The 241,328-nt window shown below is 41.9% G+C and overlaps 5 protein-coding genes and 3 pseudogenes across 10 annotated transcripts; 4 read left to right on the forward strand and 4 right to left on the reverse strand.

Annotated features, from left to right (window-relative positions):
• Positions 1-17,890: 17,890 nt before the first annotated feature.
• LOC114698652 lies at positions 17,891-18,203 on the reverse strand (annotated as a pseudogene).
• A 1,238-nt stretch (positions 18,204-19,441) lies between these two features.
• Aqp11 (aquaporin 11) lies at positions 19,442-31,800 on the forward strand. Its single transcript, XM_028877458.2, has 3 exons — positions 19,442-20,359; positions 28,071-28,187; positions 31,481-31,800. Exons 1-3 carry the CDS (start codon positions 19,741-19,743, stop codon positions 31,558-31,560), a joined length of 816 nt encoding a protein of 271 aa, XP_028733291.1. The 5' UTR covers positions 19,442-19,740; the 3' UTR covers positions 31,561-31,800.
• Positions 31,801-39,000: 7,200 nt separating this feature from the next.
• On the reverse strand, positions 39,001-40,014 carry LOC119087658 (non-histone chromosomal protein HMG-14-like). Its single transcript, XM_037204080.1, has one exon. It carries the CDS (start codon positions 39,420-39,422, stop codon positions 39,129-39,131), a length of 294 nt encoding a protein of 97 aa, XP_037059975.1. The 5' UTR covers positions 39,423-40,014; the 3' UTR covers positions 39,001-39,128.
• A 1,599-nt stretch (positions 40,015-41,613) lies between these two features.
• Clns1a (chloride nucleotide-sensitive channel 1A) lies at positions 41,614-68,786 on the reverse strand. The gene is made up of 7 exons (XM_028877455.2): positions 68,564-68,786; positions 58,286-58,422; positions 50,863-50,964; positions 49,406-49,513; positions 47,868-48,041; positions 44,719-44,808; positions 41,614-42,311 (listed from the first exon to the last, which is right to left on the reverse strand). Exons 1-6 carry the CDS (start codon positions 68,752-68,754, stop codon positions 44,741-44,743), a joined length of 780 nt encoding a protein of 259 aa, XP_028733288.1. The 5' UTR covers positions 68,755-68,786; the 3' UTR covers positions 41,614-42,311; positions 44,719-44,740.
• Positions 68,787-79,458: 10,672 nt separating this feature from the next.
• On the reverse strand, positions 79,459-199,817 carry Rsf1 (remodeling and spacing factor 1). The gene is made up of 16 exons (XM_028877454.2): positions 199,603-199,817; positions 170,006-170,097; positions 145,799-145,891; positions 140,935-141,140; positions 122,678-122,832; positions 107,577-109,336; positions 105,100-105,306; positions 99,678-99,782; positions 98,295-98,374; positions 94,449-94,507; positions 92,929-93,034; positions 91,568-91,635; positions 88,935-89,142; positions 87,113-87,336; positions 84,259-84,447; positions 79,459-80,654 (listed from the first exon to the last, which is right to left on the reverse strand). The coding sequence occupies exons 1-16, from the start codon at positions 199,790-199,792 to the stop codon at positions 80,086-80,088; spliced, it is 4,311 nt and encodes a 1,436-aa protein (XP_028733287.1). The 5' UTR covers positions 199,793-199,817; the 3' UTR covers positions 79,459-80,085.
• LOC114698673 lies at positions 128,817-129,407 on the forward strand (annotated as a pseudogene).
• On the forward strand, positions 178,062-178,631 carry LOC114698672 (annotated as a pseudogene).
• A 387-nt stretch (positions 199,818-200,204) lies between the features above and the next one.
• Positions 200,205-232,840, forward strand: Aamdc (adipogenesis associated Mth938 domain containing). 6 transcript variants are annotated; one of them, XM_028877452.2, is made up of 5 exons: positions 200,213-200,321; positions 209,053-209,094; positions 224,935-225,084; positions 228,979-229,074; positions 232,666-232,840. In XM_028877452.2, exons 3-5 carry the CDS (start codon positions 224,953-224,955, stop codon positions 232,804-232,806), a joined length of 369 nt encoding a protein of 122 aa, XP_028733285.1. In that variant the 5' UTR covers positions 200,213-200,321; positions 209,053-209,094; positions 224,935-224,952; the 3' UTR covers positions 232,807-232,840. The 6 variants fall into 6 exon arrangements, with proteins under 6 accessions (XP_028733284.1, XP_028733285.1, XP_028733283.1 ...); XM_037197352.1 differs by lacking the exon at positions 200,213-200,321 and adding an exon at positions 202,198-202,270; XM_028877451.2 differs by lacking the exon at positions 209,053-209,094 and having other exon boundaries at positions 200,205-200,321.
• Positions 232,841-241,328: the final 8,488 nt, after the last annotated feature.

The raw sequence follows: 241,328 nt of genomic DNA on the forward strand, positions 1-241,328 counted from the left end.
TACCCATGCTGTACCCATGTGTACCCATGCTGTACCCATGCTGCACCCATGCTTGTACCCACGCTGTACCCATGCTGCACCCACACTGCACCCATGCTGTACTCATGCTACACCCATGCTGTACCCATGCTGTACCCATGATGTACCCATGCTGTACCCATGCTGCACCCATGCTGTACCCATGTGTACCCACGCTGTACCCACGCTTGTACCCATGCTGTACCCATGTGTACCCACGCTGTACCCATGCTGTACCCATGCTGCACCCATGCTTGTACCTACGCTTGTACCCATGCTGTACCCACGCTTGTACTTCAGAAGCCAGTGACTTGCCCAAGGTAACACGGTGTGTAAGGAGCAGACTGGAAATCAAAGCCGGCCTGGCTGATTGCAAAGCCTACGATCTTCCCAGTGCTCTGAGGACAGCCCCGCAGCAAGCCTGGCTCACCGGATGAGCTGGTTAACACACTGTGTTTGCAGTTAGGTCTATTTTGAAAACTTCCAGTGTGGAAATTTTCAAACATATGCAAAAAGGGAAGGAATGATGTAATGAATCAATAATTATTTTAATGTTCTATTGTTGCTTTATTGTCCCACATAATTTTTTACATGGATTATTCTGTGGGTGGGGGTGGATGCACATGCTTATGCATGTGGGTGGAGACACTGAGTTTCCTCAGCTTTCGCTCTGCACCTGCCGCTCTGAGGCAGGATCTCTTCCTGAACCTGGAGTATCAGTGCTGTTGTAAGCCAGCAAGCCCAGTGATCTGCCTGTCTCCATTGTTGTGATTAAAAACACCATGACCGGGCTGGAGAGATAGCTCAGAGGTTAAGAGCACCGACTGTTCTTCCAGAGGTCCTGAGTTCAATTTCCAGCAACCACATGGTGGCTCACAACCATCTGTAATGAGATTTCGCGCCCTCTTCTGTATACATAATAAATAAATAAATAAAAAACAAAAACAAAAAAAAACACACCATGACCAAAAGCAACTTGAGGGGGAAAGGGTCTATCTATTTCAGCTTACATGTCCCCATCACAGTCCATCATGAAAGGAAGTCAGGACAGGAACTGAAGCAGAGGCCATGGTTGCATGCTGCTTACTGGCTGACTCACCATGGCGTGCACAGGCTGCTTTCTTATGCCACCCGGAACTACCTGCCCAAGGCGGGCACTGCCCACTGTAAGCTGGGCTCTCTCATGTTAATCATTAATGAAGGAAATGTCCTACAGGCTTGGCCGCAGGCCAATCTGGTGAAGGCATTTTCCCAACTGAGGTTCTCATCAAATAATGCTAGCGTGTGTCACGTTGACAGAAAACTAAGCAGGACACAGGTGTTTGCAGGTCCACCTGGCTTGTTACCTGCATGCTGGGAGCCAAACTCTGGTCTTCCCGACTACAGAGCAAGCCCTCTTAACTGCTGAGTCACCTCTCAGCCCCTCCCACACAGAGTTGACAAAGCAAATTCAAGATATGCGATCATAAATACTTCAGTCTCTGAAAGGTAAAAAAAAAAAAAAAAAAAAAAAAAAAAACACTAGCGACCGGCAGACCTCGAAGATCTGCCCAGTGGAAGACAGCAGACAGCGTGGACCTCTCCACCCTTTCCCCAAGCCTCTGAATAAAGTGTTTTGACTCAAAAAAAAAAAAAAAAAAAAAAAAAAAAAAAAAAAAAAAAACCAGCTACAATGCCATTATTATTCATAATAACATAACAGAAACTCCTTAAAATTACCTAGTAACCAACCCATACACATCTTTGTCAAAATATATTTATCATATTTGTTAGTATTTATAGCTCTCAGGCAGTGGTTCTCGAACTTTCTGATGCTAGAATCCTTTAATACAGTTCCTCATGTTGTGGTGACTGCCCCCTAACCATAAAATTATTTTCATTGCTACTTCATGCCTGCAATGTTGCTACTGTAATGAATTATGATCTGGAGGATATCTGCTCTAGGACCCCCAAAGGGGTCGCAACCCACAGGTTAAGAACCACTGGAGTTTTTACGTCCATCAAATCCCCTGCTGACATTTTCTTCAGGTCACTGATTTCCTGAATCTCATTGTCGGACGCTTACTTCCTCACCCCCTTCTCTCCTGGAATGGACAGGACAGAGAAGGTTGACCACCATCTGGGGTAAGAGAAAGCAGCTTATATGGAAACAGAACTTGAAGAGGCATCTGAAGGCAGTTCTTTAAAGAGTAAGGTCATTGCCAGGTGGTCGCGCACACCTTTAGTACCAGCGGATCTCTGAGTTCGAGACTAGCCTGGTCTACAGAGGGAGTTCCATGACAGCCAGGACTATACAAAGAAACCTTGTATCGAAAAACCAACCAACCAAACAAACAAACAAAGAGTAAGGTCACTGTCCACACCGGAAGATTCTACAGCCATCCCTCTGCCTGGTGTCTCCCCCCTCTCACCCAATCTTCTTCCTATTTTACAATTTCCAGATCCAATGCCCTCTAGTTGTGAATGCTAAAGCATTCATTTCCAGTTCCCATTCCCTTTGGTACAAACAATTCAATACTCCTTTGCTTTGTATTAGCCGACAGAGATTAGAAATTATTCTGCAATATCAAAATAGTCATGCCAGATGGTCAAACTAATGTTTTCTCTCTTTTTTTAATTTATTTATTTTTATTTTAAGTGCATTGGTGTTTTCCCTGTGTATATGTGTCAGATCCCCTGGAACTGGAGTTACAGACAGCTGGGGGCTGCCATGTGAGTGCTGGGAATTAAACCCAGGTCCTCTGGAAGAGCAATCAGTGCTCTTAACCACTGAGCCATCTCTCCAGCCCCCGATGTCTCCTCTTTACCAGCCACATTTCCACTGTAGGGCAGTGAAGAGGATGATGGGTTTCCAGCCCATCATAAAGGGACATGGCTAAAACCTTCACACTAAAACACAGCTTAACACGAGACAAGAGCGCACGTTCATTTGATCATAGCTTCACATGACTCAGGAGCCTTCAGGATGCAGACCAGGGTCCCAGGCGGAAGTGTCCCTGAAGTCGGATGAAGTATAGGTAGCTAACAAATGTGATTGGATTAAAGGAAACCATCTAGTAGTAATACACAGGGGCCCCTCCAAGGCCTGACAGATTCTCTGGCCTCTTGGTAGCATTCTTCCCTCCTGGTATGAGCAGGACCCCTTCTGGAATAGGAGCCTTTGGATCTACGATCCAACAAGGTGTGTCAAAGAATTTCTCTATGGCTACCCTCACACAGAAAGGTGAGCGGGGATTTAGAACAATATTCTTGGCTTCTATGTAGCAAGCATTAGGGAAAAGAAGTGTGCTGAGGTTTTTATGTTCATTCGGTGTTGTTTTCTCTGCAAGGCTGGTATCAGCCAAATGCCTTAAGCATTGGGGGCAGGTGCTCTACCGCTGAGCTGTATGCCCAACCCTGGGCTTTGTGAGACAAGGTCTAGCTTTGTAGTTTGGGCTAGCCTTGGACTCTGGCTTCTTCTGCCTCAGTCTCTGGAGTGCTGGAATTACAAAGGAAAGACTAACAGTTTCGTGACCCACCTTGGGAAAAAAATTCTACTTCCTATGGTTGGCCTCGGGAGAAGCAGAGGGACAATCAGAAAGGTTTCTTTTCAGGCTGCGTCTGAAACCTTCAGATGTTAGCGTCCTTTTCTTCTCTTGTCGATGCTGGGGCTTAAATCTAGGGCCTTGCACATGCCAGCCAAGTGCTCTGCCTCTGAGCTACTCCTCCAGTTCTCTTCTTACTGCTTTTTTTTTTCCAAGACAAGGTGCCACTATGCAGCCCTAAATAGCCTAGAACTCTCTATGTAGACCAGGCTGGCCTTGAACTCACAGAAGTCTGACTGCCTCCTGAGTGCTGGTATTAAAGACCTTTTTTTTTTTTTTACTTTTTGTTTTGAAAAAGGGTCTTCTTAAGTTTTTCAGGCTGGCCTTGAACTCACTCTGTAGTCCAGGCAAGCCTTGAACTTGTGATCCTCCTGCCTCAGCATCTTAGATTCTTAGTAATACTTTATTATTAAAGAAAGTGACCTGGCAATATATTAATGACACACATTTTTAATTTTTCTGTCATAATTACCTAACTTTCAGACTGGAGAGATGGCTTAGCCATTAAAAGCTAGGCTCACAACTAAAAATATAATTACCTAACTTTCTGAATTCTCTTATTAGTTCTATCTTCAAATAATACATATTTAACTCCTGTCTATCAAATATTTATATCTCTCTCCTTTCTTTTCCTCATTATTGGATTGATATACTTCCAAAATAATGTAAACAGTGGTAAGGACAACCAAATACCAAATAACCAATATTAATGGAAATGTTTCTAATATTTTATTGCTAAGTATAATATTGGCTATTAGTTTGAGATCAATATTCTTCAACATATTAACATGTTTGTGTATGTGTGTTGCTGTGGATCAAATCCAGAACCCAATGCATGCAAGGCAAGAACTATACCAAGGTCCCAGCCACTAAGATATTCTTAAATCAAAAAATACGTATACTGATGGGGCTGGAGAGATGGCTCAGTGGTTAAGAGCACTGACTGTTCTTCCAAAGGACCCAAGTTCAATTCCCAGCACCCACATGGCAGCTCGCAACTGTCTGTAACTCCAGTTCCAGGGGGTCTGACATCCATGACAAAAAAAAAAAAAAAAAAAAAAAAAAAAAACAAAACACAATTTTTTTTTTTTTTTTTTTTTTTTTTTTTTTTTTTTTTTTTTTTTTTTTTTTTTTTTTTTTTTTTTTTTTTTTTTATGCACATAAAATAAAAATAAATTAACTAAAAAATGTGTATTGATATGTATGCTCACAGATACACAAATCTGCACACACACATAAACTCACATATACATCTTCACACATGCGTGCAAGCACACACACACAGACAAGTTTTTAATGATTAAAGTTTTTTTTTTTTTTTTTTTTTTTTTTTTTTTTTTTTTTTTTTTTTTTTTTTTTTTTTTTGTGTTGATGAGAAAAGAGTACCTCGTCTTTCCATTCTTATTCAATATAGTATTTGAAGCTGGCGAGAGACAAAAAGAAAAAGAATACAAGGGGCTGGAGAGATGGAGCGTTTTTTTTTTTTTTTTATGGAGCAGTTAAGAGCACTGACTGCTCTCCCAGAGGACCCAGGTTCAAGTCAGTTCCTTTTTTTTTTTTTTTTTTTTTTTTTTTTTTTTTTTTTTTTCAGTCAGTCTCCCCGCTCTCCTCAAATTCCACCAACGGTTCACAGAACTAGAAGAAACAATCCAATAAAAAAAAAAATATTGATGCACAGAACAAAAAAAAAAAAAAAAAAAAAAAAAAAAAAAAAAAAAAAAAAAAAAAAAAAAAAAAAAAAAAAAAAAAAAAAAAAAAACAATAAAATTGCACAAAAAGCACAAAGGACCTTGAGTAGCCGAATCAGGCCTGAGCAGAAAGAGCAATGCCAGTGAGTCACAACACTCAACCTCACATTATCCCACAGAGTCATAGTAACAAAAGCTACAGGTACTAAAGGTACTAAACAGATGCGTGCATCAATGGGATACAGTGGAGGCTCATCCACTGTCCATGTATCTATAGTTGCCTACATTTTACCAGAGACATCAAAGATGTATGTTGGGAAAACATAGCCTTTTTACCAAATGGTGCCAGGAAAACTGGATTTTCACTTGCAGAATGAACTAGATCCATTTCTCTTGAACACAAAAACCAGTTCAAAAATGGACCAAAGCCCTTAGTGTACAGCTGGGAACTAGGAAGCTGTTAATGAGCAACACAGGAGAATATTTCAAGATCTAAGCATGAGCAAGGTCTTTCTGGAAAGCATTGCAACAACCCGGGAGATAATTCCAGGAAGTGACACATGGAATTATGTGACATCTAAAAGTTTCTGAAGAGCAAGGGAAATGTCATTAGTGAAAGAATCTTGGCCTGCTCCACACCTGACAGCATCCACAACACTCACCTGCAGACCATGTTTATCATATACAGACCCTGTGCTCAAATCCCAGCATCAAAAACCCAAATAACAACCACCACCAGATCCCTCCGAAGGAAGAGTGTGGAACTCTCGGAGATGAGGGGAGAACTTCATGGCATCAGTCTCATGTGGTCTCATAGGTAGGACCCCAAAAACACAGATGACAGGAATGAGTGTGACCCAGCAAACTAGAAGCGTGCTGTGCAGCAAAGACAACAACCGACTGTGTCCGAGACAGCCTGCGCAGGAGAGAGCCTTTCAAGGCCGTGTGGTAAGGCGCCAACCTTGGAAACACACAGTTCCAAAATTAATGCATTTGAGAACTAGTGACCTGATTGTAAAAATGAACAAAGGACCCAAAGAGACATTTCTTCAAAGAAAATACACAAAGTGGCCAACAAGCATGTGGAAAATAAAAATGGTTAGCATCACTGATCTTCTGTGAAGTGCAAATCAAAACCACAAGGAGGTATTGCCTGCAGCTTTCAGGATGCTATCATCAAAGGGGTAGGTAAGAACTGGGCATGAGAATGTGGACCAAAGAGAGACCTTTGAATCCTGTCGGCAGAAACGCAAAATGTTTCTCCTGCTATGGAAAACAGCAGGCAGGTTCTTCAAAAGGTTAAAAATAGAACACTGTATTATTGAGTAATCCCACTTCTGCGAAGTAATCCAAAGGAACTGAAGTCAGGATCTTGAAGGGACATTAGAAATCCTCTGTTCACTGTGGAACTGTCATAAGAGCCAAGCTGGAATACAACCTACACACCATCACAGATGAATAGACAGACATATGATGTACACACACGTTCTTAAATAATACTGAGTGGAAAAATAAAAACGGGGGGGCTAGAGAGATGACTCGCAGTTAAAAGCAGGTGTTGCTCTTGCGGAGGGCCAGGTTGAGTCTCCAGCACCCACACAGTGGCTCACAACCATGCATTACTTCAGTTTGAGGGCATCTGATGCTCTCCTCTACTCTCTGCAGGAACCAGGTTCGTGTGTAGTGGAGACGCACCTGCAGGCAAAACACTCGTGCACATAAAATAAATAGACACAATTTTAAAACATGAAAATCTGGGGGGGTGAGGTGGCTCATGCCTCCTTTAATCCCAGCACTTGGGAGGCAAAGGCAGGAGGATCTCTATGAGTTCAAGGTCAATGGTCTACAGAGAGCGTTCCAAGACAGCCAGGGTTATTTAGTGAGATTGTCTCAAAACAAAATAAAAAAACAGAGATAAAAAAGTAAAACGTATAGCATTTTATGTTAAGGATTTACAGTTGAAAGTGTGAGTACATATGGGATGAATTAGAATAGAAATAATTAAGCAGGCTTCAAGATGAGGTAATTTTATTTTCTTGAAATTTTTCTTTGTGATTCTAATCACAGCAATTGATCACTATAATAAGTATAATCAGAGAACTAATTCCAGAAAGAAAAAATACTAACAAATATCCAAATTACTACATTTGTTTTTATGTATTCTTCCGCGTGTCCAAGTTTATAATGGAACGCTATTGGGAAGAAGTCTGACTCCCGAATAAAACAACAAAACAAATCCCTCTATAAAATACAAAACAGCAACAAACCAGGCTGGGATGAGGTTCATCTGACAGAATGCTTGACTAGCATGCTGGGAGCCCTGGGTTCAATCCACGCACTGCATAAAACTGGGTGTGGTTACACATACCTGTGATCCTAGCCCTTCAGAGATGAGGCCAGGAGGGTCATGAGTTCAAAGTCATCCTGAGCTATGTGAGGCCCTGCTTCGATAAAAGAGGCAAGACAAGAAAAGATTTGGTTAGAACACTTGAAAAGAAATTTTTAGGCAGAATTTATGAGGCACATGACAGGAGGGGACCACAGTGTTCCTTCGGTTGTTTGGGAGCCGGGAGCCACATGAGAAGCCTGAAGCTGCGGTGGTTTCGTGGTTAGGGAGCTCTGTATCCAGACTCCAGCTTTAACACTTAGTAATGGCGAGTCCTTGGTCAAGCTATATAAATGCCAATACCCACCTTCCTCATCAGTAAAATGCAGAGGGCCATAGACTATCTCACGGATGGTCATAAGATGTAAATTATGTCGGCGGTTAAAGCAGGCAAATGGCCCCTTGTTTAAGAGGAAGAATATACCCAGTGAATGCTAGTTCCTATAATTGCCATGTGAAAGTGGACAGATCTGTGACTGAATGAATGCACCTTCAGGTTATTAACGACCCCACTGACTTTCTGACCGCCGAGCAGAGACCCAAAGATCACACATCGTAGACTCTGACTTAATGTATGTGTGGATGACTTAATCTCTGTCTCCAGATCCCTGGAGGGAGAGACACTGGCTGTCTTGGAACTCGCTTTGTAGACCAGGCTGGCCTCGAACTCACAGAGATCTGCCTGGCTCTGCCTCCAGAGTGCTGGGACTAGAGGCGGGTGCCACCACCACCCTGCTGTCTTCCACACATCTTCTTAAGAAGACTAAGATGAGGAGCAGGAAGTATACCAGTAATCCCTCTCTATTTATTTATTTATTTTTAGTTGTTTTTTTTTTAAGTTTCTTTAAAATTTCTTTTTATTCTTTGACAATGTCATACATTTACATAAAGTACTTTCTCAAATCCCTCCTGTTTGCCTCTTTTGTCTTCCCAAGTCCCTCTCCTACTTTTGAGTCTTTTTGTTTTGTTCTGTTTTGGGTTTCGTGACGCACTGTATTTAGTTAGGGTTGTCTGCATGGGCATGGATGGGGTTATGGACCATGAGCAGTGGCCACACCACTAAAAAAACAACTCACTCTCCCCGGTCCCTTTAATGTCCTTGAAGATTTTTTCCTTTTATTTTATGTGTATAAGTGTTCTTGTCCGCATGCACGTCTGTGCACCACATGAGTGCCTGGTGCCTGAGGAGGTCAGGACGGGAACATCTCCTCTGGAACTGTGGTTACAGATGGCTGTGAGCAACCTTTGGGTGCTGGGAACCCAGGTCCTCCTCTGAGCCATCTCTCCAGCCCTATTTATTTAGTTGGTTAGTTATTTTGAGACAGGATCTCACAATGTAACTCAGGCTGGCCTGAAGTCTGCTATAATAGACCAGACTGTCCTAGAACTCACTCCTGGCCTGTACTTTCCCAATGTTGGGGTTAAAGGCTCATGCCACCACGTTCAACTCCTTTTATTTTTTTAATTAGAGGAAGTAGATGTTGCTTAACAAAGTGTCCACACTTACAGCCTTGGAAAAAAGAAAGTTTCTCCCGACAATGTACATATAGTCTCCAGGAGTTTGGGCTCTGTTGGAACCCGACCACCCAACCTCAACCGCACCTTTAGGTCTGAGACAGAGATTGGCAGGGGTGCAGTTTGGCTGGCTTCCACTCTGTCTTGATCCCCAAGGGTGCACAATGTTTAGATCCAGAGGAAAGAGCCGGGAGAGCCCAGAGCAGCCCAGCTCCCAGCGCACCAGCAGCATCCCTCAAAGCTGTGACAGCCCTGCCTAGGTCCAGGCGCACTAATTTCCTAGACTCTAGGACCCAGAGGAAGCCACAAGGTGGGAGAGTCACATAAAATCAAGAGCAGTGTTCTCAGTAAAGACGTGCAAACAGAAGAAGTTCCCCAAACACAGCAGGATCCTGACCACCGGCCTGCGGCTGGACAGAATGTTCCTCTGAGGGAAAAGCTTGGCTTTGTGCTGTACAGAGGAGGAAAATTCCTACCGCGGTGAGGTGCCTCTCACTCGGAACCAGGGTATCGACTGACACCTAGCGGCTAACTTGGGGAAGAAGGACTATTCCTGCGAAAAACAAGCCCAGAACCTTAATTCACACTTCAACTTCTCCTGGACTGCCGAGTTCCCCTCCTCTGGGCCATCCTGAGGCTGGAGCCTTACAAAACACTGAATATTAGTGTCTTGTTAGTACAATTCCATCACTCTTGTCACAACTCCAACTGACAGAAAGAAATGCAGTTAGAAAAAGCCACCTTTCGGCCGTGGAAAAGAGATCAAGTCACACACAGGACAGAACGACCGTCCTGTGCTTAGAGGCAGCCTAGTGTGGGTGGACGAAGCCCTGAAATCAGTCAGAAAGAGATCCTGGAAGGCCTGAGATTGTGGGGGTTTTGTTTGTTTTGTTTTAACTTCCAAAGCTATTGTTTCATTATTTTGTGTGTGTATGGGTGTTTTGAATACATTTATGTCTGTGTGTGTATGGTGCCCACAGAGGCCAGAAGAGGGCATCTGATCTCTTAACACTGGAGTTACAGATTGTGAGCGGCCATGTGGTTGCTGGGGAATCGAACCCAGATCTTCTGTAAGAGCAGCCAGTGCTCTTGACTGCTGAGCCATCTCTCCAGCTCCATTGTGTGTGTGTGTGTCTGTGTGTGTTAGAATTGAACCCAAGGCCCAGAGAATACTGGCACCTCGTCTATCCCTAAGTTATGAACTTACTCCCTAAAGCTGGTTTTGGATGGAGACTGTAAAATGAGTCTGTAAAATGGAGAAGGTGGGTGGCAGTGAACGCAGAGCCTGGGTTTTTGGAGTCCAAGAGCCTTCATCTAACAAGGTACTGGCTTCTCTGGCTGGAACTCAGCTAGTCTCCTGGATTCTCTGAACAGGGGCTTCCGCCTCTCACTTCCTCTTTTGTCCTTCCTATGCTTTCAACGGGGGCCTCACCTCCCATGAACACAGTTGTACGGATTGGAAGTAATGTGTTCTGTGGTTTACTCAGTGTTTGGCACATAATAAGCTGCAGTTTGTACTGCCGTGAGTTAGACAAAGGATGGACCTGGCATGGAGGCACAGCAGTGAGCCAGGGGCTGCTATGTGTGCTAAGAGCGCCCAAGGCTCTGAGTCAGCCATCTTTTGTTTGAGTTCTTAATCTCACTCACCAGACACGCCACTCCCACCCTCTGAGCCTCTTGAAGGTACAGTGAGTATGTCGGTCTAGACTCTCGAGGAATATTCATCTACCCTGCAGGCATAGTAGAACCATCTAGGGAGCTTTAAAAACTCCAGTGAAGGGAGGGGGTATAGCTCAGTGGGAGAGCAGGTGCCTAGCACACATGAGGCCATAGGTTCAGTTCCCAGCGCTGAAAAACCAAAACAACAAAAACTAATTATTATATAGCACCCCCCCCACCCCCGTACCACTAAATCAGAGCCCCTGGGATTGGTGCCACAGGTGCCAGACTCTCTGAAGCTCCCCACGTGATTCCAAAGTACATCCAAGGTTGAGAACCAGGAGATGGAATGCTCTCTGAAGGTTCTCAAAGGATAGAAGGAAAACAACGAACGATAATTATATGAGTAATTATTAGAGATGTAGCCAATTGTTGATTGATAAGTGTCAGGCCCTTCACCAGGAGCTCTGAATGTGGTAACATTCCCAACTAACCTAGGACATTAAGATAAAGGTGTGTCTATGTGTGCGTGCACACATGTGCACACCATGGTGCGTGTGCAGAGATCAGAGAACAGCAAACGGAGTCTGCTCTCTCCTTTCATCTTTACGAGGGTGCAGGGATCACATTCAGGTGGCCAGGCTTCGAGGCAAGCACCTTTCCACACGAACCCTCTCACTGGCCTCGGGGGAGGGGTTTTATAGAAGACATAAGATGTTTTTCCCTTTGCCAGGTCTCTAAGTATGAGAGCTCCTGATGCTCAGTCCTCTGTGACGCCCCAATGAAAAGTTGATCACCGCCTTCCATTTAATGTTAACCTCTAGCCGGGCGGTGGTGGCGCATGCCTTTAATCCCAGCACTCGGGAGGCAGAGGCAGGCGGATCTCTGTGAGTTCGAGGCCAGCCTGGGCTACCAAGTGAGTCCCAGGAAAGGCGCAAAACTACACAGAGAAACCCTGTCTCAGAAAAAAAAAAAAAAAAAAAAAAAAAAAAAAAAAAAATGTTAACCTCACATGACATTTGTGTTCTGTTGTGTCTGTCCTGCTTGCTTGGTGTCAAATGTCAAGATCCTAAACCTTACAAGTGTGTGAAATATTCCTGGGAACTTAGAGCATTTGAGTCCATTTCAGACCAAGTATTTCTAGTTAAAATTTAGTTTCCATATATGGGCTATAACTGATACATTTTTATTTTATTTTATTTTATTTTTTGTTTTAGCTTTTTAAAAAGATTTATTCATGTGTGTGTTTGTGTGCTCAAATGTCTGTCTGAGTGCATGTAAGTGCAGGGGCAGTCAGATTCCAGAAGAGGGTATCGGATTCCCTGCAGCTGGAGTTACAGCGATGTGAGATGCCCAGTGTGGGTGCTAGGAGCCCAAACTCTAGTCTTCTGCAAGAGTAGCAAACGCTCTTAACTGTTGAGCCATCTATCTGGCCTGTTTGGGCTTTTGAAACAAGGTCTTGTTATGTGTCCCAGGTTGGCCTGGAATTCGTTATGTAGACCAGGCTGACCTGGTGGCATTCCTTTGGCCTCTGTCTCCTGAATGCTAGGGTTACAGCTTTACATCACCGTATCCAGCTCATTAAGTATGTTTATACTCAAAAACACAAAATCGGTGTGGCCACTGAAGGAATGAGCGGAAGGTGCTGCCCCCTTGTGGTAGAACGTGCCCCACACAGTCCGACCTAGTAAGGCTGACATGATGCAGTTCAGCCTGGTTTCTGCCGCCTTTCTACCCACAGTATCATTCTGTTTTTCCAAACATAAAACAAAAGGAATCGATGTCAGCAGCTCGAGAAAGACAAGAGATCAAGACACAACTCTAATGCTGCCTTTCCTTGTGTTTACTAATGGTGTATACCAATCGGCAAGCTACTTTCTGAGAACTGAAATTTTATATAAAATATGTGTGTGTGTGTGTGTGTGTGTGTGTGTGTGTGTGTGTGTGTGTGTGTGTGGAGTCATTTCTCTCCTTTCACTGTCTACATGGATTACAGGGATCACCAGGGGTCACCACTTTACCAGTTTTGACCCAAGCCCTTTACCCAGGGAGCCATCTTGTGGACGCTGAGGTTTCTTTCTTTGTTTTGTTTATCTCACGGTATTGTGCGGTGGTTTTGTCTGTTTTTCTTTTTGAAATGTTGTGGGTCACATCCAGGACCTTATACATATTGGGCAGGTGCTTTACCAGTGAGCTGGACCCCAACCCTCTTAGCGTTGCTGCAAAGGTAGAAGACAGACGGACATTCTGGAAAATCATGAGCAGGCGATACATGTAACAAGCGTCGCCTCCCTCGGCACCTGTGCCGTGGTCGGTTCTGATGTGAGCACCTCCCGCTGGGTTTTGCTGGGCTTTCCAAGGGCTTGGCACTGTGTGTCAGTTCCCCCAGGTTCTGCTCCCACCCCATTCCTTACCCTTCCATGTGCTCCAGGTGGTCCACCAGGACCAGCGCTCTGACCTCATGCCCCACACTTCCCCTTGCTCCCTCCTCACCTCTGCCTACCAACCCTTCGCTGCTCCCTCGGCCGGGAGCTCCCTCACACACCCACAGTCTGCCTCTGGCTTCTACAAAGTTCTGTTTCAATGCCTACGACTGTAAAACAGCACCAACACACAAACCCGTCACTCCCCAGCCGCGACAGCAGTCAGCTTACAGAACAAAATACAAGAGTCCTTCTTCCCTGACGTCTTAGTGGTGCCTTTCCCTGTCCCCCAGAAACCCTCCTTTTTTTCATTATTACTATATTTTTACAATTTTCGTTTGTTTGTTTTTGAGACAGGATCTCAGCACCTTGGCTGGCCTTGAACTTGCAGGGCTGTCCTCTGCTTCTCCTCTAGAGTGCTAGGATTGCTGGTGTGTGACACCAAGCGTGGCCTCTTTGGCACTCTAACTTCCTGATCTCCCTTGGATATTATACAACAGCAAGGGTGGCCTTCGTTGTCTCACTGAAGCTAAGAGGTCTTAGCATCACTCTGAGGGGGTGCTAGTGCCTTCTTGACCCCGGAATCAGGAAGATTGATTTAGCTGATGTAAAATAGTCAGTATCTAGTAATTAACTAAAGCAGTGTTTCCCAACCTGTGGGACACGACCCTTTGGGGTCGAACTGCCCTTTCACAGGAGTCACCTATGACCATCGGATAACACAGATATTTACATTATAATTCATAACAGCAGCAAAATTACAGTAATGAAGGAGTAACGGAAATAATTTTATGGATGAGGGTCACCACAACATGAGGAACTGTATTAAAGGGTCGCAGCATCAGGAAGGTTGAGAACCACTGTACTAAATAAAGGTTTGTCTGAAGCATGCTATACCAGAGATATAGACAAATACAGCTGAGCCTTTCTACAATATCAGGATTTATTAAATAATGGTAAACGCACAAGTCTCTTGTTGGTTTTGTTGGCTAAAATTGGCCAAGCAGTCTGGATTTCCCTTGATAGCTAGCAAACACGAATTCTTTTATTCCATTTATTTAGTTATTTTTGTGTTTTGGGTTTTTTGTTGTTGTTGTTATTGGTGGTGGTGGTGGTGTTTTTTGTTTTGTTTTGTTTTTTGTTTTTATTTATTTATTTATTTGGTTTTTAGAGACAGGGTTTCTCCGTGTAGTTTTGGTGCCTGTCCTGGATCTCACTCTGTAGACCAGGCTGGCCTCGAACTCACAGAGATCCGTCTGCCTCTGCCTCCCGAGTGCTGGGATTAAAAGCATGTGCCACCACCACCACCTGGCCTTATTTAGTTATTTTTGAAACAGAGTCTCATGTAGCCGAAGATGACCTTCAACTTTTGATAGCCCTGCTTCAAGAGTTGGGATTACAGTTGTAACCACCACGCCTGTTACACTCGATATTAATTACTATTATTGACTCTCAAATCACACATTAAACGTCACAGTAATTGCATCTATATCTCTCCATACCTGTAGGTCACAAAATGGTTGCGAAGGGCTTAAAAGAGCCCCAGTTCACCAGAGTTCAAAGAGGCATTACCAGAAGTGGAGGTGGAGAGCTGATACAGACAGCCATTGTTAGATAAGATACTACCAAACCCAGATGGAGAGCAACCAAACAACCGGGCTGAGCTGCCCAGAGGCAGAACCATGAAGACCAGGTATAGGACTAGTGGTTAAGCCATACTTCCTGTTCTTGTTGAGGATGTGGGTTTAATTCCCAGCACCCACATAGAGGTTTACAACCATCTATAACTCCAGTTTTAGGCAAACATTCATATATATAAAATAAAAGTAAATATTTTAAAGAAAATTATCAGTCTGTGCCTCATGGGGCTGGACAGGTCTGTGTGCACGAGATACAGAGCTATTCACCTCTGTATTTGGACTCAAAATGCACCCACATGGAACTTGTGAAATGCAGTCACCCAGGGCAAAGCACAGCCTGAAAGCCACTGTTTTATACAATACAGAATAACTCAGAGCAGGGGCAGGTGCAGCTTAATCATTGAAGTTTGTTTTGTTTTGTTTTGTTTGTTTTTTGAGACAGGGTTTCTCTGTGTAGTTTTGGTACCTGTCCTGGATCTCGCTCTGTAGACCAGGCTGGCCTGGAACTCACAGAGATCTGCCTGGCTCTGCCTCCCGAGTGCTGGGATTAAAGGCGTGTGCCACCACCGCCTGGCTGGCTCTTATTTCTTAATTGAAACAATGTCCAAAGTCTATTTAATGACAATGTATATGATGATGATTTTTAAATCCTTACCAAAGTCCAAAAGACAGATTTTCTATATGGCTCTTACCAGCAGAAGTGACTTATCAGGACAGCAGGAAACGGGCACATTCACATAACTAATCCTCAAGGGACTTACGCTCACAGGGGTGATTTTAAACTCCCAACAGCAGTGGCTAAGAATTAGCTTTCACTTACCCTAAATGCTTTTGCTTGGGCATAGACACAGGAAAGAGGAATGAGCTTCATTTTATTTTATGTATTTTATGAAATAACCTTTTTTTTTCCTAGTGGCATCACAGAATCTTAGCATTAAAAGAGAATTTTCCTGCAAATTTGAGGCAATCCTCCTGCCTCAGCCACCAGCATGGTGGGGTAACAGGTGTGGACTACAGTCTGGGAATTTTCATTAGGTTATAAAAAGGCAAGCTGAGACTGGGAAATAAAACTGAACTATAGAGAAGCTCATCTTCCCCCACTCTCCTCCCCTCCCCCTCTCAGCTCTATGAACTGTGGACTCGTGGGTGTTGGAGCCACGTGGGACAAGATTGAGGCAGGACGATGTGGAAGCCAAGCAGGGCAGCCTTGCATCAGCTTGGAACATTGTTAGGTACGGGGTCTGCAGAGACCCACGAGCTCTCTTCCACGCCTCACTCACTGTGGGCCGCCCAAGTGGCTGAGTTGTTGGGAGTGTGGTGTTGGCACGGACTCTTGGACTCGGGCTGTTAAAACAGGAAGTTTCAGTTTCAAGCTACCACTCACTAAATACTTCTCTCCCTGTGCTAAGGAGTTTTCATGATTTCTGAAACCAATCAGGGGTCACTGGGGTGTGGGAGGGGATACAGCTCCATGCTGTTGATGATAGAAGCCTGAGAGGAGCCGGGTGGTGGTGGCACATGCCTTTAATCCCAGCCCTGGGAGGCAGAGGCAGGCAGATCTCTAAGAGTTCAAGGCCAGTCTGGGCTACAGAGTGAGTTCCAGGAAAGGTGCAAAGCTACACAGAGAAACCCTGCCTCAAAAAAAAAAGAGAATCCTGAGGGGTTCTTTCCAGAGATCCTGCTTAGATGAAACTGGAATGATTTGGGGTTGGGGGTGATGCAGGGTTTCTCCATGAAGACCAGGTTGCCCTTGAACTCACAGAGTTCTGCCTGCTTTGGCTAAGATTAACGTGTGTGCTACCACACAGCCTCAAATCCAGGATTTTTCTTTTTTCATTTTTCTTTTCTTGTTTTTTTGTTTTGTTTTTCGAGATAGGGTTTCTCTGTATAGCTTTGCACCTTTCCTGGAACTCTCTGTAGTCCAGGCTGGCCTCGAACTAACAGAGATCCACCTGCCTCTGCCTCCTGAGTGCTGGGATTAAAGGCGTGCGCTGCCGCCGCCGCCGCCGCCGCCGCCACCACCACCACCACCCGAAATCCAGGATTTTTCAATGCAGAAAAGAATTTCAGGATGAGTTGGTATGAAGCGAGTTGGAGTTTGTGAAGGAGAGATTTTGTTTACGCAGACTTAAGTTCAGGCATCAGGAGAAAGGCACTCAGGGAGGACGGCGGGCAACCATGTGTGGGTCTGCGCTTCTCAGGAACTGTAGTTAAGTGGCTCAGTCATGACTGTATGGTGATTTAGAGGCTTTTGGAATTCCATTCTCCAAGTGTAAGGAAGGGTTCCTTCCTAAGACACACACACATTTTAAAATATGATTATAGAGTGGTTCATAAGATGTCGTGGATAGGATTGCAATCTGATGAGGTAAAACCCTGGGTCACAAAGGCTAAGATACGTCTTTCACTAGATGGAGTTTCTCATGAGATAACTAGGAAATTGTAGGTTTACAGCTAGGGAAGGAGGAAGGTGTTATAATGGGATTAATCCACGGAGTCTGTTTAATGAGCAAGGGAATTTGGGGGGGATTAACTCACAACCACAGGAGATTTATCGTAGGGTCCGGGAAAGTTGAGCTATCTCCTACGCTGATCTGCCTGGTCCAAGATCTCAGCACCCAAAACCACAAGGTAGCAAAAAGAGAGAGTGTATAGCGGCAACCCAGGTCTTAAGGGTCCCCCCCAGCGGCCACGACCCAGGGGCATGGACCTCAAGTTCATAGGCAGATGTAACAGCTACCTGCTACCTCGCTAGGGGCGGTGCTTCCGGGCATGGCTCAAACAGTCACCCACCACAGTTGTTATTTGCTTAGTTCTTAAGTATGGTGCGTCCACATTTTAACATTCTGTTTTTGGGTAACAAAAACAATCTCACAGAATTTATCATCACATGATAATAACATAAGGGCCCCAAAACAATATGAATAAATGTTTCAGACTGTGTTCCCATCAGAAGACACCTTTAAAAACACTGTATGCCTTCTCAATGCCTCCTGTCCTTGACCATTTCTAGTTGGAAACACTTTGGAGCAGAGTAGTATTTCCTTTTAGCAAGATCCACCCCAGTCCAGTCCTTGACTTTGCTTTATAGTGAATCTCATCTGCATCATCTAAAACGAGGTTCATATACGCAGCAAAGTCCATTCCACAACATTCTACCCGAAGAGTCACTTGCTTACAACCACACTGGAACCTGAGATCTGCCCTTCAAGTATCTGAAGATGAGGATAAGGATGGTCGTCTGCACTATCATCGGCCTCTACTTTCTGGCCCTCGCCACGGTGTGCCATGGTGGAAATCATAAAGACTACACAAGCCGGGAGGTAGTCTCAGAAAGCAACTTCCAGAACTATCTTAAAATTATTTTTTATTTTATTTATTTTTTTTTTATTTTTATTTTTATTTTTTCGAGACCAGGCTGGCCTCAAACTCCCAGATATTTGCCTAGCTCTGCCTCCCAATTGCTGGAATTAAAGGTGTGTATTACTACCACCTTGACTTAAAATTCGTAATTGATATATCTCTACAGACTAACTTCACAACAGATGTTAATTGTGATGAAATTCTTAACTCTCAGCTGGTGCGGGACTTCAGCTCCAGGCTAGCACCCTTCCCATGACTCCTTAAACTCCCTTCTTTCCATTCTGCCTCAGGGTGACCCAGGACTCTGCAAAGTGGACCTCTCCAAGGTTCTCCTCCGGGTTTCCTTCCCACACTGGACGCCAATGCAAAAAAGCAAAAAAATGATTTCAAAGTATTTTACTATTTCACGATGAAGGCCACAAAGGCATTATAAAGGGCTTCATGCCTGAGAACCACTACCTGCAGGAAAGATGCTTCAGCAGGCAAAGGTGCTTTCTGAGGACCTGAATTTGATTCCTGGGACCCACCAGTGGAGAGAGAGAGCTAGATAACAGGTGGTCCTTGGGCCACACAGTAACTGGAGTACAGTGCCTCCATAAATGTATTTATATGTAAACATTTATAAATGTATATATAAACAAATAAAACTAAGTAATTAAACAAATGCATGGAATAAAAAAAAAAAAAAACAAGACCCAACATTCTAAGTCTGGAAATTGCGATGATAGCTGGATACTAGTGTGAATATAATTAACAATCGATTGCACACACACACACACACATATATATATATTATATACCACTTATAAAAAATTTTGGGGTAGGTGAAGAAAATCAAGGCTCCAACACCCTGTCGCACAGGTCAAACCTCGGTTCTCACGCCCACTCCCAGTGAATCTCAGTTCCTTTCTCAGTTCCTTCCTTGAGGACCACCTCCTCGCTCCTCGACCTCAGCCTCTCTATTAGTAAAAACGGGGTGGTTGCAGAGATGACCTTTGGAGCTCCGCGGAGTACAGTTTCCGGAGTGCGCAAAGTTCAAGGTGGCGTTCCCAAGCCACGCGCTCCGGGTGCAACAGGCGCTGCCAGCAGCGCCGCGGGGTCTTAGGCTCCGGGTCCGGTCTCCTGGAGCGCTGAGCTTGCACGCGCGCTGCGCAGTGGTCTCGGGCCGCGGTCCCAGGCTAGGGAGGCGGCCGAGGGCGGGTACACGTGGGGCTCTGCTGACCGTTGCCCCCTGCGCCGGTACCCAGGGACATCTCCCTCACCGCCTCGCCTCCTCCCCTCCCCGGCTCCGATCACATCTCCACAGCGCAGCCGGGGAGGGGAGGAGCCCTCCAGCGCGGAACCGGGGCTCTCTGCTCGGCCCGCCCTGAGGGGCGTGGGAGGGCGGGGCCGCGGACTTCGGACTCCAGCCCCCGACGCTCGGCTTTCCCTGACGCCCTCAGCTATCCCTGGCCAAAGGGAGCCATGTCCGCGCTACTGGGGCTCCGGCCCGAGGTGCAGGACACCTGCACCTCGCTGGGGCTGATGCTGTTGGTCGTGCTGCTCATGGGGCTGGCCCGTGTGATCGCCCGGCAGCAGCTGCACAGGCCCTCGGCCCACGCCTTCGTCCTGGAGTTTCTAGCCACCTTCCAGCTCTGCTGCTGCACCCATGAGCTCCAACTGCTGAGCGAGCAGGACCCCGCGCACCCCACCTGGACGCTGACACTGATCTACTTCTTCTCCTTGGTGCATGGCCTGACCCTGGTGGGCACAGTCAGCAACCCGTGCGGCGTGATGATGCAGATGATTCTGGGGGGTATGTCCCCCGAGACGGGTGCCATGAGGTTGTTGGCTCAGCTGGTTAGCGCCCTATGCAGCAGGTACTGCATAAGCGCCCTGTGGAGCCTGAGTCTGACCAAGTACCACTTCAACGAGAGGAGCTTAGCTTGCAAGAATCCCATCCACACGGACATGTCCAAAGCGATCATCACAGAGGCCATCTGCTCCTTTATTTTCCACAGCGCTCTACTGCACTTCCAGGAGGTCCGAACCAAGCTTCGCATCCACCTGCTGGCTGCACTCATCACCTTTTTGGCCTATGCAGGTTTGTCATTCCCACAAAACACTAGGCAGTCCCGAGCCTCTATGACCAGAGGTTCCAACTTCTTTACCGGTACAGTCGAGTCCCCTACTCCAATAGGATGGAAATGCTTACACCCTCCCCGGGGCCCCTTATTATTCTAACCATCTCGCAGCCAGTGCCTAGCTGTTGGAGCCAGCATCCAGATCTTCATTCAGTGCTGTTTTGAACACCCAGAGAAAGCAGACACTCCGGTGCCGAAACTAAGATCTTGTTAGATTACTGCCAAGGGCTTTAGATAGCCTGCAAAGGAGCTGTTTTAATGTCAGAAAGGCAGCTTATCAGTTTCGGTGCCCATGCCAAGCTGGTATAGATTGCTTTTGACACCCTTACTGAAAAATGATCCCGTCTTAAAGTTCCTTCCAGCTTCAAGTGCATGATTGGCTCGTAGTTAACAGTGGGAGTCGGCATTCTGTAGCTGCGTTTCCTACAAATTACTTGTCATATTTCCTTAGGTTGAGTTGCACATGAATTTTTAAGGAGCCTGTCATGAAAGGTGTGTTTCAAAATTAAAATGTGCTTAAAGATGCTCTTTAAAAACCAATAATTCTCAGCTAGGTGTGGTGGCACACGCCTTTAATCCCAGCGCTCAGGAGGCAGAGGCAGGTGGATAATGGTAAATTTAAGGCCAGACAGTACTAAATTCTGACACTCTGTGTAAGGAAAACAAAACAAAACAAAAACCAGAGACAATCTCCAGAAGTCTTATTTACTTATACATTTACCTTGGCAAACCTCAGCTGCAAGAGGAATTCAAAAATTGTTTAATGATAAAATGTACCTTATTGTATCTTTTTTTAATTTTTTAATTTTTTTTTGGTATTTTGAGACAGGGTTTCTCTGTGTAGTTTTGGTGCCTGTCCTGGATCTCACTCTGTAGACCAGTCTGGCTTTGAACTCACAGCCACCACCGCCCAGCTTTACTGTGTCATTTAAAATAATGAAATACTTTACTGGGATTATAGTGGAATTATAAAATGTTTTAGAGGCATGAATATAATAAAGGAAACTTATAGTAATAGTTTATCTTCTACCCATTCAAAGTGAAACTATGGTAATGTAGCTCAGTGGTAAAGAGCTCTTGCTAGTATTCATTAGGGTCTGGGTTCAGTCCCTGGGGTGACAAAATTCCCTGAAACTGAGTGCGTGCTTGACTTGCTAAGGGAACATGAAAGACTACACAATTTTCCCTTCTTTGAATCCAGCACTAGTTTTTGAGTAGACACATGAAAACACATTGTGTGGGGTAACAGAAGAGGACCCGTGCATTTCTGGAGGCCGGGGAGGAGTTTCAGCTAAAGCAGGAACACTGCTCTTCATACGCAGTAGAATGCCACAGTGCAGTTTGTATTTGTCAATTAAAGCAGCAAAGAGCTGGGCAGCTGATTCATGCCTGTGGTCCCAGTACTGGAGAGGTAGAGGCAGGAGGATTCCGGTCATCTTCTGCTACATGCTGGGTTTGAGGCCAGCCTAGGCTACATGAAACCCTGTCTCTAAAAACAAAAAACAAAAAAAATGAGATTGTTTTATAATTTAAAAAGAAAAAGAAAACATTAATGACACCTGGATCCTTCTCACCTCGAATTACTCCTCGGGCGTCTGTTGTGAAGTTGCTGTTCTTTCCTGTAATTTGTGCTTTTAGTACCAAGTTAGGATTCATAAATAATGTATATACTATTAACTCTTCCTGGGCTCAGAATGTCGTTCAAAGGCAGAACACTTGTGTATGCGCATGGCCCTGGTCTCACCCAAGGGGTAAAAATGCCATTCCAAAGGGCAGCAAGGTAACACCTGAAGTCATTCCTAAGGAAAAAGCGAGCGGAGAAGGGCTCTTGAATGTCAGTTGAAGGGATCTGAAACTCTGCCGGGTTCTTGAAATGTGAATACTCAACAGTCTTTTCAAATCACTGGAGGAGTTTTAAAACTATGCCCACCTACTAGAGTCTTAACTGCTCTGGGAAGGAGCCTGGGCGGTGGCATAGTGTAACTTTCTCCAGGTGATCCTGTTGTGAAACCACGGTTGGGAACACTGTTGTAGAGTCCAGACCTGCCTTGTCCAGCTCAGTGGCCACCAGCTCCACCTGCCTATTTAGATGAAAGCTTCAGCACGTCCCAGGCAGGAGACACATGTCACATTCACTCCTCACGTTGTACTGTAGCTGGTGACTACTGTACTGGGCAGGGCTTGGGACGACAGGGGTGGAGCTAGTTATAAAGCTACATAAATTCACAGTCTATTACATATGTACTTTTTCCCACTGTCTTTCTACCAGTATAAGGGAGATGAGTACCCCTTGGGTATCTGCTATAGACCAAATCACTTTACTAAGGGATTTATAAGTGATCTTAATTCTTACAGTTATCCGTGGATGAGCACAATATTATTATTCTCACGTGAGGTAAAGCAAGTGACACTCATGAGAAATGTCGTGCCTCGGGTTACAGACCGTCTAGCCTGGAACCAGGGCTCACACTGCTGAGTGTCACTTTAACACTCATGTCATTATCAGAATTTCTGTCGCGTGTTCAAGAGTTACAAAAGCACACACAGTCACATACTACATGGCTATAAAAGAGAGTAAGTTCTGATGTACGCCACATAGATGAACTTTACGTTAAGCAGAAGCCAGACACCAAAGGGCTAATACTGTGTGACTCTACTTCCTGGAAATACATAAAACGGGCAAATTTAAAGACTAAGAAAGTAAATAGCGGTGACTAGAACAGGGGATGAGAAAAGAATGGGTGGGATGTGTTACTGAGTGGGTGCAGGATTTGTGTTTGAAGCAATGAAAAGCTTGTTGAAAACTTTGGGTCAGGCGTGGTGGTTCAGGCCTGTAACCCAGTACTTGGGAAGCTACCGAGAGAGGATGATAAATTCAGGTAAGCCTGGGCTACATAGTGAATTTGAGGCCAGCCTAGGCTACACAAGATCCTATCATAAACAGGATGGAAAAGAAGGCACTGGGAAAACTTTAGGGGCTGGAAGACGTTTGGGAAAAGACAGTGCTGATGTCCAAAGGCACTGTGAATACACAGACCATCAAATGACATACTTTATGACATATGTGTGAGAATGTAAAATTTTTAATTACTACATGATTCAGTTGCCAATAAATTCTTAAACTCTGGATTAAACAGGTTTCTAATTTTAAGGTCTTGTAAGATCTTTAAGGTCTTAGATCGCTTTGCTCCTGTGTAGTGTGAAACGCCAAGAGGAGGGTGTGGAACAGGCTTGAGGTCCTTTTGTCCAGAGTGTGTAGCCCAAGAGAAGCCACCTTGGAAATGGCCACACTGAAGCTTATCATTCCTATCACTTTCCGTATGTAAGTCGTAACATTCCCCAGAGAATGGACTGCCTTGGACTAGTTGACTGTCGAACAGGGATTTGAGCGGCAGAGATACACGCTCCGAGAATTGTGTCTTCGTTGCTTAGTACCCCATGTTTGTGGTTGGACTAGGCCTTTGGCCCCGTGAATGCTAAACACACGCTTCCCCCCAGCACTCTGAATTGTCCTATGCAAGCAGAGGCCACTGTCATTCCTGCAAGCAGAGCCATGAGCTAGCTTTTTAAGATGGAGTCTTTTCCTGCTAGGTTGTTATCCAGGCTGCTCTCCAACTCAAAACTTGATTGATCCTTCCACCTCAGCTTCCTTTCTCTCAAAAAGTCACATTTAGTTATTTTGTGTGTGTATGTGGGGTGGGGTGGGGGTATGTGTGTCTACTATAGCACATGTGTAGAGGTCTGAGGACAGCTTGAGAGAGTCAAATCTCCCCTTCCACCACGTGGGTCCCTCATGGCACTCAGGTTGCCAAGCAAGTACCTTAAGCTTCGGAGCCATCTTGATGGCCCCCACCTCTGCTTCCTGAACAGCTGGGATTCCAGGCCTGGAATTGTCAAACCATAAGCTATTAATGAAGGTAATGGAGAACTGCATTCATTTTCTATGCATAATTAGGTATTTTAGAATGTTGTTTTAAACATGTAAGTTGTCTTTATTATTGTACTGTTTCTCAGGTGTAGAATTTTAAATTCTACACTGTCTATGACATAATGCCTGTGTCCCCCTACATACAATAAGCTATGACTGGAGATCAGACATGCTTTCCAGAATCGAGGACCAGGACTCAGCACAGTATCACCACACCAAGTAAGCAGTCAGACTTTTGGACTAGCCTCCCTCCCCGGCCCTCCCTGGGGAAACTGTAGTATTTTTACTTCATCATATCGCTCCTTTTGGGTTTCTAGTGTCCTTCCGGCCATGACTGTAGGTGAGATTATTTGTCCAAAGAAAAAGGAACTAAGAGCTTTATACGTATCCTCATTTAAAACAGGAACAAAATAAAATGGATACAATCACCAGTTTACAAATACAGATTCGTCTCTGGACAGGTGAGATGGCTCAGTGGGGAATGACCTGAGTTTGATCCCCGGGACCCCCACGGTGGGAGACCCACCTTGAAAGCTGTCCTCTGACCACCCCATAAATGCTGAGGTACTCAGGCGCATTCCCCTCACCAAATAAACACAAACAAACAAACAGAAAACTCGTTTAAACAAGGGTCCCAAACTTTGTACCACACCAGTCTAATTTTGTAGTTAAGAGGCCAGGCTAAGTCGGGCTGTGTCCTTGGGTATGTGTGTCCTCAGTTTCCTGATCTTTAGGATGGATACCACTAGCTCAACAGGTGTGAGGAATTGCATTTCCGACCTGCAGCTGCTTCTTCCTGGCATGCAGCAAATGAGGAATGCTGCTTTGGTGCTTATTCCTTTGCCCTGTAGTTTCCCACGGATCTCCTGTGCAACGTGACCATTTCTGCAGGATTGCTAATCGAGCTCACATCTCCTTCAGTCAGGGGGAAGCATGAAGACAGCCCAACACAGCCACCAGCACCCTGAGGAGGAATTCCCTCCCGGCTAGAACCACACCTGAGGCAGCACAGGATCCCTGACTTCTCAGGAAGAGCTGGACAGCGCTGGCCTGGCTTTACTTTTAAACTCTGAATTTTTAAGTTTTGCTTAATCCTTAAACTTTCTTGTCCATGACATCATTTGAGAAACGGAACCTAGAAAGCCACAGGGTGAATCAACCACTACATGGCACCTAGCAGGCCTGTCTCCAGAGGAGCCCTCACCTGTCTTAAGACTGTGCCCTGCCCTTTTCCTATAGCACCACCTAAAAATACAAAAAAAAAAAAAAAAAAAAAAACCCTTAACTTTGCTCCATTCTAGCTTTCATTTATTTATTAAACATGTAGGTATTAATTTATGAAACCGAATCTAATGATTGTGTTCATGCAAACATAAAAGCATATCCTCTCTTCTTTTCCATCTTGTTTAGTGTTTATCTTGGAGATGTATGTTCACAGAAATTCTAATTTCTTCATAATAGTGCATTTATTCTCAATAAGTTTGTCTAGCCACCTTTCTGGACATTTAGATTTCCCCAGTTCTCTGCTAAAAATGAACAACCTTGTATGTGTCTTCTTGTACATGACTATCAGTGTTACTCTAGGACAGAAGTTCTCATCTGGGGACATCTGGGGCTATCTGAGGTTTGGATAGTTGCAAAGTTGGGAAGGGGTGGGTTACCAGCATCTAATGGAGAGGGACCAAAGATGTCACTAAATGTCCTGAAGTACACAGGACAGCCTCTAACACCAAGAATTATACAGTGAAACAGCAAAATGCCCTGTCTGGGGCTTTTGTTAACACAAGCGCCACAGTTGATGTGGATTACTGTTTTAGTTACAGCTGTTGGTATGTTACAAACCATCTCCAATCTCTAAAAGTAATAATAATTATTTATTTCTCATGATTCTTTGTACTTTCCATCCAGTTGCTTAACAATCTGTATGTGTGTGTGTGTGTGTGTGTGTGTGTGTGCGCGCGCGTGCGCATGTGAAAACCCAGGCCATGTTGATGTTGAGTATACGCTTTCATTTTGGGGTGAGACGGGCCAATCCTCCGAGATCACTCGTGCGGCTGCATTCATTTCAGCAGGACGGTAGTGGGATCAAAAGCCTCTAAGAACCCTTGCTCACACCTGGCCACTGCTGCTTGTCATGGGGGGCACCTTGGCTCCCCTCCACACAGCCTCTCATCCTCCAGCAGCCTAGACTACGATGTGCAGGTTCAGGACATTGTTCCAAGAGAGCAGAAAAGTTGGGGTTGGAAACAACACAGCGATTCCGAATTCTGCACTCAGAACTCAACATGACCTCTGCTGCACTTTGTCAATTCAGGTCACAGAGCCGACCCATATTTGAGGGATGTCCCGGTCCTAGGAGCGGTTCCCACAGCCTCTGAAGAGCACTTCAGAGGTGCTGTGAGGGTTGGAGACAGGGAAGTGGAACAGCTTGAGTTTTAGGACATAAGAGGTTTCATGATGTTGGACGTAACCGTCTCCATCTGCCATGACCTGCCGTACTAAAGCAAATGGTCAAGTTGTGAGGTCAATGGCTGGGCATTTCTAATGACAAATGCCTTTAAAAGCCACAGGGCATTTGTATGATCGTAAGTCGTAACATTACAAAGAGCTGGGAGTCCTAATCTTTCTGCCCATGGCGTTTTTTAACACCAAGGGGGCTCAATTTACTTTGTTTCTGTGGAAACCAAAATGAGTGGCTGCCAATCAATTCTCTTGAATGCTAAGGGTAGCCAAATCTCATTCGGTTTAGCATTCCAGGGTGACTGTTCAAGAATGATTCTGATGTCCTCAGATGACATCCTTTATAACTGCTGAGGCACCCACCACTAGTGGGTGCGCTGTCAGGCTGGTATGCCGGAGAATGTAGTCCATCGCTCAGTGGCTTCCTCTCAACACCGCTGATCTTGGCCTGGGAATCAATCGCATTGGGTAAGTCCCAGGAAAGGCTCCTAATTCCCAGCTCCACGTGACCCTGTTTCATCAAGACAGTTGACATGCTACGATAGAAGGCTATGTCCGTGTCAAACTCCATGTGAGTGAAGAGGCCTCCACTTGGAAGAACTAGCAGAAATGTCACTGTCTTGAGGCACTCTGAGGGTATTGGTAAACACACTGCCACAGCTCTGCAGAGTAGTGTTGGTCATACAGCCTTCCTTCCCTTCTTGGCTGTGTGGTCAGAACCATAAACCCCTAGGCTCTGTAGAGCTGGAACATGAGTCTGTCCCCTCCACTGATGGACTTCGTGCTTTCTACCTAGTCACTTATGCTTTGTGTATGTGTGCCTGTGTCCATCCATGTATATGCGTGAAGAAGCCAGAGGATGTTGAATGTATTTGCATCACTTTCCACCCTATTTCCTTGAGACAGGGTCTCGCCCTGAATCTGAAGGGGGCCAAGCTGGCCGGCCACCAAGGCTTCCTGGCTTCCAGGAAGCCTCCTGTCTTCACCCCCCAATGCTGCAGTTATGAGCACATCTGAGGACTTGAACTCAGGTCTTCCTTCATACTCCGACAGCAAGCACTCTGACCCTCCAAGCTCTGTCCCCAGCCCTCATGTCTTAATTTTTATAACTGCTTTCTTGAGTCCTGCCGTTCAGTCACGTAGGGACTCTGCTGATGAGTAAAAATGGATCCAATAGTAATGCTTTGGTCTATTTTCCTTTCCATTTTTAATACAAAGGCATGTGTGTACTCATGTTAACTTGGTTTTCTCTTTCATGTCTCTTCCCTCTGTTGCCATCACAGGAGGGAGCCTCACGGGGGCGCTGTTCAACCCAGCTCTGGCGCTCTCCCTGCACTTCCCCTGCTTCGATGAGAACTTCTATCAGTTTTTTGTAGTGTACTGGCTTGCTCCTTCTCTAGGTAAGTGTATTTCTATTTATTCTAGGTTAGGATATTTAAAAATTAATTTATGTTGTGTATGTTTTGCATGCATGGGTGTACTGTTTGTGTGCCTAGTGCTCTTCGATCCCCTGGAACTGGAATTACGGATGGGTGTGAGCTTCCATGTGGGTCCTGGGACTTTAAACCAGTTGCTCTGAAGAGCAACCAGTGCTCCTAACTGATAAGCCATCTCTCCAGCCCCCAAGGTTAAATAATGTAAAATATCATATTTTAAAATACGATGATGTATGAGCCGGGAGTGGTGGGGCACACCTTTAACCCCAGCACTTGGGAGGCAGAGGCAGGCGGATCTCTGTGAGTTTGAGGCCATCTGTTATGCCCAGATCGAGGGGACCCCAAAAGACTACCACCGAGACCAAATTCCACATGTAAAAGCAAAGAGCCTTTATTTTCAAGCTCTGAGCTTGGTCCCTCCGTCTGTCTGACACAGCAGTGAGAACAGAGAGCCCTGAGCCCATGCAGGCTAGGGTTTTATCATAGCAGAGGTTGACTGGCTGACTTTCTAGGGGTATCTGTAAAACAAAAATAGGTGTGTGCTAGACTCAGGGACATCTGGCCACCTTATTTAATGGTTGGAATGTTTGGGATGTTAGATACTTCCCCATCCCTGGGTGGATCTCTAGGTGGGGTCAGCTTATGGCTTTTCCTGGATCTGGGTGTTGCCTGCCAGTAAGCCTGTCATAGAAGCTGTGTCTGGGCCCCTAAGTCTGTCATGGCAGCTGTGTGGTCAAGCTGTTTTGGGGCCCCTCCACACCAGCCTGGTCTACAAAGCAAGTTCCAGGACAGCCAGAGATGTTACACAGAAAGACCCTGTCTCGAAAAACTAAAAAGAAAAAAGGAAAAAAACAAAAAACAAAAACCCAACCCTCAAGAATGCTATACTGTCAATTTCTAAAGCCAGAGAAGAGGCAAAAAGAAAAAAGAAAAAGAAAGAAAATAAAACAACTTAGTTAACGTGCTTGAGAGGCATTTCTATTTTGTGCAGTGTCCTTTGAAGCTGTGTGTGCAGGTACACTCGCCCGTGTGTACATGTGGAGGCTAGAGGGGGTTTGGGGGGGCTAATTGTTTGTTTGTTTTTCGAGACAGGGTTTCTCTGTGTAGTTTTTTTTTTTTTTTTTTTTTTTTTTTTTTTTTTTTTTTTGGTTTTTCGAGACAGGGTTCCTCTGTGTAGCTTTGCACCTTTCCTGGAGCTCACTTGGTAGCCCAGGCTGGCCTCGAACTCACAGAGATCCGCCTGCCTCTGCCTCCAGAGTGCTGTGATTAAAGGCGTGCGCCACCAACGCCCGGCTTCTCTGTGTAGTTTTGGTGCCTGTCCTGGATCTTGCTCTGTAGACCTCGAACTCACAGTCTGGCTCTGCCTCCCAAGTGATGGGATTATTTTTAAGACAGGGTTCTTCACTGAACCTGCCGCTCTCTTGTTTTAGCTAGACTGGCTGCCCATCGAGCTCAGTGTCTATCCATCTCTGTCCCTACTTCCAAGTGCTGGGCTTACAAGGCACATGCTGCCACATCCAACTTCTATGTGGGTGCCTGGGGTCCAAACTCAGGTTCACGATCACACAGCAAGCGCTATCCACTGAGCCAACTCCCCAGCTCCTGATACCGTGATTTGAAAGAGGGCTGCAGATGTAGTTTAGCGCTTCCCTACGAGGAGGGGGCAGTAAAGGGTCATTACTTCCATCCAAAAATAATCTTTAGCTGGGCCTGGTGTGCAGCCTCAAATTCTAGTTACTTAGGAGGCTGAGGCAGGAGGATTATAAGTGTAAGGCCTGCTTGGGCTACAAAGCAATTTTAAGTCCAGCCTGGACAACTTACTGAGGCTGTCCCAAAATACAATGTAAAAACAGGACGAGGATACAGCTCAGTGGTGAACTCACCTAACTCGTGAGTTCTATTTCTAGTACCACAATATATGTTTTTAATAGCCAAGGATGTGGCTCTGTTGGTAGAGGGCTTACCCAGCCCTGGGTTCATCCCCAGCACTGCAGAAAGCTGGGTATGGTGGTAGATGCCTGTAGCCTCACACCTGGGAAGTGAGGCAGGAGGATCAGAGGACAAGGTCCCCTCAACTACACAGTGAGTTTGAGACCAGCCTGGGCAACACAAGACTTACCTTAAAATAATAAAATCAATCAGTCAACCAACTTTTACTTTTTGCTAAATAATTCTTTTTCCCAAATTTGTGAGTTCCAAACCAAATGTCATAACCATTTAGGTTGCTTTTCTTATTTGTCAAAGAGCATTCCGTGGGACAACACTGTAGTCAATATAGCCTCTAAAATGACTAAGTTCCATTCATGTTAACACAATCTAGATCAGGATGGGGACGTGGCCCACCAAGTGCTTGCTTAGTATGCCCGAGGCTCCATCCACAGTATCAGAAAAACAAAAATTCTTTTAAAGAGGGATCAAGTAACATAACTATAATAATATGCACTTTATATATTATCAGTATTTATGTTATCTGCATTTCTTGCTTTTATTTAGTCATCAGCTAAATAAAATAGGCAGAACACCTATACAATAAAAGTAATTTATAAAAATTGAAAAGGACTGAAGCTTTGGGGTTGGAGGCGCTACTCAGCGGTCACAGTTTGTCTAGTTTATCTAAAGCCTGAATTTGAGTCACAACATTGCAAAACATAGCAAGCACAAAAATGAAGCATCACTAATATGCAAGTCATTTTTTTTTAACTATATTTGAAGACTTAAGCACTGTTTTTAGGCGTTTTATGTGATACATCTGTAAAACCCACTACGGTGGTGCTCATGAAGAAAGAGCAAGAGGCTAACAGACACACTTGGACATTCTGGGTGAACATTCCAGGGGAGCTGTCAACGTACTCCTCCCCGGAGCCCCAGCTACCCTCCAGATTTTTCTCTTCCTTAATCTGTCTGCTCTACTTTAAACAACCACCACCACCACCACCACCACCACCACCACCACCACCACCACCACCACCACCACGCTGTGCGCTCCTGCCTCCCACGCCCCTCTGAGGCTTGGAGAAAGCGCTGCCACTTTGCAGAGAACAAATTGACTCGAGCCAGGGTTTCTCACCAAGTCTGTAAAGAAGCGGAAGTTCTAACACTTGGGTTTAGCGTCATTTGAAGCCACGGTGTACGCCCCTAGTCTTACTGCCCACACAATCATTTTAAGGACTGGAGAGAGGTGTGAGAGCAAGCTGTCTCCATTGCACCCAGTCACTACCACCTTCCCTACAGACAGACTTTGGGTCCTTGTCTTTCAGGTGTGTTGCTGATGATCCTGACGTTCAGCTTTTTCCTTCCATGGCTGCATAACAACCAAATGACTAATAAAAAGGAGTAACTACTCCCAAGGACTCAAACCGAGTCACAGGACAGTCAAGCTGGACATGACAGAAGTGATCACCTTTCAAACTCCGGCCGCACTGGACTTCGTCACTGTTTCAGCCTCCTTTGTGGAAGGTGTCTTAATGTTCTCACTACCTGGACTTAAAATGACTATGAAAATGGGGTGGCCTGTATTTGTCAGTTAAGCTCGTTCTTTTGAGTGATGTATTAAATGCTGCTAGAAAAGGCTCATTCGTTAAACCTCTATAAATCCCAGGTGATTACTCACTGTGATGGAAACCAGATGAACACCAAGTCAAGTGGGGAAGGACAGCTGGTAGTGCAGGACCAAAGAAATTCTGTGCTGTGTCCCTCTGCATGCACGGAACCTCAAAGCTCAACCGTCTGTCTCACTCACAGAGCCAGAGAAGGTGCTTTGCAGCCACATCTCAGTGACACTATCAATCACGGCACCTTTTAATAGAAAAGTTGGTTTTATATCCACTCAACAGGTTTCCCACTGGTTTGACACAATGTCTCACTTGTGGCCCGATGGCCTGAAGCTTCCTGTGTAGACCAGGCTGGCCTCAAACATGCAATGATCCTTTTGCCTCTGCCTCCCAAGTGCTAGGATTACAGGAGTGTGCTGCCACACCAGGGTTTGTTTTGTCTTTGTTCAGGGGTATGGGCTTTCATGATGTAGCCCAGGCTGGCCTTCAACTCACCATCCTCTTGAGTGCTAGGATTATAAGTATATACTACCACAACTGCCTCAGGCTTCCTAGATTTTAAATATATTCTAATACCTAAAATATTTCTCTTAAATAGACAATTTCAGCTAAATTGTCTTTAATAGAATAAACACCCCCACAGAGCCAAGACTGATCTTTTCACTTTCTCAATTGCACTTGACAGCTACCTAGAGACACAGGTAGGTTTTCTTTCTATGTTGCTGTATTTCTGTAATGATATACTGACATGCTCAATGACATTCTAATGACAAAATGTGGAAATGAATTCTTAACCTCTATTTTACAAGATCAGAAGCTAAGCCTAGAGGTGTGACCCTCACCCAACGTCAAAGAGGCAAATGTAACTCTACACTAACATTTCAACAACAAAAATTCTTTTCAGTCATCACTGACTGGAGGAAAAGGTTCTGAAGAAAGCATTAAACTCTTTTTTAATAAATTTAGAAACTATTTCCTCTGTATTCTTTTGTGTGTATGTGCATGTGAGTGCATGTATATGTGTGCACATGTATGTGCAGGTAGCCAAGGAGGCCAGAAGAGGATCCCCTGGAGCTGGAGTTGCTGGTGGTTGTGAGCTGCCACATGGGTGCTGGGAACTAAACTCAGGTCCTCTGGAAGAGCAGCATGTGCTCTGAACCATGGAGCCATCTCTTCAGCCCTTATTAATACTTTTTGAAGTTTAAAATGCCTTCAACTTTTCTCCGCTGGAAGCCTTATTACGAAGTCCAAATTGTTTCATTTAAAATTTTTTTCATTGTTTGCGCAGCTTTAATCCAGCACTTGGAGCAGAGCACGATCTCTGGAGTTCGAGCAGCCTGTCTACAAGTGAGTTCAGAAGGCGCAAGCTACACAGAGAAACTGTTCGAAAAAAAAAAAAAAAAAAAAAAAAAAAAAAAAAAAATTTTATTTCATTATTTTGCGTGTAAAATATGGCACACATTGGAGATCAGAGCACATCTCCATGGATCTTTACTTAGGTTCTGGCGATGGAACTCGGGTCACCAGACTTGTGCTGCAATGCCTTGACCCCACCGGGCCATCCTGCTGGCCTTGAAGTCTAATTACAAAAATTCCAGGCCATCCAAGCTATGCATATTCCTTGACCACAATACTGGTTTTATGGGGAGGGGGGTGAGATATGATCTGCTTGGGTAGTAATGAACATTCCGCTGGGAGGCTGCCCCGTAACAGAAGCACTGAGGGGTGGTGGGCTCACAGACAGCGGCTGGGACAGTGCGTCACTGAGTCCAACAAGGAAGCCGGCTGGAGAGCTAAGGAGCAGCTTTATCATGTATTGATATATAACAGTACTTAAATGAGAGGTTTCAAGTCTGTGACGGGTGACTGAATGCATGTGCTCTCAGAGCCCTCTTCCAGTGACATACTTCCTCCAGAAGTGTACATCCCCTACACCTGCCTCCCAGTGGAATCTTTTAGGAAAAATAATCTTAACAGGAGGACTCAAGGGGATGACACAAGATGACTGCAGAGTAGTGAAGTCGCTCCTGACTTTTTACTCAGGTAGCGGTGAGGTCATGTTCGATCAGGCCACTTCACCCATTCCTTACCCAAAAACTCAGTTCTGGCTTCTCTTCAAATCTGAGGCCTGCATTCCGTACTGGCAACACTACCAAATAAGGACTGTTCCCCTAGAAACCACCCTTTAACTTCCAAAATGAAGCCAGGTTTTCTAACGTGTCACAGCTCTTCACAGAACATAGAAGCTTTAATTCATTTCACTAACATGCGTGCTCCATGGCTTGCCCGGAAGGGGAGGGGTCGTTACCGTGGAAACGCCGACCTCTGAACTCCAGCAGCATCTGCCCTGCAGTCCTCTCAGGGTGGCACTTTTTTCTGCCACTTCCTGCCCCCTGGGCCTTGAGGTGGAAGTTCCTGTCCTCACTGCTGAGTTGCTAGTGGTCTTTTATTTGGGGGGAAGATTTAGGAGGTGCAGTCTTCTGGGAAGTATTTCACAGGGTGGCCTTTGAGAATTCATAACCTAGCCCTGTTTCTGTTTGCTCTGCTGTGTATTTGTGGCTCAAGATGTGTTCTGTCGGCTTCCTGCCACCATGCCTCTACCTTGCCATGATGGACTCTCATCCCTTGAAACCATTAAGGAAAATAAACAACTCTTCGTTAAAGAAAAAACTTGATTTTAATGTGTCTGTGTGAATATATGCCATGTGTGTGCAGGTACCTGTGAAGGCCAGAAGGCGGCTGAGTCCCCTGGAGCTGGAGTTCCAGGGGGTTGGTTCTGCGCTCAGGTCCTCCGGAAGAGCAGTATGTGCTCTTAACCACTGAACCATCTGTCCCACCCCCTTTTAAGATCTTAGTTGCAGCCTCCTTGTGGAACATTGCTGTGTCTTGGTAATGGAAACTCACAGAAGCATCCTTCCAATGTCTTGGCCTCCGTTCCTGGGCTGTCTCTCCTTTCGATAGCGTGTCTTTCACTCTACCTGAATTCCACCTTAGCTACGAGCTTGTCGTTACCAGTCAACCCAATCCAGGAGCCCAAATACTCTAACCTCTAACCTCCAATTCTAACCTCTTTTTAGCCCCCTCACTCTAGTACCTTATCTCCAGTGATCTCAAGTACTTTCTACTTACGGAGTTTAGGTCATTTGGACAACCACTGTCACAAACATGCCTGCTGGATCCTTAGCTCCCTTCCCTGTCTGCCGTACTAACATATGGTAACCACAGCTTAATCAAATACAACTGCTTATTCTTTTTTTTTTTTTTTTTTTTTTTTTTCGAACAGGTTTCTCTGTGTACTTTGCGCCTTTCTGGAACTCACTTGGTAGCCAGGCTGGCTCGAACTCACAGAGATCGCCTGGCTCTGCTCCGAGTGCTGGGATTAAAGGCGTGTGCCACCACTGCCCGGCTCAACTGCTTATTCTTGGTGCAACAGAACACAATATCCACTTGTATTTTCTACCCAGCCGTCCATACACACATATTTTAGACTCACAGTTGCAATAGCTAATGTACATTGCTCATAAACCAATATCTACAAATCCTTCCTGTGTGAATCTGGACAAGGCCAATGTGCTTCCATTACAAAAGCTGAGAGGGGCCAGAGGATCTCTGGTGTTTTGCAACATACACGCAGAAGGCCAGCTACCACACTGAATCTTTAACCTTTGGTAAACCCGTCTACATCAGCAAGGATTCACACGATGTGACCACTCCTGGTCCCTAACTTCCTTTATGGATTGGGTTTATTGTTGCTCTCTTGTCCATTTTTCCCCACTCTTTTTTTTGGGGGAGGGGGTGATGCCGAGGATGAACCCAGGCTTGTGTATGCTAGGTAAGTGCTCCACCACGAAGATGAACCCAGGCTTGTGTATGCTAGGTAAGTGCTCCACCATGAAGATGAACCCAGGCTTGTGTATGCTAGGTAAGTGCTCCACCATGAAGATGAACCCAGGCTTGTGTATGCTAGGTAAGTGCTCCACCATGAAGATGAACCCAGGCTTGTGTATGCTAGGTAAGTGCTCCATCACTGAGCTATACCCTCTGCCCTCTAACGGCTTCTCACTTGGATGGATTTCGTTTTATGAAAACTGCTGCACCACCTTCACGCTGAGCAGCTTATCTCTGCAGTAGAGTGCACTTAGACTGTTATTTGGACGGACTGTGTATTCGCTTTCGTCACAATGCTGTCGCAATTCATTGCTCCTGTTGAAATGACCGCTACAGCTCCTTCCCTCTCCTCATCTGGTGCTCTGCAAACTAGACACCAGGCATCTTACAGAGCAAGACCAGGACCCTGCAGTGACAGGCCTGCAGGTGTGATTTCAAAAGCACGGATTCCGTGTCTAACTGCTTAGTGGAATTTTACATTTCGAGTTTCTTAGATGTATTCTAATCTCATGGTGGGTTACCGTTAGCTTCTCTTCAGGAAGTCAGTATTAGGGCTGGGATGCAGCTCAGCTGGAGGTGTCTGCCTGCAATGCAAGAGCCCTGAGTTGGATCCCTAGAACCACATTAAGACTGGGTGTGGTGGTACATGTTGATAATCTCCATTTTAGGAGGCAGAGGTGGGAGGATGAAAAGTTCAAGGTCATTCTAAACTAAAGGCAAATTCGAGCCGGTCTGGGCATCCCAAGCTCCTGCCTCAAAATAGACAGACAGATAGATAGACAGACAGACAGACGAAGCCAGTACTAACCTTGCCAATAATGAACAGGTATTAAGCTACTTTCTAGGTACTGTTGTGGTAAGCACTTTCTGTATACCAATGATTAATTCTCTAAAACAATCTGAAAAACTCCAAGCAGTACCAGTTCCCTGTATATGCCTTTATTCACACCCTTATCCCTCAAACTACTTCTCTTTAAAAGATAGGGTCTGATTATACTGTCCAGGCTAGCCTCAAACTCCTGATTCTCCTGCCTCTCTACCTTTCAAAGGCTGGGATTACATGCATACACCACCATACCTAGTCTGACTTCTCGTTTGAAATTCTGAAATCCTTCCAACTAGACACGATTATGTGTATGGGTTTTGCCTATACATATGTTTATGCACCAAGTGTATGCAGTGCCTCTAAAGGCCAGAAGATGCCCTGGAAGAGTAGCCAGTTCTCTTAGAGGTAAGGCATGTTTCCAAGCCCAGCATGTTTCTGTTTGCTTGTTTTTAACGACAGACGTGAAAACAACTCCTGGCTCTGTTCTAAGTCAGTTCCATGAGTCAGACTTGGAAGAAGAGAAGAATGTCTACAAGATCAAGTAAACAGGACAATTTCAGTAACGAAATTAAACTCAAAAATGAAAAATTAAAGCTAAAGCAGAGTCAGGAAATGTTGGCTTGCTGATAATTACAAATTAATTTATTTTTCTTTCATTTTTGAAACAGGGTCTCCACTATATAGTCCTGATCTGGGGCTATGCAGAACAAGCTGGCCTCGAACTCACAGAGTTCTGCCTCCTGAGGCACACTGAGTTTCATTTTTAAGTAGTCTGACCTGACCTTTTCCCCGAAAGGCTATGGATGTAAATGTCTAGCATTACAGAATAATAGTTATGTCTTTGAAAGTCTCACACCCTCATTTACAGGAGACAGAGTAGGCCCAGATGTCTGCTAAAGTAGAACGGACGCCTGGTTGACGGCGTCACCTGCAGTAGCAGGCCGACCACAGTAAATCCCACAGAAGGAAGAGTACACGGAATCTCCTGAAACTTGTTCCTTTACCAGTCAGTGGTTCTCAATCTTCCTAATGCCTCATCCTTTAATACTGTTCCTCATGTTGTGGTGACCTCAACCATCAAATTATTTTTGTTTCTACTTCATAACTAATTTTGCAACTGTTATGAACCATAATATAAATATCTGTGTTTTCTGATTATCTTAGGTGACCTCATGAAAGGGTCATTCAACCCACAAAGGGGATGCAACCCATAGGTTGAGAACTACTTCATTAGAAAGATGCTCAATGAAATTTCTATAATTAATTCACGAGAAAGTCTTGGCCCCCTACTGAAGAATGAGCACATTTCTAGGATAAAATCATGGGTACGTTTAGACTCAGAGCAGAGAAATTTGTAGGTGGGAGCTCCCACGTAGTGCCAGTTGCTGATAGGCACTAAGGTCGTACTGTGTTTTGGAAAATAGGCTTAAAAACCACAGTTCAATATCCACATAACCTTCAGGGAGTCCTCTCTCTAGAACTCAGCTCCTCCTCTACATCATGGGTGCTAAAAACGTCATTGCTACCACATGGATCAGTTACTGTCACACACCATATATGGGAAGAACCCCGGGCAGTGGCTGCAACTGAAGAGGCCTCGGAAATTCTTAGTTTCTCTCTTCAACTGGCCTATCACCTGGTTTAGTCTAACAAATTCAGAACTTCTGAAACTCCAGTTTAAAAAGATACAAAAAGGGGGGAAAGTTTTTTCTTGCTTACTTTGCAAAATGAGAAACTCTGTGAAAAACTGCTGCAAAGAACTCTAGACTGAGGGGAATCGAGGGACCCACTTGCTAATCAGGTGACAACCCCAAACCACTCATATACCCTTCTTTCAAAGGCCACAGAAAATCCAGGTATGAGCCACCCGTGGTGGTACACACCTTTCTTTTTTTTACTCTTTCACAACTGAGACTTTATTGGTTGAGTACACAGACATTTCAATTCTTAAAACATGGACCCAAACTCTAAGAGTCATACATTGTGTTCACGTACCCAAAAGAGCCATGTATTGTTTCTCTTTGAACTTATTCCAGTGATGTTCCATCCTAAACTTGGCAAGTTTTCCCTAAGACCTCACATAACAATCAAATGCTCACAATCCTTAATTCCACTGACTCACAATTTTATGCCACATACGGTACATATTCAAAATTTCAATCTTTCACAGCACATTATCACAATTGTTAGGAAAATGGACTGCCATGACCAGAGACAGTTCTGATAGGGCAAGGACCAAGGAGTGGTTTTTTAGGATACAGTTCTACTAGAAACACGAGACCAGAAATAACTGAAAATATTCCAGACAAAAATGCACGACCAAGACTCCAAGTATGCTTTGTGTTGTAGGATATAAAACTAGCCCCCTCTACGGAATGTTATGGTGACCCCCGAGACAGTCACAGCCTCTCCTGATTCAGTATCCTGCTATTTTCTGGTTGTACCAAAAAATAAACAACCAGCAAGTGATTTAACCTCTTAAATAAAATCATTTACACTTAAAAAATGGGACTTCCTCCCACCTTTTAAAAATGTTTCTAGAGCTACTAAAAAACTCGCATTTACAAAATAGTTGATAAAAATATTCCTCTGGATTGTACAAGAAGGGAGGCGGGGACACTGACAGACAACAATGGATGGTTAGTCGGACTTGGCTTCTTTCTCTTCGACTTCAGAGGCTGGACTCTGGTTCTCAGCCTCTCCATGTTCTGCAGGCACATCTGTGGTTTGCTGGTCAGCCACCTCCGCCTGTTTGCCCTTTGCTCCCCTCTTCCCCTTTGTTTGCACTTTTTTGTCTGATGGTTTATCCTTTCCCGGGGCCTTCTTCGGCTTCGCGTCCACCTTGGCAGGGGTGGGCTTGGCCGACAGCCTCGCCGAGCACCGCTTGGCCTCCGCCTTCGCTGCTCCGTCGGCGCTAACCTTCCTCTTGGGCATCGCTAACCTTCCTCTTGGGCATCGTGGCAGCGCTGGGTGCGAGGCCGAACCGTCAAGAAGCTACACCGCCTTGGCAGCCACCGACGAACTGCTGGGACCCGCCCGGTGGTACACACCTTTAATCCCAAGACTTGGGAGGTGGAGGCAGAGGCAGGTGAATCGCTGAGTTCTAGACTAGGCAGAGATACAGTGTCTCAAAAACAAAGAGCATAAGCTAAGCTAGAATTCTAAAGATTCTACCCAGGTGCCTATGGAAACCACACAGCAAGAGCTGATTAAACTTCAAACTATCCCTGATCTACACAGCATCAGCAAGTCTTTCAATGTTTTAAGACTCACCTCATGGAAGACCCGACAGAAGTTACACGTTTTATTAACTTCATCTGTAAAGTGCCTTCCGTACAAACATAAAGACGGGAGTCTGGGTCCCAGCACTATTGTGGGGCACGGTGTCTATAATTCCAGTGCGGAGAGGAGGAGGAGGAGTGTGAACCCCGGGGCAGGAGCCGGAAGACAGAAGGGTCCCTGGAGCTTGCTGGTGAACCAGTCTACTCTAGGTTCAGTGAGTGATCCTGTCTCAAGAAATCAGGTGGCTGGGGCTGGAGAGATGGCTCAGTGTTAAAAGTGCATACTACTCCTGAAGTTCAGTTCCCAGCAACATCACAGAGCCCACAGCTGCCTGTAACTCCAGGTCTAGGGGATCTGATATCTTCTGTTATACAATTATTTTAAGGTGTGTTACTTCTGTTTATGTTGCATTTGTTTAATTCTGTGAAGCTGTGTTACTGTGCCTGTCTAAAACACCTGATGGTCTAATAAAGAACTGGCCAATAGCAAGGCAGGAGAAAGGATAGGTGGGGCTGACAGGCAGAGAGGATAAACAGAAGGAATAGTCTGGAGGAAAAAAGAAGTAGCCAGAGAAGGAGGAGGATATCAGGGGTCAGCCACCCAACAAGCCTGGAAGTAAGAGTAAGATTTACAGAAATAAGAGAACGAGAAAAGCCCTGAGGTCAAAGATAGACAAGTTAATTTAAGAAAAGCTGGCTAGCAACAAACCAAGCTAAGGCTGAGTATTCATAATTAAGAATAAGCCTCCGTGTGGTATTTATTTGGGAGCTGGGTGGTAGGCCTCCCGAAAAACAACACTCTTGCCTCCTTAGGCCCCACACTCATGTGCACAGACTTACACGCATACACATAATTAAAGTAAAAATGAGCATGGTGGCACATGCCTTTATTTCCAGCACCAAGAGGGCAGAGGCAGGCAGATCTCTGTAATTCCAGCCAAGGCTGGGCTACAGAGACTGTCTCAAAAAATCAAAAATTAAGAATGTAGAGAGCAAGTGAGAAAGACTCCAATATCAGCCTCAGGTTTCCATGCACATACAAATGTGAGTATCAATGCCTACGGAGGCCAGAGCTGTGGGATCCTATAGAGCTGGAGATACAGGTTGATTATGAGCTGTCTGACGTGTGGGTTGGAAAACAAATTTGGATCCTCTGCCAAGAGCAGTACAAGCTCTTAACTGCCGAGACCTCTCTCTAGCCCCTGAGTATTAATATCTTACTTTTGTATTTATGTGACATCTAGCTGAGGATGACCTTTAGTTGCTGATCCTTCTACTTCCAATCCTGAGTGCTAGGATTTACAGGCATATACAAGCAGGCCTAGTTTATAAAATGCTAGGAACTAAACCCAGGGCTTCCTGCAGCTAGACCAGCACGCTACCAACTAATCTACACCCCCGGCTCCAGCATCACTTTATTATTTATTTATGTGTATGGGTTACGTCTTTACATCGTATCTGAATGCTCATGGAAACCAGAGAGGTTGTCAGATCCCCTGGAGTTGGCATTATAGCAGCTCTGAGCTGCCCAATATATGTTTGCAGGGACTGAACTCAGGTCCTCTAAAGAGCAGCAAGTGCTGGGCTGGAGAGAGGGCTCAGCAGTTAAAAAGACTTGCTGTTCTTACAGAGGCCCTAGGAACAGTCAGTTCCCACCATCCACATGGCACTTCACAAATGTCTGTAATTCCAGTTGTATCAACACCCTCTTCAGACCTCCATGGGCACCTCGCATGCATGTGATGCACACACATACACACAGGCAAAACACTCATACATATAGAATAAAAATAAATCTTAATTTTTTTCTATTAAAGGTTTCAGTCAAGAACAAAGCACAATGATATAGAAAACCTAGATTTATTTGTTAACTATTACAAAGACAAAACATCATTAAGCGTTCCTTGCAGACTTCATTACAGATTATTTATTGTGTTACAGAAAGCTAGGAGAGTAGACAGTCAAGGACCTAAGCCGGGAGAACGGAACAGAGCAGACTGGGATGAGGAGGAAGAACAGAAGTCAGCAGAGAAGTCTCGTGTCCTGGTGAGGTGTGGCTGAGGTTCCCCACAGGTGACCTAGAGTTAGCCTGAAGTAAAGGACCCATGCCTCTGTGGAGATGCTAGAGACTTCCCCACTGAGGGCTGTACTTTCCATCTTAGGGATGAGAGTTCTTTTAAACCCCCAGAGAGACATCTAAGCTTCAGCATCTCTTTCTCACCCAGTCTATACAGTGTGAGCTCTGTACATTTCACCATGGAAGCCTTCCGGCTGACAGATGTGCACACAGCAGAGGCAGGAATTAGAGGCCTACTCAGAAGACACCTAGACAGGAAGTTTGGGGGTAAATGAGAACTAGAAATACCCGCTCAGTTAATTCACCTTTGTTGATAAAGGTCACAGTCTCTTCTGTTGGTAATGAGCTTGCTGTCTCATGACAGTCTGTCTTGAAAAGTGAGTTTTGGAGAAGGAAAAAGCCTTTCACCAGCCCCACTCTGGAGTGGAAGAGGCACCAAGTTCTCGCCTGCCGTTATGAGAGAATCTGAAAGACAAAAGGTTTAGTTATTATTACTAATAGCCATTATTAGGTGTAGTCTTGTAGGGTTCTCAGGCCTTGTAATAACCCTTCCAGGCAGCTAATATCACCCATTTTATAGATGAGAAAAGCAAGGAACGGTTAAGTTATGTAGACTCCATGTCCAAAGGAACACAGGCAGCATGTGCACACATGTCACCAGTGGAGTTGTGACCTCGAGATCTTTGTGCGCTCTTCTGTCCCCATCTCATGTACCAGACATCATTATTCTGAAATTAGTAATGGTTACACAAACACCTTAGCCCTTGTTCAGACTTTAAAAGCACATACAATCTTAAATGGTCAAAAATTACATTGTTTGGAAATCAGGTCAAGTACTCAGATGAGCATGAATAAAATTTATGAATACAGCATTTCTTTGACATGGAACAGAGAGAATAAAATGGGCAGAAAAAAAAACAAACAAACAAAACAGCAGCTCATTAAAAAATCTGTAGCAGGGTTGGAGAGATGGCTCAGAGGTTAAGAGCACTAGCCTGCTCTTCCAGAGGTCCTGAGTTAAATTCCCAGGAACCACATGGTGGCTCACAATCATCCATAATGAGATCTGGTGTCCTCTTCTGGCCTGCAGACATACATGCAGACAGAACACTGTATACATAAAAAATAAATAAATAAATCTTAAAAAAATGTAGCAATTTTATAGTTATTTCAATATTACAAAGAATCCCAGAATCCCAGTGTGTAACCATTAGTGATGTGCCAAGTGAATTTCTCATGACGGCTGCAAACAAAATGATAATCTCTCAACAGCCAATTTTTCAGAGAAATATAGGAAAGCCAGATTATACAAAAAATTGTCTTCCAGGCCAATAACAATAACAGAAGGTGGCATAGCTGAGAGCTAAGATGAAGTTAGTGAGGTCTGAACTGTGAGCTGAAAACCAACCGAGTGCCAGTGAAATAAGCACTGAGGTTAGAGGAGATGTCGCTGGCCGCAGGCCACAGGAAGAAGCAAAGGTTCGAGGAAGGAAAACTTTTACAGGATGAGACATAAATCACAGAAGCACAGAATTTCTTTGGGATTATTTTTTGATAACCATACTACAAGAAAACAGAGACACAATGTCATAATAACAACTATAATAATTTGTAAACACCAGAATTAGAAAACAAAAAACACCTTTACTTTGTGTGTGTGGGTGTTTGCCTGCCTGTATGTGTATGTTGTGCAGGCAATGCCTGAGGAGGCCAGAAGAGGGTACCAGATCCTCTGGAACTGGACTTAACAGATGTTTGTGAGTTGCAGTGTGGGTGTGGGGAGGTCAGTGCTGAGGACTGACTGAACTGAGGGGCTGGAGCACCCTAGGCCAGTCTCCACCACTGAATCACAATCACAACAGAAATAGTGAAGGTACTCAAGACAGAACCAGATGACCAACAGTAGTGGCAGAGTCAAGTCAGACTACACACATTAGTCTTGTCAGGCTATAATATGTACTTTAATAAAATCAAAGGACCCTGAGAACACTGACCTAAAAGGAGGGGAAACATCCAGTATTTAGGAGGAAGGAAGGACAGGACAACATTATTATAGGGAGGAAGGAACAACAATAATTTTACAAAGAAAAAATTTCCAGATTTTAAGAAAGGACTCTGCAGCTGCTAGTCCTTGACCTTCAATTACCTAACAAAGTACAGCCTAACTGTTCACACTGGGAAAGGTTTCACAGAGTAGCAAGTACTCAGGGACAAACTTAAGGCAAAGCTCACTAGAATGTGCCAGAAACAAAACCAGCAGAGAACCAGTATATCAACCGTGAAGGGCAGACAGAAAAGAACTCTGGGAAATACTGGCTGTTGGGTGACTGTACCTGGTCTGGACAAATCAGCTTTGATCACTAAGGTACACAGGACATCTGTCCCCTATTGCTCCCAGAAAGAGGGACAGCAATACAAGATTATAATGTCTTAAGCTCAGTTTAGAATTACTTTACTTCCTCCCGGAACTGAAAAGCAGTAAGGTGCAAGAAACCATGGAACAGGCTCAGCTCACACGAATGAGGGCAAGTGGCTCAAGAGCAGACCGAGGCATGCTCAGGCTGTCACTGCCGCGTGAGCCAGCAGCGAGGCTCGTGTCCAAACAGATGGCCACCACCAACTGCTAAGCTCAAACTCACTTCCCCTTTGTCATACACGTATTCTACCTTCCAGAGTAGTGCTTGGCGGATGCTAAACCCAGACTACAATGTTTGCAAACTTTGATTTCTTAGGACAAAAAAACCAGAGAGAGGCGACAGTCTTTCAGTTTGTGCATTATACAGCATTCTCTTAAATTATGAATTCAAAAAACAAAACAGTCATTTCCCAGGGTTTTCATGTTCTGTGACACAGGAGAGAATAAGTTACTCACCGTATGGCAGCATACATCATCTTCAGTGATCAACATCTGCATCCTCAAACTGTCCAGCAACAGTCGGTGTGGTATCTACTTCCATGCCATCTGCACATAAAGAGATTGCACTTCAGACAGGTAGATTCAACAAGGATGCCAGTGCCCTCTGCTGGCAAGAAGTCACTTAAAAACTAGGCATGATGGTGCCTACCTTGAGTCCCACCACTTGGGAGGCAGAGTCAGAACTATGAGTTCGAGGCCAGCCTAGTCTGTGTACTAAGTTCCAGGATAGCCAGAGCTACATGTGAGGCCCAATCTCAAAAAAAAAAAAATAAATAAAAATAAAATAACTGGATTTAAAAATTCTGGCATTTTGTTTTGTTTCTGAAATGGTGTCACGCAGTTCAGGCTATCCTCAGTTCCTGACCTCAGTCCCTCGTGGGCCACCAGGGATGAACCACCAGGCCAGACTATCTCACGCCTCCACTTCCACACTTTCTACTTTGAAAACTAAATTACTCAAAAGGAGACAGACAGGAAAAGCTCTTGTGGATTTAAGTCAGTTACAATCAGTCCATACATTTAACATTTACTTTGTAAATTCACAACAGCAACATACAAACACACATACACATACAAATCCCAGAATCCTAGCAAGGAGTCAATTTATATCTTTCCTTTGTTTTTTTCTTTTTAAATGTTCTTGGACAATGTTTTGTTATGTAGCCTAGGCTGGTTCAAACTCACAGTGCAGTCCAGGCTCACCTCCCAAGTGCTAGGCTGGCTGGCTGGTAGGAATTTTCAAATGCAGTAAGTAGGTGTCAATTGTTCATTCTTCAGAGAGCTGTGTGGAGTACTGACCGAGACACTATTTAAAGGCATTTGGTGATACACTCAAAAAGCCCAAGACACAGCTAGTGGGGAAAAAGAAAAAGAGCAGAATTTTATCTCCTCTTTATTGTCATCTCACAAAAAAGGCTGGAGAGATGTCAGCAGTTAAGAGCACTGGCTGCTTTTTCAAAGGACCCAGGTTCGATTCCCAGCACCCACACAGCAGATCACAACTGTCTGTAACTTCAGTTCCAGGGGATCTGACATCCTCTGCTGGCTTCCAAGGGCACGAACCACAAGTGGTGTACGGACATATATGTAGGTAAAATACCTCCTACACATGCACACACACACAAATACAATTTTTACAAAAGGAGTGGGAGGAGGGTAGAAGAAAACAGTACTCTAAAACAATGTCTACAGTTGTTTCTTTACTTTCTCACTCCTCAGCTCTTTACCTGCCACAAACTTCTGCCCAACCCCCTGACATCCTATCACCTAGCTATGCAATGTCGCATGCTGGGATAAGATCACTTCAGTTTACTAGTCTGAGACCAGCATGGGCAACCCGGTAAGACACAATTCTTGCCCCTAACCCCAAACAGTCCAGAACTCCAAGAAAACCAGGTCAATATGCTATATGCACGGAGATACCAATCACAGCATTATGCGAAGTTTAAATGCACCAAAAGGAGTAAAACTAAAGAAAGCCACTTTAAGACTATCCTGTCATCATTAAAAATAACAAGTGTTACGATGTTACCAGAGCATAAAATAGTAATATATACTAAACACATATAAAATGCAACAAGTGCTTATGACAATGGCAGGTATATTATTTTTGTATAATGGCTCATTTAATCCTCTTACCACTTATCAGTTGTTTGGCCTCAACCAATGTAATCCTTCTGTGCCTCAGTTGTCTAATGTGTAAAATGGGGGTCATAAATTTATTTAACAGAATTCTTAGAATTAAATGAGTAAGCATATATAAATGTTAAATCCAGAAGCGGCACACAATCAGCTTGAGGTTAGAAAGTGCAGTTCTGCCAACACTTGGGCTGGTAAACAATGTCACCCTCAGAGCCATGTAATGGAGTGTAATGGAATATAATGGCCTCCAGTGTAAAGGAGGCTGAGGAAATGACTAAGCAAGCCAAAGTGCTAGCTGTCCAAGCCTGATAACCTGAGCTGGCTCCTAGTCCTGGGAATCCATGGAAAGATGGATTCTAACCCTCTTTCAGTACTACAGATGGATGTGGGAGGCATAGATGGGAGAATCACCTGAAAGCTTAAAGGCCAGATAGCCCAGAGTATGCAGAACAGAAAAGAGCCCCTGCCTCAACAATGTGGAAGGCAAACACTAACTCCCCAAAGCTGTCCTTTCATAGGAACCCATGCACCATCCCATGTGTGCATCTTCCTTCTCCCTCTCCTGCCATTAAATAATTAATGGAAAAAGCTAGAAAAAAGAGCCTATTGCTGAAGACACCACATCTCTGAGTGATAGAACATGGAGAAATCAAGCTGACAACAACCTGGAAGCATCTCTTTGACTAGCTTTCATAGTTCTAGAAAGTACTATCCACATTAACAGGGAGAAAAGAAATGGAGGGTCTTACCCAGCTGTCAACGCTGAGAGCTACAGTAATTAATGGCCTGGCAGGACAGGCCACTGACGTAATCATGGCACAAACGCAAAGGAGTAACCACACTTTCTGAATGCATTTCTGACCTGTTCTACAGGATGAACTAATGCCTACTACCATTAACTGGACCACAAACCTGCGCATGGGTAGGACATGGGCCCTCAGGATGAACCTACTATTATGCTGCTGAATGGACAGTCAATTTTCTCCTCCAACCAGAGAGCACCTTTACGTGCTGAGCATCTTGCTGGTCCTAGACCATTTGTATTCTGACACAGTTTGGAGGCAAAGGTGAACAGGGCGCGCGCGCGCACACACACACACACACACACACACACACACACACACATACACACACACACAAAACAAAAAACAAACAAAACAAAACAAAACAAAAACCCTAAAAAACATTCCCATTCTAGCCATTCTAGTAACTCCACATTTGCTTCCTATATTTTTAGGTTAATTGTGAAATTTCATTGCCTTCCAGTTTCTAAGAGAAAACTTTGTTTCTTTAAGATTTCCTTAGCGGCGGTGCGAGCTATAGCCGGAGGAGAGGACTGGAGGAGGCAGTGGCTACGAGAGAAAAAGCAAAAAAAAAAAAAAAAAAAAAAAAAAAAAAAAAAAAAAAAAAAAAAAAATATTCCTTATAGCCAGGTGCTTACTCCAAAGAGAAAGAGAACTCACCTTCATAATCTCTTACTGAATCTTCTGTCCGGACTCCTGCCATATTATACTGGCTGCTCACAGACTGAGAAAGCATCCCTTCTAATCTCTCCAGTGTGGCTTGCCCTTCCGCTGTTAAGTGGGATAATCCTTCTTCATAGGTATAAAATGTAGGGATGTCCCCCTGTCCTTGTTCTAAACAAACAGAAAGCTTTTAAGCGATTACACAACAGCTGGAAAAAACACAATGGATAATCAAAAATGCATTTGCTGAAGATGTGTAGGCTCCCAGAAAGACTTCCAAAATTTGTGGATTAGGCCATTGTTTAAGAGTTTGAAGAAGAAAAGAAAAAGAAAAACTGTTTCTACCCTCTAGGATGAGAAAACATTTAAGAGCTAATAAACTAGTAAACATTAGTTCCCAGAAAGTGGGCTTGTCTAGGTCTAGAATGAGAAGAGGGTGTTTCAAAAACCAGTGACTCCATTATTAGTCCAAGGTGGGAATTTTACAAGTGAACACAATTAATTTGATACAGAAGGGATGTTGAATTAACATGTTCCTTTTAAAACAAAACAGAAAATCTAAAAAAAAAAAATAAAAAGGACAAAACATAAAATCACTTTAAAAAAAATCTCTAAGAAGTGAGCACATGTTTATGTATGTGAAGAACAATCCCAGAAATGGGTAGTCTCAATCGAGGATCTGGATTCATATGTAGGAAAAGACTTTGGATACCCATATTGGTATGCATAAGACCAGAGGGAAATGCAAACACAACAGTTTGTGACTCAGGCTACAAGCCTATCAGGGGAGTGAATGCATCCTGGTCTGGGAAGGCAAGGGGAAATACTTGTAGACAGAAGTATGGTTCAGGGGAAAGAATACTACATTGTCCATAAGCTGTTTCAAGCGATGTGCTGACTAAGAGAGAGGTCAATAGGACTCTGCAGAGATGCCTGGCTTAAGAGCATTTGCCTTTCCCGCAGGGGACTAGGATTTGGTTCCCAGCACCCAGCTGGCAGTTCAAAACTGTATTCCATGGGTTCCAACATCCTTTTCTGACCTCAGAGGGCACCAGACACACATGTGGTGCATATATTATAAACCTAAGCAAAACAACCATACACATAAAATTTTTTTTAAAAAAATGTTTTTTTAAAGAGCTACATAGAAACAGACTTATAAACAGACTTCTCAACGTGGGGGCAGTCAACTCAGCCTAAAGTATGCTCTTGACTACTCATTTTCTAGCTATTATTTTCTTTCCCATTATATCCATTATCTAGTCCCCACCCCTAATAATCTCTTATTGTTTTTTTTTTTTTTTTTTTTTTTTATAATCTCTTATTGTTGTTTGAGTTTGGGAAATTCATTCATTCCCCAATTTGACTACTGAAAGGGTCTAGACATAGTGTGCCAATGTATCACTTCTTTTATTTATAACCACTTTAAATTGGTTAATTTATGCAGATACAAAAAATAAAATCTTGTGCCCTTAGGACAACTACATGCTTAAAATGAAACACTAAAACCAATACTGATGAGAGAAGTCACTAACCATGTGCTTCCACGTCATACTCTTCTCCATCATAATCATCAGAGTCTTCATCCTCAGGATCTGGATGCAAGGCTTGGCATTCACACATTGCAGTGAACATCGCCTCCACTGAGCAAAGACATTAAATTGTAACTAATATTTTTTTCCAGTGCACCACCAAGTTTTAGAATAAACATAACCACCAGTGCAAACAAATTTCAAAGCAGACAAAAGGTTTACTAGGGTAACAATATTTATAAAAAAAATCAAATAAAAATTAATCATTAAAGTACACAGCCTATTCCAAAAGTGCCTGAGACAAGGAACAAGTCACAAAGAGTTCAAGACATTACTGAGATCTCTTTATGGGTGGTGAGATTTAAAATAGGTTCCTAGCACTCGGGAGGCAGAGGCAGGTGGGTCTCTGAGTTCAAGGCCAGTCTGGTCTACAGAGCAAGATCCAAGACAGACACCAAAACTATACAGAGAAACCCTGTCTTGAAAAACTAAAAAAAAAAAAAAAAATTAAAAAAAAAAAAAAAAAAAAAATAGGTCAAGCCAGATGCTATGGCTTATGCCTTTGATTCCAGCACTCAAGAAGCAGAAGCAGAGAGATTTCAGTGAGTTTGAGGCCAGCCTGGCTACATAACAAGTTCTAGGACAGCCAGGACTACATAGAGAGACTCTGACCAGAGTGGGGGCAGTGGTCAGAGTTACTGGTCACACTGCTGATTAGGATAAAGCCCCTGTCACATGACAGGTACTTTCCATCAGTCTCCGCATTTTCAACTTTGGAAGTGCTTCCCACAGGTGACATTTGCTGTGGGGTGTCTTTCTGTACCCTCTGAATATATGTTGCTCTCATCAGCTAGTTAATAAGCTACTTTGGCCTATGGCAAGGCAGCGTAGAGGCAGGCTGGAAATCCAAACAGAGATATAGAGAGAAGAAGGGCAGAGTCATCAGAGACGCTGAGAGGTGCCTAGGGAAGCAACACAGGTAAAGCCACAGAACATGTGGCAATACATGGGTTAATATGAACGGGTTGAGTCTAATTGTAAGAGCTAGCTAGCAAAAAGCCTGAACCCTAGGCCATTCAATTTGTAATTAATATTAAGCCTCTGAGTAATGATTTTATAAGCTGCTGCAGGACTGGGACTGTGGGCAGTCGGCAGTGGGAGAGACTCGTCAGGACCTCAGGCTGGGCAGGACTGGAGAAACTTCCAGCAACAGACATCAATCAATAAAACTAACCAGAATCCTCCTTACACAAAATACACTAGGTACCATGCTGTATACAATACTATTACTCTATTCACAATTTGTGACATGAGTAGTACCCACTCTCAACAAGTTTAAGGAGGTTAAAACGAAGATAAAGCAATAGAATGGAGGTAACCGTAATGAAGGTGAGAGGTGTGTGTCTATCAACAGGAGAGGGAAACATAAAGAGAAAAGATCAATATTACAGAACACTCACGTGCTGACTTATCACTGGGCACAAATCTAAATTCAGTAATAGGTTCAACATCATTATCACTGTCTTCCTCATCTTCATCAGAGACAGATTCTTTTGATTCTTCTATAAAAGGAATAAAAAAAAATCTTTTTAGACATAAAGGCTTTTTTTAAAAAGGGTTTACTTATGTGTGTCTGCATAAGTTTATGTGCACAGTATGCATGCAGGAGCCAGAAGAGGGCATCAGAATCACCTGGAGCTGGAGTTAGAAGTACTTTGAGTCACCTGACATGACATAAGTCTGGTCCTCTGAAAGAGCAGCAAGAGCTCTTAACTGCTGATCTAGCTCAAGGAATAGAAAATTTTAAATATTTATTTGACATTTTTAGACACTTACGGTAGATCCAATCATGGTAGTGCATGCCTGAAATACTTACACTTGAGAAATAGAAGCAAATATACATATTAAAAAAATTAAAGCAGAAGGTGGTGGCTCATGCCTTTAATACCAGTACCCGGGAGGCAGAGGCAGGCAGATCTCTATGAGTTCGAGGCCAGCTTGATATACAAATCGATGTTCCAGGACAGCCAGGGCTGTTACACAGAGAAACTCTGTCTGGGGGGGGAAATAAACAAACAGGCTAGGACATTTCTTGGTATATCTGAAACTGCAGTTCAGTTTCCACTGCTGGTTACTTCGGAGCTGGGAAAGGTTATGGGGCTGTGCTCAGCTGCAGAGCACTTGTAATGCGCTGAGAGAATACAACATTAATCAAATGAGACCATTTCAAGTTCAGGAAAGCTGACTGACCAATAAATAAATCATAGTTTGTAGATATAACAAAAATGTGCAAAGAAAATTAGGGCTGAAAATAATAGTTTTGTGGTAGAAGAGTCATTTTGCACAGTAGGTCCTGGGTTTAAGGCCTTGCACTGGAAAAATGAACAAACAGTGCTACGTATGTGTCAACACGGATACATTTAAAAAGGGAACTGAATGCCGGGCGGTGGTGCGCACGTTAATAGACCGGAGGAGAGGCGGATCTTGTGAGTTCGAGCAGCCGGTACAGTGAGTTAGGAAGGCGCGTACACGGAGAACCTGTCTGAAAATGAAAAAGCTAGCTGCAGAATATACAATACCATTTAATTAAAATCTTAAACATAAAACCATTACATGGGTTGGAGGCACATACACACATATTCGGTAAAAGTTAGGAGCATCTATAGGAAGGCTAGAGAATTGGCTCAGTGGTTAAGAGCACTTGTTACTCTTGCAGAGGATCCAGGCTTGATTCCTGACACCCACACAGCAGCTCACAACTGTCTGTAACTCCAGTGCCAGAGGATCTACCTTCTTCCTGATCTTGACAGGCCCCAGGTACACATGTGATGCACAAACATACATGCAGGCAAAACACTAATATACACAGAGCACATATGGGAAGTGGACACACTACCTCCACAATATTGTTTAACTTGAGTAAGACAGTAGAGGATGAAATGGGGAATCTACCAAAATAGCTTCCAAACTGGGCACAGTGGCACACACCTTTAATTCTAGCCAAGGGAGACTGAGGCAGGTAGATCTTTGTCTGTTCAAGACCAGCATGGTCTATATATTGAGTTCCAGGACATGAAGAGACCCTGCCCCTCCCCAAAAGGGGCAACTTTCAACTGTATTTACTTAGTTTCCCTTAAAAAATTACAGTAATCAGGGAAAAGTGACAAATTTACACTAGGTACTAAATATAAAAAAAAAATTACTCTAGCCACTTGGTGGTGGTGCACATCTTTGATCCCAGCACTCAGGAAGCAGAGGCAGGCAGATCTGGAGTTGGAGGCCTGCCTGGTCTACAGAGTGAGTTCCAGGACAGCCAGGACAGCCAGGACTACAGAGAAATGGCTGACCCATCTCAAAAATCAAAACAACAAAAAATTACTCTATATGTTTTCTATGTCTGAACCACTTTATAATGAAAAAACAGTCAAAAATATTTAAATTGACCCCACAAACAGCAAACCTGTTTGCTGAGATTAGCCATCTTAAAAACACAAATTAAGGGCTGGTGAGGGGCTTCTGCATAATCTGACAATACTGAGTTTAATTCCCAGAGCCCATTTAAAGGAAAGACCTAAATTCACCAAGTTGTTCTCTGGCCTCTACACACACACACACACACACACACACACACACACACACACACACACTACACCTACAAATATAAGTACAAATTGAGCTAGGGTGGCTCCAGGTACTCAGGAGGGTGATGGAGGAAGATTCAAAGTTGGATGCCAACTGTGGCAATTTAGCAAAACCATCTCAAAACAAAAAACTTTAAGGGGGTTGGGGAGGCTGAGGATACAACTCAGTAGTAGAGCGCTTGCCTAGCATGTTCAAAGCCCTGGGTTTAATACTTTGCTATGTCAAAGAAGAAAGAATAAACTTTTACATTAAAGTAGCATTAAAACTTAAATTAGGGGGTGGGCAGCTTTAGCACTGAAGAGAGGGACTTGAGTTACACTGTACAATGACTCAGAAAGCAAATAGCAGAAAAGTCTGAAAAAAAAAAAAAAAAAAAAAAAAAACTTTAGACATTCATGCAGATGAAGGAAAAGCAGAACAATACTTATTAATGCAGTAAATCTACTTGCAGGGGGTGTCAGTTTTCCATCACTGTGACACCACACTGAGCAGTCAACAGAAAGGAGCAAGGGCTGATTTCGGCTCCTGGACTCAACCATGCTCAGCTGTCTCCACTGTTAGGGAACTGAGCCATGGAAGAGAGGAGAGTGAGATGGAGCAGAGTGTCTTACTCATGGCAGCCAGGAAGCGGACGGAGTACAGGAAAGGAAGAGAAGGTAGGGGAAGTGAGGAGAAGGCCAGGGAGAGAAGAATGTCCACACTAACAGGCTTCTTCCTTCTTCCGCTTTGTTCCATCCGGGCACTCAGCCGACTGATGGTGCTCCTCACATGTGGGGCTTCTTCCCTCAGCTCTGAGTTAAATGTCTCTGGAAATACCATCACAGAGACACAGCAGTGTGTTTTACTAATATCTTTAAGTTTTCTCCATCCAGTAAGGTTGACAAGGTAAACAAGGCGCATCCACTAAGGCAGTATTTATTTATTCTTTACCGGAGCTGAGGACCGAACCCAGGGCCTTGTGCTTGCTCAGCAAGTGCTCTACCACTGAGCTAAACCCCCAACCCCGAAGTACTTATTTAATATAAGTTCAGTGTAAAATAGTATGAAAATACAGACGAGCAAAAGAAAACAATTAGAAGTGGCCACTAATAATACCTTTAAGTAACAGATTTCATAGTATATTTTCTGTGCTGTTTTCAATGGCACATTGTTAAACATACGTAACTTTAGTTATCAAGCAGAATAATACACCTACTGGAAAATTCTAAATCACTGGCTAGTCACAACCTCCAAACTTTGTCGATGCATTTTAAAAAACAACATGGTGCAATACTACAATTACTGCTCTATAATGAGGTACTGCATTAAGAGTGACAGCAATCCACTCTGGTGTAACAGTACTTTACAGCGCAGTGCCGGAGTCTAGAGCCTAGATCCTCTTCCCAGAAATAGCCACTGTTGGGGAGGGGGGGATATATACACATGCATATGCAGGTGTGTGTAGTATGCTTGCTTGTACACATGTAAAAGAAGGCCGTAAATTCAATCTGGACCTTTGCCCCCCACTTGCTTTTATTTGTTTTGTTTTGTTTTTGAGCTAGGGTCTCACACTGAACCCAGGGCTCATTGTTTTGGTGAGACTGGCTGGTCAGCAGACTTCTGGGATCTGCTTCTCTCTGTTCCCACAGTTTTTTATGTGGATGCCGAGAATCCAAACCCAGGTCCCCATGCTTACACAGCAAGAACTGAACCCACTGAGCCATCTCTACCCTGAAAATAACCACTATTAACAATTTCTTATAGTCTTAGGAACGTGCCTGAAGGTCACAAATAGAAAGGAATGTAGGGACCTGTTGGTACTGCCAGGGGCAGAGCCCTGAACTAGTATTTGTGTGCTGCTGGGTTTAACCTCAGTATAAACAAAAACCAGCAGCATTTAGGCTCCAAACTGATTAAAGGTTGAGTCTGTAGCCTGTGGTGATACTGGGAGTCAGTAGAACTGTTAGGAGATGAGGCCATGTGGAAAGTGAGATTAACATAATCCTTTAGAGATTTTTTTTTTTTTTAATGAAACTGAGACTCATGAGAAAATGACTCACCTGGCATGTGAAGCACAGTTTACTTACTGGGGGTACTTTATCCTGGACACTCCTGGGCATTATGCAACAACATTTATTTGGGTTTTTGGGGGGCGCTTAAACTCAGGGCCTCACATATGCTAAACACATATTATACTACTGAGCCACACCCCTGGCTCCAACACATCAGCATTTGGAATTGATTGACAAAAATACTTTTGAAAGTTTTGCTTTTAAACACCACCTAATTTCTTCCTTACCGCTGTGGTTGGGATCCTGAGTGATCTCAGAGGCCCACATATTAAGTGAAGGTTTAGTCACCAGCCTGTGGTGCTAGTGGGCATTGAATCTTGAGGAGGTGAGGACATGGAGAACGTTAGGTCCCTGGAGCTTATCCGAGGGGATGGGGACTCCAGGCCCTCTATGCCTTGCTTTCTGGCTGTCATGATGTGAACAACTATTCTCTTTACTACCTTCAAGTCTCCTCAACCATGTGGAGGCTCTTGCCATGATGTGCTGGCCAGCACAGGCTGAAAGAAAGAGGGCCAAATGAGTACTGGCTGAAATCCGTGACTCATAAGCCAGAATAAACCCTCCCTTATTAAACTGATTATCGAAGTCTTCTGTCATAGCAACAGCACACTGATTAGCAGTTATAAAAATCATAGTTGCGTTTAGTGTTATGGATGGGTTCTACAATGTTCCCACAGGCACATGTTTGGAACACTTGTTGCCCAGAGGGCAGCACTAGGGCCAGACCTTGGAAGGTTCTACCCACCCCTGGCTCTGATGCTACCCCTTCTGCTTCCTTGTCCTCTGCCAAGTGGACAGCTGCGGCCTCACAAGCCTGCCGCCATGTGTTCTCCACCAAGATTGACTGAAATATCTCTGAAATTGTGAGCCAAAAATCCCCTTCTTTCCTTCTGTCAAGTGAGTGAACTTGGTGTTTACCACCTCATTAGGAAGTCATGTTACACTCCAACATGTAAGAACTTTTAACATTTTCTTATCCTTTCCCAAATTTCATGATATTTTTATCTATCTTTGAACCCTTTCCAACAGGAAAATTTTGAAATCTTATAGTGAGAATATTTTTGGATAGCTGGATCAGTCAATACCACTTAATAAGGTATGGCTTGCTCTGCAGAGTACTAAAAATTAGTAACTAGTGTTCACAACTAAATAAAAATGAGGTTGGGGATTTAGCTCAGTGGTAGAGCACTTGCCTAGCAAGCGCAAGGCCCTGGGTTCGGTCCTCAGCTCTGGGGAAAAAAAAGATTAAATCTGGAACCAAGCGAAAACCCTGACTTGTTACACAAGATTTCAGAGAAAAGCTACCCATTATTTTAGAATTGACAACTTACTTATAGTTTCATGAACAGTAAAGCTTGGGAATCTTGAAACGCAGGGCTTCTGAACTGTGACACTCCTAACATTTGTACTGCACGCAATCTGGCATCTACTGGATGCCAGTAGCAACCCTCCTCCTCCAATAAAATTTCACCAACCAACAGCAGCAGCACATCAAGTTCTCCCCACCCACCTACTGCGAACCACTACTAAACAAAACAGAAACCATCCGGGGCCTAGAGAGACAGCTCGGGGGTTAAGAGTGCTTGTTGCTCCTGGTGGTTTGAATGAGAACGGCCCCCATGAGCTCATCTGTTTAAACACTTGGCCCTCAGTTGGAGGAACTATCTGGGAAGGGTTAGGAGCTGTGGCAGTATTGGAGGAGGTGTGTATTGGGGATGGGCTTTGAGGTTTCAAATCCCCTGCCACTCAGTGTTCGTCTCTGCCTCTACTTGTGGTCTGAGATGTGAGCTCTCAGCTGTTCCTGATGCCACGCCTTTGCTCCATCATCACAGACTCTAACTCTCTGGAACTTTAAGCCCAATTAAACACTTTTTTCTTTAGTTGCTGGTCATGGTGTTTTGACACAGCAATAGAAAAAGTAGCTAACACACTGCTCTAGAAGTTCAGTTCCTGAAATGCATATTGTTTGGCTTAAAAACTTCCTGTAACTCCGCTCCAAGGAATCCAATGCCCTCTTCTGGTCTCTGCAGGCATCCACACGCATGTAGCACACATTCACACACAAACACATAAAAAACAGTCTGTTGGGTGATACCGTGTTCCCCAATATATCATGCACCTTAATAAATTTATCTGGGGTCAGAGAACAGAACAGCCACTAGACAGACATGGGCCAGAAAATGGTGGCACTCACAATCTTTAATCCTAGCCTTCTGGAGGCAGAGATCCATCCAGATCTCTGTGAGTTCAAAGCCACTCTGGAAACAGTCAGGCATGGTGACTCATGCCTTTAATCCCAGGAAGTGATGGCAGAAAGCAGAACGGCATATAAAGCACGAAAACCAGGAACTAGAGCTGGTTAAGCTTTTAGGCTTTTAGCAGCAGTTCAGCTGAGATTCATTCTGGATGAGGACTCAGAGACTTCCAGTCTGAGGAAACAGGATCAGCTGAGGAATTGGTGAGGTGAGGTGGCTGTGGCTTGTTCTGTTTCTCTGATCTTCCAGCGTTCACCCCAATACCTGGTTCCAGGTTTGTTTTTATTAATAAGACCTTCTAAGATTCGTGCTACAGTCTAACTCCAGGTCTAGGGGATCTTCCGCCCTCTTCTGGTCTCTGCTGGCATCAGTCACACATGTAGTAACACAGACATAAATGCAGGCAATAACCCCACCCACATATATATCTTTAAAATAAATAAATAAAAAGAATTCTATCTTAAATTTCTAGATAGACAAAATATACTGGTTCACATCTCTGAAGTGTCTTTAGGAGGATAAGGAATAAGCAGTTAAAACAAAAAAGTAGAAACATCCATATTAACAGAAGAATTCTAAGTGCAGATATATAGAAAATAGAAAGCAGATACACACAAAACCAATGCCCATTAGAAGAAATTCAAATGTCCAAATTGTTTTAGGTAATTAACTTCGCTTATTATGATATTATCCAATGTGGACCAAAGGATTAATTTTTACATTGATTATTATCAAAGATTGCTTTTTAGATTGGTAAAGCAGCACACACCTAAAGTGTCAGTATCTGAGAGAACAAGCACTGTTAATCAAGTTCAGGCGTTCAGGGCTAACCTGAGCAACCTGTAAGACCTCATCTCAAACAAATAAACAAACATTGCCCTTTAAAATATACTTGGCTATCAGAGGAGCACTAGATTAAATTATACCATACATACCTCCAAATTTGGCATTCACCATAACATACAAATGCTCTTGAGGATAAGCACTTAGGTCCCTGGAAACCGCATGTAAACTAATGGTGGGGTATTCCAGTGAGAATCCTAATCCAGAACCATCTAACCAAGACAGGCGGCTGAAAAACAGGTTTTAGGCAGATTATTTTTAAAAATTAAATCCTAACAATATTCCACAACTTACAAAGGTTCAACATGGACACTTTTATGCATACAAAGAAATTCAAGTTTATTGACAATATTGGAAATATTCCTTAAAATAAGAAAATTTAGTGACAAGAACTTAATTTTTTTCTTTTATGGTTTCTTTTCCTCTAGCTATAAACTCAAACAGATTTGAGAGGCAATTTTTCAAGTCATCTGTGTTTATTTTGCCTGTGTATGTGCATGTGGGTACTGGTGGAGGCCGGGAGAGCATCAGATCCCCTGGAGCTGGAGTTAGAGGAGGCTGTCAACTCTCCAATATGGGGACTAGTAATCTCCGGTCCTCTGAAAGAGCAGCTCTCGGCCCCTACCTTGTGCCTGTCTTTTGTGTTATCTTGTTTAGGATATCTCCAGTTTTCCTCTTTGCTGTGCAGATCCTTTCATCTAGTCAAGTCCCGAATAACTCCATGAGACCCTCTACAAGGACCTCTTCTGTTCCAAACTGCACTTGTGCTTGGTAACACACATTAGCACTAAGTACGTTAATGAATCGTGTTTGTACTGTTACTTCCATCCCTTTATTTAATATTCTTGAAAAATGTTAGCAGTTTTCAGTAGATAAGCGTGCAAGATAACTGGTAATCATCCTTTCCACTCCACATACATTAAATGTACACACAAAACATATGTGATTACAATCACAATTCAAAAAATTAATTATTACCTTAAGAGACAAGGTAAAAGTTCCCATTTATTACTAGCTGTAAGAAAAAATTAGATCTGACACTCTCTTCTGGCCTCCCTAGGCACCAGGGACACATGTGATACACGGACATACATGGAGGCAAAACACCATGCAAATAAAATAACATTTTTAAAAATAAAAAACACTCAAAAAACCACAAATAAAAGTGCACAAATATTTTATTGATATAACAAAGGAAACTTATCACCAAAGTCAGTATGTTGAATTTTGACGGGTAATGCCTAATTTTTCTTGGCAGTTAATTCCCTCACTATGAATTGTACAATTGAGCAGAAAAGTCAGTGACAAGAAGAAGCCACAAAAACACTTCCAGGGCTGAAATAGGGAATGACTACTAATGAGTATTAGGTTGGTTTTTTTTTTTTTGGGGGGGGTGGGCGACAAAATGTTCTAAAATTGAGTGTGGCTATGAGTGCATAATAAAATCATTAACTTCTATGAATGAAATGAACAAGCTGTATGCCATGTAAACCAAGTCAATAATGCTACTTTAAAAGGGAATGTCACAATAAAAGTCATTTTTATACAACTACTATATACTAATAAAAGTTTAAAATATATGCCGGGTGGTGGTGGTGCATGCCTTTAATCCCAGTACTCGGGAGGCAGAGGCAGGTGGATCTCTGTGAGTTCGAGGCCAGCCTGGACTACAGAGTGAGTTCCAGGAAAGGCGCAAAGCTACACAAAGAAACCCTGTCTCGGAAAAAAAAAAAAAAAAAAAAAAAAAAAAAAGTTTAAAATATACAAGTTAAAGGAATAGGGACATGCCTCTGCAGAACAGCAGAACATATGCATATCCTGTATCCTCTCCAATTTCTTCCTCCATCCTCTCTCCCTTCCTCCCATTTTTGAGACAGAGTCTAGATATTTAGCTCATGTTGGCCTCAGTTGCCCAGGTTAGCCATGAACCTTCACCCCCCTTACAGACAGGGTCTCTCTCTATAGCCCTGGCTGTCTTGGAACTCACCGAGATCCGCCTGCCTCTGCCTCCAGTGCTGGGATTAAAGGCGTGCTCTACCCTGGCCAGCCACAGCCAGAACTCCAGACCCTCCTTTTGCTCTCCCTGCCTCCACATCCCAAGTGCTGGGATTACAAGTCTGTGCTCCCATGCCCAGATTCATCCTACTCTCGAAACAGCTCTGACAAGCTCACCATGGCTCACAGCTATAATATGAGCTCTCTGGAGGCTGATGTAGGTAGGACAACTGCTATAAATTCAAGGCTAACCTGAGCCACACAATGAATTCCAGGCCAGTCTGGAATATATAGAGTCCAAGTCTCAAAAAAAAAAAAAAAAAAAAAAAAAAGGCAAGGCAGTGACATATGCCTTTAATCCTAGCATTTGGAAGGCAGAGGCAGGCAGATCTCTGTGAGTTCAAAGCCATCTTAGTCTACATAGCAGTTCCAGGTTAGTCAGGGCTATATAAGGCTCAGTCTAAAATAACAACAAAACAAACAAACAAACAAAACTGTAGTGGATATCTGCTCTACGTATGACCTTAAGGTACAGCCCCTTGAGATATAACAGGTAACTGTTACCTATAACCTTGAAGTACCTGCCCCTGGGGCACGGCCTCCGGGCTACCCTTAAGACCTGAGATGCACATATGTGGCTCTCTTCTCTCCCTCATGGGCTTGGATGGTGTGGACTGACTCAGGCAGCAGAACAGCATGGAACAGTACCTCAGCTTCCCAGGACCCTGTGACGATTCCCCTATTATGTTAAATGAGTTTTCTTTCCTAATAAATTCCTTTTAACCTTTAAGCAGACTCCTGTGGATTTCTCGCTTTATCTGGCGCCCAACGTGGGGCATGAACCCATGACCCTGATATTAAGAGTCTCATGCTCTACTTACTGAGCTAGCTGGGCCTGTTTACTTCAAAGATGTGTTGATGTTGGAATGGAAACCAGGATATGTCCTATGTTGGGGAAGAGGTTTTACTTTTGCTTCTGCAGAAAAAAAAAAAAGCCATGGATGCCAACAAAATTATAAAAATTTGATTTGAACACGAGAAACCCCATGATGAGGAAAAATGATAGCTCATTCATCGATGTGACAATTCTACAAGTTGTAAGGAAAACTCAACAAACAATGGTCAGGCAGGGATCTGTTTTTTGTCTTTACATAAATTTAGAAATACCCATCTTTAGGCGGCAGTGGCGCACGCCTTTAATACCAGGACTTGGGAGGTAGAGCCAGGTGGAACTCTGTGAGTTTGAGGCCAGCCTGGTCTACAGAGTGAGATCCAGGACAGGCACCAAAACTACACAGAGAAACCCTGTCTCAAAAAAAAAAAAAAAAAACAAAAAAAAAAAAAAAAACAAAACAGAAATACCCATCTTCAAGAAATCAAAAGGCCTCGGACACCTAGACATCTACAGCAGAAGGGAAGGACCTAGTGGTACCCATATACTCTACAGAATAATATTTCACTGCCTAACATCAATATCTCTTTAACTCTAGAAAAGTTGTGGTCCCAATTCAATTATAAATCAAGCTGGCTTTGGAAGTGGAATGTAGCTCTCTCCTTCTCTAAACCCAAGCATGTTGCTAAAAGAAAAAAATAGGAGATTCTGTCTCATATTGGAAGAGTCAACTAGTGTGGAACATAAAAAAAAAACCAATAATCTAGGGACCATTGTTGTCAAAATTCTATTTCTCTCCATGCTTATTCCTGATTTCTAGGAATCCTTCCTCACATGTCATGTCATCCTACAATCCAAACTTTCCATTTTGATATTAATAATGTTCAAGTTTTCCACAGTGAAAAGTAAGTATTTCCAATAGCAGTCTCTGAAGTCTCCAGAAAGACAGGGCCCCACAATAACAACTCTACTTGGTCTATAATGATGCCATTAAACCAAAAAACACCACTCAATGATCAGATTTGGACTACAAACTCTTCAGGACAGTTCCGAGATGAGATGGTCCATTATATTACACTTCTAGCCAGAATCTCAGATAACCTTACCCATTATTCTGAGACTGGCTACAGACTGTACAGCTAGTCCTACTGAGACTTAACCATTTAGCTTTCTTACAGGATCCCACAGAGATACCATCGCCCCATAAACAGTAGGAAGCAATTTAAAGAAAATGACGCCCCCTCTCCCAAAGGTTTCATTTTCTCAGGGTATGGATAAGTCGTTATAGGGTTGGGGTGGAACAATAAAATTTAGATTCAGGACTCCCTTTAAGAAAAGAAAAAAGGGGAATAGACAGGTATAGAATATTATGGTAGATTATTGTTATCTACTAATAAACTAATTTTAGCAAACTATCAGCCCTAGATAATTTATACTGATAGGATCCTTGTATATTGACACAAATGTAAACTATTTTTCTATTCCTATTTAAGATAATTTTTATATTGATACAAATTCAAAACTGTAATTGTCATATTGTACACACGTCCCTACTCCTATTTGAAATACTTTGTATATTGATACAAATGTAAAATTATGTTTGTCATATTGTCTGTATGTTCTACCTCTGTTTAGGATATTTTGTATATTGATACATATTTAAGGATATTGTTATTATATTGCACTATACATTTCTACCTCCATTTAAGATATTTTGGATATTGTCATAATTTTGAGGTAATTGTCCTTATACTATAAATCTGTTTACAGACTGTTTGCCTTGACATGTGAAGTATTAGTCCTTAGGTTATTTAGGTAGATAAGACTCACAGATGCCGGCGGTAGTGGCGCACGCCTTTAATCCCAGCACTTGGGAGGTAGAGCCAGGTGGATCTCTGTGAGTTCGATGCCAGCTTGGTCTACTGAGCGAGATCCAGGAAAGGCGCAAAGCTACACAGAGAAACCCTGTCTCAGAACCTCCCCCCCCCAAAAAAAAAAAGACTCACAGATTAATATTCACCCATGCTTGTCATATCTACAATTAAATCTGTTTACACCTTGACACGTGAAGTATTAGTCCTTAGGTTATTTAGGTAGATAAGACTCACAGATTAATATTCACCCATGCTTGTCATATCTACAATTATGTTAGCTAGGTTTTCCAGATTTATAAAAACATATGTCAGATGGATAGGTAATCTTCAAACACTTCATAGACCTAGAGAATATGGCATTTAAATGTTTTGATAACTTAGAATTGTGTTGATGTGAGACGTGATTGCTCCTGGCAGCACTGACCTACTCCTGAGAGAATGTTGGGTTTCTAAGACACTCCGTTTGGAGGTTTGTCTTCTTCTTGGCAAAAAAAAAAAAAAAAAAAAAAAGTCTGCTGGGCAAAGAACTGCCCTTGCCTCAACTGCTGACAATATACATGCTGTCCTTTCCAGATGAACAGGACACAAGGAGAAGCAACTACTGAACCTTGCCAAGACAGGGTAAGATGGTCTTTCAAAATTTCTGCTTCTGATAATGGTCTGTCAGATTTTCTAGGCCTAGAGCCAAAAATGAATGACCCAACAGTGCTGAGAAACTTTAGATTTAGACTGTCCAGGCTGCCAGCTGTCTCTGTCTATTCTCACAATTTTTTGGAAATTGCTTGCTTGCACTTCCTGTTTTCTCAGGTAATATTATTTTCCTTCTCAGGTCTTAGATGGGGTTGAGGACTGAATAGTTACAGTTATTATCCTCAGATCTTAGCTAAGAACATTTTAGATACTAAAATTAGAATCTTCAGGATAGGACAGCTATTGGAGTAATCTCTATAACATGCCATTTACCTATGGTCTGGACATTTCTGAACATTTTGTGTGTGTTTCTTGCTTGTTGCCATTTTTGTTGGTTGTATTTCTATTTTGTTTATGTTAATACCTTTCCCCTCTCCTGGACAATACTTAATCATCATTCCTATTGTGTACAGTTTTATATTAGGTTAGAACTTTCTTATTTAGATAAAAGGGGGAGATGTAGTAGATATCTGTTTTACCTATGACCTTGAGGTACAGTCCCTCAAGATATAACAGGTAACTGTTACCTATAACCTTGAAGTACGTGCCCCTGGGGCACGGCCTCCGGGCTACCCTTAAGACCTGAGATGCACATATGTGACTCTCTTCTTTCCCTCATGGGCTCGGATGGTGTGGACTGACTCAGGCAGCAGAACAGCATGGAACAGTACCTCAGCTTCCCAGGACCCTGTGACGATTCCCCTATTATGTTAAATGAGTTTTCTTTCCTAATAAATTCCTTTTAACCTTTAAGCAGACTTCCGTGGATTTCTAGCTTTACGAAACAAGAAAAAACAAATAACTAAAAAATATTCAATTGGAGAACCAAGAACTCCTTTAGGCAGGAACAATGATAGTGTAGCAATCTAAAATCACTCATTGTCAGTTTAAGAGGACACTAAATTTTACGCCTTCGGAACCCACCACCACCAAGTAAATCAATGTCTAACAGTAAAATTCACATGTATAACAGTCCTCAGCAAAAGTATGACCAAAAGCAAAGGTAGACTGTGGTGGTAAATGCATAACTCTATAAGCACACTAAGATTAGTTTTTTTGGTTTTTTGTTTTTTTTTTTGGGGGGGGTGCATTTTGAGACAGTGTTTCACTGAGTAGCCCTGGCTGTCCTAGAACTCTGTAACCATGCTGGCCCATTAGCCATACTATTTAATGGTATACTTAAAAATTAAAAGCAAGAAAAGATGCAGTTATTGGAAAGAATTCCACACATTAGGCTTATATGGAAAAAATAGAAGGATAAGGTGATAAGCTTTAAATAGCAAAGTGATAAAAGTTTAAGAAATTGCCTGGTGGTACTACATACCTTTAATCCCAGCACTCGGGAAGCAGGGGTGGGTGGATCTCTGTGAGTTCAAGGCCAGCCTGGTCTACAAAGAGAGTTCCAGGACAGCCAGGGCTACAGAGAAACCCTGTCTCAAAAACCCCCAAAAATTCATTTGAGGAATTATTTCATCCCTACTGCTTCTAAAGGAATAGATTTCTTATGTAATTGACTGTGTGCCGCATGTACCCTTCCTGCCCACAGCTCTTCCCTTAATGTGGGAATGAAACAGTGCTCATGGGTACCAAAAATAGCCCTATCAAACTATGCTTCCTTTCTCACCTCCAAAATATCCTGACATGACCACAATTTAGAATAAAACATTCCAGATTTACAAGTCCAAAATAATTTCAAATATTCAGAGCCATAAAACCTTTATTAACTCCACTGGGCAGTGTAAAGGGTGGCATCTAAATCAAATCAGTACCTAGCAAATTACGTCCTTTGGTTTAAAGGTCCCCTAAGGGCCACAGCATGTTGTCTCAGCACAATGTTCCTATGGGCTCTGAGAAGCTAACAGAGAAACAGACTTGGCACTTGTAAGTATTTACGTGATTTTAAGTTCTAATTCTGTTTTGTCTCTTCTCACACATACCAGAAGTACTCCAAAACCAAAATATATAATTAACTGTGACCAGTCATAAAAAACAAAACCAAACCCAAATGTCATAAATGCAAGGACAAGAACTAGAAGGGTAGTACACACAGGTTAAAAATGTTCAACTCTGATACGTACAAATAAGGAGAACCAGCGTCTTTGATTTCTGGTGAAGGTTTAAGAACAGCACAGGAAAGTAAGAGACTTGAAGCTTGTGCCCATCTTAAAGAACTTATTTAGAGCTGGGCAGTGGTGGCGCACACCTTTAATCCTAACACTCGGAGGCAGAGCCAGGAGGATCTCTGTGAGTTCGAGGCCAGCCTGGGCTACCAAGTGAGTCCCAGGAAAGGCGCAAAGCTACACAGAGAAACCATGTCTCGAAAAACAAAACAACAACAAAAACAAAAAAGAACTTACTTGGAACTACTCATGCCTTTCTAACTTCCTTGTTTGGATAAGCACTCAACCTCTTATAAAAACCAAGCTCTGGAGTCTGGAGAGAGCTCAGTGCTCAGGAGCACTTGCTGCTCTTTGCAGAGGTCCATGGATCCTCAGTACTCACACAGTAGCTCACCACCACTCTAACTCCAGCGCATCCAACGCCCTCTTCTGACCTCAGTGGGCACCAGGCATACATGTGATGTGCATACATACATGGAGGCAAAACACGCATACACACAGAATAAAATAAATCTGAAAACAAAACAAATCCCTAAACTCTGAAAATGAGCCCAGGAGTTCTGTATCTCTGAAGACACACTCAACACCATTTCTCTTTGGTTGAAGTCCTAAACACTTCCCCAAAGGCTACAATCCAATACAGCCAAGCTCATGAACAAGCTCCTACCTGCTCCAGCTTTGGATCTTTCCATGTTCTCCTTCACTTCCTCAGATGAACTATTCAACAGTATTTACTCTATATACCATGTATGCCCGTGTAATAGACATACATGTCCCAGCACAAAAGAACATTCTTTTCCATGCTTTCACCCCAGCATCCTCCTCATCATCATCATTAGAACACGAGCGCTCCCCCCACTTCTCCCTCTACCCCCCCCACACACACACGGCCATCGACCTGGATGTAAGTCACCAGTTGTCATAATTTTAGAGGAACCCCGTTATTGAATCACACCATGACCTAAGGAGAATCAGACCAAGGTAGTGAGGAAAGAGAGGTGCCTAGAGATGTACAAGGTGGAAATGTAATGTTTAATTTTTAACTCGGACACATATAACCCATAATTTTTGGACATTTCCAAAAATATTTTCTTAAAGAAATATTCAGAGTCTGATATACTTTCTGAACATGGTAATTGTGTGGCTGTTCTTGGTCTTCTAAGGTACATGTAGTAGAATATTTTAAGGTGTGTTACTTTTGTTTATGGTGCATTTGTTTAACTCTGAGGCTTACTGTGCCCCTGTAAAACACCCATGGTCTAATAAAGAACTGGCCAATAGCAAGGCAGGAGAAAGGATAGGTGGGGCTGGAAGGCAGAGAGAATATATAGGAGAAAACTAGCTCGAGGAGGCAGAGAAGGAGGAGTCCAGGAGCTGCCACCCGGCTCCACAGCGACCCACAGAGTAAGAGTAAGATTTACAGAAGTTAGAGAATGGGAAAAGCCCAGAGACAAAAGGTAGTCGGAATAAGTTAAGGAAAGTTAGCAAGAAACTAAGCTAAGCTAAGACTGGGCATTCATAAAAAAGAATAAGCCTCCGTGTGTGAATTTACTTGAGAGCTGGGTGGTGCCCCCCCAAAAAAAGAGCCAAAAAACAAACAACAAAAAGTACTTACATGTGAGGTTAAAAGATGTATATAGCTCTCAAACAGCTTAAGAAACAAGATAAAATGTTAACCATTAAAGAATCTTTAAATAAACCCCGAGCTATCTCTCCAGTCCTCAATCAATCTTTATAACATACAAGGTATCAACATATAGGTGTTAACAACACTGTACCTTTTAAGTTTTATTAAAGTATCCAAAAATGCAAAATCATATACAAGATACACCCCCACCAAAGGATTATGGAAAGAACCACCTGGTGGGAGCGCACACCTTTAGTCCCAGCACTCAGGAGGCAGAAGCAGGAGGGCCTCTGTGAGTTCAGGATTACATAGAGACACTGTCTCTAGCAAAAATAAACAAGCAAAACCCATTTTACATAGTGTGATGGCTGCTATTCTTGGTTGTCAACTTGACTACATCTGGAATTGACTAAAATCCAAAAGTGGAGGGCACACCAGTGAGTTTTTTTGTTTTGTTTTGTTAATCTGAAGTAGAAAGATCCACTTCTAATCTGGATGTTACAGATCTTGAAATGGGATTCTCTGAATAACCACAGCGAAAGAAAAGGAGAGGAGAGAGGGAGGACAGGGAGGGAGGGAGAGGGAGAGGGAGCGTGAATGAGTGAATGAATGAATGAATGAACGTGTATTTTAGTGACATGTCTACCTTATTGTGAAAGTACAAAGCACTACAAGTAGTCAAATAAAAGTAGGATTCCTTCCCGGGCCCGCACATCCAGGAGTCGGGTTCGGCTGGTTATGACCCCGCCCTGCGTGGGCCTGAAGATGCTCCTTTTCCCCACCCACACTTAGAGCAGTAGAAAATCCACGCTCCTTAACCGAGCGTCCTAACCCCTTCGCAATCTACTCTGAGCCTACTTATCTTACGCAGGGGACACATCTAGCTCCCAGATCATTCAGAAAGCCAGGCACGTCGAAAACCAAGCGAGGCTCTGCAAACTCAAAACTCTGTGAACGTGACCACGCGCCAGGCTCCAGCAGACAGGCCGGTAAAAAAGCCCAGGTCGTTAAGGAGAAACACCGGCTGGAGTAGAAGCCAGGTGGGGTCGGGAGAGGGATCCCTCTCAGCCTCCAGACGTGCAGCGTCGCCCCGCGCTCCCCGCCGCGGTCGCGCCCGAGGGAGGAGGAGGAAGCCCCCGAGGGAGGCCAGCGCCGGGGCCCGGGGACCCTACCTCTCCGCGATGTAAAGGGTGCCGGTGCCGAGCCCCTTCCCGTTCAGCACGGCCTCGGTGTCCGGCTGCTGCAGCCGGAGCCCGTCTTCCGACGTAGGCGGCGGGAAGCTCTTGAGGAAGCTCATTGCGGGTGAAAGCTGAGGTCCGCCGCAGGACCCGAGGAAGCCGATCCCCACAACCCCAGAGTGCATGAGCTGCTCCGGAAGCCGTCGCCGTACCCCGGAAGAACAACTTCCTCCGGCCGTTGACCATAGAGATGGGACAGTCTAGACGAACCGGAGGTCCGTGGTGAGCTAGCCGGCTTCTGTCACGTGGTACGGCCCCTCCGAGGAGCTGGGAATAACGGAGTGCTTTCGCTGTGGTTCCACTTCAAGGTCATCGCAGCAAACCCTGCGAGGGTATGAGCAATACTGTGCCTTTCCCGGCCAAAGCGGGAACGGGCCCAGGACCCGGGCGTCCCTCACCCGAGAAGCACACACAGGAAAGAGAATCCACGCTCCCCTGGAGGTCCGAAGTCTCCCGCTTGGGTGCCGGATTCTCCCCTGCGCCCGCCCCAGAGTCCCAGCGCCCCATCCCCCGGGTCACGCCACAGGAGCACAAAGAGGGTGCATTAATTGAAGGAAAGCGCGGCAAGACAGTCAAAAGACAGCGCCGAGGGGAAAGGTGGCCATTGATCCGGAACTCTTGAATTACGTGCTCGTTAGGCCCCAAAGAATAAGAGCAGTGAAGACTTAGAGGCTTAGCAAATAGACACCCGTAACCGAGGGCTATGTACCACCCAGCGTAAGCACTTTACCACTTTCATTTCTTCATGGGTTCTTTCTGTTAGTTTTGTTTTTTGGTTCGTGTGTTTTGAGACAGGGCCTCCAATACCTAATCGACTTGCATCCTACTCTGGGTACTAGTACTATTACAGGCAAGCATCACCACACCCACTCAATTCATGTTTTGTTTTTTCTTTATGATAAGTAATATGAACAAGTTTTCTATTACTGACCCCGTTTTACACACAAGACCTGAAGCATTAAACTCACAAACTAGACTTTGGTAATAAGAGACCTAGTGGATGGAATTCAGCCGATCTCTAGACTCCACTTCTTTTTTTTTTTTTACTATAAAATTTTAACTATAAATTTAACTATAATAGCTATGGGGTTAGGGCTGTTTAGGTTGGATGACATAACATGTAGGATTGGATAAGAATTTTGTTTTTCTTTTGCTTTTTTTTCTTCTTGGTATCTTTGCAACAGAGGAGTCTTTAGTTTGGGGATTTTTTTTAAAGATTTATTTTTATTTTTTAACCCTGTGTGTGTGTGTGTGTGTGTGTGTGTGTGTGTGTGTGTGTGTGTAGTGTAGCATGTAAGTGTAGGTGCCCATAGAACCCAGAAGAGGGCATTGGATCTCCTGGAGCTCGTTAGAGGTAGTTAAGCCACCCTGCATGAGTGCTATGACCCCATCTGTGTCCTCTACAGAAGCATTAGGCGCTCTCACAGGCTGACCCATCTCTCCAGTCCCAAGGGTTAAGGTTTTAAATTTGGTTAGTTTGTTGGTAGTGAGACTGGGAGAGAAGGGCAAGGACAGGAACGAGAAGGCGTTGCCCTGGTATAGGAAAGAAAGCGGCACTAAGGGTGGGATGAGGATAGGTCTAGAGCTCTCCGAGGGTTAAAATCCACACGCTTTGGATAGAGATTGAGAGGAAGAGTTTGTGAAGGTGTAGACAAGAACAGCCCCTTTTTGGTCAAATATCTTTTCTAAATTTCCAGTTTCCAAAGCTGGGTAGATGCAGCCTTATATTTCTAAGTAGGAGAATTCAGAAAGAGGTTTTCGGAGTAGGTTCCAAGGGCAGCAGATACAGTTCAGGCAGAGTGCTGGCCCAGCATGTGTAAGGCCCCAGGTTGAATCCCCAGTATTAAAAAGAAGAGAAGAAAAGTAGCCTATGAATTTGAGAAACAATTAATTTGAGATTTTCCCTAAGGCACTTATTTGATGAAATAACCAGTGCATGTATGACAGGAGAGAACTGGCTAAAGCCAACATAATAATTTCTTATCAACTTGCCTTAGTCATTTTTACATAGTGATAGACCAATGACAAAACATTTTATTCAAGATGATAACTGAAGAAAGGGATCTTAGCTCTGCGAAGGATCCTTCAAGCACTCACTATAGTACCAGGCAGAGGAGGTGGTTAAGCAAATGTGTCAAACAGACTAGCATCAAGTACTGAAAGAGGAAGGTTTGTATTTTGTGCTTCTCATATAAATCCCTATGGATAACATAAGTGGTAGGCACTTAATACACTTTACATTTGTACAGTGTTTTACTTTTTAAAAGAATGATTTCCTCAGCCGGTATCTCCTTTACAGTAACTTTGTGAGGGTAGGCAGGGTAGCTGTTCAGTCCCTTTACAGCTACAATTAAGATGAGAAAAAGTGACTTGCTGAGGACTTCTAGCACTTATTGTGTAGCCCAGGCTGGCCTCCAACTTGTGTCCCCTACCTGTGTCTCCTGAGTGTTGTTATTGCAGCGGACCACTGTGCCCTAGTAATTATTCCTGTCCTTTGATTCAGACTCCAGCATTTAATGTAAACCATCACCTGGAAACAATTGGCAGGCCTATAAAGATAACAATGTTATATAGTTTTGGTAATAGAATCAAGCTTACAAACCAAACTCATTGTTACTAGAAAAAATTACTATTCGAACCAGGGCACATGTTCTAGTGAAGTTTTATCATCATTAAGTTCTTTGTTTGTTTGGCCCCTACAGTAGAATAAAATCTGTTTTGTTTCTAGAGGTCATAGTATAATTACAGGTGCTCCGCTACTAAGCAGATGCCAAAGAGCAGACAAGACAGACATTCAACAGAAAACCAGAAAACAAAAACAGGGAGCAGCGGATTCTCTTTTGTTATGTCAGCTATTGGTAACAGCTGTCGCGGAGGGTGGAATTCAGTTGTTGGTTTCTTGGAATTTCTCTTGGAAATTAGTTTATTTCTGTAAGAATTTCTAAGTACAGTTTAACAGTTCCATGATCTGTTTATTTTAAACACTGAAAATCAAACAAAATATAACTAGAAGACAGATTAAATGGAAAGATACCAATTTTTTTCAACCTTGAAGGAAGAACATTGCATAGGAACACTCAAAAGAATGGAAATGGGAGACCCAAAGGTAATAGGAAAGCGACCAGGTAAAGGACACACAGACAGGGAGCTGCTGTCTTCTTGGAGACAGGCTAGAAAGGAAGATGGAAACGTAGGTCAAGTGGCTCTGAACTGGGCAGGAGTTACTGAACAGGGAAGGTGGCCTATGCTGTGAACATGGATTGTAGGTTCTAGCCAACTTTTCCTACGGGATATGACTGTATGCACTAATGTTGTGTACATAGGTCACATCCTCTTAGTGTTTCCTTTTTGATTGTCGTGTAGACTTTTAATAATTGCAAAGAACTCATTCAGTCAGAATTACATAAGCATTTACCTTATCCAGAAGGGTCCTAACAGCTAACATTTAATTTCATTAAAATAGTTTTATTATAACTCCACTTCCACTAAATGGCTGCCATTTAGTGAATTAAACCTTAGTTTTTAAAAGAAACCATCCTCTGGTTTCTTAATCTAAGATAAAAGTTAACAGCTATGTTCTAGCCCCATGCTCAGCTAAGACTCCGGGAATTTAGGGCTGTGCTCTGGAGAGGCGGCTCACAGTCAAGAGCACTAGCTGCTCTTCCAGAGGAACCAGGTTCAATTCCAGGCACCTACATGATGGTTCACAACTGTTCAGTTTACGGGATCTGATGCCCTCTTCTGACCTCCAAGGGCACCATGCATGCAAATGGTAGACAGGGATACATGCAGACAAACCGTCCATACACATCAAATAAAAACAGATTAAAAAATATACTGAACTGTTAAGGCCGCCAGGGCACTGTCACAACTTGGCTGAATTGTTTAAAAATCTCAAATTTTATATAACTGATCATTTTTTTACCATCATAAGCCAGCATTCATTCCACTAAGTGAAATCCTGATTCACCTTCTTTACCTAAATGTTAACCCATTAGTTTAGGGTCAGAATTTCAAGTACCGATGAATGCTGCTAGCTTGCTGGCTAAAACAAAACAAAACTTCAGTTTAGGTACTCTAAGAGAAGAAAGACGTAAGAATTTAGATGAGGCTCACACTGTTTCTTTTGTGCTCCCTCAAACACACACACACACACACCACACCCCACCAGGAAAGGAACTGAAAACCTTTGCCCTGTGCTACTGACTTGTAGTAGAGCTGTGTTCCCAGAGAGCCGTGCAGAACACCACCCTGGGCTCTGTAATGTCAGCTCCAGAGGCTGAGCAACATGACCGAGAATGGTGCTGGCCTGTTTGTACAGGCCTAGCTGATAACCAGCCTTAACTCGTTTGAGGGAGTCGATCTCTTGCAAATTTGCTTCCTAGATCATGAATAATGGTCTATTCCTGGGTGATACAGACCTTCTTAACCCTTTATAAACCAGTGTTTGAAAATTCTGACCTTCCTAGAATGCCACAAAATTTAACATAAACTAAGTTTTCAAACACAATGCTAAGTACATCGACTTATTTCAACATTTTATTATGACAATTGACATATATTAAGTGAAAGAAATGACAAGTATTATAGTAAAACATTTTGAAAAAAAGTTACAGTTAGGCCAATAGCTGTAAAATGGCTTAGGCCTGGCTTATTACACTGAGAATTCTGACCAGACTGTAATGAGACATTCAACATTTTGTTAACGAAAATATTGGCAATAGCCACAACATATTTGGGTTGTCACAAGGAATATTGTATTTAAACAACGATGCACTGCAGTTCTACCACTCCTGAAGCTTTGCGCTCTCAGGGCCTGCCATACTTTTCATACACAGACTTGACTTGTGTTATCAGAATCATGTTTCCAGTTTTCAGATTTCTGCACGTGACTCACACATGCAGCACTACATTGTGTGACAGTGCACGACAGCCTCTCTGTGACTAACAGCATGGTCCTGAGACAGCAAGAGTTAGTTTGAGATAATCTTGGAGCTTCTGGTTCCCTCTCATCTAAAAACAGCATTTTGAGAACTATTCCAATATTTTTTATTTTATGCATAGGGAAAGTAAAGTATTTCATTTGAGCACATCTGAAAATCCAAGACATGTTCTGAATGGATGCTTCCTGGAACTTAGTTACTACTTTATCAAATCAAAATGAGATTCAAAAATAATACAATTTACAAACTCTTATCTGGAATTTGTACTCTTCACATTGAAATTCCTGGTCCCTAAGCTTCTAAATGGGTGAAGACAGAAAAGGAAATAATTCTCAAATTAGTTAACAGGTGAAGGTTACCTAGAAATTATGACACAATTAGATGAATTTAATTCCTTATAAGAAGTGATGCTATACAGGTAGTAAATTAGAATGGTAAAATTACCAGATAGCAAAAAGAAGTCCTGGCATTTTAAAAGATAGGCTGACAGCATGGTAAAATGTGCCATGCAGACTGCCAGCAGCAGTTGTAAGAGATTGCAAATTAGTTACCAAATGAGGGATTGAAAACTGAATGTGATGTCCCTTCCTGCCAAGTTTCAGCAAGTTATTTGTGTGGAGTTGGGTAAGTCTATATGGAATAGTCAAACAATTCTAATTTTTTCCTTCTTTACACATAAAGAAACTAGCCCTGCCTCGTTCCCACCTCCATCTCAACATAGGACATCCCTTCTTAAAGTGCACATAGAACCCCATGAGAGTTTTAGGCAAGATACTATCCAGATACTATGGTCAAGAAGCTACTTTGATAAGAGAACAAAACACACCAACATCAACAATACTCTAGACAGGCACCACAAAGTCATGCACCGAAAGAATATGCTGCCGATTGCCAGATTTGGGATGTTGCAGCTGTACTGATCCTGACGATCCATTTACTCTAATATAAACTGTGTGTGGCTGTGGGGTACACTCATGCAATGGTCTGAGAGCTTTGGGAAAAGGTTTTATCTAATTTCAAGGGCTGTCCGTACCGCAGTGTGATACTGACATACACCACCTCTGCTAAAGGGCAACAGGACGAAGAAGACCATGGCACAAGGTGTTGAAACAATTTGAGGTTTAATTACATAATGCTCCTGTAGATGCTCTAGCGTAAACACAACTGTAAAAATCTACATCCTATTTTAGGGTATTTTCCCACCTCCCAGCCCTTAAAAGCTGTACAGTTATAAAAAAATGTGACTCTCAAGCAAAATAAACTTTTTTTTTCTTTTTTTGCAACGTACAAAATAAGTTAAATGATTTAGAAGATCTTGAGCCATTAAGTTCCACAATGACTGTGTTCTGGCTGTCCATAAACATAACATGCAGGCTCCTGGCCTATGACCAGGATGCAATAAATACAGGTCAAACAAACCCCAAACACTTAAGTTAGACTCCTTCCGAAACTGATGAAAGTCAAGGAAATATATAGTTAAACAAGCTCATTCTTATATCATCCAGTGGCAAAAAGAACAAGGCAGGTTATTTATTCCTTTGCACATTTTCTAGCTTGTACTAGTTTGGCAAAAAAAAAAAAAAAAAAAGAGAGAGAGAGAGAGAAAACAAACCCACAAATACAGTTTCTTAATTTTTTCCTCATTCAGAATGTCTAGAGCTTCATAAATCCCTATTCATCTGGTAGTTTGTTATGTTCTTTCACATATTGTGTATAGGATAGACATATATAAAATGTCAAGATAGAAATAACACCTCCATGAACTGAAAAGACTACAGTGAGGGTACCAGAACAGTGTCTCCCAGAGCAGAGTGGTATAAATATGAAATGGGGCAGGGAGTTGTGTACATGACCCAAAGAGTGGAAAACAACGTCAGGGGATCTAACTGTCTAATCAACTGCTGAGAGGCTTGTAAGAGTGACAGGTGGGGAGTGTACGATCTAAAGTGGTTCCATACCAAGTCTACCTTATTTTGGCTTATGATACGGGATGACTTATCCTCAGTGTTATGCAGCCAGTTACCTAGCAAACCTTGGCACTCAAAAAATGGTAAATCATTTAAGTTGGATTGAAATATTTTGAAAATTAAGTGGAATAATAACACAATAACCCAGTTTAAAAACTGGATGAAGCTGGCAGTGGTGGCACACCACACGCCTTTAACCCCAGCACTCAGGAGGCAGAGCCAGGTGTGGATCTCTGTGAGTTTGAGGCCAGCCTAGTCAACAGAGCGAGTTCCAGAACAGCCAGGGCTATGCAGAGGAAACCCTGTCTCGAAAAACCAAAAAATAAAAAATAAATAAAACAAAAAATACAAACTGATGAAAGCAAAGGCCTTTTCTTTCAGGATCCAGGTAGGAACGGTGAGGAAATAAACCAGCAGTTAGCTTGCCACTTCCAAGGCTGACATTGGGAATGGTGGATAAAATAGGAATGAATTTTATCTGAGAGTTCAATAATGGATCATATTAAAACAGACAAGGACTATGTAGATTACAGCATACATGTGGTCTTGGCATTCTCTGCTTCTTAAGAGAACCAGAAATATATTTAGAGAATGTCAAACCAACAAGAAAAACTATTTTTTCTCTAAACTTTCTATAATTGAATCATATTCATAATTTTGTCACAACTATTTGCCTTATATTTTTATAAGTCAGTTCATGATGAATTCAGCATTCTAGTAGTTATCCAGAATGGGTGTATATACACATTTCCTCTTAAGAAAAGTCTTGGTCTTTGAACACTTGTTCTAAAGCTGAGACACTACCCTGAACTAGAGACCTGCTCCGCTGTGGCAGCTGGCAGTGGAGTCACAGCATTATCTGAGTGTTAAAGATTTGTTAGGTGCTTTTTATCTTCTGGTAGAACAATCAGTGAGTGACTAACTCCTCCATCCATACCACTTAAAAATTACTAACACATTCACCATAATTTTAAATCTCAATTTAAACAAGTAAGTGTCCACATTTTTCTTAATATATGTACTTTGCTTAAATGTCTATTATATAGGATAGGTTCTATCAACTAGAAAGTGAAAAGTGAATAACATTCTTTTAAAAATCTTTTTCCCCACAATAATTAATTTCATTAGTATTCTGAAGTTCTTGGTTCTTTGGCAGATCACTTTTTAAAAAATAAGTTACCAGTAAACATGAATTAATCCTTAATGAAACGCCTTTTTATCCTCTGAATCTGCAACCTTGACCAACTGGAAAAAGATGTCAAGGAAACAACCTCAACGTATTACGTGTATTGTTGAAAACACATCACTTTGCAGTAACATTCTACAATAAACACTATCTCATCATCGCACAGGTACAAGCAAACCAGTCTGAGTCCTTTTCCTACGCTATTTCAATTTTAAGCTCTTGAACTGTAAAAATATGGCTAGTTTTCAAACTTTACTGAAATGGCAAACTAAACACTTTGAACACTATACTGTCTCTTCACATAATGCATATGCTGTAGACTGAGTCTGATACCGGGAGCCCTTTGATACAAGTTCAACACTTGTATTTCAAAGGTAGGAGGGGGGTCACTGAAGTTAGTAAAAGTAGACATTCTATAGATCTATTGTAAATCTCAATCTATCATGGACTGAAGATAGTCGACCCCCTACACGACTGTTTTCCTTTCCATCCTCCAGTTCTTACTGGTTGGATCAGAATTTTTTATACAGAACATTTACTTTGACAGCAACAACAGAAACCTCATCGGGAGCATCTTCCAAGTGAGTTTTTCTGAGAGATAACAGACTCTGACGGACTGAGTCCAAACACTAAACAGGGCAGGAGTTCTACCCAGCATGCATGAGGCCCTGGATTCAATCTCCAGGATAAATAGAAACAACAGAAAAGGCCAAGCAGCAGAACTCTCTGGATACTAAGAATCAGTATGGACTAGCTGCCTGGATTACTACTGATAGCCAGTTGGTTTAATGAGAATATAAGGTTAGAAGGGAGACACTCAGTATCAAGTTGACACTCAAGTTTAGTAAGGATCAGGTAGCACAAAGTGGTTTTGAAACCCCTGTTACTGGGACATTTTGCTAAGTGGAATACTCAGTCTTTACTGTAAAAATTACCATGGGTTTTCCATAACAGAAGTGACTTCACATTCCGCATGCTGTTGCATTAGCTACCAATTTACTATTTCTAATCATCTGTATAAAGGATGAGTAGAATTGATAGGTGGATGCAAGAGCTGGTGTGTGCAGAGGTAGAGACAGGCACATGGGAGAGTTTCTACACCACAGTGGCTTTACCTGGCTGCAGGACTGAAACCTGAGACTGGGTGGCAGGAACCCGCTCACCATGCACTAGTAGGAATCCTTCTGCCTGTCTGTTCTAGACAGTTAAAAAGTTTACTTAGCTGATTTTCAAATAAAACAACAGCTAGAAAGGAAGTTTTACAAGTGAATGTGGCTCCTTTTTAGTCCTTTACTTCTGTGAACGTAAGCCCACCCTGTCCTTCAGCACAATACTGTTTGAAGATAAGCCCACAGCTGCTTCTGCAGCAGCACCTGCCGCACCCTCGGTTTTTGTTTTTATTTTTTAGGCTGCTTTCATTGTTTCATTGTTACACAAATACAAGTTCATCACTAGAAACAAAGCAAAAATATCATCGGTCAAATTCTACAGAACTAAAGTGAAAGAGAAAACCAGTAACTGAAAAAAAAAAAATCAGCACTACACTTTAAAGGCCGGAAGGTTTAAGGGCAGTGTCTGTTGAGGAACAGAAATTAGGAGCATAAAGTTTCCAGAGAGGTCTTGACGATGCAAGTCTAACGCCAGCTTTTAATAATGAAAAGGAAGTAGTTTACTGTAGACTGACTACCACATATAATGCTTCATCTGAAAAGAAAACTGAAGTTCCTTGGGCCAGCAGCAGGTACGGCATGTCTATTGCCGGCAACAGACAACAGTGGAGCAGGAAACCTGAGTCCCCGGGGAAAAGCACAGCCCGAAGCAGTGCAGAGGGCTTCGGCATGTGCCAGGCAAGAAGACTCACAAATGCTACAGCTGTACAGGGTTAGGGCTGTGCCCGCAACTCCACAACGGTAACAGAAACCAAGCTAAAGGTCCTAGTTTAGTGTCAGCTACGTTACACTGTTTAATTAGAAACCGCCTAGTCTTGAAGCAAAGGGCGAATCCTTAGAGTGTTGAGATGTTTAAAATGGAAGTTAGGCCTATTAAGTATATCAGCGGTTCTCACTCAGTTCTGTTGGTTGTGTGACTATTAATGGATTTTCAATGGAAGTATATAATGGCCAAAGGCCAGAACTACATTCAAACCCTGCTAATGTATCCAGGCAGATATAAAATTCCAACACACACACACACACACACACACACACACACACACACACACACACACACACACACACGATTAAACTCAAAACTAAAAACCTCCCAAAGGAACTGCTTTGTTTGTAGACTTCAATTTGAAGTAGATACTAAGGGCAAGAACAGACCAGTTAAAATTCACCTGAAAATTCCTTCTCAGTCTTCCAATGTGCTAAATACCATTGTCAACTTAGCATCTCCATATGTTATATTTAGATGGATTATATTCAAAATGACATTTCAGACAGTTAACACCATATGGCCAGAAGAGTTAACATTACTGGCTAAGTTTATAGTGTACCTGCACTTTAGGAAAGCCCACATTCACTTCACTAACTCCTCACCGGACACAGTGTAATAGAGGCCATCATATTACCACAGCATAAAAGCTACTTAAGACTTCCTTCTAGCACAATCTGGTTATCAAAGCTTCATTAATACAATTTACTATATAAATGCTTTTCAGATGATTTTGTGTTTTTGTTTTTTTTTTTTAAACAAGAAACTCTGCTATAACAGAAACTTAGGTTAAAGTAATTTTATGATGGTACTTCCATGGTCTCTTCTTTATTTAAAGTGTGGTAATGGTAACTCCAATAGTAAACAAATTGATTTCACGAAGGCTATTACTAAGTGACGTATGTACGATGTTGTATCTACAATTCTCAAACTGCAACAGTACAGACTTGAACTTTTGAACAGTTTGTTAATCATCATCTATGCCATGAATGTTTAAATATAATATATATTTAATATGAAAAGCTAAAGCCCAAGTGCTTTCTCCCACCCTAAATTATTGGGCCCTCACAGATTTGGAATGCATTCATATCCACCTTTTTCACAAAGTCAGGAGAGCTCAGGAAATATAAAGTCAAAAATATACAAATCTTTGTTGTTATTATAATAAGATTTTTTCCCATGAATGAAATTACCAAGGACCATGAACTTGGAAAAAGAAAATCAAAAGGAATTTACAGCAATTATTAATCTTCAAAGTTCAAAACTGGTCACTTCACAGAAAGACTTTGGGATTCCTTGAAATTTTTCTTCTAAAAAGTCGTTCTGTAGTGGAGTTTTCTAGGAAAAATTAAACAGCTTTTACTAACTGGCCCGCTGGTGTGAGAGCTACCGTGGAATAAATTAGCACAAAAATGGAAAGAAGTCTTATAACTGTTCACTGTTACAGACATAATCAACAAGGTCAGTCACTCGCAGAAGCTCATCTTCATCCTCTTCCGGCGCCCCCACCTCCTGACCACCACTTGTCCCATTCGGGGCTAGACTTGCACTGGCCGTGCCGCTGTCCTTGGGGGTCTGGGACTTTTCAGTTGGCTTGCCCATCAAGTTCTCAATGGCTTTGCCAGGGCTCTGTCCATTGGTGGAAGGCAAGTCCACTAAGCTGTAGTCCAAGGGGCTCCCTACTTTGCCCACGTTTTCGAAGTCCTCTTCCTCATCACTCTCTATCCGATAGGGCTTCTTGCTGCTCTCCTGCTCTGAGGGCAGGACCCTGGGCTGGCTGTCAGAGGCAGGCTGTTCTGCATCTCCACGAGCATTGTCACAGCTCTCCTCGTCCGTCTCAATACGGTGGAGCCGCTTGCGGGATGGTTTGCCTTCCTCTTCATCATCCTCATCTGCTTCTGAATATTCATCTGTGCTTCGGCCCCGTTTTCGAACAGACCTCTTTGATTCTTTTGTTAGCTCTTCATCTTCAGAGTTCTTGGACATATAGCTCTCTAGAATAAACAGATATTTAAGCTGTTGGCACAGTCAACAATAAGCATATTCAAGTACTCCTTTTCCACATCCACCCCATGCTCTGCTCTTAGGAAAATATGGCTCTGTAATAAATAGACTGGTAGACATCTAACTACCACCACCACCTGTAACAAGGCTCAATAAGATCTACTGTGTATTTTACTTCTGATTTTAGGAAAAAGCAGATTTCCTAGGGGAGTGGAAGAAGAGGGTCTGATGGTCCTTGAATTAAGTGAAGGTAAACTGGCCACAAACTGAGAAACTCCTCTTTATTTCTAAAATTGAGGAGTCATATAAACATATTAATAAGGAAAGATTAAAACTACAGCACTGGGGAAGCAAAGGCAGGCGGATCTCTGTATGTCTGAGGCCAGCCTGGTCTACATAGCAAGTTCCAGGATAGGCTCCAAAGCTACACAGAGAAACCCTGTGTCAAAAAAACAAAACAAAACAAACAAACAAACAAAAAAAAACCCTGCAGGAATGCATGGTGGTATAGACTGGTAATCCTTATACTTGGCAAGCATAGGATGATCATAAGTTCAAGGTCAGCCTGAGTTATATGAAATCATTCTCAAACCACCAAAAACCAAAAGCAAATTACTGGGCATCACTCTGTACACCATAGCAAACATTTGAGGATAGATATTAAACTCCTCTGGTCGACTGTGAATGTCTTAGTGTGGCCTGTACTTGCTTTGTGAGTCATCTCACCCAGTCTTGTGGCTACACATACAAACTGATGAGGCTCTTCTTTTAGGCGATCCCTAAATTACAATTACAGATTAGTCAAACTGCCTCTTCAACATGTATGTTTGAATATCTAAAAGGCATCTTAAGTCTAATGTAAACAAAACAGCTCCCAAAGGCCTTTTGTTCTTAAAGCTGCTTAGTTCTTGATTTCTTTTGGTCTACCATCAAAACTTATCCTTGGAAAGCTGGAGCAGTGGCCCAGCGGTTAAGCGCACTTGCTGCTCTTGATGAGGACCTAGGTTCAGGCCCCAGCACTGACTGACAACCACATGTAATTCCAGGGATCTGAGATTTCTTTTGGTGTCCACAGGCATTCGGAAATAACACACACACACACACACACACACACACACACACACACACACACACACACACACACCAAATAAATAAAAGTAAATCTTAAAAAACAAAGCTATCCTTACTTTGATAACTTTTTACTCTTACAGCTATGGACCTACTTCCAACCAGCATCATCTCTTCCCGGGACTACTGTTCTCCAAGCTACTGCCTTGTTTCCCCTCTTCAATTTATTGATAATATGGGTACTCTAGCAAATTAGAACACACTCCAGTGCTCAAAATCTAAGTATTTCCCATCTCACACAGAATAAATCCACAATCCATACAATGGCCTATCCACTTAATATAGTAGACATTAGTCATGTGGTTATTTTAAATTAATTAAAATTAAACAAAAATTGAGTTCCATACTCAAGCCAGCTACATTTCAAGTGTTTTACAGGCACATGGGGTTAATGCTTACTGAATTAGCCAGCACGGATACAGAATGTTCCCATCATTGCAGAAATCCCGTTAGAAAGCTCTGCTCTTTATCTGAGATTACCAATTGTTCTTCTGGGGGGTGGGGGTTCAGGTGAGACCTCCATGTTCTATCAGAACTATTCATCTTTTTAAAATAAGGCAGCTATAGACAATATGTAAATAAACAGATATGACCATCTTCTAATAAAATCTGATCTGTTAAAAATGGTTATTTATGCAACCATGTGTACTGTGGCTTGCTGACTTCTCTCTTATTCTCGTTCTAACAACCCTGAGCTTCCTCTGTTCCCTGAATGTGCTGGGTACAGTTAGCTCAGAGGGGTGTGTGTGTGTGTGTGTGTGTGTGTGTGTGTGTGTGTGTGTGTGTGTGGTGCTGGAACCAAAAACTAGGGTCTCATACATGCTGAGCAAGTATTCTACCACTAAGTCCTAACTTTGTCCCCTAAATATTGTCTTTCTCAATGAGGAAATCTGAAATTCTATTCTTCTAAACCCTCTTCTTCTAATATCTTATATTCTAATATTTATTTTATTATCTTTCCACCTACCTCAAAGGTTACATGAGGGCTATTTTGTTCTGTCCAATTCCTAGTACTTATACCAGGGCCTAGTTCAAAAATATTCATATTTAATGGCTGGATTAATGAATTTAGTTTTATTTTTATGACGTGAAGATACTCAAGACTAAAATCAACTCCTTTAGACTCCTACATCCACATATTTTTTCCTGCTCTCCTACTCTCAAACTCTATTTGTAAAAGCAATATTCAAAACAGATCACAAACAATGATGGATTAAATGCTTTAAAAGGGTGGGAGATAAGAGTCAAGGTCATTTAAAATGAACTTAGAAAGAGGTCTGGATTTAAAAATGAAGCAGAAATCACAAATTCCTATTAAAAACACGCCCCCCCCCCCCCCCCAGGGTTTCTCTGTGAAACAGTCCTGACTGTCCTGGAACTCACTCTGTAGCTCAGGCTGGCCTCGAACTCAGAGATCCGCCTGCCTCTGCCTCCGGAGTGCTGGGATTAAAGGTGTGTGCCACCAAGGCCAGGCCCCTATGACAATTTTGAAAAGATTTCTCTTTTTTGTATGTATATATGTGTGTCTGTGTGAGTATAAGGCACATACATGTGCTGGTATTTACAGTCTTGAGAAACTTCCCTGAAGCAGGAGGGAGCTGCCTGATGTAGATGTTAGGAAACTAACTTGAGTACTCTGGATGAACAGGAAGTTCTCTAAACCACCGAGCCAGCTCTCCAGCCCCACAAATGAATATTTTATAGCTTCTCCTCCACTTCTGGTAAAGCGCAGCTCCAGCTCTTAAAAACAGACCCCGGCTGAGACTGACAGAGAAAGGAGGGAAGGACCACAGACACGACGGTCTGAAAGTGCCCAGCTCCTCAGTGCAGGAAAGGTGATGTCAGAATAAACAACAACAAAAGGGGCAGAGTGACTCACAACGCCAGGCAGAAGACCTTAATATAATGGAACCCTTCAAAATTAGCATCTGGGGGCTGGAGAGATGGCTCAGCAGTTAAGAGCACCAGCTGCTCTTCCAGAGGTTCTGAGTTTAATTCCCAGCCACCACATGGTGGCTCACAACCAAACATCTATAGTGGGATCTGATATCCTCTTCTGTCATGTAGGCATACATGAAAATAGAGCACTCATATATATAAAATACATGAATAAATAAGAATGACTTAAAAATTAAAATCCTATCAAGAGTGGTATAAATTATAATTAATAGATGGGAGAAAAGTACTAAGATTCATCCCAATGATGCTAGTGATTATATGCATTAAAAAAAAAAAAAAAAAAATCAGCCAGGCAGTGGTGGTGCATACCTTTAATCCCAACACTCGGGAGGCAGAGTGGATCTCTGGAGTCCAGGGCCAGTCTGGTCTACAGAGTGAGTTCAGAGAAACCCTGTCTCCAATAACAACAACAACAAAACCAAGCACATCATCCCAAGCCTGAATGTTCTTTCTATGCACCGTCTATTTTTTCCTGCCCTCCTTCCACACGCAGGAGACAGCATTTACCTTCACTCTCTGAGCTGGAGAGCCTGCGCTTGTGAACTCGTCGGATTTCTTTACCACGGCGTATGCTTTTCTGGGAACCATCACTTTCTGAATCTTCTTTGTAATTAATTTGTCTTTTCTGGTTCCTTCTTGATCGCCTTCGCCGGGTTTCTACAAAATCATCACTAAAGTCTTCACTAAAGTCACTTTCTGTTTAGAAAAAAGAAAGGAGGGAAACAAGGAAGAACAAAATTGAAATCCATTGGTAGGTTAACAAGCTTAGGCTATAAAAATATAAAGTTAATAGAGTTGAGTTGTAAACATTTTAGTTGAGTAAGTTTTATAAACCTTATTTAGTTAAAAAAAAATCAGTTTGCCAAATATCACAAATGTACACTTGTGTTTTTTTGAGACCAGGTCCTTAGCCCAGGCTAGCCTTGAAATTCTGCTCCTATTCCCACCACTTTCTGAGTCCTGGGATTACCGGTGTCTACCTCCATATGCAGTAGTGCTTCAAGTATGCCAGGCAAGCATCAACAAATAGCCCCAGCCTCACAACTGGAAACTATTATCAGTTACTTCCCAAGGTAAAAGAAAAAAAAAATGAAAGAAAATAAGGCAGAAGGAGAAGGGAGAGGAGATAAAGGGTGAGGAGGAGATGGTTGGATGTGCAGCTCAAAGGTAGAGCGCTTGCCTGGCACTCGGTCCCCAGCAATGCGGAAAGGAGGGGAACGTTGTTAGTATCTCTTTTCTAACACTCCATGTTACATTCAATTGAGAACAACCAGTTGGTCAGAGTGCAGAGAAGAAGTGTGGAGTGCCTGGCCACACACAGGACATCTCCATCACACTCGCTTCCCTCAGGCTCAGGGACCATCCCAGAAGAGCTGGTGCAAAGACTGTAGGAGCCACAAGTGGGGGAGGACCAGAGCCAAACTGTTTTCTGGACATGCAAGGATACTGTACTTGAACTCAGAGCTGTGCGTCTCTGCACAAGATCAATTCAGTCAACTTTGGAGCATCCAGGCGGAAGGGCTCATGAACTAAGGAACTGAGGAGCTATTGAGGGTTTCTGGGGTAGAGAAAGTCAGTTTTTGGCTAAGGGTGGGCACCAGATAGACATGTTCCAATGGATGGCTCTAAACCCACCAACACATGGGCCACACAGACTGGATTTGGTGGACTTAAATAATAATTAAAAAAAAAGGCATACCATATGGTTGGAAGTTGGGAGAGGGTGGATCCAGAAAGAGTTGGGGAGAAGTGAAAGAGTGAATATAATCAAGTATGTTTTATGACTGTATTATGAAATTCTCATAGAATAAACATATATTCTAAGATATAATGGTTTAATTATAGCAAACAGGATTTTTAATGTTTCTCTATTATCATTCCACAGTGTGTAATTCCAAAATTAGTCTTTGGCTTGCACTGTTAGAATGTTTTGAGTTTTAAAAAATGCTGTTTGAATTTCTGAATTGAGTTTTATAAAGAAAAATTTTAAATGAATTTTGGAGTGGAATTAGAATAGAACTTCTAATTTTTAAAACCAGCCTAAAAACACTTCTACCAGTTTGTATTGTGAAGCAGTAGTCTCAGCACAAACAATTATAAAATCAAAATGAACTGAGAAACACAGATGTTTTATGACTTGCAGCGACAACTGGATTAAGACGAGCTTTCTTCATGTAAAAATAAGCACATCCATTGTCAACAATTATGTAAAATTCAGTTTCCAAAGTAATTGTTTTATTTAAATTAAACCTTTTTTTCCCATTTATTTATTTATTCTTTTCTCTGTGTGTGTGTTTGTATGGGCAACTCATCTAAGTGCCATGGTGAACATTCGCAGGTCAAGGACAGCTTAAGGGAAATGCCTCTCTCCTCCCACCGTTAAGGATCTTGGAGATCAAACACAAGGTTGTCAGGCTCGGAAATATACACCTATACTCAATGAACAATCCTTCTGGTTTTGTTTTTTTTTAATTGTAAAACAACAGGGTTTTATTACGGTAGCGCTGACTGGCCTGGAACTCACTATATAAACCAGGCTGGCCTTGAATGCATAATGATTTGCCTCCTCTACCTCCTGAGTGCTGAGATTATAGGCATGGACCACCATATACAGACCTAAAGTATCTTTCAAAACACATTTTTTTTGGTTTTTTTGTTGCTGTTCTGGAACTTGCTCTGTAGACCAGGCTAGCCTCAAACTCAGAGATCCACCTGCTTCTGCCTCCTGAGTGCTGGGATTAAAGGCATGTGCCACCACTGCCTGGCTTAAAAGTACATTTATTTGGGTCTGCAGAGATGACTCAGTAGTTAAGAGCATTAGCTGCTCTTCCAGAGGACTCAGATTCAATTCCCAGCACCCACACTGCCTGTAACTCCAGTTTTAGGGGATCCGACACACTCATACACATACCACAACAATGCACAGAAAAAAATAGATCAATAAAAAAAATATTTTTATGATTTATTCAGTCAATTTTTGACTCGTATTATCTATTTCATATACTTAAGTACTGGAAGTTATGTAAATAAAATAAAATTTAAGAAACCCTGGTGTGCATAGAGTGAACTGGTTCTGGTATTCATTCTACAATATCTCAAAAATATTTTCAGAATACTTGGTCCCAATAGGATTTATCACAATTTAACATTCTAAAAGAGCTGGCGTGACGGTAACACGTTAATTTACACGAATTTTCTGAGATGTGTTATGTGAAAACATGGCTCGCAAGTCATAAGAAAAGGACTCCAGAGTCTCATCAGGAGATCTATGGCACAGTTGAATACAATTCCAACACCTTGGAACTCCAAAAGTCCCAGGAAGCAATTGAGTTGCTCTGATACAGACAGAAGGCATTTTTACCAGAGTCTCTACTATTCTCCTCAGACTCTTCTTCCTCTTCATCATCATCAGAGTACTTTTTCTTTGGGGTCTTTCTCCGCAAACGCCGGCTTTGCCTCATGGGCCGAGAAGGATGCCGCCTCAGTCTTCGGCTACAGAAGTCCGTGTCACTGTCCTCATTAGATGGTGGATCTTCTTCACTTTCATCTGGGTTTTCATCAGACACAACAAACTCATCCTGGGATCTGTCCGGGAAAAGGAGATAGGTCAGGATGGTGTACTCTGTTTGTTTTGTAAAGGCACAGTTAGAAGTGATAACCAGCTTTTCAGAGTTCCAGTAAAAAAACTGTAATGAATCCAGTGAAAAGCATTAAGTAATATTTGAGGACACATATGGGAAATTATGTCAACTTCTGTGTTTAAAACGAGTATCTGTGAAGATAACTGATGCTGAATTTCATACATGAACTTCCTTCATTGACCACTTAAAATCCAACGTATCCAAAAGTGCTCATTATTTCCCAACCCCCCTTATTCTACCTATCAGCCAAATATACCAGCCAAATTTTGGTATATTCAACATGTATTAATTCAAAATATATACCTTTTTGAATATAAACATTCTGACTTCTTCTTCTGGGAGGGACGGGGTCCTTGTGCCTGCGTGTGGGAGTCAGCCGACCACTCCGCCCACCTTTACTGCTTCTGGAGACTGAAACAAGGCTGCCAGGCTTGGGTGGCAAACACCTTTACCTGCTAGCTCTCTGGTACTGAGAGTCATTAACCCGCCAGTAACCCAAGCCAGACACTTGGTGTGTACCCTGACCTCTCCTTTCACCTCACACCTCAACCTTTTGGGTATTTTCCCCGCCGGAGCTGAGGACCGAACCCAGGCCTTGCGCTTGCAAGCGCTCTACCACTGAGCTAAATCCCAACCCTTGGGCATTTTTTTATTTAAATATTTTCAGGACCAAGTTCAAATTGGTATGCAGGACAAAAAACAAGACAGAAAAAAACCCTTAACTTGTTCTTTTCTATGTTCTGCTTGCATGTCTCCCAGAGCATTCTCTATTTCATCCTCATATTCTTGCTTTTCTGGGAGTTTCCTAAATATTCCTTGACATTTGAACATGTGGGATCTCTGTTCGGATTGCTTTCTTCTCTCACGCTGTATTTGTATTTAAACTCATAGGCTGCTCAAAATAGTCATTCCCCACATGTTAATTCTAACTTAACTTCTTATTGTGAGGGTTCCCTGACTCCTTTAGATGGAGGTAATTATCTTCTGTAGCCTAACTTTATTTTACCTACATTACAGAGGTAGGCCGTGCAGAGCATCGTTTCTGTGGTTTATATACTTCCCACCACATCTACTACCGAGTCAACAGGAGAAACTCCACAGTACTGTTTATACTAAGGTTATATTACACTGTTTATACACCACTCTAATGCGACTATCGGATTAATTATTACCCCTCACCAAACCTCTCCAGAGCAGAGAAGACTACTTACTTCTCTTTATAGTTTCCCACACTTGATTGAAAACTACTGATGGAAGAGGTAGCAGAAGGTAGTATAGGAAAAGATTTCAGTAAATAAAACCAATTATAGTTAATCAAATTTAAATACAATTTTAAACATTAAACAACCATACATGTAGCTTTAATTGTAATCTAAATGAATCGCAATAAGTAATCTCAGATCTGCTTTAAATATCTGGAAAATACAGATTGCCCATGTACCGAAAGAGTAAAAGCACAGCATAGCACAGCCCTGGCTCTCTCAGGACCCAGCTCGGTGTTAGCTGGCACCTAGAGACTGGGTCTCGAGGCAGGCCACATACCCGTCACTGATCTTGAATTCATCCTCACTCTCTTCCTCATCTAGGTTGCTATCACTATCAAGATCATTAAGTCGCCGGCGTTTCTTCCTGCGAGCAGCAGCTGCTCTCTGAGGCCGTTTATTTTCTTTTCGTTCTTCATCCAAAATGGTAGAGATGTCTTTCCCACGGTGACCTGTGATGGTGGAAATATCTTTTCCTCGGCCAACTCCTGAGAGGAAGAGGTAATTGCATGTTTATTGAACCTTCCCATTAACTTTCTTAGAAATATGTAGGTTGCTTACAATTTCAGCTGACAATGCTCTAAAGAATTAACATGCAAAAATGAAACACCCCCTCAAAAAAATTAACATGCCTATCTTATTCAAAAGAGTTCACAGTGCAGAGACTCCTAGTTTTATATTTTGATTTAGTTTTATATTTGGATTTGATATACCACTTAGCGATGCCTCCCTCACCCTTTATTACACTGCCTTTTCTTTTTGTGGAGGGCTGTTAAAAAAAAATCTCTCTGGGCAGCCTAGGTTGGTCTTGAATTTGTGATCCTTGTGCCTTGTCCCCGAATTATAGATTTGTATCACCATACCTGGCTCAATGCTCTTTATTGTCTAAGTGTCTTGCCTACATGTGTATATGTACAGTACATGCATGCCTGGAAGCCAAGGTCAGAAGACGGATCTGAATTCCCTAGTACTGCTGTTGTTATAGTTGTGAGTTACCAAGCGGGTACTGGGAACTAAACCTGGGTCCTCTGTAAGAACAAGTGCTTTTAGCTTTGGGGCCATTGGTTCAGCCCCTCAATATTCTTCTTTAGCCCCTCAATATACTTCTTTTCTTTCTTATATTGTGTGTGTGTTTACACATTCCAAGGCACACTTATGGAGGTCAGAGGACAACTCTCAAAGAGTCAGTTCTCCTGCTACTTGGTAAGGTCCAAGATCTAACTCAGGTTGTCAGGACTGTGAGCAAGTGCCCCTCCCACTGAGGGACCTGGCCAGCACTCTCCTCTCATGGCTTTTAAGATTTTTTTTTTTTTTTTTAAAAATTCATGTGTATGTGTGTATGTTTTTTTAGACAGGGTTTCTCTGTGTAACAGCCCTGACTGTCCTGGAACTTATTCTGTAGACCAGCCTGGCCTCAAACTCACAGAGACCCACCTGCTCTGCCTCCTAAGTGCTGGGATTAAAGGTGTGTGCCACTACTGTCCAAAGGCTTGTGCGTGCACTTTGATAAGTGAATACATCTGTGTAGGTGCTGCTGGGTTCAGAAAGCATTGAAGCAGAGTTACAGGCAGCTGTAAACTATCCAACATGCAGGCTGGGAACCAAACTGGTCCTCTGGAAGAGCAGCAAGTTTTTGAGACTGCTGAGCCTTACTTGGATCAATACTCCAGACCAATCTTTTATTTTACTTATTTATTTATTGGGTTTTTTTAGACAGGGTTTCTCTGTGTTGCCCTGGATGTCCTGGAACTCACTTTGTAGACCAGGCTGGCCTTGAACTCACAGAGAACTGCCTGCCTCTGCCTCCTGAGTGCTGAGATTAAAGTCGTTCGCCACCACTGTCTGGCAAGACCCATCTTTTAAAGAAAGTAACCCAGATTTCTGATGTAGTCACAAAGTTGTCCAACTGTTAGCACTTTCCTCACTCCAAAAAGAAGTCTTATACCTATTAGCAGTTGCTTAAGAATCTTCTTGAATAAGGACAGAGAAAAAAATTGATAAAGATGTAAATAAAAGACCCAATTCTGAAAGGTTACGACATCAGTTTCTTTACAAAAAAAATTGCGTATTGATCCATTCTGAAGTTTTCACAGTAGTAAGTAGAAATTAGAAAGTTCTTCATCAGGCTGGGCGGTGGTAGTGCATGCCTTTAATCCCAGTGCTCAGGAGGCAGAGCCAGGCGAATCTCTGTGAGTTCGAGGCCAGCCTGGTCTACAGAGCAAGTTCCAGGACAGGCACCAAAACTACACAGAGAAACCCTGTCTTGAAAAACCAAAATAATAATAATAATAATAATAATAATAATAATCTTCATCAGAACATTAGTAACTGGCTATATAACACTTTAACAAACAACCTTCAAATTCTTCTACAATGCTGTTTTGAAAGGCAAAAAGGCTGGCTGTGGTGGTGCAAGTCTTTAATCCCAGCACTTGGGAGGCAGAGGCAGGAGGATCTCTATAAGTTAAAGGTCAGTCTGGACTACAGAGTGAGTTCTAGGACAGCTAGGACATAAGAGAGAGAGAAACACTGTCTCAAACGAAAGAAGGAAGGAAGGAAAGAAGGAAGGAAGGAAAGAAAGAAGGAAGGGAGATACCAATTAAATGAGTAAATTGATTTAACAGATTTACACTGTCATTCAAATTTGGATTATCCACACATTTTGAGGCTTTGTTTTTGCAAAGACAAGAGGAAAGTTTCCTGAGTATTCTAATTAGATATAAATTGTTTGATCAATGAAGGAATTTAAAATTTTATATTAGATCATACAAAAATTAGTAATAAGTTCTGTAATACATTGGCACTATGCCAGCAGATTGCTTTGAATGTAAGCTAGTTTATTCAGTGTTAGCACCGGGGAGAGGAATAATCTGCTGGTAGAATTATGTGAAAAAGAATAAATGATAAACATACCCCCTCCATCAGCCTCCTTGATATCATCTTCTATAGCTTCATCAATTGCTTCATCAAACTCATCAAATCTAAAACAAACACAGTGATGATCAGATTGTAAGATGTATTTGTGTTTGATTTCCAAAGACCACCTATACAAAGTGGTTGCAAGAGACTGTCTTTGTCCCCACCCAACTCACATGTGACGGTCATGATTAATGTCCTCATTAAACAGGAGAAAAAAGAGAAAACAAGAATCCCTTGGCCTCTTCTGCCCTGTGAAATTAAAGCAAGAGGATGGCCATATACATAAAGCAGACACTAGATCTGCCCTAGAGAACTGCTACCATGTGAGCTCAGAGAAGGTACCATGGAAAAGTCAGAAACAGGTCCTAACAAACTCCCAAATCTTCCAGTGCTTTCACCTTGGATATTATAAAGCTTCTGTGAATCAATTTATGCTTTCTAAAAGCTATCAGTTGATGGTATTTCCAATGGGAGTGCACAGATTAGGACAGTATCAGCATGTGAGGTAAGCATCTACTACTCACACACATACTCCAGACAATTAATCAATAAACAAGTTAAAACTTTAGGCTTTTAGACTATAAAGTCTTTAACAATCAACTATGCCACTGTAATGGAAATGTAATTGTTAATCAAATGTTAAGTAAATATAGATGGCTTTGTAACAAAAACATCACAGATACTGGAATTTGAGTTACGTATGGTTCTCATAAAATGCTTTGTTTCAATCATTTATAAACGTAAAAGCCATTCTTGGGATACAGATTATACAAAACCTACCAGTGGGCTAGCTGTGACCTACAGACTGACCTCTAATCATTTAAGTCGCACAGCAAAGTAATTTGAACAAAATTACTGCTCCATAGTGTTAAGGCCAGCTATAATTACTATTGGAAATAATTGTGTTATAGAAATTCATATACAGGTGATCAAAATGTACTTTTGCTTAAAGAACTATTTCTTCTGGTTTAAAAACAAATGAACAAGAAGAAATGATCTCTAAGATCGTTTTTTTAAGGAAGTGCAGCTTAGTTTGGGGGCTCAACTGATCATAAGGTGAGCTGATTTAACCATGTTAACTATGCAATTTCTGTGGCGAGTCCTGTGCACGTAAGTGTGCATGGGTGTGTATGTGGTGTGGCCTGGACATATGACCTTCCTCAGGCTAGGAAAGTGCTCTACTACTGAGCTACAGCCTGGCTCTGAGGTCTTGGAACCTAACACCTGAAGATACCAGGTGACTCACATAACAGTTACAAATCACTGTGTTGAGAGAACCACCCACTTCTATTTTTTGATCTAACTGGAAAAAAAGTTAGGTTCTTTTACTATAACAACTTTCTTTTATTTCCTACCTGTAGCTTATACATTTCCTTGTTCTTGTTGATCTCCTTTCAAGTAAGTTTGCTTTGGATTTTTTTGAATCTTTTTTCTTTTCTTCTTGATCTTCAGAAAATCTGGCTCCTTTCAAGAGAAACATATACAGATGTTGACAGAGAAACAGTCCTTGGAATTAACAGCTTTAATATTCTACCTAGGGAGCACACATGAAGGTCTGAAAAACTCTGAGATTATCTACCACTAAGAATATAGATGGCAAAACTAATTATACAAATTAAAAATATTGGTAGTCAAGTATATGAACTATTTCTGTGTTGAAATTCTAATACTTCTGTGAGTTTACAATAGTCTGTTATTAAAATAACCAGTATGAAGTTTTTCTACCAATTCAATCATTTTTGTTTGTTTGTTTTATGAGACAGGGTTTTTCTGTATAGCTTTGGCTGTCCTGGAGCTTGCTCTGTAGACCAGGCTGTCCTCAAGCTCACAGAAATCCTCCTGCCTCTGCCTTCCTAGTGCTTGCGATTAAAAACATGCACCACCACTGCCTGGCCCAATTCAATCTTTTAACCAATAATTAAATATGATACACAGAAAATGTTGAATAGATATGTGGCTGAATTCATGAGATGATTTGATTTAAATGGAAGAACAACTTGGCAAACTACTTAAGGCTGGGATTTAATTATGAAACAGTCAAACTTCATTTGGAAACTGCTGAATGTGTGGCTCACATCTCTAATCCTAACCTTCAAAACCAGCATTTAAGAAGAAAAGGCAGTGGATCTCTGAGTTCCAGGCCAGCCAGAGTTATATACCCTATCTAAAATCAACAACAGTAGCAAAACCACAACAAAATCAAGTTGGAAACTATGTTTCGTGTACATTCACTCATGAGGTGTGCTTAATTACAGACTAATAAATGTAAATAATGGTAGATGTTCAAAGAAATTAAATTATAATAGAAATTAAAATTTCAATAGTACCAAATTAAAAGTAAAATATTCCCAAGCTATTCTTTAGTTATTTTACGCAAGTAACACATTATAGGGTTAACCACAAATTGTTTTGCTTACAATAGAAACAATAGAACATTACCCCAAAGCAATGAGCTATAAATTTAGTTTGAATATGATTATCATATTGAGTTATTTATTTATAAATAATAATCCCAATAGTTATTTCTCCATGTGCTTAAAACATCTAGCTTTAATAGAATAGGTATGTCAAATATTAAAATGACATATAATTGGGTTAAATTTTAGAAAGTGCATAGCATGTCCTCTAAAAATACGACATAAACCTGGACTGAAAATGGCTCGGTGGTTAAGAGTACTGGCTGCTCTCTGGAAGACTCAGATTCGAGTCCCAGCACTCACAGAGCGGCTCACAACCATCTGTAACTCCAGTTCTAGGAGATCTGGTACCTTCTTCTGACCTCTGTGGGCTCTAGGCATACATGAGGTACACAGACTATACATGTAGGCAAAACACTCACACACATAAAATTTTAAAAATACTAGAAACTAGAAACTTACTTGTGGAGGAATGATGTTTTCAATACTGATACCAACATACACCAAGCGTTCTTTCCTTAAAACCAAAAACCAAAGGCATAAAATAAGATTTACTAAAAATGAAACTGGTATGAAAATATCATGGTAGATAGTAATAAATTACAATTTCATGGTATTTAAGAGGCTGTCACAGATATTAAAGTGAAATTTTAATAGAGTATAAGTATTAATGAGAAGCACAAACTTTCTGACTATATGAAGTCTGACCTATATGAAAGCTGTACTTTTGAACTGAAACAGACAAACTTCAAACTGAGTTGACAATGTGGTTAGATTTGGAAAACTAACTCTGACTAGACAAAATAGTCTCTGCATATTAAATGTCTTAGATGATGTTCTGAGTATAGTATACAACTGTAAGCCTATGGTAATAGCTGGGGGAAAGTGGTGCACGCCTTTAGTCCCAGCACTTGGGAGGCAGAGGCAGGCGGATCTCTGTGAGTTTGAGGACAGCCTGGGTTACAGAGCGAGATCCTGGCTACAAAGAAACCCTGTCTTGGGGGGTAGGGGAAGCCTAGGGTAATAAACATCACTATAAAATAGTGACTAAGAAACTATACATAACAAAACCATATTAAGGCTCCAGTGAATGACATTAAAGCCACTCTTTTTCTTGCTGTAGGGAAGAAGAAGAAACACACTGCAGACACATGGGCTATGCATTTTACAATGGAAAATTAGGGTACTAGTGGAGCCGGAAGACAAGGATGCATATCCAGAATGACATCTCCATGGGTTTCCTCTCCAAGGGAAAAAACAAAAACAAAAAACAAACAAACAAATGCCCTGTTTATTTCAACTAAAAAATAATAACAAACAGCTCTAAACAACAGGTGCTTACTCGAGTCATCTGAATGTTAATGCAGTATACTGAGAGCCCTGAGCTCTGAATATCAGAGTATATTACACGGATCTAGAAGAGCAACTGTTCTTTCTTGCTTGTTGTAATGCTCCTTCCAAAAGGAAATGAATGCATTTACATGTCTAGAGCCTTTGCAATGCAGCTTCTAATGAGCACGACCCTGCTAACAAGAATCTTAGCAACAGATGGAGAAGCTACCACATTTATGAAAATGATAAAAATCACTTTAATTAAAACTTGGTAAGCTATCAAGTAGTTAATAATGACCAAGACAATCAGAATATTGCAGTTTGAACCGTCTCTGTTATTAAGTATGTGTGATATACATCTGACCTTGCCAAAACCACATTCACTGAAATACCAATTTTCTCCTTTAAACTGCTTTCTTTGACCATTATTTCTCTTCTCAATTCAACTGAAGAGAAATTAACTCATGTTCATTATGGGCAGACTTATGCCAAGCTTGGAAAGCCAAATATAACATAAGATACAGTTTCTGCCCTCATAATTAGTTATCAAACGCCTACCGACCATTTTGAACAACTACTGGAAACATGACCAGGTATAGATCAATTTTATCTAACCGGAGAAATTACAGAAGGCTTTAACTGGGTTCACTGTTGTACAGGATCTTGAGGGTAGACATGATTCCTTATCACTCTCTCGTTAGTCATCTTTTGGCAGGATGCCTTCCACCTCATCTCACTATCTAGATCTGCAGACCTTATCATTACCAACATCTCTACTCCTGCTAAAATTTCAGTTTTACAAATCCTATTGTCTGACTTCTACTAAATCAATTTCCAACTCACTCCACCTTCTATGCTACTCTCAACAATTTGTTGACTCTAGTGGAACTTCAACTTAGTCTATCGCTGCCCTCTTACCTGGCTGACACTCCATACTCCATCATTATAAATACTCCTTTGCATACACTTTCAAGCTCCTTGTCTCTTTCTCTCCTTCCCACTGTTACATTACCTGGAAAATTCCAACCCCAATTAAATCTAACCCCCTGCTAGGCAAAGCAATAGTAATTGCAGTCTGGAAGAACAGAGCTTTCTGAGTTCCCATATTATCCCTGATGTCATACACTGGAAGGAACATTTGTAAACCACAAAATAAGAGATTTCTAAAACAGCAGATTCCATAGAGCCACACAGCTCCAGATCTGTAGACATTTGCTGGGTAGTCACTAAAAACTTAGAGTCACAACCCTTTTTTCCAGACTGTGCAGCCATTTAAGGTAGACACAGTATGCTTTCTCACTGACTACACTACCTGGCATAAAACAGGTATTCAATAAATGTTAGTTAAATGCTGAATACAAACGGAGAAAACAATGGGATCAGGATACAGATGCTCTCATAGTATGAGGGTGGATGAGTACCAGAGAGGTCATTTCAGAGATGACATGAAGCCCCCACCTCTACACACCCATTACAATGGCTGCCTTACTCCCAGGCTTTCTCCTGCAACACTCTAATTCTCACTCATTCATCTGACTTACCAGGGCCTATTTTCTGAAATGATGACCATATCCCTACTCTGATGACTCCACTACTCCCTACAGAGAACAGTTAGAATTCCCTAGTTGGCTAGCAAAGCTGTTTGCAGTCTGGGCTTTCTCTGCTTTATGGAGATCCATCCTATCTCGCTCTCCTACCTTCACTGTTTTTTGTTTTTTGTGGGTTTTTTTTTTTTTTTTTTTTTTTTTTGTTTTTTTGAGACAGGGTTTCTCTGTGTAGCTTTGGAGCCTGTCCTGAATCTCACTCTGTAGACCAGGCTGGACTTGAACGCACAGAGATCCGCCTGGCTCTGCCTCCTGAGTGCTGGGATTAAAGGCGTGCGCCACGACCGCCCGGTCCCTACCTTCACATCTATACTCTGCCTTTGCTCATTATGTTTGCACACACCAACTGGAAATGCCTCTTTTTTCTATGCCCATCTGTATAAACCCAATTTATTTCCCAAGGCCTTCCTTGATAATTCAATTTCTAGGAGAATTAAAATGCTCTTCCTTTATGTTCTAGTACTGTGTTGAGTCTCAGTCTCTCTGTCTCTCATCATTGGGTCTCTGTATTCTCTGGTCAAAAGTGAGTTCAATGTAAACAAGATTCATATACTCATCTATGTTCATTCATTCACTGTTCTATTCAGTTAGCTATGCCGTGGATCTGAATGTTTAGATGTGCAATGACCAAAGACAGTACAAATAAATATAAACTCACTGTATTCATTCTGAATCAATCCCCTATTAATAAATATGAGGCTCAAGGTCAATCTTACTTGCTCCATGAAGCTTCCTCAACTGTTTCAGACTACACTATAGTGACGTAATGAAAACAGTGTATGTTACTGTCAGCAGGACACAGTTCAGCAGTGGTCTTTATTTACCACTGTTAATACAGTCCACCCAAAAAGACAGAGGAAATAAATTATAAGCAGGTTCTTATAATTTTCCTGTGTTCAATAATAGTTATGCATATTTCCTCCACAAGATGTGGGACAATGTTTTTCCATAGCAGACTCTGATACTCTACAAAGGGGGTGGGAAAACGTGTGTAAAAGGACACATAGTATTTCGAGCTTGGGAAGTTACTGGACCTCTAGTGAGCTATTCAATTCCACTGTTGTAGTGCGAAAGCAGCCATAGTAAGCACACAAACAAATGAGCAAAGCTGTGTTCCAGTAAAGTTTACTTAGAGGATATATAAAATGTGAGTACCACATAGTTTTCCTACATCATGAAATGATTTGATAAGGATGTTTTTAAAAACTTAAAAACCATTCTTAGAAGGTAATGTAAAAACAGCAGCAGACCAGATTTGACTTGCTGTAGCTTGCCAGTCTTTGATTTAGATGGATGTGTTCATCTAAACTGTAAGACAATGTTACTGCCAAACTACCAAGGGAAACATTAACACATATACCAATTTACCTTCGCTCTGCACGCTCTTTCTTCTTTAAGGCAACATCCAAATCTTGCAACTGTTCTTCCAATTTTTCACACAGTAGTTTCTGTAGGAACAATATATATGTGCTATTTTTAATACCAGAGCACAACCATACATCTCATGTTTATTATTAAGCTCATTTATTATTATTTGAGTATTATTAGGCTTTAAGCTTAATAATAATAAGCGTTATGAGCTGAAAATGGCTACATGGTGAATGAATATTGAAAATGCTTTGTTTAAAAAGGTAGTCAGAATCCACTTAACAGATGATGAGCATAGTACTTCTATTAGAAAGCATGCCAAACACAAATAGCTTTGCAAAAACCAAAACAGAAAAATATGTTCTGTCCCTATCTTGCTTTTACTGTTCAGAATTGCATTTTGTTCATTACTATTCAAACAAGGTTATGTTAAAAATAAAAGACTATCAAAATAATTTCGAAAAATTATATATACATATATATGTCAAAGCATAATGCCAATATAAAAAATACACATAAAGCAACGCTACATGGTTACTGGGTCAAAACAGAGCAAAAAAAAAAATCATAGATTAAGCTATGCTAAGCAAGAGATGGTAACTTCAGAGAAAAAGGTGTAAAGCTATTATGTTGAAAGCAAAATAAGGTTGGCCTTGTGGAAAAAAGTATTCAATTGGTGCAATCTACTGTTCTCTGATTTTACAAGAAACTGTGAATCAATGCAGAACAGACTGATGATTCTCTCAGTGCTAGCAACAAAAAAAGATGCAGTAATAAAAAATGAGATTTTAAAAATGGAGTAAACTACAAAACATTTATTTCATTCATATAAAATTGGTGCTATTTTTGGTGATATTTTGTTTGTGTTCTGACAAATAAAGCTTGCCTGAAGATCAGAGGGTGAAACTAGCCACTAGTTAACCATAGAGATCTGGAGGTCTGTACAGACAGGAGACAGGAAGTGATATGACTGCATGCAGAGAGTAGGCGATAAGGCGGAGCATAGACAGGAAGGAGCTCCACCATTTTTCAGTCTGCAGAGTCAGTGAAGGTAAGAGATAATTTTGGCTGATCCTTTACCTCTTTGATCTTTCAGCATTTACCACAATATCTAACTCCAGGTTTTTATTGTTAATTAGAATTCGTGCTATTTATATTTATACAAATTAGAGTAGAAAACAGATGGTTTTACAAAAGTCAGGAATTTTATAGAAGACAAAAGGCAAGCCTAAGATACTAATAGAAGGTAAGAGACTCAAACAAAAGGTGAACATTATTAACAACTGCTTTGGAAAGGGATAGTGTTTAATGACTGCTTAAAAGTATTATCAATGTGTTGAATACAAAACTGAGGGCTGGAGACAGAATTAGGTTGGGTCATACATGCTGGCAAGGAGGGCAGAACCATTCTCCATCAGGGATGATCATCAGGGGAGGGCGGAGGCAGGCAGTATGGTATCCACTGTCACAGGAATCGCACAGAAGAATCTGAAATAAACCACATTAATATCAAGCCATCTGCAATTTGTTAAAATATGGCATTTCTTTCTTTTTGAGATAATGCCTTGCTATATTAATAGCGCAGGCTAGGCTGGTACTCACTATGTAGCACTGGACGGCCTCAAGCTCTCAGCAATATTCATGTCTCAGTCTCTACAGTGCTGGGTTTGTACAGGTATATGACACCATTCCTGGTGAACACTGACATTTCAGTACTTCTTAGTACACTACCATGAACTGCATGGTATGTGCATAAAGCCAATGAATGGAATAAGTCTGACAATTTGGGATGGAAAAAAAATTTTAAATTGAGCCAGGAAATGGTGGCACACAATCTTTAATCTCAGCACTCGGGAGGCAGAGGCAGGTGGAACTGAGTCCGAGGCCAGCCTGGTCTACAAAGTGAGTTCCAGGGTAGCCAGGGCTACACAGAGAAACCCTGTCTCACAAAAACAAAACAAAAAGAATTTAAAACTTAAAAAGCACTCCCTCTGACAACCTAAGAAAATATTATGGTACAGAAATCAGTGAAATACAGTAACTCCTTTCTAAACTGGAATCAATTGTTAGTTTGCCACAAAGGCAATCTTACATTCTCTATAACATAATTTTAAAGTTCAAGTATCATAAAGTATGCTAGCATATAGAGAATTATAAAGTATTTCCATTTTAATTGCATTTCAATTATTTAAAATAAGAAATACAGTTCTTTTATTCTGTAAACTCAGATAAGGAAGAGACTGACACACAGGAAAGGATCAGAAGTTCTTTCAAACATTAACATCACCATCAACTACTTTTACTGCAGTGAACTCTAGATGACCAGTTATTTAAAACCTACCAGCTTATTGGTAATCATTTAACTAAAAAGGCCTTTACTTGAAAGTATTTCCAGTTTATAGATGAATTACGAAGATATTACAGTCTCATATGTTTTTCCTTCAACTTTCCACAAAGCTACACTTCAGAAGGGCTCTTGTTATACAACTGACCCCAAAGTTTCAATCTAACTGCTCCAGCCCCTCAAATGTTAAGATTAGAGGTATGTGCCAGCATGCCCAGTTACAAAGTTAAAATCTAACCCATCTCTGCCAAAAGTGAAAATGTAGCATCAACACAGTAGTTTCCTAAGACCTTTTCCCAACAGTGATGCTGTTTTCCTGACTATGAATCCAAGGCTATTAGACTGTACTGCTCTCGTTAGGTTTCCTACTCTCATTCTCTGGCGCTAACAGATGCTTAGCCTTTCTTTTTCTGTTACTCTGACAGTGTGTGGACTATTAGAAATCCAACATTTTATAGACAAGTCTGAATTTGGGTTAATGACTTCACTGGGGTTCCATGTTAGAAGAAGAGTACTCTGCTCATTCTGTCATATCAGGGTTTCTTAGTCAAGGCTGTGAAGGTAACGCTTATAAAAGAAAGCATTTACAGGGGCTTGTTTATAGTTTCAGAGATTAGCCCATTATCACCATGGCTGATAGCATGGTAGCACACAGGCAGACACAGTGCTGAAGAAGTGGCTAAGGGATATATCTATATCCTGATGTGCAGGCAGCAGGAAGAGAGAGTCTGGGGCTGGAGTGGGCTTTTGACCTCAAAGCCCACCCCTAATGATACACTTCCTCCAACAAGACCACACCTACTCCAATAAGGCCACACCCCCTAGTTCTTATAAGCCTTCAAATAGTTACTACCAGGTAACTAAACATTCAAACACATGAGCCTATGGGGCCATTCTTCTCTTTAAAAAACATTCATTTAAGCCCGGCAGTGGTGGCACACACCTTTAATTCTAGCAGGTGGATCTCTCAGTTTGAGGCCAGCCTGGTCTGAGTGAGTTCCAGGACAGGCTCCAAAGCTACACAGAGAAACTCTGTCTCAAAAAAAAAATTGTTTATTTAATATATGTGTGTGTGTGTGTGTGTGTGTGTGTGTGTGTGTGTGTGTGTGTGTGTGTGTGTGTATCTGAGAATATGTATATGCACCGTTTGTGTGCAGTGACAGCGAAGGTCAGAATAGGAACCGGATCCCCCAGAACTGACGTTACAGTCATTAGTGGTCATGTGGGTGCTGGGAACTGAACCTAGGTCTTCTAGAAGAGGAGTAAGTTTTCTTAACTGCTGAACCATTTCTCCAGCCCGTAAACTTAGCACAACTCCCTTTTCTCTCTACAGGGTCTCACTATCTGGCTATCCTGGAATTCACTATGTGGATCAGGCTGCCCTTGACCTCACAGAGATTTTCCTGCCTCTGCCTCCTGAGTGCTAGGATTAAAGGTGTGCATCGCTACACCAGGCTTTATGGAGACCACTCTTATTCAAACTATGACACAAGGGATACATGATATTAATATAGATTATTATTGGTGATATTAATTTCGGTCACTTAGTTAAAGAAGTAGCTATTTATTTTTCTATTTAGAAGTTACACTGTTTATTTTCCATACTTCTACCCTCAAAGTAAACCCCACTGGTCCTTATGGCTAATGCCTGTAATTCCATCTACTAGGAAAGCAAGGGCAGGAATATCACATTCTAAGGCCAGTGTGAGCAACATCTTGAAACTCCTCTCAAAAAAAAAGAAAAGAGCTAGGAAAGTAGTTCCATGTAGACGTGTGAATACCATGAATGCAAATCACCAGTAATAAACAAATAAATAAACAACAACAACAAAACTAGAACGAAGGAATAAACAAATAAATCCAGCCTATACTCACAGGGAGGTGCCAAAGTTTTCTAGGGTTAGGAATATCAAAGGATTTAGGGATATAAATGAAAATCATTATAGTAACTAATAAATCTGTAAGTATTTTAAAGTAAGATATAACTGAGTTATGCAAATATTTAACTCTTCCTTCGAGCCTGCCCCCGAGCTTAGCATGCACTAGGAACTTTGCTTCCGCAGTGAGGGCTGTGGCACTCTGCTTGTGATTTTCTCTTCCTTTAACCTCCCAAGTTCTTGGAGTTCTTCTACAAAGAAAACTGATCCGCTGCCCTAATCATTTGTTTACTCAATTATTTCTGTCAGTGACAAATACTTCTTCTTCTTCTTTAAATTATAGTTGAAATCTATTCTTCTGTTTGTTGGAGCTGTTCCAGCTATGGATACGCGAGCTTTTTCTGTGTCCTTAGGGCTTGTCTAGATCAGATTCTTTGTTTTTTAAAGAACTTTGTTACCTTCTGGCAATTACAGGGTGCTCTCGACACATCTTAGACATCCCCTGATGGCCTGACCTGAGAATTAATAAAATGAAGAAGTCCTGGTTCCTTTATTCCAGATGAATTTAGAAACAAGGTCTGGGAAGTCTCAGTGCTTAATGCAACGGCCTATCACTAATGTTAAGTTCTCGCAGAGAGAACAGCACATTCATTCTTTAGTAACTGCATATGCATGCATACACCTGTATTTCTACCTATTTAAAATGAATTCACTATAATTCCTCTAATCCAGCATCACAGGGTTTATTCTACCATTGGTCTTACTAAAAGAAAGGGATCTGGCTCATATTACCTATGTTCTCTATTTTTTTGTTCAATTCTGGTATTTGTGTTCTTTCTGAAATTCTATCCCATTCTGAATAGGACAAGTTAAGGCTGGAAAACTATCTCCTTCCTGCTCTGTATAATACAGTCACCACTTGATCCCAATGTTCAAAATTAAGTATCAACTTACATTAGTGGTTATATCAACTGTAAAATCAATTGCTTTGGCATATGTGGACTAACCCAGGTACCCAATTTCACTCATCACATTGTTTCTACAGAAAAACATAACCTAAATTTCAAATAAGACAATTAAAAATAAAACTTTACAATTTAATTTACTTCTAAAAGGAAGACTTGCCTAACACCACAACAAACCGAAAATTCCACTGAATAACTATTACTACATAAGAGTTCCGCTGGCACACCCCTGTAAACCCAACGCCCAGGAGGCAGAGGCAGGTGGATCTCTGGGAGGTCAAGGCCAGTCAGGTCTACAGAGCAAACTCTAGATGGCTAGAGCTGTTGCACAGAGAAACCCTGTCTCGAAAAAACAAAACAAGACAAACATACAAACAAATAAGAATTTCCAAGTCTCAGGCAATGATCCATTGCTTTTACCTAAAACAACTAGAACAGACAAGAGTTCTAGATTTACTGAATTTATTGCTTTTCTGTTCACCAAGAACAAGGGCCATTTATTTTACTAATACAAAAGTGATTTATTATTTCTTCAATTTTTTGTTGTTGTTATTTTTGTTCTTTGAGACAGGGTTTCTCTGTGTAACAGTTCTAGAACTTGCTCTGTAGCCAGGGCTGGCCTCAAACTCACAGAGATCTGCCTGCCACTGCCTCCTGAGTACTGGGACTAAAGGCGTGCATCACCATAGTCGGGCTACTACTTCTAATTTTGATTTGGGATTATCTTTAAGTCCAGGGCATAAGCAACCCACCAGATTGTAGTTTCTAAAGTCATTCACCTTGCCACAGTAAACAGAAATGGGATTCACCAGTTACTTATAACGACAAACTAAAATCCTGTGGATCCCATTGCTGTCACTTTGGCTCCCTACACTTATTTCCTCACACTTGGTTTTGTCCCCAGAGTTTCTTTACTTTTTAAAGACATTTTATTAAAAAATAAATAAATAAATTCGGAAATGGTATGGCAAACACAAGTCTTGCTGATCTCTGAGTTAGAAGGCAGAAAAGAGATCTTTTTAAAAAGAAGATCAAATCTTCAAACATCTTCAACACAAAAATCTTAACTTTCATAGCCTTGCTCATTATGGTAGTTGTGGTGGTTGGAAGGAAATGCCCCCCTCAGTCTCAAGCCATTTGAATACTTGGTCCTTGGTTGGTGGCTGTTTGGGGAGGATTAGGAAGTGTGGTTTTGCTCAAGAAAAGTGTGTCACTGAGTGCAGGCTCTGAGGTTTCCATAGACCAGGCCATCTCCAGTGTGCTCTCGGCCTCCTGCTTGTAGATCAAGATGTGAGCCCTGAGATGCTGCTCTAGGCATCCATCTCCATGCTCTTACTCGCCATCACTAATCCTCTGGAACCCTAGCATAAACAAATTCTTTCTTTTCTGTTCCCTCAGCCATGGCACTTTATCACAGTAATAGAAAACTAAGACAGACAAGGCTTCATTTTAACCACCAACTTAATGAGATCCGGGCCAGCCAGGGCTAACAGTGAGATCCTGTTACAAAAAAACAAAACAAAATTCAAATCACGATCAAACCTCGGAGCAGTAGGTCACTCCAAAGAACCACAGTATAGCTATGAGAGGAGCACTGCTCACTTAGAGCAGGTACATACTAGTTCCGGATGGTTTGGAAGGCCACATTTTTTGCATGGTTCATCGTCATCTGGAAGGACAGCTTCTTCACTTTCCTTCCCTTGCTCCTCTTCTGAGGCTGCGGAGGATTTTTCACTGTCGGACCCTTCACTGTCATCATTGCTGGAGTATTTCCACCGGCCACGTGTCCGAGAACCAGTCCAGCGAACTTTGCCTTTGGGTTTTACCTTACAGAAATGAAAAGATGAGATAATTGGACATGAGAATTTCTTTCTCCAAACTACATGTCCCTTGGAGAATATTTAGCTGACACAGAAAGAAAAGATGAAAATTGTTACAGTCTTGTCATCAGCTCTATCTACTACTAAGTTTTGGTATGTGTTTTCATTATTTTTTCTGCATTTGGGGGGGGTGTCTTAAAAATGGGATTAGACAATGACCATTTTATCTTATAAATATGCCAAAATGGCTGTATGATATTACTCACACATTTGGGTGGTTGTTTCCCATTTTTTCACTTTCAAAATGTACCCTCATAGATGTTAATGTTTACATCCATCTTTGTGGTTAGGATAAATTCCTTGAACAGGATTCTGGGTCAAAGGCCATGAACACTTAAAGACTCTATCAATAGCAGGAAGATATACTGACATACTTATTTTTTTTTTCAAAAATCTAAACTTTAAAAGCTGGGCGTGGTGGTGGTGGTGGTGGTGGTGGTGGTGGTGCACTCCTTTAATCCCAGCACTTGGGAGGTAGAGGTGGGAGGATCTCTGTGAGTTCGAGGCCAGCCTGGACTATAAAGGGAGTTCTAGGGCAGCCAAGGCTGTTACACAGAGAAACCCTGTCTCAAAAAACCACAGAAACAACACACACACACACACACACACCCATACACACACACACACCCAAACGCCTAAATTACCAAGTTTTTAAAGCAGGTCAGAGCTGCATCTAAAACTCGCAATAAACGTTAAAAGAGTCAGAGAGTAAGCTGGTCATGAGACGTCATTCTGTCACCTAGGTTCAGTCTCTCCATCCTGCCTCACTTCACTGCCATGCTATGGGCCTCTAGGAAAGAACGAATTCATTCAAAAACAAAAGGTTTTTCAGGGAGCAAAGAATGACTGATAGTGAACAGTAATCATCATGACATGTCCATTTAAATGAAAAAGTAACAGTCCCGTGGACTAAAGACTTTGCTTAAAATTAGGAAGGTCCCAGAAAAGGAATTTCCGGATTAAAATGGGGAAAATAGGTACTCTGGTAAACTGGGAATGGGGTGGGACACTATTAGGGCTTCTGGAGGGCAATGTGACAATAACTATCCATTTTATAATACACATGCCCCTTGACCCAGTAATTCCAATTCTAGGAGTCTATTCTAAAGAAATACTCACTTATGTCCAAAAGGATCTTCAATGCAGCATTGCCTGTAATAGTGAAAAATGGGAAACAACCTAAATGTCAATTAATAAGGGAGTAATTAAATAAACTGAGGTATATCCACACTATGAAATACTATGTGGCCACTAGTAAATAAAAGTAGACTGTAACTTCTCACATAAGAAGAGACATCACTGTTAAGTGAAACAAATAGGTGTGATCCAATTATTGAAAAAATTTTATGAATACATGTTCATAAACATACACATGAATGCTTGGAAAAGGAATGAAACATTGTATATCCCGAACTGCTAATAGTGGATGTGGGGAGTTTAATTTCAGCACTCTACAGGCTCATTATCAGCTGAATAGCTTATAGAATATATCCCTAGAACTGCTTGCAATAGAAAAAGAAGTCTAAAAGAAACATTGTATGTCTGAATTTTAGTGTGTGAGTATAACTATTGAAAGGCAAGGTTTATTATTAGTTGTCTTTGAGTGGCCATTTCAACACAAAGCAATAAACAATTAGATCTAAATTAGTTTTCTAATTAAAACTGAGAACACAAGGCTTTCGAGATAGCTCAGTAAAATGTCTGCCACACAAGCACTAAGACCTGAATTTGGATGACCAGAACCCACATAAAAATGCCAGCTCTGGCAGTGTGTATCTGTAACCCTGGGGGTTGGGAATAGAGATAGGTGGACTTTTGAAGCTCACTGTCTAGCCTAGCTGAACCCTTGAGCCTCAAGCTGTCTCACAAAGGGGGAGAGAGATGAAGGAGCCACCCAATGTTCACACACACACACACACACACACACACACACACACACACACACACACACACACACACACGAACACATACATGTATCACATACATACACATGCAAAAACAAATATTTAATTGAAAACTTAGTGGCCAGTGGGATGGCTCAGTAGGTAAAGGAGCTTGCTGCCAAGCTTGATGACCTAAAATTTGACCCCTGTGGTCCACATGAAGAAGGACAGAAGATACTTCCAAGTTGTTCTCTGACCCCCACACGCACACATCAAACAGGCTGGTAATGTCATTTTACATTTTCTACACTGAGAACTCGGTGCAAGTTTTACCTTGCTCACTTTAGAATTTGTATCCTTCTCTGTTTTTTTCAAGTGTTCCTTCTTGTCTGTTCTCTGCAAAGCTGCTGGTTCTTCCTCCACTCCATCTTCTCCTTCCCCTCTTTTTTTCTCAGCTTTCTGGTCTCTGATCTCAGCTACTTTTGCTGTGGGTCTGGATATTCTCGGAGACCTTCTTAAAGTCCGGCCCACACTGGTTTTCTCTTCTTCCTTCCCCACCTTCTCTTCCTTGCTCTCAGAGTCTACAATTTGTGGGGGACAATCCGGCTTCTTCTTCCGACTAGATATCCGAATTGTCAACTTGATGCCTTCCTTCTGCCTTTCGGAGGTGATCTCTGTGTTTTCTGAAGCGGTGCTGTCTCCTTCAGGAACTAACTTATATTTGAATTTGCTCTTCGGCATGGAGCTCTTTGTCTCAGAAGTGTCCTCCATGCCAGAGGCCTGGACCTTGTCTGCACTGGCCATTTCTACCTTCATGGTCTCAGAATCCTTTTCTAGAATTCCTGGGCTTGCATTTTCAAGGGACTGGCCTTCACTTGAACCTCTACTGAGACATTCTACACCTTTTTTTTCTGAGGCCAGTTTCTCCTTGGGGCCAGTCATCTCGGGTGGGAGGGCAGCTTCAGCCACTTCACAAGGATCTGGCTTTTCTGATTCTACAGGACTCCTTACAACTTCCTCGGGTATTGGACTCAATCTTTCCTTCTCACCAACAGTCTTTTTGGCCTTTTCCACCTTTTCCAGGCATTCTATGCTTGGTGGGTGGTTCTCACTCTTACTTTTGGAGGCCTTCTCTTCAGCTTTCGCAGTGCAGGATTCCATGACAGACAAAGCAGGTTTTAAAGAGAGATCTGTTGCTATCTCCAAAGGCTCAAGAGGCATTTCCGTGTTTGGAGGCCCAGAGTCCTCTCCTCTTCCTCTCTGACTGTGCCTCTCTGAGGCAGATAAAGAGCTATCTAGAGCCTTTCCCAGGGGGGCTTCTTTCTCAAGGTCACTTATCATCTTTGTGCTTGCTATGACAGAATTGAAAGCCTCAGCCCCATCTCCCTCCGTGAGAGTATTCCCTTCCTTAGAGGGGATGGCAGAGCCGTCTTCCTTTGTATCACAAAGCTGGGTTTCCATCTGTTCTGTCTTACAATTTGGCGTGACCTTGTCATCGCTAACTTCTCCATTCACTAGTTGCTTCCCTTCGTGACTCAAAGCACTGATGGTGGAGACCCGTTTACAAGTCTCTTCCTCTTGTTTTATTTCATCTTTCAAAAACTCTTTTGTTGGAGTAGTTGACTTGCACAAAGGTCTGTCAAAATCATCACTCAACTTAATTTCACGTTTTTTTAGTGGTATCTTGGCTTGCTGGTCATTTTTAAGCTTCTCTGTTTCCTCAGAAGATTTCTCTGTGATGTCTTGAGAAGATCTGATGTTGCCACCAAATTCCACTCGCTCGGCCTCCTGTGCACCCAGTCTCTCGGAGCTACCTTTGAGATCTTTGGAGTCCACTCTGCATTCTTTTGTTTCTACTTTAATGGGTTTGACATTTTCCTTGAAGGAATCACTTTCCTCTCTGATAATCTTTTTTTCCTCAGTTTCTGGCAAAGGTTTTTCTAGCTTTACAATGACAGGCAGTTTCTTAAGCTCCTTTTCATCTTCTTTTTCAGTTTTCACAGCTGTCTCTTCTAGAACATTAGCCACAGAACGCTTCATGGGATCCACTGGCCGCTCATCACCTTTTGTCCTTCCATTTTCCTTCGAGTGCTCTAAAACCAGAAAAGAAGTTTAGATGAACAGAAGATTTTAGGTTAAAAAAACAAACAAAAACTTAGAAATACAGTATTTATTTCAATTTCAATCTGAAGTTTTTTTGTAACTAGATATTTTGATTAAAAAAAAAACTGACAATAAAGAAAACAAAAAAATTGTGAGTCCCAATTTCTAGATATTAAAATGTAGACTCAGGCTTCAGCTTTCCCAATTGAACATCAGTGTTTGTGATGGAATGCAAATATTTATACAGTTCACAGTATTTATTCCAACTCAAGGGCTGTCTCAAAAATATGAAATAGAAATGCTTCATAAAACAGTCCCAAAGGTCAAATTTTTTTAATAAAGTGAGAAATGTTCTTGTATACGAATCACTGAGTATTTCAGGTCACCAAGGTAACATGAGCACAGTAGCGGGAAAATGAAAAGCAACAAAGAAAAATACCCAGAAGCCTAATAACCACAGGCAATCACTGCTAATGGTTTCAGGACAGACGAGCCATCTGTCAGTCAGTCAGTCAGTCAGTCTGTCTGTCTGTCTGTCTATCTCTAATTGTGCATATTTTCTACAAGGTGGAGCCATGTGGTCTGGATTTTTTTCACTGAAACATTAGCACTTTGCTGCTGATGGTCTGTCTGCTGGGGACAGAACTCAGGACATTGGGCAAGTCAGGCCAGTAGCCTACTGCTGTCTTTATCTCTAATTGTAAAACGTCTGAATATCTGCAACTATCAGCCAGGATTACGTGTATATATCATGTACACTTATTATACAAGTACAGTAGTGTACAGGAGGTCTACAGGAGTGGCAGAGGCAAGCTTCCAATGTTGGCTAATATAATTACCAGAGTATTGGCAAAATTTTAAATCTTTCCAGCCCAATTACAATCCATTCTACTAAGTTTTAACTCTGTATTTCTCTATAAAGAATGATTTCCTCTGTTTATTACATATTGCTATATGTTTTGTTTTTTGGTTTTTTGAGACAGGGTTTCTCTGTGTAGTTTTGGTGCCTGTCCTGGATCTTGCTCTGTAGACGAGGCTGGCCTCGAACTCACAGAGATCCGCCTGCCTCTGCCTCCCGAGTGCTGGGATTAAAGGCATGTGCCACCACTGCCCGGCTTGCTATATGTATGTTTTTAACAGCACTTACTACTCAGAATCCTAATTATTTATTCACATATTTATTTGTTCAAATAGTCTAAGAATTACTGTTCTGAGGAAGAATCAGATTATTTACCTATAGTACACTCAAAACCCCTGCTGATCTAATTGAATAAACTGTAATGGCAATAAATTGTAGCCTAAATGTAAAACAAACAAACAAAAATTAACAACTTAAAAAATACTTATTTCTTCTTATTTTTAATCATGTTTATGTGTGTGCACCGTTCACACGGAGGACCAAAGGCACCAAACTCCTTACAGCCATAGTTAGGAGCTGCCCGACCTAGATGCTGGGAATGAAATTCAGGTCTGCTGCAAAAGCAGCGCCTGCTCTTAATCCCGAGGCTCCTCTTGTGGCCCCATCAATGCCTTGTTAAAAGTCTCTGTGCACAAGTAAGAAAGTGAGTCACATAAGGTTTGACAGATTTAACAGAGGATATGCTACAGTGTGCCAAAGAGCTACTCAGTATACTTACTTAAGAGAACATTTAAAATACCAGATAAAACTAAAGCTATTAAAACATATGGGACTACAGCTATACACCAACAATTCAGAGTGGTTCAAATGTTCACAATGCTGGGATAGCTCAGTTGGCAGCATGCACAGAGCCGTGGGTTCGAGCGCCAGCACCACATACATCAGGGAGTGGTGGCCCATGACTGTAATCCAAGCACAGGATCACAAGTACAAGATTATCCTCAAGTATATAGTGAAGTCAAGGTCAGTATGGGCTACAAGAGACTGTCTCAAAGGAAAACCGAACTATCCAATTTATCACACAAAGTGAAATTCAGTAATAGCTTCCTTAGCTCTCTGTAGTGAAAGGCACATACATGTACATGAAGCTGTTCTGACAGAATACACAAGTCCAACTACTCAGTATCAAACACTTCTGTTCTACACCTAGAACTACCTTCTTGAACAAAGAAACAAATTGGAAAATGGTTAGCATAGAAGTACAAAAATAAGACAAAACTCTTTACCACATAATTCCAATAAATAAAAGCAACAGTAACCATGCCTAAGATAAAGATCAGAAAGAACTAGATCATAATAGGAGCAGTGATTTTTTATTTTATTTTATTTTTTGGTCATGGGGTAATCACTGATACTTAATTTATTTCGTTATTATTATTAATTATTACTATCTTGCTTTATTGTTAATATTTTGCTTTATCTTCAGGTTTTCTTTTATTTTTTCTAAAGATTTATTTATTTATTATGTACACAGAAGAGGGCACTAGATCTCATTACAGATGTTGTGAGCCACCATGTGGGTGCTGGGAATTGAACTCAGGACCTCTGGAAGAGCAGTCAGTGCTCTTAACCTCTGAGCCATCTCTCCAGCCCCTCAGGTTTTCTATAGTAAATGTATAATATCCTTTGCAATCAAGTACATTAGAAGGAATTCAATTTAAGATGACCAACTGGTTTGTTCAGGATCAAGGGGTTTCCTTTGATATAATGTTATCAGCACTAAACCCAGACAACCCCCTTTACACAAACCAAGACACCATCCCCATTAATACTGTAATTAAACTATAACAATTAGCCCCACACTGCTACTACATTAACTTGGAAGTCTCTCGTTTTATATATCAACTGAATAAAGTATATTGAACATTTTTCAAGATGGACAATTGGGGCTTAAAAATCAAATTCCAAGAGAGCAATACAAATTGGATCTGTTCAAAAGCATCCCTCCAGATCTAGTTAGTATTCATGTATTTAGTTAAGTTTGCATTCTAGTCAACACATACTCAGAATTAATAGCAAACAGGTACATTGCATCTGCTATGAGAAGATTTCTGTACTGGAGACTACTGGGAAGGTGAGATACTCAGCAGGTAAAAGCACTTAATGTAAGTCTTATGACCTTGTTTCAAACCCCAAAACCCAACCCAAGTTGTCCTCTGACCTCCACACCTGCACAGTAGCACATGCACAAATACTAAGTAAATGTAACCACAAAATGTACAAACAAAGAGGGGGCGGGGCGGTGGTGGCGCACGCCCTTAATCCCAGTACTCGGGAGGCAGAGGCAGGTGGATCTCTGTGAGTTTAAAGCCAGCCTGGTCTACAGAGCTAGAGTTGCAGGCCAGCCAGAGCTACACAGAGAAACCCTGTCTCAAAGAACCAAAAACAAAAACAAAAACAAAGAAGGAATAGTGAACACTGGAGCGATGGTTCATAGTTAGGAGAATCGGCTGCTCTTCCAGAAAAGTGGCGTTCGACTTCCAACATCCACACAGCAGACTACAACAAGCATCTATAATTCCAGTTTCAGGAGATCCAAAGCCCTCTTCAGCCTCTTCAGGTACCAAGCATGCAGGCAGCACACAGAGAGACATACATGTAAAACATGAACACACACAAAATTAAAATTTTCTAAATTAAAAATAAAAACTGGGGCCAGTAGTAGGAAATGGAGGCATAAAAAAATGTAAAAGGAGGTCTCACCAAGATGGCTCAGTAGTAGAGGTGCTTATCACTACACTTGATGACCTAAGCTTGATCCTTGGAACCCACACAAAGGCTGAAGGATGAAACTGACTCCTACACACACACACACACACACACACACACACACACACACACACACACACACACCCGAATGTTGAAAACCAATTTTAAGGAACAAACTGATATTATCTTGCATATGGTCACCAGCTCTCTCTGAGGCTCTGAAACTGCCTCGTAACTTTACTATTTTCTCTGGCAAAGCTTCAATCTTCTTCCCCACGCTTACGTCTACAATCTCTGTCGTGCCCACATTTCAGATGATCCCACCTTCAATCTCACAAGAACAGAAGCCAGGAGGCAGTAGTGCTCCCTCTCCTCACCAGACATAAACCTGCTGCCTCTTCCCAAACACAGAAGCCCGTTTCTAGCCAGATTCTACCGCCCCGCGTCAGACCTCAGCTCCCGCAGTTTACTCAGTTTTAAACAGTGTCTCCAGCTCACTTGTGTTAATGAGATCTCACTGGTGCGGTTCTAGGATAAAGAGATGAAGAAGAGAAATGAGAACTGTTGGCAGACCCTCTGGGGAGAATTAACAATAAAGCTCATCAAGGCCATCTCATCTTATTCAGAGTCTTAATAAGCTTACAGTAAACACTGCCTAGACTGCATTTCTCCCAACCCCAATCTTCCTGTGTCTACGCCTTCAAGCCACACTGTCATAAACTAAACTCTACTAAACTCTTGGTGTGTAAAAGCTCCTGAAAAATGCTACTTAGTAAAATTTACCACAGGTGGTGGTGGCGGCAGATGCTGCGCACACCTTTAATCAAAGCAGTCCCAGTACTTGGGAGGCAGAGGCAGGTGGATTTCTCTGTGTTTGAAGCCAGCCTGCTGTACAAACCGAGTTCCAGGATAGCCAGGACAGATACACAGAGAAACCCTGTCTCGAAAAACAAAATAAAACAAAAAAAGTACAAATGAACTAACAGCTGGGTGTAGTGGTCCACATCTATGGTCACTGCTACTTAAGATGCTGAGCAAAGGACCACTTGAGCCCAGGAGTTCAGAACCAGCCTGGGAAGCATTCTGAGACCCAGGCTCAAACAACAACAAACAAACACGTTGTTTTGAGATAGTTTCACTATGTAGTCTAGGATGGCCTAGAACTCACTATATAGAACAGGCTACTGTAAAACTCACAATGAACCCCCCACTTCAGCTTTCCAAGTGCTGGGATTATCAATGTAGACCACTCTGCCTAGGTTCAAACACTTACAGATTTATAAACTAAGTATAACAGGTGGCAGTCCAGATTGGTTTGTCTGCCTAGTCTGCTATGAGTCCCCTCATGTATTTATGTGGACTTACTCCTATGTTAAGGTCTTGCAATCCAAGCATTACTTGGTTATCTCATTTCTACTGTAAAAATGATGATCTAAAGTCAGGCATAGTGGTGCAGGCCTAAAAAATACCAGCTATTTGAGAGGATGAGGCAGGAGGATTGCAAGCTTAAGGTTAGCCTGGACAAGTCAGCAAACTTCTATTAAAAAAATAAAGTAAAAATATGGGCTGAAGGTGTAGTAGTTTGGTAGCACAGTGATAGCTCAACCTATGTGAGTCTTTAGGTTCAGTTTCCAATAATATACACACACAGAGCTGGGGCAGACTTGTAAACACTACTTGGGAAACTGAGGCAGAAGGATAGTAAGTTCAAGGTCAATTTAGTGGTAGAATGCTCAATCAGCATGAAAGAGGCCATGTCTTCTATTCCCAGTACCAAAAAAAAAAAAAAAAAAAAATAAACAAACCCAAAACAACAACAACAAAAAAACCCAAAACTAAACAACCAAACAAACAAACAAAAAAACAAGAAGAAAAAGAAAAAGAACCATCTCAAGCTGGGATGTAACTTAGGGGTATAGTGTATGCCTAGAATGTGTTCCTGAAGCCCTTGCTTTGGTCCTTAGCACCAGCCAACACCCACAAATCACATATTCCCACAAAAAACTATACATGAATGTTTACAGCTGCATTATTCATAGAACTATAAAATACAAATGACTCATATATCCAGGTGATTAATGGACAAACAAAATGTACTACATATATAAGGGGCAGTATTCATCCTTCAAAAGGACATATTGATCAAGCACACATGGGAGAAATGTGAAAACATATTAAGTGAAAGAACTCAAACAAAGAGATAACATAATACTTATTTCATTTATATGATATGTCCTAAAGAGACAAATCTATACAGAGAAACTACATAACCAGTTCCAGAGGCTAAGAGGAGAGATAGTGAACAGCCACTAAATGATTACAGTTTCTTTTTTTTTTTTCTCCATGAAACAAGAGTTTTCCTGGCTGTCCTGGAACTCCCTCTGTAGACCAGGCTGGCCTGGTACTCACAGAGATCGGCCTGCCTCTGCCTCCGGAGTACTGGTATTAAAGGTGTGAGCCACCACTGCCCTGACTTTTTTTCCCAATTATACTTTCTTTGAAGGTTGAGGGAAATGTTCTAGATTTAGATCATGGTTATGGTTTCCTATATCTGAATATAGAGAAAAACAAAAAACTAGTAACTGTAAACCTTTAAAATGTAAGTTTATTTTAGCCTTTTAAAACCAAACACTGTACAGATTAAAGATATTTATAGACTAAATCAGATCTGAAAACTGCCAGCCTACAGGTTCATTTTGTACTACAGACCCTCAAATAACATTTCCTTATCAGCTTACATGTGGGCAGAAGTATATGACATAAAAATGAAGAAAAGTCCTTTCCAATTAGTAAAAGTAAAGCTATACTAAAGGCTAGTTAAGTTCACCTCAACTTCCTCTTTTACAGGAGTTTCTTTTTCATTTTTTGTGCCTTCCAAATTAGAACACAGTATATAACGGGAGTAAAATGGGCATTAAATGTTACTGTGTTCTTTATAAACACACACCCTCCCGGTAGTATACCTCCTAAAAACATAGAGTGAACTCTCAACAACCTTAATAGGACCAGAACACTCAGTTGAATGTCAACCACTGTTTGGATTTAAAATCCAACCATTGGCAGCTCTAAGCATGTGCTGTGAATGACTCGAATACATGTGGCATAAAATACCAAGTAGTCTAGACAACAGAGGAAGGAGTCACAAGGGTTTACTGCAGAGTAAAAGCAAGCCTTCCACAGCAGATGGAGGGGACAGCACCTGAGGGTGGGACCTGCACGATGAAGCCGAGGACAGGAAAAGGCACGGGGAAAGTCAAGACCCGAGGAATCGGACCACGTGAGGCAACAGTGGGAGACAACTGGAGAGGTAGGGTGGGGCTGGCTGGGAGCTCATGGGTAGCTTCTGCTAAATGCAACTCTAATTTACCTAAGTATTCATTTGCTGGTGAATTGTCAAGGCTGTTTTCTGTCACTTTCAGATTTGTGTACAAGTTTATAGTAATGTGCTTCTCCTCAGCACCCACTACACAGGAATGATGGAATCATCTTGCCGAGGCTAAGTCTAAAGGATGGCCATTCGATCATAGATCTACTGGAGACAAGAATGGCTTCACAATTCCCTCCAGTGCTGACCTGCCACCTCTTCCTTTGTGCCTCATTTCTAAACTGCAACTACACTTTGAAAATTTGGTCACGTTCTCTCCTAGGACTGCACTGCATCACACTGCTGAAGGCTGTTCACATTTTCTACCAAGTCCACCAGCAACCTCTGCTGACAACCAAGAGGGATAAAGTGACCAAGAAGTACATTTCTTTAATCTCACCCTGGGACAGAGCATGGTCACCACATCTGAGAGGAGAGCGTAAGAGGTAAGGTTCTGAAGGAAGGATGCGCTACCTCGTAAGTTACACAAAAGCACAGCAGCATCGGCAGGCATGGAAGGGCTGGGAGAGATGGCTCAGTCGGCAAAGTCCTCAAGCATGAGGTCTTGAGTTCCATCTCCAGCAGCCGTGGGGAACCTGTCACATCTGCCGTTAGCCCAGAGCTGGAGGGCCAGACACGAGAGAGTCACTGGTGCTTGCTGGTCAGCCATTCCAGCTGAATCGGAGGGCTCCAGGTTCAATGAAAAAACGAAGTTTAAAAATTAAGTGGAGAGCCGGGCGGTGGTGGCGCACGCCTTTAGTCCCAGCACTCGGGAGGCAGAGCCCGGCGGATCTCTGTGAGTTTGAGGCCAGCCTGGGCTACCAAGTGAGTCCCAGGAAAGGCGCAAAGCTACACAGAGAAACCTTGTCTCGAAAAAAACCAAAAAAAAAAAAAAAAAAAAAAAATTAAGTGGAGAAACAACGCTGACCTCTGGATGGACGGACGGACACACACGGACACAGACAAGGACGGACACGGACGGAGACAGACAGACAGACACACACACACACACACACACACACACACACACACACACACACACAGTCTCAGCTAGAATACTGAGTTAGCCAATAACAGACTATGTAACCTAAGGAAAGCTACTTAAACAGTCTTTGTCTTATTTCTCTGATCTAGAAAAATGAAGTAATTATACCTAGTAGGCCCCCCTTATCTATGGCTTCAGTTACCCATTCAAGTACAATCCTAAAGGAGAAAAGGAGGTACAGAGGAGTGGGGGTGAGCAAGTGAGCAAGTGACGGACTATATTCATATAACTTACTACAGCATACTGGTCAAGGGCTCTATCTTATTGTTTCTTATCTCTTTACTGTACATAACTTATAAATTAAAATTGACCTGGATGGTAAAACTGCAATATATGTAAGCTGCATCATTATCTAGTTTCTGATATCCACTTGGGTTCCTGAAAACTTACAGCATTGTTTATCTAATAAAGTTTATGCTTCAAACTATGCAATTTAGTATTACACAAATCCTTTTAGAACATAAAAGGCTCAAGTTAATGGCACACAATTTAGTTATTTTATCCACTACAGTGTAAGTTTCATAAAAACAACTATATATCAGTGTGCTTTGTTTACTGAACCTCCTTGCAAGAAATTATGATTCATACATAGAAGATGCCCAATATTTATAAAATGAGCAAATAGGAAACATTTTCTTGGGAGTACCCCTGAGTCCAAGAGTTAAGAGTAGGTTGGATAATACAGTGAGAGACCTCATTTCAGAAAAGGAAAAAAAAACAACTTAAACATTGTGATGTCAGAATAAGAGCCACAGAACAGTCCTCTTGACTTTGTGTTCGTTTTTTTTTTTTTTTTTTTTTCAGTGTGTGAGGCTGAATCTAGAGCCACTTGTGAGCTCGGTAGGCACTCACCACTGAGCTCCACTCAGGGTGCCATGAAAGAGGAGAGAATAGTACCCCAATATCCTGCTCCTCCTCTGCTCCCTCCACAGAAGTCCTCTATCACAAACCATTTCCTCTTTACCAGGAAGCACACCACCAGCATTTGCTCAGAGGTGTTTATGGAACAGCAATATGAAAAAGCCTTGGCACACCTGTTTTGAAGTAAGGAGAAAACCCCTTCTGCAAGCCTTGCTCCTCCCCATACAGACCTCCCTGCCTTGCTCCCCATACAGACCTCTCTGCCTTGTTCCTCCCCATACAGACCTCCCTGCCTTGCTCCTCCTTATACAGACCTCTGTATACAGACATGTGGAGAGGCATCACACAGGTTCTTTGCAAAAAGCATGAACAGTTACCGCCAATCTATTCCCCATCAATGTCCTCAAGTGGACAGTAGCGCACAGAAGTTTAGGAAGCACTTTTGTAGATCACTTTTTCTCCTCTCCTCTGAGGCTCCACAGAGGAATTTTTGAATTATATATTTGGAAGAGTTTTACTTTACTGAGGAAGGGTCAGCAAGGGCTTGGTGGGGGAAGAGTGTTTGTGGACACAGCACACATTCACTTGTGCATGTACACACCGACACAATAATAAAATAAATATAAAAAAACTTTACTAAAAGAATACTTTGTTTTGACTTTTAAACTACACAATGAATTGTCCATCAAAATCAATGTCAACAGGCCAAGCAAGATGGCTCAGCAGGTTAAAAAAACCATTTGCTATGCAGGTCTAATGACCTGAGTTCAAAACCCCAAAACTTGGGTAAAGGTAGAGTACCAACTCCTCAAAGCTGTCCTTTGACCTCCACACTGGCAATGTAGCAGCCATGTCCTTCCCAAGACTAATAATTTAAAAAATTTTATTTTTTAATATTGTGTGTGTGTACGCAGAGAAGGGGAGTGAAGGATGTGTGTGCATGTGAGTACAGGTGCTGGCAGATGCCAGAGGCATTAGATACCCTGAAGTTGGGTGACTGTGAGCTGACTACCATGGGTGCTAGCAATCTATCATAGGTCCTCTGGAAGAGCAGTAAGTGCTCTTAATCACTGAGCCATCTCGACAGCCCCAGAACTATTTAACCATAAGGAAATGCTAGAAAATCAAATTAAAAAACAAAACAAAACATTATTTTATGTGTCTGAGTGTTTTGCCTGCATGTATGTGAGTGTACCACAAACATGTTTCATGTCTAGGCCAGAAGAGGGCATCAGATCCACTGGAACTAGAATACAGATAATTATGAGCCACCATGTAAGTGTTGGGGATCAAACCTGGGTCCTCTGCAAGAGTATCAAGTGCTCTTAACTGTTGATCAAACACTCTAGCCACATAAATAAAGAAATTAAAAAAAAAATCAAATTTAAGTCTTCTAATCCCTGTTAACTGCCACTTAAACTTCTATTTTGCAGCTGGGTGTTGTGGCACACACCTTTAATCCTAGCATTCAGGAGGCAAAGACAGGTAGATCTCTTTGAGAGGCCACTCTGGTCCCAGAGCAAATTCCAGGAAGCCAGAGCTACACAGAGAAAACAAACAAACAATTTTGTTCCCACCCATATTCTTTGTGGCATTTACTTTTTATTTATTTATTTTTTATGTGTATGGGTGTTTTGTCTGCATATATATTTGTGCACCATGTGTCCTCAGAGGTCAGAAGAGCGCACTACATATCCTGGAAGATATGTCCAGAAGAGCAACCAGTGCTCTTAACCACTGAGTTAATTTTCCAATCCCTTTATTTTATTTATATTGATATAATTTTTTTTCTTTTTGAGACAAGGGTCAATATGTAGCCCTGGCTGGCCTCAACCCCACCTGCCTCTGCCTCCCATGCTGGGTGCTAGGATTAAAAGTGTGTGCCACAAAGGCCCAACCCCTTTGATTTTCCTACTGTGGGTGGAAATAAATATGTTGAATGAATGACCAAATGGACAACCAAATGAACAAATAGCAGTAGGTTTTATGCCAGAACTAATCCTTAAGAGCAAGCTGTTAAACAAAAATAAAACCAAAAGAGAAAAAAATAACAAACCCTTCTAGAATACAAGGGTATACTTTAAAACTATTACGCCTTACCAAAGCAGCCCAAATATTTGTTATATGTGAAAAGGTAGCTTACTAGTAAAACCACCACCAGTACTTCAAATCATATGAACAATGGTCAAAGGAGCATGGTATTTAGGATTTAACTACGAAAATGTTTAATGTGTGGAAATATCATTTCACTATAAGGAGGCTTAATTATCTGTTTTCAAGTAATGTTTCATACACTGTGTTGTTTTATGGATAGTTACTCTAAAGCATCAAAGTAAAGAAAGAATATATTGTAAAAGACAAAATAAACACATGAAAGGGCATGTAAATTCCTTCCCATCATTAAAAATAAAAAGTATAACTAAAGTTGGGCGGTGGTGGTGGTGGTGGTGCATGCTTTTAATCCCAGCACTGGGGAGGCAGAGGCAGGTGGATCTCTGAGTTTGAGGCCAGCCTGGTCTACAGAACAAGTCCTAGGACAGCCAGGACTGATACACAGAGAAACCTTATCTTGAAAAAACTAAACAAACAAACAAACAAACAAAGTATAAATATGTAAACACACATATATGCACACACACTCACACTCACACAGACATAATAAATAAAACTAAAGATGTCAACTTAGCTGGGAAGATAGCTCAGTTCAGAAAGTGTCTGTGGTGCAAATCCAAGTTTGCTCTCCAGAACCAACATTAAAAAACAAAACAATAAACCTGATGTGGCCGTTTATGTCTGTAACTCGAGTGCTAGTCCTGGGGCTCATTCGCCAGGTGGTGTAGCCTAACCAGGGACTTCCAGGACCTACTATAACAGACTTTCTCAAGAAACCAAGGTGAACAGCTCCTGAGGAATAAAACCTGAGTTGATCTGTGGCCTCTACATACATGTACACAGACATGCACTAGTACCATGAATGTGCATTAGAATTAGTTGATTTCTTTTTTACAAGTCAGTACTTTGTTTTTTCCTTTAAAAAGGTAGAGATTTCATTTGCTGGGATAGAAAATTAGTAAACTCAATGAAAATAGGTTTAGTAACTATAACTGTCATAGACAACAAAAGTGAACAATGCACTCTAGTTTAAAAAATGGACAGTCCAGGCATGAAGACATAAGCCCAGCTCCTTTGTCTGAGGCAGGAGGATTACCTGACCCCAGAAACTCAAGACCAGTCTGAGCAACACACTGGAACACCTAACTCACAATAAGAACATAAAACAACAAAAGAATTTAATAAATACATTTCCAAAGACACATAAACAGTCAATAAGCATTTGAAAAGATGCTGAGCACCATTAGTCATTAGAGACTAATATCTAGAACAAGAGAGTACTTTATATAAATTAAGATGAATTACTTAAAAAAAAAAAAAAAAAGCTGGGTGTGATAGCACATGCCTTTAATCCCAGCACTGGGGAGGCAGAAGCAGGTGGATCTCTGTGAATTTGAGGCTAGCCTGGTCTACAGATTGAGTTCCAGGACAGCCAGGGTTGCACAGAGAAACCCTGTCTCAAGAAAAAAGGTAAAAAAAGAAACAGTATGGTAAGGCCTCCAAGAATTAAGCAGTATTATCATAAGATTTAGTAATTTCACTCGTCGTGTAGCATAAGTATAAACTCAAAGTAGTATCTGTATTGGTATGTTCACAGCAGGATTATTCACAACAGCCTTCGGGAGGAAGTAACTCCAATGCTCACTGATGGATACACAGAATGTGGTGCCTACACAGTGAACTGTTACTCATTCTTAGAGAAAGGAAACCATCACACATATACTAATATGGACACCTGAAGACAGTATGCTAAGTGATTCTTCTGACAGGAGGTGCCCAGTAATCAAATTCATAAAGACAGAATTCTTAGGGCTACAGATGGAGAAAACAGGAACTTCATGTTTAACATGTTCAGACATTTAGTCGGGGAGGACTACAATGTAAATAAATGTCTGATCTGAATGCCCCAGACACCTATAAACCTAAAAATGCTTATAATTGCCAAGTCTCTGATAAATCTTTCCGCAGCCCATCAACAAGTTCAATGAGCGTCTCAGCGTTCTGTTAGTGCTTTGGTCTGGTTCGGGCTGGCCCAGCCCTCAGCACATCCTGCCTCGGCCCCCCAAGTGCGGGAGCACAGGGAAGGTCACCACACCCGCCAAGGTTCTCCGAGGAGTAAGACTCTGCAGTAACGATCTGAACATGTTCAATGTCCCAAAGAGCAAACCTTTTCCTCTTTTTTTTTCCTTTGAAATAAAGTCTTTTACAGGAAGGCTCTCAACTGAAAAAATGAGGTAAAAATTCAGGATTATAGAGTTGAGTAGAGGGGCAGAAAATAGAAGAGATTATAAAACAAAGCAAAAGAAAACACACAAAAAAACCTTGTTTAGCTGTTTCTTCCTCTTTTTTAGTCTCCTCATCCTCTAGAGTGGGACTTTCCCGGGAAGAGTCTTCCTGTTGGCTAGAGTTTTTCACTAGGACAGGATCAATTTGTGCTTTCAGGAGTGCAACAGTCTCAGCCAACTCGGTTCGATTTCTAAACAGGGGAAAAAATAAGACAGCATAAAAATCTTTCTGAGTCTAGTGAACTCTGAGAACAGCACCTACTGGAAATTAAAATAAGGGGAACAACACAATGATGAACATCAAAAGTCTGGGAGCAGTCTAACAACAACCCCCAACTCTAAACCTAAGTATTCTGGAAAGAACATACATTAAAATGTCCTGTCCATCAAACAGAAATGTTATTTTCCTTACTGAATAGAACAGCAGCACACAACACTGGAAGGAAACAAAGGTAGGTACAACATTAAACAAGTCAAAGGTGAACCCTTTTAAAGTATTTTATAATCTTACGGAGATCAGTGTAAACCTTGCTTGTGGCTCTTTTAACTCTTTAAATTTCTGTGTGTGGTATGTTGGGTATTTTCCGTAACCACTTTCCATGCTTTATTTATTTGTTTGTTTGTTTGTTTGTCTGTTTTTTTTTTTTTTTTTTTTTTTTTTTGAGACAGGGTTTCTCTGTGTAGCTTTGGAGCCTGTCCTGGAACTTGCTCTGTAGACCACGCTGGCTTAAAACTCAGAGATCTGCCTGCCTCTGCTTCCTGAGTGCTGGAATAAAGGCATGCGCCACTACCGCCCAGCCCCATGCTATCTTTTTTTTAAAGTAGGTCCAAGTATCCACCTATCCCCACCCCCACACTACTGGTGGGGTTACAGATACTTGCCACTGTGCCAGCTTCTGCATGGGTGCTGGGAATCTGAACTCCAGTCCTCACACTTGGGCAGGAAGCACTCATCCACTCAGCCATTTCCCAGACTCTGTATTGTATATACCCTATAGATGCAATCTGTAGATAACTACACAACACTTTCAATAATTTATTGTATGAAATAAAGATAGTGTGCATTGTGCCAACAAGAAGCAAAGATATTGCTATCTCTACCAACCATGTGGGCAATCTACAGTTGTTAGGAATCAACATACTTGTCTGAGTTTATATGCTACCAATACATTACTACTTTCTTATGCTTGTTCACATGTAAATAATTGGAATATCATCACTCCAGTGATACGATGTGTTCAGGGAAACCAGGCAGCAGAGGAGGGTTCCAGAATGCCACTATCAGCTGTTCAACAGCAACCACTGGGAGGTTTTCAATCTCTACCTGTGGTGCTGGTCGGTCTATGACCTACAGGCTACTGCAGAGCTGGAAGGATGGCTCGGCAACTGAAGACTAGGCTCACAACCAAAAAAAGGCAAAAGCTATTGTACAGTTTGTTCCAACTTGAACATATTTTGAGTCAGGGTCCTAATGTATAGCTCACATTGATCTCAATCTCTTAATCCTTCTTAGTGGCCCAAATGTTAGCATGTGTTGTCATATATAGCTGGGTTTTCGTTGTTTAAGGTGACAAGAAAAATCTCAAGCAATTGAGGGATCTAGAAATGAATCCCTTCCTTAGTGATGAGATATTCTGGTGTATGGTTGTTGAAATGCTCCCACAGATCTCCAAGTATTGGGACCTAACTGACAGTTGGTGGGCATTTGGTTACGATCTAATAACTGAGTTAGTTTTTTCTTAAACTACTACTACAGTGGCAATATTGGGGGATATTGGGAAGCAGGTAGCGCTTATTTCAAGGCCTTTTCTCTGGATGCTCACACCACCATGATGATCTTTTACCCCAGGCCCAGACACAGTAGGACTGACTAGGAAGGAATGTAGGTAACCTCTGAAAACATGAGCTAAAGCAATTCCTCCCTTTGTTATGTCTCATGACAAAAGACCTACAAGTTTCCCAAGTCCTGGTGAGATATCTCATTGAGTAATGTGCTTGCCTTATAAGCATAAGGACCTGAGTTCAGTTCCATCAATGACAGTAAGCTCAGGGATGGTGCTGCATACTTGTTTGTATCCTTAGAGCCGGAGAGGCACAGACAGGCTTGCTGGTCAGAGAACCTAGTTCCAGGCTCCTGAGAAATCCTTTTAAGAAGTAAACAGGCAGCACCTGAGGACCAACACCTGCGGCTACTGAATTCTGCCCTTATATGCAAACATACTCATTAAGCACACACCAACACAGATTCACACATGTAAGCCCCTGCAATGTGTATAATGACATTGTTTTTGCAGTTATTAATATCACCTTATTCACATCCATTGTCAGAATCATGATGTTTACCATCATTCTGACTATTTCATCATGGGTCAATGAATGGATGAATAACTGAAATTTCAGTATCGATGTTTAAAAAGTGGATATCCATTTCTTCCAGCTTCTTTAAGAGCCTTACATTGGTGTTTTGTTTTTTTTTTCCCCTCCCATGTGTAAAAAAGAAATCTTTGATGGAGAGGAGTTGTAGAAGGGTCAGTGGTTAAGACCACTGGCTGCTCTCCCAGGACCTGGGTTAGATTCCCAACACCTACATGATCTACATGATGGCTCACAACTGTACGTAACTCTAGTTTCAGGGAATCTGATGCCTCCTTTTGGTTTCTATGAGCACTAGGCATGAATATGATACAAAAACATATATGCAGGCAAAACACATCACATACATAAAATAATTTTTAAAAATTTAAAGGCATTTTCCTTGATATGCAGAATCCTCAATGATCATTACCACTACTACCTATAGTTGGAAGGCAGAAATTGTACCAAGCAGGTACAATTGTGTCTTTAATTGCTGTGTTCCAAGCGCTGGGAATAGCACAGAGATCACTGGTTATACAGAGACTCCTTCCCTCTGCTACTTCTTGGAAACAGAGTCTCAAGTATCCAGGCTGTTCTGACACTCTATGAAGCCCAGGATGACCCCAAACTTCTGATCTCCCTGCCTCTTATCTCTAAAGGGTTAGAATTACAGGCATGGCTTACCATGCCTTGAATTTAAGAAACTCCTTTTGGCCAGGCGGTGGTGGTGCACGCTTTTAATCCCAGCACTTGGGAGGCAGAGGCAAGTAGATCTCTGTGAGTTCGAGGCTAGCCTGGTCTACAGAGTGAGTTCCAGGGCAGCCAGAGAGAAATCCTGTCTCAAAAAAAACAAAAAAGAAAGAAAGAAAGGAGGGAAGGAGGGAGGAGAGAAGAGAAGAAACTCCTTTTGGAAACTTTCCACACCCATGGTTCTGTTAGCTGCTATTAATGTGTTTTTTTAAGTGTCTATTCTTTTTTTTTTTAAATAATTTATTTTTATTTTATGTGCATTGGTGTTTTGTCTGCATGTATGTCTGTGTGAGGGTCCTCTGGAACTGGAGTTACAGACAGTTGTGAGCTGCCATGTGGGTGCTGGGAATTGAACCCAGGTCCTCTGGAAGAGCAGTCAGTGCTCTTAACCGCTGAGCCATCTCTCCGGCCCCAAGTGTTTATTCTTAAACTAAGGGTGAAACAATGAGGTTACATTTAGAGTACAGTACATGACAGGAATGGTGGTTTTGTAGGGACTGGAATGAGCACAATCATTGTCAATGAATAATCACCACCCAGTCCGGGTTTGCATGTTAAGTATGAACTACTGTGAAGAAAACTATTTTCAAACAAATGAGAAGAGGTGTCTTTAGTAGTCCTTGCTTCTTTGCTAGCATAAGAGAAGACTGAACTCACAGCAGGAAGTTCATGAACTCAGCAGCCTATCACTGCTGGTTTACACTCTATGCATGTGCATGTGCAACAGAAGCTCAGACTACCCAGCAGGGAGCTTTTTCCTGCTAAAATCATCATCAGCAATGCATGGACAAGTCCACCAAGAAACTCCGATACCTCATGATGAGATCTTTAGTCAATTCAAATCTCCAGACGTTAATTCTTAGTTTTTCCTTACATGTCTGTCAACAGCCCATTAATTCCTCACCAGCCCCCCAGCTTTCCCTCAGTCAAGACAGATCTTTACTTAGTTACTGAGCAGCACAGCATTACGGGGCAGGTGGTCACGACAAGTGATGGATCCCTCTTCCTGTACATGAGCAAGACCATCATTTGAAGTGTTACGCATCATTTTTCTGCTTTCTATTAACTTCTCTTCATTACTTATTGACACAGTACTTTGACAGTTCATCCTTGTACTCTGCCAGACACACTCATTCCAACACCAGTTTTCAGAAAGGCTGTACACTAATGTCCAGCTTCTCTAGCAACTTAATCCTTCTGTGCCATAGACAAACAAATATTCCTGTTGCTCACAGGTTATCTGGGGCCTTTTTGATTCAACAATATTTTAGATTCCAAAGCAAAAATTAAAAACCAGTGAGTAAGGCTGGTAGATCTTAGCTTTGTAGAGTAGCACATGCAACCTGTCACTGGTGCATCTGGACTGCACAAATGGTATGTTTTCCTCTCTGTGGGTATTACTGTGCTGGACAAGGTGAAGACGAGAGCTCTGAGCCGAAGAGGACTAAGAGGGTGGCTGTTCCCTCCTTGAGGATGCTGAATAAACTGTATGTTGAATGCCTGTGTTTTTTGATAGCACCAATCACACAAGATCAGTGGTGGAATTTTGCACTCAAAAGTACCATTTGTATTAACTTGTACTGGTTCTGATTTTGGATTATTTTCCATACTAGATTTTATACACATACAAGAAATGAAAGACCAAATTTTCTTTAGTATATCAAATTGGTCTCCCTGGGAAAGAAAAAAATTACCACTAGTGGAAATCGATGAGGTATTAAAAAAGTGTGGAGATACATGTATTCATACCCATAATAAGAGCATAAATAATAAACTAAAGAGTATGTTTTACTATCTTCTTTTTTTTGGGGGGTCTTTTTGAGACAAGTTTTGTCTGTGTAGTCCTGGCTGTCCTAGAACTCAAGAGATTCACCCTTTAATCCCTCTGCCTCCTGTAGAGCTGGGATTAAAGGCTTGTGCCACCACCACACAGCAGGAATATAAAACTTAACTGTCCATCAGAATTTCAGATTAGATGCCCTTTCAGAGTCTTATTTGCTAATGTATCAATTTTATAGAAAAATAAGATTCAACTACTTGTAAATAACATATTTTTCATGAAGATCTGATTTCTCATTCATTACACCGGTTGGTATTTTAGCAAAATTATATATACACTGTTTTACTCCTTTACCTCTGCCCACGTTCTGTTTTCTAGAGCCATGCCGGGTTCTCAGAAGTATACTGTAGAAGTTAATCACTGAACATCGGTAACACTGAAAAGATCCATTTAAATATTTATGCTGCCAGGCGGTGGGGGCGCATGCCTTTAATGCCAGCACTCGGAAGGCAGAGCCAGGCGGATCTTTGTGAGGCCAGCCTGGTCTACAGAGCGAGTTCCAGGACAAGCACCAAAACTACATGGAGAAACCCTGTCCAAAAAACCAAAAATAAATAAATACATACATACATACTTATGCTACTCTGAGTAGCAAAGGAAATATACCGAAAAAAAAAAAAGGAAAAACTCCCTAAAAGCTTTTAACCTGATTAATGTATTTTAAAAACAAGCCTAAAGCCGGGCGTGGTGGCGCACGCCTTTAATCCCAGCACTCTGGAGGCAGAGCCAGGCGGATCTCTGTGAGTTCGAGGCCAGCCTGGGCTACCAAGTGAGTTCCAGGAAAGGCGCAAGGCTACACAGAGAAACCCTGTCTCAAAAAAAAAAAAAAAAAAAAAAAAAACAAGCCTAATCCACACACATTAGAGTATAAAAACAGAAAACTACCTACACCTAGGTATTTCCTAGATTGTGTTTTAAAATAATAATAATAATAATAATAATAATAATAATAATAATAATAAAATATATACTACATTTAAAGTAGTCAAAAGCCAGGCGGTGGTGGTGGTGGTGGTGGTGGTACACACCTTTAATCCCAGCACTCCGGAGGCAGAGCCAGGAGGATCTCTTTCAAGGCCAGCCTAGGTTACAGAGTGAGTTCCAGAACAGGTTCCAAAGCTACACAGAGAAACCCTGTCTCAAAAAACTGATGGAGGAGGGAGGGAGGGAGAGAGAGAGAAATAGAGTGGTCAGAGAGAATATGTATTGTCTCTATGTACATGTATATCGCACACAAAATTTAACTGGATTAAAATTTTTTCTGGTCGGCCTGTGCGGCTCTTCCTTTCCGATCCGCCATCCGTGGTGGAACCGCCGCCGACATGCAGATTTTCGTGAAGACCCTCACGGGGAAAACCATCACGCTCGAGGTTGAACCCTCGGACACGATAGAAAATGTAAAGGCCAAGATCCAGGATAAGGAAGGAATTCCTCCTGATCAGCAGAGGCTGATCTTCGCTGGTAAGCAGCTGGAAGATGGTTGTACTTTGACTACAATATTCAAAAGGATTCCACCCTTCCTTCATCTTGTGTTGAGAGTTCGTGGTGGTGCTAAGAAGAGGAAGAAGTCTTACACCACTCCCAAGAAGAATAAGCATAAGAGGAAGAAGGTTAAGTTGGCTGTACTAAAGTACTAAAAGGTGGATGAAAACGGCAAAATTAGCCGTCTTCGTCGAGTGTCCTCCTGATGAGTGTGGCGCTGGAGTTTTCATGGCTAGCCACTTGGACAGACAGTACTGTGGCAAGTGTTGTCTGATTTACTGCTTCAACAACCCAGAAGACAAGCAGTTGTGTATGGATAAATAAAAAGACAGGAACTGAAAAAAAATTTTATTTCTTTTAGATTTATTTTTTTATGTATAAGTCTTTTGCCTATATGTATGTATTTGCCCTTGGAGGCCAGAAGAGGGTGCTGTATCTGCTGGAACTGGAGTTAGATGTTTGTGAGACACCATGATGGTTGGTGTGTAGGGAATTGAATCCAGATTCTCTGTAGGCACAAGGAGTGCTCTTAACCACTGAGCTATCACTCCAACCATAATAACTAGATTTTTTTTTTTTTTTTTTTGAGACAGGGTCTCTCCCTGTAGCCCTGGCTGTTCTTGAACTCAGGGATCCACCTGCCTCTGCCTCAAGTGCTGGGCTAGTAACTTTAGTTATTATTATTTATATTATTATTTAGTTATTATCAGTCAGCTAATAACTGTATCTTTAAGAGTAGACTATAGACCCTAACAACAACCTGGATATTTTTCCTTCCCTCCTCCCTTTTTTCTCAAAACTCTTCCTTCAAGCATCTAATAGCTATATCCCTCCAAAATATCATATTCTCTTAGGACATACGATGACTGTACTTCTGTTCTCCTAGTCTAGAAGAGGTTTCACATGATTAATCAATTACAATGTGTTTGTGTATAAGTATGTTTGGGTATGTGTGTCTATGTACACGTGTGGAAACCAGAAGACTTTGTCAGGTGCCTTGATCTATCACTCTCTAGTTTATTCCTTGAAATATGGTCCTAGACAGCTATACAGAGAGCCTGTCTCCAAACAAACAAACACACAAAAACCCTCATACACATAAAAATAAAAACACATCCTTAAAAAAATACTTGTAGGCCGGGCGGTAGTGGCGCACGCCTTAATCCCAGCACTCGGAGCAGAGCAGCGATCTCTGTGAGTTCGAGCCAGCTGGCTACAAAGCGAGTTCCAGGAAAGACGCAAAACTACACAGAGAAACCCTGTCTCGAAAAACCAAAAAAAAAAAAAATTGTAGAAGGAAATCTGTTGGGAGTTAAGTTTGTCATGCTGACTATAATATCTATAGGTTATAGTAAATATCCCTGAAGAGTGTGTGTGAGAGTGTGTGTGTGTGTGTGTGTGTGTGTGTGTGTGTGAGAGAGAGAGAGAGAGAGAGAGAGAGAGAGAGAGAGAGAGAGAGAGAGAGAGAGATCCTAAACTAGAGATCTTGTAAGATTATACATGTATACTATCATGCTCAGACTAAATTGTTCTGTTTTAATAAAGACAAAGACAGTAGCTTCAGAATAATGTAGCTATGAAGAGAATGCAAAATGATCAAGTTCTAGAAGTTCTAGATTCATTTTAGGGCAGACAACTCTTCCATTTTGGAGAAATGGGACACACTGTCTTCACTACTATCTTATGTAATAACCTGTCTGTCATGTTCCCAGTTGTTCAAGAGTGTGAATCAGTGGTAAGAGATAAACCTCCAGGAACAACACCACCAGAAGGCCAATGGTAACAAAACACACAAACTGGAAGAAACCTACCTGCAAAATAACTTTTTACAGCTGGCTCTTTCTTTTTTTTTTTTGGTTTTTCGAGACAGGGTTTCTCTGCATAGTTTTGCGCCTTTCCTGGAGCTCACTTGGTAGCCCAGGCTGGCCTCGAACTCACAGAGATCCGCCTGCCTCTGCTTCCCGAGTGCTGGGATTAAAGGCGTGCGCCACCACCGCCCGGCCAGCTGGCTCTTTCTTGGCACCCTAGGACTTTCTCCATCATAGCTCTCATGCATTGTCTTAGCATTTATGGTCCTGTGTCTTTCTCCCACAAAATAAAGCACATCTTAACATAAATATAGCAAATAGTTTACATTAATTTGCATTATGGTCTAGAGTGCAGCAACATTTATTCTGTCTCTTCATATCAACTATATGCTATTGAGGTGGTTAAAAATGAAAAGTGAGAGTGTCAATAGCCTTTTATTAAAAACCAAGAAAATAGAGGCATGTTAGCAATGCCAACAATGTTACTAATAAGAAAACACTAATTAGCAATCTTTAAAGCACTCAAACCCAAAGGCATAGTAGTGCATGTCTATAATCCCAGCACTCAGGAGACTGGGGTAGGTAGATCACAGGTTCAAAGACAGCCTAGGCTACATAGCAAGACCTTTTCTCAAAATAAAGTGAACAAAGTAAGACATCCACAGATGTGCGACTATCTCCCTCAGGTCACAGTCAGGACTGAATTCTGGAAGGCCTGACTCCAGAGCCTACCTTTCATCTCATCATTTAACTTCCTATTTTTCTACATTTTATTTTATATTAATAGTTGTAGCATTTCTTTGGCCTAAATTTGTGTCAATCCTCCTGCCTCTTCCTCCCAAGTACTAGAATTGTAAAGCAGACACCATCACACCCCGCACAGGGCCCACCTTCTTAATCATTATTTTATTAGCAACACAGCTAATGTCCTGACAGGTTTAGAGGTGGCTCCGTGGTTAAGAGCACTCTCTGCCCTTGCAGAGGACTTGAGTTCAGTTCCCAGTACCACATCGGACAGCTCACAACCTGGAATTCCAGTTCCAGGGGATGCAGCACCCTCTTCTGAACTCTGTGGAGACCTGCATTCACACATGGATAATTCTCAATACATATATAAACATAATTAAGAACAATAAAAAATTTTAAAAACATTCTGACAGTCTATAAATAGAGGTACTATTATTAGAGGAAAATTATATTCACTACTTAGAATTCAATTTTCTGTAAATGACTGTTAAAACCACAATCAACTGAAACATATTTTTAGAGCTCCAACTCATTTTTTCTTGTAAAATTGTATTGCTTTGAAATCATGTCTTCTATCAAGAGCATGATTCTCCTATCTCAGTCTCAGAAATGTTGGGGTTACCGGCTTTTCCACCACGCCAGTGTTAAAATAAACATTTAAATCAGTTACTTTGACAAGGACACTCACAGTACTAGTAATTCTTGTTGCTGTGAACAATATCTGACAAAGAGCAACAGAAGAAGGGTTCCTCCGGCTTTAGTCTGAAGGGATACAGCCATCGTGGCTGGGAAGAGGCGGAGGTAAGAGCAGGGGGCAGTCAGGAGGTAGAGAACAGACAGAGGAGGTCAGAGCTGCCAAACCTCAGGTGCTGGTCCTTCTGACTCACTTCCTCAGGCTGGTTTCTCCATCTCTTAAAGATTCCATAATTTCCCCAAAACAGTACCACTAGTTGGCACTAGCTGGGGACCAAGTGTTCAGAACATGAGTGGGGCTGGGGTGGGAGGTGGAAGACACAGATATATATCCAAACACTAACACATACGTTTAAACCATCATTATCAAGATACTACTGAAGACAACATTAGTATCACAAAAATATTCCCTCATGTCCCTTCTTACTGAATCCCTTTTCTCACCAAAGCAAGAAATATGGTGCTTTGTTTTTGAGACAGGGTTTCACTAGGTAACCCAAGCTGGCCCAGAATTCACTAGGTAGTCCAGGCTAGGCTAAAACTTAAGATCCTTCTGCCTCAGTTTCCTGAGCACTGAAACTGAAGGTGTATGAAACCACACCTGGCGGCAATCAGAGTTTTGAATAGTATAATCATCTTTTTTTAAGTCTTGTTAATACCAAACTTAAACAAATGCAATCAAACAGTATGTGCTTTTTGCTTCTTTCACAAAGAGAATTTTTGAGAAAATTCCTATCATATGAGATCATTCCTTTTTATTGCTGGTAGTAATCTATTCTGTGAGTACTGTTAGGAAGAATGATGTTGTACCAAGTATGGCAGCTGATGTAGTGGTTTCAATGCCAGTCTGGGCTACAGAATAAGACACTGTATCAAAATTCAAAAGCAAGCAAAGAATAAAGACTTGATGAAACTGCTTATATAAACCTTGTCTTTAACGTAAGTACAAAGGAATGAAACTGATGTTATAAGTTTATTAATTTGAAGACATCACCAAACTGTTAGTTAGCTAAACTGGTTGCAGTACTTATTCTGAGTAATGTTCATGTGTTCATTTTAGTGGAGATAAAGTCATACCTAACTGTGGTTTTCACTGGAATTCTCATTTGTTCATTTTAATATTAGCTATATGTATATCTTTATGAAATAACCATTCAACTGTCCACATCAATTTTTCTTCTGTATTAGAGTTAGGATCTGAACATTTTCTATAGTGTCCCTCTGATTCTAAAGAGGCACCGGATTGAGTCTTGTCTACTTGAGATCTCTGTGCTAAAATTCCCTTGTCCCTGATGACCTACTAACACATTTGTCAGTCTATATTTTAAAGTTCTTTTTCTTTCATAAAGAAATTATCCTGGGTAGAGAGATGGCTTAGCAGTTAAGAGCACTGGCTGCTCTTCCAGAGGACCTGGGTTCAATCCCATGATAGCTCGCCACTGTCTGTAACTCCAGCTCCAGGTGTTCCGATACCTTCACACAGATACACATGCAGGCAAAAACCAATGCACATAAAGTAAAAATAAATGCACTGAAGAATTAAAGAAAGAAAGAAAATTTTAAAATGGTTTATTTTTTAAAGAAGTTTTACTGTGGTGAATAATATTATGTATATTATTTGATCAGTTGTAAAAAAAAAAAAGTATTTTCTGTGCTTTTATCGTCCCTTCCCAAGGCCTAAACTAGTGAAGAAGTAACTGTAATAAACATTCTTCCGGTGTGATACAAACTGAAAGAAGTAAGTACCAACAGGGCTCACACAGTCTGTTGTGAGATTTGTTACTGATACCTAAACTCCATAACACTGCCATTTTGGAAAGACTCCACATGCTAACACCTAACTCTATAAAATTTAACTTTTACCTCAATTCTCATGAGTATATAAAATGATTTTCAATGTGGAATATTGCATAACACATATGTGCATTAACTACGTCGAATGTGCCTCATATATTTATATTAATTCTGCAATAAGCTGAAATAGACACTGGTATACAACAATAGTTGTTGTTGTTGTTGTTTAAGGTGGATATGGGTGTGCATGCAGGTTGAAGACAGACAAGGACTTTTTGTGCCTTCCTGGATTGATTTCCACTTTCTATATTGATGCAGAGTCTTTCAATTGAACCCAGAGATGGCTCCTCCAGGGATGCTGAGCCCACAAGCAGCAAGTACTTTATACTCCAGTCATGTCCAGCCCAACAGAAGTTCTAAAACTCTGGTAATACACTCATGTTAAACTGTCAGTAGCTGATAAATACACAAAACTATCACTTATGGTGGGTTTTCAGTTTTAGAAAAACACTGCACTTAGTTTTGAGTTGGCAATGTTCAGTTATGCCTCTGAACTTACCAGTCATTAACAAGGCTCACTTACTACTAATTTTAAAAACCAGAATTCTAAAGAGTAGATAATTCTTGTTAAATTTAAGTATCTGCTCAAGATGATACACAAACATATTCCAAACACTGGCTGATCACTAAGAATAAGAATGTTATTCAGCACTGGAGAGATGGCTCAGTGGTTAAGAGCACTGGCTGCTCTTCCAGAGGTCCTGAGTTCAATTCCCAGCACTCACATAGCAGCTTACAACTGTCTATAACTGTAGTTTCATGAATTCCAATGCCTCATTCTGCTGTGTAGATGTACATGCAGAGAAAAGCATCCATATACATAAAGAAATATCTTTTTTAAAAACGTTATTCAAACAACAAGAGAAAAGTACTACTTTAAAGGATTTGTTTCAAGGAAAGGAAACTAGCCTTTTCATTTCCTTAGTAAAAAATAATATTCTCTAGTTAACAATAACAACAAAAACAACCCAAGTGTGGCCTAAAAAGTAAAAAAGCCAAAATTCTACTTGTACTGCTTGTTTTTCCTTATCACCTGCCTCTTCTCTCTCTCTCCTCTCTTCTCTCTCTCTCTCTCTTTCTCTTTCTCTCTCTCTCTCCCTCCCCCCTCCTCCCCCCTCCCCCCTCCTCTCTCTCTCTCTCTCTCTCTCTCTCTCTCTCTCTCTCTGAGACAGGGTTTCTCCGTATAACAGCCCTGGCTGTCCTGGAACTGGCTTCATAGCCCAGGCTGGCCTCAAACTCAAGAGATTCTCCTGCCTCTGCCTCCTGAGTGCTGGCAAGCCACCAGCATCCGGCTGATTAATGCCTCTTTTAAAACTCACTTTGCATAAGCCAGGTTTAATTAGAACACCTCAACAGCATCTACCATCCAGAAGACAATCATTTCTCTGTAATATAAAAGTAAATGCTCTTGGTTCTTTGGAACTCAGTTCTGCTATATCTCAACCCTTTTAATCCCATCACAGATTTTCCCCAAATTAATCCATTATATGTTTAAAGAAAGACATCTGATGCAAGCTGCAAAAATATACAAAGTAGGACTTTAGCTGATTATGACAAAGCCTGTAAGAAGCCAAGCCTTCCAGAGGTCAAGCTGAGGCTCCAGGAGCCTTGGTAATATTTGGCTTTTGATTATCAGCCGTTTCCTGCTATGAGTTTCTTGTGTGCTATTGTAGCTTTTCCACCATCTATTGGGCACCATTTCCCCTCTACTAAAGGAATACTTAGATAACCTTGTGCACTGACAGCTATGCACAGCCAGAACCCCAGTTCAAGCCTCCCTGTAATTATCGTCATTGGCAGCATCTGGCCAGGTCCTTCCCCAGACAGAAGAAAGTACTTTATCAGAGATACCTCTGTACTCTCTAAGAACAGACTTAATTGTCCAGACTACCCATTTGAGAAGGCCTGGCGGATGTGCCAATTAAGCTTAACTTCCTCCTTTCTCAAATCTTACCTCTAGTTCCAGATCCCCCTTTAACTATCACTAGAGGCATCTAGCTGTACACAAGTTGCCTAGCGACCGAACACACCTTGCCCCACCCAGCAGGGGGAAAAAAAAAAAACACGGCAAATAGCTTGGACAGATAGGAGCCACAGGAAAAAAGAAGTCAGTTTTATTTTCTCCCATTGACCTAGCAACTTACAGATTCTTAACATTTTCTACCAATCACGTTTAAGATTATAGTTGAGCACATAATATCCCTCTTCTTAGATATTACCTGAATTTAGCCTAGAGTTAATTCATTAGTCACTTCCCTTGTGGGTTGCAAATAATAACAATTACTGCCCCTCTATGTGATTCTTATCACCCCTCCGTTTGGCCCTGGAAGCCTGGTGGTCACTGCCTGAGGAAAATTCTTGCCTGCCTTTATGACCCTGTAGAATTCAAGCCTGGTGACCTCGCTTGACCAGGGGATTGCTATTGCTTGGGTTTATAACTGGACTCCTGAGAGACTTGAGGAGGACAGAGAGACAGAGAACAGAGAGGGATAAGGAGGATTTTGACCAGAGAGTATGTGTGGACGTGTGGATGAGATGGAAGATGAGGAAGAGTCAGATGGGGAAGTACTAGCTGGGTAAGAACAAGATGATAAGGACCTAGATGAGGCAGAATTAAGACGAGAGAATTAAGATAGAACTTAGGGGGAGCAGTAGATGAATATAGAGAGAAGTCAGGCAAGAAAGGAGCTAAAGGAGAATAGAAGCTTGTAGAGAGAGAACTGACAGAGAAAAATAAAGTGTATGGACTAAGGAGTTTCATGTACATAGATTCATTTCTTTTCATCCAAGATTAGTTATTAGCTGGTTGTAGATTCTTCCCCGACCCTGGGAGGGGACTATCAAGGGGCTGGACCCCCATAGTCCTCGATAGACATCTCCATAAATTATTCTGTAACAATCCTTTACACCTTTCAATTAATATTCTTCCTATTCAATTAGTGTTCTTCCCATAAGGAGTTTATTGTACTAAATATTTTCTCTTCAAGTTTGGGATCAGAACTTAACTATATTCCAGGTATGACATCATCATAAGTGAGATGATACCTCACCTTACTTTGTGGACCCAATATATGTTAAGTACATGTTGTTAGCGGTATTAAACGGAAGGCTGCACACATGCTATGCCAGGACCCTTCACTAAACTATTACTCACCCCACCCCGTTAGCTAAAAATACCATTTTTAGGGAGAATGTGCTGGATATGAAATACAAGGCCTCCCTCGGGTAGGCAAGCACTTTGTTAATAACCATAACCCTAGACCAAGTAATTTCTTCTGTCTTGAGGCAGGGACTCTCTGCATATGGGTGTCCTTGCGATCACTATGTAAATCAGGCTGGCATCAAACTCAAAAAGATCTGCCTGTCTCTGCTAGGATTAAAGGTGTGTGCTACCACATGTGGCCAAAGGAGTATTTTTTTAAGGAAGCTAAAATACACTTTCATATTTAACTTCCATAATATGAAAGACTTAGGGGACAAGACAGTTCACAACATTTACCAGCAGCAGTTCTAATAAGTCACTAAGTTACAAGCTAGCTAAAATGCCACATCACAAGCATCTCATTAATATTAAGCATAAATACACCCAATTAAGAATCTGAGGAAGCCAGGTGGTGGCAGCACACATCTTTAATCCCAGCACTAGGGAGACAGAGGCAGGTGGATCTCTGTGAGTTCAAGGCCAGCCTGGTCTACAGAGTGAAGTCCAGGACAGCAAAGGCTACACAGGGAAACCAAAAAACCAAAACAAACAAACAAAGAAAAAAAAAAACCTGAAGAAAATTATATACACTACATACAACTAAGAGCAGTCCTGACAACATAAGGGACTTCACAAGTGAGTAGAATTCCGCTAGGGATCCTAGCTAAGCTCGTCACCACCCCATATCCTGAATTTCTTAGCATGGTGCCTACTGTACAAGTCTGACTAATGAAGTAAAGGAACTCATGTCCACCACATCTTTAAAAACTGGGTTAGTGGACATCAGAGTCACTGAACTCGATGTTTCCGAATGGTCACAAACATTTCTACAGTTCTGTAGTCAGAGTTTCTGAGCACAATGACTAAGAACAACCCAAGTGGGGTCCAGTGGTACTCAGCTTTTTAATCTCATCACTCAGGAGGCAGAGGCAGACAATTTCCAGGAGCTGAAGGCTAGTCAGGAACACATAGTAAGAGCTGGGTCTCCAAAAACAACAGCAATAAACAGATTCATAAAGGTAAAAGGAACCTGCTACAACTTCACAAAACAAATTCCTCTTGGTAATTAAAATGAGAAAACTTTCCAGCATTCTTCAGAGCACTGGCTTCTGCACACTGACTGTATCTCATCATTTGATGTTTACCAGAAATGAATATTAACACACGAAAAGGGAATTTCTGTTTAGTTTTGGGTTTGGATGTTTTGGTTCTGTTTGATTTTCATCTTCTTTTTGAGACAAAATTTTTGTAGCCTTGGCTGGCTTTAAATCTACTGTGTAGTTAAGGATAACCCTGAATTTCTTTTTTCTCTCTCTTTCTCTCTCTCTCTCTCTCTCTCTCTCTCTCTCTCCCTCCTCCCTCCCTCCCTCCCTCCCTCCCTTCCTCCCTCCGTTGTTTGTTTGTTTTTTGGGGGGACAGGGTTTCTCTGTGTAGTTTTGGTGCCTGTCCTGGATCTTGCTCTGTAGACCAGGCTGGCCTCGAACTCACAGAGATCCACCTGACTCTGCCTCCTGAGTGCTGGGATTAAAGGCGTGTGCCACCACCGCCCACTACCCTGAATTTCTGATTCTCCAGTTTCCACCTCGGGTTTATGTAAGCTGGAGACTGCGTGTCTAAAGAAGCATCTCTAGGAACTGCCACATCCCTACGGGCTGGTTCCTGATTTCTGAAGCCAGAAGCTGCTAGAAATAAAGCTAGTCACGGTTGAAGGGGAGGGGGGAACCCTGAGAATTTTAACCTTCAGTTGATAAATACTTCTTTCACAAAGATACAAAGTTTCAGCGTCTGGAGTTAGAAAGGTGGACAGCAAGGGTCTCTGACACCACTGTGTGCAGCAGAGACCTGAGGACCTGAGATCAAGCCCTAGAACCTACATAAAGGTGGAAAGAGAACCAACGCCCCAAAGTTGTCTTCTGACCTCCACATGTAAGCTGTAGCACATGCATGTGTCACATACAAACACACACAGTAATTGTAAAAGAAATTTACATTTTTTTTAAAAAGAAGAAAAGAGCAAATGTTTACTGAGCATACAATATGGTCCTAGCGTTATCTTTCATATAGTTCCCGTAACAGCTTGTAGGAAGTATTATTATCTTAACATAAGGCTGGCAAGATGGTTCAGTGGGTAAAGTGCTTGCCAGGAAAATAGGAGGACCAGAGTTTTTACAGCTGGAATCCACATAAATGCCTAGTGGCATGGCAGCCCACCTGTGATCCAGCACTCAGGAAGCAGACAGGGGATCCTGAAGCAAGCTGGCTAGCCATACAAGCCATATTGGACAGCTCTGACTTCAACTGAGAGACCATGCCTCAATGAACAAGGAGGAGGGCAAGTGGGGAAGACTCCTGATGTCACCTCCAGCCAACACATTAATGTACACAGTGTGCTCACACACATGCAAACACACATACAACACACATGCATACCAATACACAGAAACATATGCAAAAAATAAATGAAGCACAGGAAAATAACAGAGATAGGAAGGAATGTGTCTATATGAGGTAAAAAGTTAAACCCAGATTCAAAAACACATATTGGCTAAAATAACTGCATCGTAGACATACTTAACAGTGTGCATGAGAAACTATTTTAAGGGTATAGTAAACATAAGCAATAGTAAACATGATTCTGTGTTATATTTTCTTGATCTATAAAACAGGAAGAACAGTTTTTTGAAGCATGTAAGGCTGCTATGGGGAACAGTATACCTTGTCATAAAACATCATGAAGAGAACCCTGCTAAGTGTCTACATTCACAGAGAACAATAGTGAATAAATTTTATTTTAGGAGTTTGTCGCTTACCTTCATTTAGGAACTTAGTTAAAAAAAGAACCATGTAATACCTGCGAATAACACCCATGAATTCATTCAACTCATACTTATTCTTGGAGAATGAATGCTGAATTTTACTAATAAATGAATATTATGATATTCACTAATAAAAATATGCTAAAAACAAAAGTAGGACAAAAACCAGGTAACAGTTCATGTCAAAGCAGCAACTTATAGCCAGGAGTTAGATATATCTGAGTTTCCCCTATTTTATCACATCACTAACATTTCTAAAATTTTGACATAATGTGGCTACTCATGAAATATCTATAAATAATGAGACTGCAAGATAAAAAAGTAAAAACACAAAAATCTCCGCAAAGGTTCAGTATCACACAAGAGCAAAATGTTCTCCAGAACTCCAAGAAAGAAATATACAGATAAACTGGTCAAACTGAAATACTCAGAAAAGAGAGAACTAAATGATGCTTTTGTTATATTTATATATAAGAATATTTCCATGCATATAACATACATTAATAATCAGATCATAACATTTTGAGCACAAAGTATATGTCCTGATATGATATGGACTGAAATGCTATTTAAATTTATTTGGCAAATATTAAGTAGCCACTATGGACATTGTGCTGAGTCCTAGAATAGCCATAGAAAATTTGTCAATTCCCATTAAGAAAAAGACCATTCTAGCCTCATAGATCACATTCCAGTAGAGAAGAGATCTAAGAAAGCAATACGTAAAGATATCCCTATAAAGGTACCTGACAATGCATTTCCAAGAAGAGCCATCTTGATCATCTTGTTCTTCTATGTACATCCTGACATTGTGGTCTTGATCCAACTGGTACCAGTACATGAGGCCATCTTTGTCTCGCCCAATTGGCTGGAGACGCATGGTATCAGCATCCTCTTCATTAATTATATTCTTGAATTTAAGATTGTCATCAAACTGACATTCACAGAGATACTGAAAAACAGTTATACTGTGGCTTAAAATACTGTAAAACACTTCTCTAATAAATATGATATACTTTCAAGAGTGATTCAGGGACAGAGCTGAGAGATCACAGTTCATTTATTTTGCACTATGCTTTCAACTTATTATGTAGAATCTGCTTAAATAATCAACATAATAGGCATAAATTTGAAGGTAACATTTTAATTTTACACCAATGTAGAGTCTTAACACAATCACTTATTCACAATCAAGTTATACTGATAAAACAGTAAGTTTATGTGCACTAAAAGCTCTCCAATTATACCACTGTATAACACTATTTATATTTTCACAAACTATTAATGTAATTGGCAAACAAAAACCATACACATATGATTCATTATACAATGTAGAATGATTAGTTCAAGCATACTTTGTGATGAGAACACTTAAAATCTATGAACAGTTTTTAACTATATAATTACAATCACCTTCAACCCAACTAACTGAAACTTTTGTAAGTTTACCCCAAATCTTTCCAATCTGATTGCTAACACACTGACCAGGGCTAACCACCACTGTATTCCTGACTCTTTAAAATTCTACGTTCAAGTGGGAACATGGTGTAATTTCTTTCTGTGCCTGGCTTACTACACTTACCCTGGCTTACTACACTTAACATACTGTCCTCCTGATTTAAAAATGTTTTAAATTACATTTTTACTTATTTTCTTTATGTGTATGTGGGGGATACATGTCACAGCTTGCATGTACAGGTCAGAGGACAACCTGTGGGAACAAGTTCTCACCTTCCACCAGGTGGGTCCCAGGACTGAACTCATGTCTTCAGACTGGAGAATAGCTGCTTTTACCCAATGAGCCATATACCAGCACCTTTCTTTAAAAGACTACACTGCATCGCAGAATGTGCATGTGTGTTCATTCATGCCTTTCTTATTCACGAAGGCTCATCGATATTGCGATTACTGCTGTAGTGCACACAAGAGCACCACATGGGTTAAAGGCTGACGTCATTTCCACAGGATTTAGAGCCAGAGGTGGAAGTGCTGAATCCCTTGGTCATTCCACCTAAACATTTCTTAGCAAACTGCCACCCATTTTGTTCCTAGGCCGTATTTTTAAAAATCCTAATTTTCCTTTACTCTGAAGGCTGCAGGACAAGGACTTCTTGAGTTTAAGATAATTTGCAAAATAGTAAAGTCCAGTGGCGCACAATGTGTTGGCAAAAGTTTCTACCTAAAACCTGAGAAATTCTAAAATGGAGCTAAAAACAGCTTCCTAATTGTCTCTCTCAAATGAGCAGCAGCTGCCGGTTTGAGGTACTGGCGGGTTCCTGGCGTGTGCGCTCGATCTGCAGTATGGCGGGAATGAGGCCTCTGCAAGTGGCACATTAAGCTGCATGGTGGATTTAGCCTTTACTAGTACAAAACAAAAAGAGGTTTCTGGGCTACACGCTGCTTGGATAAAAGCACAGACCCACGATGGCTCCCAGAGCTGGCGGAAAACGTACCACCGCCATGTTGGGAAGCTGAAATGGGAGGAGCCAGCAGCCACAGCGCCGTTTCAGGCTTAGAAGGCTGCAATTTAAAGCAATAGGCTCAAGGTAATATAAAACATAAGCCACAAAAAGATGGCTACCACACTGAGAATCTGGATTATGTTCTCTTTGAAGAGAAACATTTGATTGCAAAAGCTGTTGAGTTATGCCAAAATGTGTATTTTAAAGGTACCTTAACTTCAAAATTTGGATGTAAGGATATGTTGCTTTGGAAAGGAGGCTCTGCTTTTGTTTCCACAGAAAGCCAGAGGCTATGGATTTGTTCCAGATTAAGATACATCAGGTTTGACCAGCCAAGACCACCTGAAAGGTCTCCGATGACACCATGGCCCACATGATCCAACATCCAGAATCGTTTCAAGTCACGGACTACTCCATGATCCTAAAATTTTCTTTGTGTCCCCATAAGATACAGCGCCCCCCTCCAGCAGGAAGTAGTAAGAGAAGCTACACCCAAATTCCCAAATATACCAAGCTGGCTTTGGAGATGTATAAAAGTTAAAACCTTCCTTTTAAAAAAAAGAAAGGGAAGTGCTGTGGGACGGTCTATATGTCAAATTGCTCTGATTGGTCAATAAATAAAACACTGGTTGGCCAGTGGCCAGGCAGCAAGTAGGTGGGACAAGGAGAGAGGAGAATTCTGGGAAGCAGAAGGCTGAGGCGGGGAGACACTGCAGCCGCACCATGACCAGCAGCATGTGAAGATGCCGGTAAGCCACCAGCCACGTGGCAAGGTATAGATTTATGGAAATGGATTAATTTAAGCTATAAGAACAGTTAGCAAAAGCTGCCACGGCCATACAGTTTGTAAGCAATATAAGTCTCTGTGTTTACTTGGTTGGGTCTGAGCGGCTGTGGGACTGGCGGGTGACAAAGATTTGTCCTGACTGTGGGCAAGGCAGAAAAACTCAAGCTACAGTCCAGGTTCAGCCGGGCGGTGGTGGCTCATGCCTTTTATCCCAGCACTTGGGAGGCAGAGGCAGGCGGATCTCTGTGAGTTCGAGGCCAGTCTGGTCTACAAAGTGAGTTTCAGCAAAGGCGCAAAACTACACAGAGAAACCCTGCCTCGAAAAACCAAAAAAAAAAAGTAAAGTCCAGGTTCAAACAAATAAAAAACCAAGACAAATTTGGGCACACTACAAATATAAATGCTTAAGTAGACAGGGCACCTCAGAAGGTCTGCTACACGCATCCTGTAGACTTTTCATGTGAGCCGGAAGAGTAATTAATATCTATTAACAACAGCTACGCCGGCCGGTGGTGGCGCACGCCTTTAATCCCAGCACTCGGGAGGCAGAGCAGGCGGATCTCTGTGAGTTCGAGCAGCTGGCTACCAAGTGAGCTCAGAAAGCGAAAGCTACACAGAGAAACCCTGTCTCGAAAAAAAAAAAAAAAAAAAAAAAAAAAACAACAGCTACTCCTTAGCGGTATCTTATATACACACTGACATTGTGTATTAAGAATCACTTAGCCACTGGGCGGTGGTGGCACACACCTTTAATCCCGGCACTCGGAGGCAGAGACCAGCCTGGTTTATAGAGTGAGTTCCAGGATAGCCAGGGATACACAGAGAAACCCTGTCTGGAAAAAAAATAATAATAATAAAAAATAAACAAATAAACAAAAAACAAATCTCCAAAAAAGCTTGACGTCTTTTGAATAAGGATGCTACTGACAAAGCACTGTGAAATCTTAAAGTAACAAAGACCTCACTCACTTTTTCACATATTAGCTTCTTCTGTTTTACGGACCATTGGTTAGAAAGTAGGAAATATAAGGAAACAGAAGAAAATTCAAACTTGAAAGAAACCCTATGTTGAGATTGAGAGGACCCATTTTTGTTGTTTTGTTTTTTCGAGACAGGGTTTCTCTGTGTAGTTTTGGTGCCTGTCCTGGATCTTACTCTGTAGCCCAGGCTGGCCTCGAACTCACAGAGATCCTCCTGGCTCTGCCTCCTGAGTGCTGGGATTAAAGGCGTGCACACACCACCACCACCACCACCACCACCACCACCACCACCACCACCACCACCCAGCATGAGAGAACCCATTTTAATTGAATATTTTCGTTACATGAAGGTTTTATTAACATAATGGCATGCCCTTAGTTATCTGGAAAACAATGAGGTCTTAAAATTTTTATTAAATTATTATTATTTTTATTATTATTATTTACCCACAGTCTGGAACATACAGTGATTGATGAAGGTGACAGCTGAAACAATGATCAATGCTTCCCTATTCTGTTACTATATCTCTCATCAGAATTAAAACTTAATACTTGATACTGTAAAGACAATCCTTAAAAGTAGTACAGACAAGAACTGACTCTCATGTGTGGTTGTGCATGTGCACTTTTTCCGTGTGTGTAGGAGTTCTTGCACATGGAGGCCAGTGGCTAATGTGGGCTACATCTTCTTAGACTGTTCTCCATTTTTGATTGAAACCGGTCCCTCACTGATCCCAGAGCTCACAGCTTTGCATGGTGTACCCGCTATTCAGCTTGCCTCCCAAGGGTTGGGACTATAGGCAGGCTGACCCTACCTGGCTTTTAAGTGGGTTCTGGAGATCTGAGCTCTGATCCCCGTGCTTGTCTGGCAAGGACTTTATCTGCAAAGCCATCTCATCAGCCCAGAAGAGACTTTTTAACCATGAAAAACAAGAAAGGAAGGACCCTAATGTTCCTTCAATTATAAAATGTTCACTGTACCCCCACCTCTTGCGTTCTGTTGGGATGTAAGAAACAGCCCAGGCTGGCCTCAAATTCAGGATCTTCCTGAATCAGCCTCCCAATTACTGAGATTATGGGTGTGCACAGCCATACTCAGTTTCCTTTTGCTTCAGATTTTGTTGTTACCTCTACTTACTTACTTTTTAGTGGGCACACTTGCATACTCTAGCACACATGTGAAGACAGAGGACAACTTTCTAGAGTCATTTCTCGTTTTCTGCCATGTAGGTCCCAGGGATGCAACTCAGGTTGTTAGACTTGGTGGCAGTACTTTTACCACTGACTACCTTGCTGACCCTTGGTGTTCTTTACTTTGTAATTTAGGAGTCAAAGTAAACTTAAAAAAGAAAGTGACTGCAACAAAGAATACATGCATTACCTTTAAGAGTGCTAGTTTGCACTCCACACTCATTTCAAGATAGCCTTTCTTCTCCATCTCCCATGCCCAGGTACTGTTAAACTCTTGGCAGATCTGTAAGAGAAAATGAATAGCTTAATATATGAAAAAAAAAAAATTCTGTTGACATCTGTTAGACTTTGGAATTGGAATGTCCCCCAACAGTTCAGGTGTTGGAAATTTATGAATTTAGTAGGTGGGGGCTAGCTGTAAAAGTAGGTCACTGAAGGGTATATTGTCATCTCTGTTTCCTGTGCCCACTTCTGCTTCTGGGATCCCATGGGGTGAAGAAGACTGCTGCACCACATACCCCGACATGATGCTCTGCCTCCACAGGCCCCGAAACAGCAGGGCCAATGACCCTGCACCAAAACTTCTGAAACCAAGAGCCAGAATCAATCTTCCCTTGTTCTGGTTGGTTTTCCTAGCCACTTCATCACAGCATCATAAAGCTGAGTAGCAATAAACATTGGCTGTCTTCTATGATTATATTGTGTTCTTATTAATACACATGTAGAGAGGACAGAGTTCAGAACTGACACACCAATCCAATTCCATCTACAATGCACACTGCTTAGAGCCATCAGAAATACTTACTAATGCCTATAGCAACTTAGACAGACTCTCTGGTGCTGGAGAGACGGCTCAGTACTAGCAACACTTACTAGTCTTCTTACAGGGCACCCCAGTTCAGTTCCCAGCACCCACATGTTGGCTCACAAGCATCCATAACTCCAGCCAAAAAGGATCTGGTGCCCTCTTCTAAACCCAGAGGACACCAGGCATGCACACTGTGCACATACATATATGCTGGCAAAATACTCATACATATTAAAAAAAAAATCAATCAATCTAAAAAGCATTAACAATGACTTGAAAAAAAGACTTGTTTTCTATTCTTGTTCAACAACTTTACATGTATTTTATGGATATAATTTTTCCTCAAGAGAATGGTTATGTGACAGTCTCTCAAAGGATGAATTCCTTTTAAGGCAAGAGTGACAGCTTGTTCATCTTTATCACTAGAAAGAAGTTCAAAACCATGCCAAATTCTATAAATATATTTAATAGAACCTCTCTTCAAATCAGTGTCCTCCTGTTTATTATGGGTCTAGTAAAAACTCCACCGCTAGTCATTTTAAGACTTCAGTAACAGACTTTACCTTGAAAGTTTCAAGGTTCTTTTCCTACATAAGCACTGTAGTCAAACCAGAGACACCATAACAGACAGATGGAAGAGATGACATAGAAATGTTCCACTCAGGGCGCAGGGGTTAAGGGCACTGGCTGTTCTTCCAGAGGTCATGAGTTCAATTCCCAGCAACCACAAGATGGCTCATAACCATCTATAATGAGATCTGGTGCCCTCTTCTGGCGTGCAGGCAAAACACTGTATACATAATAAATACATATTTAAAAAAAAAAAAAAAAGAAAAAGACATGTTCCACTCAAAAGTCAGTTCAGTGTGGGTGTGGGGTCATGCCTGTACTCTGCATGATGTGGGGAGGGAAGGATCACAAGGTTCAGAAAAGCCTAGGCTACACACTGATACCTTGTCTCACACATCCACACTGCTAGTGAAGTACACTCTGTTCAACAGATCTTCACAGAATTCTTGTTTTAGATTCTTTCTTAAAAAGCTAGGAGAGTTTCCTGGCAAAATTCCAGGGCAGATATGACTTCTCTGACCAAGCATTTTTTGTTTGGTTGTTTGTTTTTCAGCAATAAAAGGAGACTAAGAATAATAATGATGATGATTTTTTTGTTTGTTGGTTTTGTTTTTCAAGATAGGGTCTCTACATAGCCCTAGCTGTCCCAGAACTCACTCTGTAGACCAGGCTAGTCTTGAACTCAGAGATCTGCCTGCCGCTGCCTTCCAAATGTGAGACCCCACACACAGCACTAATTCTGATCTTAGAGGCTGTTGAGTGAATGTAAAACATAATGCAACATGTCTGACAACGTCTTAAGGTTTTATTGTTGTTGTTTTGCTTTTTGCAATTCAGGAAAACAAGTAAGAAAATGAAGCCCAAAGCAACAGACCCAATACAAGATGAAAAATTATTCTGGAGCCAGGGCATTGGCTAAAATGCAGAGAAACACACAAGCAGGCAATAGAGAAAGCTTTAGCAACCCTTTTAATCCAGGAATAAGCTTGGGATGGACTTCCTGGAAGGGTTAACCTTTCTCAGCCTTCCCTGGTGCCAACTAGTTTAAAAAAAAAAAAACAAAAAACCAAAAAACACAGGTCAATATAAGGTAAACAGTATGATCAAAAACTATACAGAAAATGGTGAAAAATCACAGAAAGGATAATTTCCCCCATTTTCTGGTATGACACAAAACTCCCTCTAATTGGCAATGCTGTTTAGTCTATGTAAATGTGTATGTGTGTATTAATGTAACAAAGCAAATTAAAAACCTACGAGGTGCTGTGAAGGGAAAACACAGATGACACGGGGTGAACATGAAATGACTGTCTAAAGCTAGAGGAGCAGGCTCTGACCAGGTGTGTCACTCCAACAAACAAGACGCACAAGTGATGAAAAGTCTACAGCAGTCCTAGACTGTCAAGTAGTACAGCTACAGGGCTGCTAGCGTCTCAAATACTAACAGTAGTCACTACATTACTTAGGAACTCTTAAGAATTTAGATAGGAGGCCGGGCGGTGGTGGCGCACGCCTTTAATCCCAGCACTCAGGAGGCAGAGCCAGGCGGATCTCTGTGAGTTTGAGGCCAGCCTGGTCTACCAAGTGAGTTCCAGGAAAGGCGCAAAGCTACACAGAGAAACCCTGTCTCAAAAAAAAAAAAAAAAAAATTTAGAAATTTAGATAGGAAAATTTAAAACATGAAAGAGCAATGTTGTTCCCAACAGCTAATAGGTAGAAACAACCCACATGTCAACAGAAGAACTGAAAACAAAATACCGGTCCACACAATGGAATTTTACATAGCCATAGCAAGATCTGCAATACAGATGGGGGTGTGGCTCAGCTGTACAGTCGTGAGAAGGCCTCAGACCTATCCCCACTGCCCACCCACCCCACAAAGAAAAAGCAAGGAAAAAAGAAAACACAAAGCAATAACAACAAAAATGAAGAAAAAAATATATATGGCTGCCTGGATGATCTGGGAAACATGCTAATGCAAGAAACCACACAAAAGGACACCTATAACAAGATTCTATTGATTCCCAGGTGTATAAAATGTCTCAAGTACTGAAACTGAAATTCAGAGACAGAAATCAGATTAGTAGTTGATAAATATGATGATTAATGCTGTCAGCTTGACAGAATCTAGATCATCAGGACATGCCTGTGGTAGATTATCTTGGTTATAAAAATTGAAGACCCACCCACTATAGGTAGCACTATTCCCTAGCAGGAATCCCAGACTAGATAAATGGAGGAGAGCTGAGCTTAGAATGCAATCACTGACTGGATACAATGCAAACAGCTGATCCAAACTCCTGCTGCCTTGACTTTACCATCGTGATAAACTACCTCCTTTAAGCTGCTTGTCAGAGATTTTTTATCACAGCAACAGAAAAGCAACTCAGATACCAGGGGAGAAGGGGGAAATAGATAAACAGGGAGTAAGACTTAATGGGTATGGCTTTTACTTTTGAGTGCTAAAAATGTTTTGAAATTAAGATAGGTTGCAAACTCCTTGTAAATATATAAAAACAACAAACAACAACAAAACACTGAATTGTTTATTTTAAAAGTATTGATTTTGTTATTTTGAGACAGAATCTCACATAATACACAACGACCTCAAATTTACTATGTAGCTAAGGCTGACTCTGAACTTCTGATCCTTCTGTCTCTGTATCTCAAGAACCAAGATTACAGATGTGTGCCACCACACCTGGAAAAACCATCAACTTTATGAAATGTAAAAAAAAAAACATCTAAAATGTCCAAATGTGTTGTGTTCTTATCCATAGGAAGGAAATGAGGCAAAGAGGCTGTATTCCACCTAGTAAGTGAGACAACTGAATTAACTGTTAAAAATATATTTCATGTACCAGTAGAAATCAGCTTCCACCAAGAGATCTGTGGCTACAGAAAACTAGATTTATTTATAAACCTGCAAATTTACCAGAACTAAGCCATAACTATCTCCACATAACGTTAAACACGGTAATTGTTCAGGAGGACTGAAGTAACTATGAGCACTGATAGCAACACAGCTCACATTGAGCACAGGGAAGGCAAAGATGAATTAAGAGGTGAACTCTGGGGACTGTGGATGTAGCGCAGTTGGCAGAGTGCTTGCATGAAGTCCTAGGTTCATCCTCCAGCATTGCTTAGAACAGATGTGGTAGTGCACACTTGCAATCCTAGCACTGGCAGGTGAGGGCAAGAGGTCTGGGAGTTCAACATCATCCTACACAGCTAGAATACATGAGATCTTATCTTGAGGCAAGCCAAACCAACCAACGACAAAAAAGAAATGATCTCTGTACCAAAAAATCCAACTGATCAATCAACCAACCAATCAATCAACAGTCTACAAATATAAGAACACAAAAAGAGAAATAATAATAATAATAATAATACAATCAATGGAGAAAGAGAAACCTAACAAAGGTTTTATTCAAGTAGTGACAACTGTACACAGATCAGAAGGATTAGTGACATTTTACCCACTAAGGAGCCAGCATGTAGAAAAATTGCTTTTTATTATTTGTGGGGGGGGGGACAGACAGACAGAGAGACAGACAGAAACAAAGACAGAGAGAGATAGGGAAAGATTCAAGTGAGATGATGTCCTAACCTATATGGACGCCCACACAAAAAAGGCTTACACACACACACACACACACACACACACACACACACACACACACAAAAAAGAACGTTTTTTTTCACTGATCCTTTATATCCTTCTTTTATGCCCCATTTCACTAATTTCTACCCTCATTTTAATCACTTTTGTCTGTCTGTTGATTGAGGGTTGAACTTACATGGAGGTTTAAAACCACATAGCTTCAGATTCAAATCTTGCCTCTCCCTACCAGCAGGGTGACTTTGCTGAGTCAATCACCTAGACTTGGACTTGCAAGCTCTTCTTCTGTAAATGGAGGTTTGGGGCAAATAAAAGATAAGGAATTTGCCAATCACATACTCGCTGTAGCATGCCTCCATTATATATATGCAAACCTGAAAAGAATTCTAGAAAGCCATAAGAAGAATCAATTAGAACACAAGCAGGAGCTAAAATGAGGTGGTTTAAAAAAATGCTAGTAATCTTCAAAACGTAGGGAACTATTGTTTCCAACCCTAGCTTCAGTCATGTGTATGGAACATGTTTAAGATGTAAATACAATTATTAGTTATTGATTCATTTTAATTTCCCATTTTTATTTTCTGGGGATTAACCATATATTTTGCTGAACCACTTCTAATGTTATGCTCTATGTCCAGTATGATAGTGAATTTTGAATACTATCAGCATATATTAATCTGACAATGGATTTCATTATGTTTTTATACATTTACACAACATATTTTTATCATTTTTACCATTTGTTTTATTCTTCTTTTCATTTTATGCAAATTAGTGTTTTGCCTGCAAGAATACACATGCACCATGTGCATGCAATGCCCGTAAAGGACCAAACAGTGCCAGTTCATCTGTAACTGGAGTTACAAGTTGGGAGCAACCATGTGGGCGCTGGGAACCAATCTTGGGTCCTCCAGAAGAACAGCAACTGCTCTTAATGTCTGAGCCATCTCCCCAGCCCCCCACACTACATGTATAACTTACTGCTTCAGGGGCCATGCGCCATTGCTTGTACTGTAAGCTAGGTGATGTGTTGTGATCACATTCCCCTCTCCATAAGCGCTTTTCTGCTCCTTCCATTCCTGCCAGTCCCTCTGTCTTCTCAACCAGTCTTGCTTCTGAGAGTGACTATGTTTTCACAGATGATGTTTTCACATTTAATGATTTGTGTTTGTGTGGGTGCATGAGGGTACACATGCACCCACACATACATGCATGCACCACAGCATGCATCTTGAGGCCAGAGGACAACGTTCAGGAGTTGGTTCTGTGTGTCAAGCAGTCGCCAGCCTTGGTGATGAGATTCTGTACCTCCTGAGCCCTCTTACCAGCACTAACAGTGAATATTTTGAAGCTAAGAGTCTTGCTAAATCTAGAGAAACCTGTTATTTATTGTGGGTACTTATATACGTATATTAAGTTTATTTTATGTATAACATGTTTAAAATAAAATTTATCCTTTAAATCTTTTTAACTGCATGAGCCACTGTATTATTAATTTTATTCAGGATTTGGGGCAGCTATTATTACTTTTTATTTCTGAAACATTTCTTGGGCTACAGAAATAACTCAGTCAGAAAAGGGTAAGTTTTGAAAGCATAAAGGTGTGTGCTCAGATCCCAGTGCCCATGTAAAAGGCTAGGTGTGCCTATAATCACAGTGCTTGAGAGGCAGCCTGGCTGACATCCTGAGTTCACTGGTCACACAGCCTAGCTGAGTGACTCCAGCTTCATAAGAGACTATTTCAAAAAAAATAAGGTGGAGAGAGCAACTGAGGAATACATCCAGCATCAACCTTTGACCTCTACATGTATGTACACACATGCATGCATGAGTTTGTAAGTGTGCATTCACACACACACACACACACACACACACACACACCACACACACCATTTCATAATTCAAAAAACTTCAACCATTAAATTCTCCTTTCACTTTACAGGACCTGGGGTAAGCTTGTAATCTACTTTCAGACTATATGGATTGTCCTATTCTAGAATGTTCATGTAAACAGAATCATAGAACACTTGTCTCTTCATTTTTTTTCAGGTCTTCCTTTAGAATACATCTCTTGATGAACATCTTGTTTCTACCTGTAGGCTCTAGTGAATAATGCAGCAATAAACATCAGCAAAAAAGTATATAAGTCCCTGTTTTTAAATATATACGTAGAAGTGAGACTTCTAGGTCATCAGGCAAACCAACTTTTAGATTTCTGAGGAAATGCCCCAACTCTTCCACAGCAAATGTGCCGTAATGGATTATCTTGAAGAAATGTGGAAGAGTTTAAATCTTCTCCTTTGTCATATCCCTGCCTTAGAAATAGTTACTTTACTATATATAAAGTGTTTTATCACCGTGATTTAAGATTGCGGGTTTTTTTGCCAGGTGTGGTAGTAACAGCTTTAATCCCAGCACTTTGGAGGCAGTGTGATCAGGTGTTCAAGGCTAGCTAGCCTTGGCTATGTTGCAAGTCTGAGAACAGTCTTGCCTACATAGAATCTGTCTCAAAACAAAATTGCATTTTCCTGACTAATGAAATTGCACATCTTTTTAGGTACTTACTGAGCATCTTCTGTGGAAATGTCACAGAATTGTACTTATTTAATTGTTTTTTGGGGGGTAGGAAGGGCGACACTCTCATAAAGACAAAGCTGGCCTCAAACTCACACTATGTACAAGGATAACCTTGAACTTATGATCGTCCTGCCTCTGCTTCCGAAGTACTACAGGAGTGTGCTATCACATCTGGTTTATTCAGTGCTCCAACCCTGAGCCTCATACACACTAAAGATGTTTACTCTCCTAAGTACCTAGAAATGCATATGTCTACCTATGAAAGGGCATCTTTTCTCTGTTGAGTTTTAGAAGCTCCCTTCCCGCATTTTTTTTTTCACTTTTTGAAGATTTATTTTGTATGATGGCTGTTTGCCTGCATGCACACATGTGCATCATATGCATGCCTAGTGCCCATGGAAGTCAAAAGAGGGTGTCAGATCCCGTGGAACTGTAATTGTGGATGGCTGTGAGCCACCATCCGGCATGTACTTGAAATCAAATCCAGGTTCTCTGCAAGAGCAACAAGTGCTCTTAACTGCCAAGTCATCTCTCCAGCTCCCCAGTCTGTTTTATCTTCCCCCATTTCCCTATGTGTGTGCATACTGTATGTTTGCATGTGGGGGGGGGTGCATATATGTGTGCTGAGTGCATGTCCAAAGCCAGACTGAGATTGTTGCTAGGAATCATCCTCGACTGTTCTTGCTATTCACTAAGGCAGGGTCTCTCAATCAAACCCAGAGCCTGCTGATATGGCTGGCTCACTAACCAGCTTGATCTGGGAATTCTGTCTCCACCTTCCAAGACTGGAATTACAGGCAGGTTGCCATATCTACCTGACAATTCTGTGGATTCTGGCGGTCCAAATTCAGGTCTTCAAACTTGCTGGTAAGTGCTTACCCACTAACCCATCTCCTCAGCCCTTAGGAGTTTTTTTTTTTTTTTTTTTTTTTTAATGTGGTGTTTTGCCTGCACATACATCTGTATATGAATGAGGGTGTTGGTTCTCTTGGAAGTGGAGTTCCAAACAGCTGTGAGTTGCCATGTGGGTGCTAGGAATTAAACTCAGGTACTCTGGAAAAGCAGCCAGTACTTTTAACTACTAAGCTATCTCTCCAGCCCAGGAGTTGTTAATATATTCTGGATAATAAACTGATTTGCAAGGTACATAATTTGCAGCATGAACTACCTCATTCTACAGGCCTTTCTCATTTTCTTTATAACGTTTTCTGATGCACCAAAGTTTTTAATCTGATCGAGTCTAGCTCATTTTTCCTTTTGCTGCCTACACTTTTAGTGTCCCATCTGAGGATATAGTTTAAATGCAAGATCACAGGGATTTCCCCTAGGAGTTTTATGGAGTTAGGTCTTACATTATCGAACCATTCTGAGTTTTTTTTTGTTTTGTTTTGTTTTTTTGTTTTAAGATTTATTTATTTATTTCTTAAGCATACAGTATTCTGTCTGCACATATCCCTGCAGGCCAGAAGAGGGCACCAGATCTCATTATAGATGGTTGTGAGGCACCATGTGGTTGCTGGGAATTGAACTCAGGACCTTTGGAAGAACAAGCAGTGCTCTTAACCTCTGAGGCATCTCTCCAGCCCCTGAGTTAATTTTTATATGAGGTATAAAGTAGGATACATGTTCCATTTTGCAAATTGTATTAAAAATTAGTATTTAACATTATACATAACAGTCAAAAAATATAAAAATGCTACAGTGAATGGATGATAAACTATATACATTGTATTCTGTCCTTCTCAGTTCAGTCAGGAATCAAAGCCCTGGGCATGTTCTTATGAAACAGCCATTAAACCATCTGAAGTCGTCACATAGAAAATTAAAGAAAGCACAATGCAGTATTACTATATCCACAAGCATAAATAATTTGGGTCAAATTCAAGTAAATTTGTGAAGAAATAAATGCCACAAAGGGGAAAATGTTATTTAAAATTATAGTGATGTTTCTTTGATGAGTTGTTAATATTTATACAGTATTTGTTGGACTCCAACAATTTGACAATAGTGTTCTGAGGGCATTCATACAGTTTCATTTAATAAGAATTACATTTTACTTACTGGGTAATCGGCTTATACACTTAGGAATTAAGAGAGTCAGCTCTGTTCTCATGACAAATCTGGTGGTCTTGCTGATACTCTTCTGTGTAATAGATATAACGTTCCCTACAAGCCCATGTGCTCCAACACCTGGTTCCCGGCTAGTGATGCTGTGTGAGGTTATGAGACCCTCGGGACATTTTCGGTCTCTTGGTCCAGCTAGGCGACTGGCTGCAAAGAAGGACCAAGCCGCTTCTGCTACTTCCTTAGCATGACGGACTAGAAACCCCGAGAGCGGAGCCAGAGCTTCCCTTCAGTTACTTCTACTGGGTAGGATCTCGACGACAACGAGAAAAGTAACTGACGCGGCTGTAGGACAGACAGACCTGGCTTCGCCCCTTGCTTTGCCATCCTCTGTGTGTTCTTTGGAGCACCACGGGAGTTACCTGTGTATGACCTGGGATGTGGTGAGAACTAAATGATACTGCATGTACAATAGCACAGTGCCAAAAGTAAGTTATCAAACACCAGCAGCCATTATTACATTATGGAAAAAACATAATTCTAAAAAGTTTTGGTGGTATGAAAAAAAAAAATCCCGAAAAGAAGCTGTGTCTGGCTGTGAACAAAGAACTCCTGGAAGGAGTCTGTCTGCAGAGACTGATGGACCAATTGGGATTTTAGCACTGAGGAGAGATGGGAATTGGGTAGGTTCAGAGGCTAATTACTTTATCTTGGGCTAGTTTTAGCTCTCTGGAATGGTCATTCCTTGCTCCACTCTGTATCTGAACTAACAACTCATGATAATGAATGAATGAATAAATAAATAAATAAACCAACCTCCTAGCTACTAACTTATCAGAACACTAGCTTCTACCAACCGAGTTGAAAACGGCATCGGATAGCATCTTGGGGCCTACAGAACGGCCCCTCATCTCACTGTACTCATCCCTCTGGTGTACCCACCAACGTATTTTAAAGTTGCCTCAATTTATGACTTTTTTGTTCTATGAAACCATAAAAACCCTGTGAAACTGCTTCCATGTTGGAACATGGGATTTGGGGTAACCTAAATCTGTATTCCTGGGCCATGGTCACTCATAATGGCTCCAGAATAAACTATCTCTTACTCTCTTTAAGAGTCCTTGTGTAGAGGTCAGAGAGCATTTTTATATCAACAGTGGGAATGTAAAATGGCCTAGCCACTATGGGAGGACATTCAGTAGTTCCTCAAAAAGTTAAACACAGAAACCATTATATGACCCCTTCACTTCTAGGTATGAAACACAAATGAAAATATATGTCCTATAAAATCGTGTGTACAAATGTTCATAGCAACATTATTCCTTAAAAATGAGAAGAAACTTAAATGTTTATGGACTGGTAGAGAAATAAAAAGTGGTAATATCCAAACACTGAAATAGTATGGCAATAAAAAGGAATAAAACACTAATACATACTATAATACGTACAAACCTTGAAAACTTTATACCAACTGAAAACAGACAGATACCAAGGTCAGGTTTCTGGTTCCCTTTGTAAGGAATGTTCAGAATTGGAAAGTTCATGGAGATAGAAGGTAGAGCTATGATTACTAAAGGCTTGGCAATAAGAAGGTATGCATGTGTTGGATGGACTACAGATGATGGATACTAACTAAGTCTCTTCAGTGACAGAAATGCTTTAGAATAAGATTGTGGTAATGGTTTGATGATCTTGGGAATTACAAAAAAAAAAATCAATGAAGCATACACTTTAAATGTCTTGTTATGTGAATTACATCTCAATTAAAACTCCACAGAGTTTAGGATACAAATAAAAGCTAAGAGCACCAATCTTATTTCACCTGAGAAATACAGCTGTAAACATCTAATTCTTATCAAATATGACCAAATTATCAAATGATGAAAGATGCCCCTTATGAAGTCATAATTGATGACAGCTTCTAGAGAATCACAGCACCAGGCTGGGGGCTGTGTGGGTACCTCAGCGACTGCGCAATTATACAGTACAAACCTTGTTGGTTGCCAGACCAGGGGATGGTAGGGCAGGATGCAGGAAGTGAGGGAAATAAGGAAAGGGTAGTGGAGTAACGACGCTTTTTGAGATTGTTCAGATCAAGGCCATGTTTTACCAAATTTATTTACATTAAAAGAATTTCTATATTTGTTATTAAGGACAATTTTACCAAAAATTGTCTCTTTTATCTTCCCTTCACTCTTTTGTTGTTGTTGCTTTTTGAGCAAGGTCTCACTAAACAGTCCAGGCTGGCCTTGAACTCAGAATCTTCCTGCCTCGGCCTCCCCATTGCTGGAATCTGAACCATGCATCACCACGGGTGACTCCCTGATTTATTCCGAAGGATGAACAATGAGGTTACTTCTTGTGGAAGAGTAGAAGCACACCCCAGAAGGACAGGTTAGGTTACTCTATTACATTTTTACTGATTTATCTTCTGTAAGGACAGCCTGCCCAGGCATGACCAGAACACGTGGAGAGGTGGGTGCTGGTTCTCCCCTTCCACTATGTGAGTTCCCACTATGGGGAGCAAACTCAGGACCATCAGCCTTGCTGCCAAGTGCCTTTACCCGCTGAACCATTTCACTGGCCCAAACTAAGGTATTTTCTCATTATCCTTTTTGCATAAAAGCCCATAAAATAATTTACTTATTACTTATTTGTTCATTGTCTAAGAAGCACATGTGCTTTTGGACCCCAGCAGTAGTATAGATCACTGACATCAACATGCCCTTGAAGGGCAGCACAGACCAGACATCAACATGGTCTCCAATGGCAGCCTGGATCACTGGCATCAACATGGTTAGACAGTGAAGGCTTCTGTGTGAGAGAGAGAGAGAGACAGAGTCCAGACAGGAAGCTATTTAAAAACTGCAATGATGATGCTCAAGTGTAGTCCTGCAGAGTTGATGGCTTCTGGCAGGGCTGGAGGGGGAGAAGGACTCAGTTTCTTTAAGGGGCTGACCACTGGGAGTTTGACCATGCTTCAGTGAGTATATGGGCAACACAAATGGGACTTGGTGGGGTTTTTTTTAGAGGGGGTGCAAAGGTGGGAGGGTGGACCTGAGAGGAACAGGAAGAGTGTGATAGGGTGCATTGTATGAAATATCCAAATAATTAATAAAAATATTATGTTGGGGGAAAACATCAACAACTATATTCAATGTGAGCTAATTTCTTTTTCATTAAAAAGTTATCTAAATCGGGGCTGGAGAGATGGCCCAGAGGTTAAGAGCACTGGCAGCTCTTCCGGAGGTCCTGAGTTCAATTCCCAGCAACCACATGGTGGTTCGCAACCATCTGTGATTTGATCTGGTGCCCTCTTCTGGTGTGTAGGCAGAATACTGTATACATAATAAATAAATAAATCTTTAAAAAAAAAAAAGTTATCTAAATCACTAGTGCAGAATACATAAAAGGATCACAGAATCAAAGAAAAAACATTATAAATTGTCACCTGCTTCTCTTAAGAGTTACAACTGACTTCTTTTAAGGGGATAGCCTCAGCCTGGTGGTGGTGACACATGCCTTTAATCCCAGCACTCTGGATGCAGAGACAGGTGGATCTCTGAGCTCAAGTTCCAGGATAGCCAGGGCTACACAAAGAAATCCTGTCTCAAAAAAGGGGAGTGGAGGTGGGGTGGGGAGAGGCAGCTCAGTGGCCCAGAGCACTGACTGCTCTTCCAGAGAACCTGGATCCAATCCCCATCACCCACACGGTGACTCACAACCATCTGTAACTCCAGTTCTAAGGGATCCAATGCCTTCTTCTAGCCTCCTTGGGCATCAGGCACACACAGGTCACACAGTCAAGTATCCAGGCAAAACACTCATACACATAAAATAAGAAAATAATAGTGATAAACATAAAAAAAAGAAAAGAAAAAGAAAAAAGGGGATAGCCTCTTGTTTATTTATTATTTATTTATGTTTTTCAAGGCAAGGTTTCTCTGTGTACCCAACTGTCCTAGAACATACTCTGTAGACTAGGCTGGCCTCGAACTCAGATCTGCCTGTCTCTGCCTCCTGAGTGCTGGAATTAAAGGCACATACCACGTCACTAACTAGGATAGCTTCTTTTCTATTTTTGGTTGTGAGTCCGGCCTTTAACAGCTAAGCTACCTCTCCAGCCCGGATAGCTTCTTTTATAATCCCATTCCCTGCTACTTTTGAAGGCCTTGTGGTTGACTTTGGAAAGCGCAGGGCAACAGGAAAGTCTAGGCACAGACACTAAATTCTTAGTATAGGGACATTAATCATCCACCGTCAAGGTTGTCTGAAATTGTCTGTGGTGGCTGAAATCACTAACAACCAAAGGCAACGCAAGAGTTCCATGATGTGCCAGAGTTCAATGACAGAGAAATTCCTTTGTGCCTTGCCAAGTGAAAGGAATGTGAAACAAAACATAGGGCCCAGGCTTACCCAACCAAGCAGGAAGTCAACAGGTCCTAGCAGACCATTTAGTTTAAATTCCGGTTCACCATGTTTATTTTTAGAAGGGTCTATCTTAAAAGTAAAAAGTAACTAGATAAAACTTGTGGGTTCTCTTCTAGTTTGAATAGTTCTGAACAATGTATGTAAGGTAGTGCAAGACATGAAACAAAAACGAATACCCTTAGTTACACGGGTACCTCTCCGGCTATCAGGTATCAAGATCTGTTGGTTCTACTTCCCACAAAGGAAAGGGAGTGAAGGAGCGGGGAAACATTCCCACACCCAAACCCCAATTTAAGGCTTCTTCACTGTTCACTCTGCTTCTCACAAGCACTTCCGCATCCCGTGATCGCTGAGCTCTTCACTACACTCTCTTGGTACCTTATTACAGGTACTATAGTAAGGCTAAGCTACCGGCAATTTCCTAACAAGTTCCTGCTCACTCTCCAGGTCTTACTTTAGCTGTTTTAAAGAGACCCTAGGAAGACATAACAAATAGGAGTTAGTAGTGTGGTTTGCTTAGTCTAAGCTGAGGAGGAAAGTAAATGCCAGATGCTTGGTCTGTATTTAAACAGAATTTTAATTTAATGATATCCCATTACTTCAAAGGAGAAAGAAACAGCTCTTAGTAATAACATATGTATAGCACTACTACAAGGAAAACAATACAGAGCAAAGAAAGGTAAAAGTACTACCACAGAACTGGCTGCCAACTGCAAATGAGAAATAAATACAAGAAAACTGAAGTTGTCTAAGTGACTGTTGAACCTAGCATCACTGCTTAAAAGGTGAAAAGAAGCAAGCACCCGAGAGACAATCTAGAGGAGAGACAATGTGAGAGGCATTTCATCGAATGGTGCATCAAAAGCACTGGAGTCAGCAAGTCCTGGGCTTCAATGAAATGCTGGTTCTGTCATTTTTAGCAATATGGGCCTGTACAAGTTTTTTAGCTTCTCAAATTCAATTTCCTTATACACAAAACAGAGATAATCTGTATTTCAAAGTTACAAAAACACAAAAGAAAATGTAAAGTTTTAAACAGTACATAGTTAATACTCATTATAAAAACCGCACAATAGGAACCAGGTCTTTTGGAACACGCCTGTAAATCTCAGCACCAGAGAGGCTTAGGCAGCAGACTCAGAAGCTTGAGGCTACACAGCGAGACCCTGTCTCAGAGGAAAACACAAAACAAAACACAGACAATAGTTTCCACAATGAAGTTAATACCAAGTCCACAGAGGAAAAATTCAAACAATAGTTTCTATAATGGAGTTAAACTAAGGGACATCTTCCTGGGAAATGCCTCAAGGAGACAGTAATACTCAGCTGAGGCTTAAGGGATAAGTGAGTTTGCCAGGAAAACGGGTTGGCAGGAAAGCATTCCAAAAGATACAGCATCTGCAAGAACTCTTAGGAAAAAGATGACAGGTTCAAGGCAGAGTAGATTTGTAAGTGAGAGGAAAATTTTCTAAATTGGAAAGTATTATCGCATCATTTCTGTGTATAAAAAGTCCCTTTTGGGGATGGAGAAACGGCTCCGTGGGTAAGAATACTTGTTGTGCAAGACCGAGGACTGAGTTCAGATACCCTGTACTCATGTAAAAGCCAAGTGCGGCCACACATACCTGTAATTGGGGAGGAGAAGAGGGGTGTTGGTGTGCACAAATATGTGTTATAGACAGGAAGATCACTGGGACTTGCTGGCTGGAGCCAGCTTAGCTGAAAATTCCAGGTTGAGAAATCCTGCCTCAAGGGCATCGATGAGGCAGAAGAATGTTAAAGCTGGCTTCCTCTGGCTTCCATACAAGTACACATGGATGAACACACAGACCTACACATGTGCACCCACCTGCATGAGACACATACACGCACATCCTTTTGCACCAGTGAGGAGGCGATCAAATGTTCAAGGATAGGGTGGTGGTCTAAAGTTATGGAGGGGGGACTGTGAAGGGTCAGACAAGGGGTGGTAAGTGCATGAGATACGCAGAGCAACTGGGGTACGCAAAGGAGATGAGAGAGATTTCATTGTTGCGGGGCTGCAGGGAAAAGAATTCTGGGGCAACGCCTAAATCTTGGTTCAGGCTAAAAATGCTGGTGGGTGACATGAACACATCATGGGCTCTATAGGTATGACAGGTTCGGAAGAGAACAGAGCTGGCTTTTGAAGTATTTATGTGACATCAGTTGAGTGCGCCACCATGTTGATATAAATGGAGAGGTTTATCCTTTCCATATCCCTGACATTAGGTTAGTCAGTGGTCTTGTCCAGCATTTTAATTTTATGATGGCCAAAACTAAGAACAGTAAATGGTCTACACTGATATCTTTAGACCAGATATCAATCAACTGTATCTACCGAGGGCTAATAAATATTTTAAATATTATGGACTCTCGGTTAAACTGCTTGGCTTTGGCACTGTAGCATGATGTCAACTACAGATCATCTACCAACAGACCTGTCCCTGTTCCAATTCCACTTTATTTACAAAAACGGGCAGGATTTGGCTATAGTTTGTGAGTTCCTACTCTAGACTAGCAATAGCACTTTTAATAATTCACAGGGAACAGTGGCTAAAAAGGAAAAGCTTAATAATATAACCTGAGTCAAAGTGAAACTTGAACTTGGACTTGCACAGTATTTTATTGGCTGTTTTCTTATCAGTGTGACAGAGCACCTACAGGGGTAACATAAAGGGGGAAGGATTGGTCCTGGATCACAGTGTAGCAGCTAGTCCATCAGTGTGGGGAAGACACGCTGGAGGAAGCATGTAGCTACAATTCCCAACATTCTGGCAGACCAGAAACACAGACAGCTCTGGCTGGAAGCAGGGCCAGGATACATAACCTCAAGGCTTATTCCTAGTGGCCTAAGTCCACCAGCTAGGTCTCAAATCCTGAAGGTTCCACAATCTCTCAAAGTAGTGCTACCGGACAGGGACCTGGTGCTCAAGCATGTAAGCTGTGAGAGGAGTTCCATATTCAAACCATAACAAACATAATGACTGGTTACTTTATATAAATAAAATTTACTGGCAAGTACTTAACTACACACCAAGTTCATACAATATAAAGTATGCCCATTTTTGGTGATTTAGAGAAGAAAATAATATATAGTATATGAACAAATACAATATTCCTTTAGAAAACAATATTGATTCCTCTCTTTCCTTTGTTTTGTTTTTCGAAACAGGATTTCTCTGTGTAGTCCCGGCTGTCCCAGAACTTGCTCTGTAGACAAGGCTGACCTCGAACTCCCGAGTTCGAGTTGGCCTCTGCCTGCCTCTGCCTCCCGACCGCCCAGCTAGATATTTTTCTTGTTGCCAATAGAGAACTTAGTTGTTTTTAAGGCTGTAAAATCAAAGATACAGCTCTGCTTTATGTCTTTGCCAAGTTATTTAATAACATTTATTCATTCAACAAATAATGGTTAAGTGTGTATATGTTCCTATTCTAGGGATGATATACATTAAAAGTCAAGTACATTTTTCCAGTAAAGGGCCACATAGTAAACATACCAGACTTTGAGGCCTGTGCTGGCTAGTCTTTTGTCGACTTGACACAAGCTAGGGTCACCTAAGATGGAAGGAACCTCAATTGAGTAAAAGTATCCCATCAATTGGCCTCTAGCCAAGCCCATGGAGCATTTTCTTGATTAATGATTGATATGAAAGAACCCAGCCCACTGCAGGTGATGCCACCCCTAGGCAATCAGTCTGAGTTGTATAGAAAAGCAAGCTGAGCGAACAAGCCCTGGAGAACAAGCCAGTAAGCAGCATTCTTCCATGGTCTCTGCTTGAGTGAGTTCCTGCCTGGCTTCCTCCAATGATGAACTATGATCAGAGGTGTAAGCAAAAGAAACCCTTCCCTCCCAACTTGTTGACCGAAACTCAAGATTCTTAATTCAAAATAGCAAATGGACCTGACAGTCTTTAAAGGTTTCTCAAAACATTTCTATTGCTGTGATAAAACACAGTAACTGTCCAGGCAGGGTGGCGCACGCCTTTAATCCCAGCACTCGGGAGGCAGAGCCAGGCGGATCTCTGTGAGTTTGAGGCCCATGTGGGCTACAGAGTGAGTTCCAGGAAAGGCGCAAAGCTACACAGAGAAACCCTGTCTTGAAAAAAACTTAAAAAAAAAAAAAAAAAAAAGAAAAGACAAAACCAACACCGTAACCAAGGCAACTTATAGGAGGAAGGGTTTATCTGGGGTACGGTTTCAGGCGGTTAGGGTAAATGGTGACAGGGACCGCACAGCGGCAGACACAGCCGCTGGAGCAGCAACTGAGAACTCACCCCTCAAACAGCAAACAAGAAGCTAAGAAGCGACAGGACTTCTGAACCTCAAAGTCCGCCCCCAGTGACATTATTCCTCCAGCAAGGCCACACCTCCTAAACCTACCCAAAGAAAACTGGGACTGAGTGTTAAGATGCCCAAGAATACGGGGGACACCTCATTCAAGCTGCCACAGTGGCTCAGAGTGGTAAGGTGAGAAGTATTCAAGATAAAAGGACAGTTAGGAGCCAGATATGACAGCACACACCTTAAATCACAACACTCAGGAGTCAGAAGCACACAAACCTCCTGTGAGGCTAAGGTCACCCTGTTCTCCATACAGTACACAAGACCACCCAGAACTAGAGTGATGTCCTGGCTCAAAAACAAACACGCGGTGCTGAAGAGATGGCTCAGCAGTTAAGAGCACTAGCTGCTCGTCCAGAGGACCTGGGTTCAATCCCCAGCACCCAATTGCAGCTCAAACTGTAACTCCAGCTCCAGGAAATCTGATGCCCTCTTCTGGTCTTTGAGGGCACCAGGCATGCACATGGTACACGGACATGAAGACAAAACACCCATACACACAAAATAATTTAATAAATTAATTACATGTATAGGTTATATGCAATTACAGTGCCATTTTATTTAAGAGAGTTGAGCATCTATAGATTTTGACATCGATAAAATACAGACCAAGTACAATGAATGGCTATTTAAGACCAAACTCTAGAAACTACACAAGTTTTTAAAGAAGATTTACCAAAACTAAATGACAGACTTTGTTTATGGATCAAAAATTACTGATGGTGCCGGGTGGTGGTGGTGGGGTGGTGGGGGCGGGGCGGCGGCGGCGGCGGCGGCGGCGGCGGCGCATGCCTTTACTCCCAGCACTTGGGAGGCAGAGCCAGGCAGATCTCTGTGAGTTCGAGGCCAGCCTAGGCTACCAAGTGAGTTCCAGGAAAGGCGCAAAGCTACGCAGAGAAACCTGTCTCGAAAAACCAAAAAAAAAAAAAAAAATTTACTGATGGTAATACAATCTCTACACAAATTTCAAGCTGGCATTTTTTATTTGTTTGTTTTTCAAGCTGGTATCTTATAAAAACTGGTAAACTGATCCTAAATTCATATGAATAATTCAAGAGCAAAACGGGTAAATCCATTGTGAAAGGTAACATTTTAGCTGGGCAGTGGTGGCCCACACCTTTAATCCCAGCACCTGGGAGGCAAAGGCAGGCAGATCTCTGAGTTTGAGGCTAGCCTGGTCTACACAGCAAGTTTCAGGGCAGCCAAGGCTACACAGAGAACTCTCTCGAAAAAAAAAAAAAAAAAAAAAAAAAAGAAAAAGAAAAGAACAATTTTAAACTAACTAAAAACCTATAGTAATCAAGACAGTACAGCAGTAACAAAAGAGATAAATGGAATGGGAACGAAACTTCAAAACTAAACAGCACATTCCTGGTCAGCAGCCATTCTCCAAGATGTCGACAAAATGAATGAAAAAGCGCTTTCTTTTGATAACCAGTGGTGGGACAACTAGAAATCCATATGGCCGAGAATCTAATTAGATGGCCATCTCACAGAATAAACAAGTTAACTCAAAGTAGATCACAGGTCTAAAACCAAGACCTCAACTTAAAAAGGTAGTATTACATCTGTCCCTTGAGAGTTAGGGATGTAGCTCAGTGGTAGCATGTACTCACAGTCCTGGGTTCAAGCCTCAATACTACAAGGGAAAAAAACTTAACAAAACAACACTTTCAACTTTGGGCTAGAAAAGAGTTTCTTAGACACGACATCAAAGTACAAAACACAAGGAAAAAATAGATATTGTGGACTTTATTAATTAAAACTAAAGTTAACTTTTAATGCATCACAGGAACTATCAATAAAGTAAAAAGACAACTCAAAAATGGAATGAAGTATTTGCAAATCATATATCTGGTACAGTTCTAGTATACAAAATACATAAAGAACTACACAAGAAACACACAACTCAGCAGCACCAATACAAATGACTAATTTAAAAACTGGCAAGGACAAAGAAGATACAGACAGGCAAGAACACATGAAAAGAATGTTCAACATACTAATTATTAGAGAAATGCAAACATACTAGGATGGTTACTATAAAACAAAATGAGTAAGTGTGTTGCTACCCTCATACATTCCTGACAGAAATGTAAAATGGTATAAGTCATCATTGGAAGCGTCTAGCAAGTTCACACAAAGTTAATACAGAATTACTACATGACACAGGACTTCCACAACAGAAATGAAATCACTTGTATACCCCAAATTTGTACAAATGTTCAAACTGCAGCACCCTGCACAGTGGGCAAAAGATGGAAGCAAGCCAAAAACCATAAACCTAAAAATGATTAAATAAAATGTGCCCTAACCTTACAATGGAATATGATTAAGCATAAACAAGAGTACCAATACAAGCCAAAAAATGGATGAACCTTGAAAACATCAAGCTAAGTGAAAGAATAGACACAAGAGCGGTATGCTAAGATTCCACTTACAGGAACAGTAAAGAATAAGCAAATCCTTCAAGACAAATCAAACCAGGGCTGCCAGTAGAAAAACGTCTTTAAGAGATACAAAGTTTCCTTGGTGATGAAATGTTCTGGAACTACACAGCAGGGCAGCTGCTGCACGGCACCATGAAAATACTAAGTAAAGGAAACCTGACCAAAGGACTGTACACTGATGGTCCCATTCACATTGATGTCCCATCCATGTCCAACCCAGAAGAGGCAAACTGCTAACAGTATAAAATGGGGAGGTGCGGCTACTGCTGAAGAGTGTCCAGTTTCTTCTCTGAGTAGATAGATACCGCTGTGGCCGCACAACTCTGTGAATGCACTGAACGCCACTCAACTGTTTTTGTGAAAGGAAGAATTTACAGTACGTGAATCTAGCTCAACTCAAAAAAGTAGAACTAGAACCACGTCATAGGGCTAACGAGTCCTATAAAATCATCTCCTCTCTACTTTGGTATCCTACAAAGCCTGAGAACAAGTTAGAGTGAATTAATTAAGATACTAACTTACTCAAAATACTAAAGCTTGTTAGTAACAGAGCCAGGATTAGAATATGATACTTCTACCTCAGTTCTCAGAAAACTGAAGAAAAAAAAAGCCAGAAAATTAAAAAACTCTTTTAGCCAGGCTTAATATAGAATATAATTTCAATACTCTGAAGGATTGCAAATTGAAGATCAGCCTAGACTGCAAAGCAAGAACTGCTCAAAAAAAAAAAATAAAAAAAAATAAATAAATAAATAAATCTTTAATATAAACAGATATTAACAGTCCTTATAATTTTTTATTATTATTATTATTTTTTTTTTTTTTTTTTTTTTTTTTTTTCGAGACAGGGTTTCTCTGTGTAGCTTTTGCGCCTTTCCTGAACTCACTCTGTAGCCAGGCTGGCCTCGAACTCACAGAGATCCGCTGCTCTGCTCCGAGTGCTGGATTAAAGTGTGCCCACCACCACAGCTATTCTTTTAAATACTATGTTAAAACTAGTATCCTGATCTCAGCTTAAGCTCCAAACCCTTCATTAATTAGTAATTTTGCAAATGCAAAAACATCAATTTCACTGGTATTTTAAAAAGCACTTAGAATAGCTAAAAATTTATTCATTTATCACTCATAGGTTAATGTTTTCATCAATTTAATTAAATATTACCTAATTTTTCTTTTAGAAAATACCATTACATAAAATCTTTGAAATTCTAAGCCAACTTTACAGTGTTTTATTTTATACTTTAACATGTTGAAAATTAATATGTGTGTGTGTGTGTGTGTGCACTGCATGTGTTTGTGAAGAAAAATCTATCTTTCCTTTTGTTGTTCTGAAGACAGGGTTTCACATAGCCAGGGGGACCTGTAGCTAGCTCATTTAGAGGCCGAATCTGAAACCTTGTTAGTCCCCCTACTTCCAACTTCTGGAGTGGCCGGGATTATGGACTTAGGCAGCACTGGTAATCAAATACAGGGTCTCTGTTATACTAGGCCAGGACTCTACCCACGGATCTACATACCCAGCCGAGTATATTTTATATTAATTTTTTTCAAAAGCTACAAATTAGAGTTGGAAGCCTATGTTCCATCCCCCGGTGGTTTTTGTCAGAGATTTGAGTACTTCAGTCAATAGGATGATGGAAGTGATCTTTGCAATTCCTAATCTGATAAAAACTGAACTGATTCAAATCATTGTTTATCACTTAATTTGAAGCGGTATAAAATTAAACAAAGACAACCCAAATAGTGTATATGGTATTTATTATAAAAACAAGAGTTCTTTTTTTTTTTTTTTTTTTTTTTTTTTTTTTTTCGAGACAGGTTTCTCTGTGTAGCTTTGCGCTTTCTGGAGCTCACTTGGTAGCCAGGCTGGCTCGAACTCACAGAGATCCGCCTGCTCTGCCTCCCGAGTGCTGGGATTAAAGGCGTGCGCCACCAACGCCCGGCCAAAACAAGAGTTCTTATCTACAATGAATCCTCTTTCCACAGCTCCCTATAATCAAACACATCCCCCTGACCAAAAAAAAAAAAAAAAAAAAAAAGGAATGATAGTATTTTTCAAGTTTTATTACATTTGTCTATTTTTGTGTGGTTTCCAGTGTGAGACGGAGGTCAGAGGACAAATCCCAGGGTTCCTGCCCACTGTGTAGAACCCTGGGATTAAAGTCAGATCATCAGGCTTGGTGGCAACTGCCTCTGCCCACCGAGCCACCTCACTAACTGATCACAGTTTTGTTCTTTACGCAGACAAGAAAAATCTTCTTCCATCACCTAAAATTATAACCTAATACTCTAGTATGATACAGTCAAAATAATCCCACTGACCATCATGTAAATAAAGTGCAACAACACACATGAGCGTAGGCTTCTCTCTAGTATGCAGTTCTCATCGTTTGGATGCAATTCTGGACAGAGTCTGAACTGGGGACTGGGAATGGAGCTCAGTTTGTAGAATGTTTGTCTAGCAAGCACAAGGCCCTGGTTCTATCCCCAGCACCACACGATAGCACACATCTAGGATCTCAACACTCGGAAGTGGAGGGAGGAAGACTTCAAGGTCATCCTACACAGAGAATAGTTTTGCTGTTAGGAGGCTCCATCCTAGAGCTGAGAATACCCAGATTGTTCTGTCAATTACACGTTAGACTTTTTGACTTGATGGATAATTCAGAAGTCTTTCCTACTGACCTAATAGATTTTAGAGATTCTCTCTCCCTCTCAAAATATTTCATGTATGACTGCTCTGTATATATACCTGCATGCCAGAAGAGGGCATTAGATCCTACTATAGATGGTTGTGAACCACCATGTGGCAGGGAATTGAACTCAGGACCTCTGGAAGAGCAGCCAGTGCTATTTATTAACTGATGAGCCATCTCTCCAGCCCCAAGATTTTCTCTTTCAAATCAGGGATAAACTCCGGTTCTGTCTATACCTTCTGAGTGATTTAAACAAAAATACTTTATTTGATCGGGTTGATTTTAAAGAATGAATGAAGAAAATGTGGAAAGTTCTGAGCAAGTGGAAGTGGTGCCATGTGCCCAAAATCCCAGGACTGAGGTTACAGACACAAGAGGATGGGGAGTTCAAAGCCAGCTCAGGCTACACAGACTTCAGCTTTAAAAAACAAACACAAAACAAAACAAAAACCTCAGGACACCAAAAAGGCACAACTTTTAGACCTAACTAGAAATTAAGACTGCTACAATGGTAGAGTTCTTTGTCTAGCATGCTCAAGGCATGATAAAGCTGTTGTTTCCCTGGGCCTGGTGAGGCAAGAGTATCTCAAATTCAAGGCTAACCTGAGTGTCACAGAGTTCTCACCAAAACCCAACACTAAATAATATTAATGTTGTCTCCCAACAAGAACTTACAAAGAGAACTTCATACACAATAGTAACATGGAGTGCAGTCACACTCAAATAAATTATTTGAGAAGCATTACTAAATGCAAACATCAGTTCTCATTAAAGAAACAGTATTTCAGTGGCAGAGAAGGTGATTTGTAGTTACCTTGATCAGGTATTTTTCCCATCTGTCTGCTGTAACCGATTTGCCAATCTTCCTCATCAACTTCAAATGGAGCTCCACCAATTCTTTTGGTACTTAAAAGGAAGGACAAACTTCTGTTAGTCAACAAAATAAAACATTTACAAACACTTAACAAAATAAAATATTTACAAACACTTAAGATTTAAAAACACAAAAACAAAACCCCACTTCCTCTGGTCCTGAATCCTTTCTCAAAGCACAGAAAGCTATTGATTCTGCTTTCTTTATCCCTGAATCCTGAAAAGCCTAAACTAGAGTGAAAAATGACTAACTACCATTATCTGAGACCTAGTAGGGAATAGTTCTATTTCACACTATCATTAAGAATGAAACCTATTCTAAGCTAGAGTAAGTCACAGCAGTTCAATGGAGTCTTTCCACTCCACTCTGGGTTTCAGAATTCCATTTCCAATGGGATTTCTGTTCTCATAGGTAAAGAAACACACCCAAAATAACTCAGATTATATCAAATCCAAAAGTGGGGATGTATTTACTATAAACAAAGTAATTGGTATAAATGCTATATAGAATTTAAGGGAACTGCAGCGTGGTATGAAGCCACCCTCCCAGGGAAGAGGGAAAGGCTTCCAGGGCGAAGGAGCCTGCTTCTCCTTCAGTCTTAGCAGCGGGATTACATCTTGCTTATGATAGTACACAGAATCCCAGCCGAGGCCATTTGAGGTACTTCAGGCAAGATCTTCCAGCACCATGTGCTCCAGCTCTAACCAAGTGACCTTATTTTTCTTGCTTTTCTTTCTACTCAATTTAATAATCGCAAGAGGAAAGGGGGACCAAAACAACTTAAAAGTCGTCATAATAAGGGAAGAAGGGATTTCCCACAACATTTTTCTCCAACAATTTCAAAGCTAGCTAAAAGCTGAAAGACCAGTACCAATAGAAACCCTTCACCTAGACGTACTGAGTGATCAAATTTTTGCCACATTTTGCAGAGTTAATGCCACCAGGAAATACCTCTCTATCAATACAGTTGAGAACAAAAGGATAAGCAGCAGCTAATCAAGTCAACAAAGAGAGAAATGTGTCAGGTAAAAAGAAATGTGTGTACGGAAGTCTCAAGACAATCAAAAATGTCTGGTGTCCATGGGCACCAGGCTCAAACACAGAGCACATACATGCACACAAACACTCATACACATAAAAATAATTAAAGAGAGCCAGCAGCGGTGGCGCACGCCTTTAATCCCAGGGCTCAGGAGGCAGGGGCAGGCTCTGTGAGTTTGAAGCCAGCCTGGTTGACAGAGCAAGTTCCAGGTTAGGCTCTACAGAGAAACCCTGTCTCAAAAACAAACTAATAATATAATAAATATTAAGAGAGAAAAAGAATCAGCTGGGCACAGTGGTGCATGCCTTTAATCTCAGAACTTGGAGGCAGAGGCAGGCAGATTTCTCTGAGTTTGAAGACAGCCTGGTCTATAAATTGAGTTCTAGGATAGCCAAGGCTACACAGAGAAACCCTGTCTCTAAATGGCCCCCTTAAAAAAAAAAAAGAAAAGGAAAGAAAAAAATGAATGAATAATGAAAAGAATCCTTCCTCCTGAAAGCAGTTTTTTGAAGTTTTATTAAACAAGGCTGTTGGGATGGCTTATTGAGTAAAGATACCTGCTACAACCCTGACAACCTGAGTTCAATCCCTGGGAAGGAGAAAACCAACTCCACCAGTTTCTGATCTCCACATGCATCATGGATACCACACACATGATGTGCAAATGCATACACACAGTCAGTCAATAAATAAATGAAATAAAAAGATTTTTTAAAAACTTGTGCTGGGTGGTGGCGGCGGCGCACATCTTTAATCCCAGCACTCAGGAAGCAGAGCCAGGCAGATCTCTGTGAGTTCAAGGCCAGCCTGGTCTACAGAGCAAGATCTAGGACAGGCACCAAAACTACACAGAGAAACTCTGTCTCGAAAAAACAAAAAACTTGTAAAGTTATGTTGAAAACTTAACGTACTCATCCTTGCTCTTCTCACTGATGGTCTAAATACTTAACTCTTCTGTACATAAAATTAATTGCCGTAACTGAAAGTAAGACAACTGCTGGGCTAGGATGTAGCTCAGTGACAGGGCACCCATCTAGCATGCTGAAAGCCAAGTGTTCTGGGCCCAGCAACACATGCACACACAACCATGATGACAATGACTGGTTTAAATTTCTACACTGTAGAAGAAAACATATTCTTCTGGGTAACTTACTAAGACTAGGTCTCTTGAAGAATCATAAAACATCAAATTTGCAGGTACTTTTATTCATGACTGAATGAATTTTTGGATTGCTATTTGTTTCAAACAATACAAGAGCACCAAATATGTAAATATTTTTAAATAAACATGTATCGACTAACATGCTAGTACTATTGTTTCAAGTCCCTTTCAAGGAACACATGCTCCTCCAGCCTTGGTCTCAAGGTGTTTGAAAATGTCCTTTCTTGTGTCCCCTAGATTATTATCTTCCTGCCCCCTCTGCTTTAATCTAAAATACTCTAATGTACATCACTGTACCTGATGAAGAATGTGTTAAGGTAAAACTATCAGAGTGGCTTCACAAAGTGTCCCTTTTCCTCACGAAACAGGAAGTTCAGAGTGAAGAACTGCTAGTTCCATTTAATACCTCGGAGGTGTGGCATCTTAAACTTCCTGGAACTTGTCCTATTTCTAGCATGCACGGCTGCATGGCTTCCTTCATCCTAGGCACCTCATCTCACTCTCAGGGTTCGACCATTTAATGCCTAGAAAGTAATTCTTCTACATCACTTTATCAGGACAGTGTCCTTCCTAGTGTCCCAGAATGGCCCCACTTTGTCCTTATACATCAAAAGGTACTACAAATTCCAGAGATTAGATGTACTAGGCCTGCCTTCAGCACCTGGGACAGTGCTCACCAACACACTATACCATCAGTCACTTCAAAACTAGGGCAGTTTGGTCTTTCCTTTTCTTAATCTGTATCTTTTTGCATAGTTGAATACATGTACTTGGGCTTTGTTTTCCCATCCACTGGGACAACATCCATACTTTATTTCATTTTAATTATAATTCAAATACCATGGGACTGGCTTGTGTTGAGTTGGAGAAAGAAGGTTTAGATCAGTGGTTCTCAACCTGTAGGTAGTTACCTCACAGGGGTCACATATCAGATATTTACATTACAATTCATAACAGTAGCAAAATTACAGTGATAAAGTAGCAATGCAAATAATCTTATGGTTGGGGGTCATCACAACATGAAGAACTGTATTAAAACGTCACAGCATCAGGTAAGTTGAGAACCATTAGTTTAGACCAAACAAAGGTTACTAAATTCCCTCACACAGGGCAAAAGACACTAATAACCTTTTTCATACAGCCTTTGAGCTCAAGAGGTTTTCACATTTTTTTCTTCTTTTTCTGAGACAGGGTTTCTCTGTATAGCCCTGGCTGTCCTGAAACTCTCTCTGTAGACCAGGCTGGCCTTGAACTCAGAGATCCACCTGCCTCTGCCTCCCAAGTGCTGGAATTAATGGCGTGGGACACCACCACCCAGCGGGTTTTCACATTTTTAAAGAGTTTAGTTTGGTGGAAAAATGAAGTGTTTTGTGACAAATGGTAATTACAGGAAATTCAATTTCAGTATCTAAGAAGTTCTACTCGACACTCATCCCCTCGTGTACTGTCTGCAGCTGTGCACAGACAACAGCAGGACAGTTTCAATACATGTTATTCTGACTAGACACCCGAAAATTCTCTCTTGCAGGACTGCAGGCTGGGCGGGGCTCTGAACATGCTAAATATCTTCTTTGTCCCACTGAGCTGCAACTTCAGTGAGTTGTACAATCAGAATCTTTAACTGGATACAGTGCCATTAAAGAATATTCTTGTAGCCAGGAAGTGGTGGCGAGTGTTTTTTATTCCCAGCACTCAGAGGCAGAGGCAGATGGATCTCTGAGTTCAAGGTCAGCCTGGGCTACAGAGCAAGTTCTAGGACAGCCAGAGCTACACAGAGAAGCCCTGTCTCAAAAAACCGGAAAGAAAGAAAGAGAAGAGGAAGAGGGAAAGGACGATGTCCTCACCACTCTACTTTGAGGGTAACACCCTGCGACCTCGCTATAATGGACTCTCATTGTCCTGCTCTCATACCCAGTGATACAGTTGCCATGTGTTTTATTTCCACATATTTGTGAATTGCACTACGTAAGATTTTTGTTAAGGATTATCATTTTAAAAGACTTAAAACTGGAGAAAATTAATTTACTATTTATTTGCATGTTTACCATTTCCTCAAACCCTCATGGGTGTCTAGATTACCCATCTGATTATATTCTTTGCCTATAATGATTCTTACTGTATAGACAAGCTAGTTCACAGCAAATTCTCTAGTTTAATTTGTCTGAGAAGTTCATTTCTCCAATATTTTTTTAAGACTATTTTAATGGATAAAGATTTCTATGTTCACTGGGCAGTGGTGGTGCACACCTTTAATCCCAGCACTCTGGAGGGAGAGGCAGATCTCTGTGAGTTCCAGACCAGCCTGGTCTACAAAGCGAGTTCCAGGACAGCCAGGACTGTTTCACAGAGAAACCCTGTTTAGAAAAACCAATAAGATTTCTATCTTGGCAGCCCCCAACTCAGTATTTTTTTAATTTTATGTGCATAAATGTTTTGTCTTCATGTATGTCTGTGCACACTACATGCATGCCTGGTGTCCATGGGAGCTAGAAGGCGGCATTGTATTCCCTCAAACAGGAGTTATAGACAGTTGTGAGCCACCACGGGTGTGCTGGCAATCTAACCCAGCTCCTGTGGAGGAGGTAGGAGGAAAAGCAATAAGACCAGAAGTTGAAGGTCATCTTCATGTTTGTAGTGAGTTTCAAGCCAGCCTGAACTACATGAGACTCTTATCTTCAAAGGTTAAATTAAATTAAAAAAAAAAAAAAAGTTTACTGAAAGGGACCTAAATTTGGACTATGGAAATGCATCAGGAAGAAAAAGTGTTTTGAAAAAAAATCAAATATCTTACTGGTGTGTGCGACGATACCAGGCAAGTTTAATAAAATATATTTGAAATGTACAAAAAGGATGGAGTAAAAACAATTTTGGAAGAAATGATGCCTACAATATCTCCAGGTTTGATGAATATTATTAGCCCATGGGTCCAATAATCTCAATAAATCTAAAACAGCTAAAATATATACAACATAGGAAGACATAAACAACAATAAAGAACATAAGTAATGCCAGGCAGTGGTGGCATACACCTTTAACTCAAGGCCAGATTGATCCACAGAGAGAGTTCAGGGGTAATATCACCACCACACCCAGTTTTTGTGGTGCTGGGATGGAACCCAGGTGTGGTGATTTAAATAAAAATGTCCCCTGCCCCCCAACAGGCTTAGTCACCAGGGAATAACACTATTTGAAAGGATTACAGGGATTAGGAGGTGTGGCCTTGTTGGAGGAAGTGAGTCACTGGGGGTGGGCTTGGAGGTTTCAAAAGCCCAAGCCAGGCCCAGTCTCTCTCTTCCACTCTCTCTGCCTGTGTATCATCAGGATGTAGCCCTCAGCTACTTCTCCAGCACCAAGCTGCCATGCTTGCCACCATGCTTTCTGCCATGATGATAACATGCTAAGCCTCTGAAACTGTACAGGACCCAATTAATGGTTTCCTTTGTAAGAGTTGCCTGTCATGGTCTCTTCACAGCAATAGAACATTGACCAAGACACCAGGTTTTGCATGCTCTCAAATGAGCTAAGAGGAATGTCTAGGAATCTCTTCTGGTACAATTTAAATCTTTAATTTCTCCTTATACTATTTTTTCTTTAAGCACTTTTGTTAACTCTGTGCGTGCGTGCGTGCGTGCGTGCGTGCGTGTGCACACTTATGTGCATGTTTATACAGGTGCCCATGGAGGCTGGCAGAGGTCACCAGATCTCTTGGACCTGGAGTTACAAGTGAATGTGAGTCTCCCCAAGTGATGCTAGGTGCAAAAAACCCAAACTGGTACTCTGAAGCAACAGTGAGCATGCTCTTAACCACTGAGCATCTCTCCAGCCTCTTGTCTTGTTTTGTTGCAAAACAGGGTCTCACTATGTAGCCCTGGCTGGCCTGGAGCTTGCAATACAGAGCTGTCCTCAAACTCATAGAAAACTACTTACTTGCCTCTGCCTCCAGAGTGCTGGGATTAAAGTCATGTGTGACCGTGCCTGGTTTGTTCTGGAGTGGGGGGGTGGGGGGTGGGGGGGATGCTGAGGCAGGATTTCTCTCTACAGCTCAGAGCATCCTTTATGTCTTAATCATCCTACCCTAGCCTCCCAAGTACTGAGATTACAGGATGTGCCACCACGTCTAGTTTTATAATAACTATTCTAACATTGTGTATGCTAGCTGTGACATCTGCTGAAGTGCTTCTTTGGACTATGTGCCTCCGTATTAGACTGGTCTCAAGTTGCATCCTTTATGGCAAAACCATAATTATGGAAGTACAGAAATCTCCTAATAGTCATTCTAATGAATTAGAGAATCTATGGCAAGCCATGGGGACTCCTAAGACTTGTGGTCAGTTGGTCAGAAATACAGGTACCCTGGGGACCCTACTTACGGAGGGGTCTGAAGTGGTGGTGATGGTGGTTCGTGATGTAATCTTTGTGAAATCTGAGGCTAGTTCTAGGTGATTAGAAGTTAGCAATTATACTACATCCATTTTTAAAGTTTGAACCAAAAACTTGTGCTATGAAAAAGCAATTCACAAAAGACGGTGTCGCAAACAAAGGAAGAAATGTGCCTCTTAACACTGACACCACATGAAACTACCTGACAACCGCATTAGCAAAAGCCTTAAAGTTTGAAAATACATGCGCTGGGTACATGGATAAATGAGATCTCTCATGTAACTCTGGCTGGACAAGAATCCTAAAATTCTTTGAAGAGCAACTGGGTATACCGAAGATAAAACTAGGCCACACCTTTCAAACAATTCCATCCTTTAGCAAAGCTGCTAGAGTAACAGAACAAACACAAATAGCTGTGAACTTTAAAGAGTTACACTATTTTCATGTAATAAAGTAGAAATTAGTAATTAAAACAACATGTACTATTGGTACATGGCTTTATTTCAAAATAATGTCAAGGCCAACAAAGGGAGCTGTGGAAGAATGAGCATAATAAAGCTTTAAAACACATACATCCTTACCATGTATTGTTTGTAGACACACAAATATATGCTTAGTATGAAAGTATGTGGGGACAACTCTTAAAAGTCTCAACGTTTGCCTTTAGTAATGGAAGAAGGGACTCATAACAGGAACAGTACATGGAGGGCTTCAAACAAAGCTTCAACTTTAATGTCCTTTAAAGATTAATGGGGGGGGGTGAGAGATGGCTCAGCAGTTAAGAGTTCAATTCCCAGCAACCACATGGTGGCTCACAACCATCTGTAATGAGACCTGGTGCCCTCTTCTGGCCTGCAGGCATACATAACAAACAAACAAATAAATAATAAATCTTAAAAAAAAAAATAAATAAAGGACAGGCTGGAGAGATGGCTCAGAGGTTAAGAGCACTAGCTGCTCTTCTAGAGGACCTGGGTTCAATTCCTAGCAATTACAATGGCAACTGACATCTGTAACTCCAATTCCAGGGGATCTGACACCCTCACAGACATACATGCAGGCAAAACATCAATGCACATGAAATAAAAATAAATAAATCACTTGTTTTTTTAAAAAAGAGTAAAAATGGGGGGCGGGGCCTCCTTGTGACCGCCCCTTGGCGGCTGGTCCAAGGTCTGGGTGTCCCCCACTTAATGCAATCCCGGTTCCTGGTCCCACATAAGGCGATCCAGATTCCCGGCCCGCAGCCGACTGCCAGTGGCTTGGCGCAGGCGAGGGTTGGGAGCGCGCGAGCTAATACCTAGGACTGAGAGGAGGGATTCCCCGGACTGACGGGAGGAAACCGGGTACTCTGGCCTCCTGCCTGCTGCCCGCCTGTTCTTTAAGGTCACAAACACTGTGTGCCCTGCGTGATGAGTGCCAAAGCGGACCAGGAGATGGAACTAGAAGCTTTACATTCTATGTGTGAAGGAGACGAAAGCTGCGGGGAATTAAGTCCGGCTGCATTTCAATACAGGACAGGTGAAGATGGTCTTCCAAAGCCTTCCTAACAGACATTTCCTGGACAGAGACATCCCCAAACGCCTCTGATTATACCTATGAACGCTTTTTTTTTTTTTTTTAACAACACCATCTCCTCAGCTGTTAAGCAGAGTATCTTAGCCAAACTACAAGAAGCCGTAGAAGTGAATCTAGGCACCGCCATGACCTACACATTGAGTAGGCCAAGGACAATAGAGAGCAGTTCGTGGAGAACCATCATCCTGGAATTCTACACCAACACCCATAGCCAATATCATCTGGGTTGAAACTCCCAGCACAGCCCCATCACGTAAGAAAAAAAAACAAGAAAGAGCCACTTTCTAAAGCTCAGAAACGCAAGGGGGCAGATAAAAAACAGATCACCAAGGGGAGCTTCCCCGAGACCGGACCTGGGTTGATGTGGGGAAGTTAAGCAAACTGGCTCTCCAGATGATGACTAGCACCTACCTGCAGATGAAGCAAGAGCATCCTTTGAAAAGCAGCCTGGATCAACATGTCCCCTTACTTTTTCTGGTACTGAGTGGCTTTTTACAAGACATAGTTCTTTTGTGTGCATCTTAAAAAATTTAAGTGGAAGGTCCATGAAGCGATTTGGTTGTAGTAAATTATTTTCACAAATTTGCCTTAATAAAAGATGAAAGTGTAAGTAAAAAAAGAAAAGAAAAAGGAGTAAAAGTGAAATACGTGGGAACCTGAAAGTCACATCATAGAAAATCTCACAATGTCAGTGTTTTTTTAAAATAATAATAATCTGTATGTTATTTCTCTTGTGTGCAACCTTTTCATTCTTTTGTTGTTGTTATTCTTACAGAGGAAGCATTAAATTTTTAATTGAAAGGGGGAAAAGCTGCGGCTGGAGAGATGGCTCAGGGAGTTAGACACCCTTACTGTTTTTACAGAGGACCTGTGTTGCAGCTCAAACCCACCAGTACCCAGTTCTGGAGGATCTGATACCCTCTTCAGCACGCACATGCAAACATATTTTAGAACATAGTCCAATAAGGGAGTCCTGCAAGGGGAATTCTGAGTGCCTGTGAGAAAAGTCCAAGAAAATCAGACATGAGTCTTGTAACCTCAGTCTCTTCAGAACACGGAATCGTTCTTGGAATGTGTTTTCACAGTCCTCCCCGGTGTAATGGATGACTTCAGCTGTGTTAGTCATAGGCCTCTATGGAAAACATGCTTTTGCCATGTAGGATTGTCCTTGTGGTTGTTCACTTTACTCAGGTGACACTTCTTAACCCTCAGAGTCTAAACTGTCTGATCTCTGACTAAAACTGGCCATTGCAGGGGACTTCAGTGAGCCTCATTTACTGGTTCCTCTCTCTCAGACTCACACATGGTTGAAAGCACCACAAATCAGGGACCCGAGGTCACCTATGAGAGAGAGAGTGGGGACCCTCAGAGAAGGCGGTGAGGGAGCATGATGGGGCAGAGACCAGGAAGGCTTTGCCTGATGTCAGGCCATCATTTCTTAAAGAAAGGGCACACGTATCAAGATAAATCACAACGATTAGATTGCTTGCCGTTTGTGTATGATCACAATCCCTGGTTTCCAGAAGGAAGAACTTTCGATGACTAAGTATGGGACCGAATCGGAAAAAATACCGACAGGCTTATAAACAAGGGGGAAGGATCCTTGTTCAATTTGGGGTCAATTAGGCATTAATTCGAAATGTTATCAAAATGCTTAAGGAAGATAAGGAGGATATTAATCATGAGGATGTTCAAACCTTAAAATTAGTAAAAGACTCAAAGAAGATTTTTCCCTATTCAGGCAAAATCAACGTAAAAACAGCAATAAAGGTAACTCTGCTGATGCCCACTGCCTCAGCTCCCTTACTGGAGCTCCCCTTGAGTTTGTGTCCTCCACTGCCTGAAAATGACCCTGAAGCATGGGGTGAGGAATCTGATTATCAATCTATTCTTCAATTCTGTCCATGTTTTGATGAGGACTTAGGGAAGCCTATGAAAAAGCTAACTTTACATACAACCTAGGCAAGCTAGGGCTTGACAGAGAAACAGATTTCATTTCCCAGTTCCTCCCTGGCCTCATGAGCTGTGCTTGGTATTTCCAGTGCAATTTCAGCAAAATCAAAATGTTTACCTAATTATGCACTAACCAATCTATTTAAAACATAAGACGAAGATATGGCTTCGGACAGTCCTCTAATATTATCTCGAGGGGCAAGGAAAGATCTACAGCCATTTGAATCCAGGCCAAAAGAGGCCTCTGTGTACCCTGTGGATCCTTCACCATCTTCAAACTTACTTATTTTCCCCACTAAATTGTCTCCTACAGGTATTACAGCGCGAGAGGATAAATCTTTGGAATGGATTCATTACGTCACAGGAGCCATAAAATACTAACTGCTACCTTACTTCTTCTCGCTCAATTAGTAAATCAGGGGAGGACAATTTTATCACAACAATTATATGGGTTTGAACCTTGCTATATTATCTTACCCTTAACTAGCAATCAGTTTTTTAGAGTGTTACAGAACTCTATGGATTTTCAAATTTCATTTGCAGATTAGTATGGAAGGAGAGGAAATCATTATCTAGCTGGTAAGCTATGGGATTTTCTCATACAAACTGAATTGTGATTACAAAAGTTGTTCAACCTTCTCCCATTCCATAAGCAGATACTTATTTTATTGATGGCTCACTTAATACTACAGGAGGGGTTCATGGTCCAGATAGTCAATGTAGTAATACTTTTTTCCCTCAGCCCCACAGGTGGAACTGGCTGTTTAGATTCATTTATTACAGTTAGTTCATAAACTCTTAATACTGTTTCAGATTCTGCTTATGTTGTAGAATCCTTTCAAACAACAGACTCATACTCATACCCACTCCAACCTCCCTGGTTTTATTACAGAAGGAAATAAGCAAGCTGATGCACTAACCTGCCCTATTTTACTTCCCAGAAGAAAACTAGAAAGAAGAAGGTGGGTCCACTGAGACATTAAGGACTCCTCTTTGGCTCTTCCAGCCCTAGGACATCAAGGACAATGGCAGAGAGAAAAAGATATAGAAGTCACCAGAAAGATAGCAAATCTCCAGCCGAAGGGCAAAAGGAGACATTGACCGTTATCAGCAGAAGTCAAGTCTGCCCACCTGGCGCCAAGTTAAGGCCCTATGCACCAAGTCACTTCACTTTCCTTGACTATGTTTACGACTGGACCTTGGGACCATAAGACTCATTCATTCATCTGAAGAAGGGACTGCATTTAATTCTTCCTTGGTATTTATATCACTTCCTATCTGTACAGGACATAACATTTATATTCTTATTAAAGTCAAATATGGGCTTATATTCTACAAGATATCACAACTACCATCTTAGTTAGGGTTTCTATTACTATGAAGAGACACCGTGACCACAGCAACTCTTATAAAGAAAAACATTTAATTGTGGATTTACAGTTCAGAGGTTCAGTCCATTATCATCATGGTGGGACACGGCAGTGTGCAAGCTGACATGGTGGCTAGAGAGGAAGCTGAGAGTTCTTATATCTTGACTCACAGGCAAAAGGAAGTGGTCTGAGTCACTGGGTACGGTTTTAGCATTTATGAGACCTCAAATCCCACCTCTACAGTGACACACTTCCTCCAACAAGACCATACCTATTCTAACAAGGCCACACTTCCTAATAGTGCTGCTCCATTTGGGGGCTATTTTCTTTCAGACACCACAACTATTTATCATATGGGTCTTTTTCAATCTATTCTCTAGATTTTTCTGATCAATGTAATAATGTAGCTAGTAATAATAATAATAGTTTGTGACAAGTTTTAAATTCCCAGTTGCTGAATATCCACCACTGCTGATATAATAAGTCAAATTAATAAATCTAGGTTTAATGAACAGAAAAAGCAATCCTGGGTGACCCTTGGAAAGGCAGGGGAAGAGTCACATGGCAAATATGGCTATTAGGCCTTAAGTAACCTGTAGGCATGGTCTTGAGCAGTCCCAAGGAGGGGCTGGGTTTTTTGGTGGGCTTTGAGGGGGCAGGGGTCTGGAACAAGAAGGCAACTCTGGGGGAGGGACTGCTGTTTAGTGGGCTTTGAGAAGGCAGGTTTGGGGAGAGAAATGGGGGAGGGGAGTTGAGGTGGAACATTCCAGACTCTTTGGGTATACGGGTGCCAGTGCTGAGGTGGAGCTTCCACCAGAACAGTCTGGATCTCTGTTCTTGGTGTCAGAGATGCTCAAGGGTCTAATATTATTATGTTTATAATTTGCTTGCTTATAGGATACTCATGCACCACCAAATGACAATTACATTTATCTACAACATCTCAAATCAAAATTACTCTGGATATCCTGCTATTAAAAAAATTAAAAGGGGGGAGCTGTTGGAACACAGTCCAAAAATGAAGTTGTTCAAGGGGAATTCTGAGTGCTTGTGAAAAAACTCCAAGAAAACAAGACCACGAGTCTTGTGACTTAAGTTTCTTAAAAACACAACTTGTTCTTGGAATGTGCCCTTCCCAGATGTAGCAGATAGGATGAGTTCACTTTAAGTTGTTTATTACAGCTGGCAATTGTTATTTGTTTATATGCCTCTAAAGAAAAACATGGTTTTGCCATGTACATACTGTCCTTGTGATTATATACTCAGATGACTTTTCTTAACCCTCAGAGTATAAATTGTCTGATGCCCTGAATAAAGTTGGCTATTGTGTGAGACTTTATCCTGCCTCAAGTATTGACTACATTCTCCCAGGTTCATGCCACCAACCAGAGTTGGTAAACAAGACATACATGCAGACAAAACACTCATATACATAAAACAGAACGTAATAAAGAAAAAATATATAGTATGGTGGTAGTGGTGCACACCTTTAAACCCAGCACTCAGGAGGTAGAGGCAGGTGAATCTCTTGAATTGAAACCAGCTTGATATACAGAGTGAGTTCCAGGACAGCCAGGACTACACAGAGAAACCCTGTCTTGAAAAACCAAAAAGAAAGAATATATAAAATCTTTCTGGGAGCTGGAGAGATGGCTCAGAGGTTAGGAGAACTGGCTGCTCTTCCAGAGGTCCTGAGTTCAATTCCCAGCAACCACATGGTGGCTCACAACCATCTGTAGTGAGATCTGGTGCCCTCTTCTGGCCTGCAGTCACACATGCAATCAGAACACTATATACATAATAAATAAATCTTTAAAAAAAATCTTTCTGGAACGAAAAAAAAAAAAGTCATTTACAAAGGAATAAGACTCAGACTAATAGGTTTTTCACCAGCAACAGTAGATGGTAGAAGATTTAAAAAAAAAAAAAAAGGCAGTGTTGTCGAACTTTCGTAAGGAAAGTTCTTGACTATTGGACTACTGTTTTCAGTTACAGCAGTAGTCAGAATAGAAGACAAACACGCCAGAACTGAAAGTTTACTGCTTAGAGACCGTCTACTGAAAAAAATGTATCCCAACAAAGGGCAGATCCAAGGAGAAAACATATGGAAACCAGAACAGTGATAAGATTATCACAACGTGTAATTTAAACTGTTGAGAAATAATATTAAGTTTAAAAAAAAAAAAAATTCCATGGACCAGGCATCGGTGGTGTATGCCTTTAAGCCCAGTACTCAGAAGGCAGAGCCAGGTGATCTCTGTGAGTTCGAGGCCAGCATGGTCTACAGAGCGAGATCCAGGACAGCCAGAGCTGTTATACAGAGCAATCCTGTCTTGAAAAACAAAACAAACAAACAAATATGTTTGTCTACCTAGAGAGAATAGGGGCAAGGGAGATGGCTCAGTGGCTAAGAACATTTGCTGTGAAAGCAAGAGGATCTGAGTTCAAATCTCCAGCACCTACAAAAAGCTAGCCATGACTACATGTGCCTGTAATCCCCACACTGAGCATGCAGAGACGAATGGATTCCAGGAGTCCTCGAAAGCTAACCTAATGGAAATGGCAAGGTTCAGGTTCAGTAAGGCTATCTCAAAAAAAAAAAAAAAAAAAAGTAAAGACACTCAATGTCCTTCTCAGGCCTTAATTAACATGAACCAACACACACACATATACACACACACACACACACACACACACAAAGAATAGAGGCTAAAGAGATGGCTCATTGGTTAAGAGCACTAGTTATTCTTCCAGAGGACCTAAGTTCAATTCCCTAGCATCCAGCATCCATATGTCCATTCATATGCCAACTTACAAATGTCTGTACTCCATCCAGTCCTGGCTGATCCAACACCCTCTTCTGGTCGCCATGGGCACAGATATATAAAAGGAAAAGGGTGATTACACACAGGCCTAATAACTTCAGTTTGATTCCCTGGTCCCAAAAAGCGGCACCCAGGAACCAAGTCCCACAGTCGTCCTCTGTCCTCTGTCCTCTGTATGCCACACAAACAGAAAAGCACACTATGTCCGAATGAAAAAGAGGGAGAAGGTGCAGCTCAGTGACTGCATACTCATCTGCACGCATGAGGTCCTGGGCATCGCCAGCATGACAGATAAACACATAAGAATGGAGAAGATAATAAGGATGGATGAAGAGGTCCAAAATATGAGAAAATAGTAAAGGGCTAAAATATAGCTATCATGGCAAATCAAACCAGATTATGAGTAGATAAAAAAAAAAAAAAGACAGAAAAGATAAACCAGTTGATCACAATCAACATTTATAAGATAAAGAAAATTAGAAAAGTTATAGAATGTCTGATTCCAGATCCCAGACCAAGTTAGGGCCACTATATATAGCTCCTTTATGGTGCTCAGCAAGTCTGTAAGGGAATAAAAAGGAACCTCCACTGATGGAGATTCGCTCCCTAGTAAGTCTTCACCTCACAGGCACCAGGCCCTGACTTCCATCTCCAGCTCCACAACAAACTACCTTTATTAGTTGATTAGTCAGTTTTTCAATGTGTTACAGTCTTACTATATTCCAAACTACAAGAAAAGTCTCAGCAGAAAAAACAACAACAACAAAAAACAGCTTGTCCTGTTTTTTTGTTTTGTTTTGTTTTTTTCCTGGAAGATTTTTAACACTTAGGGATGCAGAAAGTTACAGTTACACTTTAAAGCCAATTGTGAGGTTATTCAGCACAAAAGGGATAAAGTATCAAAACTAATTCTCTGAGACACTCAACTTAGCAAACGCCAAGGCTTCCCAAGCAAGTCACTCCATTCTGCCTGCAGAGCACAGATGAAGTCCTCAACCCCACACAGTAGCAAGCACTAGGATGTCTTCCCTCAACAAGTCGAAGCTTCCTGCAACTTATGACCCACCTGGGGTCATGTGACCAAATGTGGAGGCTGAGAACACTCAAGGAGGAAAAATTAGTTCAAACTGAAGCAGCGTCATGAATGCGTCATGAATGTGAGATGTTTCTGATAGTCCTTGCCCCATGCTTCATCCCCAGCACATGCCTCAGGCCACAAAAGCCAAGAATCACCCAGGCTCAAATTCAAGACTACTTACGTCATGAATCACAGTGCTCTTACTATACATACAAAATTTTCTGGTCATGTAAAAGCATTATCTTTCAGTTATGGAAAATAAAGCCCTCTGGGCTGGAGCGATGGCTCAAAGGTTAAGAGCACTGGCTGTTTTCCAGAGGTCCTGAGTTCAATTCCAGCAACCACATGGTAGCTCACAACCATCTATAATGAGATCTGGTGCCCTCTTCTGGCATTCAGACAAACATGCAGACAGAAAACTGTATACATAATAAATAAATAAATCTTTTTTTTTAAAAGCCTTTTAATGTTTTCCTATAGTCATTATTCAGCACGAAAGTATCAAATTAGTATTATTAAAATGTTTGAAAACTGAGGCTCCAGCACTTGGAAGGCAGAGGCAGGTGGATCGTTACAAGTTTAGGGCTAGTCTGGTCTACAGAACAAGGTCTAGGCCAGCCACATCTACACAGTGAGACTATCTTAAAAAAGTAAGCAAACGGGCTAGAAAGATGGCTCAGCAGTTAAGAGCATTGGCTGCTCTTCCAGAGGACCTGGGTTAAATTCCCAGCACCCACATGGCAGCTCACATCTGTCTGTAGCTCCAGGTCCAGAGAATCTGACACCCTCACAGAGACATACATGCATGCAAAATACCAATGCACATAAAATAAAAATTAATTAATTAAAATAAAAAGCAAGCAAACAAATAAATAAAAGTTGTTTGAGTTTCATTTTCTTTAAGAACTGTTAAATGAACTGTTTTTGTTTTCATGTTTTTCTAGATGTGGTCCGGCTGGCCTGGAACATGCTACATAGACCAGGCTGGGATACGTAGCAATCCTCTATCTCTGCCTCCCAAGTGCACGCCTGTTAAGCAAGCTTCGGCTTGACATTAGGACAGAATCAACACCATTTCTGAAACGGCCCTAAGTATGCTTCACTACTCTGTGTTTAGTGTTTTACAAAGTGGTAGCCTCACATTGACAAAAATCAACATATCAAGTGAGGTCCATTCTACATAACTGTTTTTCTTCTTCTAATAGCAGTTTTAGGTTTTACTCTCTCTATCCTTTCTCACCCGAGTGAACAGCAACAGTTACCAACATAAACCTTACCAAGACATGGAAACCATGCTTCCAGACCAGATAGCCAATCTTGGATGAGAGCTGGAGGCTGGTTTAATAGCGAGGCTACAAATCTTCCCCCTTATGGCAAATTACTGGGCCACTCGGCTCCAGTATTGCATTATGACAATTATACAGATGTACCCACAGCTACCCCTGAGCATCTTACCCTGTTAACAGGAAGGCTTTAAACCTATCTAACAGAGGAATGGCGATAATAACTGAGTATAAAACTAAACCAACATTAAGAAAACTCACAGAGAGGCTGGTATTTTCAACTCACAGGATACCAGGCATTTAGTTTATATTATATTGATTCTAAATACATTATCAAACAGAAATAAATACTCTGATACATTCCTTTCTTCACATACTGGAATAGGCATCAACAATTTTTTTTCCTGGAAGGGTCCAGATAGTAAATACTTTGTTTTTCAGGCTCTACATTTGGGATGATAACTCGGTTCTTTCCACCATAGTAATCTGAAAGCAGTCACAAAGGACATGAACAAATGAACAGGCCTGTATAGCAAAAACTTTATTTGCAAAAACAGATGAGGGATCAGATTCTGTGCACAGGCTGTTTGTCCACACCTAATAAACCACTGCAGAATATATTTTAATTTCCAATTACATCCACTAATCACAATGTTGAAATAAGACATAAAACCTACTTGACTGACGTGGTATCATTAACCAAGGTGACAATTACCTCCAACTGTCAATGGAAAGAATTTCATTCTTGTATGCTAGACAAATGTTTAGTGTACAGTTTAAAGTTTACTTTATATCAGATTTAGTTCTAAAAGAAGTTTTAGAGTAATATATGGTCCTGTACAAAACTGGAAAATTTTCACACATAAACATTTATTAAATACTATTAATCATCAGTTACAGAATTAAAATGATAAGAAGCTCCCCCATCAAGGATCTTATCATCTGCTAGACTGTGGTGAAAAAGTACTTATGAGGATTCTGACAATCGACCTGGAGAACGTGCTGCGTGAGGGAGAGGAGCAGCTAATTCACTCTGGGAGACAGAGACGTGCTGGACGCTCCCAGAGCAGACCTACCCTGCACCTGTACAGCAAGCAGACAAGGGACGGAGGCTGGAGAGGGATGTGCAACTCTAGAGGGAGGAGGAAGAAACGGCAAAGGCCCAGAAAGAACTTTATGAAAGAACTTTCCCCTGAACCTGCAGTTCAGCACAGGACAACAGAAGAGTGGGCTGAGCATAAGGGGACAAGGACAATAGACTCAACAAGCATTGAGAACAAACACCAAAGCATGCCGGTTGGTATCCGGGTTTCGTCCTTGGTTTCAGATATTGGTAGTTGGAGTAGGTAACATTTACTGCAACAGGATATTTGTGATCTAAGAAGTAACAGTACAACTCAAGTTCCCTCTTGGAAAGCCTCTTCAGAAAACTAGCTAGTAAGCTTTGATGATTAACAAAGAAATACATATTATAAAAAAATAAAATGTCGGCCGGGCGGTGGTGGCGCACGCCTTTAATCCCAGCACTCGGAAGGCAGAGACAGGCGGATCTCTGTGAGTTCGAGGCCAGCCTGGGCTACCAAGTGAGTTCCAGGAAAGGCGCAAAGCTACACAAGAGAAACCCTGTCTCGAAAAACCAAAAATAATAATAATAATAATAATAATAATAATAATAAAATGCAAAAAAAAATACAAAAAAAGCAAATGGGAGAATTATGATTCTACTTTGGGGAAATGACAAAGATAAACGAGAACAAAAACAGGGAAAAGCTGGGGGTCTACAAGGAATCAGATTCAACCTTCATTCTTATGCTTGTTGTATGTTTCTGATTTTCCAGGCAAGGTCTTATACAGCCCAACCGAACTCAAACTCGCTTTGCAGCCAAGCTGGCCTTGAATCCAGCTCTTCCTGCCTCTGCCCTGAGTGTAGGCCACCCCCACCTCGGCTTCTGAATGTCTTCTTAAACACTGCGTATGAACCATGCATACTTACCTTGGCAATCTGAGTAAACTCTGTGCAGTATAAAATCTGAAACCTAGCCTGTCCGCTGGAGGCATGTGTCCAGTTCTTCCCTCATCCTTTTCTTACCATCAGTTTAGTGCTGCTTCTACTTGGGATACTTTCACACCCTGCGTTCCTACATGGAAAAGGTCCTCCTGACACAGGACAGATGCATTCCTAAGCAAGTTTTTTATTTTGTGTTAATGTGCCTGGTGCTATGGTTTGGATATATAGTGCCACCCCTCAAATACAGCTCTGTGTTAAAGGGTTGCTCCTCTGCTGGCGACACTATTGAGAGGCGACTGGACCATGAGGGCACCAGCTTCACTAATGGAGTAACTCCTCAATGAAGTCACAGCTGAATGGGCAATCAGGAACTGGGGCATAGATAGCTGAAAGGAGGTCACTTGGGGCATGTCTTTGAAGAGTACTCCTTGCTGGATTTGTGCTACAGATCTCTCTCTCTTTCCCCCTTCTCTCCCATTCCCTCCCTCTTCCTGGCTGCCAGGAAATGAGCAGCTTTGCTCACACAACCCTCTTCCATCATAATGCCTTACCACCAATCAACCCATAGCAATGAAGCAAGACGACCATGGGCTGAAACCTTACAAACCATAAGCCAAAATCATCTTTCTGTCTTTCAAGTTGTTTATTCAGGTATTTTTATCACAGTGATGGAAAAATGCTGACATGTTCCTCTATCCATGTCTGTTCTCTCTGCCTCTTCAGAAAAGTGTGCCTCTTATTAAACAAAACAGGCCACGGATGTATGTTGCACCAATCCAAAATGGTCTTATAACAAAAACCCAGAGCCAGATATTGGGATAAATGCTGAACGATCAGAGAGACAAGGAACAAGTCACAGTCACTTCTCACCTCACCAACTTCTCAGCAGAAAAGAGAAGATCCGTCTCCACGAATCCTCAGACTGAATGCCTCTGAGTCCTCAGCCAAAAGGGCCTAATTCTTGTCTCCTCCAGCCTCGTGTTCCTTTTTCTGCCCAGCCATATCACTTCCTGTCTCAACCTTCCTAGTGCTGGGATTAAAGGCATGTGACTCCCAAGTACCCGGATTAAAGGTGTATGATCACAAATGCTGGAATTAAAGGTGTGCCACCACTGCCTGGCTGTTTGTCTTTTAAACTGGATTAATTTCATGCAGTCCAAAGTGGCTTTGAAATCACAGAGATCCAGACGGATCTGGGATTAGATTAAAGGTGTGTGATCCCAAGTGCTAGGATTAAAGGTGTGTGCCACCACTGCCTGACCTCCGTGGCTAACTCTGTGGCTGGCTCTGTCCTCTGATCTTCAACTAAGTTTTATTAGAGTACAACAAAATATCACCACAAATGTATCTCAATAATAAAGCATAGAGGCAAGGCTCTGGGTCCCACCTATTAGACCACAAACAACTTTTCTTTTCAAAGTTGGAGAGTCAGTAAGACAGCTAACAAGAAAAGGTGCCTGTTGCCGAGCCTGACAAGCAGAGTTCAATCCCCAGGACTGACAAGCTGGGAAAACTGACTCGTACACGTTGTCCTCTGACCTCCATATGAGTGTGGTTGCACCTTCCTACACACAGACACACACGGAATGAATTGCTTTTTAAAAGTTTAAGAAACACAAGCCACAATTTTTTTTTTTCAGTACCATTAGAACTTATTTGAGGAGAAACCAAATTCACATGGAATTTTTAAATCAGTATTAAAATTCACTTAATTCGCAGGCTGGAGAGATGGGTCAGCAGTTAAGAGCACTGGTTGTTCTTCCAGAGGACCCAGGTTCAACTCCCAGTACCTGTGTGGTAGTCCACAATCATCTATAACTCCAGGGGATCTGATGGTCTCTGTGGGCACTGCTTGCCTATGGTACACACACACACACACACACACACACACACACACATGCAAGCAAATCACCCACACACAAAATAATAAATGAGTTAAAACAGAGAGCTTTTAAAAAATTACTTAATTCTGAGAAATTTTTAAGATAAAAAGTATGATAAGATGAATGGAAAGTAGGCTAGGCTTGCCATTTGAAACCCATAAACTCACAAAAGTACCCTCCCTCATCCAACCTCCCCACCCCCACACAGTACACACACGGGCACACACTTCAGACACACACATCAGACACACACACACACACACACACAGCTTAAGAGCTGCTATTATGCCGGGCGGTGGTGGCGCACACCTTTAATCCCAGCACTCGGGAGGCAGAGGCAGGAGGATCTCTGTGAGTTCGAGGCCAGCCTGGGCTACCAAGTGAGTCCCAGGAAAGGCGCAAAGCTACGCAGAGAAACCCTGTCTCGAAAAACCAAAAAAAAAAAAAAAAAAAAAAAAAAAGAGCTGCTATTATAACTGAATTGACACATCCTTTTTTGGGGGAGGGAGTTGAAACAGGGTTTCTTTGTGTAGCCTTGGCTGTCCTGCAACTTGCTCTGTAGACCAGGATGGCCCTGAACTCACAGAGATCTGCCTGCCTCTGCTTCCTGAGTGCTGGGATTAAAAGTGTGCATTATCACTGCCCAGCCTTTGTATTTTTTTAAAACCTACTCCTTCATTGTCTATTTTCACTATTAAACCATAAGCTCACTGAATGCAAGCATACTGTTTATGTGGCTTAATAATACACTCCAAGGGTTTATGTACACCCAGCACATAGCAAGCAATCAAGTAGTACTTACTGAAAAACCTTTTTTTTTTTTTTTTTTTTAAGATAGCTCTTTCTGGTCTGAAACTCCCTAAGTAGACCAGGCTGGCCTCAAACTCAGAAATGTACCTGTCTCTGCCTCCTGGCAAGAAATGACTTCTTAAATGAAGTTATTTTCTCAAGTAGTATTTGATATTATACAAGTCCTAACATGACTGGAAAACAGAAAGCATCCTGGTATCTTCTGTTATGGCATCTATATTATAGTAAAGTCAGTAAAGGAAAAACATAATATATTAAAACCATAAACATAAAGCAGAAAGTAAAAATCTATTCTTAAATCTAGCAACACATAAAAATACCCTCCTTGAAGACATGGCTCAGGTTAACGTTCTTTAAGCTTAGTTACTCTTACTTTTCCACAATACATATGGTCATATACCTCACCAAAAACTTGTGAGGGATAATTTTAGTTTATAATCTGTAGTCTAGAATGCATATACTACTACTACTCCTCCACTTAATAAAATCCCAGAGGGAAAATGTCTTTAGAGGGTGACATACAAACTCACTTTAGCGTCTTACTAAATGAGAAAAATCTTTTAAAACAGACCCATTCTAACATTTTTGTTTGAAATCCTTACAATATTTGCTAGAACGACCATGCAGCAGATGGTCAGTATACACGTTAAATTAATGAAGTAACAACTGAGACCTTTCTTTCTGGTGGTAAAGTGTGCATGCGTGGTGTGTGCTCACAGGCACTCCTGCATGAGTTGGCCAGTATACACAGTAAATTAATGAAGTAAGTAACAACTGGGACCTTTCTTTCTGGGGTAAAGTGTGCATGCGTGGTGTGTGCTCACATGCACTCCTGCATGAGTTGGCCAGAGGCGAACTTCCGGTGACTTCCTCTATAACTCTCCACTGTATTTTTTGATAAGATCTCTCACTGAACCTGGAACTCACTGGCCGACAATCCAACAAATCCTAGAGACACACCATTCCCCCCCCCCCGCGCCCCCACCTCACCCTTTTAACTCCCGACAGCATTAGGGTTATAGGTATGTGCCACCACTCCTGGCTTTTAGATGGGTGCTCAGAATATAAACTAAGGTCCTCATGCAATGAGCTAGCCCCTAAGGAACCTTTTTTTAAATTTTATTTTATTAATGTGTATGAGTGTTTTGCCTACATGTATGTCTGTGTATCACATGTATGCCTGATGCCTGCAAAGACCAGAGACAGTGTCAGATCCCTTGGAACTGTAGTTACAGATGGTAAGGGTGCTAGGAATCAAACCTGCGTCCTTTGGAAGAGTAGCCAGTGCTCTTAACTGCTGAGCCACCTGTCCAGCCTCTAAAGATATTTAACAGTAAATTTCATAGTAAACATCTGAATAACTAGAAGACTAAAAAAGCAGGCCACTTTGCAGTAAGAGTCTCACATTAGCCAAAAGTTCTTCTGTTCTAATTACCACCTGCGCTAGGACAATGCTAACAGCCTCCCTCTCCACCTTAATAACTGCTGTTTACCTCAATTCTATGATAAACCAAAACGACACTGCATAGTGTCAGAAACAAGAGCTACCCAGCTTTAACAGAGTAGATCTCAAAGAGAAATAAAGAATCTTATTTCTTCAAAATCAGAAATGCCATGGACCTGCCTGGACTGAGTCTACCAGGTTGATTGCAGTCCTCTGGGGAGGATTTGCCCTGGAGGAGGTGGGAATGGGGGGTAGGCTGGGGGTAAGGGGAGGGTGTGGGAGGGGGAGAATAGGGGAACCCGTGGCTGATATGTAGAACTGAATGGTATCGTAAAATAAAATTTAAAAAAAAAAAAATCAGAAATGCCAAAACTGGGAATTTTCAGCCAACCTAGGTTCTTGCTTCAGTAAGGCCATTAACCAATGACTTGCCAGTATAAACCCACATGGTACACTCTCTGAGATCTGCTTATATTAAGAGATGGTAGCCAGGCAGTGGTGATGGTGCACCCAATCCCAGCACTCGGGAGGCAGAGCCAGGCGGATCTTCGTGAGTTCGAGGCCAGCCTGGTCTACAGAGTGAGATCCAAGACAAAACTAAGTGGAGAAACCCTGTCACGAAAAACCAAGAGAGAGAGAGAGAGAGAGAGAGAGAGAGAGAGAGAGAGAGAGAGAATGAGAATAACAATGGTCATCTTTTCACTTCATCAAATGCACGCAAAAAAAAAAAAAAAGGACTATCGTAGAATTCAATTAAGCACCATATGAAGTCCGAACCATAGTTCCACTTAAATATAAAAGACATACCCTTTTATACTTGCCATTTTGGCTGCAGAGTTAAAGTCATTGTAATTAAGTACAATAACAAATGTGTCTGATTGCATTCCTAGCACTCTAGACATTATAACAAGAAATCCCAAGTTCAAAACACGCCTGGACTACATATGGAGTTTCAACTGGGGAGGTGGCTCAGTGGCAGAGCATTTACCTACCAGGCAGAAAGCCCTGGGTTAGAACTCCAGTAATGAAAGAATAAAACAAACAAAACACATGCCCACATTCCCAGAAGTGGGGAGACTGAGGCAGGCGAATCACAAGTTCAATACCACTCTAGGCTATATAGAGTTCCAATCTAGTCTGAGATACACAGAAAATTTCAGATTAACCTGAGCCAAATAATAAGACCATATCAAAAATAAAAAATTTCAGCCAAGCAGTGGTGGCACAGGCCTTTAATCCCAGCACTCGGTAGGCAGAGGCAGGCGGATCTCTGTGAGTTCGAGGCCAGCCTGGTCTACATAGTTCCAGGAAAGGCACCAAAACTACACAGAGAAACTCGTCATGAAAAACAAAAACCACAACAAAAAATTTCAATTTAATGTTATGCAAAAACACATTGCTACATTGTAACATTATTCAATATCATTATTAGATATGACACTTCTCAAACCACACCTGTACAAAGAATTATTAAAAATAATTCTCTTCAGGGATGGTGGTGGCACACACCTTTAATCCCAACACTCAAAAGGCAGTGTGCATCTCTGAGTTGGAAACCAGCTCCATCTACTTCTACGTAATGAGTTTCAGGCCAGCTCAGGCTACAGTCAGACTGTCTCAAAAACAAGACAATAACAGACAAAACAGAAATCCCCTCTCTCTCGGGGACCAGGAAGGAGATGGGCAAGCACATAAAGTGAGTTCCATCACCTGAACCCACAGAAGTCAGGTGTCATGTCCAACATCTATAATTCCAGCCCTCCTATGACAACATGGGAGGTGGAGACAAACACACTGTCCCAAAGCTCTAGTGTATATAGTCTGCACAGTGTCATAAGAGAAACCCTGCCTCAACAAAGTGCAGTTCAAAAGGCAAGAACCAGCTCTTGAAAGCTGCCCTCTGATTTCTATACCCTGATATTTGTGTGCCCCACATTGTTCATACACACACACACACACACACACACACACACACACACACACACTCATTCTCTCTCTCTCAGAGGCACAACACTGAAGAGTCTTGGGAGCTAACAATCTTACAAAGTTAATGTCTGGGTTGGGGATTTAGCTCAGTGGTAGAGCGCTTGACTAGCAAGCACAAGGCCCTGGGTTTGGGCCTCAGCGGGGCTGGGGGAGGAGGGGGGGTGTTAATATCTACCCTTCTTTTTACCTATAATCCACAGTAACCTACTTCTTGTTAGGAGGAAGCATTTAAATTCCATACTAAATAGAGACCTGGGAAGTATAAAGCAGAATGTATAAATAATGCTTTCACTTGGAATGTCCTTTTCTGAGTCTAGCATCAACCATGAATCTATTCATAGTTGATAATTTTGGTGGACTTTTCAAACCACAGTCTGAATAACACTAATGGTCAGGTGTATGTGCTGGAAATCTGTGTCTTAGTTTCTCTTCCTTGTATGATAAAGCAACAGTCATCCTTTCTTTCTAGACCCAAAAGGTAATGATAGTCTCTAGAGCAGATTCCCAAGCTTTTTAGATTCATGGTACCCTCAGTGTCTCAGCAATTTCCTTAGAGTGGCCCTATATCAAAACAAAACAAAAAACAAACAAACAAACAAACAAAACCACATCAGTTCCACTTATTAGGTATTTGGAAACCATTTGAAAAGTGAATCTAGGGGCTGGAGAGATGGCTCAAGTGGTTAAGAGCATTCCTGACTCTTGCAAAGGATCCAGGTTTGATTTCCAGCACCCACATGGTGGCTCCCAACCATCTGTAATTCTAATTCCAAGGGACCTGATGCCTTTTTCTGACTTCCAAGTGTACCAGGTACACCTGCACACCTGTGAGAACAGGCAGGCAAACACTCAGATGCATACAATCATTACTTTTTTTTTTTTTTTTTTTTGGTTTTTTGAGACAGGGTTTCTCTGTGCAGTTTTGGTGCCTGTCCTGGATCTCACTCTGTAGACCAGGCTAGCCTCCTGGGTGCTGGGATCAAAGGTGTGCGCCACTGCTGCCCAGCTTAATCATTCCTTTTTAAAAAGAAAAATTAATCTAACTAAATTGACATTTTTCTTTTTTTTCTTTTTTTTTTTTTTTTTTTTTTGGTTTTTCGAGACGGGGTTTCTCTGTGTTGGACATTTTTCATGGTTTTATTTTATCTTTAAATAACCAGAATTACCTGTGGAATACTACCATGGGGCACAGAAGAACTTCCCAAGTTTTGGAGTTTAAATGGACACTGGTTCTATTTTCTGTCTCACGGAGCCTTCTTGACTAAGGAACAGGGCATCCTAAACTGAAGCCACACTATCAAATGAAAGCTTACAAACAACTTTTTAGGAAAAAGATCAAAGTATTTAAACAGGGACAAATCAGTTAACTAGCTTCTACCGAAGAACGTTATCATGTTGCTAAATCTACCTCAATAAATGCTGTACTCAAGTACTGAACTATCCCCCTTCCATACCCCAGCTGGTAGAACAGAAGACTGAAAAAGACACATAAAAACATAGTCTAAGGGCCACTCACACTAGGAAAAGCAAATCTTGCATAAGTTGGAATTTTTATTTATTGTGTGCACATGTGTGCACTCTACGCACACGCCAAAAGCCAAACGTAGAGCTTAGAGCACTGCTTGCAGGTGGTCCTTTCTTCCACTATGCAGATTCAAGGACTCAAACCCACATCAGCAGGCTTGGCAGCAAGTACCCTACCCCCTGAGCTACCCTGCCAGCCCTATTAGAACTTTTAAATGGCACTAGAAATGCTTAAAAAAAAAAACTTAGCCAGGCGTTGGTGGCACACACCTTTAACCTCCCCACTTGGGAGGCAGAGCCAGGCTTGTGAGTTCGAGGCCAAGCCTGGTCTGCAGAACGAGTTCCAGGACAGGCTCCAAAAATTCATAGAGAAATCTTGTCTTGAAAAAGAAAAAAAAAAAAAAAAAAAAAAAAATGTGTATATGTATATACATATACACACACAAAGCAAAACTGGCCTGATTCCAACACAGACACCCCATGCACTCCCAACTTAACAAAAATTTAAGGCTAATTACAAATGTACTATGTATCTTTTATCTGAAAAAAACTTTAATGTAATTTGTAGTACAGGAATATTTGTAAGTACCTGGTTTATGAAAGGTTTTTTTGAAACATTTCATTTGGTTTTTAGCCATTACCTTTGTCTACTGAAGAAACTGAGGTCCATATTAATGAAACAATTGCTCTACAACCTATACATTACATTGCTCAACACAAAACCCTAGTCTTTCAACTCTTTCTACCATACCAAATTCTTTCCCAAAAAGACTGAGTCAATCTTATTAGCTAAACTATTGTAAATTGTCTGAGACATCATCAAAGTTCTGAAAATCTTTTTCCTGCACAGTAAAAACTTCCACCTTCAGAGAGACTTTTCATTTGTCACACGTCTTGAACTGTGTGACATTAATTAACAATTATTCTTAGATTCCCATGACAGAATCTATTATTATCAGTACTCTTACCAACTATATCAATGGTAATGCTGTGGCTGAGTTAAATGACTCTCTTAGTCCAAGTTCTTTCCCATTTTTATTTAGTTGACACCCCAAAGCTCAACGCTAGATATAACAAATGGTCCCTAATAATTTTTCTTCTTCCAGTACTAATACAAAGTAAGCACACTGATCAAAATTTAAGGGAATGTAAGCTTATTTGGTATTCAAACTGCAATGGCACGCCAAAAAACCAGTGCCTGCCTCTTAAATTAGTACAAATAAATTCTGAAAACAACTTACCACCAATTTCCCCTAAAATTCTCACATTTCTCTCTGATAAATAAATTACTATTATTTCTAAAGTATCCTAAAATTAAGGTATCCTACTTCACAGTGACTATTTCCTTTAAAAAAATAAACGTAAACTTAATAACGAAATTAATACACTGGAAGTTTAATGTTTAAAGAAATTCTACAGAAAGTCTTAATATAAAGTAATTTAACCACCTTCCAATTTCATAGTTTAAAAAAAATAGCCTTTTATGAGCCAGAGAGTCTAAAAATTGCGAACCGGTTAAAAAAAAAAAAAAAAAAAAGACGTAGAATCGGGCATGGTGAATAATGCCTTAATCCTAGCACATGGGAGGCAGAGGCAGGAAGATTTTTAAGAGTTCAGGCTAGCATGGTCTACAGAGTTCCAGGCTAGCAGACAAAGCAACAGTCTCAATAGAGAAGGTGAGAGAGCTTAAGAATGATGTACTAGAAACTGCCTTAGGGCTCATCTTTGATAACATTGTATATCACATTTTCACTACTGGTTACTTTGAAGAACTTCACACTTGGGTCTTTTCCTAGCTAAGTAAATACATCGTATCGGGAACTGCATTTCCACAGAGAACAGAAAATCGACTCCGCTTTCTTAGAAAGGTCACAACTATCATGTCTTGTACAATACCCAGTCCACCCTGGTCATCTACGCGCAGATCAAACGAAAAAGAAGAGGGGAGGAAAAGACCTATTTGGGAAACGTTTCTTCTTCTGCCAAGGGCTGTACCCAGACAAAGGCAATGTTCGGAGTACACAAATAAGCTTTCTCTAAGGGAAATAAAGTGCCAGAAAAGGAGCGGCACGGATCAGGATTAACAGGGGAAGAGTGTTAGCGCTCAGTGTGTGAGGGTTGCAAGCCGCAGGCACAGCGCTGAGATGCTCCAGCAAAAGAACCAGCAGCAGGAAGTTTCAATGGGGCCGGGCAGAGCATGCGCCCTGCACCCGCGCGGTGGCCTTATGTGGAAGGAGCACCACTTGCGAACACCAATAATAGACCAGCGGCACCAGAGAGAGAAACATGAGCAACAAGCACCTTCTTCAACTGTTTCCCCTGCCGTCTGAGCCCCTCCTCCAGCCTACAGACCAACCACCCCACCCCACCCCACCCTGCAAATGGAAGAGTGACTTCTTCCCCTAAGCCCTGTTGCCGAGATAGGGGGAAGGGAGAGAGAAAAGTGGGGAGATGCTTTTCTATTATTTTGGGGGAGGTGGCGAGGAGGAAAACTATGGAGGAGGAGAAATTAACCCTCTCCTCCCCAGGGTAGAGAAGCTGAACCGACTTCATTTCCCCTCCCTATGCGAGAATGGGGGAGGAAGGGAAGCCCCCTCCCTGGGCGGAGGAGCAGATCTCTCAAAGGGGGAGGAAGGAGTTTGGGGGGTTAGACCAGCCCTCGAGGGAACGGGAAGAGGGCAGGAGCCGACTCTCTCGGGGGAGTTCCCACCGCAGAGAGAAAGAGAGTGGAGTGTCCGCCGGCCCCCGCCCACTCAGGTGGAGTGAGCAGAGGGGGCGCCGGGAGAAGATGGGCCCAGCCTCCCCGGAGACGGTGGGGAGGATTGGTGGGAGGAGGGGAGGAGAAAAGCGCAAGGCTGGCCGGAACCTGCTCTCCCCTTCCCCCGCCACCTAAAGGGATAAGAACTGGGGGGCCAACACCGGCGCGGGGGACCCGGCTCCAGGGCGCCTGCCCGGCACAATGCCCCCTCCCGGGCCCCGGCCCACACCCGGCCTGCGACGCCCCCACCTCCGTCCCCGCGGGGCACGGTGGCCCTAAGGGGCCTCCGCCCCGCCTCCCCAGCACTCAGGAACCCCCCCAGGCTAAGCTGAGTAGAGACTCCACGGAGCCCAGTCCCCGGAGGGGGGGACGGCTGCAGAGCCCCAGGATATCTATGGAGAGGTAGAGCGCGCCAGGGCCGCTTCCCGCCGGGCGTTCGGGCCGATCGCTTACCTTCTCCGTTGCCGATGTCCGGCGGCGGCGCCTGCAGCACCCGCTCCAGCTCTGGGAACGGCAACTCGGGCAGGTCCAGCAGCGGCCCGTAGCGTTCCAAGAAGGAGCAGACTACGGCGAAGTTGGGGCACGAACCCGGGCAGCCCGGAGGAGCCATCGCCGCTGCCGCCGCCGCCGCCGCCGTCGCCATTTTGAACTGGAGGATGGAGGAGGAGGGGATGGGGGGGCGGGAGGAGTTGGGGGGGCCGAGGAATGGTAGGGCAGCCTTACGGACGACAGGAGGCGCTCTCGAGTGGACGCCCCTGCGGATGCGAGCGGCTCCGGCAGGCCAGGCGCCGCGATCCCACAATACCACGCCGGCCCGGAGCAGTCGAGAACTGAGTTAGATCGGGGGCAGAGAGGCGCTCTGGGCCCTTCACTTTCCGCCCTCTTCCCTTCCCCTTCCCTCTTCGACTTCTCCCCTCCGACTTCTCCCCTCCCACTTCGGGGCTGCCACTGCCTCGTGTGACAGGGGGAATGAAAACAAGGGAAGCGGGGCGGAGAGGCGGGCTGCGAGTCCGGGGGCGGGACTTTCTGAGGACGGCAGCCAATGGGGAGGGAGGGGCGGGGCTTTCGGGTGCCGGCTGGCCGAAGGCTAGTTCCAGGCCTTGGTAGCGGAGCGGCAGGGAGAGGTAAAGCGCGGAGCTGATCGGGGGAGCAGCCGGGATCAGAAGCGCTGCGTGAGTTTTCCGCGGGACCCGGGAACGGAGCCGACCCGGAGAAGGAGGGAGAAGTTGAACCGAGACACTAAGACGCAGACAAAGAGAATGGCGGGTGGGAATGCGACTGTGCGGAGAGGTTAGGAAATGGGGAGAAAAGGTGCGCTGTGGCTTGGCGCGGGACCGTGGAGAAAAGTCTCTCAGAAAGTTTGCTGAGGGCTGTTGCCCTCTGCTGAATGTTGTATGGCAATACTTGTCCTGGGGAGACGCTACGCAGGTCTCCTCACCCCAGATAGGGCTCCCACAGACAGACCAAAGTACAGATAGCACCAGAGTCCAACTATGTGAACCAGTGCGTTTTATTTGTACATGAGTGTGGGAGAGGGTGGACTTACAGGAGCAGAAATGACTTAGAGACCCCAGCATCACCAAGGCCCACCCAGCATGGGTGACAGCCCACAAAAGCTGGGAACGTGGAACACACTGCACAGTCTGCAGGCAGCTCAACAGGTTGGAGAGTGTCATTTCCAAGAGACTCTGGTCTGAACCTCTTCCCTGCAGCTTGGCTGGTTTCCGCTTCTTCCAGGCAGCTGGTCTGATCTCAGAGTCTTCTTTACAGCTCAGATTCCTTTTGCTGCTCAGCTTCCTTTTGTCTGAGGGGTCTCTCAGCTTTTATTGCTTCCTCTGGCAGGGAGGGACCTAATGAATCTGGTCAGTTTCAGGGACTTCCTGAAGCTGTTTTGAGTTGTTTTACTTTCCTGTTTTAAAGAGCTTCCTTGCCTAGTGGAAACTCTTCCACAACCCTGAAGCACAAGAATCTCAGCTGAGTCCCAGGGCTCTGCCGGGGAGGCAGGGAGATCACTAATAATAAGGAATCCTCACCCACCAACCCACCCCCACCCCCACGCGCCCTGCTGGGTGACAGAATCTGAGAAACCAGGCTCTACTGCAGGAGGAAGATGCGAAAACTCTGGGCTCAGCTCAGTCTGAGGTGATCTAGGTGAGGTGAGCTGGGACTCCACTTAGAGGACTGGGAGATAGAGGAACGGCAGTAAGTTTGCTAGGAAACAGAGTTCCACTCCATTGAGGAGTAAGATGTGACATTCTCCCAGAAAGAATCCCAGAGCAGGTAAAAGGCAACGACAATGTAAAATAGAACGTGCTGCTGGGGAAACAGTGTTCTGTATGCTAGGAGCCGGAATTTGGAGTTGAGCCAAACCTGAGTCCTACCCATAAATACTTTATAACCTTCTAAAGTTTCGTCATTACTTTGAACTTCGGTAAAGTGAGGTGATAGTATCTACAGCATGAATAATTCCCAATAAAGTGGATAGTGTAATTCCCTGCCACATTGTATATACTTTAAAATATTCGTTCTTGTCTTGGCAGGTGGCGCACTCATTCCTTTAATCCCAGCAGACAGGGCGCAGAAACAGGAAGAGCTCTGAGTTCAGGCCACATAGGGCTACATAGTGAGGCTCTTGTTTCAAATAAACAAATCTCTCTTGTTATCAAAAAAAAAAAAAAAAAAAAAAGATGGCCGGGAGGTGGTGGCGAACGCCTTTAATGCCAGCACTGGGAGGCAGAGCCAGATGGATCTCTGTGAGTTCGAGGCCAGCCTGGGCTACCAAGTGAGTTCCAGGAGAGGCACAAAGCTACACAGAGAAACCCTGTCTCGAAAAACCAAAAAAAAAAAAAAAAAAAAAAAAGATGTTCCTATAATTCAGATTGAATCAGCTATATTTAGCCTATAATTTATTACTTTAAGCCAAAATTTTAAGCGTATGTTTAAAAGTTATATAATATCTACTTCCTAAAACTAATATAAAGCAACATATATCCTGAATCATATAAAATGAGAAAATGTGTGACTAAAGAAAGATTTTTTTTTTTGAAGGGCAGATAATTGTGCCAGGAACATGGAAAATGGCTTCACAGATAAACATTGGATTTTGTTATGCATTTCCAAGGTAAAAAGAGGGAAAATCGTAAAAGTCTATCATTTTCATTATCAAAGAAACTCATTTTTCAAGAAAAAAAATTTCATACAGAAAGTTATTACCTAGAATAATGATTCTTTTAAAATATTTTCTGTATGTGCAGACATTTGTGCTACTTGCCTACAGGTCAGGAAAAAACCTTGTGGAATCACTCCTCGCCTTCCACCTTTTATGTGTGCTCCAGGGATTAAACTCAAGTAGCCAGGCTCACTCTTCGAGCACCTTTAACTACGGACCATCTTACTGGTCATGTATATGCCTGTGTGTCTGCCTGAGTTTATGTGCATTGCATGCTTACCGGTGCCCTTGGAGGCAAGAAGGCATCAGTCCACTAAAATTACAGATGTGGGTGCTGGGAACTGGACCCCAGGTCATCTACAAGAGCAATAAGCACTAACTGCTGAGCCATCTCTCTAGGTCCTAGAATAATGTTTTGTTTTTTTTTTAATCTAATTATTTTTAGACAGGGGCCTATGTATTTCATTCTGGCCTCCAACTTTCTATGTAGCCAAGGATGGCTTTGAACTTCTGATCCTCCTGCCTAAACCTTCCAAGTATTAATAATACTGGTGTGTGCCAACATATTCAGTTTGTTTGTATTTTAAGTGTGTATGTGTGTATGTCTGTGTGTCTGTGTGTCTGTGTGTAATCCAGAAGAGGGCATTGGATCCTCCTGCCACTAAATATGAGTGGCACACTTAACAACTGGGCCATCTCTTGTAGTCAGATTTCCTTTGGGCCGCCAACTCACACATAACAGCATGGAGACTTATTATTAGTTATCAAAGCTCAGCCTTAGCTTAGGCTTGTCCCACTGACTCTTAAAACTTAACCCATTTTTTTTTCTTCGAGACAGGGTTTCTCTGTGTAGCTTTGTGCCTTTCCTGGATCTTGCTCTGTAGACCAGGCTGGCCTCTAACTCACAAAGATCCGCCTGCCTCTGCCTTCCGAGTGAAGGAATTAAAGGCGTGTGCCACCACCGCCTGGTATCTTAACCCATATTTTTATTAATCAATGTTATACCACATGGCTTTTACCTCTCTCCAATTTTGTGTGTCCAACTTGTACTGCATTTTGATGGCATCTCCTGCATGCCTAGATTTCTCCTTCTTCCTTTCTCTCCCCAGAAATCCCGCCTATACTTCTGCCTAGCTATTGGCCGTTCAGCTTTTTTACTACACCAAATACATCACAGCAAATACATCTTCACACAGTATACAAATATCCCACAACATTTCCCCCTTTTTGTCTAAATAAAAAGGAAAGGTTTTTTTAACTCTAATATAGTAAAACTGTATATAATAAGAATAATTATCAGGTAAGAATTACAATCACAATGTCCAGTCCATTTGTATTTGGCAAATGTGGAGAACATACTGCATTATCTATCCTATCTTAGTCCAAAGTTTTATACCCAAACCAGTTTTTATCATAATTTGTAATACCATCCTAAAAATATTTTTTTAGACCTTAAAACATCTTTTTAGATAAACAACTCAAGCTTTTATGTTTCTCAACGTTATAAACTTTACATCTCTTGTAAACAAGGAAAACTGTAACTATAACTATCTCACCTTCAACTCCATCAGAGACCTGCAAAGGATAATTCTATTACCTAAGAAAACAGAAAGTGCAAAGCAGACAACTTCCAAAGCTATAGAAATGACAGAAACAGCTGGCTGCCGGGACAATCACCTAAGATTCCTCTGCAATGGTGAGGCATCCATCTTTGGCCTATAGGCCTAGAATATTGAACAGACTTTTCTGTGAAGCAGGAATTTTGAAGGACTATCCTACCTCATGTTAGCAAAGTTTGGCAGTTGCTTTCTTTTGTATCCTGCTTATCCAGTTTATACAGCATACTGTCAGCTGTTGAGGAAAGGACAGTTTCTTGCTCAAATGGCTACCTTTGCCACATTGAAAGCAAACTCCATATGAAGGTTCTTTGATGCCCATTATTTTTTTTTTTGAAGTAGATTAGTACTGCCAGGAGCAGTCATGTCTCATGAAAAGCCTTATGTTATTAAAACATTTTAAATTTTATATTCTGTAGGTCTTTGAAATATTTAAAGACTATTTAAAATATATTTCTGTTTGACCTTGAAAACATACCTAACATGACTATAAGTTTGATTGTTATAGATGACTAACTATTGACCTGTCTTTTTTTTTTTATTATCCTAAATAGCTTTCAAGGACTAAAACTTTATATTAAATTTTTAAATGATCTGCATAAGTTCAATACAGTAAACAAGAAATAGAAACATAATATAGTATAAGAAAAATAACACTAAAAACAATATATAAAAATCCATATCAATGTAAAATATTTGAGACTAGTAGTTATTTTTTTAGTTCAAAAGTAGACTCAACAATCCACTCTTTTATCCCATCATTTCTATATATACCCCCTTTTTACCTTCAGAAATAGATCCCTGAATTTAATCTTCTTTGTTCAGCTTTTTTCCTGACATGACCAATAACAACTTGTAACCAACCACACTAAATGATGACAAACATTGATAACCCACGAAATGACCAAAAACTACCTACTCCATCTCTTGGGAATGTTGGTATCATGTTCTCTAGACTGCTTCCTGTTGTCTGGGGACAACAGCATCTTTAGGGTACCTTGAGAAAATGGGGATAATGGTCAAGTCCTGAGAGAGCTAGCTGTATTATTTTTTGTTTAGTCTCTGTGATGGGTAAGTGTAGAGCTTATCTGAGGACTTGTCTGGATAGTCTGTGAGGCTGACCATCTCGGCTAGCAGCTTTGAAGTTGTTCTAGATGGAGAATTTTGAGGAAATTGCAACAGAGGCATTTTGAGAGGCTGGATCACTTGACTATGTGTTTGGTCTTTTTTTTCTTTCTAAAAACACAAACTTTTAAAGGTAACATGTATTTGCATTAACACAAGTATGGAATATGCACTGTGCACAAGTCAATTAAAGATGATATTTTGTTCTATGTTTGAGCAGGTAAAAGGCATCTGTTAACTTTATAGTTTGTTTGGACTGTATAACCAAACCTCTGTCAATGTTATATGAAAGGATGGCATGTAATAAAAAGTCATGAGGACTCTGCGACCAACAAGATTTATCATGTTTCATCCAGTCCCAGAGCTGTTCCCACAGTAGAGGGATGTGTCACCTGTCCTGTAGTCTCTCTTGGTTTCTTTTTTTATGTCTGTAGCCAAGATTTTCAGGAGGTCTCCCCTGATCAAATTTGATCTTTATTAATTTTGAAGAGAACCATAACTTTTTGTTTCCTATGGAAACAAAAGCATAACCTCTCCCCCAATGCAACATATTTTTGACTTCCATTTTGAAAGTTAAGATAGTCTCTTTTTTAAAAGATTTGTTTATTTGTTATTATATAGAGAGTGTTCTGCCTCCATGTATACCTGCAGACCAGAAGAGGGCACCAGATCTGATTATAGATGGTTGTGAGCTACCATGTGGTTGCTGGGAATTGAACTCAGGACCTCTGGAAGATCAGCCAGTGCTCTTAAACTCTGAGCCGTCTCTCCAGCCCATTAAGATATTCTTTAAAATATATAGGTTGAGTTAATTTAACAATTTCCATAATCCAATGTCTCTCGTCAGCTATTTTTTTTGTACATTAGCATTTAAAAAATTCAAAGTCAACAAAGCACCATACAGGATCCAGATGCCCTGTGTATTTCCCATCTTTATGTGGCTTTTTCCTTTTGTATTACTTTACTCTCTCTTTAAAGACTTTATTATTTTAACACTATTTATTTTTCTATGACTGTGTATACCCATTTTTTTTTTCTTTCTTTAGCAGCTAAGCACATTTTTAAGCATGTTATATCTGTTCAGAGGTTTTCTTGGTCTTGATCTGACTTTCTGTGCTTCTGCAGTCTTCTCTGACCAGCGTGAGGCAAATCTTAACTTGTTAGGCCCTCCGTGGCACGGCTAGCTTGTGGTGCTGGTGGCAGGCTCTGACCTCCTTCATTCCATGACAGCCTAGCCTTCATGCTGCCAGATACTGGCAGGAGAAGGTTTACTGCCCCAGCTCTTGGAATTTGCTGAGTCCAAGCCTCATGCATATTTACCTAGCAGGCTGCTCAAGTGCTCCACTGCACAGCAGGGCCTCTTAAAAGACCCGTTGCCACTGTATACCGAACCTATCTGTGATACTGTTGTCACCACGTTGGGTGCCATATTAATTGGACTTTCCTTTGGGCTGCCAACTCACAAATAATGACACAGAAACTTATTACTAATTATGAAAGCTTGGCCCTTAGCTTAGGTATTGTGGATGATTGATTGATAAATAAAACACTGATTGGCCAGTAGCCAGGCAGAAAGTATAGGCAGGACTAACAGAGAGGAGAATTGAGAGAGCAGGAAGGCAGAGAGGGAGACGCTGGCAGCCACCAGGACAAGGAAGATGTAAGGTACCGGTAAGCCACGGGCCATGTGACAAAGTATAGGTTAATAGAAATGGATTGAATATAAGAGCAAGAGCTAGACAATGGTAGGCCTGAACTAATGGCCAAGCAGTTTAAATAATATAAGCGTCTGTATGTTTATTTTATAAGTGGGCTAAGGGACTGCCGGGGCTTGATGGGACCAGAGAGAAAAACTCTAGCTACACTTGGGCTTGTTGCACTAGATCTTATAACTTAAATTAACCTATATTTATATTAATCTATGTTCTACTATGTAGCTTTTACCTTTCTCCCATTTTGTGTGTCTGATTCCTTCCATGTCTCAGTGGAGTCTCCTGTGCACCTGGATTTCTCCTTTTCTTCCTTTCTCTCCCTGGAAATCCCTCCTATACCTCCTGCCTAACTATCAGCCCTTTCAACGTTTTCTTTCTGTTTGTTTGTTTGTTTTCCACTTTTCAAGACAGGGTTTCTCTGTGTAGTTTTGGTGCCTGTCCTGGATCTTGCTCTATAGACCAGACTGGCCTAGAACTCACAGAGATCCACCTGGCTCTGCCTCCCAAGTGCTGGGATTAAAGGCATGTGCCACCACCGACCGGCTCCTTTCAGCATTTTGTTACACCAATCACAGCAAATAGATCTTCACACAAAGTACAAATATCTCACAACAATCTCTTCAGCCCCTGGGATAATGATTCTTAATCTGATATACAAATTCTCAAATCAAGAAAATATTTTGAGTCAGGCATGGTGGTGCACACCTGTAATCCCAGCACTTGGGAGGCAAAGGCAGGTGGATCTTTGTGAGTTTATGGCCAGCCTGGTCTACATAGTGAATTCTAGGACAACCAGAGGTATGTCAAGAGATCTTGTCTCAAAAAAAAAAAGGGGGTGGGGAGAAGCCAGGTGGTGGTAGCGCATGCCTTAAATCCTAGCACCTGGGAGGCAGAGGAAGGCAAATCTCTGAGTTCAAAGCCAGCCTAGTCTACAGAGCAAGTTCCAGGACAGCAATGGCTACACAGAGAAACCCTGTCTTGAAAAAAGAGAAAGAGAGAGAGAGGGAGAGAGAGAGAAAGAAATTATAAACAACAATATGCTTAATGCTACTACTGAAAATTATTTAAATGGTTCTCTTTATGTTATGCATGCTTTACTACAATAAGGTTTTCTGGGTTTTTGTTTGTTTGAAGTCTTCAAGAAAACATGGTTGTGACAGGAGGTGGTGGCACAGGCTTTTCTTTCATCCTAGCACCAGAAGGCAGAAGCAGGCAGATCTCTGAGTTTCAGGCCAGCCAGGACTACGCAGTGAAACTATCTCCATAGGGGAAAAGGGAGTACAGCTGAAGTTGGCTTGAAGCTAAGATCGCTCTTCCCAAAGGACCTCGCTGAGATTCCAGGACCCAGGTTTGGCTCTCAGCACCTGTATCTAGCAGCTCACAACCACCTGTAGTTCTCAAGGATCGACGGCCTTTTCTGGCCTCTGAGAACATTTGCATACAGGTAATGAGCTGTACATACACCCAGGCACACACAAATACTCATAAAACAATTAGTTATTAAAAGAGAATGTGGGGCCAGAGAGATGGCTTAGTGGTTAAGAGCACTGACTGCTCTTTCAGAGGACCCTGGTTCAATTCCCAGCACCCACATGGCAGCTCACAACTGTCTGTAACTCCAGTTTCTGAGACCCAACACCCATGGCAAAACACCAATGTACATGAAATAAAAGAGAGAGAGAGAATGAGAATGTGGCTGTGTGGATTATTATGGGAAATGAAGTTTTAATAAGTGGGAAAATATGGACTTTAGGCAACCAATGAAGTTGGGAATATCAAACTAAGAAGTCTCAAACTGAAAAATGGGGGCATAAGGGTGGAGAAGGAAGAGCCTGGGGACCCAGCTGAAGAAAATCTGACCCAGAGGCCAGTGAGATGGGTCAGTGGTTAAAGACCTGATGCCCTGGATTTGATCCCTGGAGCCCACATGGTAGAAGAGGAGAACTCTTGCACGTGTTCACTGACCTCCACAAGCATGTTATGGCACACATGCATCCACACATACACAGAAAATAAAAAACGTTGACAGGAAATCTGACCCAGAATACATGTTTATCAACCATTTTCTTTTTTTAAAATTAAAAAAAAAAATTTACCATTTTCTAATAGCAACAAAAATCTAAAATCCTTTGTATAGTCGTTAATTTAACTAAAAGCCAAAATTATACCCTTGCGAAAGAATTTCTATGAAAAGGAACTTCAAAGGAAATAGGAGACTGTATTACATGTTATATAAACCTTATCAGGTTTCTATCTTGACTTTCAGCTGTTTGTTTTTCAGGCAGGCTACCGTGAATCCAGGCTTCTCTAACTGACTGTGGATGTGAGTGTATACGGGGCTCCTTGGGGTCCTCCTCCCCACCTCCCAAGGGCTGGAGTTAGAGGTGTGTTCCACCATGCTGGGATCACAGGGTTCAGCCACCATGCCTTCAACTTTCAGTGTGTGTTTTGTTTTGTTTTTCGAAGCAGGTTTCTCCCACAATAGTATTACCATTACATTGCTTTTCTGGATTAAGACAAATTGTGTGTTACCAGTTTTTAATTTAATACCAGTTGCACCTCGTTAGCACATACTCAGCCCAGCACTAGAGAGATAGAGGCAGGAGGATCTTGAGTTTGAGGCCAGAGTGCGTATAGAATGAATTTCAGACCAGCTTGAGCTGCATGTCAAGCCCCTGTCCCATCTCAAAAAAGTGAAAATATAAATGTAAAAGCAAGTTTAATCTCATTTTGTTAATTTAAATAGCTGAGATTTATATATCAGAATGGGATGTAAGGATAAAATTGCAGCTATTATTAAACCTGTAATAAATTTATTGCTAAGCACTAACTTGCACTCAGTTGAGTTTTGCTTAAACTTTATATTAATGTTTATTAAAAACAGCAAAATATCTAACAGAAAGATTTGTAAATTATGATATATTCCTGAAGTAAACTACCACAAATACTGGAATATATTGTCAACAATGCTACAATGCTGATGAATGTCAAAAATATATTGAATGAAAGAAGACAAACACAAAATTCAATTCCAATCCAGGCAGAGGCTCATGCCTGTAATCCTGCAGCCCAAACTAGCTTTAAACTCACTATGGAACTGAGGGTCACTTGAGCTTATCCCCTGCCTCCACCTCAGAAGTACTAAGGTTGCAAGTGTTTGCTATCATGCCCTCACCTTTTTAAAGATTTATTTAGTTTTTTTTTTAGACAGGGTTTCTCTGTGTAGCTTTGGAGCCTTTCCTGGAACTCACTCTGTAGACCAGGCTGGCCTCCAACTCACGGAGATCTGCCTGCCTCCCACGTGCTGGAATTAAAGGCTGTGCTCCACCAGCAGCAGCTTTATTTTGATTTTTAAATTATGTGTATGTCCACATGGGTGGGCACCTGTGGGAGCACCTGTAGAGCTCAGAGGCATCAGAGCCCCCTTGGAGCTAAAGTTATAGTTATAAGCCAACTGATTTGGTTGCTGGAAACCAAACTTGGGTCCCCTGCAAAAGTAGTATTTTTGTTTTTGTTTTTGTTTTGAGACAAGGTTTCTCTGTGTAACGGCGCTAGCTGTCCTGGAACTCACTTTGTAGACCAGACTGGCCTCAAAACTCACAGAGATCCACCTGCCTGTGCCTCCTGAATGCTGGAATCAAAGGTGTGTGCCGCCACCACCCTTTTATGTACTCTTAAACACTGAGCCATTTCCCCAGCCCAAATATCAACCATTTCGTTTGTTTGTTTGCTTGTTTGTTTGTTTGAGACAGATCTCACTATCTCTCTGACTCTAGCTTGCCTGGAGCATACACAGCTCTGCCTGCTTCAGCCTCCAGAGTGCTAGTATTAAAGGCATGCGTACCAGGTTTAGTGATGCTATGCCCTTTTTTTTTTTTTTTTTTTTTTTTTTGGTTCTGGGTATCACTCTACCAACAGCTATATTTCACACCCTTTATACCTTAATTTTTAAACATTTCTATTAGGTACTTAAGACCATGAATCATGTTATGCCATTTGGTGTGCTATACAACAAAGACTGATATTCACTGGTGTGGACCACGAAGTTGCTAACACACTGCTTACATGTTAGTTGGAGAGGAGCCTGCCCTGAGCCTCCTAAGCGTACTTCTGCCCTCCGCCGTACTGTTTGGCCCAGTGCCTTTCCAACAAATTCTAGCAATAGGATATTTAATGCAGACACAAAAGGAACTTATCCCAGCCCACCACTTCCATTTTTATGTAGCCTGTTTATCCTGTCTCATTCTTAAATATTTTTAATATACCACCAGCTGATAGCAGTAGTTTCAAACTGTGACTCATGACTCATTGGTGTGTTTTTATAATCAATTTAGTGCATCAAGATCAAAATTATGCTAAAAATGAAAAAGAATTTTTTTTCCCTGAGACAGGGTTTCTCTGTGTAGTTTTGGAGCCTGTCCTGGAACTCACTGGTAGACCAGGCTGGCCTTGAACTCACAGAGATCTGCCTGGCCCAGCCTCCTAAGTCCAGGAATTAAAGGCGTGCGCCACCGCTGCCCTGGCCCTGAAAAAGAATTTTTAAAAAGGGAAATAGCACAGTCAGTCTAAGGGTCTTGAAGTGATATAGTCTAGGGGCCTTGATTGGGTTCTTTTTTTTTTCTGCCAGTTAAGGAATTAAAAGGCAGGAAAGATCTGAAGTGCAACAACTAACATGCAACAGAGAGATCTAAACACCACTGACAGAATCAGCAGTTGAGGAAAGAAAGACATGTATTGAGGGTGAGGAAACACAGACCTACAGCGAGCCCAGAGAGAAAAAAGATCCCTGTAAAGCAGAGGAAGGATTCAGGAAGCTGAAAACTGCGCTCGGTGTGGGTATGGAGGTGGGGAGCCTCTGGGGAGCTGCCTCCCTAACTTAGAGTTGGTCAGTTTGAGGAAAGCTAGGATGGTTGATTGTCTCAGAACTGATGTGTGAATGTCCTGAGCAAGCCATGAACTTGTTGCGCCAGTTCATCAGCAGAGGGCCTGCAAGCCTTTGTTTTAAGCTGTTAGGCTTTTGTCCCAAGTCAAGAGGATGAGAAAGAAGCTGGCCATCTTGGAAATTCGCCACCTTTATTACTTAGCAATGGCCCCTCTCCCTATCTGTCTGCCTGCCAGGGGGTCTAACTCCTAATCCTCTCAACAGGATCCCAAAATACTAAGCTAAGTATTATTTTGATGAACCAGCCTGCCTCCATTTTAGGCTTAAGGCCATCTCACAGTAAAGACAAACTAGGTGCATTCCTTTTCATGATTAAATCTCTGTTTCTCAAGGACTGGGCTCTGCCCCACCTGTAACCTAAGCTACAATGCTTCTGGACTGCCTGTTCCAGGAAAGGGCAATCATGTGTTTCGAAAGGTTTTTATGACCACCTGTTATTATGACTACCTTGCTTCAACCACTTTGCAGTTTTGTCTTTGTTTTAGGAGCTCCTTATAACTACCTCGTGCTTATGTTCTGCTCCTGTAGATCCTATTTTGCCCACCAAAATCACCAACTGCAAACCACCTACCCCGGAGCTATAAAACCTTGTCTTCCTCATGTCCAATGCTGACCTCTTGAATCCCACCTTAGGGGGAGGAGCCTAGTACATGAATACAAGATTTATTTTATTGTTTTATTATCATTATCTTATTATTAATTAATGCAAAAAAATTCACTTTAATTAATTGCTTTTTAATTAATTTGGCCATGATGACTTAGGTCAGTGGTATTTCTCCTCCCATCTTTGGGATTAACAATTTCACAGTAATTATATACACAGTAACTAATGGGATTTATCCCAAGCATACCAAAATTTCTTTAACATGTAAAAATCAGTCTCTATATTACATCATATTAACAGAAGAAAGAAAAAGGCCCATTCATTTCAATGGATGAAGAAAAAATATTTGAGGAAAAAAATAAAACCTTTGGCAAGATTCAATCTTTTTTTGGTAGTAAAAATATTCAGCAAACTAGGAATAAAAATTAGGAACTTTTTCAACCTTATTGATAACAGTATCTATGAAAATCCCACATTCAATATATTAGGGGCTGGAGAGATGGCTCAGAGTTTAAGAGCACTGGCTGCTCTTCCAGAGGTTCTGAGTTCAATTCCCAGCAACCACATTGTGGCTCACAATGTAGATACAATGAGATATGGTGCCCTCTTCTGGCCTGCAGGCATACATACAGGCAGAATGCTGTATACATAATAAATAAATTAATATTAAAAAAAGAAATCCCACATTAATATATTAGTGGTGAACACTGATAACTTTCATCCAAAAATAAGGAACAAGACGGGCCTATACACTCAGTTATATCAATTGTATTAATACTGGAGAGGAGGTTCTAGCCAGGACAACTGTGAAAGGAAGAAAATGTAGTTAGATTAGTGTGGGTAGAGGCGTATGTGTATTTAGCTCTATCTTAACTGAACTCAGGGCCTAAGGTTGCTCAGCAATCCTGACAACTTACGCTCTATCTTAAGTGGCATGGTCTTTTTTTTTTTTTTTTTTTCAACATAATATTTTTATGGATTATTGGGGAATTTTGCATAATGTACCCTGATCACACTCACTTCCCAGTCTGCCCAGGACGACTCCCCACCCATGTAGCCTCCCTCCCTCCCAAAAAAAGAAGGAAAAAAAAACACCAAGTCCAATTTGTGTTGATCATATACTCACCAGAGCATGGTCAAACTCCACATAAGAAATTTTTAAGAGGGCTAGAGAGCTAGCTCAGTGGTTAAGAGCACTGGCTGCTCTTTCAGAGGTCCTGAGTTCAATCCCCAGCACCCACTTGGTGGCTCATAACCATCTGTAATGAGATCTGGTGCTCTCTTCTGGCCTGCAGGCATACATGCAAACAGAACATTGTATACACAATAAATAAATAAATCTTTAAAAAAATCTTAAGGAATAAAAAAAAGTTTTAAATAAAACAATTAGAATTAACAAGTTTGTAGGATTCTAAATAAAATCTCAGAAATCAAGTACATTTTAATATATTAGCAAAGAACAATCAAATTTGAAATTAAGATAATTCTAACCAGGTAAGGTAGCTTTACCTATAATCCTAGCAACTCAGAAGGCATAGGCAACATAGCAAGATATCATCTTCCAAAAGGAAAAAGTCTTTACAATACCGTCAAAAATAATAAAATAATCAAAAACTAAATAAAAATTTACTATTTACTTATTTTGGTTTCTCGAGACAGGGTTTCTCTGTATAGCTCTAACTGTCCTGGAACTTGCTCTGTAGACCAGGCTGGCCTGGAATTCACAGAAATTGCCTGCTTCTGCCTCCTGAGTGCTGGGATTAAAGGCGTGCATTGCTGCTGTCTCCACCACCTGGCAGAAGGAAAAGTCTAGATCTAAGTCACAAGTGTAGAGTCCATTGGTGGGTTCTTTTTCTTTCTTTCTTTCTTTCTTTCTTTCTTTTTTTTTTTTTTTTTGTAATTTACATGCACATAAAGTGTATGGGGACCTGATACATTGTTTATTTTGTTTGTTTTTTGTTTTTGTTTTTTGAATCAGGGTTTCTCTGTGTAATAGTCCTAGATGTCCTGGAACTCGATTTGTAGACCAGGCTGGCCTCGAACTCACAGAGATTCACCTCCCTCTGCCTCCTGAGCTCTGGGATTAAAGGCGTGTATTTTTTTTTAATGTGTGTGTGTGTGTGTGTGTGTGTGTGTGTGTGTGTGTGTGTGTGTGTGTGTTGGCATGCTTGTAGAGGTGAGGTGACAACTTGTGAGAGTCGGTTCTCTCTACTGTATGGATTCTGGAGATTGAACGTAGACCGTCAGATGTGGCAATGATCACCTCTATCCACTAAGTCATCTTACAGGCTCCCATAGAACAACTTTATGGAGTCAGTTCTCTCTTTCTGTTTTCACATGGATTCTGGGAATTGAACTCAAATCATCAGCTTTGTGCACCTGGCACTTTACTCACTGGGCCATCAGAGCCCTTCACTGATAGGCAGGAGCTGGATGAATAAATACATGAAGGTAAACATAGAGTGGACAGGTAAATAATTTTTGGAGCTTCAAATTCACAGTTGTTATAGTTTCTCTCTAAGAGAAATTACTAAGTAAGAAATTCAGGAAGAAACAATTTCATTCCCAACAGAGACTAAATAAGTGAGATGGTTGAAGAATTAGAGGATGTGAAATTCCTACAAGAGAAGCATGTGCCAGGCTATGGTGGTACACGTCTTTAATCACTCTAGGGAGGCAGAGACAGGCAGATCTCTGTGAGTTCAAGGCCAGCCAGGGCTCCACAGAGAAGCTCTCAAAACAAAGAGTAGCAAGTAAGGAAGAGCTGTAATCCTTCATTAGCATTTTGTTAACTGAGTGGAAGAGGAAAGCACCACCTCATCTTTAGTGCAGAGGGAATGGATGTGAGAGGCAGTTCAGTCTACTTGCAGAAGAAGACTGTTTCTAGTATCAAGACAGTGTCATGAGAGGATTGTCTGATGGAACTACGTTCCAATCTCAACTCTCTTAAAGCTACTCAACCTTACAATATTACTTTCCATAACAGAAAATTGTGGGCTGGCAGTGGTGGCGCATGCCTTTGATCCCAGCACTTGGGAGGCAGAGCCAGGCGGATCTCTGCGAGTTCGAGGCCAGCCTGGGCTACCAAGTGAGTTCCAGGAAAGGTGCAGAGCTACACAGAGAAACCCTGTCTGTGCATTGTAGAAATTCACCGCACAGAAAAATCTTGTCACGATAAGGCTAGAAACAATAAACACAAGACAATAGAAAATGTAGTGGCAGCCTGCTAACTTGCATATTAAATTATCATTCCATAAATCTATACTTGACATGCTGTGCTTATGGCTTCACATGCTGCTGTCATTGCGCGCTGCAGCAAGTCTTCTGCCTCTTCTTTTATTTTCTCTCTGTGTCCTTTTTTTGTAGCACGCCAATCAGTTTTATTCATTAACCAATCAGAACAACTTGACACACAACTTTTATTTGTTTGCTTGCTTTTTATTTTAATTAATTTTTATTTTATGTGCATTGTTCATATTGATACTGTTACTATTAGTATATATTTTACACACTGGCTTTTGAGTTATGAGGATGGATTTTTTTGTTTTATTTTGTTTTTCAGTAATTTATTTATTATGTATAGTGTTCTGCCTGCATGTATGCCCACTCACCAGAAGAGGGCACCGGATCTCATAATAGAGGGTTGTGAGCCACCATGTGGGTGCTGGAAACTGAACTTAAGATGAGGATGGATTTTTAAACATTAATTTCAAACCAGAATGATTTCAAACATCTTTGTAATGTTTGATATAATCTAAATGTAAAATGGGGGCTGAAGAGATGCCTCAGTGGATAAGAGCACTGGCTGCTCTTCCAGAGGGCCTGGTTTGATTCCCAGCAACCACATGGCAGCTCACAACTGTCTGTAACTCCAGTTCCAGGGGCTCTGACCCCTTTTTCTATTCTCTGTAGGCACCAGGCATGTGCATGGTGCACAGAAATGCATGCATGCAAAACATCCATACACATAAAATTAATAATAATAATAATAATAATAATAATAATAATAATAAGCATGGCGGTACAAACCTTTAATCCCAGAGCTCAGGAGACTTGAGAGAGACAGGAGGATCTCTGTGAGCTCTAGGCCAGAGTGGTCTATATCTCAAGTTTCTGTCCAAGTTCTGATCCAACCATGACTATATAGTGAGAGCCTGTCTTCAAAAAACAAAACAAAAAGTGGGGAGAGGTGCAGAGAAGCTTGTGGCTTGGATCTAGAACCCTGACTGGGGATGGCAAGGGGATGAAGAAGGGTCAGTAAAACTGAAGTGATGTGTACAAGAGCACAGAAAAGCTGCCGTCAGCCGGGTGGTACTCACGCTAAGGAAGCGGCACCAACTGCCTCAACAATTCTGAACCTCCGTGTGTTTATTATGTACGGCGTTGGGATGGGTGTCAGCTAATCTCCGTGGGAAAACAGGAAGAAGGGAGAAGGAAGCTACAGTTGCTAGTTTTTCTGCACACTCTTCAGTCATCTGTAAACACTCGTACTTGGATAAGGAACGAAGGCTTTGCCATTTCCCGTGAGTCTGAGGCCTTGATCCTTTTTTTTTTTTTTTTTTGGTTTTTCGAGACAGGGTTTCTCTGTGTAGCTTTGCGCCTTTCCTGGAACTCACTTGTAGCCCAGCTGCCTCGAACTCACGGAGATCCGCCTGGCTCTGCTTCCCGAGTGCTGGGATTAAAGGCGTGCGCCACCACCGCCCAGCGAGGCCTTGATCCTTTTAACGGCTGTGCATTCATTCAGAATATCACTCACTTGGCTTCCGGCTTCCTCCTCGCCCCACAGAAGGGAGCTGGAGAGATGGTTCATCACAGAAGAGTCCTTACTGCTCTTGCAGAAGACCCAGGCTGGGTTCCCAGCACCCACGAGACGGCTCAAAACCATCAGAAACTCTAGTTCCAGAGGATCCAGTGCCCTCTACTGGCCTCTTTGGGCTCCTGCATACAGGTAGTGCACTTACAATCATGTAGGCATATGCGCATACACATAAATAAAGATAAATCTTTAAAAAAAAAAAAAAAAAGGATAGGAAGCAGCACTGGAATGTACATGGTTATAGAAAGGGCCATGTGGGCTGGAGAGATGACTCAGAGGTTAAGAGCACCAACTGCTCTTCCAGAGGTCCTGAGTTCAATTCCCAGCAACCACATGGTGGCTCACAACCATCTGTAATGAGATCTGGCGCCCTCTTCTGTGTACATAATAAATAAATAAAATCTTAGAAAGAAAGAAAGAAAAAGAAGGAAGGAAGGAAGGAAGGAAGGAAGGAAGGAAGAAAGAAAGAAAGAAAGAAAAAAAAGAAAGAAAGAAAGAAAGAAAGAAAAAGGGCCATGTGAGATGTAGCCTGGTGTCCATTTGCAAGCCATAAAGAGGTCTCACCAGGAACCAACCTTGTTGACATCTTCATCTTCTATTCTAGCTTTCCAAAGAGGGAAAAGAAAGTTCTGTCATTTAAGCCACCTGTGGTATTTTGTGTTAGAGACCATAGCACATTCCTCAAGGTACAGATACAGACTTCCTCTGCTCATACCAATTTACTATTTCCCATAATTCATTGTGCTGCTTCTTAAGCGTTTTCTTGGGAGCTGAGTGGTGGTGGCACACACCTTTAATTCCAGCACTTGGAAGGCAGAGGCAGGCGGATCTCTGTGAGTTCGAGGCCAGCCTAGTCTACAATGTGGACAGCCAGGACTGTTACACAAAGAAACCCTGTCTCAAAAAAAAAAAAAAAGGTTTTCATGGGGACAGCTCAGCGGGTAGACACTGACTACGTGAATTCCATCCTAGGACCCCACAAGGTGGCAGAACAGAAGCAGTTCTAACCTCCACAGAAACATGGTGTGCACTTACACACACCTACCACAAAAACAAGTTAATTTGTTTTGACAGGGTCTCACTGTGTAGCCCCAGCTGGCCTCCGTTATCCTGCCTCTGCTAGCTGCTGAGACTGAAGGCATGCACCATCATGCTCAGCCTTTTAAGTTTAAAAAAATTATATTTATGAAAAAGGAAACAATACTTCATTTGATTATTTATTTGTTTGTTTTGTTATGTTGTTGTTGTATGTTTAATGAGGCAGGATCCTTCTATGTAGCCCTGGCTGTTCTGAAACTTGCTGTGTAAAGTAAGCTGGCCTTGAACTCACAGAGCTCTGCCTACCTCTCCCTCCCAAGTGACAATGTTAAAGGAGTGCCCCACTCTGCCTGGGAAAATGTGTATATTTTCTCTTCTGTAGTGCACTATATGGCCTCAAAAACAGGAGTCGTGTATTTTAAATTTGTCTTCCTTGCACAGTACTCAAAGCAGTATACTTATCTTCTCAGTTACATATTTTGTAACGACTGATTAGAAATGGAAGTAGCAAAATTGCATTAGTAGTTAAGCAGTATTGAGTAAAAGTATGACTTTGCAGTTGTCTTTACTGAAGGTTATGTACTTTTAGGAGCGAGAAGTGGGAAATTGACAAAGAATGGAGCATGGGCCCCTGCCGCAGCCGAGTCCCAAACATGGAGCGAAACAGCTCCTCCTCACTTACTGTCATTTCTCCTCACTGTGGCCCCTGACAAGGCCATCTGGGTGGTCTCCACAAGAATTTTAACTGCTGACCATCTACACACTCGCAGCTCCAGAACCTCCTGCATCAACTTTGCTGATGCACCTGGTGGTGAAGACTTACTCTTGGCTGGGACTAAGGGTCATATTCATACAAAAGTCTACTCAACTGTAGGAAGACACTGACCGGCTGCTGTTCAGGGCATTACTGATTTTTATGACAAAAAAACAAAACACCCATAATTTAAAAGAGAAATTTGCCTCTAGTGGTATCATGATGGAACATCTCAGGAATGTAGAAGTTATTCAGCCTCAGGGTGGCCAAAGATAAACATACCAGTTTCTCTCTTGCAAAGTTGGCTAAGTCAAGGAGAAAGCTCAACATTCATGGATTCTAAAAATGAATATAAATAAGGGGAGAATATCTTTGAATGACTTTCTTCTCTACACCTAGTCTGACTGTCAAGTGATTTTCTGCAGTTAACAATGGCCATTTTAATTTTACTCATTCAAGCTTTTATTCCCATCTGCATGGTTACAGAAAGCACAGGTTATACAACCATATGTTCCTCTTATAAAAAAGAATGACTTGGGATCGTTTGCTTTATGTTGACTTCACACTTCAGTGTGGTCTGGTGTCCAGTTACCTGGTCAGAGACCACCATAGGTGTTGCTGTGAAGTGACTTTGTAGATGTAGCTAACAGCCACGATCCCTTGACTTAAATAAGATGTCCTTGGTTCTCTGACTGAGCCTCATCCAATTAGGTGAAAAGCCTAAAAGCAAACTAATGTTTTCTTAATGAAGAAGAAATAAGTCCTTGACACGGCAACCACTCTTCCTCTAGACGTTACAACCAACCAGCATTTCTGCTTGCTTTGGATTTGCCAACCCCTTCTCTTGTGTGAGCCATTTCCTTCAGCCGTTAGTATAACAAAGCAAGGGTGGTGATGGAGGCACACACTTGTAATCCCAGCACCAGAGGATGGGAGCAGGAGAATCAGAAGCCCCAGGTCATCCTTGGCTACACAGTGAGTTTGAAGCCATCCTGAGCTACTTGAGACCCTGACTTGAAAAAAGAAATCTTGGCCGGGCTTGATGGTGCACGCCTTTAGTCCCAGCACTTAAGAGGTAGAAGTAGGTAGAGCTCTGTGAGTTCAAAGCTAGCCTGGTCTACAGAGCAAGTTCCAGAACAGCCAGGACTGTTACACAGAGAAACCTTGTCTCGAAAAACCAAGCATATAAATAAATACTATAAACTTAATATATATGTAATCTGCTTCTGTTTTTCTGGAGGACCCTGACCATTACAAACCCCTATTGGCTGCATTTCCCATTTGTCTTGATCTGTATGCTGTAACAGAATTCGTGAGACTGGGTAGTTATAACGAAGCTTGGGGCTGGTGAGATGACTCAGTGGGCAAGCCTGAGGACCTGAGTTCGGTCCCCAGACCCACATGGTGAAGAGAGCACCCAATCTCACAAGTTGTTCTCTGACCTCTACATGTGTGCTTAGCACCTGATCAGTTCCTAGTGAGCACCCATGATGTTTATATATGGCGGAAGAGCAGAACTGGAATCTAGCATGTGCCAAAACGGGAGAGAAGAAGCTACTTTTTTGTTTTTGTTTTTTCGAGATAGGTGTCTGTCCTGGATCTCGCTCTGTAGACCAGGCTGGCCTCGAACTCACAGAGATCTGCCTGCCCCTGCCTCCCGAGTGCTGGGATTAAAGGCGTGTGCCACAGCCACCTGGCAGAAGCTGACCTACTTTATAGTAACCTACACTCCTGAAAACTTGCCAATCTCATGACAAAGACATTGATCCCCTTTTTTTAAAGTTTCATAGTTTTTGACAAAATAACACTGGTCTCAAAGATAATGAAGTGATAGAATATCCTAAATAAAAGGATATGTGGGGCTCCGAAAACAATTTGGTATTTCTCAGTTTATTACTTTTAGTATTTGTTTGGGTTGGGAGGTGGATGTGTGGAGATGAGAGGTCAGCGTTCAGGAGTCAGTTCTCTTCTACCATAAAGGTCCTGGAGCTAGAACTCGGCCCGCAGTTTGGTGGTGGTACCTTTCCTCCCTGAGCCATCGTGTCCTGTTTCTTAGCCACTGTGTGTGAACGGGGGCATGTGCCATGGCACGGATGAGGACGTCAGAACAACGTCAGGACTCAGTTTTTTCTTTATGGGTCCCAGGTATCAAACTCGGGTCTGGAGGCTTGAGTTGCTGGTGCTCTTCTCCCCCAGCCATCAGAGCTGCTGACATTAATTCCCTCTGAAAGGCCTCCGTTCATCCGGGCTTGTCATTGACAGCCGGCACAAACCAACCACATCAGAACCATGACAATGCTAGAATATCCCCTTGATGCTTGGTCAGAGTGTCACTTTATTGAGATTATGTGCAACTGAATCATTGTCATCATACTTTTATTAAATTTGGAATCACAAATCTGAGGACACTCAGGAACATTTACTTGACTGAGAGTATTTACACTGTTTTTTTTTTTTAAAAAAAAAAAATGCCATAATACTTTGTTGAAAACTGGACATTTTAGATAATAAAGGGAGGCTTGAAAGTTTTAGGTGTTCGATCATTTGATTATACTAAGTGATTTAACCTGTTTTATACTGTGATAATAGATGACCTGAGGCTAGGCATTATAACTGAACAGAAATGGATTCCTTACAATTCTGGAACCTGTAAAGCCCAAGATTAAGAAGCAGCCCTAGAAAGGGCTTGCTTGCTGCATCATTTTGTGGTTATCCATCATATGGTAGGAGGGCAAGAAAAGAGGGTTGGGGCAGAGAGATGGCTCAGTGGTTAAGAGCAACTGCTGTTCTTCTAGAAGATCGAAGTTCAGTTTCCGGCACTCACACAGGACAGCTCACAATTGCCCATAACTCCAGCCTCCAGGGATCCAACAACCTCGTCTGGCCTCTGTGGGCATCCATACTCTTCATGTGTAAACAAGCTCACAAGCATGATTGTACACAAAAATAAAATTTAAAAAATAAAAAGAGGTCAAACTCCTCCTTTTGTAAGGAACTTACAGGAACAACTTACTCCCGCAATAATAGTACACTAGAATTTTGGTGTGTGATGTTTTATTTATATGCAAGGGGTTGTTTTTTGTTTGTTTGTTTTGTTTTGTTTTGTTTTTTGTTTTTCTGAGACACAGGGTTTCTCTGTGTAGCTTTCTGCCTTTTCCTGGAACTCACTTGGTAGCCCAGGCTGGCCTCGAACTCACAGAGATCCACCTGGCTCTGCCTCCCGAGTGCTGGGATTAAAGGCGTGCGCCACCACCGTCCGTCTATATGCAAGTTTATGATAAAGTTTATTTTAAAAATAAGCAAAAATGGAAACACATAAAGGCAGAGCTCTCATAGCTATAGCCTTATCAATTCTGTGAAGCCCCACCTCTTACCCAGCAAGTGGATCACTGGTTCGAGACTATCCTGAACTACATAAGATCCTATCTCAAAGAAACAAAAACAAGGGTAGAGTGATTGCCTCGCTTGTAGAAAGCCCTGGGTTTGATCCCCAGCACCCCAGAATATACTGGATATGGTCATACAAGCCTATAATCCCAGCATTTAGGAGGTAGAGGTAGGAGGATCAGAAAATAAAAATCATCCTCAGCTACATAATGAGTTCAAGGCCAGTTGAGATTCCTTAGACCCTTCCTCTAAATAAACAAGCCTGGTGTGGTGGCAAATTCCTTCCTTGTAGGAGGAGGTAAAGGTGGGTGGATCTCTGTGAGTTCCAGGCCAGCCTGGTCCACGTAAGAGTTCCAGGACAGGGTTTCTCACACTAGAGAAACATTGTCTCAAAATATATAAATTAAATAAATGAATAATAGAACAAATTAAAAACCACTTAAAACTGCTATAATTAGCTGGGACAGTGATGGCTCACACCTTTAATCCTAGCACTCAGGAGGCAGAGGTAGATCTCTGGGAGTTCAAGGGCTACACAGAGAAACCATGTTTTGATACACCCAAAACCAAAATACCTGCTACAATTAAATCTCCACAAAAAATTGGAAGACATTCAAACCACAATACTAAAGCTATTATTTCTGACTCCCTATAGTGTATAGCCACTAGAATACCAATTCAGCCCTATATTTTGATTCATCTTGTTTTTATTTTAAAGGCTGTTTTTCTGTTTGTTCATTTGTTGTTTTTTGTTTTTCAACACAAGGTTTCTCTGTATAGCCCTAGCTCTCCTGGAACTCACTTTGTAGACCAGGCTGGCTTTGAACTCAGAGGTCCATCTGCCTCTGCCTCCCACTGGGATTAAAGCCATGCTCCACCATGGCCCCGCTTTCCCACTCCTCCCACCCCACCCCCCGCCCCCCCACCCCCATGTTTTGAGACAGGGTTTCTCTATGTAACCCTGGCTATCTTGGAACTCACTCTGCAGACCAGGCTGGCCTTGAACTAAGAGATCCACCTATAAAGACTGGTTTTCTAGGGGTTTCCCCTGTGTCTGTATATTTTAGTATTCAGCCATAAATTAATTCAATATTCATACGCCTTGAGACGGCAAGAGTTTTGTATACTACTAATAGATCCAAGTGTGCACTGAAGGGTTAATTAAAAATCCCACTTGTTTTTTATATCTGCTTACCTCTTATGTCATGTGCTTCTCTTTGTTCATGTATGTAGGCATTATCAGCTTGTAATGTTCCCGTGAATTAAGCTACCCAGGTCTTTGGAATATAGGCTCATGGTTTCTGGTCTACTTGGGAAACGTGGAGAGTTTATACAAGCCTCTGTGACTGTGTCACCTTGTGTGAATTTTATTTATCATACACACACACACACACACACACACACACACACACACACACACACTGGTGTGTGCTGTACATGTGAGCATTGAGGCCGCCAATTGCTCTGCACCTTATTTTTTTGAGAAAGGGTTTCTCACTGAATCTAGAACCTGAAGATTCAGCTAGACTGATTGGTCAGCAAATCCCTGGGATCCTGTCTCTGCCTCCCCAGCATGGGAATTACAGGCATGTGTGGCCATGTTTGGTTTTTGATTTTGTTTTGTTTTACACAGGTGTTAGCAATCTAACTCAGGTCCTCCTGCACATCAGGCACTTTACTGACTGAGCTCTCTTTCCAGCCTTCTCTCCAACTTTGAGAATTTAGGTCCCTGCCTCGCTTACCAATCACTTGCTTACTCTACAGTCACAGGAAGCCCATTTGCTTTTAGTTGAACTTAGGTGTCGATGGAATGTGGATAGGGGACTTCCTGGGAGCTGCATTAATCTGAAATTCAGTAGTTTGTATGAATAAGCACTTAGCAGTTTATGGTAGGTCTTTAATTTTATTTCTAGAGACAATAATTTTATTTTCAAAATCAAGGTGTTGAGCTTTCCTTTTACTTTATTATTTTGTTTTGTTTTTGTTGGTTTTGTTGTTTTAATTTTTTTTTAAAGATTTATTCATTTCTTTTATGAATGAGTGCTCAATCTGCATGTACACCTTTATGCCAGAAGAGGGCATCAGATCCCACTAGAGATGGTTGTGAGCCACCATGTGGGTGCTGGGAATTGAACTCAGGACCTCTGGAAGAACAGCCAGTGCTCTTACCTGATGAGCCATCTCTCCAGCCCCATGTTTGTTTGTTTTTTGAGACAGGATTTTTCTGTGTAACAGCCTTGACTGTCCTAGAACTCACTTTGTAGAGCAGGGTGGCCTCAAACTCACAGAGATCCACTTACCTCTGCCTCCCCATAGCTGGGATAAAGGCATGCACCACCACATCCCGCTAAATCTACACTTTCAGACTTTATCCTGAGGTTTACCTCTGGAGTCTTCAGAATAATGGTCATCTCTGCTCTCCATGCTTTCACAATTCTGGATCCCAAGAATAATGTCTATGTCTTAGAGAAGTGCTCAATAAAGACCTGCATTCACAATGGGGTAAGGATCTTGTTAGAGAAGGGTACCTCATGTGGAGAATTGGGGCATCTATCTCTGAATTTTAGAGTGGTTTCAACTTTCCTTAGTGGCTGACTTAGCATCTTTTTCTTTTAATTTCAGATTTCATCTCAGTTACCTATGGCTTCCCCTAAAATTGCTTCCCTCTCTTGGGGACAAATGAAAGTGCAAGGCTCTACCTTAACCTATAAGGATTGCAAAGTATGGCCAGGAGGCAGTCGGGCTTGGGATTGGAGAGAAACGGGAACTGAGGTAAGACTCCATGCCGGCGGAGGAGAGTGCTGATCAGGAGAATCACAAGCCATGGTTGCCTTTCTAGAGCTTTATTGGGAGAGAGGGAGAGAGAGAGAGGGAGGGAGGGAGGGAGGGAGGGAGGGAGAGAGAAACGGAGAAACAGAAACAGAGACTGCGTGGAGGGAAGAGAACGGAAGGAGAGAGTGTGGAAAAGAGGAGAACACACAGGGCACACCCGCTTTTTAGGCTGGGATGCCTGTCGTTGCAGGCTGGTGATGTAATTAAGGACATAATCCTTACACTCCGGTGATTAGATTAGTTGACACTCCAGGAGGCTGATCAAGTAAGTTCCAACCTTCTAAACAGCCAAGGTCCCCCTCTTCTCTGCTGAGTATATTCAGTACCATTAAACGTATCCTTTTGAAGTGCATAATGTACGGCTGAAAGGATGGCCCAGCAGTTAAGAATACTGGCTACTCTTCCAGGAGACCTGGATTCGATCCCCAGCACTCACATGGCAACTCATCTGTAACTCCAGTCTCAGGGTGTCTAACACACTCTTCTGGCCTCCTCCAGCATCAGGCAATCACATGGTGCAGAGACATACATGTAGGCAAAACACCCATATACACCCAATAAACTACACAATGTAATATAACAGACCCCAAATTCCATTTATATTCATAAGCTTGTACAGTTACTATAATAGTAATCCCCAGATATATTTATTAGCCCCCAAAAGAACCCCTACAACCATGAGCAGCCAATACCACTTCTCCATCCCACACCTCCAGCTCCTGGCAATGACTATTTTTTGTTATTGGGAATTCATTCCTCAAAGGGCAAAATTCTAGGCCAGATCCGGCTACTGGCTTGGTTGAGAGGAAAGAGACCTAGACACACATCTTGAGATGAGAAGTGGGCATTGGGAGTTGTAGATCCTTCCTGACATGTAATTTGCCCTTAAAAAAAAAAAAAAAGCTGTATGTGGGCCTTGTTAACCCTGTATCACAGGTGCAGGACTTAGACCTGGTACAGTTTGGTTCTGAATCATATGTACTGCCCCACAGGACCTCCCATTCCTGAGAGTGCTGGTCATGTGCAGGCATGCAACAGAAGACCATTTTCAGCCTCTCCTTATTAGTGGGATCATGGGATCGTTGTTTAAAATGAAATTCGGGGCTCCTGTGGCCCCAGGCTGGAATGAGGGAGGCTAAAATCTCTTCAGAGAACTGCTGTCAGAAGTTTCACCATACCGTGCCAGAAAAGCAGCCAGTGCCCTGGTAGAATAAAAGATCAGTGGAGAAGCTGTTCATTCAGGCGAGGGACAATGAGAATACAACTCAGACAGTATCTCCAGGGGATAGATCCCAGCAATCTGGAACCTTCCCTCAGACAGTATCTCCTGGGGATAGATCCCAGCAATCTGGAACCTTCCCTCAGACAGTATCTCCAGGGGATATTTCCCAGCAATCTGTAACCTTCCTCAGACAGTATCTCCAGGGATATTTCCAGCAATCTGTAACCTTCCCTCAGACAGTATCTCCTGGGGATAGATCCCAGCAATCTGTAACCTTCCCTCAGACAGTATCTCCTGGGGATAGATCCCAGCAATCTGTATGTAACCTTCCCTCAGACAGTATCTCCAGGGGATAGATCCCCGCAATCTGTAACCTTCCCTGGCAGAGTCTGCTTTTACCACAGTGCAGCCAGCTAATAGTACTCCTACTATCCATTCACAAGCCTGTAATTTTGGTAGAAGGAAATGATTCTTTGAAAGTTTAATTTAGGCATGTTTCCTTTTCAACTGGATCATAAAATTTCTGAGCCACAAAGGATGAAATCCTCTTGTCTGGCTGTTCTAATGGGTAGCAGTCAAGACACTGTTCTACGATTAATAGCTTTCCCCAAGAAAAAAGCTGAGCTTTACAGCCCTCGGCTGCGTGATAAAAGCCTCTCACTAAAGAACAGAGCCATGCTCAATGAGCGCCTGGTTGCCTGGTTGCTTGAGGACCTGGAAGCAAACAAGAGCTGAGGGCAGGTTGAAGATGCTGCGATAACAGTGTGATGCTCCAATTCCAGTTTCCACAAGAAGCCAGGGGTAATTACTGCCAGGGCCTGGATCCACAGGCCCCTGCTGTTATCTTTTATTGCTCAGTACAGACACCGTGGGCCTGCAGGACAACAGCAGCAGAGCAGCTGAATTCATCACATGCGTTCCACTGATCAAGCAACTCTGACCGGCTTCAGCTAGCTCTAGTCCGAATCTCCAGAGGACTATAGTTCTGCACTGCTTACAGCCTTTCACTGCATTTCTAGCACTATCTAGCACTGTTTCTAGTTGCTATCATGAAACAACGTGAGCCCTAAGAGTTTGGGGATTGTGGCTTTATTCAAAACAGTTGCTAGTCTTTGCTAAATGAAGTAACTGCCCAATAATTCACATAAATGCATTTATTTAAGGAAGGTGAAGTTCTCCAATCCTGATCTGTAATTCTAGTAAACGTTCACTCCAGAAAAAAAAAAAAAATCTTTAAATATTGTTTATTAAGTTCAGGGTGATCTAGGATTGATCACAGAGTGTGGGACCAAGAAGAGCATCGGATCCAATCCTTTATAGTCTTTAATCAATAGTTGTAATCATGTGAGTATGTTCCTTTTCCAGTTTGACCTTTTACAATTTTTAAATAATTTTCAAACATTACAATCTGGGGCTGAAGAGATGTCTCAGAAGTTAAGAGCACTTCTTTCTCTTCTAGGAGACCTGTTTTTGAGTTTCAGTACCCACATGGTGGCTCACAATAGCTGTAACTCCATTTCTAGGGGATCTGACACTCCTTTCTGATCTCCATAGACACTAGACGTGCACATGGTACATAGATACTCAGATAGGCAGAACACTTACACATAAAATAAAAATCCATAAACACATTTAAGTCACAAACACTTTTTAAATTAATTTTTATTTTATTTTGTCTGCATAGGTGTTTTGCCTGCATGTATGTCTGTGTATCCCTTGCATGCAGTATCCACAGACACCAGAAGAAGGCATTGGGTTCCCTGGGACTGGAGTTACAGACCGTTGTGAGCCTCCACGTGCATGCTGGAACTCACAGCAGGCTCCTCTAAAAAAGAAACACGTGCTCTTTTGTTGTCATTGTTTTGGTTTTTTCAAGACAGGGTCTCCCTATGTAGCTCTGGCTGTCCTGCAACTGGCTCTGTAGACTAGGTTAGCCTTGAACTCACAGAGATCTGCCTGCCTCTGCCCTTAGCTCCATTGGAGGGAGATAAGAAGGATAGAAAGGGAGATTTTCCTGTGAGAAAATAGGACTTACATAGGCTAGTTGGTGGGCTTAGCCCGACTCTATTTGCCATTATGTTTCATTCTTTCAAGCTTCAGTAAAAAGCATTCATTATAGCAGAAGTGATGTGTGTCGGAGTTCAAATCCCAGCTCTACCACTTGCCAGCTGGGTCATCTTAACCAAGTTGTGTATTTTTTTTCTGAGCTTCAGTTTCCTTATCTGTAATGTGAGAATGGGGGCTTTTGTGCTTACCTTTCCTTATCATTATTTATTTATTTGTTTATTTTGGGGGCAGGGCTTCTCTGTGTTTCTTTACATTCCCAGGCCCAAGATTCTTAATTGTTTTCTAAATTGAAATCTCTTTTTGTTTGTTTTTGTCTTTTGTTTTTGTTTTTGAGACAGGGTTTCTCTGTGTAATAGCCCTGGCTGTCCTGGAACCTGCTCTGTAGACCAGACTGGCTTTGAATTCATAGAGATCTGCCTGTGTCTGCCTCCCAAGTGCTGGAATTAAATGCTTGCCCCACCATTGCCTGGCAAAATAAAAAATTTAAAAAGTAATTCTGTTGTAAAGAAACATTCTTTACCTTCTGCTCTCTCTTCCATATCCAGCATTCTCCTGGGGTGCAGCCTGCAGATGTGAAGGAAGTCGCTGAGAAGGGGGTGCAGACTCTTGTGATAGGCAGAGGAATGAGTGAGGCCTTGAAGGTAAGTTCTGCTGGCTACAGCATTTCTGAGGACAGACATTTATCCCTTGGACCTTAGCTTTCATAGATATCTCCTTCATTGGAATTCAGTTCTACATATCATGTTTTCTCATTTTGCTGAGCAATAAAGTGGCCTAGGATGAGTAAGACTGCATACTGTAGCTGGAGGGTTTCTCAGGTTCCGGCCATCCCCATCCTGAGTTCCTGTCCAGTCCTGTGGTCCTTCAGCCGCTTATAACATAATCATTCAGAGGTTTAATATTAATTACCAATTGCATGGCCTCTGGCAGGCTTTTTGCTAGCTAGCTCTTATAACTTAACCCATTTCTATTAATCTATAAGTTGCCATGTGGCTGTGGCAATACTGGTCTGTTGGCATCTTGCTTCTCCTTCAGCTGCTGTGGCAGCGACTGGCGTCTCTCTCTTCTTTCCTTTCTTCTCTCTGTGTCTGCTTGGATTTCCCACCTACCTCTAAGCTGCCTTGCCATAGGCCAATGCAGCTTTATTTCATCAACCAATCAAAGTGACACATATTCACAGCTTACAGAAAGATATTCCACAGCAGCATACACTACTCCACTTTGTCAGAATGGGGGCTTTCCAAGTCTGTGCCCAACCTTGATTGTGTTTCAACTATCTCTCACAAATTCTCAGTTTCAGAATTTCTCATGCTCTGCAGTTATCCAGTCAGTCAGTCATGTGTTGGTCAACAGCAGGGATCCATTCTGAGCAATGCATTGTTCTTTACCACTGTGTGAACATGTGTGTGCTCACAGGGCAACAACAGTGTCAGTAGGTGATGTACCTAGAGAACCCCTCTTAAACATGGGGTCCATTGTTTGCTGAAAAGCCAGTAAGAGGCACATTGAAGGCACATATTTGGTCCTTGAACCTTTGGGCCTCCTGAATGCTAGGGTTATAAGTATGCACTATCACACAGTTTATGCCATGCTAGGGATTAACTCAGGGCTTCTTGCATGCTAGGCAAATACTCTACCTTGAGCTCCATCTCCAGTTCTTTATCATTTTTATTTTTGTTTAGTGTTTGACAGGTCATTCTCTGTATTCCTGACTGGCCTGGAACTTGCATGATCCTCCTGCCTTTACCATCTAAGTGCCAGAAATAGAGGCGTGAACCATTATGCCTAGCTTGCTGCTTTACCTGCAGAGAACGAAGCAGCCCTGAAGATATGACTCAGCACTTAAGGACATTGCAGAGTACCAACACAGTGACTCAGCACTTAAGGACATTGCAGAGGACCTACACAATGACTCAGCACTTCACTTAAGACCATTGCAGAGGACCTACACAATGACTCAGCACTTAAGACCATTGCAGAAGACCTACACAATGACTCAGCACTTAAGACCATTGCAGAAGACCTACACAATGATCAGCACTTAAGACATTAAGAGAACCTACACAATGATAGATTAAGAACAGAGAACACAATGACTCACAAAGACCATACAGAAGACCTACACAATGACTCAGCACTTAAGACCATTGCAGAAGACCTACACAATGACTCAGCACTTAAGACCATTACAGAGAACCTACACAATGACTCAGCACTTAAGACCATTACAGAGGACCTACACAATGGCTCACAACAGGAACACTCCCAGAGGACCCACATTATGGCTCACAACTATCTATAACTCCAGCTCCGGGGATCTGATACCCTCTTCTGGTCTGCAAAAGCACTAGGTATGAATGTGGTGCATAGACATACATGCTGGCAAAACGCCATACACACAAAATTAAATAAAAAATTAAAATATGTGTGACTTTAGAAAAGGTTTATTGATTTTTATTTTCTGTATAGTTGTTTCACCTGCATGAACATCTTTGCACTATGTGTGTGTGTCTAGTGGAGGCCAAAAGAGGGCAGATGCCCAGGCTGGGAGTTACAGATGTTTGTGAGATTTCATGTGGGTATTAGGACTCAAACCTGGGTCCTCTGCAAGAACAGTAAGTGCTCTTAAGGGCTGAACCATCTCTCCAGCCCCCTCTAGCATGCTTTTCAATTCATTCACCTTATTTATCTCAGTGTCTGCAATGCCTGGAACAGTGTCTGAGCTGAAGAAAATACTTTAATTATTCATAAACAGCGTTATAAAGATGATATCCCATTTGTTTGTTTGTTTGTTTGTTTGTTTTTTGAGTCGAGGTCTCCCGGTGTAGCCCTGGCTATCCTTGAACTCACTTACTATGTGTATTAGACTGGCCTCAAACTCACAGAGATCTTCTTGCCTGCATGTATGTCTGTGCACTGGTTGCATTCGGTGTCCATGACAAAACACCATACATATAAAATAATAAAATAAACATAAATTTTTTTAAAAAAGTTAAAACACACAAAACTAGATAACTTCAGATAAATACTGTAAGCAAAATGGTGCCTTAAGAGAGGTTGCTTGAAGCCAGGCGGTGGTGGCGCACGCCTTGAATCCCAGCACTCGGGAGGCAGAGCCAGGCAGATCTCTGTGAGTTTGAGGCCAGCCTGGACTACCAAGTGAGTTCCAGGAAAAGGTGCAAAGCTACACAGAGAAACCCTGTCTCAAAAAAAAAAAAAAAAAAAAAAAAAAAGAGAGAGGTTGCTTGGGCTGGAGAGATGGCTCAGAGGTTAAGGGCACTGGCTGCTCTTCCAGAGGTCCTGAGTTCAATTCCCAGCACCCACATTGTGACTCACAACCATCTGTAGTTAGATTTGGTGCCCTCTTCTGGTCTGTCTGCCTGCATGCAGGTAGAACACTGTATACATAATAAATAAATTTTAGAGAGAGAGAGAGAGAGAGAGAGAGAGAGAGAGAGAGAGAGAGAGAGAGAGGTTGCTTATGAGTGGTCCATTCTCCGTACCAGCCTCCACTGTGCACTCTGAGAAGACATTTGAGTTGCAGAGTATATAGCAGTGTTAATGACATCCTCATACAAACCCTGTGATTTAAGTATTGTTAGCCCTGCTTTACAGGAGAGGAAAGCGGAAGGAAAGCGGAAGGTTCAACACATTTAAAAGCTAGTGGAAGGTCTTGTGGCTTGACACCTGGCAAGTTTGACTTAAGTCTAAAGTTGCCCTGATTAAACTTCAGAAATTTACACAGCATGGGATATGCACCGTGTTAGACATTTTTGCACCTTAACTCTTGGTTCTCTTAACAACCCTGTGGCTTGACTTGACTCTCCTTGATTTATAAACACAGAAGTGCGTGCTGAATTTGATTCCTTACTCACCATTCCACCACCAGAAGGGCTTCAGCCTCAGGCTGAGTCAGAAGTCCTGTATTCCCCCTCCCTTTTCACCAGGGCTAAAGCGTGAGTGTGAGACATTTGGGAACTCAACAGTGGTTTGGTTTTCCTACCCTGGGACTGGGGAGCAAACTCAGGGCCTCCTGCATACACACACACTCTGAAGCGCTGCTCTGAAACTCACTGGGGCTCCCTGCCAAGTTCTGAGTGGTGACACACTGGGTGACTGAGAGGTGACAGGTGCTCCGTCTAATTCGGTAACATGCACTTGCCTTCTGACAGGAAAAGAAGTTTCTGAGGCTCCTTTCCCCCTTCTCACTCATCTCTTTCCCTTCTTGCCAGGTGCCTCCATCCACTGTGGAGTACCTCCAGAAACAAGGCATTGATGTGCGGGTCCTCCAGACAGAGCAGGCAGTGAAGGAGTATAATGCCTTGGTTGCCCAAGGGGTAAGAGTAGGAGGCGTCTTCCATTCCACCTGCTGATGGAGTCACAGAGAATAAAGCACTAAGCAACAACGCCTTGACTGGCTCTCTTACCATTCTCCACAGCAGGCTCCGATGTGCATGTTGAACATGGGTGTATGTTCTTGGGGGAGACTGACAGAAAACTAATGCTGAGTTCCTGCCCTTCAGGTTGCTTAGATCAGTGAGAGAGCTAGTTACTGATGTTTAGTAGTGGAGTATGTAGTAGATTGAAAGTGTAAGAAACTTCATACAAAAACAAAGGTTCAAAAAGTTCAGAGCATTAAAGATCTCACCACAGTTGATGCTTTGGAACCTTTACCCATTAATCCAACTTTTTTGTTTGGCTTGGGGTGTGGTGGATTTGAGATGGGATCTCTCTACACAGTCCTGGCTATGTAGAGTCCTGGAACTTGCTTTGTAGGCCGGGCTGGCCTCAAACTCACAGAAATCTGCTGGCCTCTGCCTTGTGAGTACTAAGATTAAAGGCATGTACCACCATGCCCAACCCAACTACTTTTAAAGCACTTTATATGCCAGATACTGCTGTAGGCTCCAGAGAATTAGCAAAAATGATTTGTTTTCATGATGATTATATGCTAGGGCAGAAAGTAAGTCAACAGATAAAGTCTGTATATAAAATCAGTTTTGAAAAGTGAGATGAGTGATGGATGCTATTTCACATATGTGCTCATGGAAGATCTTTGTGCAGATGACATCAACAAAACATGGGAACACTTGAGTGACAGCGGAAATATGCCCACAGCTAGCTTTGAGGCAGGTTCTAGACTCAGCCAGACAGCTCTCAGATCCCCTGAATATAAAATGCTGGGGATGGAATAGATGTCTGTTTCAGGGTTTGTTTGTTTTTTTAAAGATTTATTTATTTTATTTATTTATTTAATTAATTTATTATGTATACAGCATATATGACTACAGGCCAGCAGAGGGCACCAGATCTCATTACAGATGGTTGTGAGCTACCATGTGGTTGCTGGGAATTGAACTCAGGACCTCTGGAAGAGCAGTCAGTGCTCTCAACCTCTGAGCCATCTCTCCAGCCAATGTTTCAGGGTTTCTATTGCTGTGATAACACACCATGATCAAAAGCAACTTGAGGAGGAAGGGTTTATATATATTTCAGCTTACAGCTTGTAGTTCATCATCTAGGGAAGTCAGGGTAGGAACTCAAGGCAGGAACCTGGAGACAGGAGCTGATGCAGAGGCCATGGAGGAGAGCTGCTTACTGGCTTGCTCCCCATTCTTGGTTAGTCTGCTTCTTTACATCATCCAGGCCCATCTGCCCAGGGATGGCAGCACTCACAGAGAGCTGAGCCCTTCCACATCAATCATCAATCAAGAAAATGTCCTATAGACTTGCTTATAGGTCAATCCTATGGAGGCATTTCTCCATTAAAATTTCTTCTTCCTGCTTTTAATCCCAGTACTCGGGAGGCAGAGGCAAGCAGATCTCTGAGTTCGAGGCCTGCCTGGTCTACAGAGTAGGTTCCAGGACAGCCAGGGATACACAGAGAAACTGTCTCAAAAAAACAAAACAAAACAAAAACCAAAACAATTCCTTCTTCCCAGATAACCTTAGCTTGGGTCAAGTTGACATAAAAACCAGCCAGCACAATGTCCACAGACTCAGATAATTTTTTTAATTTTTTTTCTATTATTTAATAGAAGAGGTGGCCTTTGTGAAACCTCAGACTATATTGAGAGAACTTTAAACCATCAGCATCCTTGTTTTTGTTTTTTTCTTATTTTTAAAAATTGTATTTTATATGTGTGGATGTTTTGTCTGTATGTATGTTTGTGTACCACGTGCGTGAGAGGCCAGAAGAGGGTGTTGGGTCCTATGGAACTGGAGTTACAGATGGTGTGAGCCACCATGTGAGTGCTGGGAATTGAACTCAGGTCCCTGGAAGAGTAGTTAGTGCTGTTAGCCTCTGAGCCATCTCTCTAGCCCCTGGTTTTTCCCTTTTAAAGAACTCTTTAGAGCTGAGTAGGGTGGTACATAGCTGTAACCCCAGCATTGCAGAGGCAGAGGCAGGAGGTTTGAGCTTGACGCTAAGTTGGGCTACATAGCAAGACCCCGTTTCAAAGTAACAGCACAGCGGGGAACTGGTTGTGAGTGTAGGCTTTGTTGTCAATTAGCCTTGGTGTTGAAGCACAGTTCTCTGTGCGTCATTGGGAGGACCTTTGTTTATAATCTGTTCAGTCTGTCAGAACCTGGTGTCAATGGAGGTATCATATGATAACGTGCAGTAACTTTCTCTCATTGTCCGACGTGTGTAAAGACTTCAATAATCCAAAAGCATCATTGTCATCACATTCCATCAGTGGAGCCAAGACAAACCAGCCAGTTTCATTTTATGATTGTTACATAGCATCTTCTTACTTCACAGATTTATAGGATGTTGGAGCCCAATGGAACTGTCTCACTTACTCAGCAGTTGCCTCCCATGCTTACTTACTGAAAATCTATTACTAAATTTCTTAGGACCTGCCAGGCAGTGGTATCACATGTCTTTAATTCCAGCACTCAGGAGGCAGAGGCAGGTGGATCTCTGTGAGTTCAAGGGCAGCCTGGTCTACAGAGCGAGTTCCAGGACAGAGAAACTATCTCAAAAAAAAAAAAAAAATTCTTAGGACCAGTTGTTGCTAGATGCTAGGGGTCTGGAGAGGTACAACTTACAGTTCTTTTTTTGTTTTGTTTTGTTTCTTTTTTCGGCTTTTTGTTTTGTTTGTTTTTCGAGACAGGGTTTCTCTGTGTAGCTTTGGAGCCTGTCCTAGAACTCACTCTGTAGCTCAGGCTGGCCTTGAACTCACTGAGATCCGCCTGCCTCTGCCTCCTGAGTGCTGGGATTAAAGGCATGCACCACCACCACCACCACCACCACAACCACCACCACCACCACCACGCAGCCAATTTACAGTTCTTAATCTTTTTTTTTTTTTTAAAGATTTATTTATTATATATACAGTGTTCTGTCTGCATGTATTCCTGCATGCCAGAAGAGGGCACCAGATCTCATTACAGATGGTTGTGAGCCACCATGTGGTTGCTGGGAATTGAACTCAGGACCTCTGGAAGAGTAGCTAGTGCTTTTAACCACTGAGCCATCTCTCCAGCCCACAGTTCTTAATCTTAAAGATATGTGGAAAAGCCAGGCAGGGCAATACATACTGTAATCCAGCACTGCAGAGGTGAGGAGGGGAAAACCACACATGCCAGGCCAGCATGGTCTACATAGCAGGTTACAGGTCACCCAGGGTTACATGGTAGGATCACATACCCACCCATCCCTAGAATGTTATGTGGAAGAAATAGACAACCCCACAATAGTTAACAAGTGTAAAGAAAGGGTAAATTTAGCTTGATCAGGATGGGAAGAAAATTAGGAAGATCACCACCACCAAGGAGACCAAAGCTGAATCTCTGGAGAGGCTTAGCAGCTAAGAGCTGATCTCTTCCAGAGGTTCAGAATTTTGCACCCACAGGGCAGTTCACAGCAGTCTGTAAATCCAGTCCCAGGAGGGAGATCTGACACCCTCTTCTGGCCTCCATGGACACTGCTCACATGTTACACAGACATACAATAGGCAAAACACTCATACACATAATAAATAATAAATAAATGGGAAAAGATACTTAAATGTCTATTAGCTCACCAGATTTACTTGCAGCTACCTGAACTAGACTTTTACTAGATGTTGTATTTATCACATACAACATACACATAGTGAAATAAAATCATTCTACCTTAGCTGATGTTAAAAGGCTGATTTTTTTTTCTCTGAGCTACGTGGGTGGTCCAATTAGGCATCTTTAAAAAAATTTTATTTTACAAACATTTTAATACACAAAATCACAGTAATTTATAAATGGATCACAGTGGGAGCCTGTACCAGCACCCCCTAGGAACTGTAAAGATGGGTAGGGCAATGCGCGATCACACCTTCAGTATCTGCACATGCCCAGGCAACTGTGTGCTGAGCCCTGCCTCTTGCCCCCCACTGGTCATCCTCAAGTGGGAAGACCTGGGTTAAGTTCAGAACAGAAGGCAGAGATGGACAGATCCTTGGAAGGAGAGAAGCAGGAGGCCACTGCTTGCTCTGTACCAGCCATCTGACCCAAGGCCACGCCCACTCCAGGAGGCCTGGCCATTCCCTCTCCTAGTCAGGAGGCTAGCGGAAGGCCGGAAGGCCAGCAACAGCACAAGGAGGGGAGCCGGGGAAGGGATGACAGGTTTGGAGAAGTTAGCAGCCTCAAATGAGGCAGCTGCTCGTGGATGCCTCATGGGAGCCAATCTATAGATTAGGGAGCAATTTAAGATGTACCTTATAAGACCAGACAACTAGTGGTGGCACACGCCTTTAATCGCACCACTGGAGAGGCCAGCCTGGTCTACAGAGTGAGTTCCAGGACAGGCAACAAAACTACACAGAGAAACCTTGTCTTGAAAAAAAAAAGAGCAGACAACTAGAGTGAACTGGAGATAGCTTTTTTTTTTTTTTTTTTTTTTTTCTTTTTTGGTTTTTCAAGACAGGGTTTCTCTGTGTAGCTTTGCACCTTTCCTGGAACTCACTCAGTAGACCAGGCTGGCCTCGAACTCACAAAGATCCACCTGGCTCTGCCTCCCAAGTGCTGGGATTAAAGGCGTGTGCCACCACTGCCCGGCTAGATACTGTTTTAACTTCACCAGGAAACTGACCAGGTCGGGTTAGCACTAGCATTGTGTCCTCATCTCTGTCAAGCGATAGACCTCCTAGTGCCCTGGAGGTCACTGTGGGTTCCTCACAGACTTGACACCCACTGTAGATCTGGGGAGGTCCTTCTTAGTGCCCTTGTCTGATGACTGACAGGATCTTTCTAGCTATGGACCCTCAGCTTATCAAGTTAGTCCTATGTAGCTATGGGGGAATCTTTGGTAATCTCTGTCCCCTCGCCTCCCCCACAATCTAAATTAAGATTACTCCAGCGGGTATTGAATCAGGTTTGGTTGTAATTGCATTACAACCTGCATTGTCCCTACATTATTAAAAACAAAATAAGGAGGTGGGGGAAGCAGTTAAAACTCCTTTGACTGAGAAGTATCTGGCAGTTTGGGCATTATATGTCATATAAAAGCTGCTATTTCCAAATCTGGTCTACATAGAGAACACGGAGAAGCTCTTCTTCTGTGAAGTTATACGTAGTCCCTATGTTCATCTTTTAAGTTCTTTGATTCAGTCTGTAGGAAGCACAGCTCTCAATTTTTCTAGCTTGAATGGTTCCTAAGACAAGAATCAGCCATGTGTTACATACTGGTTCTTCAACTCAGTCTTGTGAACGCCAAATGTCTTTTCAGAAGTTTGGACTCAGGATTTGCTTTGAAGGGCATGTCATGTTCTTTTCCTTGCCTGGCATATGCTAGGAGCTGGGCTAGAGACACACCACCATGAACATTTCTTGTCAGTGAAAAAGTGTGGAGCCAGATGTAGGAGAAGAAAAACTCTCATATTTCACAGAACCAGACATTTCTGAGTACAAGGAATTTCAAAGGTTGAGCCTATCTCCTCAAATAATTGAAATTGCTCAGTAACAGGCTTGTCAGGATTTGTTCAATGTCTGTCCAAACTCCACCAGCATGGCAAATTTCACAGATCCTAGGATGGCCCACAATTCTCACACAGCTTTGAAAGAGGTATCCTGCTACTGGATCTGTATGTCCACCTTGTACAAGGTACTTTAAGAAGAGTGCAAGTCCTAGCCTGGGCTCTGAGGAAAACATACACTCGAAGCCTGTTTCCCACCTGTAACGGAGAAGCTGGAAGGAAACTTCAGGGTTTTTTAATTTGATTTACATGTGTACACCTGTCTGTGTAAGTATGCTGGTACCTGTGGAGGCCAGAAGGGGCTTCAGCATCATTGGAGCTGGAACTACAGGTGTTCTGAGCCACCCCAGATAATCATGGAATTTAAATCCTGTGCTTATGATTGAACAGCAAGCACACTTGACCAGAGCCACCTCTCCAGCCCCTGGTAGGAATTTTTAAAGAGGGATATCATATCCAGCATATTATTCCATTAGATTTTTCAAGTTATACCATAATGGGTTCAGTTAGCAGCCAAAGGTCTTAATGTTTTCAGTTTTTGCCACAATCCAGCAGAGGCCATCAGCTCAGGGCCAGGGTCTTTTTATTTAGCCTGTCTTCAAACTTTATTTTCTATGGTCAGCATCTTTTCTGGGAATTGTGCTATTTTGACATGAAAGCCCAATGGTGGCACATCTTTGAAATATGAAACAGATGAACACACTTGAAAAGTCCACTCCCGCTGGGCGGCGGCGGCGGCGGCGGCGGCGGCGGTGGTGGCGAACGCCTTTAATCCCAGCACTCTTGGGAGGCAGAGCCAGGGGGATCTCTGTGAGTTTGAGGCCAGCGTGGGTTACCAAGTGAGTTCCAGGAAAGGCGCAAAGCTACACAGAGAAACCCTGTCTCGAAAAACCAAAAAAAAAAAAAAAAAAAAAAAAAAAAAAAAAAAAAAAAGAAAGAAAGAAAGAAAAGTCCACTCCCCAGCCTCTTCCCCTCCTACCTCTATAGCAGTTACAGCCACTTGAGCTAGACTACAAGATGTGCTGGTTGTCTGACAGCAAATGAGGTGATTTCTCTAAATTTTGATTGGGTTTTAAGAATTTGATTAGTATTTATTAAGTGGGGGGAAGAGCACACATGACATGGAACATGGAGGTCAGAATACAGAATACCAAAGGAGAGAGTTTTCTCTCCTTTTTACTATTTAGGTCCCAAAGAACTCAAGCTGTTACCCTGGTGGAAAGTGCCTTTACCCTCTGAGCCATCTCACTGGCCCAACTTCTCTGAATTTTAATTATTCTGTTTACCAAATGAAGACAGAACTACCTACTTGTAGAGCAGTTGGAAATTAGCTCATGTAGAGTTATGCCAGGCGCAACTGAACTGAAGCTCTAGCTCACCTCTTGAGTAACTGTATTCTTCTTTTTTTTTTAAGCTGAGAACCCAGGGCCTTTCGCCAAGCACTCTATCACTGAGCTAAATCCCCAACCACATGTATATTCTTGCTGTTATTTTCATAAGCTCTCCAAGTTCCAAATATGATCAAGACTGACTGTAGATGCAGATACTACCAGTGTCACCTCTCCATCTCACTCAGACATATGTCACAGTTAGGGTTTCTATTGCTGTGATGAAACATGACCAAAAGCAACTTGGGGAGGGAAGGGTTTATTGGCTTACATGTCCCAAACCACAGTCCACTGAGAGAAGGCAAGGCAGGAACTCAAATTGGGTGGGAACTTGGAAGCAGGAGCTGATGCAGAGGCCATGGAGGCTTGCTCAGCTTGCTCTCTTATAGAACCCAGGAGTGTCCCTACCCACAGTGGGTTGGGCCCTCCCCCATCAACCACTAATTAAGAAAATGCAGGGTTGGGGATTTAGCTCAGTGGTAGAGCGCTTGCCTAGCAAGCCCAAGGCCCTGGATTCGGTCCTCAGCTCCGATAAAAGAGGACAAAAGAACAAGAAAATGCTCTATAGGCTTGCATCTCTTGGAGGCGTTTTCTCAGTTGAGGCTCCCTCCTCTCAGATGACTCTAGCTTGTGTCAAGTGAACGTAAAACCAGCCAGCACAACACATGCTTATTCCTACTTGACAAAACATCGGAGAGTTGGACATCTGAAGGTTCTGCCATTGTCTTAAGTCTTTTAATATATTACTTACTGTAGCAGAATACTCAAGAACAGGCAATTTATGAACAGGCGCTTCCTTGGATTCATGGTTCTGAAGGCTGGGAAGTCCAGGATCATAGCCTGGTATCTGTTAGGGATTTTCATGGTATGTCACCCATGATAGAGAAGAGCAGAAGTAGCAAAGGAGCTAAATCCACCTTTTCACATGTGTGCATGCATGTGAAGGCCAGAGGTGACATCAGTGTCCTCAACTGCTCCCAACCTTAAAAAAGTATTTACTGGGGGATGGAGAGATGGCTCAGCAGTTAAGAGCACTGGTTGTAGTGGACCTGGTTCAATTCCCAAAACCCACATGGAGACTCACAACTGCTTTTAACTCCAGTTCCATGGAGTTAGAGGGCACCAAGCACACATGTAGTACATATACATGTAAGTAAAACAACCCTACAAATGCAATAATTTTAAAATGTATTTATTATTGTATATGAGTGTATGGCTTGAGTGTGCCAGTGTGTGTAGAGATCCAAGGAAAATTTTCAGGAGTTGGCTCTTTTTTCACTGTTCTTGAGGCAGGGCCTCTCATGTCTTCCACACTGTACATATCCAGTTAGCTTGCCCCTGGCTTCTGGGAGATCCTGTCTCTGCCTCCCGTCTTGCTGTAGGAGGGCTGGGATTACAGATGTGTGCCATGACATCCAGACTCAAACTGAGATGTCAGGCTCATGGCACACTTCCATATGCTGAGTATCTTTCTGCCTCCACCTTAAGTGTTTCGTTGTTTCCAAGCCTTGACCTCAAGGCTGTCCTTGAATGCAGAGACCTACCTGCCCA

This window comes from Peromyscus leucopus, chromosome 1 (genome assembly GCF_004664715.2).
Source record: "Peromyscus leucopus breed LL Stock chromosome 1, UCI_PerLeu_2.1, whole genome shotgun sequence".
Classification (NCBI taxonomy): domain Eukaryota; kingdom Metazoa; phylum Chordata; class Mammalia; order Rodentia; family Cricetidae; genus Peromyscus; species Peromyscus leucopus.

Coding starts and splice junctions, on each gene's coding strand:
- Aqp11 (XM_028877458.2), top strand. CDS start 19,741: ATGTCCGCGCTACTGGGGCTCCGGCCCGAGGTGCAGGACACCTGCACC. Junction 20,360..28,070: donor CACCTTTTTGGCCTATGCAG/GTTTGTCATTCC, acceptor TTGCCATCACAG/GAGGGAGCCTCACGGGGGCG. Junction 28,188..31,480: donor CTGGCTTGCTCCTTCTCTAG/GTAAGTGTATTT, acceptor CTTGTCTTTCAG/GTGTGTTGCTGATGATCCTG.
- LOC119087658 (XM_037204080.1), bottom strand. CDS start 39,422: ATGCCCAAGAGGAAGGTTAGCGCCGACGGAGCAGCGAAGGCGGAGGCC.
- Clns1a (XM_028877455.2), bottom strand. CDS start 68,754: ATGCACTCTGGGGTTGTGGGGATCGGCTTCCTCGGGTCCTGCGGCGGA. Junction 50,965..58,285: donor GGTGAATGCCAAATTTGGAG/GTATGTATGGTA, acceptor TTCCTTTTATAG/AAGAATCAAAAGAATCTGTC. Junction 49,514..50,862: donor GCCCAGTGATAAGTCAGCAC/GTGAGTGTTCTG, acceptor GTCTTTGCTCAG/TGGAGGCGATGTTCACTGCA.
- Rsf1 (XM_028877454.2), bottom strand. CDS start 199,792: ATGGCGACGGCGGCGGCGGCGGCGGCAGCGGCGATGGCTCCTCCGGGC. Junction 98,375..99,677: donor TCTGCCCTCCTTGCCAGCAT/GTATGACCCAAC, acceptor TTGTTCCTACAG/AAACTACTGTGTGAAAAATT. Junction 87,337..88,934: donor GAATTCAAGATCAGTGACGG/GTATGTGGCCTG, acceptor TTTCCCGGACAG/ATCCCAGGATGAGTTTGTTG.
- Aamdc (XM_028877450.2), top strand. Junction 225,085..228,978: donor GGAGAGAAACGGGAACTGAG/GTAAGACTCCAT, acceptor TTCCATATCCAG/CATTCTCCTGGGGTGCAGCC. Junction 229,075..232,665: donor GAATGAGTGAGGCCTTGAAG/GTAAGTTCTGCT, acceptor CCTTCTTGCCAG/GTGCCTCCATCCACTGTGGA.